This window comes from Chlorocebus sabaeus, chromosome 15 (genome assembly GCF_047675955.1).
Source record: "Chlorocebus sabaeus isolate Y175 chromosome 15, mChlSab1.0.hap1, whole genome shotgun sequence".
NCBI classification, from domain to species: Eukaryota; Metazoa; Chordata; class Mammalia; order Primates; family Cercopithecidae; genus Chlorocebus; species Chlorocebus sabaeus.
This window is the reverse complement of record NC_132918.1, coordinates 10,407,964-10,696,321: the sequence shown is the minus strand read 5'-3', so window position 1 is coordinate 10,696,321 and position 288,358 is coordinate 10,407,964. Positions and strand designations below refer to the sequence as shown.

Genomic DNA, 288,358 nt, shown 5'->3' with positions numbered 1-288,358 from the left:
GTGTGGTGGTGTGCACCTGTAATCACAGCTACTCAGGAGGCTGAGGCAGGAGAATCGCTTGAACCCGGGAGGCGGAAATTGCAGTGAGCCAAGATTGTGCCACTGCACTCCAGCCTGGGTGACAAGAGCGAAACTCCATCTCAAAAAATAAAAAATAAAAAATAAAATAAAATAAAATAATGAAGATTTATTATTGCTCATATTGTGGGTGGCTGGACACCTCTGGTATGGGCCATTCAAGATGACTTTCTTTACATATCTGAGGCCTCAGCTGGGAAGGCTGGGATAGCTAGAACAGTGGGAGCCTTTCTCCACGTGGTCTCTCATCTTCCAAGAAACTAGCCCAGGGGTTTTCACGTGGTAATTAATGAAAGGGTTTTCAGCAGCAAGAGAGGCCAAATCTCAATGCACAGAAATTTTTGAGCCTCCACTTACTTACATCATGTTTGATAAAGTACCATTGGATAACAAGTCACATGACCGTCCCCAGAGTCAAAAAGTGAAGACATAAGCTTTACCTCTTTCTGTGAGGAACTGCAAAGTCACTTGGCAAATGGCATGCATACAGGAATACAATAAATTTATTTCTTTTTATGCAGGTTTCTGCAATGTACTATGGTTTATTTTGCCATTTTCCTGTCATGTTCTAATGTACATCCTTGTATGTAAATCTTTGTACATCTTTGTACAAGGTTTCATAAGTGAGGTGAAGGATTAATATATCTTGATTTAAAATTCCAAATTTTATTCCAGAAAGGCTGTGCTAATTTACTTAAGATATACAGCAATGCACATTTATCCAATATTTTCATCAGTATTAGACATTATTAATTTTTGTTTGAGACAGGTTCTCACTCTGTCACCCAGGCTGGAGTGCAGTGGTGTGATCACAGCTCACTGCAGCCTCAACCTCCCAGGCTTAGGCGAGCCTCATCTCAGCCTCCCCTAGTAGCTGAGATCACAGGCACACCTCCCAACTTCTGGCTAATACTTTTTATTATTTTTGTAGAGATGTGGTCTTCCTATGTTGCCCAGGTTTTCTTAAAAAAAATATTGCCAATATGAAAGATTTTTAAATGTTAACTTGTTGGTTTGGTTTATTTTTTCATTTTTTTATTATTGTTGAAGGCAAATATTTTATAGGATTATTAGTATTTGTATTTCCTTTTTATGAATTATCTGTTTATATTCTTTCCTCACTTTTCTACTGTAATATTTGTTTTCTAATTTACTTATTAAAATCCTGCATATGTAAAAGAGGTTAATTTTGGTTTGTCATGTATCCTATGGCTATTATTATTAATAGTATGTTTTAAAACCTGTTTGAAGCAATCTGGGGAGGGTTTCAAGATGGGCAGGCCTATGCAAACCTACCCCAAAGTCCAAGGAGGCTGAAAGGCCAAAGAAAAGAGACTGATGTATCCAGTTCCTTAGAAAGAAACATTTAATAAGGACTTGCTAATAGAAGCTATGTCTGTGTCTCAGGTGGTAGTGAGACAAGATGGAGGATCCTTACACCATTATCCATCAGACCCAGGGCTTCTATACCATAGAGAAGGGGTGGTTCAGAAGGAATGTGTAAGACAGCTGAAGTACGATAACACCAAGGTTGCTTGACCTAAAGGCAGGATTTACAGTAAGTAAGTGCTGTTACACAAGGAACAATAGATAAACTGGAAATCTGAGAGGCCTTCCCAGAACAGGGGTTAGTCAGAAGCGAACATGGTGGATTCCCAAGAACTCCCAAGATGGGATTGTTTTGTCCTCTACTGGGAGTACAGAAACTTTTCATTTTCATGTAGTTCACCCAATTTTTCTTTCTTCTCTGAAGTAAGATATTGACCATATTTTATTCAAGTTTTTATTGCTTAATATTTTTACATTTATCTCTCCAATATACTAAGAATTTATTTGATTTATAGCAAGAACTAAAATCTAATTTTCCCCTGTTTAACAAGTTGCTCAAGCACAACTTACAAAACAATGCAGCCTTTCTCTAGTGATTTGGATGCTACTTCTATCATATGTGAAATTCTTTTACTGTTTTGTCTGCTTCCAGGCTTTCTATTCTATTCTACTGGTCTGACACTTACTAATTATTTTAGTTTTAAAATATGTATTAATACATAGCTGTAAGACACCTTCCATCCCCTCCACTCATCATTTACTGTTCTTTACCAACATTTTCATGACTATTCTTATTTATCCACTTTTCGTGTGAAATTCAGAATAATTTTGTCAACACTCCCTCTAACATTTCCATCAAAACATCATTAAATCTATAAATTAACTTTTCTATCACTAGACATGCTATGTCTCTTTCATTTATTCGTTTCTTACTATCTCAAAATTTTGCAATTCTCTTCAGATCACATTTTTATTATTTATTGGTTTGGGGACAGGTTTGTGCTCTGTCACCCAGACTGGAGTATAGTGGTACAATCAGGGCTCACTGCTGTCTCAACCTCCTGGGCTCAAGCAATCCTTTCACCTCAACCTCCTGAGTAGCTGGGATTAGAGGCTCATGCCTCCACACCCAGCTATTTTTTTTTCTTTTGTAGCTATGGCTCTCACTGTGTTGCCTAGACTGGCCTTAAACTCCTTGGCTCAAGCAATCCTGCTGCCTCGGCCTCCCAAAGTGCTGGTGTTACAGGCATGAACCACCATGCCCAGCAATTTTCTTGTTGATGAGTCTGACAAGTGGTTTATTGATTTTGTTTATCTTTTCTAAACACCAACTTGTCATTCTGTTGCTTACTTTTATATTTTTAGTCTCTATTTCATTTTGTTCTGCTCTCATTTTTATTATTCCTTTCCTTCTACTAATTTGAGGTTTGGTTTGTTCTTGCTTTTCTAGTTCCTTGAGGTGCATTATTAGATTATTTATCTGAAATCTTTCTACCTTTTTGATGCAGATGTTTATTGCTATAAAATTTCTTCTTAGCATTGATTTTGCTGTATCCCATAGGTTTTGGTAAGTTGTGTTCCAAATTTAAGATTTTATTAATCTCCTCCTTGTTATTTTCCTTGACCCAGTGTCACTCAGGAATATATTGTTAATTTCCATGTATTTGTATAGTTTCCAACATTCCTCTTGTTGTTGCTTTCTAGTTTTATTCCACTGCAGTCTGAGAAGACATTTGATATGATTTTGATTTTTATAAATTGTTGAGTTTGCTTTGAGTCCTAACATCTTTCCTATCCTGGAGGGGATGTTCCATGTGGTGATGAGGAGAATTCTGCAGCTGTTGGATGCAATGTTCTGTAAATGTGTGTTACATCCATTTGATCTAAAGTGCAATGTAAGTCCAATATTTCTTTGCTAATTTTCTGTCTAGATGATTTGTATAATAATCAGAGTGTGGGGCTGAAGTCCCCAACAATTATTGTATTGAAGTCTATCTCTTCCTTTAAATCTAATAATATTTGCTTTATGTATCTAGGTACTCCAGTGTTGAGTGCGTATATTTTTTTCATAGCAACCTTTTAAACAATGCATGCATGTTTAGAATTTTATTCTCTTGCTGAATTGATCCCTTTGTCATCATGTAATTACCTTCTTTCTCTTTTTTGCTGTCTTTTACACAACGTCTATTTTTACCTAATATGTATATATAGCTACTCCTGCTTGCTTTGGGTATTTATTTGCATGGAATACTTTTTTCAGACCCTTTATTTTCAGTCTGTATGTGTCTTTACAGGTGAAATGAGTTTCTTATAAGCAGCATATAGTGGGGTCATGTTTTTATATTCATGTATCCAGTCTATATCTTTTAAATGGAAAGTTTAATCTGTTTATGTTCAAGGTTATTATGTGAAAGTTTATTTCTATCATTTTATTAAATGACAGATAATGCAAAACAATATCTCTGATTGTTTTGCATATCCTTTTTTCCTGTTTTTCTCTCTTATTGTTTATCATTATGGTTTGGTGGTTTTCCCATAGTGTTAACATTTGTGTTGTTTCCCTTCCGTATTTGTGTATTTTCTCTACCCATGATTTTTATAATGTCAGATGTTTTCGTGATGGTAAATAATGTTCCTTTACTTCCAGGTATAGAATTCTCTTCAGCATTTCTTGTAGGGTCAGACTAGTGGTGATGAATTCTCTTGGCTTTTGTTTGTCTGGGAAAGACTTTCTTTCTCCTTCATTTATGAAAGATAATTTTGTTGGATATAATATCCTTGGCTGGCAATCTCTTTTCTTTCAGCACTTTGGATATATCAGATGGTGTGTGCATGTTGGTGCCAGTTGTCATGGTAGTGGCAGGGTATATAGGCCCAACCTCAGGCCCCGAGGAGGAGAACTCAGGTTCCAACAGTGGTAAAATGAGGCAGGCAATCCCCAGGTCCCTAGACTGCATGCTGTGGCATGGGGGAAGGGGCAGGCAAAGCTGGGATGGGTGGGTTTGTCTTCCTTGCTTTCAATATTTCCCATCACTTTTCTGCTGAATTCCAGTGTTCTCTTTTGAATTACCCATCTGAAATGTAATTATCTACTCACTAGTTTGGTTCTCCTTATTGCTCAATGCATATTTCTTTCTTTTCTTTTTATTTCTCAATGCATATTTCTGAATGAGTTGAGGAATCTGAGTGGTCACCACCAGCCTGAGGACTCTGGGAAATCTAAACTTCATTACTTATAATAATACTTCAGTTGATAAGCATATGAAATGTTTAAAGAATATCACAAACCAATGTATCAGCAAATGAATACGTATGAATTAGATGAAAATGAACAGATATAAAGAATGCTAAGGATACAGGTAAAAATATTACAAAAACTTAGCCATCACCACATGCTAAAACTCTCTCAGAGTTAACTAAATTAACATACTGGAAACAAGCAAATAAAGATGCAATAAAGTTTAAAAGTATGCCAGCATATAATTAGAAATTAGGGGAGAGAAAAAGCTACTCTACAATATGTTTGATTGCCAGGCTCAGGGAAAATATAGCAAGCACTTATGAAGTATCAGGCAGTATTGGGGAATTTCCTATCAGTTATTGCAGTGGCTACCCGTATAACACTCTGAGGTAGTTATGACACAGGGTCTGCTGATGAGGAACCAAAAGTTCTGAGAGTTTAACTTACTCAGGATAACACAGTCTGTAACTGGAGGGCCTGAGGTTTAACTTGGGTCTAATGCCAACATCTACACACTTTCCACTACACCACTGACCTTTCAGATCCTTTAAGGAATAAGAAAAGGTATTTGGAGAAAAATAATAATCATAATAAATAAAAGTGAAATTCAACCTTCGAAGAATTTAACAGATAAAAATATAGCTTAGCAATTTCCCTTAGAGTTAACATTCTATAAACTTGAAACTCCATACCCTTCCCTCACGGTGGCTTCTCTTTCAGGTTCAAGATTTACCACCTCAAAAATGAATAAATCTCATTTAAAGTACCCAAACTTTGGAGGTTTCTCATTTTAATAATTCCAGCAATAAGTTCATTTAAGCATTAAAAGAACACATTATTTTCATTTTCTTTACTTTTAAAACAAAATATTCTCTCTAACCAGTGTGGGCCCCCTACATCAAGGTTACTTGTTGTTTGTTCAAAATGCAGATCTCTGAACTCCAGCCCAGGTTTACTTAAACCAAATCACTTAGGGTGAGGCTAAAAATTTCCTGTTGTGAGCAGGCACCCAAGGATCCTAATGCACACTGAATTTTGAGAACTACCACCTCAATCTCAAGAATTCATGAAGCCCAAAGAGCACTCTCAGTGTCTTCAGAACTTATCTTTTATTCTTCATTCTTATTTTATCTTTTGTAACATCAGATGAGTTAAATCAAATGACAAATGCCTAAATACATAGTCCAGTGTCTGACTCCTAGAAGACATTGAAAGAACAAAAAAGTAGCCATATCTAAATCTCCTTGCTATTGAAAGGCTTCTAGAGATAATTGCCACAACTGAAGATCTTTTCGTTTTGTTCCATAATAAAAGGATTATCTAGTAATACTACGGCAAACAATTTTTTGGCAAAACCAAATATAAAAAACAGCCACAACTGGGAAGTTAAAAAATGCAATTTTCCTTTCCAACATTTTCTTTTCTTTTTCAGTTTTACATTTTCTTTTTATTATTATACTTTAAGTTCTGGGATATATGTGCAGAACGTGCAGGTTTGTTACATAGGTATACACGTGCCATGGTGGTTTGCTGCACCCATCAACCCATCATCTACATTAGGTATTTCTCCTAATGCTACTTCTCCCTTAGCCCCCCCACCCACTGACAGGCCGTGGTATGTGATGTTGCCCTCCCTGTGTCCATGTGTTGTCATTGTTCAACTCCCACTTAGGAGTGAGAATATGCAGTATTTGGTTTTCTGTTGCTGTGTTAGTTTGCTGACAATGATGGTTTCCAGCTTCATCCATGTCCCTGCAAAGGACATGAACTCATCCTTTTTATGGCTGCATAGTATTCCATGGTGTAAATGTGCTACATTTTCTTTATCCAGTCTATCATTGAGGACATTTGAGTTGGTTCCAAGTCTTTGCTATTGTGAACAGTGCTGCAATAAACATAGGTGTGCATGTGTCCTTATAGTAGAATGACTTATAATCCTTTGGGTATATACCTAGCAATAGGATTGCTAGGTCAAATGGTATTTCTGGTTCTGGATCCTTGAGGAATCACCCCTCTGTCTTCCACAACGGTTGAACTAATTTACATTCCCACCAACAGTGTAAAAACATTCCCATTTCTCCACATCTTCGCCAGCATCTGTTGCTTCCTGACTTTTTAATAATCACCATTCTAACTGGTCTGAGATGCTATCTCATTGTGGTTTTGATTTGCATTTCTCTGATGACTAGTGATGTTGAGCTTTTTTTCATGTGTTTGTTGGCTACATAAATGTCTTCTTTTGAGAAGTGTCTGTTCATATCCTTTGCCCACTTTTTGATGGGTTTTTTTTTCTTGTAAATTTGTTTCAATTCTTTGTAGATTCTGGATATTAGCCCTTTGTCAGATGGATAGATTGCAAAAATTTTCTCCCATTCTGTAGGTTGCCTGTTCACTCTGATGATAGTTTCTTTTGCTGTGAAGAAGCTCTTTAGCTTAATCAGATCCCATTTGTCACTTTTGGCTTTTGTTGCCATTGCTTTTGGTGTTTTAGTCATGAAGTCTTTGCCCATGCCTATGTCCTGAATGGTATTGCCTAGATTTTCTTCTAGGGTTTTAATGGTTTTAGGTCTTATATTTAAGTCTGTAATCCATCTTGAGTTAATTTTTGTATAAGGTGTAAGGAAGGAGTCCAGTTTCAGTTTTCTGCATATGGCTAGCCAGTTTTCCCAACACCACTTATTAAATAGGGAATCCTTTCCCCATTGCTTGTTTTTGTCAGATTTGTCAAAGATCGGATGGTTGTAGATGTGTGGTGTTATTTCTGAGGCCTCTGTTCTGTTCCATTGGTCTATATACCTGTTTTGGTACCAGTACCATGCTGTTTTGGTTACTGTAGCCTTGTAGTATAGTTTGAAGTCAGGTAGCATGATGCCTCCAGATTTTTTCTTTTTGCTTAGGATTGTCTTGGCTATATCAGCTCTTTTTTGGTTCTATATGAAATGTAAAGTAGTTTTTTCTAATTCTGTGAAGCAAGTCAATGGTAGCTTGATGGGGATAGCATTGAATCTATAAATTACTTTGGGCAGTATGGCCATTTTCATGATATTTATTCTTCCTATCCATAACCATGGAATGTTTTTCCATTTGTTTGTGAACTCTCTCATTTTCTTGAGCATTGGTTTGTAGTTCTCCTTGAAGAGGTCCTTCACAGCCCTTGTAAGTTTTGTTCCTAGGTATTTTATTCTCTTTATAGCAATTGGGAATGGGAGTTCACTCATGATTTGGCCCTCTGTTTGTCTATTATTGGTGTAAAGGAATGCTTGTGATTTTTGCACCTTGATTTTGTATCCTGAAACTTTGCTGAAGTTGCTTATCAGCTTAAGGAGATGATGAGGTTTTCTAAATACACAATCATGTCATCTGCAAACAGAGACAATTTGACTTCCTCTTTTCCTATTTGAATAAACTTTATTTCTTTCTCTTGCCTGACGGCCCTGGCCAGAACTTCCAGTACTATGCTGAATAGGAGTGGTGAGAGAGGTCATCCTTGTCTTGTGCCGGTTTTCAAAGGGAATGCTTCCAGCTTTTGCACATTCAGTATGATATTTGCTATGGGTTTGTCATAAATAGCTCATCATTTTGAGATACGTTCCCTCAATACTAGTTTATTGAGAGTTTTTAGCATAAAGGGGTGTTGAATGCATCTATTGAGATAGTTGTGTGGTTTTTGTCATTGGTTCTGTTTATATGATGGATTATGCTTATTGATTTGTGTATATTGAACCAGCCTTGCATCCCAGGGATGAAGCCAACTTGATCGTGGTAGTTAGGCTTTTTGATGTGCTGCTGGATTTGGTTTGCCAGTATTTTATTGAGGATTTTTGCATCAGTGTTCATCAGGGATATTGACCTGAAATTTTCTTTCTTGTTGTTGTTGTTGTGTTTCTGCCAGGTTTTGGAATCAGGATGATCCCAGCCTCATAAAATGAGTTAGGGAGGAGTCTCTCTTTTTCTATTGTTTGGAATAGTTTCAGAAGGAATGGTATCAGCTCCTCTTTGTACCTCTGGTAGAATCCAGCTGTGAATCCAAAAATCTAGAAGAAATGGATAAATTCCTGAACACATATACCCTCCCAAGACTAAACCAGGAAGAAGTCAAATCTCTGAATAGACCAATAACAGGTTCTGAAATTGAGTCAGTAATTAATAGCCTACCAACCAAAAAAGCCCAGGACCAGACAGAGTCCAACATTTTCTTTTCCATTACTCACATACACACTTTTAGTTTGTCTGTTTGTTTACTTCAATTTTGTTTCCTGATTATAGTTTTTAAATATAATAAGTTTGCATATTATATCCTTGAATTAGACACACCATCCTTCCATCCCTCCACAGATCTATATTGTTGCCTATGTTGAGGTAAATCTGTTGTGAGTCTGTCATGGTGGGATGGTTATGAGATTATAAAAGTTGCAGATATCTGAATTAAATTACTTTTGTCAGACCCAGAAAAAACAGGGCCAGGAAGGCCAAGAAGGGAGGCTCATACTTACATGTCCAAGATAAGAACTGTTCCCAAAGACTTTCTAAAAAACTTTCATGTCCTTCATGCCTCTTTTCTTTTGGTATAGTTTATCACTAGATATTCTCTAGAACTGCAATAATTCATACAAGATGTTCTTGAAAGAGCATTTGCCTAGTAATGGCATCTCCACAAATGAACTGACAGCAACTCTAGCTTTGAACCTCTAGATCCAATGAACTCAGTTTCTAAGCAGCTTATGTAAATCTATTTGTCTGCAAATAAATCTCCCTTTTTCCTTCCCTCACTGAATGCACTAGTGGCTTGCCATTTCACACATTCCAAAGCATAATCCTCATTTCTATGCCAGAGTAAAGCCAACATATTTAGAGATAATTTTCTCTAGTGTCTTTTTTTAGGTTGACAAGATGATAAAAAGATTTCCACAGACATCAATGATATGAAGTTTCTTCAATGGTAGAGAATATAAAAATTTCAAAGATGGTTACACAAAGCAGGTGTAGGGGAGCCAAAAATGACTTCCCTCTACCCTTCTAGGTTCTTTGGCTGGGTTACAAATTAAATTAATGTGAGGCAGATTAATAGGAGAAAACATGTATTACATACATATGCATGGGAATTCCACAAAGTATGAGACTCCAAGAAAGCTTACACGGTGCCTGAAATAAAGAAAAGAGGCCGGGCGCGGTGGCTCAAGCCTGTAATCCCAGCACTTTGGGAGGCCGAGACGGGCGGATCACGAGGTCAGGAGATCGAGACCATCCTGGCTAACACAGTGAAACCCCATCTCTACTAAAAAAAATACAAAAAACTAGCCGGGCGAGGTGGCGGGCGCCTGTAGTCCCAGCTACACAGGAGGCTGAGGCAGGAGAATGGTGTAAACCCGGGAGGCAGAGCTTGCAGTGAGCTGAGATCTGTCCACTGCACTCCAGCCTGGGTGACAGAGCGAGACTCCGTCTCAAAAAAAAAAAAGAAAAGAAAAGAATAGGCACTGGGGCTTCTGAAGTGGTGGTGATACATATTATGTGGCAATGAGGGGAGGAATTGTATGGTGAATAAGGTTGCTTTGTTATGCAGATAAAACGTCTCTCAGGTAATAAAAGGTGTCTCTGAGTAAAACTGCCTTTGCAAAAATTACAACAGCGAGAGACATCTGACAAAGCTAACTCCACCTTGCTTCTAACTTCACAAGCTATCTTTGCTTATTCCTAGGCATAGGCCAAGCTAACTACGGTACGGATTTAGTTTATAGTTTAACTTTAAAACAAAAGCCACCAAGGCTTGGGGTTTGTACCCTCTGAACCAATGGCCAGAGCTGTACTTTGGTCCTTTTTAGCTACGGCTGGAGCTGGAGCAGCTGGGACACAGGACACCAAGTCCCAAGGCTGTGCAGAGCAGCAGGGCCCTGGGCCTCACTTACAAAACCAGTTTTCCCTCCTAGGCCTCCAGGCCTGTGGTAGGAGAGGCTGCCACAAAGATCTCTGAAATGCCCTGGAGACAGTTCCCTATTGTCTTGGCAATTAACATTTAGTTCCTCATTGCTTATGCAAACTTCTGCAGCCAGCTTGAATTCCTCCCCAGAAAATGGTTTTTCTTTTCTACCATGGTCAGGATGCAAATTTTCCAAGCTTTTACATTCTGTCATCTCTTGAATGCCTTGCTGCTTAGAAATTTCTTCTTCCAGATACCCTAAATCATCTCTTTCAAGTTCAAAGTTCCACAGATCTCTAGGACAGGGGCAAAATGCCACCAGTCTCTTCACTAAAGCCTTTTGCCTTAGGAAAGTTCCAAACTTTTCCACATCTTCCTGTCTTCTTCTAAGTCCTCCAAACTGTTCCAGTCTCTGTCTGTTACCCAGTTCCAAAGCCACTTCCATATTTTTAAGTATCTTTATAGCAGTGCCCAAACTCCTGGTACCAATGTACAGTGTTAGTCTGTTCTCACACTGCTATAAAGAACTACGTGAGACTGAGTAATTTATAAAGAAAAGAGGTTTAATTGACTTACAATTCTGCATGACTGGGGAGGCCTCAGAAAACTTACAGTCATGGCAGAAGGTAAAGGAGAAGCAAGTACCTTCTTTACAAGGCAGCAGAAAAGAGAGAGAGAGCAGGGGAAACCTCCACTTATAAAACCATCAGATCTTATGAGAACTCACTCGCTATCACAAGAATAGCATGGAGGAAACCACCCCCATGATCTAATCACCTCCCACCAGGTCCGTCCCTCGACACATGGGGATTATAGCTCAAGATGAGATTTGGGTAGGGACACAGAGCCAAACCATATGAAAGAGTTGTGGAAAAACAAGACCAAGACCAATTTACCCTTCGTACTTCATATTCTCACTAGGCAAATTTAAATTGGGTCATTGCTTCCTATAATCATATCGGTTGGCTTTGTCTCCGGCTTCATTAAGAAAACAGACAGAAATCATCTCAGCTTTATTTTCCTTATTTATGTATTTTCTACATTAGCTTCCTTTAACAAACCTGCACATTCTGCACATGTATCAGAACTTAAAGTACAATCATCATTAAAAAAAGAAGTGGTAAGTCATAGTGATCAGAAGCATAGACTCCAAACAAAACCACACATCTACCTGACTACCCACCAGCTGTGTGATCTTGGGCAAATTACTCAACCTCTCTGTACCTCACTTTTCTAATACGTGAAATGAGGGTAACAATAATAATACATACCTCATAGGATCCTTGTGAGAAAGAAAGGTTAACATTTACTAAATATTTTGAAAGCACCCAGGATAATGCCTGGCACATAATAGGTATAGGTCAGTGTTTGATATCATTATTCTAATCTCAGAAAATGAAGAATTCTTTTCTGTAGGTAAGCTCCTACACTTGCACCCCTGATGCCATTACCATCATCTCCAACAAGAGCTGGCTCTATCAGTGTCTTTTGCTCTAACTGCAACCTCTCACTCTTTTCTAGTTCCCTCTCTTTACCTTTAAAGGTGTGCAGGTGTGGAAGAATTAGGGAAGGGCTCACAGAGGAAGGTCAACTAAAACTATTCCCAGATGAAACTGAGGGTCAGGCTGCTTTTTCTCATGGCCCAATAATGAGATGCAGATGAACTGGGAAAGGAGGGAGTTTATTTCTGTAACTGAGTACAGGAAGAAGGCCTGGAAAATATCACCAGACCAACTCAAACTTACAAAGTTTTCCAGAGCTTATGTGCCTTCTAAGCTATATGTCTATTTGTAAGTGTGCATTCATCTAAAGACATAAGTGATTAACTTCTTCTAATCTGTAACTAAGATCTGAGTCCTGAAGACCTTCCTCTGGAGCCTCAGTAAATTTACTTAATCTAAACGGGTCCAGGTGCTGGGGGGATTACCCTTATCTTGTATCCTGCTAAATCATGGAGGTTTGGGAAGTTCCTTCAGACCCCAATAAACTTGACTGTGGAGGCCTGGGGAGTTTCTTCAGACCCCCAGTAAAACTTGTTTAATTCTAAATGGGTCCTGGTAAGAACTCATTTGTTATCTTGTCAGGCCTCAAGGCCCAGGAAAAGCCTGGCCAAAACTCTTGGTGGGCTTTTGTTCCATTCCAGCCTTCGTATAGGGCGCTGGCTCTTTCAGCTTTTAATATTTAACTTCAGCATTCGGTCAGTGCTGAAACAGTTGTTATGGAGGCCTGTCTGTTCAGTCTTTAGGGAGGCCCGGCCTGCCACAAAACCAGCCTTGAAGACTGAATAGGATTTTGCTTGATAGAAAAAGAGGTAGCCTGGAATCAGTGGGTAGTTGAGGGGACGGGATTTCCGGCAAGAGAAATAGCTTTGATATTGCGTGGAGTATTTGAGGAGTTGCTCAGGGTAATAGTTGCATAGAAGACCTGGAACTAGTTCCTAAAGGTGAGTCTCTAAGGTAGGTCACAACCTCAAATGCCTATAGGGTCATGAAGGTAAACTGACTGAGTCAAGTAAGCAGGTTAAGAAAACAGGGAAGGGATGGGTTCCCACCTAAAAACAAAGGCTTTCAACAGGGGCTTACCTGCAGAAAGCTTATTTTAGGAAGTGTTCCCAAGAAATGGGAGTGAGGGACTGAAAAGAGCAAAAAGGAGAAGGGGAGAAAGCCAGTCCAAGGGTGAATGTGGATCAGGTTACTGCTGTGGAAAACTGAAGCTCTATTCCAAGGGGTACTCTGAGAAACTATGTAGGATATACCTTGCAAACATCCATCTGAGACACAAGAGTGGGGAGTATTTATTTATCAACTGTTATCAACTGGCTCTTCATCCTTATTGCCCAGGGGTTACCCTATAGAGTATTAGTTTCTCACACTTTCCAATTTGCATGTGCATCAGAAAGGCTGGTGAATTCCTACATGCAACCTACCCTGAAGTAGCAGAGGAAGCTCTAGGGGAAAAAGCAATATTTACAAAGGGAAACAGCAGCTCAATTAAGAAAGTAGCCCTAGGGGAGTCCAATACAGGGAGGACTGTTGCAAAGTGGAAGAGAGCTCATGCCCCTTCCAAAGAGTGTAGCCACTTCTTTCACCTGACCTATACAGAATGTTGGCCAAGATGACCAGAAACCCAAATTTATTTATTAAATACCTTGACCTTAATCTCTTGGTAATAAATTCTAATTTTTCTAAAACACTGTAGGGTTAGGCAAAACATATCTGCCAGCCAAATTCAGACCTAGGATCCTGGTTTGTGACCTCTGCCAAGAGAATTTAAAGTTTAGGCAATGAGAAACCCATAGAAGTTTTTAAGCAAAACAACGACCGGATTTTACTTGGAAATACTCCCCCTTTTCGAGTTTGTCCACCTTCAAATGCTTTGCTCTTACTCTTTAGCCCATCGGTCCATGAAATCCAAAGGTGGCAATCACATGCAGTAGGACAGTTATGAGGCAGCAGACAAATCTCTCTTCAAATCCAGCATAGCCAGTTTTCCTAACTGGTAGTGACTTTGCAAAGTCCTTGAGCCCAAAGATGAATTTCCTGTTTTCCTCCTCAATTACCAAGTGATAAAATGATGATCACATACAAAGAAACATTAAGCTCTCATTCTCTTTCCGTGGTCCACTAAGAAAGACTGGGTAGGAGGGCACATTGAAGAAATGTATAATGGCATTAGACAACAGTCATTCCGAGAGTGTCCATCTGCCAAACAGAATGGATATTTCCTGCGGCTCTTTCTAACAGCTTGCACCCAGTGGCTGGATGCTGTCCTGCCAGCTCTCTGAGAGAATTCTCTGAACCAAATTCATCAGTCCTCCTGCACTGGTAGAGGAAGGAAAGGGAGAAGGAACAGCATCTCACTCAGCAAATAAAAATCCCTCAGACTACTGACTAAAGAAGCCACTAGCACTAGAAGAAAAGGAATCCAAGTGCAAAAATAAGGTACATTCCTCACCCCCAGGAAAGGCCTCATCCTTACAATGTTATCCATCTAAAACAGGAGACACATAGATGTTACTGCCTGCCTTTTAGAAATATAATTCTGTTATAGCAGTGAACTCTTCAACTTTGGTAATTTGTTTCAATCCTCTGCAGTGTATTTTTAAGCTGTATCCTGAGTAAATAAATTCATAGCTAGGATAACAAATGGAAGAGTTTAGCAAATCTGGGAGAGAGGTGAGAAAATACAGTTACATAAGAAGCACTATAATTAATATTAAAAGCGTAGAGTTTAAAATTCTTCTCCAACAAAACAAAAAAATTACATATGTAGAAATACACAGAAAAAGATTTGAAAGGATACACATTATGTCAATAATGGTATTTACCTCTGGGAAGGGGAAAGCAGGATTAGGGAAATAGGGAGTTACAAGAGGCTTTTCCCTTTCGAAAGTGTTGTTTGATGGTGAAGATGTATGTATGTTTACTTATGTGATTACATATGAATTTAAGTAACAAAAAAATGAACTTTCAGTTTTGAAGTTTCCATTTTGATATTTGAAATCCAGTTGTGATTTAACTGCTCTCATCTACAATTTATGTGCAAAGATGTGGAGTGACTGGAGAGATTAATAATTGCTCAGAGACTCCACTGAAAGATCAGGAATTTTCCCAGGGTTAATCACAATGACATTTCAGTGTTGGGCAGAAAAGCCCCAACCACTGAATCAACAAAATCCTGAGTTCTCTCTTCCTTTGTGTACTGAAAGTCCGTGCCACATCCAGGTGAGTGGGTGGCAGCTTTTCCTATGGCAGGGTCCAGACTGTATGCTGAAAGCATACTGCTGCACATTCTCACTCAACATCAAGCAAGGGAACCTTACCTTCCTTCAGTGTATTATTTCTTATGACTAATGTATTCTTCTGACTTTCTGATAAACTGTACCATTTCATTCAAAATCTCAACATCATCTTAAGTGGAAAGGAAGTTTTCCCACAAAAATTAAGTTAGATGATGTTAGTAACGTGTTTATTAGATTACCTGATATAGAGTTAGGGGCTTGTTAGTGTTTGTTCAACTAAGAACTAATTATACTTAAAATAGGACAAAGCATTTTGATAAGCTACTGGAAGTTCCATCTACCTATCTGCTCTAGCCCCTTATGGGTAAAACTGTTCTTTCTAGAGAGGCATCCCAATAAAAGCCATGCGCCACATACACTGCAGCCATAGTAATTTCAGTCCAGTGGTCATGGCTACATACTAGAAACATCTAAGGAGCTTTTAAAAATCCCTGGAGGCCGGGCACAGTGGCTCATGCCTGTAATCTCGGCACTTTGGGAGGCCAAGGCAGGTGGATCACGAAGTCAGGAGATCAAGACCAGCCTGCTAATACGGTGAAACCCCGTCTCTACTAAAAATACAAAAAAATCAGCCAGGCATGGTGGCACACACCTGTAGTCCCAGCTACTCAGGAGGCTGAGGAAGGAGAATCACTTGAACCCAGGAGGCGGAGTTTGCAGTGAGCTGAGATAGTGCCACTGCACTCCAGCCTGGGTGACAGAGACTCCATCTCAAATAATAATAATAAATAAATAAAAAATCCCTGGAGACCCAGGTACATCCTAGAGTAATTAAGTCAGGATCTCTTCCCTGGCTTAAGTTGTTTTGTCTTATTTTGGTTTTGAACTTCTCAGGTAATTCCAATTTGCTACTAAATTTGAGAACAACTGCTCAAACTTTAATAAGCCTATGGTTCACCTGGGGATCTTCAATAAATATAAGCTCTATTTCTGTAAGGTCTTGAGTGGGTCCTAGGATGCTGCATTTCTAACAAGCTCCAAGGTGATGTAACAAAGATTTACTCTCATGCAAATGTCTACGGAGATAATGTATCAAAACATTCACTGCAGTGTGGTTTACAATAAGAAAATATTGAAAACCACCTAAATGTCTATGGACAGAAGGATGAATTAATTGTGGCATATTCACACAATGGAACTCTACATGGCATTTTAAATAAATTATGGCTTCCTGTATTTATCATAAATAAATCTCATAAACAATGTACTGAGCAAGGTGTCACAGCCCCGGGAACAGAAAGTGGTTGACTCGTGGGTTGGTAAGAAGAATTTACCAATAACAGTGTATGTTTGAAAAGGAAAGTTTTATTAGATAGAAAGTACATTGCAGAAGAGCACAGCAGGGCACCTCAACAAGAAAGGACTGAGCGCACCACTGTGGATTTTTCCTTAGTAGTATTTATGGACCTTAAAGCAGGAAATTAAGGGTAATTCGGATCGTATTACCCATGTAGCTCATGACAAATGATTACAATTTGGGGCATTTTGGTGCCTTAATGTCAGCAAGGGTTGCACAATGAGTTTCTTTACGCATGCATTCTGGAGACATATAGAAATTCTAGTTACTTATAAATTTTTGGAAAAGAAACCTGGAACCAGATGCCTGCTCTAGATAATAGAGAAGTCTAATTACTTCTGAGTTCCTGAGATCAGGAGTTTTGCCTCTGGCTGATCTGCTTCATGGCCACCAGGTGATCTTTGCTCTCTTCACAATGTTGAGTATAGAGATCCCATTTATATTAATTCTGAAAGCATAAGCAACAATACTGTATATTGTTTATAGATACCTATGGTATTAATGCTGATATGAACAGGAGACAGGAAATACCAGCGAGAAGATGGCAGTTCCCCAGCAAAGACCCCATCTTCAAGCCTGGATACTCATGGCCCTAAATGGGAATAGGCATTCCTGTTTTCACACCCAAAAAGTTGCCTTTTGGCCTCCCATGACCCTTATACTGTACCCATAATAAACCCTGAACCCAAGGTTCCAGAAGGAGATCAACAGATGAGCAGACAAACAGCAGAACAGAGAAGGAGAGAAAAGAAGGATCATCTGAACACCAAAAGGAGTTTGGCTGGGGATGATCAGAGAGGGATCGGCCACTGGATGGCCAACCTCTAGGGGAAAATCATCTTCCCACTTCACCCCTCTTCCAGCGCCCTATCCATCCCACTGACAGCCACCTCCAGCACTCAGTAAAACTCCTACATTCACTCTTCAAGTCCATGTGTGACCCGATTCTTCCAGGATGCTAGACAAGAGCTCAGAATATGGAAAGCTATCACATTGGCCCTCTGCCTTTGCAAAAAGGCAGATGGCCCTCTGACCTGGTTAACACTTAAGCCATCTACAGACAGCAAGGCTAAAAGGTTACATTGTAACACATGCCCACTTGGGCTTTGGGAGTCGCTGACACCCACCCCTAGACACTGCCATGAGGTTGGAGCCCAAAAGCTTTCACCCCAGTTCCTGCACCTACCGTCTGTATGCTCCCCCTCCCGTAAGTGGTTTGAGCTCATGGTGGCAGAACAGAAAGCCATGCTTCTGTTGCACATCCTGTGAGGGGGCCCGCGGAACTCTCCCATTTCAATATAATAATATACATGGAAAAAATAAACAGAAACTCAAGATTAGGGGCTTATCTGGGAAGGTAGACAGGAGATTAATATTGGAGAGGGGTGTAAAATAGGCCTCAGCTAAATCTGTAATGTTTTGTTTATTTTAAAAATAGAATATGGTAAATGTAGAATAAAATATGACAGAATCTTAGATTTGATAGTGCTGGGGAGCTCAGTAGTGATATATGTAGGTTGATTTGCTTATCCCTAATACTTTTAAAGAAAATCAAGAATATTTCACACCAAAATATACTTCTTTGACATATTTTGAGATGACTCTTCAGAGGCCCTACGAACACAAGAATCAGCCTGCAAAGCTGTCTTTTGTGGAAGATATTTGCATCTGTAGAAGAAATAAAGTGAAGTAAACAATAGATTCAAACAGGATTTCTCTGAAGTCCCCATTGCCCAAATCTGGGGAAAATTAACTGAGAGCCAGATACCTTTAAAGGTTTTATAGAAACATCTACCACAAGCTCCCACCTCTTCTTCCTGAAGGCTGCTACCTGTGAGATCACCTGCATAACAAGACCACCTTTGCAGCACTCCTTGCCTCATCTCTCCTTCCCATAACCTCTCATGCCACCATAACCTGTCTTGACAAGCTTCAAGCCCCTATTCTTTCTGTACTCTCGAGATAGTATTAAAACAAACCATCTGGCCATTTGTTTGAGTTTCTCACACTTTGTATAACTTCCATCTGATAATGCACATTAATAAATTTGTATGCCCTTTTCTCCTGTTAATCTGTCCATTATCAGTTTGTTTTATAGACTCAAATTAGTAAAATTTCACGGGAAAATTTTCAACTTCCCTATAGTCTTGGTGTTGTCAGCAGGATAACAAATCACTCTGTTCTGGAGCCTATGGATGAGATTTGGGAACAACTGATCACAGCCAGCAAAGAAAGGTAAGAAATGTTTTCCCAAGTCACTTTTATCAGATCTTTGCCTATAGCACTCAGGTCAAATGAGGGAAGTAAGAATCTGTCTTGTTCCCTTTCCAAGTTGGATTAACAGGGGTAAAAAATGTATGGAGACTAGTTCACTTTTGGAATAAATAAATTGGCTATACTTAAAATAAACATTTTTAAAAACTTTTATCTTAAACAGCTATCTTATCAGTACCTATGAAAAGATACAAAAGGAATATAGCTTTAGAAACTCCCTTGGCAAGATTTAAAAAAAAAAAAAAAAAGGAAAGCAGAAATCAGATTTAAACTTAAAATCTTTTCTGTACTCAAACTGCCTGCTTTGGATCCCCTGTAAGATTTGCAAAGAAGGGCACTCCACCTAGCAGTCTGCTAGTTAAGATTCTGCACTTTCACCACTTCAGCCTAGGTCTGATTCCCATCAGGGAACCAGTGTCTTGGTAATGTAAGTCCTTTAACTCAGGAGGAAAAAAAAAAGAGAGAGAAACATTTATTAGGAAATTTAATTGGGTCAGGCACAGTGGTTCACGCCTATAATCCCTGCCCCTTGTGAGGCCAACGGGGGAAGATTGCTTGAGAAGTTCAAGACCAGACTGGGCAACATAGCAAGATCGCCCCTCTACAAAAAAAAAAAACAAAGTGCATGGTGGCTTGCACCTGTAGTCCTGTAGTCCTACAGCTACTCAGAAGGCTGAGGCAGGAGGATCCCCTGAGCCCACGAGTTCAAGGATACAGTGAGCTATGACTGTGCCACTGCACTAAACCTGGGCAATAGAGAAAGACTCTATTTCTAAAAGTAAATAAATAAAAATTGGTGTAATATGTGTGTGATTCTTGACTTTTAGGGGTATCCATTTATTTTTTTATTTTTTTGAGATGGAATCTCACTGTGTTGCTCTCAGCATGGAGTGCAATGGCGCCATCTTGCCTCACTGCAACCTCTGCCTCCTGGGTTCAAGTGATTCTCCTGCCTCAGCCTCCTGAATAGCTGGGATTACAGGCACCTGCCACCACACCTGGCTAATTTTTGTATTTTTAGTAGAGATAGGGTTTCGCCATGTTGGTCAGGCTGGACTCGATCTCCTGACCTTGTGATCTGCCCGCCTTGACCGCCCAGATCCTTTTCCCTTCCATGGACAGCTTCTGACTTTTCTTATTGACATTTTGTCTCTTTTAATCCTCCATCTATGGGGTATACAATTGTATGTACAATGTGTATGCTGATGGTCAGTTGAGAAGCTGACATCCTAGAGAATATTGCTGGACAGAAATGCAGATTGTATCCCATTTGTAGCTACTAAAACTTGCCTTTCTTCGACCTTTCTTGGGGGTGGTTTTGAGATGGTTGTGAGGATGCTTGCCTCTTAGAAGATGCCTCATGCATCTTTAGTTAAGTCATAAAAGGCTTATTGGTTTTGGCTCTGAGGCACTTGGAAAATACCTTTGGTTTAAAATCTGATAGTAAAAGATATGAAAATATTTTTAAGAGCTCTGTAGGCAAAAGTCAGCTTAATAAAAAGCTGATATTCTGGCTATATATATATATTTTTTTTTTTTTTTAAAGGTCCATCTGCTTTTTTTCTTTTGGATCTTGTTTCTGTCTAGAAGTTTTTCTGTTGAATGAAACCTTTTGTAAAAGAAGTTATATGTTCCATCCCTTTGTTCACTTTCTTTCTTGTTGGTATAATTTTTGCTGAGAAAACAATGTAAAACTTAATTGGTTTTTGGAAGGTTTAAAATCTTTCCAAATTGGTTGTTCTAAGACTTGTTTTCCCATTTACTTCTACTCCTTCCTTTATTGTGACATTCAATACCACATGAAGGGATCTAGAGGGGACTTCTCGTGGCCCTGAGACCACTTGAAGAACACAGAAAGTGGCAGCGCATACCTCTTTGTTAGTGAAACGAGAGTTTTCTGACCCCCTTGCAGACCATGTGACAGGAGTGTGGCTCATCCATTCAGTTGCCACTGCTGCCCAAACCCCTTATGGGACGGGGAGCATGTAGATGGGCAGGCACAGAAGCTGAAGCACTGGGCTTCAGCCTCACAACAGCGTCCAGGAGTGGGAGTCTGTGACTCCCAGATCCCAAGCTGGCATTTGTTACAGTACACTCTTTTAGCCTTGCCATCCACAGACAGCTTAATTGTTAACCAGCTCAGTGGAACATCTGCCTTTTTGCAAGGGCAGAGGGCCAGTGTGACAGCTTTCTGTCTCCCGACAAAAGTCCAGCATCCCAGAAGAAGTGAGTCACACATGGGCTTGAAGGATGGTGAATGTGGGGTTTTATTGGGTGGTGGAAGTGGCTCTCAGCAGGATAGATGGGGAACTGGAAAGTGTATGGAGTGGGAAGGTGATCTTCCTCTAGAGTTATCCAGCCACTTCTCTGACCTTCCCCAGCTGAACTCCTCCTGACATTCCTTCTCTTCTCTCCTTCTCTTCTGCTTTTCTGCTCTTGTTTGTCTGCTTATCTCCTGCTAGAGTCAGGGGTTTGGGGGTTATATGGGTACAGGGTAGGGGGTGTGGTGGGCCAAAAGGCAACTTTTGAGGCATGAAAACAGGAATGTCTGTTCCCATTTAGGACCACAGGTATCCAGGCTTGAAGGTGGAGTCTTTGCAGGGGAACTGCCCTCTTCTATCCAGTATTTTCTTGTCTCCTGTCCATATCATTAGGGTCTTCTGTATTCCTCATGGAACCCCAAGAGTCCTGGACAGGCTGCTGTCAGGTCTAGAGCTCTACTCCGTTTTGCATTGAGTTTCCCAGTCTCCTTGGCTTTTAGGAATACCAGGGATTGCTTTTTACTTGAAAGAACACTTAACCTTTGGGGTGTTCAATGGCTGATAGGTCCCTGCAGTTTTAGAGGTGGCTGACAGTTGTTCAGTGAATGGGTATTACTGAAGTGAGGCTAATTGTTTGAGTATTTAGATAAGAAAAACACAGTTTGGACACTTGGAGGCTGTAGGAACACTTGCTACCAAGGTATAAAATTCCCATGGGGGACAGGCTGATCAGGGAGTGGACTAATTGGCATTAGGTTTCCCAACAGCCTCAAAGAAAATGTCCTTGCAGTGAGGTGTACTGTAGAAGTGCTGCCCAGCCTAACCCCATGACATTTCCCTCTTGACCTTTGCCTCAGCTCGTGGGCACCTGGGATTCAGCGTAAAAATGGGATCCTTGGTTTCTGGGGATCTAGGTGCTCTGCCTTCCAGCTGCGCCTACTTTCCACATATAAAGTACTGGGCCCTGGAACCTACAAAAGCCTTGTCAGTCCTATTCACTGCCCTGAGCTCCATGGTCCGGTAAAAACACAGAAACTAAATTGAAAGTTACATATCCAACTAAAATTGGTCTCCTTATAAAGTATGTGATGAATTCCTATGATTTTGTGTTATCTTGATATCTATTTTTAAACTACTTCTGTGTCTGTAACGCACACCCAAACTTTTTCTTGAAAAAGCTTAAATTCTCTCTGGTTTGACAGTAAATTTGCTACCCTGTTTCCTTTAAACTTGGTAGGGACTTAAACCATGTGGCACAGATAAATTTTAACTTGTTACATTTACAGAGGCACAGTTCAATCCAACAGTCCTTTTAAACTAGGGAGTTCTACCTGTCTCACGGCAAAATTTTAAAATCAAATCTATAAAATATGTGTTTGTCTGCATTTTTATGTATACATTTGTACATTTCTCTGTTTATATATTGTCTACATGGTACAAAATTGACAAAAATGATCCCTCATAAATTCAGTAAATAAGCCCAAATGATTTTCAAGTTCATATGACTAGCAATCTTAGATAAATATAGCTAGTTTTTAAATTGTTGGTATAATAAAATAGAAATGTCTTCAGAATTTTAAGAATTTTTGCAGGGGTTGGTATAATAAAATAGAAATGTCTTCAGAATTTTAAGAATTTTTAAGAATTTATACTGTCTCTACTACATGTTTTAAAGTCATAAAACTTTTGCTTCTGTGATTTTTTTGACTTTTTTTTTTTGTATTTGTACAAATTTACAGGGTACATGAGAAATTTTGTTATATGTACATATTAGCGATCAAGTCAGGGTATTTTGGGTATCTACTACCTGAGTATGATACCCTTTTGCTAATCGCCATCCTACTCTGCTATCAAACATTATAGAATAGATTATACATATATATATCTCTTACTGTATGTGTGTATCCTTTAGCCCACTTCTCTCTATCCTCTCCAGTTTCCCTCTCCCTACCATTCACCCTTCCCATCCTCTGTTATATTGTTTTTACTATACCTCCATGTATTCAAATTACTTAGCTCTCACATTTTGATACTTATTTGTCAGTGTGCCAAAGCTACGTGGGCTGGCTTCTGGGCTCCCCCAAACCCTTGCACACAACTTGCTGTGAGTTTATGTCCTTGATTTTGAGCCCTTAGATTCTAGAGTCTAGACAGGTGGCCATGGTGAGGCCTGGGGAAATATGAGTGTCCACAATGTCTGGGCTGCAGAACAGAGCTAAGCCCAATATGGCCCCATCTTCCCTGGCCCAGCTTGGTCTCCTGGGAAAGTTGGGAAATGTTGAATCCTTCAGGTGTTGTTATCACAGCTCTGTCTTCTGTCCTGGGCTCTCCATCTGGTACATAACAATTGAAATTTCTAACTTTCTTGGTTTTTCACTGGAAATGAGGGTTATTCATTAGTAGTAGTTAAAATTATAGTTAATATATATACTTTAAAATACTAGATATGATAAAAACAATTCTGTATGGAAAGTATACAAGATAGAATGTGTTTTTGGTAGGGAAGTTTATAAATAAGACATAAAGATGTGGATTTTGTTCATGGAAATGCAATTTTGTCTAGTTTAGAGGTTATTTAAAGGTTATTTCACATTGAAGGAATAAAAGAAGAATGACAGATAAAACAGAATGAGGATTGGAGGCAGAGTAAGATGGCAAAATAGAAGGATTCACTGATCGTCCCCCGAACAGGAACACCAATTTAACAACTATCTACACACCAAAAGGCATCTTCATAAAAACCAAAAATCAGGTGAGCACTCAAAGTACCTGGTTTTAACTTCATATCACTGAAAGAGGCACCAAAGAGGTAGAAAAAGCAGCCTTGAGTTGCTGACGCAAAACCCCTCCATCCTCCAGCAGTGGCGGCATAGTGCAGAGAGCATTTCTGTGTCCTAGGGAAAGGGAGAGCACAGCAGTTGTGAGGCATTGAACTCAGTGCTGCTTTTGTTACAGCAGAAAGGAAAACTGGACCAACCTCAGCCAACACCCACCCACAGAGGGAGCATTTAAAACAGCCCTAGCCAGAGAGGTATCTGTAATCCCAGTGGTTGGAACTTGAGTTCCCACAAGCCTCACCACCATGCGCTAAAGTGCTCAGGAGATCTAAGTAAACTTGAAAGGCAGTCTAAGCCACAAGGACTGCAACTCATAGGAGAGTCCTACTGCTGAGCAGGGCCCAGAGACAGTGGACAATGGGAGTATGTGACCTACTGAAATGCCAACTGGGGCAGCTAAGGCAGTGCTGGCATCACCTCTCTCCTAAACCCAGGTTGAACAACTCATGGCTCCAAAAGAGATCCCTTCCTTCCACTTGAGGAGAGGTGAGGGAAGAGTGGGGAGGACTTTGTCTTGCATCTTGAATACTAGCTCAGCCACAGCAGAATAGGGCACCAGTCAGGGTCGTGAGATCCCCACTCCAGCCCTAGCTCCCAGATGACATTTCTAGGCACACCCCGGGCCACAGGGGAATCTGCTGTATTGAAGGAAAGGACCCAGACCTAGCGGCATACATCGCCTGCTAACTGAAGAGCCCTTGGGCCCTAAACAACCAGCAGTATCACCCACTTATTACATTGAGGGCCATGGGTGAGACTCTGAGACTTACTGGCTTCAGGTGAGACTCAGAACATTCCCACATCTGATGGCTACAGGTCAAAACTCCATCTGCTTGAGAAAGCAGAGGGAAAAGTAAAAGGGACTTTGTCTTACACCTCAGGTACCAGCTCAGCCACAGCCGGGTAGAGCACCAAATAGGCTCTTGGGATCCCGATTCCAGGACTTGGCTCTTGGATGGCATTTCTGGACCTGCCCTGGGCCAGAAGGGAGGTCACCACCCTGAAGGGTGAGTCCCAGGCCAGGAAGCATTCACCACAAGCCGACTAAAGAGCCACTGGGCCTTGAGGGAACATTGGCAGTAGTCTGGCAGAACCCCCCATGGGCCTGTGGTGGCAGTGGCCATACAGTGAGACTCCTCTGCCTTTGAAAAGGGGAGGGAAGAGTGTTAAGGACTGTGTCTTGTAGTTTGAATGCCAGGTCAGCTGCAGTACAATAGAACAGCAGGTAGCCATCTAAGGTTTTTGACCTCTAATCCCTGGCACCTGGATGGCACCTCTGGACTCACCCGGAGACTGGGGAACTCACCACCATGAGAAGAAGACACAGGCCTGGCTGGCTTTGCCATTGGTTGATTGTAGAGCCCCAGGGCCTTGAGTGAACATAGGCAGTGGCCAGGGAGTGATTATAGCAGGCCTTGGGTGAGACCCAGTGCTGTGCTGGCTTCAGGTTTGACCCAGTGCGATCATAGTGGTGGTAGCCATAACGGTGATTTTGTCACTCCACCACCAACTTTAGGTGGCTCAGAACAGACAGAAAGAGAGAGACTCCATTTGGGAGAAAGTAAGGGAAGAGTACAAGAGTCTCTGCTTGATAATACAGAGAATTCTCCCAGATCTTGTCCAAGACCATCAAGGTGGTACCTCTATGAGTCTGTAAGAATCACAGTGCTGCTGGGCTTGGAGTGCCCTCTCAATCAGGTACAGCTTAGATAATAACATCCAAGTAATTTCAAATACCTGAATGCCTTCACAAGAAGGATGGGTACAAACAAGCCCAGACTGAAAAGGCTATAACTAATACCTAAGTCTTCAATGCCCAGACACAGAAAAACATCTGCAAGTATCAACACCATCCAGGAAAACATGACCTCACCAAATGAACTAAATAAGGCACCAAGGACCAACGCTGGAGAAACAGAGGTATGTGACCTTTCAGAAAGAGAATTCAGAATAGCTGTTTTGAGGAAACTCAACAAAATTCAAGATAACACAGAGAAGGAATTCAGAATTTTTTCAGATAAATTTAACAGAGATTGAAATAATTTTTAAAAATTAAGCAGAAACTTTAGAGTTGAAAAATGCAATTGGCATACTGAAGAATGCATCACAGTCTTTTAATAGCAGAATTAATCAATTAGAAGAAAGAACTGGTGAGCCTGAAGACAGGCCATTTGAATATAACCCTTCAGAAGAGACTAAAGAATAAAACACAATGAAGAATGCCTACAGGATATAGAAAATAGCTTCAAAACAGCAAATCTAAGAGTTGTTGGCCTTAAAGAAGAGGTAGAGAAATAAATGGGGTAGAAAGTTTATTCAAAGGAATAAAAACATAGAACTTCCCAAATCTAGAGAAAGATATCAATGTCACAGTACAAGAAGGTTATCAAACACCAAGATTTAATCCAAAGAAGACTACTTCAAGGCATTTAATAATCAAACTTTCAAAGGTCAAGGATTAAAAAAAAAAGATCCTAAAAGCAGCAAAAGAAACAAATAACATGTGATGAAGCTCCAAAACATCTGGCAGCAGACTTTCCAGTGGAAAATTTACAGGCCATGAGAGTGTGGCATGACATATTTAAAGGGCTGAAGGACAAAAACACTTTATCCTGGAATAGTATATCCATGAAAATATTCTTCAAACACGAAGGAGAAAAACTTTCACATACAAACAAAAGCTGAGAGATTTCATCAACACCAGACCTGTTATGCAAGAAATGCTAAAGGGAGTACTTCAATCAAAAAGAAAAGGATGTTGATGAGGAATAAGTGATCAACTGAAGGCATAAAACTAATTGGAAATAGTCAGTACACAGAAAAACAGAATATTCTAACACTGTATGGTAATGTAAACTACTCTTATCCTAAGAAGAAAGACTAAACAATGAACCAATCAAAAACAGTAACTACAACAACTTTTTAAGACATACACAGTACAATAAAATGTAAATATAAAAAACAAAGAGTTAAGAAGTGTGGAAACAAAGTTAAAGTGCAGAATTTTTATTAGTTTTCTTTTCGCTCATTGGTTTGTTTCTTTATGAAAAGAGTGTTAAATTTTTATCAGCTTAAAATAATGGGTTATAATATGGTATTTGCAAGCCTCGCTGTAAACTCAAACCAAAAAACATTAAAAATAGATACAGAAACTAAAAGCAAGAAACTAAGTAATATCACCAGAGAAAATCACCTTCAATAAAAGGAAGACAAGAAGGAAAGAAAGTTGGAAGAGAAGACCAGAAAACAAATAAACTGGCAGGTGTGAATCCTTACTTATCAATAATAACAGTAAATGTAAATGGACTAAACTCTCCAATCAAAACACACAGAGTGATTGAATGGATTTAAAAAAAAAAAAAAGAAAGAAAAATACCCATTGATCTGTCACCTACACACACACACACACACACACACACACACACACACATTTACCTATAAAGATACACATAGACAGAAAAATAAAGGGATGAAAAAATCTATTCCATGCCATTAGAAACCAAAAATGAGCAGTAGTAGTCACACTTATTTCAGACAAAATAGATTTCAAGACAAAAACCATAAAAAGAGACAAAGTAGGTCATTATATAATAATGATAAAGGGGTCAATTCAGCAAGAGGACATAACAATAGTAAATATACATGCACCAAACACTGGAGCACCCAGATATATAAAGCAAATATTATTAGCGTTAAAGAGAGATAGACTCCAATACAGTAATAGCCAGAGACATCAATGCCCCATTTTTAGCACTGGACAGAAAATCAACAAGGAGATGTATTACTCAATCTGCCCCATAAAACAAATGGATCTAATAGATATTTATGGAATATGTCATCCAATGGCTGCAGAATACACATTCTTTTTCTCAGCACATGGATCATTCTAAAATATAGATCATACGTTAGGTCATAAAAAAAGTCATAAAACATTCAAAAAAACTGAAATAATATCAAGCGTCTTCTCTAAAAACAATGGGATAAAACTACAAATCAGTGACAGGAGGAATTTTGGAAACTATACAAATGCATGGAAATTAAACAATATGATCCTGAATAACCAGTGGATCAATGAAGACATTAAGAAGGGAATTGAAAAATTTCTTGAAACAAATGATAATGGAAACACAACATACTGAAAGTTTTGGGACACAGCAAAAGTGGTACAAAAAGGGAAATTTATAGCCAGAAACATCAAAAAAGTATAAAAATTCAAACAGACAACATAACAATGAATCTTAAAGAACTCGGAAAGCAAGAGCACACCAAACCCAAAATTAGTAGAAGAAATAATAAAGATCAGAGCAGAAATAAATGAAATTGAAATGAAGAGAACAAAAGATCTTTGAAGCAAAAAGTTGACTTTTTGAAAAGTTAAACAAAATTGACAAACCTTTAGCCAGACTAAGAAAAAAAGAGAGAAGATTCAAATACATAAAATCAGAGATGAAAAAGGTGATATTAAAACTGATACCTCAGAAAGCAAAGGATAATTAGTGGCTAGTATGAGTAACTATACGGCAATTAATTGGAAAATATAGAAGAAATTGCCAAAATGCTAGACACATACAACCTACCAAAATTAAACCATGATGAAATCCAAAACCCAAACAGACCAAAAAAACAAAAAACAAAAAAATCTCCCAATAAGGAAAGCCCAGGACCCAATGGCTTCACTGCTGAATTCTATCAAATGTTTAAAGGAGAACTGATACCAATTCTACCGAAACTATTATAGAGGACAGAATACTTCCAAATTCATTCTACAAAGCTAATATCCCCTAGTGTCAAAAGCAGACAAAATTCATCAAAAAAAAAAGAAAACTACAGGCCAATCTCTCTGATAAATATTAATGCAAAAATATTCAACAAAATACTAGCAAACCAAATTCAATAATATATTAAAAAGATCATTCATCATAACCAAATGAGATTTATTCCAGGGATGCAAGAATGACTCAACATATAAAAAATCAATCAATGTGATACATCATATCATCAGAATGAAAGACAAAACTATATGATTATTTCTACTGAGGCTGAGCAAGCATTTGATAAAGTTCAATATTCCTTCATGATAAAAACTCACAAAAAAAAAAACAAACTGGGAATAGGAGAAATATACCTCAACATAATAAAAGCCACATGTAACAGACCCACAGCTAGTATCATATGAATGGAAAAAAAATGAAATGAAAGCCTTTCCTCTAAGATCAGGAACACAAGAATGCCCACTTTCAGTACTATTCAACATAGTACTGAAAGTCTTAGCCAGAATGATCAGACAAGAGAAAAAAATAAAGGTTATCAAATTGAAATGGAAGAAGTAAAATTATCCTTGTTTGCAGATGATATGATCTTATATTTGGAAAAACCTAAAAACTCTACCAAAATACTATGAGAACTGATAAATTCAGTAAAGTTGCAGGATATAAAATTAACATACAAAAATCAGTAACATTTCTTTTTGCCAACAGTGAACAATCTGAAAAAGAAATTTAAAAAGTAATCCCATTTACAATAGCCAAACATAAAATTAAATACTTAGGAATTAACCAAAGAAGTGAAAGATCTGTATAATGAAAACTATAAAACATTGATGAAATGAATTGGACACCAAGAAATGGAAAGAAATCCCATGTTCATGGATTTGAAGAATCAATATTGTTCAAATGTCCACACTACCCAAAGCAATCTACAGATTTAATATAATCCCTATTCACATACCAATGACATTCTTCACAGAAATAGAAAAAACAATCCTAAAATTTTTATGAAACCACAAAAGACCCAGACGAGCCAAAGCTATCCTGAGCACAAGGAACAAAACTGTAGGAATCACACTAGCTAACTTCAAATTATACTACAGAGCTATGGTAACCACAACATGGTACTGGCATAAAAACAGACACATAGACCAATGGAACAGAATAGAAAACCCAGAAACAAATCCATACACCTACAGTGAATACATTTTCAACAAAGGTGCCAAAAGCATACATTACAGAAAAGACAGTCTCTTCAATAAATTGTGCTGGGAAAACTGGATAACCATATGCAGAAGAATGAATTGTATCTATATCTCTTGTGTTATATAAAAATCTAAGATTAAAGCTTAAATCTAAAACCTCAAACTATGAATGTACTACAGTAAAACACTGGGGAAATTCTCCAGGACGTTGTTCTGGGCAAAAATTTGAGTAATACCTCACAAGCACAGGCAATCAAAGCAAAAATGGATAAAGAGGATCACATCAAGTTTTAAAGTTTCTGTATATAGAAAAGGAAACAAGCAATAAAGTGAAGAGACAACCCACAGAATGAGAGGAAATATTTACAAACTACCCATCTGACAAGAGATTAATAACCAGAATATATAAGGAGCTCAAACAACTCTACAGGAAAAAATTCTAATAATCTGATTAAAAATAGGCAAGAGATTTGAACAAACATTTCTCAAAAGAAGACACACAAATGGCAAACAGGCATATGAAAAGGTGTTCAATATCATTGATCATCAGAGAAATGCAAATCAAAACTTAACTAGGGTAAGATATCATCTTACCCCAGTTGGTGGGAATGTAAATTAGTAAAATCACTTTGGAAAACAGTTCTGAGATTCCTCAAAAACCTGAAAATTGAGCTACCATGCAATCCCATTGCTAGGTACATATGCAAAAGAAAGGAAATCAGTCTATCAAGGAGGTAACTGTATTCCCATATTTGTTGTAGCACTGTTCACCATAGCCAAAATGTGGAAGCAATCTAAGTGTCCATCAGTAGATGAATGCATAAAGAAAATGTGATACCTATACATAATGGAGCACTCTCCAGCCATAAAAAAAGAATGAGATTCTATTATTTGCAACAACATGGATGGAATTGGAGGTCAATATGTTAAGTGAAATAAGCCAGGCACAGAAAGATAAACATCACATGTTCTCACTATTTGTGAGATCTAAAAATCAAAACAATTGAACTCACGGAGATGGAGAGTAGACTGATGGTTACCAGAGCCTGGGAAGGGTAGTGAGGGGAGGGGAGGGGAGGGGAGGGGAGGGGAGGGGAGGGGAGGGGAGGAAGTGGGGATGGTTAATGGGTACAAAAAAGTAGTTAGAATGAGTGAATAAGACCTAGTATTTGATAGCATACCAGGTTGACTATAGTCAATAATAATTTAACTGTACATTTTAAAATAACTGAAAGTATAATTGGATTGTTTGTAACACAAAGGATGAATGCTTGAGGGGATGGATAGCCAATTTTCTATGATGTGATTTTTATGCATTGCATGGCTGTACCAAATATCTCATGTACCCCATGTATACACCTATGTACTCATAAAAACTAAAAAAAAAAAAAAAAAACTACAACACAGGAAAATCTGCCAGATTGCCACTGCCTGTCTGTTTCAACTGAAGATGTTTCTAACCCAAATCTGGGCATCTTCTCAACTGACTGCCCTCCAGACTCTAAAGAAACTAATTTATAGGCTGTTCCAAATGTTAACGTTATTTTTCCTCTGTTTTCATAGAAATGTCTCTTATCAAAGATGTTTGGCCTAACTTTGAGAGCCCAATTGCAATGCCACCTGTTGCAAAGGGAAACAAGTTTAACTGATGTAGTATCACAACTAAGAGACGGATTCAAGAAGATATGCTATGACATACTTATATTTGTTCTTTTCTGCTTATCACAATTAGTTTTCCTCCCTCTTATCTCAAAACTTCTAACCCAAATCTCTCCATAGCTACTAATCCTATTTTAATAAGTGAAACTTTTTTTTTTCCTGAGACAGGGTCTCTCTCTCTCTCTGTCACTCAGGATAGAGTGGCACAACCTCAGCTCACTGCAACCTCCCATTCAAGGCTTAAGTGATCCTCCCACCTCAACCTCCTGAATAGCTGGGACTACAGGCACATGCCACCGTGCCTAGCTAATTATTATTATTTTTTTTGTAGAGATGGGCTTTTCCATATTTCCCAGGCTGATCTCAAACTCCTGGGCTCAAGTGATCCACCCGCCTCAGCCTCCTAAAGTGTTGGAATTATAGGCGTGAGCCACTGTACCCAAACATTAATAAGTGAAACTTTCTAAAGTTTCAAGTCGGGGACTAAAGGAAACCAAAAAATGTTTCACTCCAAAATATACTTCTTTGACATATTTTGAGATGACTACTCAGAGAGCCTGCAACACAAGAATCAGCCTGCAAAGCTGAGTCTTTTACGGGGATTTGCATATGTAGAGGAAATAAGTGAAGTAAACAACAGATGCAAACAGGCTTTTTCTGAAGCCCTACCTTGCCCAGAATAAGGAAAGATTGAGAGCCTGACACCTTCAAAGGTTTTATAGAAACATCTACCACAGGCTCCCATCTCTTTTTTTTTTTTTTTTTTTTTGAGATGGAGTCTTACTAGTCGCCCAGGCTAGAGTGCAGTGGCATGATCTCAGCTCACTGCAACCTCCGCCTCCTGGGTTCAAGCTATTCTCCTGCCTCAGCCTCCAAAGTAGCTGGGACTATAGGCACCCGCTACCACACCCAGCTAATTTTGTATTTTTAGTAGAGACGGGGTTTCACCATGTTGTCCAGGCTGGTCTCGAACTCCTGACCTCAGGTGATCCACTTGCCTTGGTCTCCCAAAGTGCAGGGATTACAGGTGTGAGCTGGCCTCCCATCTCTCCTTTCTGAGGGTTGCTACCTGTGAGATCATCTGCATAACAAGACCACCTTTGCCGCACACCTTGCCTCTTCTCTCCCTCCCATAACCTCTCATGCCACCATAACCTGTCTTGACAAGCTTCAAGTCCCTATTCTTTCTGTAACATCAAGATAGTATGAAAAGAGTTGTGAATGGAAAATAAAATTTTGGGACCCCATATTCTCCATACCTAAGGGAAAAAGTCAAGCTTGAGAACTGAGTCACACAAAACTGCCTCCCATTTTGTTCCTCAACAGCTACAAAGATGAAAGACTACCTATATACCTCCCTCCCAATTTGCTCACAAGGAAATTTTTTGTGGGCCCCCAAGATCCTTACCCTACAACAATTCTGTTGAATTTCACCCTGACAATAACTAATAATTTATCTTCAGAGGAACGGGACAAAGGATAGAACCAGAAGTCATACCTCTGATCACCTAAGACAGATGCATATTTGGCTGCTTCCTCTATTCTGTTTACTTATCTTATGTAAAAATGTAGATTCACTGAGCATGAGACAAATGCCTCTACCCTCTCCTTTCACATGTAAAGTTTGGATCCACTGAACGCTGATTAAACCTTGAAAAGATTGCAATTCCTTGCCTCTTTCATCTACCCTTCTTTTCTCTCCTGCCCATGTTTTCCCCTTTAAATATGGAAGCACTCAAAATCCTCTTTGGAAAAGAAGTGTGAGCTACAGATTCTATTGTGGCTGTGTCTTTTTTGCCTGGGTGTATCATCAACCTTGGCAAAATAACTCTAAATTGATTAAGACCTGTCTCAGATACTTTTTGGTTTACAGCATCAGCTGTCTGGACATTTCTTTGAGTTTTTCATATTTTGTATGACTCCCATACCCAGATGCACAATATTAAATCTGTATGCCTTTTTTCCTGTTAATCTATGGTCAGTTTGTTTTACAGACTCAAATTATCAAAGCTTCAGTGAAAAATAATTAAACTTTTATACACTTTGCATATATAAAATAATTTATAATTTTCCAAGTCTTCAGCTATGTATACCTATGGTCACAGTAGCATTAGTCACAATAGCTAAAGACGGAAGCAACGTAAGTGTCCATCAGCGGATGAACAAACAAAATGTCATCGATACATGCAATGGGATATTATTCAGCCTTAACAAGGAAGGAAAGGTGATAAATGCTTGAGGCAATAAGATACCCAAATTACCCTGATTTGATCATTACACATTGAATGCTTGTATCAAAATATCACATGTACCCCATAAATATGTACAATATTATGTATCCATAATTAAAAATAATTTTTAAAAATGAAGGAAATTCTGATACATACTACAACATGGATGAACCCTGAGGACATTATGCCAAGTGAAATAAGCCAGGCACAAAAGGACAATTGTCGTATGATTCCACTTATATGAGGTACTTCAAATAGTCAAAATCATAGAAACAGAAAGTAGAATGGTGGTTGCCAGGGACTGGCGAGGAGAGAATGTGGAGTTATTGTTTAATGGGTCAAATTTCAGTTTGGGAAGATAAAAAATTTCTGGAGATGGAGAGTGATTATGATTGTACAACAAAGTGAATATACTTAATGCCACCGAACTGTACACTAAAAAATTGGTTAAAATGGTAAATTTTATATATTTTACAATTTTCAAGGGTTTAATTTTTTAAATTATTATTATATAAATGTCCATCAATAGCGGATCAATAACAGAAATTTTAGAACTCATACAAGGAAACACCACCGAATGAAAAATAATGAAATAGAAATCCACATGTGCTGGTATGGAATGCTTGCCAAGCTCTCACACACACACACACCACCCCACCCCCCCAAGGTGATGAACAGAAGGGATGGAATGCCTCCATTCACGTTACATAGACTGTATCTGGAAAAGACTCAAGAAACTGCTAACCGCGATCCATTGCCACTGGGCACGGGGACATGGAAGCATGGAGTTCAGCAGTGAGTTCGGGACTTACGTATTCCAAAAAAAAAAAATCAATTCTTTTTGAAAACATCAAACTTCTAAATTATCCATAGTACTGAGAGAGAGGAATAAAGAAGAAATAACTAGATCCACCCCTAATGCTCCAATTATGGGGATCTGAATTTCAAGAGATCAAGTGACAAGCCAAGGAACACACTGGTGACAGAACTGAGACCAGTTACCCAGTATGTACTCTTTCTGAATATTTGAAATATTTAATAAAAACATTTAAAAAAAAAAAAAGTCTCTTTCTTCATTGTTAGCTTATTAAAGCAGAAAATATTGTTCCCCCCCAAAATAAACTATGTTTGGGAAAACTTTAATATTTTATAGTTTAATTTTTATGTCAGCAAGATTTCCATGTTTGGTAACATCTGCTGCTATATATAATTGTGTTTTAAACTTTTCAAGTCTTCTTTGATGAAAGATTTTTCTAGTCCTTCACTTCCTGGTTGGGGCTTTCATTGACCATTATTTTAATTTCCATGTTTGCTGTTGTTCACATAACCAAATATGTAGAGAATAGATTTTTTTAAACAAAATAGACATTTTTAAATAATCACAAAAAATGAGACATTCACACATGCCTGTGCAAATGTATCTATACATACATATATATGGATCCTGATTTCCAATTCAACACTTTCCCACTCTGTCATCCTTTAGCAGCTTAAGCTGTAAAAACAGTCCTCAGTATCTCTTAAAGACATGACTTCTTTGTTTTATTTACAGATAAAAACTCATATCCTCCACAAGGTGGTTTTCAACCAAACATCCTGCTTTAAAGTTAGTTCACCAACCACAAACTGTTAACTGTAAAATCTAGAGAGTCCACAAGGTGGCACTAGATACCGTTGGTCAAAGTCCGTAACCTAGTAAGGTGTAAGGATTTCTAGAAAACAGGGTTAGAGAGGTGCCTCTGGCATCAGCAAAGATGAAAAATTGAAGCTAATATGAAAGACATCTTGTTCCTGTCTAGAGAGACAACTTCCAGCCAAAACACATTTGAAGTTCTAATTACATACTTTAAAGATTTATCCAAAATGCCAAGCCTAAGCTATAGACTGCCTGTGGTGGAGTGTATTTCTTCCAATGGCAAATTCACATCTGTTCCTTTGGACACACTTCATTACTAGCATTTGATCATCTTAAAACGTATTTCCATTAACTCCCTCCTAGTATACATGCCCCCTAAATATACATACACACATACACACACAGACTTGAAGATAAAAACAATGAAATGTATTTTTAGGGGATTTTTTTGGTAAGAACTCATAATCAGATCCCTTTAAAATAATATTCACATTACACAATAGCTATCTGTCTTCATCTTTTTGTAATTCTTAATTTTCAAGTTATGAAGATCCCACAATTAAGAATAAAACTTGGTGGTTTAAGCCTCAACTCAGATGATAAAAATCTTAAAACTCATCACAAAAAGATCTATTTCTGATCTTTATAATCTTCTATAAATTTATCATAGACTGGGAAACTTTATCACTAGCCTTTTAAGAAATTATAAAGGATAACACCCAGCATTTCATCTTGAATAGATTTTCAGCCAATGAATGAGCCTCAGAAATGCCTTTAAAAAGGCTGAAAATCTGAAATCATTTAAGACTTTTTTGGTGCATATTATCGTGGCTTTTTTTAAGCTAAGAATCTCCTGGAGATGATTTAATAAAATGAGCTGATGCCTTGAGTACTTTACAACACACGAATTCAATGTGATCTATTCACTTCATTCAGAAACATTTTTTGTGTGTGCAGACCCAAGAATTTTTCCCACAACAGTAAGGGTATGTGTCTTGCATCCTGATGAATCAAAGCATAACAGCATCTTACAGCCTATAATCTACTTTTTTGAATGAGCATTTAAATTCAAAAGTACACTGTATACAGAAAACCAGGCTGTGTAAAGGACCACATATCAATTATGTTGCATATATAAATTGATTATATTTGTAAGAGTATTTTATATGTGAAACACCCAAAACACTAATGGGTATATGCTTTTTAATAACGTGTTTATTTCCAGCAGTGTTTATGGTACTAAGGCCAACTTTCTTAAAATTTGAAGGGAAAATAAATACTAAAATCTATCAACAAAATTGAGAACTCACTCCAGTTCCAGGCTAACTCCAGTGATGGCGAGAACAGGCAGTGTGAGCAGCTAGGTTGATTCTACTGCCAACCTAAAAGCTTACTGTACTTTGCATGATTTCCAGAAGAGCATGGCAGATCGTGAGGAGACTGATGAATGGGGACCCCGCAGTCATGGAGAATCGGCATCAAAATAGTGTCTCAGTGTCGACAATTTACCTTCTTCCCTTGATCTTCAACTCATAACCAAACAATTTTCAGACAAGACTCAGAAACCATTTTATTAAATTGGAACACAAAATGCCTGTTATAATAATGTCAAGCCTTTATCAGAAATCAGTACATAAGTCAGGATACACAGCCAAAATGAGCCATCAACAAAAGCAGTATAAATTTTAAATAAGTTTCAGATTTCTATACTCAATGTGCTAAAGAAAATAAAACCGAAAGAGCAATTTCAATTTCACAATTCACAGTTGATTGGTTTTAATCCCATGACACAGGTGTCATTCTGCAGCCCCAGAACACAGATTTCCAAAGCAGTGACTGGCATTCTGCCACACAGATCTTAAGCCCCTGGATGACATTTAGAGAAAATTTTAATCAACAACCCTAATTACACACAGTTTGGGCTGACATTTTTTAGCTATATACTTTACCAAAGATAGTTCTAGTGAAATAGCAAAAGCAGTTTTAAAAGTTTGCCATGCCATTAAATGAAGGGTTCTAAAGTCTCCCTTGGTTTTACATTTTATTCTCTAATTTAAAACAGTAAGTGCATTAAAATGCAACCTTAATGGAGAAAGCAAAATCAGTTTTGCTTCTGAATCTAGAGCACATATCCAAGGAGAGGCAACTTATTGTCCCAGCAGATAAATGGAATGCTTTAAAGCAGGATCTGACATACTCCAGTAAAGCATTTCAAAGCAGACACATCACACCCAAACTAAATCATTATGGTCAGTCAAGGATACCACAGGTGAACACCAAGTAACGCAGAGTTAACGTGAAATTCTTACAAATGACACACGATTTACAAAACCCCAGAAAGGTACTCAGGTACCCAAAGAGGGCAAAACAATGACCAGCCACTCCAAAAGAGTTTTGTTACTGTACATGCCATATTTGCAGAGTAGAAATAAACTGCTCTATATGCGCTCTGCCCTAGGATATCACTCATTCTGACATGTGGAATTACTTTTCCTTAAAAAAATATATCATGTAGAGAATACACAAATAACAAATGATATAGAACATTTATTATTTTCACTAGTGAGGGGGTCGCTTAAGCACTTACAAAGACTTATAAATGAATCATGAAGGTCATCAAAATGCAAAAACATCTGATAAATGCTGCATTATTAGTATTCAACAGTGCAGCAAGATTTTTAGCAACTGCATCGGGCTTAATTTGGAACTATAGCCATGAGAATATCTTTAAGTTCAAACAACTGCCAAATGTCCAAAAATAAAAGTGTAATTAGTAAAAATACGTATTTTCCCTCCAAGTGCCCAAAGGAAGTGTTCAATTACTTTGGAAGCCATGAATTTTATCAAACACACACAAGAATATGAATCTGGAACACTTCAATTCTGATTCAATACTACCCACTGAATCTTCATGACCTGAAGAAAGTCACTTAAATTCTTTAGATTTATTCACAAAAAGTGGGCATAAAAATAAAGGCATATGTAAAAAAAAATTTTCTAAACATGACTACAGTAAAGCTAAAGATGGTTACTAAGGCTTACAATTTCAACAACTCATTGTACAGTACAATCATTTTTAATTCTGCTAATTATAGTTGGAGGAAACATGGATAATTACAATTCTCAGAGAATTCAAATCGAATTCTTTAGAAAAATTAATAGCTTCAACTTACTAAGCTACTAAATCTGTTCTCCTAGAGTTGTTTAAAACAGCTAATAATATAGGGGTTTGACCCTTACTCCCCTCTACCTTCTGGTAGAGCAGCTCAAAGTAGTGAAAGGAGAAGTGACAAGAGGGAGAAAAGCAGCAACAGATTGAAATGAGGTATTCGCTGATTTCATAAACCCCAATCAGTAATTTACAGTTTTTTGAAGAAGCTGCATAGTTTGGCAAAAATACATCATCAGAAGTAGGGAAAAGAAAAATTATATTGAAATTTTAAAATTTATGACAAGCATTTAAAAATGACCAATTCTAAAATAAACTTGTATTTGAGAATTGTCCTCCCTCACCGTAAGCACACACAAGAAGAGAAACTGGAAGACAAAAGTCCACAGGAGGAAAAAAAAAAGTGTATTAATTGGCTCAGGTTATCAACTTCATACATCGCTTTCAAAAAAGATATTTAAATGAATGTTAAACCTTAATTAAAGACACCCATGCTAAGAATTTAGGGCAGTGTATTGCCTAAAATTTACTTTGGAATGTTCTATAAAAAAAAAAAAAAAAAAAAAAAAAAAAAAAAACCTGATGGATCAATGGATGAAAAGAGGGATGGAGATATGAACATACAGGTGGCAACACAAGTATAGTCAAATGTTGATGGCGGAAACTAGCAGTGGTTATACTGAGAAGTTTTTCCAACTTTGATATATGTCTGAAAATTTTCTTGAGAAAATGTTGAGGAACATGTTAACATTTCTATAATAAAATTAGTCTAGCAATGTGTTTCGAAGATTCTAAGTACTCAGGCAATTTAGAATTTTAAATTAATTAAACTAGGGAAAATTTTGCTTTTAATGGCTTCAAACCTGATTTGTGAAGATACTTCATTTAATATAGAAATGAACTAACACAACTAATAATTATTGTGCCAGTCTCTTCATATGCTTTAGTTGCAAATACATAATTTTCCCCTCTCTACAGAAAAGACAAGTTTGAAAATGACCACTAGAATAAAGAATTTTTCCAAACATCAGTGTCAAGTTCTTCCAATCGACCACACTGCCATTCACCGAGTACAAATGCAACACAGATCAAGGTGAAAAATGATCTATGTCTGCTGCCAGCTTGGGACAACTGGATTCATTTTCAGAATGTATGGTTTCTGATAATAATGACAATAGTTTTACTTGATATCAAATTGAGATTGCATTAAGAAAGGGAAAAAAAAAGATATAGAACAGAATTCACACAGACCTTTGTTATTCCAAGCTCCTATTTATGAATGGTGATTAATAGCAATAATTCTGTCATCTCTTCTCTCGGTGAAATGCTAATACTTGCTAAAGGCACTCAGATTCTGGGCTTAACGGAGACAAGGTCACATGGGACCATTAGCCAGTACGTTTTTTGGTAGCTACCCAGAAAAGGAAGTTTACAAATGTTCCTCCCATTCGTAATGGGAAGAAAAAGTCAAACAGCTATCAGTAGAAATGGTTTATGAGAAGCTATTTACACAGCTATTTGTCCATTCAGCTAGAGTGACAGTAACAGCTCACAATGGTAGGGGTTCTCCCCTGCCAAGAAAGCAAAAACAACAACAAAACACTTTTTATCATATATGAAACTCCTGTACAATGATTTGGCTAGAAGAAAAGAAATAGTTGGTAAGGTCAGATTTTTTTGAAACATCTGTTCAAAAACCTGCATTAAACTTTTATCTGTCCTGACAAAACATGTCTCAATTTCTTTCTAAAGCAGCTCTATTGGCCTAGAATATTCCTCACCAAGTTCTTTAGAGAGGATTTCCAACCTAAGTTCTGACAATGAGGACATAAAGTAGGTTAGGTTCCAAAACCACCCTTCCTAGTCCTCTCTGTAGAAAATACCATGTCACACAATTACATGTGTCCCCTGACACAAACGAGACTCATTTTACGTAGGTCACTGAACCTCAAACTGTTGTTGCTTGCTGTCCCAGCCAATTTAGGAGTGAAGAAAGATGTAACCAGACATACATATCTCCCTTTCTCCATGTCCTAACTGTCGATAGGTAGCTATAAGCAAGCATATAGTTCTGTAGAAAAGCTTTCTAAAAGGAAGCGGAAGATCTCATGCTTCTTGTTAGCTTTGTAAGTCAAGGGGACGTAAGGATAATGTTGAGTAGCCACGATTCTTCTTTTAAACTCAGAGCTTCAAAAATCCTAACTGGTTTTCTAAGTTTACCAACTAATTAAAAGGTGAATAGTGAGGAAGAGTTGGAGGAGGAACTTTTTCCAAATAAATGGTATAAAGAATTATTCACCTTGCAGAATTTAGTACAATAAGAGACAGGCAGACAAACATAAACAACATGCACATATTTACAAGTTGCAGGACATGATGTACAAAGTCAAGACCAACAAAGTATTTTCAAAGTATCTTCAGTGTACTCAAAAGGATTACAGGGCACACTCAGTTTGGTAACTGAACTTTTTTTACAAAAGCATTTCAAAGGTATATGCAATCCAATCTTTTAACTGAAACACGAATTCTCTTTCTTTACAACTTCTTACCCTCGATACCTAAGAAGAATTCTAATTGTCATCTTCTAACATTGATTTTTTATGACAACTTACACAAGATATTATTCACAGAGAAAAGAGACTGATGGTATGCGTTCCTATGGATGATTACTGAAATCTAAGTTTTCTGTTTTTTTTTTTTTTTTTCTAATTTGTTGTTGTTGTTGTTTAGGCCTCTGTCCATCCTTGAAGACAGCATAGATAAAGACACTAACATAATTCCTGGGGAGCACAAGGTGCAAATCCTAAAGTATGTTACAGAGCCAGACTGAGCTTCACAAAATGAAACTAACAAAGATCACATATCACTGACTCAGAAGAAACAACAGTCTGCTTAGACAGAGAAAAAACACTGTCTATGGAATATATGAATATGAGAAATTGTACCATGCAGAGATGTATCTATTTAGGCATTTCCTGTCTGATAACCTCTGTCACCCTTTGTTTTCACCTATGGAACAGAGAAGAATACTGCAAGGTAACAAGCTCAAAACACACGCTACTGTCATAGGGATTTGTGATTTTTTTTCAGATGTGCATGTAACTTTTACAAGTGATCATGGAAGTTACTTATCAACTTCCCAGAGTTTGGAAATTAAGAAGCAAATTGAGTTATTGTAGGCAATACGGTACTAAAGTGTCATATAAAACAAATACATAGTTCTTTTTTAGTGCAAAGAAATACAGCAAGTAAGAAATAACACTATAAATCTAACTTCTTTCTTTAAAAGAAAATGCGCTTATGCATTCATAACATCCATTAAGGGCACGGGGAAACTGGAAACCTGAATACACAAGGCCTGAAAAAACATCAAGCCCTTAAGTCCGCTGCTTTTTCTATGTATATAATGAAATTGTTAAGTGGAGAGAGCAAGGGGAACCCTTCTTTTAAAACTATTTCCAATGGAAAACAAAGTGGATGAATACTATTTTTACAAAATATAAATTCATGTTCGTATCTTCTACTGTTATTTGAAATAAGGGTTGAAATACCTCTCTATGGCAACATACATGTGCATGTGTGTGTGTGTGTGGGGGGGGGGTGTGCATATACAATCTACCTACAGAGGAAAAAAACTAGATTTTTAGGTAATCATAGAACCAAGTGGCCAGCACTATAATGTTAAAATTAACCAAAAAATTACACTTAGCAGCAAAATGAATAACCCTACTGGCCAATAGGAAAAGCCCTAAATTGCTCAAAACTAAGCAACTCTACTTGATACATTACTGCAAAAAAATAAAAAATAATAAAAGGGTTATTATACTAAGAGTCACAAGTCTATATAGAATCCTAACAGAATAGTAGTTGATTTTTCTATTTCTGGGAGAAAAAAATGTTACAAAATAATTCTACTTCTCAAAGAACCACCACTTCAATAGAAGACAGTAACTGGATACTATACAAGGGTTAATCATACAAAACTCATTTTTAAACATGGGTCTGATTTGTTTAAAAATTGTCCCAAAGTATTACAGAAAAAGAATGATTGTAATTTGCCTTCCCCATCTATTTGCCTACAGAATTCTCGAGAAAAAACAGAAGTTGTATCTCTAATTAGTAAAACAAGCAATCGTCTGTGAACTGACCATTGTGCAAATATATTGCTTAAAATATAAACTTCCTGATCAAGAGGCCTTTCAAAAGAAATATGGATGACCACTAGTCTTACCCATATAAAATATAGTAAATAGATAAAATGTAGTTAAAGAATATTCACAGAGCACTCCATTAGTTAATCTAGATACACATTACAGCCTTTTTTTTTTTTTTTTTTTTCCTGATACGGAGTCTTGCTCTGTCGCCCAGGCTGGAGTGCAGTGGCACGATCTTGGCTCACTGCAACCTCCACCTCCTGGGTTCATACAGCTTCTTATTTTAAACGCAAAAAAATGAAAATAATAATACTGATATAATTATCAGATGTCAAAGTGATCTATCATATACTTGTTAGTATCTTCAAGAAAGCTGAATTACAAAGAATAAAACCATAGTTCGTATATATTTCTACTGGGAATGAAGACAGTGAAACTTTATTTGCTTTTTAAAAAATTCCTCTCTGTATATAAAACAGCAGGTGGTGATATTTTTCAGGACGGCCAACAGACTGGCAAGACAAAGGAAAATGTAAGTAAAGCGTAAGAATCAGATTATCAAAAAAGAAAGTGGCAAAACAAAATGTAAAGCAATCTGAACTCATGGTTTAGATCATGATATAAGTGCATGTTACTATCGATGAAGAAGTAACTCTAAAATAGAAAAATCAAACATACCTTTGTTTCCTAAAATCCGCTGGAAAATGTATTTTTTTAAATCATATCCATCTTAAACTCATCGAATATTCAAATATGAGGTTTGGAAAACCCACAGCACAGCTGGGGCATGAAAATGAGCTTGTTAGACAAGCTGATTCAATGAGGGGGGAAAAAGAGGAGGGAAAAAGGCAGCAATTACATGTATGAAATCCACAACTGGAAATCAAGTTTAGCTGTTTGGAAGTATACAAGCTCAGTGGGAGTATTTGAATTCAACAAAACTTGCATTTCAATGATGGGGAGACATGATACAGAAAAAAAATGTCCTGGGAAAGACCAACAGTTTATAATAATGTATCCTACTGACAATGCATTGAGGTGGCGGTTCTGGTTAAGCCCTGGGAAACTGAAATCTCTGCTGACCTATTTTTACTTTGATCTAAAAAGAATTCAATACAATTCTTTAACAGTACATAAAACTACAATTGCAAAAGAAAATGGCAGAAAAAAAAATGTCCCAGGAAAGACCTTAACAGTTTCTAATAATGTATTCTACTGACAATGCATTGAGGTGGTCGTTCTGGTTAAGCCCTGGGAAACTGAAATCTCTGCCAACCTATTTTTACTGTGATCTAAAAAGAATTCAATACAATTATTTAACAGTACACAAAACTAAAATTGCAAAAGAAAATGAAACTTTTAAATAGTCAAATTCTAAGCAGTCAGGCTACCAGTTGATCAGAACTCGGGCAAGTTATTTCAGATGGGGTAGGTAGATCACATGCTATGAGCAGCTCAACACAATTGACCCTGCAAAAGCGTTATGACTTAAGAGAAGCACATTCTCCACACCCGCCTCCCCCCACCCTGCCCCCGGACCCCCAGGTTTTGACATCTCATGGTACCACCATGGGTTACATGTATTAACATTAAGCAGAGGAATGTACTCATATCAAAAGGACCACAAAGCAGGGCAAGTTGACAAAAGGCAAACAACAGGCAGAACGAGCTGCTCTATCTTAATGTGATAATCACTATACATATCCCAGATTTTCCATCTCATTCCTGTACCGCTGTTCCGACACCTTGCTCTTATGTTGCTTGCTCTCTAAATGCTGCCGGAATTCCATCTCTTCGCCAGCCCCAACATTACACATTGAACAGTAAAACTGGCCACTTGGAGTAACACACATGGCCAGATCACGTGGAATTCTCTGCCGAGAGCGGGGATTGAAGTAAGGACCTGCTAAAGCAAGAGATAAAAATAATATATTCAAAATATTCATTAAGTGAATGACAACCTGACCAATTATCACTGTAATTTGTAATTCTAAGTTCAAATTACAAAATTCACAGATTCTTAGCCTTAAGTGAATGTGAAGTTAATGGATTTTTTAAATTACAATCTTACACAGGTTTGATCTAAAAAGATAAAATGATTCCTCCAACTATTGTCAGAAAAATTGCTATAGAGTCAAACCCAAATTCCAAATGGCTGTGTCTCTAAAAAAGTGAATACACTTTTAAAAAATACTTTAATTTCCAAGCATTATATCAGAAGTCTTACGCTTATGTTACCCCATTAATCCAAAAATTCTACTTGTAAGAATTATCCTAAGAAAATATTAAGAATTTTCACACTGAGATTTAATAGCAATATGTTTACCTCAGCAATGATTATAAAAACAAAAATTTAGGGGGAAGGAGAGATTCAAAAATAGGATTAAAGAAAATATGGTAATGAATGCAATGGAAAACTATGCAGTTGCTAAACATAATAATGCTATAGAAAACTCTTATGCTATTAAGTAAACTATGAATATCCCAAACTAGGATCCCATTTCTATTTTAAAGAAGTCATATATATGACGAGACTAGAATGAAATCTGCAAAAGCGTTGGTGACATTATTGATCATTTCATTTTCCTCTACATTACTGATCTCATACGCTGGACCCTTAGAGTTCATTAACTTTCTGCTTTTCACTTCCACTATAATAATATCTATGTAATGCTTTTCTCAAAATACTGCTTTCACTGCATCCTACAAGTGTTAATATATGTTCATTACTCTTTCATTGTAAGAATTTTTAATTTCTAGTATAACTGTTTCTTTGAACCATGAGTTATTTAGAAGTGTTTTTAAATTCCCAAATGGAAATTGTGTTTGCTTTTCTATTTTTGTTGTTGACATCTCATTTCATTGTATTCATTGCACTGTCAGAGAACATAATCTATCCTAAAATTTATTTTTCTGATATTAATACAGCTATCCCAGCTTCTTTCATTTCAGATGGATTTCTTTCATCCAATTTAACATTTTTTGGACTTTGGTGATTTTACTTTTATTATAATTACTAATACATGTTTAGACTTTTATTAATCATAATGAATTGTGCTTTTCCTTTTTTTTTTTTTTTGAGACAGAATCTTGCTCTGTCACCCAGACTGAGTGCAGTGGTGCAATCTCAGCTCACTGTAGCCTCCACCTCCCAGGTTCAAGCGATTCTCCTGCCTCAGCCTCCCAAATAACTGGGATTGCAGGCCCATGCCACCATGCCCAGCTAATTTTGTACTTTCAGTAGACACAGGGTTTCACCATGTTGGTCAGGCTGATCTCGAACTCCTGACCTCAGGTGATCTACCTACCTCAGCCTCCCAAAGTGCTGGGATTACAGGCATGAGCCACCGGCGCCTGGCCTGAATTGTGTTTGCTATATGTCCTTTTTATAGTAGGCCTCTCTGGTTTTTCAGTTAGCTCTGTTTTCTATTTCTTTCACTGTTCAAGTAAATGACCTCTGCGGGCATGTGCATGAATCAGACGCTGAAGTAGAGGGGAGGGTGAGGGACGACTCAGCCCACTATCCCTACTGAAGACAATCAGAAAATGCAGAATTTATTCCTATAAATCAGTGTTTGTGAACTAAATGTGTATATCAGAAGCATCAAGTAAGCATTTTCAAAACACGCATATGTCTGGGTCCCACTCCAAATTTACTCATTGAAAATCTCTAAGTCATGGTTCAGGCATTTTGTAAAGACTCCTCGGGTAATTCTGTTTCACTAGCCTGGTTAAAAACCACTGCTTTAGAATCTGTTTGTTTTTTTTTTTTTTTAACATGGTACAACTTTAAACCAAGTAGCCCATTTTTATCATGCCTTTTATATTTCTCAGCTGGCAAATATAAACAAACATAAAGGGACAATGTTAAGAGATCCTAAAACATAGACTATGTTGTAAAACCAAAATAAATAATATATTTAGTATTTACAAGAATAAATAAAGTAAATGAGACCTGAAATACACACCAGCCTAGACTAATTCAATAAAACACAGACTAACTCCAAATTCTCAGGGCTATCTATTATCATTAAAAGAAACAAAAACAAAGGAGACTATGTACAGAATGTCGCCAAGGTATGTGGAAACAGACAAGATACCTGAATTATTCTGTACTGTATACATATTTCTCCTGTTAGGCATCATCTTAAACTCATTCCCTTCTTTCCTGGCCCGCCGTTGACCCAGCTCTGAGGATTCCCTGGAGAAAAGAAGTTTAAAAAAGAGTGAGTCTTCTAAACAAGAATCCCTTTGTACTCCTTTTCTTTAAAGACAGTCAATCTCACATAACACTTTGGCCTCAGAGAAAATGGCAATACCTACGAGAATGAGTTACTCTGAGCTTCCGCCAGCCGCAGCCTCTTGGCATGATTCTTCCCTTGATAGTGAGCCTGAGCCACAGCCGGGGAACTGAAGGAGGCGTCACAGAGCTTACAGTAATCATTCTCTGTGGCCAGGATCACTCGGCCTCCTGGCTTAAAGGAGCCCATCTGACATCAAAGACACAAAAAGAAACAAGGTTAAAAAAATATGGAGCTTCCTCCTTCTCCTTAAAGGCTTTCTAAGAGCTGAAAAACAACCAAAGGATATAGCATGACCACAAGCATTAAGCTTCATAAGGAAAACAATTCATTCCAGGAAAACAAAAAGGCTGGGAGATACTTAATCATGGTTTTGCATTATAATCACTCAGGTACCCAATTAGTGAATGGCTCATTGCTGTCGCCACTGAAGACATTTTTAAAAAGAGTTTTAAAACCTTAGATTTAGGACAGTAAGTCATGGGTAAAAAGGTAAGGCCTAAAACCACATTACGGGAAAGAGTAAAGTCTATGCAGAATCCATCAATAAGCATTTACTGACTTTTAACTATTTATTAGGATTGCTGTCTAGTCCAGAAGGGATATGTAGTCATGTATTTTTTTAAAAAGAGCCCCTGTCCTCAAAGAGTCTACAAACAAGCTACAGATATAATCAGGAAAAAACTAAAAATGAGTAGCAAATCCAGACAACAGTATTCAGGTTGAGGAATAACATGTTAAAGAGAGCCTAACAGAGGGCCCAGAAGGTAGTAGGCACTCAGTAAATATTAGGTTAACCAAAAAAAATGACACACTAGGTTTTGGCCAAAAGAGAATAATATAGTACACGATAAAGATCTGGAAACCATATATATCAGGAACAGTTGCAGAAAATAGCATCATTTCACTTGGAAAGGAAGATTTTTCTGGGGTATGCTATGAAGAAAGGCTTAGGCTGCCAGCCCAGGAGGGTGGAGCCCACTGAAAACAGCCCCCACTGCGGGGGGCAGGTATTCAATTCCAGAGCAGCCTTCAGAAACCAGTGACAGGAAAACTATGCAGCTTGAAGATCTCTCTGGGTATCTTCTTGTTCTCTGATTTGGTTTTTTATATATCTCGTTTTCCCCACAAACCCATGAGAAGGAAGAACAGCCAGAATTGCTACCCACACTTTTAAGTACTAAAAACTAACACTCAGAAAAGTAAAATGATACAAGCTGGTTAGGAGTAAAGGTCTAAGATCAAAAGAAATTCTTGGGCCAGGTGTGGTAGCTCATGCCTGTAGTCCCAGCACTTTGGGAGGCCGAGGTAGGTGGATCACCTGAAGTCAGGAGTTCAAGACTAGCCTGGCTAACATGACGAAACCCTGCCTCTACTAAAAATAACAAAAATTAGCTGGGTGTGGTGGTGGGCACCTGGAATCCCAGCTACTCGGGAAGCTGAGGCAGGAGAATCCCTTGAATCCAGGAGACGACAGAGTGAGACTGTCTCAAAAAAATAAAAAGAAAATTTAATTTAAAAAATACTCCATTAAAGTATTATTTGTCTTAATTACTGAGTTTTTTTGATGCTCTGTTAAATTCTGAGCCCAAGACAAGTGTCTCACTTGCTTCATTTTAGTCCCAGGTCCTGACCTCATTTAATGCTTTCAACAACTTAGAGGTATTGGTCATATTACTCAAATTGGTGTCCATGGTCCGGTAGTATCAGCCTCACTGGAAGTTTATTAGAAGCTTAGATGAGCTAAGTAACTTTCCATGGTGTTACATGTTTTCTAAAGTGGTGGAACAAGAATTTCTTTCTTTTTTTCTTTGTTTTTTTGAGATGAAGTTTTGCTCTTGTTGCCCACACTGGAGTGCAATGGCGTGATCTTGGCTCACTGCAACCTCCACCCCCAGGGTTCAAGTGATTCTTGTGCCTCAGCCTCCCAAGTAGCTGAGACTACAGGCATGCGCCACCACACCTGGCTTAAAAAATTAAATTTAATGCAAAAAAATTAATGATTAATAAAATATCAAAATTTTACATTCAGAATCAGTAACAGAGCCATGCCAAGTCATATTGCAGCCTGGGACAAAAGGAAAATCAGTAATACTTAAGTTTTTAATGTTTTGTTCACTACTATTTTACATCAGTTTTATATTTCTAAAATGTTACATTAAATATCTATCTTGATTACTGAGTTTTTGGCTCCTTCTTAAATTTTATGCCCAAATTTAGTGCATCCATCACCTCACCGTAGTCTCAGCCTTGAATGAAACAATGTATGAAACATTCTCAGCACAGTGTCTGGCACGATATGTACTCAATTATAACTATTATTATTTATGACCACTGTATTGTTTTACAGATATATAACACTTCAAAGACAGATTAAGAAGTAGACTCTATGTTTCAGAGATAATTAAGGTACAGGAATATCTTGCCTAAATCACCTGTTCTATCTTCCAAAGAGCAAAAGAACTTGGTTTTCAAGTCTGTTTCATAATAGCAAGGTCCAAAACATGTTTATACAGGCTCTCCGCATAGAGGTAAGTAATAAGCAATCTCAAAAAACTAATTTTGCAACTGGAAGACAAAATCTGAAATAAATGAGATGAACTGCAATAAAGGAACATATGTTTGAAAATCTCTTCATTTTGGGGTTAGCCTAGACATTCAGATTCATTTAGCCCAGAATTTTTTTTTTTTTTTTTTTTGAGATGGAGTCTTGCACTGTTGCCCAGGCTGGAGTGCAGTGGCGCGATCTCGGCTCACTGCAAGCTCCACCTCCCGAGTTTGTGCCATTCTCCTGCCTCAGCCTCCTGAGTCGCTGGGACTACAGGTGCCCGCCACCATGCCCGGCTAATTGTCTGTATTTTTAATAGAGACGGGGTTTCATCACGTTAGCCAGGATGGTCTTGATCTCTTGACCTCGTGATTCGCCCGTCTCAGCCTCCCAAAGTGCTGGGATGACAGGAATGAGCCACCGCGCTCAGCCCATTTAGCCCAGAATTTTAAGAAATGTATAAAGAATCATGTAACAATGGCCGGCATTAAATCCAGCACTGTAGTTCAAGGAGTTAAAAGTACCAAGCAGCATCTTTCAGGATTATTTTCCCAACTGTACCCTGATGGACACATGGACGACAAATGTCATCCATAATCATTTGTGCATACTACAGCTTCCACCCTAATGCTGCTTCACCCTGACGTATGTGTCTCACCTGCGGAGGGACTGGAACAACTGGCGTAGCTGCAGGCTCGACCATATTGCTCATTCTAGCAGGAGGAGGACAGCTATTTGCTGCATAGTAATTTCGGAGTTTCTTACCATGATTTTTACCCTAGAAATAAAAATAAAATGAGTACAGCAGTCCCCCTTTATCTGCAGTTTCAGCAATTTCAGTTAGCTATGGTCAACTGCGGTCCAAAAATATTAAGATATTTTGAGAGAGAGCCCACATTCATATAATTTCCATGACAGTATATTTTTATAATTGTTCTTTTTTCTAATTAGTTATTGTTGTTATTCTCTTACTGGCCCAATTTATAAATTAAACTTTATCATAGGTTATGTATGTACAGGAAAAAAAATGCATATGGAAGGGTTCAGAAATATCACAGTTTTAGGCATCTGCTAGGGGTCTTGATATCTCCTACGGAAAAAAAGAAAACTGTAATCACCATGAGAAAGGGTGTCAAACTGAGTTAATAAATGTATTCACTTAATCACTTAAAAAAAAAAAAGAAAACAACACAAGTAATACTAACTACACTTTATTCCTTCATACATACACAATCCTGGGGGTAAAAAGACTACTAGCTAGATTTGATTGCTACATCTCGAAGTAAAAGAGCCTACTCTTTGGCTCTAACAGAATGATTAAACTTATCTGGGAAAGATAAGAGAACAAAGGCAAAGGAAATTAATTTCCTATATGTTTCTTTAAAAGTATCACATTGGCTGGGCGCGGTGGCTCACGCCTGTAATCCCAGCACTCTGGGAGGCCGAGGAGGGTGGGTCACCTGAGGTCAGGAGTTCAAGACCAGCCTGACCAACATGGTGAAATCCCATCTCTACTAAAAATACAAAAATTAGCTGAGCGTGGTGGCACACGCCTGTAATCCCAGCTACTCGGGAGGCTGAGGTAGGAGAACCACTTGAACCCAGGAGGTGGAGGTTGCAGTGAGCTAAAATCACACCACTGCACTCCAGCCTAGGCGACAAAGTTAGACTCTGTCTTAAAAACAAACAAACAAAAAAAGTATCACGTTTTCCAGTGACCTGCGTCCTCACCCAAGTTCTTGCAATTTATATGCCACAGTTAAATATGAATTTCATGACACTCTGATCTAATATACTTATAAGTTAGTAATGAAATAGATAATTCAATTATTCTTTAAAAATTGCACTTACAGAGTATCTTTTTACTTACAAAGGATGTTAATTGCATTTATTCATTTGCTGCTCATGAAAGGAATGAGGCACATTCCTCATAGATCTCCCAACTCCCTGAGCCCAGCACGAGCCCAGCACAAACGCATTCCTCATATATCTCCCAACTCCCTGAGCCCAGCACAAACACAACCCACCATATATCTCCCAACTCCCTCAGCCCAGCACAAACACATTCCTCCATATTTCTTTCAAACTTCAGAAAAACACCACCTGGGAAATCTCCGATAAGGACGCAGCAGGAACCAATAAAAAAATGCTAAATGTATAATATTAACCAATTGTAATGCTGTAACCGAGAGAATTACCTTGTTCCCCTATAACTTTACATATCCTGTTTACATCGGGCTATAAAAAGCAACCACTCGCGCATTGTTCGGGGCCCTCTTGTATGCTGTGGAATGGAGGGACCAAGTTCGAACTTGTAGTAAAAGATCCTTGCCGCTTGGCTTTGACTCTGGACTCTGGTGGTCTTCTTTGGGGAACAAACGGTCTGGGCATAACATCTGGGGGCCCGTCCGGGATTCCCCAAGCCCACCAGACCCCTGGTCAACGGATCTACCAGGATCGATCTGCTGATAGGTGAGCCGGCTCGTCTCTGTTTGTCTGTCCGTGTCTGTTCTGAACCTGTATCTGTGACTCGCGAGGTCTGAAACTGAGCTGATGCAGTCCTGGCGGACGCGCTATAGGACAACCAGTGGAGACCGGTGGGAGACGTCCCCTGGCTCTCGTCTGATCTAGATTTTTCTCTGAGCTGATTCTGACCCGGGCTGCCGGAGCGCGCTGGCGATCTGAGCTGTCGGAGTGCGTTTGCGATCTGAGCAGCTGATTCTGACCCAGGCTTCCGGAGCACGGTTGCGATCTGAGCTGATTCTGACCCGGGCTGCCGGAGCGCGCTTGCGACTAGATATTATTAATAAGCCAGATTTCCTTTACAGGGATTCTAACCCACATTCCTTAACAGGAAGAAACTACAAATTATTACAGGATGGGTAATACCCAGAGCACTCCCCTATCTCTCCTTACAAGTAATTTCAAGGATGTAAGAGCAAGGGGCCATGATCTTAGTTTGGAAATCAGGAGGGGAAAGCTCATTACCCTATGCCGCTCCAAATGGCCTGCCTTTGATGTGGGGTGGCCACCCGAAGGGACGTTCCAACTTGCTGTCATCACTAGGGTAAAGTCCAAGATTTTCCTACCTGGGCGTGCGGGCCACTTGGATCAAATCCCATATATCCTCATATGGCAGGACCTTGTTGAGAACCCGCCTCCTTGGCTGTCACCTTTCCAATTAGCCCCTGAACCTTGTAAGGCACTGGTTGCTCGGCCACTAAAATCCAAGCAGCCGATTGCCCCCCCATCCTGTTCTACCTGATAGCGGGGACCCACTGTTCACAGAACCCCCTCCGTACCCCTCCGGGCCTCAGGCCCCAGCCCCCCGGGCTGAGCCGCGGGAGGGAGCAGGCGGACGGGAGGCGGCCGGCACACATGGACCCGCTAAGAGTGAAAGTAACTTCGAACAGCCGGCGGGGCGGACGCGAGGGCACACTTCGCGGGCTAGCCGGCCCCCCCAGCCGCCTGACTCCACAGTAGCTCTACCCCTTCGGGAAATAGGACCTCCAGATGACACGGGAATCCCCAGGCTCCAGTACTGGCCATTCTCTACCAGTGATCTGTATAACTGGAAGACCCAGAGTGCTTGGTTTTCAGAGAACCCCAAAGATTTAATGGCTTCACTGGATAGTGTCATGTTCACCCACCAGCCCACTTGTGATGATTGTCAGCAGCTCCTCCGAATCTTGTTCACAACGGAGAAGCGAGAGAGAATACAGGTAGAAGCTAGAAAGCTGGTCCCGGGGGACGACGGTCAACCGACTGCCAACCCCGACCTCATAAATGCGACTTTTCCTCTGACCAGGCCGGCGTGGGACAACACGGCAGAAGGTAGGGGACGGCTACGCCTTTATCGCCAGACTCTAATAGCGGGTCTCCGGGCAGCTGCTCGAAAGCCCACTAATTTGGCTAAAGTATACTCTGTTCTGCAGGGAAAGACAGAGAGCCCAGCTACCTACTTAGAAAGATAAATGGAAGCTTTTAGACAGTACACCCCCATAGACCCAGAGGCTCCAGGAAGTCAGGCAGCTGTTGTAATGTCTTTCGTAAATCAGGTAGCCCCAGACATTAAGAGGAAACTCCAGAAATTAGAAGACTTAGAGGGAAAATGGATTCAGGACCTCCTTCAGATAGCCCAGCAGGTTTACAATAACAGAGATATTCCAGACGAAAAGCAAATAAAGGCCACTGAAAAAATGACCAAGGTCCTGGCAGCAGTAGTACAGAAAGAGCATCTACAGCCAAAGAACACCCAACCTAGGCGGCCCCCCAGGCATGATAATCTGAGCAAAGACCAATGTGCCTACTGTAAGGAAGCTGGCCACTGGGTAAGAGACTGCCCCAAAAAGAAACAACGAGGACAGGGACCCCCTAGGTCTACACCCATACTAGTCACTCAAGACGAAGACTAGGAAAGACGGGGTTCGGACCCCCTCCCCGAACCTAGGGTAACTTTGCAAGTGGAGGGGTCCCCAGTCCAGTTCTTGGTTGATACAGGAGCACAGCACTCAGTCCTAGTTAAAACTAATGGAAAATTATCCTCCAAGTCCTCGTGGGTACAAGGGGCCACAGGAGTTAAGAAATACCCATGGACAACACAAAGGACAGTAAACCTCGGAGCCAGGAATGTAACCCATTCTTTCCTGATCATCCCTGAGAGCCCCTGTCCCCTATTAGGGAGAGACCTGCTAACTAAAATGGGAGCACAGATCCATTTCCTCCCTGAGGGGCCCGTCGTGACCAACTCCCACAATCGGCCCGTGTCCGTCCTGACTATAACCCTAGAAGATGAGTACCAGCTCCACCAGGAGCGAGCGGCCCCTGACCAGGACATAGCAACCTGGCTCCAGCAATATCCAGAAGCTTGGGCGGAAACGGGGGGCTTAGGACTAGCAAAACACCGTCCTGCCTTATTTATTGAAGTTAAGCCTGGGACAGACCCCGTGCGGGTACGCCAATACCCGATGCCCCTAGAGGCCAACAAAGGAATTGCCGCGCATATTTGCCGGCTCCTCGACCAAGGGGTCCTTCTCCCATGTCACTCGCCCTGGAATACTCCATTGTTGCCGGTACGAAAACCTAATAGTGGAGAATACAGACCTGTACAAGACTTAAGAAAAATCAATAAGAGGGTTGTGGACATACACCCAACTGTGCCTAACCCGTATACCCTCCTGAGTACCCTAAACCCTAAACATCAATGGTACAGTTTTAGATTTGAAAGATGCTTTCTTCAGTTTGCCTTTAGCCCCTCAGAGCCAAAAGCTCTTCGCCTTCGAGTGGAATGACCCTGGAAGGGGCATAAGCGGCCAACTGACATGGACCAGGCTGCCGCAGGGATTCAAAAACTCTCCTACCTTGTTCAGTGAGGCCCTCCATGAAGACCTGGGTGAGTACCGATGTAAACACCCTGAAATAACTTTACTACAGTATGTTGATGACCTCCTGATTGCTGCTAAGACCCAAAAAGCTTGTATTCAAGGGACCAAGAGTCTCTTACAAGTTCTGGGAAATCTAGGCTACCGAGCCTCGGCAAAGAAAGCCCAAATCTGTAAGCCAGAAGTAACATATCTGGGGTACCTGCTAAAAGGAGGGCAGCGCTGGTTAACAGACGCCCGGAAGCAGACTGTTCTGCAGATCCCCAGGCCACAATCCACCCGACAAGTGAGGGAATTCCTGGGGTTGGCGGGGTTTTGTAGACTATGGATACCTGGGTTCGCAGAACTGGCTAAACCCTTGTATCAGGCAACACGGGGGCAGCAGCCATTTAATTGGACAGACGAAGCCGAGTCGGCTTTCCAACAGATCAAAACCGCCCTACTCTCTGCGCCTGCACTGGGACTACCTGATGTCACCAAGCCCTTCCACTTATACGTGGACGAGAGTAAGGGTGTCGCCAAGGCGGTAATAACTCAGAACTTAGGCCCCTGGCGGAGGCCGGCTGCCTACCTGTCAAAGAAGTTAGACCCAGTGGCTGCCGGGTGGCCCCCTTGTCTCCGAATGATTGCGGCCACGGCTCTAATGGTACAAGATGCTGATAAACTTGTCATGGGTCAAGAATTGCAGGTCGTTACCCCACATGCCATCGAGGGTGTACTCAAACAGCCACCTAATCGATGGATAAGTAACGCCCGGCTCACCCACTACCAAGAACTACTACTAAATCCTATCAGGATAACCTTCCTGCCCCCAACAACCTTAAACCCTGCCTTGCTGCTGCCCAACCCGGACCTGGACGCCCCACTCCATGACTGCACCGAGATACCAGCTCAGGTGCACGGAGTTCGAGAGGACCTGCAGGACCGCCCACTCCCTGACGCTGACCTCGTCTGGTTCACTGATGGGAGCAGCTTCATGCATCAAGGCCAGAGGTACGCTGGAGTGGCAGTGACTTCAGAGACTGAGGTAATCTGGGCGGAACCCCTGCCCGCGGGGACATCGGCCCAGAAGGCCGAACTGATAGCGCTCACCCAAGCTCTTACCTTAGGGGCAGGGAAGAAGCTGACAGTATATACAGACAGCCGATATGCTTTTGCTATGGCGCACATACATGGGGCCATTTACAGGGAGCGAGGGTTACTAACGGCTGAAGGAAAAGAGATAAAAAACAAGCAAGAGATCCTAGCCCTGTTAACAGCCCTATGGAAGCCAGAAAAGTTAGCCATTGTGCATTGCCCAGGGCATCAGAAACCAACCACTCCAACTGCTCAAGGCAACTTTCTGGCAGACCAAACTGCAAGAAATGTGGCAAAGGCTCCCAGCCAACTCCTTGCACTCCAGCTCCCTGACCCAGGCCCCCGGGACTTGCCGTATTTCCCTGATTATTCAGAACAAGATCTCCAGTGGATTGACAAACTTCCCCTGAAACAGATCCAGAATGGGTGGTGGACTGATACTAATGACCAAACCATCCTACCAGAAAAATTAGGACAACAAGTATTAGAACACATCCACCGAACCACCCACCTGGGTGCTTGGCGGATGATAGACCTGATCAGACGCTCTAGGCTCAAATTCAGACATACAGCCAAGACGGCCAGCAGCATCGTGACAAGTTGCAAAGTCTGCCAGCTTAACAACGCCTACCCCCAATCCCAGGCTGCAGCGGGAACAAGGCTCAGGGAAACCAGGCCTGGTATCTACTGGCAAGTAGATTTCACTGAGATAAAGCCAGGAAAATACGGGTATCGGTACTTACTTGTCTTTGTAGATACTTTTTCAGGGTGGACTGAAGCATTTCCAACCAAAAGAGAAACTGCTCAGGTTGTAGCAAAGAAAATTCTGGAAGATATCCTCCCCAGGTATGGCTTCCCCGTCCAGATAGGGTCAGATAATGGGCCGGCCTTTGTCACTAAGGTAAGTCAGGATTTGGCTTCCATCCTTGGGGCAAATTGGAAACTACATTGCGCTTACAGGCCCCAGAGTTCAGGACAGGTAGAGAGGATGAATCGGACCTTAAAAGAGACCTTAACTAAATTGACTATGGAGACTGGCGCTAATTGGGTGGTCCTTTTCCCCTACGCTCTGTTCCGGGCCCATAATACCCCTTACAGACTGGGCCTTACCCCTTACGAAATCATGTATGGCAGACCCCCACCCCTGATTCCCAGTCTAAAAGATGATCTGCTCAAGTCTGAAACAGAAAATGTCTCTGAACTCTTATTTTCCCTACAAGCCTTGAAGAAAATTCATCAAGAGATCTGGGCCAAGCTGAAAGAGCTATATGAGACCGGTCCGCCATGACACCCCATCCGTACCAGCCGGGAGACTGGGTCCTGGTTAAGTGACACTGACAAGAGACCCTAGAACCCAGGTGGAAGGGACCACTCCAGGTACTCCTGACCACACCCACCGCCCTGAAGGTAGAAGGCATCGCGTCGTGGATCCACTACACCCACGTCAAGCCAGTGGACCCAACCTCCGACCTTCTGGGACCAATCACGGCGGCGGCTAAAGCACCGGCCACGTGGACTGTGGACAGAGCTAAGAACAACCCCTTAAAACTCACCCTGCACCGGCAGCATAGCTCACTGCAAACATGCAGTTAGATAGTCTAGCCCTAACGTTAGTCGCCCTGGTGGCCGCTGGGGAAAACACCAAACCAGCTTCTAATCCCTTTGTCTGAAGATTCTGGCTTTATGAAAACTGAACCCACCCTGGACAACCTCATAAGCCCGGGAAATTATTAGCCAGTGCTGATTGCCCCTCCTCAGGGTGCAATAGCCCAATTTTACTAAATTTTACTGGTTTTCAAATAGCCAAACCAGTGACACCAATAATATGCTTTGATTTTGACCAGACTAAATACAATTGTAAACACTATTGGTGGCACCAAAATGCCGGCTGTCCTTATAACTATTGTAACATCCATAGATCCCGTCATTGGGGAGGGGAAGAACAGTTAGACCCTAAGTGGCCCTTCCGTCGTAGACGGGACGGAGACTTTTCATATACATAAATAGTTAGAGACCCCTGGAACTCCCACTGGACCACGCCTCAACATGGGGCTGTATACTACTCCCCCTCCTTCACGTGGCCTAGCAGTCACCTCTATCTGTGGCGAGGTCTAGTGCAGGTACTGTCCCTGGTCCATGGAAATATCCAATGACAAGAAAACAGACTAACACAAGACTTACGTCCTTTCTCCTGGTTAAAATTGTTACAAGAAGGACTAGAACTTGCTAACCTTACAGGACTTCACAGCCTGTCTGGCTGCTTTCTGTGTGCCACTCTAGGGCGTCCACCGCTAACCGCTGTCCCTCTGCCATGGGGATCCTCTACCTCTGCCCAAGCTAACAACCTCCAAAACCTCTCATATGCCCCTATCCTAAACGTGCCCCTATACCAAAACCCCAGTCAGGAAAAGTTCCCCTACTGTTTCTCAGGAACCAATTCCAGCCTCTGCAGCATCACTGCAGTACCCCCTAATATCACCCTAAGGGCTCTGCCGGGCCTTTCTCCTGGTGTAATGGGACACTATCTAAGAACCTATCTAGTCCCTCTGTTACCAACCTACTGTGTCTTCCTGTCACTTTAGTTCCCCGGTTAACTCTACTAACTGCTGGCGAGTTCCTAGGGTACACCGGTAACTGGACTAGTACTGCTATTCACCCAGTCCCTAGACCGAGACCTGCACGAGCCATATTTCTCCCCCTCATTGCAGGAATCTCCCTCACCGCATCCCTCATTGTGGCCGGACTGGCGGGGGGGGCCCTAGGTCACACCCTCATAGAAAGCAACAAGTTGTACCAACAATTTGCCGTTGCTATGGAAGAGTCAGCTGAGTCCCTTGCCTCCCTTCAGCGGCAGCTCACGTCCCTAGCCCAGGTAACCTTGCAGAACCGGAGGGCCCTAGACCTACTCACTGCTAAAAAAGGTGGTACATATATGTTTCTAAAAGAAGACTGTTGTTTCTACATAAATGAATCAGGGCTTGTAGAAGACCGGGTCCAACAGTTACGCAAGTTAAGCACTGAAGTAAAAACACGGCAGTTTGCTTCAGCTGCAGACCAGTGGTGGAATTCCTCTGTTTTCCCTGTTAGCTCCCTTCCTTGGACCCCTGCTAAGTCTACTATTTCTGCTTACTGTAGGACCTTGTGTTAACAGAATTTTGCAGTTTGTCAGAGAAAGGTTTGACACCGTTCAGCTCATGGTCCTCAGAGCCCAATACCAACCTGTAAACGCTGAAACAGAGTCAGACTTATAAGACCCAAGATTGGCTCTAGAGTTACCTGAAAAGAAGGGGGGAATGAAAGGAATGAGGCACATTCCTCATAGATCTCCCAACTCCATGAGCCCAGCACGAGCCCAGCACAAACGCATTCCTCATATATCTCCCAACTCCCTGAGCCCAGCACAAACACAACCCACCATATATCTCCCAACTCCCTCAGCCCAGCACAAACACATTCCTCCATATTTCTTTCAAACTTCAGAAAACACCACCTGGGAAATCTCCGATAAGGACACAGCGGGAACCAATAAAAAAATGCTAAATGTATAATATTAACCAATTGTAATGCTGTAACCGAGAGAATTACCTTGTTCCCCTATAACTTTACATATCCTGTTTACATCGGGCTATAAAAAGCAAGCACTCGCATTGTTCGGGGCCCTCTTGTATGCTGTGGAATGGAGGGACCAAGTTCGAACTTGTAGTAAAAGATCCTTGACGCTTGGCTTTGACTCTGGACTCTGGTGGTCTTCTTTGGGGAACAAACGGTCTGGGCATAACACTCACAAAAATCTTATAAGAGGAATTTGTTAATATTGTACATTTATGACAGCCAAGGAACTGCGATCCAGAGACTGTAAGGAACTTGCTCCCAGCTCCCTTCTCAGGGGCTAAATGGCACAGTCAAAGCCTGAGACAGACCTTCCAAATCAAAGAATGGCCCTTTTCCACTACAGCATGATGGCTTCAAGATGCACTAAGAATCTCTACTAACATGAATTTGCCTTTCTCATCACATTTTAAGTTATTAGTCACATGATTATATTCCTTGAACTGACACAAACTAGTGGCAAGGGTCAACACTACGAAACCATTCTACATAAGGGTAAAACAGTAAACTATTCTTTAAACTGCATTGTAAAACTAAAACCTGCAGGCAAACATTTATTCACCATCTATTTATATGCTAAGCCTTAGAAATAAACTAAGGACTAGCACATAAAGGAGGAGACAGATACGTAAGCAGCTAAATAGAGTAATGAACTAAGATCCATCTTCTCCTCACTTGAATACCCTAAAAGTGCTTTTACCATGGTCACAGTGAACTCCAGAGTCAAATCCAGTGGTCACATATGTGCCTTCATCTTACTGGAACTCAAAGTAACATGATACAGTTCATTTCCTTCTTGAAACATTCCTCCTACTATCATCTATAGTCCTTCTTCCGTCCCCACCTCTCCTCCTCTATCAGACCTCTAAACTCTACAATGTCCAAGAACCCACCTTTGGCCCTCTTCTACTCTCTGACTCTAGGTTATTTTACCCAGACATATAGCTTTCAAATACCATGAGTAAGTTGGTGACTCCCCATATCAATCTCCATCCTTGACCTTTAGAACCATATATCCAACTTCCTCCTGGTCATCCACACTTTCATGTCTTAAGAGGCATATCCAACTTAAAATAACTTTTGGATTCCTCCTCCATAGAACTTTCTCATCACCACCATTACCACCACCACTAGTCATCCACAGTAGATAAATGGCACCACCATCCACAAAGTTACCCAAGAAAAGTCAAGGGGTCCTTTTCCTGATTCCATCCTTCCCTAAGCCCAACACATTCAACCCATCAGCAAGTCTTGTCATTCAAAATACATCCCACATCACTCCACTTCTCTCCATGGATACTACAAATACCACAGTAATCCAAGGTACCAACATCTTTCATTTGCAGTAGATAACAACTCCTAATTGGTCTCTGCTGTTAATCTCGTCCTCCTAGAATTCTGCTCATTATAAACCAGGGTAATAATTCTTGACATGAATCAGTTCCATGTCACTCCCTCACATAAAACTCTTCCAATGGCTTCCTGCTATACTTAAAATTGACACATCTTACCTATAAGGCCCTACATGACCTGGCCCCGTCTACCTCTCGGGTCTTACGTCAGACAGAACTCCTTCCTTTCCCCTGCGCATTATGCTCCTGGCTCACTAGGCTGCATCTGCTCCTTAAACATGCCAAGCTCACTCTAGCTCCAAGGTCTTTGTACTTAACTGTTCCTTCTGCCTAGAATGTACCTCTTGCAGATCTCTGTATGGCTGGCTCCTTCTAGAATCTTTCAAGTCTCAACTCAAACTGGACCTCACTCACTCTCAAGTGTCACAACCATTCCCCCTCCCCACACCACACACACTCCATCATATTACCACACTGTCTGGTTTTATTTTATCTTAGTACCACTAATCACTGTCTAAAACAATAGTTGGTTTACTTGTTTATTTTTTTTTCCACTTTCCTCTGCTCTGTAATGTAGACTCCTTGAAAATGAGGACCTTATCTGTCTTACCATTCTAATCCCAATGCCTAGAATGGTTTCCAGAATATAGCAAGCAAGCAATAAATAACTGTTGGATAAATGAACCAAGTATTATAATGAAGCTAATAAACTGCTAGGAGAAAAGAGAGAAGGAATTTCTTACTCCAGCCTGAATGTATCAAGGAAGACTTCCCTGAAAAGGGGGCCACTGACTCATCTTTTTAAATGAGCAAATGTTTACAGGGGAGGTAAGAAGTAAGGGAAAAGAAAACTGTGCACCGAGAAAATAGCATGAGCAACAGCCCAGCCTTCTGTGTTGAGGGACCACAAGGAGAGATAACGGTCTTCTAGATCCTTTGGAGGAGAGGCACAAATGGAAACACACAGCGGGCTCATTCTTAATGCCTTTGCCCATGATAAAGAATTTGGACTTCAGAGGCAGCAGGGAGCCTCTGAGGAACTTTAAGCAAAGCAGTGCACGACTTGATTGTATTTGATAAAGATGAGCATCAGGGTAGCAGCTGGAAGCTGGGAAGATACACAGAGGAGAGTCAAGGACAAAATCCTAGGACACTACAATATAGAGTCTAGTAGAGAATGAAGATCCAGAAAATGAGATTGAGAATGTGTAGTCAAAATGTAAGACAAAAATCAGATAGTGTGTTATCACAGAAGCCCACAACCAAACTGGAGTTCAAGAGTGTGGCCAGGATGAAGACAGACTCTCAGGAACGATCAGAATGTGGATGGTATTTAAAGCTATGGAGCCAAAAACCACTACCTAGACAGAGTGGAGACAGATAAGAGCTTGCAAAATAGGCCTGAAGCCTGGATAATGGAGAAAGACACAGGAACTATGAAGAAAGTAAGAACAAGTAATAACATATTGAATAAGAAGGCAGAAGGGAGGTGAACCGCAGGGTAGATGGAAATATTTATGAAAAATTTTTAAAGGTGTGGGGAAGAAAAAAGGCTTTGGGGAAGAAGATAGAGTCAACATACTGAGATTGAGACAACAGAAAGACATCTCGATGAATCCAAGAGACAGTGCAATGTGTGGATTAGTGATAGCAACTGGAGACAGAAAAATTCCTAGGCAGACAGGGATGGGTCCCTGTGAAACCCAACCTTCACACCAAAGACAGTTTAAAGCCTGAAAACTGAGCTGCCAGTTCCAGGTAGAGTCCACAACCAGAGTGAGAACTTCCTCGATGTCTTTTAGGCAATTAAATGGTGCTTTTTCCAAGCCCACCCGTGAACCAATCAGCACACACTCCCCCATTCTGAGCCCATAAAAATCCCAAACTCAGCCCCTACAGATGGCAAATCTCTTTTGGGTCCCCTATTAAACAGAGGGCTAATCACTCTTGGGCCCCCTCTCTGTTGAGAGCGTTCCTTCTGTTGCTCAACAGAATTCTTCTCCACCCTACTCACTCTCCAGTGTCCATGTACCTTATTCCTCTTATTCCTCTTGGTCATGGGACAAGAACCCAGGATAGGCCGACCTGTAACGCACACCCATTCAGTGAACTGCAGGTGGTGGGACCGAATGAGCTGTAACATGCCTCTGTTCACCAAGCTGCAGGTGGTGGGAACAACAGAAAGCTGCAACATTTCTTGGGAGGTCAGATCTTGGGACTCCCCGGGTGACAGTTGTAACACCCCTTGGGACTCCGTCATTGCTGACATCTCTGAGTTTTCGGGCACCACCCACATTCCCCTCATCTAAATGACGACACCCAATGCAGAAGCTGCTGGCAACACACCCAGTGGAGCCACAGGCTGAGCATAGATCCCTCAGCGGGCACAAGATCCAGATCAAGGCACAAGCCAAGCACAGCCTGCCAGGCTGAGTGGGCGGAGTGAGCTCGGTGGAACGAGGCCCCAGGCAAAGGGCACAACAGCCACAGAGATCTCCAGCTGGTGAAGCAGCACCAAAAGAATCCTTACACTGCAACCCTCCCTCCCGCTCACCGAGCAACCGGGGAGAAAAGGCCAGTGTGCCATTTCCTCCCACTTGCCGAACTACAAAAGCTGCAACATTAGCACTAAGGAAGTCAAGGCTAAGAAGGTTTAGGAATCTTCTAAAAACAGGTGAGAATTTGAATCTACAAATCTGGCGGAAGATAACGGGGTTAAATAGTTACTGACTACCCTCTATGTTCTGGCCACCATTCTAAGAAAAGGAGATAAAACAGTGAACAAAGGCAAAGTCTCTGCCCTCAAGAAACTTTTCTAGGGAACATAAACAGAATACATACATACATATATACATATATGTGTGTGTGTGTATGTACGCACACACAACCAAAGAAAAAAGAGTGACTAACAACTGCTCTGCAAAAAATAAAACAGGATGATATAACAGATAATGGACAGGGAGAGAGTGGGGTGGGCAGATAAGGCTTCTCTGGGGAGATACATGTCAGCTAAAACCTGAAGCATGAGATGGCTCCATGCAATGTAGAGAAAGGGGGGAAGCGCTGGGCATCAAGAGACCCACTTGGCTGTGTTAAGTCTGAGATCCTTTTCAGATGTCCAAAGAGAGACCAACCTGGAGTTTACGAACGAGGTCAGGTTACGGATAGAATCTGAGGAGTTATTAGTATGTAGGTGGAATTTAAAACCATGGAACTAGGGCCAGGGACAGTGGCTCATGCCTATAATCCCAGCACTTTGGGAGGCTGAGGGAGAAGGAACATTTGAGTCCAAGACTTTGAGACCAAACTGGGCAAAATGACAAGACCCTGTCTCTGAAAAAAAAAAAAAAAAATGAGCCAGGCATGGTGGTGCAAACCTATGGTCCCAGCTACCAGGAGCACTGAGGTGGAAGGATTGGTTAAACCCAGAAGGTTGAGGCTACAGTGGGCCATGACTGCAACACTACACTCCAGCTGGGTGACAGAGTTAGACCCCGTCTCAAAAACTAAAATAAAATACAAGATGGCTGAATAGGAACAGCTCTGGTTTGCAGCTCCCAGCGTGATTGATGCAGAAGATGGGTACTGAGGTACCTGGTTCATCTCACTGGGACTGGTTGGACAGTGGGTGCAGCCCACAGAGAGCGAGCTGAAAGTGTCGCCTCACCCGGGAAGCCAAGGAGTCGGGGGATCTCCCTTTCCTAGCCAAGAGAAGCCGTGACAGACTGTACCTGGAAAAATGGGACACTCCCACCTGAATACTGTGCTTTTCCGAAGGTCTCAGCAACCGGCAAACAAGGAGATACTCTCCCGTGCCTGGCTTGGTGGGCCCCACGCCCATGGAGCCTTGCTCATTGCTAGTGCAGCAGTCTGAGATCAAACTTCAAGGCAGCAGCCTGGTTGGGGAAGGGGCGTTCACCATTACTGAGGCTTGAGTAGGTAAACAAAGTGGCTGGGAAGCTCAAACTGGGCAAAGCCCATCGCAGCTCAGCAAGGCCTACTGCCTCTAGACTCTGCCTCAGTGGCCAGGGCTTAGCTGAGAAAAAGGCAGCAGACAACTTTGGGAGAGTTAAACGTCCCTATCTGACAGCTCTGAAGAGAGCAGTGGTTCTCCCAACATGGCATTTGAGCTCTGAGAATGGACAGACTGCCTCCTCAAGTAGGTCTCTGACCCCCGTGTAGCCTAACTGGGAGATACCTCACAGTAAGGGCTGACAGACACCTCATATAGGCGGGTGCCCCTCTGGGACGAAGCTTCCAGAGGAAGGATCAGGCAGCAATATTTGCTGTTCTGCAGTATTTGCTGTTCTGCAGCCTCCACTGGTGATACCCAGGCAAACAGGGTCTGGAGTGGACCTCCAGCAAACTCCAACAGACCTGCAGCTGAGGGACCTATTAGAAGGAAAACCAACAAACAGAAAGGAATAGCATCAACATCAACAAAAAGGACATCTACACCAAAACCCCATCTGTAGGTCACCAACATCAAAGACCAAAGGTAGATAAAACCAAAAAGATGGGGAGAAACCAAAGCAGAAAAGCTGAAAATTCTAAAAATCAGAGTGCCTCTTCTCCTCTAAAGGGTCGCAGCTCCTTGCCAGCAATGGAACAAAGCTGGAAGTAGAATGACTTTGACGAGCTGACAGAAGTAGACTTCATAAAGTCGGTAATAACAAACTTCTCTGAGCTAAAGGAGCATGTTCAAACCCATCGCAAGGAAGCTAAAAACCTTAAAAAAAGGTTAGATGAATGGCTAACTAGAATAAACAGTGTAGAGAAGACCTTAAATGACCTGATGGAGCTAAAAACCATGGCATGAGTACTTCATGACACATGCAGAGGCTTCAAGAGCTGATTCGACCAAGTGGAAGAAAGGGCATCAGTGATTGAAGATCAAATTAATTAATGAAATAAAGCAAGAAGACATGGTTAGAGAAAAAAGAGTAAAAAGAAACGAACAAAGCCTCCAAGAAATATGGGACTATTGAAAACACCAAACCAGCCGGGCGCGGTGGCTCAAGCCTGTAATCCCAGCACTTTGGGAGGCCGAGACGGGCGGATCACGAGGTCAGAAGATCGAGACCATCCTGGCTAACACGGTGAAACCCCGTCTCTACTAAAAAATACAAAAAACTAGCCGGGCGAGGTGACGGGCGCCTGTAGTCCCAGCTACTCGGGAGGCTGAGGCAGGAGAATGGCGGGAACCCGGGAGGCGGAGCTTGCAGTGAGCTGAGATCCGGCCACAGCACTCCAGCCTGGGCCACAGAGCGAGACTCCGTCTCAAAAAAAAAAAAAAAAAAAAAAAAAAAAAAAAAAAAAAAAACACCAAACCTACGTTTGATTGGTGTACTTGAAAGTGATGGGGAGAATGGAACCAAGTTGCAAAACACTCTGCAGGATATTGTCCAGGAGAACTTCCCCCACCTAGCAAGGCAGGCCAACATTCAAATTCAGGAAACACAGAGAACTCCACAAAGATACACCTTGAGAAGAGCAACCCCAAGACATGTAATTGTCAGATTCCCCAAAGTTGAAATGAAGGAAAAAATGTTAAGGGCAGCCAAAGAGAAAGGTCGAGTTACCCACAAAGGGAAGTCCATCAGACTAACAGCGGACCTCTTGGCAGAAACCCTACAAGCCAGAAAAGAGTAGAGGCCAATATTCAACATTCTTAAAGAAAAGAATTTTCAACCCAGAATTTCATATCCAGCCAAACTAAGCTTCATAAGTGAAAGAGAAATGAAATCCTTTACAGACAAGCAAATGCTGAGAGAGTTTTGCCACCACCAGGCCTGCCTTACAAGAGCTCCTTGAAGGAAGCACTAAACATGGAAAGAAACAACCTATATCAGCCACTGCAAAAACATGCCAAATTGTAAAGACCATCGATGCTATGAAGAAACTGCATCAATTAACGGGCAAAACAACCAGCAAATATCATAATGACAGGATCAAATTCACACATGACAATATTAACCTTAAATGTAAATTGGCTAAATGTCCCAATTAAAAGACACAGACTGGCAAAGTGGGTAAAGATCCGTCAGTGTGCTGTATTCAGGAGACCCATCTCATGTGCAAAGACAGACATAGGCTCAAAATAAAGGGATGGAGGAAGATCTACCAAGCAAATGGAAAGCAAAAAAAAGCAGATATGGCAATCCTAGTCTCTGATAAAACAGACTTTAAACCAACAAAGATCAAAAAAGACAAAGAAGGCCATTACATAATGGTAAAGGGATCAATTCAATGAGAAAAGCTAACTATCCTAAATATATATGCACCCAATACACAAGCACCCAGATTCATAAAGAAAGCCCTTAGAGACCAACAAATAGACTTACCAGACTCACATACAATAATAATGGGAGACTTTAACATCCTACTGTCAATATTAGACAGATTAACGAGACAGAAGGTTAACAAGGATATCTAGGAATTGAACTCAGCTCCGCACCAAGTGGACCTAATAGACATCTGCAGAACTCTCCACCCCAAATCAACAGAATATACATTCTTCTCAGCACATCGCACTTATTCTAAAATTGACCACATAACTGGAAGTAAAGCATTCCTCAGCAAATGTAAAATAACAGAAATCACAACAAACTGTCTCTCAGACCACAGTGCAATTAAATTAGAACTCAGGATTAAGAAACTCACTCAAAACTGCACAACTATGTAGAAACTGAACAACTTGCTCCTGAATGACTACTGGGTAAATAACGAAATGAAGGCAGAAATAAAGATGTTCTCTGAAACAAATGAGAACAAAGACACAACATACCAGAATCTCTGGGGCACATTTAAAGCAGTGCATAGAGGGAAATTTATGGCACTAAATGCCCATAAGACAAAGCAGGAAAGATCTAAAATCAACACCCTAACATCACAATCAAAAGAACTAGAAAAGCAAGAGCAAACAAATTCAAAGGCTAGCAGAAGGCAAGAAATAACTAAGATTAGAGCAGAACTGAAAGAGATATAGACACAAAAATCCCTTCCAAAAAAAAAAAATAAAATAAATGAATCCAGGAGCTGCTTTTTTTAAAAAAAAGATCAACAAAATTGAGAGATGGCTAGCAAGACTAAAAAAGAAGAAAAGAGAGAAGAATCAAATAGATGCAATAAAAAATGATAAAGGGGATGTCACCACCAATCCCACAGAAATACAAACTACCATCAGAAAATACTATAAACATTTCTAAGCAAATAAACTAGAAAACCTAAAAGAAATCGATAAATTCCTGAACACATATACCCTTCCAAGACTAAACCAGGAGGAAGTTGAATCTCTAAATAGACCAATAGCAGGCTCTGAAATTGAGGCAATAATTAATAGCCTACCAATCAAAAAAAGTCCAGGGCCAGACAGATTCACAGCCGAATTCTACCAGAGGTACAAAGAGGAGCTTGTACCATTCCTTCTGAAACTATTCCAATCAATAAAAAGAGGGAATCCTCCCTAACTCATTTTATGAGGCCAACATCATCCTGACACCAAAGCCTGGCAGAGACACAACAACAAAAAAAAAGAGAACTTTAGACCAATATCCCTGATAAACATCGATGCAAAAATTCTCAATAAAATACTGGCAAACCAAATACAGCAGCATATCAAAAAGCTTATCACCACAATCAGGTCAGCTTCATCCCTGGGATATAAGGCTGGTTCAACACACACAAATCAATAAACATAATCCATCACATAAACAGAACCAACAACAAAAATCACGATTATATCAATAGATGCAGAAAAGGCCTTCGACAAAATTCAACAGCCCTTCATGCTAAAAACTCTCAATAAATTAGGTATTGACGGAACGTATCTCAAATAAGAGCTACTTATGACAAACCCACAGCCAATATCATACTGAATTGGCAAAAACTGGAAGCATTCCCTTTGAAAACCAGCACACGACAAGGATGCCCTCTCTCACCACTGCTATTCAACATAGAGTTGGAAGTTCTGGCGAGGGCAATTAGGCAAGAGAAAGAAATAAAGGGTACTCAATTAGGAAAAGAGCAAGTCAACTTGTCCCTGTTTGCAGATGACATGACTGGATATTTTGAAAACCCCATCGTCTCAGCTCAAAATCTCCTAAAGCTGATAAGCAACTTCAGCAAAGTCTCAGGATACAAAATCAATGTGCAAAATTCACAAGCACTCCTATACACCAATAACAGAAAAACAGAGAGCCAAATCATGAGTGAACTCCCATTCACAATTGCTTCAAAGAGAATAAAATACCTAGGAATCCAACTTACAAGGAATGTGAAGGACCTCTGCAAGGAAAGCTACAAACCACTGCTCAATGAAATAAAAGAGGACACAAACAAATGGAAGAACATACCATGTTCATGGATAGGAAGAATCAATATTGTGAAAATAGCCATACTGCCCAAGGTAATTTACAGATTCAATGCCATCCCCATCAAGCTACCAATGATTTTCTTCACAGAATTGGAAAAAACTACTTTAAATTTCATATGGAACCAAAAAAGAGCCTGAATTACCAAGACAATCCTAAGCAAAAAGAACAAAGCTGGAGGCATCACACTACCTGACTTCAAACTATACCACAACGCTACAGTCACCAAAACAGCATGGTACCAGCACCAAAACAGAGATATAGACCAATGGAACAGAACAGAGCCCTCAGAAATAACACCACACATCTACAACCATCTGATCTTTGACAAACATGACAAAAACAAGAAATGGGGAAAAGATTCCCTATTCAATAAATGGTGCTGGGAAAACTGGCTAGCCATATGTAGAAAGCTGAAACTGGATCCCTTCCTTACACCTTACATAAAAATTAATTCAAGATGGATTAAAGACTTAAATGTTAGACCTAAAACCATAAAAATCCTAGAAGAAAACCTAGGCAAAGACTTCATGACTAAAATACCAAAAGCAATGGCAACAAAAGCCAAAAGTGACAAATGGGATCTAATCAAACTAAAGAGCTTCTGCGAGGCAAAAGAAACTACCACCAGAGTGAATGGGCAACCTACCAAATGGGAGAAAAATTCTGCAATCTACCCATCTGACAAAGGGCTAATATCCAGAATCTACAAAGAACTCAAACACATTTACAAGGAAAAAACAAACAACCCCGTCAAAAAGCGGGCAAAGGATATGAACAGACACTTCTCAAAGGAAGACATCTATGTAGCCAACAGACACATGGAAGAGTGCTCATCATCACCGGTCATCAGAGAAATGCAAATCAAAACCACAATGAAGATACCATCTCACGCCAGTTAGAATGGCAATCATTAAAAAGTCAGGAAACAACAGATGCTGGAGAGGATGTGGAGAAATAGGAACACTTAACACTGCTGGTGGGAGTGTAAATTAGTTCAACCATTGTGGAAGACAGTGTGGAATCCCTTAAGAATCTAGAACTAGAAATACCATTTGACCCAGCAATCCCATTACTAGGTATATACCCAAAGGATTATAAATCATGCTACTATAAAGACACATGCACATGTATGCTTACTGTGGCAATATTCACAAAAGCAAACACTTGGAACCAACCCAAATGTCCATCAATGATAGACCAGATTAAGAAAATGTGGCACATATACACCATGGAATACTATGCAGCCATAAAAAAGGATGAGTTCATGTCCTTTGCAGGGACATGGATGAAGCTGGAAACCATCATTCTCAGGAAACTATCTCAAGGACAGAAAACCAAACACCGCATATTCTCACTCATAGGTGGGAACTGAACAAGGATATCACTTGGACACAGGGTGGGGAACATCACACACTGGGGCCTGTCAGGGGGTGGGGAACTAGGGGAGGGATAGCATTAGGTGATATACCTAATGTAAATGACAAGTTGATGGGTGCAGGAAACCAATATGGCACATGTATATCTATGTGTCAAGACTGCACGTTGTGCACATGTACCCCAGAACTTAAAGTATAATAAAAAATAATAATAAATAAAATTAAATAAAACCATGAAACTAGGTAAGTTACCAAGACAACTCAGTGATAGAGAGCAAAGGACAAACCTCTAAGACACTACAATATTGAGTGTGGCGAAGAATCCAAAAATAAGATTGAGAATGCCTGACCCACGAAATAAGATAAAAACCAGACAAGTGCAGTGTCACAGAAGTCTGGAACAAAGTGGCTCAAAAGAAGAGTCTAGTTAAATACATTATGACCCAGGAACTCTACTTCTAAGTATTACCAAACAGAAACACACATAGGAGATATCCGTAAGGATGCCCCTAGAGGTACTGTTTGTAACAGCAAAAAAGGTGGAAACAATTTAAGTGACTACCTACAGGATAATAAATTGTAGATTATTCATACAGAGGAACATTACACAGTAGTGAAAGTAAACACTCTAGGGCCATGCATGGAAACATGAATGGGTCTCATAACAAAATACTGAATAAAAACAGTAAATTGCAAAAGAAGATATATAAGAATAATTTTTAATATAGGGTCTCAAAATATAAAAAACAACACTACATACTTATATAGGGGAACACCTATGTAGTAAATATAAAAAACAATGTGTGATAACAATAAATATCAATCCAGTATAGTGACTACATCTAGGGGCATAGGATAGGGATACAATTGGGAAGGGATATATGGGGACTTCAGCTGAATTAATAATTTTTACTCTTTAAACTAAATGGCAAATACAAATGTTTATTATATTTTTGGTACCTTATATCTGAAGGATTTCATAATCATTCAACACAACAATAACCAAAAAAGGGAGTGGTTTACCAGGTCAAAAGCTACTGTGGATAAAGTCAGGATAGAGAAGTGATACTTGGATTTGCAAAGACAGAGGTCACAACTGGCCTAAGTAAGAAACACTTCAGTAGAACAGTGAGAGATAAAAGGTCATATGAAGTGGTTTAACTAGGAAAACACCCAGTACAGGGAACTATGCAGAAGAGTTCTATGACAGGGAGCAGAGAAATCAGGCATACAGCTAGAAAGAGAAATGGGATCAATGGAAAACTCTTTGAAAGATGGGTTTTACAGGCTTGTTTGTATGACAACAGGAAGAAGTCACTAAAAGCAGAAGAACAGTTGATATAGGAGCTGAAGAGCTGAAGAGCACGACTACAGGAACACAGTCCATGAAAAGGCAGAAGAGGTACCCAGTACTAGCGGAGGGGTCAAGGTTAGATAGTATCAGGTATTTTATTTCCAAAGCAGCATCCCCAGTAGTATTCAAGCAGATATTGCATCCACAACATAGTAACAATAATGGCAACTAAGAAAAGGATGCAAATTTGCAGGGAAAATATCAGACAGGAGGCAGGCTCAGTAACTGCCCACTCAGACGGACAGAGCAGTGTATGGAGACCCACATCATGAACTTTGGCTCCAAAAACTACAGCAGGAACATACCAGGAAAGCCAAGGGTATCTGCGGACCCTTTGAAGGAGGCAGATTGCCACTGCAGGCTCTGTGGAACAGCTGAGGAACTGAGTCTGCTTGCTTTCTCAACTGGGAGGCTTGTGGTCTGGGGCAAGTTCTCAGCCCTGCCCACTAGCTGCCTGGAAATGAACTCAGTGCTGCAGAGGGGGGCACAGTGGGAGGCAGACCAGCCTTTCAGGCTGTGGGATGCATGCAAGCTGGGTGAGGCCTGTAACAGCCAGCTGTCCCCCAATTCCCTGGTGACCTGTGTGACACAGCAGAGGCAGCCATAATCCCCCTGGGAACATAACTCCATTGGCCTGTTCACACCCCTAACCCCCACAGCAGCTGCAGCAAGCCCCACCCAAGGAGAGTCTGAGCTCAGACATGCCTAACCCTGCCCCCACCTGACAGTCTTCTCTATCTACCCTGGTAGCGAAAGACAAAGGACATAAGCGTTTGGGAGTTCTGGGGCCCCACGCACCGCGTGATTATCTCTATACTACCATAGCTGATGCACTCTTGAAAGTGCCACCTCCTGGCTGGAGAACAACCAACATAAAACCAGCACACTTAACAAAAATACAACCAAGGACCCTCACACCAAGTCCACTTCACTCCCCAGCTACCTCCACCAGAGTAGGTGCTGGTATCCACAGCTGACAGGCATGAAGATGAATCATATCACAGGACTCCCTGCACACACTCCCCAGTACCAACCCAGAGCCTGACAGATCCACTAGGTGGCTAGATCCAAAAGGAAAATAACAATTACTGCAATTCAGCTCTCAGTAAGCCCCATCCCTAGGGGAAAGGGGAGAGTGCCACATCAGGGGAGCACCCTGTGGGACAAAAGAATCTGAAGAGCAGTCTTTGAGTCCCAGATCTTCCCTCTGACATAGTCTACCCAAATGAGGAAGAACCAGAAAAACAATTCTTGTGATATGACAAAACAAGGTTATCACCCCCAAAAGATCACCCTAGCTCACCAGCAATGGATCCAAACCAAGGTGATATCTCTGAATTGCCAGAAAAATAATTCAGAAGGTCAACTACTAATCCAATCAAGGAGGCACCAGGCCGAGCACAGTGGCTCACGCCTGTAATCCCAGCACTTTGGGAGGCCAAGGCAGGCAGATCACCTGAGGTCAGGAGTTCAAGACCAGCCTGGCCAACATGGTGAAACCCAATCTCTACTAAAATTAACAACAACAAAAAAAAAGCTGGATGTGGTGGTGCTTGCCTATAGTCTCAGTTACTCGGGAGGCTAAGGCAGGAGAATCGCTTCAGTCCAGCAGGCAGAGGTTGCAGTGAGCTGAGATCATGTGACTGCACTCCAGCCTGGGCCAGAGCGACACTCAGTCTCAAAAAAAAAAAGGGGCGGCAGGGCACGGTGGCTCAAGCCGGTAATCCTAGCACTTTGGGAGGCCGAGGTGGGCAGATCACGAGGTCAGGAGATCGAGATCATCCTGGTTAACACGGTGAAACCCCATCTCTATTAAAAACACAAAAAAATTAGCCACTTGTGGTGGCGGGCACCTGTAGTCCCAGCTACTCGGGAGGCTGAGGCAGGAGAAAGGCATGAACCTGGGAGGCAGAGCTTGCAGTAAGCCAAGATCGTGCCCCACTGTACTCCAGCCTGGGCGACAGAGTGAGACTCCATCTCCCAAAAAAAAAAAAATGGGGGCTACCCTCTTTGGGTCCCCTCCCTTTGTATGGGAGCTCTGTCTTCACTCTATTAAATCTTGCAACTGCACTCTCTTTTGGTCCATGTTTGTTAGGGCTCAAGCCGAGCTTTCACTCCCCGTCCACCACTGCTATTTGCCACCGTTGCACACCCACCACTGACTTCCATCCCTCCAGATCCGGCAGGGTGTCTGCTGCACTCCTGATCCAGTGAGGCACCCACTGCCACTCCCGATCGGGCTAAAGGCTTGCCATTGTTCCTGCGTCTAAGTGCCCGGGTTTGTCCTAATCGAGCTGAACACTAGTCACTGGGTTCCACGGTTCTCTTCCATGACCCACGGTTTCTAACAGAGCTATAACACTTACTGCACGGCCCAAGATTCCATTCCTTGGAATCCGTGAGGCCAAGAACCCCAGGTCAGAGAACACGAGGCTTGCCACCATCTTGGAAGCAGCCCACCGCCATTTTGGAAGCGGTCTGCCACTATCTTGGGAGCTCTGGGAGCAAGGGACCCCCGGTAACATTTTGGTGACCACAAAGGGACCTCCAAAGCGGTAATATTGGACCACTTTTGCTTGCTATTCTGTCCTATCCTTCCTTAGAATTGGAGGAAAATACCGGGCACCTGTAAGTCAGTTACAACTGATTATCGTGGCCGCCGGACTTAAGACTCAGGTGTGAGGCTATGTGGGGAGGGGTTTCTAACAAACCCCAACCCTTCTAGGTTGGGGACGTTGGTCTGCTGGAGCCAGCTTCCACTTTCAATTTTGTGGGGAAGCCGGGGGCCGACTGGAGGCAGAAAGCTGTCGTCCCAAACTCCCAGCATTAGCCGGCTGAGATCATGGCGCAGCCAGAAGTCTTTACTCAACAGTCGCCCATGCATGTGCCCCACCTTTCCTTCTGACCCATACCTCCTGAGTCCCCACCGCAACTTTCTTGAAAGTGTAGCCTCAAAATTCTCCTTACCTCTGAATTTACTTCCTCTGATCCCTGCCTCCCAGGTACTAATGGTTCAGACTTTCATTTCCTCTAGCAAATTGTATCTCCAAAGGGATCTAAGGAAGCTCTAGGCTGTGTCCTTCGGTATCCAGATGATAAACCCAGGGAGTCTTATCCCTGGTGTCCCTCCCAATTTAGGTATACAGCTCTCAACATGGGCAGTTATGTGCGACTCATTCCCCACCACCCTTGCCAAGGCCCCAAGTTTGTAATGGCTAAGAGGAGAGAAAGAGACAGACAGAGGAGAGAGACAGAGACAGACAGAGGAGAGAGAGAGGAGAGAGATGGAGGAGAGAGAGAGAGAGAGACGGAAGAGAGAGAGACGGAGGACAGAGAGAGAGAGACGGAGGAGAGAGAGAGACAAAGACGGAGTCAAAGAGAAGAAAGAGAAAGAAATAGTGGGGAAAAAAAAAACTGTGCCCTATTCCTTTAAAAGCCAGGGTAAATTTAAAACCTATAATTGATAATTGAAAGTCTTCTCTGTGACCCTATAATACTCTAATACTACCCTGTTGTCAGTGTAAACAAGGGTATAGCCTGAAAACACTGAGACCACTGACAGTAGCTTTCCTTTCAAAAATCCTTAACCCAGTAACCCACGGATGCATTCAATCTGTAGCAGCAACTGCTTTGCTAACAGAAGAAAGCAGAAAATTAACTTTTACAGGAAACCTCATTGTGAGCACACCTCACCAGTTCAGAATTATTCTAAGTCAAAAAAGCAAAAAGGTAGCTTACTAACTCAAAAATCTTAAAGTGTGGGGCTATTCTGTTAGAAAAATGTAATTTAACACCAACCACTGATAATTCCCTTAACCCAGCAGACTTCCTAAAAGGGGATTTAAATCTTAATTACCATACAAAGGTCCGACCAGACCTAGGAGGAACTCCGTTTAGGATAGGACAATAGATGGTTCCTCCCAGGTGACAGGAAAAAACCACAATGGGTATTCAGTAATTGATAGGGAGACTCCTGTGGAAGCAGAGTTAGAAAAATTGCCTAATAATTGGTCTCAAACATGCCAGCTGTTTGCACTCCGCCAAGTCTTAAAGTACTTACAGAATCAAAAAAAGACTATCTTAATACTGACTCAAAAGGTTACCTACACCCTCCCTGAAATGAATTTGCATAAGAACTGTTTATGGGAATGCATCTTGATGGGGCAGCTGGGTTGTTATGAAATACTCAGGAACCCAGCCCAGCTCTAGGACTCACCCCTGAGCACAAAGGCAATGTTGGGCACGCTGGTAAAGGACCACTAGAATCCAGCAGCCAGGACCCCTTTCTTCGTGGTCAAGAAAGGCAGGAAAAGGGGTGCAGGACTGCTACATCGGTGAGCATAACTAATCTGATAAGCAGAGGTCCATGGGTGGTTACACACCCCAGAAAGGAATAAGCATTAGGACCACACAGGACGCTCTAGGACTAATACTCATCGGAAAATGACTAGGGGTGCTGGCATCCCAACGTTGTTTTTTCAGATGGGAAACGTTCCCCCCCAAGGCAAAAATGCCCCTAAGATGTATTCTGGAGAACTGGGACCAATTTGACCCTCAGACGCTAAGAAAGAAACTACTTACATTCTTCTGCAATACCACCTGGCCATGATATCCTCTTCAAGGGGAAGAAACCTGGCCTCCTGAGGGAAGTATAAATTATAATACCATCTTACAGCTAGACCTCTTTTGTAGAAAAAAGGTAAAGGAGTGAAGTGCCATACGTACAAACTTTCTTTTCATTAAGAGACAACTCGCAATTATGTAAAAAGTGTGATTTATGCCCTACAGGAAGCCCTCAGAGTTTACCTCCCTACCCCAGCGTGCCCCGCACCCCGACTCCTTCCCCAGCTAATAAGGATGCCCCTTCAACCCAAACGGTCCAAAAGGAGATAGACAAAGGGGTAAACAATGAACCAAAGGTGCCAATATTCCCCAAGTATGCACCCTCCAAGCAGTGGAAGGAGGAGAATTCGGCCCAGCCAGAGTGCATGTACCTTTTTCTCTCTCAGACTTAAAGCAAATTAAAACAGACCTAGGTAAATTCTCAGATAACCTGATGGCTATATTGATGTTTTACAAGGGTTAGGACAATCCTTTGATCTGACATGGAGAGATATAGTGTTACTGCTAAATCAGACACTAACCCCAAATGAGAGAAGTGCCGTCATAACTGCAGCCTGAGAGTTTGGCGATCTCTGGTATCTCAGTCAGGTCAATGATAGGATGACAACAGAGGAAAGAGGACGATTCCCCACAGGCCAGCAGGCAGCTCCCAGTGTAGACCCTCACTGGGACACAGAAATCAGAACATGGAGATCAGTGCCGCAATCACTTGCGTGTTACAAGGACTAAGGAAAACTAGGAAGAAGCCTATGAATTATTCAGTGATGTCCACTACAACACAGGGAAAGGAAGAAAATCCTACTGCCTTTCTGGAGAGACTAAGGGAGGCATTGAGGAAGCATACCTCTCTGTCACCTGACTCTATTGAAGGCCAACTAATCTAAAAGGATAAGTTTATCACTCAGTCAGCTGCAGACATTAAAAAAAAAAAAAAAAAAAAAAAAAAATTCAGTAAGTCTGCCTTAGGCCCAGAGCAAAACTTAGAAACCCTACTGAACTTGGCAACCTTGGTGTTTTATAATAGAGATCAGGAGGAGCAGGTGGTACGGGACAAACGGGATTAAAAAAAAAAAGGCCACTGCTTTAGTCATGGCCCTCAGGCAAGCAGACTCCGGAGGCTCTGGAAAAGGGAAAAGCTGGGCAAATGGAATGCCTAAGAGGGCTTGCTTCCAGGGCAGTCTACAAGGACACTTTAAAAAAGATTGTCCAAGTAAAAGTAAGCTGCCCCCTTGTCCATGCCCCTTATGTCAAGGGAATCACTGGAAGGCCCACTGCCCTAGGGGATGAAGGTCCTCTGAGTCAGAAGGCACTAACCAGATGATCCAGCAGCAGGACTGAGGGTGCCCAGGGCAAGCGCCAGCCCATGCCATCACCCTCACAGAGCCCCGGGTATGCTTGACCATTGTAGGCCAGGAGGGTAACTGTCTCCTGGACACTGACACGGCCTTCTCAGTCTTACTCTCCTGTCCGGGATAACTGTCGTCCAGATCTGCCACTATCCGAGGGGTCCTAGGACAGGCAGTCACTAAATACTTCTCCCAGCCACTAAGCTGTGACTGGGGAACTTTACTCTTTTCACGTGCTTTTCTAATTATGCCTGAAAGCCCCACTCCCTTGTTAGGGAGAGACATTCTGGCAAAAGCAGGGGCCATTATACACCTGAACATACGAGAAGGAGCGCCCGTTTGTTGTCCCCTGCTTAAGGAAGGAATTAATCCTAAAGTCTGGGCAATAGAAGGACAATATGGACGAGCAAAGAATGCCCATCCTGTTCAACTTAAAGGATTCCGCCTCCTTTTCCTACCAAAGGCAGTACCCGCTTAGACCCAGGCCCAACAAGGACTCCAAAAGATTGTTAAGGACCTAAAAGCCCAAAGCCTAGTAAAACCAAGCAACAGCTCCCTGCAATACTCCAATTTTAGTAGTACAGAAACCCAATGGACAGTGGAGGTTAGTGCGAGATCTCAGGATTATCAGTGGGGCCGTTGTCCCTCTATACCCAGCTGTACCCAACCCTTATACTCTGCTTTCCCAAATACCAGAGGAGGCAGAGTGGTTTCCAGTCCTAGACCTTAAGGATGCCTTTTTCTGCATCCCTGTACATCCTGACTCTCAATTTTTGTTTGCCTTTGAAGATTCTTCAAACCCAACATCTCAACTCACCTGGACTGTTTTACCCCAAGGGTTCAGGGATAGCCCCCATCTATTTTGCCAGGCATTAGCCCAAGACTTGAGCCAATTCTCATACCTGGACACTCTTGTCCTTCAGTATGTGAATGATTTACTTTTAGCCACCCATTCAGAAACCTCGTGCCAGCAAGCCACCCAAGCACTCTTAAATTTCTTCGCTACCTGTGGCTAGAAGGTTTCCAAACCAAAGGCTCAGCTCTGCTCACAGCAGGTTAAATACTTAGGGCTAAAATCATCCAAAGGCACCAGGGCCTCCTCAGTGAGGAATGTATCCAGCCTATACTGGCTTATCCTCATCCCAAAACCGCAAAGCAACTAAGAGGGTTTCTTGGCATAACAGGTTTCTGCCGAATATGGATTCCCAAGTACGGTGAAATAGCCAGACCATTATATACACTAATTAAGGAAACTCAAAGCCAATACCCATTTAGTAAGATGGACACCTGAAGCAGAAGCGGCTTTCCAGGCCCTAAAGAAGTCCCTAACCCAAGCCCCAGTGTTAAGCTTGCCAACGGGGCAAGACTTTTCTTTATATGTCACAGAAAAAACAGGAATAGCTCTAGGAGTCCTTACACAGGTCTGAGGGATGAGCTTGCAACCCATGGCATACCTGAGTAAGGAAACTGATGTAGTGGCAAAGGGTTGGCCTCATTGTTTACAGGTAGTGGCAGCAGTAGCAGTCTTAGTATCTGAAGTAGTTAAAATGATACAGGGAAGAGATCTTACTTTGTGGACATCTCATGATGTGAACAGCATACTCACTGCTAAAGGAGACTTGTGGCTGTCAGACAACCATTTGCTTAAATATCAGGCTCTATTACTTGAAGGGCCAGTGCCGCGACTGTGCACTTGTGCAACTCTTAACCCAGCCACATTTCTTCCAGACAGTGAAGAAAAGATAGAACATAACTGTCAACAAGTAATTGCTCAAACCTACGCCGCTCAAGGGGACCTTTTAGAGGTTCCCTTAGCTGATCCCGACCTCAACTTGCATACTGATGGAAGTTCCTTTGTAGAAAAAGGACTTCAAAAAGCGGGGTGTGCAGTGGTCAGTGATAATGGAATACTTGAAAGTAATCCCCTTACTCCAGGAACTACTGCTCAGCTGGCAGAACTAATAGCCCTCACTCGGGCACTAGAATTAGGATAAGGAAAAAGGGTAAATATATATACAGACTCTAGGTATCCTTACCTAGTCCTCCATGCCCATGCAGCAATATGGAGAGAAAGGGAATTCCTAACTTCTGAGGGAACACCCATCAAACATCAGGAAGCCATTAGGAGATTATTATTGGCTGTACAGAAACCTGAAGAGGTGGTAGTCGTACACTGCCGGGGTCATCAGAAAGGAAAGGAAAGGGAAATAGAAGGGAATTGCCAAGTGGATATTGAAGCCGAAAGAACTGCAAGGCAGGACCCTCCATTAGAAATGCTTATAGAAAGACCCCTAGTATGGGGTAATCCGCTCTGGGAAACCAAGTTGCAGTACTCAGAAAAAGAAATAGAATGGGGAACCTCATGAGGACATAGTTTCCTCCCCTCAGGATGTCTAGCCACCAAAGGCGGCTTTTTCCTGCAGCTAACCAATGGAAATTACTTAAAACCCTTCACCAAACCTTTCACTTAGGCATTGATAACACCCATTGGATGGCCAAATCATTATTTACCGGACCAGGTCTTTTCAAAACCATCAAGCAGATAGTCAGGGCCTGTAAACTGTGCCAAAGAAATAATCCCCTGCACTGCAGGCCATACATTTCAATCCCTGTATCTTTAACCTCCTTGTTAAGTTTGTCTCTTCCAGAATCCAAGCTGCAAAACTACAAATAGTTCTTCAAATGGAACCCCAGATGCAGTCCATGACTAAGATCTACCGTGGACCCCTGGACCGGCCTGCTAGCCCACGCTCTGATGTTAATGACATTGAAGGCACCCCTGCTGAGGAAATCTCAATTGCACAACCCCCACTATGCCCCAATTCAGCAGGAAGCAGTTAGAGCAGTCGTCAGCCAACCTCCCCAATAGCTCTTGGATTTTCCTGTTGAGAGGGTGGACTGACCTGTTGAGAGACAGGACTAGCTGGATTCCCTAGGCAGACAAAGAATCCCTAAGCCTAGCTGGGAAGGTGACCGCTTCCACCTTTAAACACGGGGCTTGCACCAATCAGATAGTAAAGAGAGCTCACTAAAATGCTAATTAGGCAAAAACAGGAGGTAAAGAAATAGCCAATCATCTATTACCTGAGAGCACAGCAGGAGGGACAATGATCAGGATATAAGCCCAGGAATTTGAGCTGGCAACGGCTATCCTCTTTGGGTCCCCTCTCTTTGTATGGAAGCTCTGTTTTCACTCTATTAAAACTCGCAACTGAGGGAAAAAAAAAAAAAAAAAGGCACCACAGAAAGGTGAAGTCCAACTTAAAGAAATCAAAAAATAATACAGGTATGAATGGAAAATTTCCAGTGAAATACCATAAATAAAAAACAATCACAACTTCTGGAAATGAAGGACATGCTTAGGGAAATGCAAAACACACTGAAAAGTCTCAGCAATAGACTTTAACAAGTAGAAGGAAGAACTTCGGAGCTCAAAGATAAGGCTTTTGAATTAACCCAAACCGATAAAGAAAAAGAAAAAAGAATTTTTAAAAAAATGAACAAAGCCTCCAAGAAGTTTAAGATTATGATAAACAACCAAACCTAAGAATAATTGCTGTTCCTGGATGCAGCTGGAAACCATCATTCTTAGCAAACTATCACAAGAACAGAAAACCAAACACCGCATGTTCTCACTCATAGGTAGGAACTGAACAATGAGATCACTTGGACTCGGGAAGGGGAACATCACACACCGGGGCCTATCATGGGGAGGGGGGAGGGGGGAGGGATTGCACTGGGAGTTATACCTGATGTAAATGACGAGTTGATGGGTGCTGACGAGTTGATGGGTGCAGCACACCAACATGGCACAAGTGTGCATATGTAACAAACCTGCACGTTATGCACATGTATCCTAGAACTCAAAGTATAATTAAAAAAAAAAAAAAGAATAATTGCTGTTCCTGAGGAAGAAGAGAAATCTAAAAGTTTGAAAAATATATTTGAGGGAATAATTGAGGAAAACTTCCCCAGCCTTGCTAGAGATCTAGACATCCGAATACAAGAAGCTCAAAGAACACCTAGGAAATTCACTGCAAAAAGATCATCACCTAGGCATACAGTCATCAGGTTACCCAAAGTCAAGATGAAAGAGAGAATCTTAAGAGCTGTGAGGCAAAAGCATAAGGTAACCTATAAAGGAAAACCTATCAAATTAACAGCAGATTTCTCAGCTGAAACCCTACAAGCTAGAAGGGACTGGGGTCCTATCTTTAGCCTCCTTAAACAATTATCAGCCAAGAACTCTGTATCCAGTGAAACTAAACTGCATAAATGAAGGAAAGATACAGTCTTTGTCGGACAAAAAAATTCTGAGATAATTTGCCACTTTATCAGCCAGCACTACAAGAACTACTGAAAGGAGTTCTAAATATTGAAACAAATCCTCAAAAGACACCAAAATAGGATAGCCTTAAAGCATAAATCTCACAGGACCTATAAAACAACACGATGGGGGAAAAAAAAAACAAAAAAAAAACAGGTATTCAGGCAAAAAAAAACAAAAAACAAAAAAAACACAGCACAAGGAACAAAATAGTACTTCACATCTCAATATTAAAATTGAATGCAAATGGCCTAAATTCTCCACTTAAAAGATTCCAAATGGCAGAACAGATAAGAATTCACCAACCAAGTATCTGCTATCTTTAAGAGACTCATGTAAACTTAAGGTAAAGGGGTGAAAAAAGATATTCCATGCAAATGGACAACAAAAGTGAGCAGGAGTAGCTATTCTTATTTGAGACAAAATAAACTTTAAAGCAACAGCAGTTTAAAAAGACAAAGAGGGTCATTATACAATAATAAAAGGATTAGTACAAAAGGAAAATATCACAATCCTAAATATATATACACCTATCACTGGAGTTTCCAAACTTATAAAACAATTACTACTAGACCTAACAAATGAGATAGACAGCAATACAATAATTGTGAGGGACTTCGATACTCCACTGACAGCACTAGACAGGTCTTAAAGACAGAAAGTCAAAAAAGAATGGATTTAAATTATACATTAGAAGAAATGCACTTCACAGATATTTACAGACCATCCTACTCAACAACTGCAGAATATACATTCTATTCATCGGCACATGAGACATTCTTCAAGATAGACCATATGATAGCCACAAAACAAGTCTCAACAAATTTAAGAAAATCAAACTTATAGCAAGTACTTTCTCAGACCACAGTGGAATAAAATTGGAAATCAACTCCAAAAGAAACCCTCAAAACCATGCAAATATATGGAAATTAAATAACCTGTTCCTGAATTATTGTTGGGTCAACAATAAAATCAAGATGGAAATTAAAAGATTATTTGAACTGAATGACAATAGTGACATAACCTATGAAAACCTCTGGGATACAGCAAAGGCAGTGCTAAGAGGAAAGTTCATAGTATTAACTGCCTACATCAAAAAGTCTCAAAGAACACAAATAGACAATGTAAGGTGACACCTCACAGAACTGGAGAAACAAGAACAATCCAGACCCAAACCCAGCGGAAGATCAGTCAAGATCCGAACAGAACTCAATGAAACAAAAAAATACAAAAGATAAGTGAAACAAAAAGTAGGTTTTTTGACAAGATAAAATTGATAGACCATTATTGAGGTTAGCCAAGAAAATAAGAGAGAAAATCCAAATAAGCTCAATTAGAAATGAAATGCAAGATATTACAACCCATACCACAGAAATACAAAAAAATCATTCAAGGCTACTATGAACACCTTTATGTGGATAAACTAGAAAACCTAAAGGAGATAGATAGAAATATACAACCCTCCTAGATTAAACCAAGAATACATAGAAACTGAACAGACCAATAACAAGCAGTGAGATTGCAATGGTAATTAAAAACTTACCAACAAAAAAATCCAAGACCAGCAATATGCACAGCTGAATTCTATCAGACATTCAAAGAAGAACTGGTACCAATCCTACCGACACTACTCCAAAAGACAAAGAAAGAGGGAATCCTTCCTAAATCATTCTATGAAGTCAATATCACCCTAATACCAAAACCAGGAAAGGACATTACAAAAAAAAGAAAACTACAGACCAATATCCCTGATGAACATAGACGCAAAATCCTCAACAAAATACTAGCTAACTAAATCCAACAGCATATCAAAAAGATAATCCACCATGATCAAGTGGGTTTCACACCAGGGATTCAAGGATGGTATTAACTCTAGGGATAGTTTAACATCCTTGAGTCAATAAATGTGATACACCACATAAACAGAATTAAAAACAAAAATCATATGATCACCTCAATAGACAAAGAAAAAGCATTTGACAAAATCCAGCATCCCTTTATGGTTAAAACCCTCAGCAAAATCAGCATAGAAGGAACACACCTTAAGGTAATAAAAGCCATCTATGACAAACCTACAGACAACACTATATTGAATGCAGAAAAGCTGAAAGCATTCCCCCTGAGAACTGGAACAAGACAAGGATGCCCACTTTCACCACTTCTATTCAACCTAGTACTGGAAGTCCTAGCCACAGCAATCAGACAAGAGAAAGAAATAAATGGCATCCAAATCAGTAAAGAGAAAGTCAAACTGTCACTATTTGCTAATGACATGATTGTGTATCTAGCAAATCCTAAAGACTTATCCAAAAAGCAACTGGTACTGGTAAATGAATTCAGCAAAGTTTTGGGATACAAAATTAATATACAACAAATCAGTAGCTCTGCTATACACCAACAGTGACCAACGACCAAGCAGAGAATCAAATCAAGAACTCAACCCCTTTTACAATAGCTGCAAAAAAAAAAAAAAAAAAAAAAGGAATATACTTAACCAAAGAGCTGAAAGGGCTCTACAAAGAAAAGCACAAAACACTGCTGAAGGAATCATAGATGACACAAACAGAAGCACATCCCATGCTCATGATGGGTAGAATCAATGTTGTGAAAATGACCACACTGCCAAAAGCAATCTACAAATTCAATGCAATTCCCATCAAAATACCATCATCAAATTCAATGCAATTCCCATCAAAATACCATCATCATTCTTCACAGAACTAGAAAAAAAAATGCTAAAATTCATATGGAACCAAAAAAGAGCCCTCATAGTCAAAGCAAGACTAAGCAAAAAGAACAAATCTAGAGGCCTTACATTACCTGACTTCAAACTATAGTATATGGCTACAGTCACCAAAACAGCATGGTACTGGCATAAAAACAGGCATTTAGACCAATAAAACAGAATAGAGAATGCAGAAATAAAGCCAAATACTTACCGTCAACTGAGCTTCAACAAAAGAAACAAAAACGTAAAGTGAGGAAAGGACAACCTATTGAACAAAAGGTGCTGGGATAATTGGCAAGCCACATGTAGAATAATGAAACTGGATCCTCATCTCTCACCTTATACAAACATCAACTAGAGATGGATCAAAGACTTAAATCTAAAACGTGAAACCATAAAAATTCTAGAACATTGGAAAAAGTTCTTCTAGACATTGACTTAAGCAAAGACTTCATGACCAAGAACCCAAAAGCAAATGCAACAAAAACAAAGATAAATACATGGGACTTAATTAAACTAAAAAGCTTCTGTATAGCAAAAGAAATAATCAGCAGAGTAAACAGACAACCCACAGAGTAAGAGAAAATCCTTGCAACCTATATATCCAACAAAGGACTAATATCTGGTCTACAAAGGATTCAAACAAATCAGCAACAAAAAACAAACAATAGCATCAAAAAGTGGCCTAACGACATGAATAGACAATTCTCAAAAGAAGACATACAAATAGCCAACAAACATATGAAAAAAATGCTGAACATCACTAATTATCAGAGAAATGAAAATCAAAACCACCACGTGATACCACCTTACTCCTGCAAGAACAGCTGTAATCAAAAAATCAAAAAATAATAGATGTTGGTATGGATGTGGTGAAAAAGGGAACACTTTTACACTATTGTTAGGAACGTAAAATAGTACAACCACTACGGAAAACAGTGTGGCAATTCCCTCCTTAAAGAACTAAAAGTAGATCTACCATTTGATCCAGCAATCCCTCTCCTGGTTATCTACCCATAGGAAAAGAAGTCATTATATGAAAATGATACTTGTACACACGTTTATACGAGCACAATTCGCAGCTGAAAAAATATGCCCATCAATCCACGAGTGGATAAAGAAAATGTGGCATATATTAATACATACTATGGAATACTACTCAGCCATAAAAAGGAACGAAATAATGGCATTTGCAGCAACCTGGGCTGGGTGGGGTGGCTCACGCCTGCAATCCCAGCACTTTGAAAGGCTGAGGTGGGTAGATCACATGAGGTCAGGAATTCAAGACCAGCCTGGCCAACATGGTGAAACACTATCTCTACTAAACATACAAAAATTAGCCAGGCACAGTGGCGGGCGCCTGTAATCCCAGCTACTCTGGAGGCTAAGGCAGGAGAATCGCTTGAGCCCAGGAGGCAGAGGTTGCAGTGAGCAGAGATTGCACCACTGCACTCCAGCCTGGGCGACAGAGGGAGACTCTGTCTCAAAAAAAGTAAAATAAAATAAATCAAAATAAATAAAATTAGAATATAGGTGTAGATATAGAATGTCTATAGAAATAAATATAGAATATATCTATAGATATAGAAGATATATAAAACAAAATTAGAATCCATAAATCCACAGTAATATAAATAACTGAATAAATAAATGCAAAAATGGGAAAGATCTTTCTTAAAGTAAAATTCCAAGTAACAAGTTTAGAAGGAATGATTAAAACAGAAAAATCACCAATTGGCAAATGCCACTCTAATAATTATTGGAGACAAGAATCATCACTGACCAAAACTATGATGAGAAATAAGATATTCACAGTCTTAAAGCACCTCCCCATATAACATTTGTTGAACATAAAAAGAAAAAGAATAACTTTGCAAAGGAGAACCATGGCAGGCACCAGCTTAAACGAGTGATCAGAGTTAATAGCACCAGTAACAAAAGATATTCACAACACATCTTTGTTGATATGACACACTAGGAAGAACACAGTATCATTTCTGTGGTATTCTTGCTAAAAAACATATAACCTGAATTTAATCAAACATCAAACAAGCCCAAATTTGGGACATTCTACAAAACAACTCTTCAAAAATGGCAAGATGATAAAAAGCAAAGAAAAACCACAGACCTAGCCAAATTAAAGGAGACATGAAAACTACCTGCAAAATTTCATCCTGGATTAAATAACTGGAACCAGGGAAAGGCCATTAGTACACAATTAATGTAATATAAACAGTATATAAACAATATTATTTGAATCTGTGTTAAATTCCTGATTTTGACAACTATACTGTAGTTATGTAAAATGTTCATGTTTGAGGAGCCTGAATAAGGTGCATACAGGAATTATTTGTACTATTTTTGGAACTGTTCTGTAAGTCTAGAATAATTCAAACTAAAAAGTTGATAAAATAAAAATAAAACTTGTCAAATGCCACAATTGTCCAATGCAGAGCTGGGACAATCTGGTTCCACTGCACCTTGGGAACACTCAACACTATCAAGGACTATCTCAGGTACCAGGAACTCTTCTAAATGCCCTACACATATTAACATGCAGGTATTATTAGTATCATCCTTCTCCTCATCATCTCCTTCTTCATGAAGCAGAGAAGGGTTAGGAAATGTTTCCGATATCATACATCTAGCGAGTGGTAAGACCACAAGATCAAATACTAGTCTCACCCCAAAGTCTGTGATTTCAGGTTCTTAATTAATATCCTATAAAACAGATGCTATGAAATGAGAATAAGAAATCCAGAAGTCTTATTTATTTAAATCAGTGTTAATTTCCTGATTTTGACAATTGTACTGTCATTATGTAAAATGTTAATGTTTGAATGTAACATTTAAATTTAAAAATTAAAAATATGACTGTCAAATTTAAAAATTCAATATGAGATTAGAAGAACATGTCTCAAATCAAAAAAAAGAAGAATGATAAAAGATAGCAGAGACAAACAATATAATCAATCCATCAATTATACTTCAATAAAGCTAGAAAAATAAAAGAGAATCAATCCAGCAGAACCATGATAATGGCTAACAGGATTCCTAGAAGGAAAGACAAAAAATCTAGAGAATAGTAACTAAGAAAGAATATTTTTTTCTTTGGGACGCCGAGGCAGGTGGGCCATCTGAGGTCAGGAGTTTGACACCAGCCTGGCCAACATGGTGAAACCCCGTCTCTACTAAAAATACAAAAAACTCAGCCGGACATGGTGGCAGGCACCTGTAATCCCAGGTACTCGGGTGGGTGAGGCAGGAGAATCACTTAAACACAGGAGGCAGAAGTTACAGTGAGCTGAGACCGCGTCACTGCCCTCTAACCTGAGGAACAGAGTGAGACGCTGTCTCAAAAAAAAAAAAAAAGAATATTTTTTAAATTCTCCAGGGCAAGAGAAACAAAAGTACACAAACTGAAACGATCTACTAGTGCTGACCAGGACAAATGAAAAAGTATCCAGGGGAAAACAAGACACAACCATCATTGTCAGATCTCAGACTACAAGGATAAAAAGGAGAGCCTAAAAGCTTCCCGGGGAAAAAAAAGAAAGACACAAAATTAAAACAGGTCACCAACAAAAGAATAAGAATCAGAAGATTTCTCTTCAGCAACATTAGATAAAAACAGAAAATAGAGGGCAGCTTATTAACATTCCAAAGAAAAATAATCTTCAACCTGGAACTGAATTGTCAAATATGAAGGCACAACGCAAATATTTTTTAGAAACTCAAAAAAAATTTATTCCCCATTACTCTCTCATTTTATTTCAAGGAAAAAAAATGTGTTATACATTTATATTCATTATTTCTTCCTTAAAGTAATGTGACAATATACTCCAACAAAACAAGATTTAAAAAAGAAAACACATATATTTAGAAAATAGTGGTCCAACCTAAAGAGCAGTAAGTCCAAAGTTGACAAAGCTGTGCAGCAAACCAAAAAGACTCCAGCTGAAAATGGAGCAAGGAAATAGAGGAATCTAGGATAAAAGGAAAATTCCATACAATAAAAAGCGGGGTTGAGACTTAGGAGTGGAGAAGAGAATGGTGATATGAAAAATATAATGCTAGAAAAAGAGGGGAGAAGAAAAGCAACTAAAAACTCCAGGAAATACAAAAACCTACACAATGAAGTAGTGATTCAAATATAGAACAACTAATCCAAACTAGAAAAACGAGTCAAAATCAGAATCAGAAAACAGTAGGTTTCACGAAGATAAATGAAATGGGTTGTAAGCAATATAAAGAAAGATTGAGATGCTAACAGCTTTTTTGTAAGGCTTAAGATTCTTCTCTCTAGTTTTTTTTTTTTAAAAAGTACCAGAAACTCAAGGAAAAACAGTTATTTCAAAGTTATAATCCACATATGAAGCAAACTAAAATAGACACAATTTTGAGCAACTGGTGGCATTCAGGAAAGAGTTACCTATTTGAATATCTCTAGTGAGTAGCATGAGATCATGACACTGGAAATATAGGGAAGGAAACAGCTCTGCAGTGAACAGTATTTCCCCGCTCATAATAATGCAAAATTCCCTATTCACAATAATGCAAATGCTGAATGTTAATTTTCAACAATTGGCATCAACCTACAAATAGAGCATGGAAAACTTAATTTGATGACAGAATGGATAAAAACATGATCAATCTTGACAGTGTCAAAGTAAAACTATAGCCAGCTCAAGTTGGGAGTCAGAAAGGAGAAGAGAACGGAGAGGGAAAAAAGGAAGGGAATGGGTGGAGAACAGGTAATTACTACTTTCCATTATAAACCCTTTGGTTCCTCAGGCATTATTTTAAATAAAAATATTTTTAAATTTTTTTAGGAGAAAGTTGTTACCATTGGCTAATGCTACAAAGGGGTCAAGTGAGAAGGAGTTAGATTTGGCCTGTAAGATCATGGTGACACTGGAAAGGACCATTTCAGTGGCCTATAGGAATGGAAATCAGCATACGGTGGGCTGGGGAATGAATGGGAAATGAAGATCTGAAGAGAACAATTATACCCAGCAGAATGCTAAGGACGGGAGAGAAGAGGAGAAAGGTTGCTGACAGCAGGGATTAAAAGTAATGGGAAGGTTGCTGCTGCTATTTTTATTTATATAGAAGAGACTTGAGCACAGTTTTTGATTGAGGTGAAAAGGCGAAGAAATCCAGAAAACAGGATGAGGAATCAAACTTGGACAAAAGAAAGGGTATCTATCATTTTGAAATAAGAAGAAATGAGGTAGGGGTAGACTAGAGGAGGAGGCAGAAAACTGGCAGGATCACAGAGAGCTTCTGCCCTCTCAAGTGATCAAAGCAACAGCTAGAAAAGCCTACAGAGGTGGTGATTTCAGAGAGCAGAACAAGAAAACCAACAAGAATTGATTCTTGGGTAAATGGACTAAGCTGACAGACGAGTAGTATGGTTGAAATTTGAAAATCATTTTATTTGAACTTACATTTGAAAATCATTTTACTTTGCCTCATTTGTTGGTTGAATTATTTTTCATGAGACTCTTTTAAGGTAACCTGGTATCTAGATCTAAAAGAGTATCTCTGGAGAACGATCAAGGAAAACAAAGTTTTACTTATTTACACAAGGTCCTACAGCAAGTTACTATCAAGGTAGTAACAACAGTAAGACAGCTGCCTACCATCTCATTCTGCTCATTTGAGACCCAAACACTTCTAAACAATAGCAACCTATTTCAACCAACCAGGATTTATTAAGATAACACAAGCAATTCTCACAATACTGCACAGGAAGTACAATGACCCCTACTTTACAGATATTGAATAAAGAGAGATTCAGTGTCTTGCCTAAAGTAACTGAGCCAAGATTCCAGCCCAAAGCTGTTAGATTCCAAAGCATACATGCCACGTGTAAAGCACATGCATTAAAACCAAATCTGAAGTGTGTTTTAGCCATTCTCAGTCCACTGCAAGTCCATTTGGAAAAAAGTCAAATCGGAGAATTTTGAATACAGGAAAATTAGCTGAGATTTAATTCACTGATCCAAACCTGGGTGATCAATATTAAGATGTAAGTGCCAAAATCAGTGCTTTAAATTTTGGGGAAAATCTAACAGCATTCTCTTCATTATGAATTATGAATTAAGACCACTACACTCAGCATCCTAATTCTAAAGCTACTCTTCCACCTGTATTCTCTTTCTCTAATCAATCTAATTAACATAGTAGGTTATTATTTGACTACTAAATATTACAAATAGAAAGCCATGTTTATGACAAATTTTATAAATGTAATGTAAGTACATCTTGTCAAATATATACATGCAAATTAGCAAATAAACTGGTGACTTTAAACTGTGGATGCCTTAGCAAAATTCATCCATGCTTTTTGCTTTTTTTATTTCTGTTAATAACCTTCCATGCTAAAGCAATTCCTCCTCTGGGTATTTATGCTGATGAAACAGTGGTATGTTACCCCATGCCAGCCTTGCCCTAAGTAACCTGAAGCCTGTAGACAGACTTTAATAAAATGAAAGTATGTTTCTCCTCCAAAGATTGGATTTTAAATTAAGTTATACCCAAAGCCCTGATTTTAAGAATATAAAATTCGATGGCTTCATTAAAAATGAAACAACAGCTGACGATGTTTTGAAGCCAACTGATCAGTCTTAAAAAGTACTTGGAATAAAACTAAATCCGTAATGACTACAGATACACATGGGTCACTGCTAAGGTAGCCCCAGCTTGGGAACACTGGGACGTCAGGAAAAAACGCTAGTGAGCTTAAAGGGAAGTATTTATTGGGCAGTTTCCACTGCATGTCCTGGATTACTGGAACATGATACAGTCTGGCTCCAGTGTAACCACCATTGTTTACAATACCTGAGGCAATTTGAAACTCCACGATTTCAACAATGGCATCAACTGACTAAAAAGTTTTGAGTAATGTAATCACAGTGATTTATCACTTCTCACAAATGCATTTCTAGCTCATAAACAGGCTACCCATGACCCATTTTATCTCACACATAACTGAAATAATGAAGATACAGTTTGGTAATGCTCTGTATTAAAAATTAGAAAGTAAGTTTTTAGTCTTGAAATAAAATTGTACAGCCATCATCTCATTTAACCCTAAACCACTTTGTTATATTAGTCTACAATCATTGGCATTCTACTTATTCCTGTGCTTGGTAAGCCTTACTCATTGGTCTTACCCTTCTCTTTTTTGTGTGTGGTGGTGGTGGTGGTGGTGGTGGTGGTGGTGGTGTTGTTGTTGTTGTTGTCGTCTTTGTTTGCTGGAGTGCAGTGGCATGAATATAGCTCACTGCTGCCTCAATCTCCCAGGCTCAAGTGAGCCTCCTGTCTCAGCCTCATGAATAGCTGGGACTACAAGTGTCTGCCACTATGCCCACCTAATTTCCTTGTATTTTTGTAGAGATGGGGTCTTGTTATGCTGTCCAGGCTGGTCTTGAACTCCTGAATGCAAGCAATCTTCCCACCTCAGCCTCCCAAAGTGCTGGGATTACAAGTGTGAGGCACCACACCTGGCCTGGTCTTAGCCTTGTCTTCAGTAATCTTTCTTTTATTACTGCTTATTCATGTACACCCTCTGATGCATCTTTTTGGCTAACATTTCTATGCTTTCCTTCTTTGGTAGCTCACTCACTTCTAGAGTTATGTTCACACTCTGATTGTTTATTATCCTGATCTACATTTTGGACTATACACTTTTATCTTGACCATTTCTATCTTATTAAAATCCAGATTTCACTTCTAAGATGACCTTTTCTCTATGTTCCCCTAATGTAATTGCTCTGTATTTTTACACATGAACTGCTTTGCCTTAGTTTAGTTCTCTGTTAAAAACTTCTCTCTTTAAGGGTTACCAATAACATCAGTCTCATTCGAATCTCTGCTTCTAAAGTCTTAGCAATATACTTTATTATACTCAAACTTTTCATTTTCTGTAAGCTTCTACTTTCTGATTACTAGCTTGCCTCTTTTCTTTCCCATCTTTACGCCGGTTTTTAGCTGCTTAAGTTGTCCCGTTACATCCTGTTCTCCTTTAACCTTTCCACTGAAAAATTCTGATTTTTGAGAAAGTTACCTAAATTGTATTTCCCTTTTCTTATATTTTCTAATTTATTGATTCACTGTACCATTGAGGAAACTGAAATTAAGTATAATTACTAATCTTGTCAACTAAAAAGTTTAGAACAAACATATGCAAAAATGTCAAATAAAAGAAAAAAACAAATGTTGATTCCGTTTATCTAGTTTTAGCCTTATAATCCAATGACCTTGCATCAAACTGAATCTTCTCTATGTATCATCAGTAGCACCTTTCAAAGTCCATGAAGTCAAAAAGTTTTATTAGGAGAAAAAAGAAATAAGGTATATGTATAATCAATGGACATGTTAAAATTACACACTGCCCAAGAGTTTTCCCTCATAAAAGTAAACAACTCTTCCTTAAAAGAGAATTATAGGCTGGGTGCGGTAGGTCACTCACGCCTATAATCCCAGCACTTTGGGAGGTTGAATCTAGCCAACATGGCGAACCTCCATCTCTACTAAAAATACAAAAATTAGCTGGGTGTGCTGGTTTGCGCCTGTAGTTCCAGCTACTTGAGAGGCTGAGGCATGAGAATCGCTTGAACCCAGGAGACAGGGGCTGCAGTGAGCCAAGGTCGTACCACTGCACTCCAGCCTGGGCCACAGAGCAAGACTCTGTCTCAAAATAAATAAATAAATAAAGGTAATTACATATGTGTATAGCATACAAGTGGGTTTGCTCCCAAGTTAATGATTTGTTAGGGGCTTTATACGGCTAATAATTAAACCTTGAGAACTCTGGCTTCTTTTTTCAAAGTGAGTCTTAGGCTATAAAACTGAACATTCCGTAGGAATAAATGAAGAAAGCTAATACAGTCTTGGAGTTGAGATGAATAATCCTAACAGACTCTGCTTGAATGGTAAAGACAGGCAAAGGAAGACCCTGTATCAAACAATTGAACTGCACAGCAAGGTGATGAGAGTAGATACTGGGGAAAGGGGGAAAACGTAAAAATAAAACCAGAAGAGGCCTTTGGGAACCAATGATGACACAGGTCAAGATCTGTGAGATACAATTAACTCAACTCTCTGCACCTGAGGGCAAAACAAAACCACATAATGGGAACTTAAAGAAGGCAACATATTATGTCTTCCCCTAAATACCAGAGAAAACAACTGACCATCAAAATACTTTTGACATACAATCAAAAAGCAACACAATAATCAGTCTTTGGGATCAAAGCAAAACAGAAGACTTAACACCCACAGTAAACAAAAACTTTAAGTTGGAGAAAGTTATGGTGCACAAGAGAAGAAACACCTGTGTAACAGTCTTCTACCATACTCTCTTATTACTAGAGATTTTCATGCAGATAATAAATAATCAAATCAATGATGTCCCAGGAAGACATCATTCAGTGGGTTTTGTCCTTGATTATTTCCCAGGTCTCTTTTCTCCGAAAAAGGAAATTATTTAACTTTATACAGACAAATGTCTAGAATAAAAAGAAATATTGTACCCTCTCTTTAGAACCAAAGTTTAATTTTCCATTTGTTCTTAGGTAATATTACCCTTTAAAATGGTCCTCTCCACTAGCTATTCAACATGGAGGTGAAAGCTTTAAATCTTAAAAACCGGTATTAGTTTACACTAACGGGCTAAAATAAATTAGCGTATGCTTATTATGAATGAAGGATAGGGCTTAATATTCCAATGTCATTTTATTCTCACTATAAAAAGATACCTGTGTTTTCCTTACCAGTGATAGGATATATAAGAGTTATAAGTCAAAAATGGAAAGCATGAGAGTCATGCACAGAGATCACCTTGAAATGATGCAAATTATATTAGCTTCTAAACAATTTTACACTGAATTGACTTTGGTACATCATGGGTTTTTTTGTTTGTTTGAGATAAGTCTTGCTCTGTCGTCCAGGCTGGTACATCATGTTTTAAATACTTGTTCTTCTTAAGACTACAGGTTCAAATGCCAGCATAGATAATTTACATTTGCCTACAAAGATTGGTAAGCTATCGAACGCCACACAGCTTAGTGTAAGAGGTTGAGATCCATTCTACAAAAAGTGATACTTATTTTTAAAGTAAAAACATAAGGCTTTTAATCAAACAAATTTATACTTAGTTGTTCTCTAAGCCATCTTGATATTCCACGCACAGTCATATCTAGAGAGACAACTGCTAAACAGGAAAAGCCCTGAAATGTTCACCCTACTAAATGCCTGGTTTTCTTTTCTCCCTTTACCTGATAATGAGCCTGGGCTTGCTGTGCAGAGTTCAAGGTGACATTGCAGAGTTTGCAGTACAGGGGCTTACATAGCTCCTCCAGGGCACAGTCTTGCTCCCCTTCCTTTGATAACTCTTCTTCCCCTGCAAGAGGCAAGGAAGCCTCCTGCCCAAAAGGCTTCTGTGGTGGAAGCTGCAAGGTTCCTGTAGACCTGGTGGCCAATGACATAGGAGGCGAGGGTGAGGGCTGCTTAGGTGGAGGAAGCACGGTGTGTTGCAAGAGGATCATTGGGTAGGAAAGCCTTGGGCATAATCCAGTGGGTGATGAGAACCAAGGTCTTCAAATCTGAATCAACAGAAAAAAAAAACAAAAAAAAAACAGAAACAAAAAATTCACTTAAAAATGAGACTTCACAAGATAACATGTAAATGACAACATAATCTGACCCTTTCTTCTACTTCTCCAAACCCATCCTTGGGACTTCTTTCCTTTGGCCTCATTTAGCAGACTTCCCCTGCCTGTTAATTCATGTTAACGTGGTGCTCTTCCACTGAGAATGGCTTTATAGATTTGGCTTTATTTTGCTTGGCACCATTCCAACTGCTATCCCTCTGGCCCATGAACATTAATAGCATTGCATCCAAGGCTAATTAAATCCAAAAGTCACATGGCTGAAATGGACATCAAAGGTCACCTAGTCCAGACCCCTTCCCTCAGGCACACTAACACTTAAACACTCTTAATGATAATCACGCACAGACAAAAACATCATGAGCTGTCCAGCATGGTGGCTCACGCCTATAATCCCAGCATTTTGGGAGGCCAAGGTGGGTGGATCACCTGAGGTCAGGAGTTCGAGACCAGCCTGTTCGAGACAATGTGGTGAAACCCTGTCTCTACTAAAAACACAAACATTAGCTGGGTGTGGTGGCAGGTGCCTGTAATCCCAGCTACTCCAGAGACTGAGGCAGGAGAATCGCTTGAACAAGGGAGGCAGAGGTGGTAGTAAACTGAGATCATGCCACTGCACTCCAACCTGGGTGACAGAGCAAGACTGTGTCTCTAAAAAAAAAAAAAAAAAACCACCAGCTAAAAATCTTAGCAAATATCTCTTCCAACCAACCAATATCAAGAAGAGTGAATTAAAAAAAAAATCACCTTGCAGAAATTTCAAGGAACTCTAGGAATAGCCTAGAGTTAAAGTATGACAGAAATAAATAAAATATGCTCCTTCTGATCAACTAGCAATATTTAAGTAGTTGAGCCAATGTATAGCAGAGGTGGCAAGCAGCCCGTGGGACACATACAGCCACAGATGTGCTGTTTGGAATATACAGTTTTGTTTTCATTTTTTAAGTTGAATGAGTTGTTAACATTCAAAAATCAAGAGATTCGTGGCTTCTCTTGAAAAAGGATGATCTGGCATCACTTGGCCCACATTCCTATATGGGATGCAATTAACTAGTGCTCAGAGGCACAGTGCCCTCTAGCCAGGCCCGCCATCTCTGGGACACCTCAGTCCCCACTCAGTTGCTGCCTGTTCTTGATACTTGCCTGTTCACTGTGGGCTCTTGAGTTTACCTCATACAGCCTTAGATTATATTCATCAGTCCCCTGTAAAATCCAAATTTTTCCTCCTTCTCTAGGTAAATTACCTACACAAAATAAGGTATCAAGGAAATGTCCAATGGAAAAATGGATCACACCACCAAAAGCCACAGTATAATTCCAGTTCCTCAGTCTTGAGGCTATTTTCCTCCCCCTTCTTAATAAATAACTGATAGTCTCTACTATAATTCCCTCAGAAAAGACCCAAAATGTTCCTCTCCCTCTTCAATCTTTATCCATAATTTCTCCTGCCTCCCCCTACAGATGGCATCATCTAACCTGAGTGTCTCAAAATGAACCACAGTACACCCTTTGGGTTCCCAAGATTCTAATTAACCCAAATTAGAATCCTTATTTCAAAATCCACAATTCCCTACACTCTCTCAATACAGTATTAAAACCTCTTCTCTTGGTCAATAGAATATGGCTATTTTAAGCTGCTGAAAATTTCCATCTGCAATGGAAATGTGTACATTATGGCAATAATAGAATTACTAAAATGTATCAAGTAAATTTTGAAAAGTTAAAGTCTGTATTACCACATTTGATAACTACACAGCACCTGAAAATCAAGTAACAACTTTCATACGAAATTTGGGGTGGGGAGGCAACAAAGGAAATCAGCGTGATGGGAAAATAATGTAGTTAAGGGTAAAATGCGTAAGTATTAGTCATAGAATTTAACAATACTTCTCATTAATCACAAAATCTAGAAAAACGATATTATTTCATTTTTAAGCAGAAGTGTACTGCCCATATCTTTGGGAACATAAAGAAAAGCAATATAGAGTTTGAACATTTAAAAAGTCAGGTTCTCTGTGATGGTATTATTTCTCTTAATCGAATCAAGTAAAGATATCCATAAAGCAAAAACAGATATGGTCATTTTAGAAAAGGGAACTAAGTAGACAAAGAACAGCCTTTTAAAAAGTTTAACTACCTAATTATAATAATTCATAATGTTAAGCTATTGACGTCAACTTGCCACAAACATGCTGCTAGTTCATTAGTGAAAAGGTGAATGGGGGTGTGAAAACATCTGGATAAAGGAAACCAATATAAACAGAAAATCAAATGCTACCAATTGCCTAGGCATGTCTGGACTTGTTTTATGAAAGCTCACTTTCACTTGAGGAAATTCTAGCATGTGTCTCCCCCAGTGTTATCTACAAGTTTCCCTCAAAATAAAGGTCCTCAAAGCATAGAGGTACAAAAGGCCTCCTACCAGAGGGGATAAAGTTACCTGATTTAAAGAAAAAATTCTTGCCAAACACAGATTTACCCATTATCGCTTTGATCTTATAATTTTTAAAGAGTAGCTTGATATCCCAAATTTATTTCTTGTTATATTTAACAATCAACACAATGTCGACTCCTCAAAAAAATCTATGTATGACAACTGCATCAAATATTAGTACATTTGCAAACAAAAATTAGCATAAAATATAAATCTTAAAATGAATAAAACCAAGTCTTCAGTGAATGCATGAATGATGGAATCCATAGACCCAAAACATGCAACTCAGATCTGTTCAACTGTTGCATTGGTTTAAAAGGGACTAATTTGAAGACTGGCATAAATATTCTTCACATCTTAAAAACCACTCACTCTGATGCTTGCAATGGCATAAATGAAGGATTCATGCTGGTTAATGTCCTGGTTTGGAAAGGACCTAAGACATTAAAGAAAATCAAAGCTTCGCAATGTACCCTGTTTAAAGAAAATTAATTATCATAGCATACTTAGTTTTCATGACTGGACTGGGGCCTACTCTTCACATACTGTGTTAAAGACAATCTCTTTCTCATTTGGAGAAATCTACAGAGGAAAGAGAATAGAATAAAGGAACAGGTTAGCAGCACCTCAGCAAACTAGGTAAGTCTGTAATTGGGAATTCTGGAAATGCGGGAAAGACGGCGAGCATTACTCAGAGGTCATCAGAACGCAGCAAGAAGGAATGAGAGGGAGAAAAGTTAAAAAAAAAAAAAAAAATCACTTGAGGCAAGGTATATCCTATAAGGAAGGCTCGAAAGAACGCAGAAAACTGTGGAAGAGGCCTTGGCGAACTGGCGAATGTTTTTCAGTCTCCGCTGTGACGGTTCCTAATCCTAGGAACTGTTTACAGATTTGAATCAAAGCTACAGACACTTCAGCGTCGCCCACATCCACCTTACATTCCTAAGATGTGCATGCATACACACGAACCCACACAGGCACCTCAACCCGGTAAGGATGCCATCACGAAGGATGGAATCCCCAGACTCCCACCGGGCGGGGGCAACTGAGAGGGCCAAGGCAGCGGCACCCACAGATGATCCACCTGGTCCACGTGAAATGCCTGAAACGAGCTAACTAAACTGATAAATAGAAGCAGCGCAAGCCCTGTCACGTGGAAGGCAGATGGAAAGAGCATCGGAAAGGAACCGCTAGTCCCCGGCGCTCCGGGGCTTGTCCTGAAAGCCCCGCGGCTCCCAATCGCCTGCACTTACCGGAACCCCCGGGACGCGCCGGCAGTCTCGGCGCCGCGTCCGCCCGGGACGCCCGCGACGCCCGCCCTGCGCGCCCGGCTCGGCCCAGCTCGACCCAGCCTCTCCTCGAAGCAACTTTCTCCGCCGGCCGCCGCCGAGCCCCCTCCGCAGCCGAAGGCTGACTGTCAAAAGTCAGTCCAACCCGACCCACAGGGAAACAGCTGCAGGAAGTGACTGCGGAACCGGGAGGCGGTGGAGGAGGAGACTGAGGGCGCCGGCTCGGTGTCGCCACTGCGCATGTGCCTGGCGGAGCAGGCCAGGCAGCTGTAGCAGCGGCAGCCGCGGCTGCTCCAGCATCCCCGGCGGGCGGCGCGTGGGTCAGGTGCTGTGGCCGCCAGCGCAGGGGCGCGGGGTTGGGCCGGCGTGGGGAACAAAGGCACGAGTGACAGGCGGGAGGCTCCCACCGCCACTCTCAGCAGACAGCCCCGAAGAGCTGTTCAGCAGATGCCCTGGAAAGTTAATCCTTGGTAGAAGCCTGGGCAGAGCTTTTGCAACTTTCATCTCCCGTCATTGGGATCCAAACATTGTTCATTCTATTCCTCCCTTCGCCTCCTGGTTGGCGGTTGAGGCGGCTGAGTGGATCCTTTAAACTGCTGCTCTCCCCACTTCCGCCCCAGGATGGAGGAAGAAGAGCGTGGCTGCCTGCCCAGTAGTGGCCGCCTCCCTCATACAAAATGCCGTTTCCCGCCCCCCTCCCCCGCACACACCTTCCCTCTTCCTACACGAAAGTGAGCAGGAGATAGAGGAGACTTTCTCCTGACCCCCAGAGGCTCACCTACAAGACAGGAAGGACCAGGAAAAGAGTGGCCAACGCTAGGATGTCGCATCCTTCATAACCAACCTGGACATCTTCAGGGTTAACATTGAGTGATGAGCTGAGGAAATCCCGGCTCTAAACTTGCAGCGTAAATTAACCCTTATGAAGATCTGCTGGGGTATTATTTTTGTGTGTGGCAAACGATAACAAATTTACTACTTTAAGAGTACAGGGCGGACGCGGTGGCTCACGCCTGTAATCCCGACACTTTGGGAGGTCGAGGCGGGCAGATCACGAGGTCAGGAGATCAAGACCACCCTGGCTAACACGGTGAAACCCCGTCTCTACTAAAAATACAAAAAATTAGCCGGGCGTGGTGGCGGGCGCCTATAGTCCCAGCTACTCTGGAGGCTGAGGCGGGAGAATGGCGTAAACCCGGGAGTTGGAGATGGCAGTGAGCGGAGATCACACCACTGCACTCCAGCCTGGGTGACAGAGCGAGACTCCACTCCGTCTCAAAAAATAAAAATTAAAATTGTACAGTTCAGTGGCATTAAGTACATTCACATTATTGTGTGGTTATTCTTTAAAACACAAATTAAAATGCCAAGGAGATCTAAGTATAGTAAGATGTGCCCTAGTAGTAGGGAAACAACTGCAGGAAATTAAGGCTGTTTCTTTGGCTGAAACATGCACCAATCCAATACCAACAACAACAAACCATGAAAGACTTCATAAGTACAATGATTGTTTAACAAACGTATACACAGTGTATACCAGCCATTTGGGGAGAGTAATCCATCATCTGAATTGGTTTTCCAACTGTATATGTACATTTACTTTATGTGTCACTATTTTAAATGGCTATATTATTTCTAAAATAATAAATACTGCTAAAATCCACTCTCCAGCCCCTTTTCTATATGGTGTTTAGCCAGTCTTAGAACTTCACAGTCCACACTCCTTAGCTAGGACCACAACTAGGCCTTAGGGAGCCTTTCCCGTCTGACCTTCCACCAGTCTGCTCTCCTCATTTCACTCACACCCCCATCCATGCCCCTTAATTTCCTGCCTCTGTAATTTAGCTCTATCTGCATCTTGAGTGCAAAATGCTTTCTCTCCCCTCCCCTTGCATTGTCAGATCCTACCTATCCTTCCAGGTCTCTTCTTTCATAAGCTCCCACAGCACTTTCTCTGCACATCTTGATGACACATTATTTGTTGTCCCACATTATAATTACTTAAGAGATACTTCCTCTGCCCTATAAATACCTTGAGTCCAGGAAGGATAAATGTCTTGGAGTTTTCAAGTTTTATGTTTGGTAGTTTGATGTATTCTTGTCCATCAGGATAAAAATCTGAACAATTCCATGTTCTCTGCTCACATACTCTTCTCAGACAGCTAGGGCATTTCCTTCCCTGCCTCAGGGAGAAAGAAAAGTCAAATCTGATGCTTGTGTAATAGACATTTGAAGCTTATGACTGTGACAGTAGTCTCATAAATCAGAGTTTGTAGTTTAGAATTAGCTGGACTTCATGAGTTTCAGCACATGAGGTGAAAGGAAAAAAAAAAAAGCCACAAACAATATATTCATCACTTTTGCTGTTGAAAAAAAAAATCACAATGGCTGACAGCCACAAAGGTTTATTTCTTATTTGTATTACATGGTGGGTCAGCTGAGGTTCTGCTCCATGGGTCTCCTCAATCCAGTGCCCAAGCTGAAGAAGCTGCCCCTATGTGGGACTTGGCAATTCTCAAGGGAGATGGGAAGAGCCGGAGAGCTGTTAGAAACTTGCGGTGCCTCTTAAAGCTGCTTCTCCAACGTCTCATGACATGTCTACTCAAATCCCATTGGCCAAAGCCTTCCATATGGCCAAACCCCAAGTAAGTGGAGAAGTCTACTACTTTCATAGGCAAATCACATGGCAATGGGCATGGATTGTAATTTTTTTGGAGTGGGAGTTGTGTGGTTAATTGTAAACAATAATGCAATCTGCCACAAAGATGAGGGAACCAATTTTCTCTCCCCACAGATATTGGTGTATGTCCCAAAGAAAGGCCTATAAATCCCCACCCACCCACCAGCCACACACACCCAGTCCTTGGGATTCATTTGAAAGAAATTGTGGAGCTAGAAATAATACAGTTCCCGCACGTGTTTGAAGATCGAGAGATTGGGGGCATCTGAGCTCTAGTCCCAATGGGGATCAGAAAAGCAATCAAGATCTAGGGTTTCCCCTCAATAAGTCAAAAGACAGTAAGATATTAGCCTGAACTGTTTGAGCCAGAGGAATGCCCCAAAACTTTTTTTTTTTTTTTTTTTTTTTTTTAGTATTTATGGTATTAGAAACTATTCAGAGGAGCTGATAGAGTGCTGAAGGGAGCTGATGAGCCTACAGGTCGGAAAGAAGGAGGACAGAACTGAATGAACAGATCACTGATCTGATAGCAGAGAAAAAATAGACATCAACTATTGAGGCCAAAGCCAAGGGGTGTTTGCACTGATATCTACTTCCTCTTGCCACCTGCCTCCCCACTCCACCCAACCCCACCCCAAATTTTAAGGTTATTCTCAGAAAAATAAGGGGAAGCAGATCATTTTGAAGTGATTACATATTAACCAGAAATGACTTGGAGACAAGAGAGATTTGTGGGTAATAGAAGTACATATAGAATTGACTAATTTTTTCTCTCTTTAAAAAGAACAAGATCTCAACATTGAGATGAATTTTAATGATTTTTTTAAAAGAAATGTTTTTATACGCTGAGTTTCATGACTTGATATAGTATAACCAGTACATTTGGATGACCATAGCTGATTGCATAAATGTGTGAATGAATGAGGAATTTATTTTCTCCATTCTGTAACAGGCATTATAGTGCCTGACAATGTACTTCACTGCAATGTTTCCTTTTTTAATGTAACTATTATGTGGGAAACTCTCTGAATTTATCAGAAAGGAACTCTCATATTAAAATAAGGATAATTATTTTTCATTTTGCTAGATCCTATATTGAGAAAATCTACATTTGTATTTATTTACCAAGGAGATGGTCCTAACACACTTACTTTTGGTGGCATGGCTTGAGTTTTTGGGAATCTATCCAGAAAGCTACATGATGATGTACTCACAAGCAGAAGGAGAGAAACACTCATCCCTCTCCATCGACTGATACAATTTGTCAGGTCAGATTCTCTCTTGTATGGGAATTTGTGTCATCCTTTGAGATTCCACATATCTTTTCTCTCATAACGTATAATGTCTTCCAGACCAACTTCTTTCTTTAAATCATCAGAGTATGCTTCCAACATTCTTTGTCTCTCATAATAACCTCTGCCTTTCAACACAATCCTTCCTTACAATCAGAGTAAAGCAATATATCAAAAATCTCCAATCCAGCAAAATAGCCTCTTGTGCATTTTAATAATATTCTAACATTGTTTAACCTAAAAATAAAATATGAAGAAATAGTGGAAACACAGCAACAGCAGTCACAATTTTTTTCCCTGGATTCCTCTAGTTTTAAAAATGGACCTTGAAAAGAATGTGTATTCTGAAAAAAAAAGGTGGGGGGAGGGGCGCCAAATAGATAGCAAAACCAAAGGCCTATAGCCAACTATAACAAAATATAGTAGGGAGTGGGGGCAAACCACCAATAGCTACAAGACCTGTGTGGCATCCACAGGAGAAAGTAGAGAGAAACAACAGGGCAACTGATGGACCTGAGAAAACCAAGGTGCTCTCAGCCCTCCATATCCACTGGGTTCTGCACCCATCACTGTGGATCAAAAATATTTTTCAAAAAAAATTTAAAAATAATATAACAATGATTTACAGAGCATTTACATTGTATTAGGTATTATAGCAATCTAGAGATGATTTAAAGTTTACTGGAGGATGAACATATGTTATCTACAAATACTATGACATTTTATATCAAGGCAGCTGCAGATTTGGGTATGCTGGGTCTGGAGGGTCCTGAAACCAATCCCCCACATACTGAGGGACAGCTGTAGCTAATGGGACTCACTGGAAAGCTCAGAGAGAACAGTAACTGAAAGTGAGAGGAGCTTTGCACTTCTAAGAGTGGATTCATGCAATGGGTAAGAGGTGAGTTTTGACAGGACTTGTGGACCAAATGGTTATATAACAGGCACTATAGCTTAAAGAAATTTAAAGTTAGTTTCTGGGCCAAGTTTGAGGACTAATAACCCTGGAAACACAGACCTCAGAGCTAACTGAGAAGGTGTTCCTGAGTAGACTACACAAGACACAGTATTTATAGGTTTTGCTACATAGAAAATGGGAGAAGGGGAGTGGTGAAGCAAAGGTGGTGTTCTACAGTTTTGATTGGTGCTCAGTGACATTATACGTAAAATAAAGCAAATATGTGGTTAATAAACATGTAGGCCTCAGGGTCTAGAGAGGAATGGTTGATTTTATCCTGCCTTTGTGTTTTATCTGATAGACAAGGCTGTAATCACTACAAGTCAGTGAAATATTTGACAGACTCCAGCCTAGCAGGTGTGAGCACAGCTTAGTTCATAAACCTTGTTTTTATTACGCATATCTCCAACCTGTAGCTATCTTGGGCCACTTTTAAAATTTATATTCTGATTTTCAGTTTTTCCACAGACTGAAGCAGTTTGGGGCCCATAAACTCTCGGAACTAACTATCCCAAACTCCTTTCCCAAACAGGAGAGAAAATGCTGGGATTTGAATCCAAAGAGTATAGGTTAAAGAAATAGGAAAAAAAAAAAAAAAAAATCCAGAAGAGAGGAAGGAACCAGATCTCAGAAAGTAAGTCACCACCTTTGGAAAATGACAGGAGGACAAGAGCAGAGGGAGCTCTAGAGTCTGAATTTAGAAATGTGTCCTAAACCACCCCACCCATTCGTCAGCTTCTGATCACATCTGTGATTCAACTGCCAGCTTGCAAGAAATACCGATGGCAAAGAAATACCTTAAACTATACTATGGGCCTGAGCTCAGCAAAATCCAGACTATAGGACAATGACCTGATTTATACAACAAGTACGTTACACAGAAAAAGCGGGGCAGGGAATGAAAGGGGAATGTGAAGATTTTTTTAAAGATACAGGCAAAACCAAATTACAATGTTTAAGAATGAATGCTTGGGTGATAAGCCATCATAAAAACCAAAGAATTGATTACAATAAAAATGGAAATAGTGGTTCTTTTTCCCAGGGGGTAGGCAGATGGGGTGTGACTGGGAGAAGAAACATGGAAGGTTTCTGGAGAAGCTGGCGAATAGTGAGGCACCTTCACCATTTACCAGCTATTCCAGCGTCCGCACTGTTTGCTAGCTTACTGCTTACTAAATACTAAGCTACTTACTAAATTACTAACTTACTAAATAATAACCACTATCCTTACTACTTACTAAACCTTACTACTATTGGAACAGTAGTCCTCACCATTCATACAGGTGGTGGTCAAGAAATAGAACTTCTAATAATGCATTAAACTGTACTTTTTAATGCATTTTTCAATACCTATGTCATATTTTACAATACAGAAACTTTTAAAAACAGAAGAAAACTAATAATATCTCGTCATTATATAAAATGCAGAAGGATACAAAGCAGAAATAGACTTCTCATAGTCACACCATGCTTTTTTTTTTTAAGTTTGCACCATTTCCTTTCGGGTGTTTTTCTACCCATATAAAGACATATTTTTAGTGAAATTGGAGTACACTATATATGTACCTTTTTTTTTTTTTTTACTTATATCATAAGTGCTTTCAATAAATAATTCTGGAACATGGCACTTTTAATGGCTCCATAATATTCCATCCAATAGACATAGTAAAATTTAAACATTCAGCCAGGCACGGTGGCTCACACCTGTAATCCCAGCACTTTGGGAGGCTGAGGCGGGCGGATCACGAGGTCAAGAGATCGAGACCATCCTGGCCAACACGTGAAACCCCGTCTCTACTAAATATACAAAAATTAGCTGGGCATGGTAGCGGGCGCCTGTAGTCCCAGCTACTCGGGAGGCTGAAGCAGGAGAATCGCTTGAACCTGGGAGGCAGAGGTTGTAGAGAGATAATATCACGCCACTGCACTTCAGCCTGGTGACAGTGCAAAACTCCATCTCAAAAAAAAACATCTAAACGTTACCTTATTGTTGGGCATTAAGTTTCTTTCCACTTTCTCACTAAAATAAACAGCACCTCATCGTTGTTCATATATCCTGATTTGAATTTATAATAACTTTTATTAGATTAAATTATTATAATATGAAGTTACTAGATCAAAGGGAATGAATACCTTTAAGGCTTATAATACATTTTGCCAAATTGGCTTTCCAAAACAGTGGCCCACTCAACATTCCCACTAGGTCCTTTCTGAGTGCGATCCTCTCACTGTTCACACACAATATTGCTTATTACAACTTTTTTCTTCTTTACAATTTGCTAAGCAACAAAATGGTGTATTGTCACTTTCATGTCTTTACTTATTTAACTTTTGCAGTTATTTTTTGAGAATTGTCTGATTTTGTCCTTTATTTTTCTTTTGGAGACTAATCTCATTAATTATGTAGTATACACTTTTGAGAATATCAACCCATTGTCTCTTTATGTTAAAAGTAGTTCTCCTAGTTTTTTGTTTGCTTGCTCTCTCTCTCTCTCTCTCTCTCTCTCTATATATATATATATATATATATATTTTTTTTTTTTTTTTTTTTTTTTTTGAGACAGAGTCTTGCTCTGTCACCCAGACTGGAGTGCAGTGGCACTATCTCGGCTCACTGCAACCTCCGCCTCCCCAGGTTCAAATGATTCTCCTGCCTCAACCTCCTGAGTAGCTGAGATTATAGGCACCCGCCACCACACTCAGCTAATTTTTGTATCTTTAGTAGAGATGAGGTTTCACCATGTTGGCCAGGCTGGTCTCAAACTCCTGACCTCAGATGATCCACCTGTCCCGGCCTCCCAAAGTGCTGGGATTACAGGCATGAGCCACCGCACCCGGCCAATATTTTTTTACTTACAGAGATTTTAGGCCAGGCATGGTGGCTTATGCCTGTAGTCCCAGCACTTTGGAGGCTGAAGCAGGAGAAGGCCTTGAGCCCAGGAGTTTGAAACCAGCCTGGGCAATATTGTGACACCTCATCTCTATAAAAAATGAACAAAATTAGGCAGGCATGGTGGGATGCACCTGTAGACCCAGGTACTCAGGAGGCTATGGAGAGAGGATTGCTTGTACCCAGGAGGTTGAGGCTGCAGTGAACTGAGATTGGGTCACTGCACTCCAGCCTGGGTGACAAAACAAGACAAGACAAGAAAGAGACAGACAGGTAAGGAAAGGGAGTTTTACTCATCCTATGGGTCTCAGATTCTATGACACCTCTTCTGTGAAGTCTATCCTAACCCTAAGTTGCAGTTACCAGTCCCTCCTGGGTGCATATATGCCAAGAATCCCATACTTCCCTTCATGGATCTGAGAAATAAGCCAACATAATACCCTGCTCCTGTGCTAAACAATGTTAAAAGCAAACATAGTTTCCTGTCTTATGTTAAATGATTCTGAGACCAGTCATACTTTCCTGTACCTATGTTAAACAAAACTACAATAAGCAGAATAAAACTTAGTTACTTGTTTCTGGAAATTTTTGCTCCTAAAAGATCAGAATGTGAACCTATTAAAAGAACTACTTATGAAGACGAACTGCTTGCTCTTTTTGAGACCCTTGCTCACTGAAATTGCCCTCTGGAGGGGCCCACACAGCATGTGACTTTAGAAGTAGATCGTCCAAGTTCCAGTCAAACTTTTAGATGGCCGCCTCCTGACTTGACTGCAACCTCATGAGAGAGCCTGAATCAGAACCATCCAATTAAACCAGTCCCAGAGACCTACCCACAGAGACCATGTGAGGTAATGAATGTTGTTATAAACTGCTAAGCTTGGGGTAATTTGGGAGGATTTTTTTTTTTTTTTTTTTTGGTGGGGGGATTGTTTGTTTTTTCAGATGGTGTCTCGCTTTGTCGCCCAGGCTGGAGTACAGTGGAGAAATCTCAGCTCACTGCAACCTCCACCTCCCTGGTTCAAGCAATTCCTCTGCCTCAGCCTCCCGAGTAGCTGGGATTACAGGCACCCGCCACCATGCCTGGCTAATTTTTTTGTATTTTTATTAGAGACGGGGTTTTACCATGTTGGCCAGACTGGTCTTGAACTCCTGACCTCAGGTAATCCACCCACCTCAGCCTCCCAAAGTGCTGGGATTACAGGCATAAGCCACCGTGCCCGGCCAGCTTGGGGTAATTTTTTATGCAGTCCCCCAACCTTTTTGTGACTCTTTAAACTATGTATATAAATTACTTTGTTAAAAATGTATTTCTCTCATTCCTAGTTTTTTGTGTTTTATTTTTACTTTCCTTGCTTAGTATTTGTTGTTTATACTTCTTGATTAACTTTAGAATCACATTGTCAAATTCCTCAACTTCCATTGGGATTTCAATTGAATTTCATCAAATCTATACATATACATTTGTAGATAAGTTAAAATTTTACGCTATTCTCTTTCCTACCACTGTACAATGATTCAAGACTTTCATGCTCTTCACTAACGTTTTGTGATTTTCTTCATTGTACGTACAATATTTAATTAAAATAGGGAAAATATGCTTTTTTCTTTAGTGAATGGAATCTATTTTCTTTTATGTAATATTTCTGGCATAGAGAAAAATTGCCAAAGTCTTGAATTATATTCAAGTGTTTAAAATACTTTATTGTCCACTTGTACTATTGCTAAAATTCTACACTCTTCCTTGTGGACAGATCTATCAATATACAAGAGAGAAAAGGGATATTTTTAATACAATAGCAATCACATTTCTTTTCTGTATCCTGTGAGTTATATGATTATCCAATTTAGGTCTTATGATCTGAAAGCAGTAGAAATAATTAGCAACTTTCCTAAAAACTCTGTATTCCTTTTCTGATCCAATATTCTTTTCCCTCTCTCAACCTACACAACTTCTCTGCTACTTCTAAAATTACTGGAGTTAACTTTTGTTTTAATACTGTGTCTTATTCAAATTGATTAGCTTTCATTGTTCGTTTGCCATTGACATCGCTAGTGTGAACTTAATTTTGCATGCCAATTACGACAAAGAAAATGAAACCATATTTCCCTTTGACCTTTTACCCTTGCAGTCACAATACTATTTTGAGGAAATGCCTGTTCATTATGCGTTCATACATTCTTATCTGCATCATTTTGTGTATGTGTTTATCAATGCTGTCCAACAATGGGAAGAATGATACATTTATTTAATGTTGGAATGGAAGGATACTACAGTAAGAGCCTACTATGCCAGGCACTGTACCCTAGCTAGGTACCCTAGCTAGGGCTTTTATACCCTAGCTCATATCATCCTCATGTTGACCTAAAGAAAAAAATAAGGCAAATTTAATATAAGTAGAGAGCTTAATTGGGGCAAGTTTGAGGATTGCAAACTGGGAACAGAGATTCATGTTGCCCTGAATATATGTTCCAATTAGCAGCAGTTACAAGTAGGTTTATAAAGGAGAAGAAGAGGCCGTTCCTAAGTTGTTTATCAAGAATTTATGTTACAAAACATGAGAGCCAGTGAAGTGGCTCACATCTATAATCTCAGCTATTCGGGAGGCTGAAGTGGCAGAATCCCTTGAGGCCAGGAGCTTGAAGCCAGCCTGGGCAACATAGCAAGACACCATTTAAGCTGTTGATTGACTATATATTGTTCTTTGTAACACAAATTCCAGAACATTGAAATAGTGAGTGAGGCAGCTAGTCAGGAACAAATACCTTTAAATAACTGCCCCAGGCACGAGGGGGTTAGTGCATGAATAACTGAAGTCCCATATTCATGTTGTTCTCGGCCTAATAAATTTTGTACACCTTGCATAGCTCAGACTGCTCTGAGATATTTTTCTTTTCTCAGTCACAATAATCCCAGTGAGGCAGATATTATTTTACTCATTTTAAAGATGATGCTGAAATGTTAGGTTATAGTTCAAAGTCATTCAGCTTACATCTCCCTGTACCTTGGTTTCTACTAGATCAGAGCTTCTCAGACTTGAACATGCATGCGAATCACCTGGCAGTCTTTTTAAAGTGCAGATAATGTCTCAGTAGTCTGAGGTTGGGATTGTGATTCTGCATTTCTAACAAGCTTCCAGGTGATGTCAGACTTTGAGTAGCAAAGCATAGATCACAATGAATTTAAGACAATGTGACTCATTGGAAGGATTACAGACTTTGGAATTTGAGCATCTGAATTCAAATTCGGATGCAGGTACTTAATGCCTTCTGACTTAGCATGTATTCTTTCTGAACTTCACTTCCCTAATCTAAAATGCAGAAAATAAGGCCAGCTTCATAGGATTGTTAGGTTGAAAAAACAATGTATTTCCAGTACCTGACATGTAGTAGAAGCTCAGTATTGATTTGTCTTTCCTTGGGAGATTAGAATGTTGCTATAAATCTTCTAGGTATTCAATATGGATATTTTTTGTGACAACGACAGAAACACACTCAAATTGATTTGGTCCAAAGGAATGGTAAGACCCTGGAGATTCTCTAGTAGCCCTATAGGGAAGGCAGCTGGCAACCTGGAAGTGGGGACTCAGATGCTGCCTGGAGTCTCTTTTGCTCTTTAGGAGTTGTTTCTTTCTTAGGGCAAATGGAGTTCACTCTGCTTCACTGCAGCCTTGGTTCTCCCACAAGGAAGGAAACATGGGTGCCCAGAGTTCCCAAAGCTTTCAGCTCATGACTTCCACCATCAGGGAAGACTGAATCTCAGTGTCTATCATTCTATTCCAAACTTAACAACCTTGAAACAGAATTTGCTAGAATAAGAGTAGGTCAGATGTCCATGCCTGGATCCATCATCTCTGGTCAGAGGGATAGGCTCAGAGAAGGAGGTCTTGCTGTGAAGTACCAGCTACTTCAATTGGTCAGTTGGTGACTACTATACTGAATGACATTTAAGTGCTGGAAGGAAAAACTGAGCTAGGTGTCAGGAACCTAGGTAGATGTGCTGATTATGCCACTCATTTCCTAAATGATTTTGGATAAATCAATAGCTGTGGGCCTCATCTTCTTTATTTGCATAATAAATTCCTTGGATTAGATTATATCTGAGTCATAGCCAAATATAAAATTTTATGAACCTATATATATATATATATGATAGAAATGTAGGATTTCTTCAAGTTTAAATGTAAGCTGCTTTAAAAAATCTACAAAATGGCATCATTTCCCTTTAATATTTTCCAAGCTATTGAAGAATGACAGTCATACCTGAAAAAGTCCTAGAGGTCCATACCAGTGCTGATGTTCTTCAAGGTGACTTACAAGTTGCATTTGAAAAAAGAGTGCACTTGAAGTTGGTAGAACTATTTATGATTTGTTATTACTCTGGCCTTTACTGTCAAATTAGTTTTTCTTTTCAAGCAAGGCAATCCCACCCTCCCTCTGCTTAACAAAACAAGGGCTTGGAACAACAACCACAGTTAATAGAGGCATGTCCACAGTTGAAGTTTCATCTAGAAACATATGAATAGAGAAAGGTTCATTGGTGTACAAAAAGGTTGCCATTACTTTAGGGGAATCTATCGCCTCATTCATATATGCATTCATTTAATAAATTCAGTCAAAGCCTGCTATGTGTCAGATACTATTCTAGATGCTGGGGATACAGTAGAGAACAAGACAAAGAAATCCCTAAACTCTTTGTTCTTGCATGCTAATTAAGAAGATAAACAGGAAGTCCTAGCCAGAGCAGACAGGCAAAAGAAAGAAAAAGCATCCAAATAAAAAAAGAAGTGATCAAATTAGCTCTCTTCTTTGATGATATGATTCTATGCCTAGACAACCCTAAAGACTTCACCAAAAGGCTCCTGGAACTGATAAACAACTTCAGTAAAGTTTCAGGATACAAAATTAATAGCATTTATATACAACAGTAATGTTCAAGCTGAGAGTCAAATCAAGAAGAATACTATTTCACTTACAATAGCAACCAAAAAAGGAATAGGAATACATCTAACCAAGGAAGTAAAAGATCTCTACAAGGAGAACTATGAAACACTGCTGAAATAAATCATAGATGACATAAACTAATTGAAAAACATTCCATATTCATGGATTGAAAGAATCAATATTGTTAAAATGGCCATACTGTCCAAAGCAATCTATAGATTCAACACTGTTCCTATCAAACTACAAACATCATTTTCTACAGAATTAGAAAAAAACTATTCTAAAATTCAGAGCCCAAATAATCAAAGCAATCCTAAGCAAAAAGAAAACAGCTGGAGGAATCACATTACCCAACCTCAAACTATATCATAAGACCACAGTAACATAAACAGCATGTTACTGGTACAAAAACAAACACATAGACCAATGGAATAGAGTCAGCTGATCTTTGGCAAATTTGACAAAAATAAGCAATGGGAAAAGGACTCCCCATTCAATAAATGGAGCTGGCATACCTGGCTAGCCATATGCAGAAGAATGAAACTGGACCCCTACTTATCACCATACACAAAAGTTAACTCAAGATGGATTCAGGATTAAATGTAAGACCTCCAACTATAAAAATCCTAGAAGAAGATGCTGGGGAGGTTGCGGAGAAAAAGGAACGCTTTTACACTGTTGGTGGGAGTATAAATTATTACAACCATTGTGCAAGACAATGTAGTAATTCCTCAAAGACCTAGCGGCAGAAATTTGACCCAGCAATCCCCTAGTCAAAGGCTATGCTGGCATGCTGGGTATTAGTAATTCGGGTAGTCAAAATATAGTGTTAATAAGGTTCCCTGACAGAAAAGACAACCCCAATTCCAAAGATTGGAGGTGCATAGGAAGACCATCTCACTCTTTTGCAATTTCTTTTTTTTTTTTTTTTTTTTTTTTTTTGAGACGGAGTCTTGCTCTGTCGCCCAGGCTGGAGTGCAGTGGCGCGATCTCGGCTCACTGCAAGCTCCGCCTCCCAGGTTCACACCATCCTCCTGCCTCAGCCTCCCGAGTAGCTGGGACTACAGGTGCCCACCACCAAGTCTAGCTAATTTTTTTTTTTTTTTTTTTTTTGTATTTTTAGTAGAGATGGGGTTTCACCATATTAGCCAGGATGGTCTCGATCTCCTGACCTCGTGATTCACCCGCCGCCTCGGCCTCCCAAAGTTCTGGGATTACTGGCGTGAGCCACCGCGCGCGGCCCTGTTTTGCAATTTCTCAGCATCCTGTGGAAAGCAAACAACTGGATTTACCAATGCATCCAGGTTGGTCAGACACTGGAGAAACAATAAAACTTTACTTTAGAAATGGAGAAGGAAGTTTGTATCTCAAGGAAAATCAAATTTCACCCTAAGCCTGATGTTTGTCATCAAATGGGAAGAACTGCCTTCATAATAAGGCCTTTCAAATGATAAATGGAAAATCTTACAGTAAACTTTAATAAACATTCAATGTAGTCATGAAAGATTAAAGATTTTAGAAAAACACTTAGATATCCTAATTTGTATATCTTGGTCAGCTTCTCTTCAAGTTTATTTGATTGTTTCTATTGTTTAATTTCACTTTTCTTTCGGTTTCCGTTTAGTAGGAGAAGATCCACCAACAATTTAAGATCTTTCTGAAATGAGTTGAAGATCAGTGAAATAAATGACTATTATGTGTTCTGGAAAATAACTGGGCAAATGAGCACATCCTATTCTAAACAGTATAAATGTACTGAGGCAAACAGGCAACTTTGTTTTATTGGGCCAGGGCAATAACTCAAAATATTATTATATTGCAATTTATTTTCAAAGAAATCATCAGAGATTATAAGATAAACAAAAACCAAAAGAACAAAATGAATATATCACAGTGAAAAGTGTTTGTCTAGAAAGGTAATTGATTAGGAGTCTGGATGTGATTTTTAAAAAAAAGTCTGTTTCTTGGATTCCTTTATATTTTTATTACAATCATATATTGCAAACTGTGTCAACCATCAATCTTCCCAAACATACTGAAGGTCTGAAAGCCTCAGTTTTTAGAATCATCCCCAAAGATTTACCTTATCAAGGCAATTTATATATTTAATAAGGTCTTTCTGTGCAAAGGGTATGTAACGTTGTAAAGATAAAGTCATAAATATAAATGTCATTCTACAAATAAAGACAACACAAAGAGAATAAAAAGCCATAAGCTAAAAAAAATCTTTGGCATATGTATAATCAATAAAGGATTAGAAATCAGGCTGGGCATGGTGGCACATGCCTATAATCCCAGTATATTGAGAGGCCTAGGCTGGTGGATCGCTTGAGCTCAGGAGTTGGAGACTAGCCTGGGCAACATGGCAAAACCTCATCTCAACAAAAAATACAAAAATTAACCGGGTGTGGTGGTGTGCATCTGTAGTCTCAGCTACTCGAGCTGAGGTGAGAGGATTGCTAGAGCCCAGGAGGTTGAGGCTGCAGTGAGCTGTGATCATGCCACTGCACTCCAGTCCCAATGACAGAGTGAGACCCTGCCTAAAAAAAAAAAAGAAAAAAAAGGATTAGAAAACAACAAAATATTAAAATTATACATGTGTATACATACATACAATTCTTTATAAATATAGATATATCTATATTTATAAATATATATATTCTTTAGAATTAATTATATAAGGATAAATAGGCAAAAGTAATAAAAAAATTTTAAGGAAAATAAATCTCAAATGGCTAATAAACTTATATAAAGATGTTTAACATAATTATCAAGGGAATAAAGTTTTTAATTAAAATTACAACCCAATGAGATATCATTTTACATCACCGTATCAGAGAAAAAAACCTAAAAATTCAAATTCCCAGTTTTGATAATGATATGAAGCAATTCTCATTCTTTGGTGAAGTTAAATTGGCACAGACCCTTCGGAAAACAGTTTTTAATTACATAGTATAGTTGAACATGTGTATACTCTGCAGCTTAACAATTTCAGTCCTAGATATAAAATCCAGGAAAAACTTTTATCAATGTTCATTAGGAAACATGAACAAAAATGTTTACAGCAGTACTGTTTATAATGGCCAAAAAATAAAAAATAAAAAAATAACCCAAATGCTCCTCAAAGTAGAATTTATTAATAAGTTATGGTACATTCATAAAATAGAATACTACAAAGCAATGAAAATTAAACTACAGCTACTTACATCCACATGGATAAATCACAAAAACAATGCTAAACTGAAAAAACAAGCCAAGGAAGAGCACATCAAGAGTAATTACCTTTATATAAAGATTAAAAACAGGCAAAACTAAGCTGTGTATTATTTAGGGACATGTTCCTAGGTGGTAAAAACAATAAAGAAAACTGAGAGAGTTATTAACACAAATTATGGACAGTAACTCCTTCTGGAGGGGAATGATTGGCATGCAATCCAGCAAGAATATATCCAGGGATTCTGGGGTATTTAAAGTACAAACACTTGGTCCATTAGTGAATATATGAATATGAATTATTTTTCCTTAAATTATACATATAGGTTTTCATATGCTGTTTTGTATGTATGCTATTATTTTTAAAATAAAAATAAAAAACAAGACCTACAGAGTGTAATCATAGGATCAGGGAAGGGAAAGGGGGCCTCTGATAGAGACATTAGGTCAGTGGTAATGAAAGTCACATCAGTGTATACCCTATGGTCAAGTTATTAACCTACAAAGTGTGGATTTAATTAAACTCTCAAGTGACAATCTTTCCCATATTTACAAGTTATTGGGAGTCGCCTTGTTAATCCTCCATTCTGGTTACATTCATGAGGATAAGCCTTTGAGACATCCTTGCTGGCTTTTTACCACATGAGCCATTCAGAGAAAGAAAAGGTTTTTCATCATATTGTTTGGAAATAATTAAGTCAAACAATAAGTTTCACACACTATTAATAAACTATGTGGCCTTGAACAATTTACTTAATTTGGGTGAGCCAGATTCCTCATTTGCGAGATAATAGCACTGTGGCAAAGGCATTTATTGCTATCAACAGGCTTTCCCCATGCTTTCCAATCTCTTTGCAGTTAGAGTGATCATATGACTACTTATGGCCAATGAGCTTTGAGCAGAAGTGACATGGAACTTCCTGGACAAAAGGTTTAAGACTATATTTATCCTCACTGTCGAGGTACTGTGGAAGCCACATGAGAAATAGAAACAGAGAATTGCTGCTTAGGGAGTTGCCCTCCCAGACCCATAGTAGACTTTGTGTGAGTGAGAAATAGAGGTCTATCTGTTAAGCTACTAAGATTTCTAGGTTCCTTTTTACCACAGCATAACCTAGCCTATACTAGCTGATATCAAAACCTTGTCTGGAAACCAGAAAACATGCTGTCCGAGTGGTCACTCACTACTCTCAAACTAGCTATTTTTGCAATTCTCCGGGCATCCTTCAATGAAATTAGCTGCATATGTCTGACAATTTTTGACTTTGTTTTAATTTTAAATTTTGAAATAATTTTAGACTTATAAGAGTTATAAAGTTAGTACAAATAATTCCAATATAACCATCACACAGGTTTCCCAAATATTAATGGATAGCCTATAGAATAATAATCAAAACCAGGAAATTCACATTGATAGAATATTTTAAAACTAGTCTATAGACCTTATTCAGATTTTACAAATTCTACCAATCATGTCCTTTTTGGCAGACCAGGATCCCATTCAAAATTATATGTTGCCAGCACATCAGTGTTTTGTAATTGTCCTTATAGAGATCTTTAATCTCCTTGTTGAGATGTATCCCTGGGTGTGTGTGTGTGTGTGTGTGTGTATGTGTCTATTCTAAATGGAATTGCATTCTTGATTTGATTCTCAGCTTGAACACCATTGGTGTGTACAAATGCTACCAATTTTTGTACAGTGATTTTGTGTCCTGAAACTTCACGGAAGTTGTTTATCAGTTCTAAGAGACTTTTGGCAGTCTCTAGGGTTGTCTAGGTCTAGAATCATATCATCAGCAAAGAGAGAGAGTTTGACTTCTTTTCCTATTTGGATGCCTTTTCTCTCTTTCTCTTGCCCGACTGCTCTGGCTAGGATTTCCAGTACTATGTTGAATAGGAGTGGTGAGAGTGGGTACCATTGTCTTGTTCCAGTTTTTAAGGGGAATGGTTCCAGCTTTTGCCCATTCAGTATGATGTTGGCTGTGGGTTTGTCATAGATGGCTCTTATTTTCAGGTATGTTCCTTTGATGCCTAGTTTGTTGAGTGTTTATCATGAAGGGATGTCTGATTTTATAAAAGTTTTATCTGCATCTATTTAGATGATCATAGGACTTTGTTTTTAATTCAGTTTATGTGGTGAATCACATTTATTGATTTGCATATGTTGAACCAACTTTGCATCCCAGGAATAAAGCCTACAGAGGTGATACAAATGAATGAAAAAATATTCCATGATCATAAATTAGAAGACTCAATATTGTTAAAATGTCCATACTGTCCAAAGCAATGCACAGATTCAACAGTATTCCTATCAAACTACCAACATCATTTTTCACAGAATTTTTAAAAAAATGATTCTAAAATTTATATGGAATCAAAAAGGAGCCCAAATAGTCAAAGCAATCTTAAGCAAAAAGAGACATCACATTATCCAACTTCAAACTATACTATAATGCAAGCTTGTCCAACCTGTGGCCCAGGATGGCTTTGAATGTGGTGAACACAAACTCATAAACTTCCTTAAAACATTATGAGATTTTTTTTGGCAATGTTTTTAGTTCATCAGCTATCATTAATGTTATCATATTTTATGTATAGCCCACAACAATTCTTCTTCCAATGTGGCCTAGGGAAACCAAATATTGGACACTGCTTCTAAGGCTACAGTAACCAAAACAGCATCATATTGATACTAAAACAGACACATAAACCAATGGAACAGACTAAAGAACCCAGAAAATCAAGCCACACACCTACAACCATCTGAACTTTGACAAACGCAACAAAAATAGGCAATGGGAAAAGAACTCCTCATTCAAAAAATGGTGCTGGGATACCTGTCTAGCCATATGCAGAAGAATGAAACTGGACCCCTACCTATCACCATATACAAAAATTAACTCAAGATGAAGACTTAAATGTAAGACTTCCGACTATAAAAATCCTAGAAGAAAATCTAGGAAATACCTTTCTCGATACCAGCCTTGGCAAAAAAAAAAAAAAGAAAAGAAAATGTATGGCTAAGTCCTCAAAAGGAATTGCAACACAAACCAAAATTGATTTGGAACCTAATTAAACTAAAGAGCTTCTTCACTTCAAGAGAACCTATCGAGGGAATAAACAGACAATCTACGGAATGGGAGAAAATATTCACAAACTACGCATCTGATCAAAGTCTAATATCCAGAATCTATACATAACTTAAATAATTGAACAAGCAAAAAACAAATAACCCCATTAAAAAGTAGGCAAAGGACATGAACAAACACTTCTCAAAAAAAGACATACACGTTGCCAACAAACATGCAAAACTGCTTCATATCACTAATCGTAAGAGAAATGCAAACCAAAACCACAATGAGATACTATCTCATATCAGTCAGAATGGCATTTTTTAAAAAGTCAAAAAATAACAGATGTTGACAAGGCTGTGGAGAAAAGTAACCTTGTTGGTGGAAATGTAAAATTAGTCCAGCCACTGTGAAGAACAGTTTGGAGATTTCTCAAAGAACTAAGAGTTGAACCACCATTCAACTCAGCAATCTTATTACTGGGTATATACCCAAAGGAAAATAAATTATTATACCAAAAAGACCCACGTAGCTGTATGTTCATTGCAGAGCTATTCAAAACAGCAAAAACATGGAATCAACCCAGTTGCCCATCAATGGTAGATTGGATAAAGAAAATGTGACACATATATACCATGAAATACTATGCAGCTATGAATGAAATAATATCCTTTGCAGCAACATGAATACAGCTGGAGGTCATTATCCTAACTGAATCAATGCAGGAACAAAAAACCAAATACCACATATTCTCACTTATAAGTGAGAGCTAAATATTGGGTACACATGGACATAAAGAAGGGAACAATAGACACTGGGAACTACTGGGGAGAGAGAGGGAGAAGGGCAAGCACTGAAAACTACCTGTTGGTACTATGCTTACTACCTGGGTGATGGGTTCAATCACACCCCAAACCTCAGCATCACACATAGACTTTTGTAACAGATCTGCATATGTACCCCGATTCTAAAATGAAAGTTGGAAAGGAGGAAGAAAAAAAAAAAACATGTGGCATTTGATTTTATATCACTTTTAGTGTGTAATAATTCCTTAGTCTTTGCTTGTCTTGACCTTGATATTTTTGAAGAGTACTGGTCAATTGTTTTGTAGAACATCGCTCAATTTGAGTTTGTCTAGTGTTTCCTCATGATTAAATTCAGGTTTTGTATTTTTGACAAGAATATCACAGAAGTGAGGCTATGTTCTTTTTTCTTTCTTTCTTTCTTTTTTTTTTTGGAGACAGGGTCTCAGGGTCTCACTCTGTCGCCCAGGCTGGATTGTAGCGGTGCAATGTTGGCTCACTGCAACCTCCGCCTCCTGGGTTCAAGCAATTCTCCTACCTCAGCCTCCCAAGTAGCTGGGATTACAGGCGCATGCCACCATGCCTGGCTAATTTTTGTATTTCTAGTAGAGACAAGGTTTCACCATGTTGGTCAGGCTGGTCTCAAACTCCCGACCTCAGATGATGCACACACCTCGGCCTCCCAAAGTGCTGGGATTACAGGTGTGAGCCACCATGCCCAGCTGAGACTATGTTCTTTAAAGTGCATTATAACAGAAGGCATATGATGTGAATATGTCTAATTACTGGTGGTGTTACCTTTGATAATTTAAGGAGGTATGTCCCAGGTTGTTCCATCATAAAGTTACTCTTTTTATCTTTATGATTAATAAGTGTCTTATGGGGGGATACTTTAACAGTTTGTGAATATTCTGTTTACAGGATCATCATACTTTCACTGATTTTAGCATTCATGGATGATTCTTGCCTGAAATAATTGTTACTATGCCAAATGGTAATAATCCATTTTCCATTATTATTCTACATGTATTAGTTAGAATTCAACTGTAAGAAAGAGCTTTCCGTTCTTCCCCATTTATTTATATATTCAATTATTTATTTATATTGGTATGGACTCATGTGTATTTATTTTATTCTATGGGCTATAACCCGTTATTGTCATCATTTAATTTGTTGCACAAATTATCCTAGATTTGGCCAATGGAAGGTCCTTAAAGTTGTCTCTTGTGTCCTTTGATATATTCCCATTTTATTTAAGCACTTTCTTATTTTCTGGCACCACAAGATGTTCTAGGCTTCTCCTCCTACTTTCCCTGTCATAGTCCTGGAATCAACTATGTGTGCATAGAGCCCTAGGTCTTTTCACTGAAGAATGGTATTTAGAAACCAAGATGCAGGCACTAACTCTGCCTGACAACTTTCTATGCCCTGGCATTTGGGAATTTCCCAAATCTCTGCCTGCACTGATTATTGTGATTTTCCTACATTATTAATTTACATCTTATTTTCTGTTTACTGTTGCAGCTCCTCTGTTTATATTAAAGCCCAATCAAGAAGTCCTAGCTGGTATTAAATTCAGTACACGGGCTTATTTTGTTTAGTCATTAACATTTTTTAAATTGGTAGATTTCACCTGAAACAAATCCTAGCTTCTCTTGAAAATCAAGAATTTATCTGAGCATCATGCTTAAGAGCATGGACTCTATATTTGAACATGGGTTTGAATTCTAGCTATGCCTCTCACTAGCCACGTCACCTCAGACAAGTTACTTAATCTCTCTCATGCCTCAGTTTCTCATCTGCTAAGCGGGGCTAATAATAGCATGCGATCATAGGGTTGTTCTGGGATTAAATAAATTAATTCATATAAAGTATTTAAAGCAGGGTCTGGAACATGAAAATTATATAAGTGTTAGGTTTTGTCATTATCTAGTAACACTAGGTCTGCAGTCCACATTGCAATAATCAGCTATAACTAAATAACAGCTGCTGAGTGTGTCAGAATGGCCAAGTGGTCTAAGGCACCAGACTCAAGCTTTCTCTTCCTGCACTTGGGACTTCTGGTCTCCACAGGGAGGCGTCGGTAAATAACAGCTGCTGCCTTCATATACGTCATGCATTCCCCACCACCCACAGTCTCCACTACTCCTTAGTGTATGACCTGTACTGAGGGAGAGTGTCATTTGGCATTTATCATCTTATGATCCACCTATTATCTTATCTACTTGGCCCTGGAAGTCATTTGAATATGTACCCTTGCTCTAATAGGAAAGGTCTATTATAAAGCACATCATACAATTCAATGAACTTGGCTCGAGTTTTTAAAACTATGACATTTTGAAGGTTTCCTTCCATTTCACCAACTACCTCCAAGTGCTGTTTGAGGTTAGCAGCAACTCAGAAAAGAGTTATGCATGTTTCTCTTTTGATTATTCTAAGTCAAGAGCTAAAAAAAACTTACCCGAATGTATTTAATGCCCTACAGATCTTAACTCCCTTTTTCTTGATGAAACTAGACCCCTTCCAAAGCTGTCCCACTTCCAGGGTGTGAAACATCATGCCAAAGCAGATTAACTTAATCTAGTACTGTTTCTTTTTTCTTTTTCTTTTTTTTTTTTTTTTTTTTCAGATGGATTCTCGCTCTGTCGCCCAGACTGAGTGCAGTGGCACAATCTCGGCTCACTGCAACCTCCACCTCCTGGATTCAAGCAATTCCCCTGCCTCAGCCTCCTGAGTAGCTGGAACTACAAGGGCATGCCAACCATGCCCAGCTAATTTTTTGTATTTTTAGTAGAGACGGGGTTTCACTGTGTTAGCCAGGATGGTCTTGATCTCCTGACCTCGCGATCCACCTGCCTCAGCCTCCCAAAGTGCTGGGATTACAGGTGTGAGCCACCATACCCGGCCATCATCTAGTACCTGTTTCTAAAAAAGCACATATCTTCCCATTCCTCTCCATTTCTTTTTTTCTAAGATGGAGTCTTGCTCTGTTGCCCAGGCTGAACTGCAGTGGAGTGATCTTGGATCACTGCAACCTCTGTCTCCTGGGTTCAAGCAGTTTTCCCACCTCAGCCTCCTGAGTAGCTGGGATTACAGGTATATGTTACAGTGCCCAGCTAATTTTTGTATTTTTAGTAGAGATGGGGTTTCACCATGTTGGCCAGGCTGATCTCAAGCTTCTGACCTCAAGTGATCTGCCTGCCTCAGCCTCCCAACGTGCTGGGATTACAGGTGTGAGCCACTGCGCTGGGCCACTCTCCATTTTCATAGCTCCCAAACTGCATACTCAATCTCTCTCTCTCTCTTTTCTTCTCTTCTCTTTCTCAGTACACAAAACACACATACATGCACACATGTGTGTGCACACTTTTATAGAGACAGATGACATCCTGTTCTCTTAAGAAAAAATAGAGTTTGAATTATTGAAAGCTAGTGGATATGCAGAACTCAGATAAATATAACCTCTTCAGAAGCAGAGAGTGGGATGTTAGAATAAAACTAAACTAATTCCTATTTTTTCCTACTACCAAGTATTTCTACCTGCATTTCTTGACACTGCTGGTAACGTGACCCAATAGTAGAGATTATCAGCCTCTGCAATCATTTTGGAACAGTACTCTGATTTTCCCTTAGAGAACTATTTCTACCCTGGTACACAGAGTATAAAATGACTGTCAGTTAGGGTGTCACACTCTCCTAGCCAGGGAGTGAGGACATGATCCAAGCTAAGTCCAATCAGTGACCTCTCCTAGGAATCAGAATTTTGAATCAAGTGAAAAGGGATGGAAACAGTTTCAGACAATTCATTTCGGTAATGGCACCTTGAAGAGAATTCCATAACATCTGGACCATGGATTCATTAATATTAGTAATTTAACCTCTCTAAGCTTTCAGGTGCTTATCTGCAAAATAAGCATAATAATAAAAATTGACAGAAAGGATATTGAGATTAAATTAGATAAAACATGTAAGCAAAATATCCATCACTGTGTCTCAACAGGGAGCTATAGCTCAATAAAGCAGAGGAATAATAATTAACTGTTACTGTTTAGAATGAGCACTATGATTCCAGGCTAGATTTCACACTGAATATAATAAAAATAGCTGACTATATTTTCCTTCAGAATTGCCAGAAAGGAGAAATGACAACTTTTCCTGGCACAAAGCCCAGGAAATCACAAGTCTTTTCTTTCTTTTTTTCTTTCTTTCTTTCTTTCTTTTTCTTTTCTTTCTTTCTTTCTTTCTTTCTTTCTTTTTTCTTTCTTTCTTTCTCTTTTACTTTCTTTCTTTCTTTTTCTTTCTTTCCTTTCCTTCCTTCCTTCCCTTCCTTCCTTCCTTCCTTCCTTCCTTCCTTCCTTCCTTCCTTCCTTCTTTCTTTCCTTTCTTTTCTCTCTCTCTCTCTTTCTTTCCTCTCTCTCTCTTTCTCTCTCTCTTTCTTTCTTCTTCTTCTTCTCTTTTTTTTTTTTTGAGATGGAGTCTCTCTCTGTCACCCAGGCTGGAGTGCACTGGTGCAATCTCAGATCACTGCAAGTTCTACCTCCCGGGTTCACGCCATTCTCCTGCCTCAGCCTCCCAAGTAGCTGGGACTACAGGTGCCCGACACCATGCCCGGCTAATTTTTTGTATTTTTACTAGAGACAGGGTTTCACCGTGTTAGCCAGGATGGTCTCGATCTCCTGACCTCGTGATCCACCTGCTTCAGCCTCCCAAAGTGCTGGGATTACAGGCGTGAACCACCACGTCCAGCCCACAGCTTTTCTTTCTATAAGCAAGATCTTATATCCTTGTTGCAATGACAAGATAGGAATATAGGCATTTCAATTTCATTCAGCCTGGGCCATCACTTTTTCCAAGTTTCTAAGAGCCTCTCTAGCAATGAGTCTGCACCATCCTCTGGGGTCCTTGTCAGGAAATCTCACATCCCAAGAGAATGGCCCCAAGTCAACACACTCTTCTTTATCCAGTTGTTAATTTCAGACTTTGGCCAAGAACTTTCCCTAGCTCCTTTCAGTGCAGGTAGACTAATTCTTGCAGCTTCTTTGGGACATGGTCTTTTTCTTTCCATGTCAAGTCTAGCTTATTCCTGCATGGGCTACACTGTGACTTAGTCTTAGTTATCAGCCTGGCAGCCAGGAAAGGTAATGCAGATCCTGAGGGAGCCTGTGTTGCTTTACACAGCAGAGGCCTCTGTAGTGTCTTCCCGTACTGGGAATAGGAGATGAGAGTGCTAACTCATATTAGAGAGAGATGGGTGCCTCTGAAGCTTCTGAGGGTACAGATCTCCAACTCAATGGGTAGCTCCAGAATAGAAATTGCCTATTAGAACTCTTACAATCTACTTTTATGTTTGACTATAGAAACAATATTTTAAACTAGTTTCTGCCAGGAAAAAAAAAATGAATCAAAAAGCATGTGGTAAATGAATAAGATGCTTTTGCAATGAATGTATCAATTTTGCAAAATCAGATCGAAGCAAGCTACTACCAAGTATCAGTTTCAGTTTCTTGTCAATTTTCTCTTCTCTCTTGGAGTAACAATATTTTGAAAATCCCGGAGTCTCAAAAAATATGTGAACAGAGATGACAAGAAGTTTGTATGTATGTATGCTTGTTTGTTTTTACTACCTTGTAAGCTATGAAGAGAAATAATGAAGGAAAGACTTAGAATGCAGCTACAAAGATAGAAAGCAAGCAGAAATTTCAAGTTACTATTGGACATTCTGTGAGAACAAGTCACTAATGACATAAGGAAGACTGATAAGTTCCCTAGTCTGGGGTCAATCTTGGAATTACCTGTCCAAAAACATTTTCAGTGAAGAAAGTGACATTTTACCATTGAAGCTGTAATTTTTTTTTTATCACATTTAAATAGTTTGCAGTCTTCAAGATCAACTTTCTGCACATAATGCTCAAACTTCACTTTTGATTGAAGAAATGCTATTGTTTTCAGTGAAAACATTCACAATTTATCACGTACCATCCTTTTAAACACACCAAGTAAAGAGAAATGGTTTTGAGATGAGATGTTCTAAAAATGAAGCAGGCTGATCTGAAGGTAGTGAGTTATATCAATTGTTTGTTCATAGTCAGTTAAAAATCGAACTCCTGTTTCTACTTCCCAACTTCTCGCCATTGCATTTGACTAGTCTAAATACATAATGGAAGCAGTGTTCACTAATAAATTCAAGAGACAGGCACTCCCAAAGTTTTACATGTGATTACTTTGGCCCCATTTATTAATTTTTTTAAGTTGCTACTCTGTTCACTAACAACTCATGTATCTTATTGAAATATTTTTGTTTGCACTTTGCAAATAAACATAATTTCACAAGTATTCTCATTGCAAACAGTAGTAAACAAAAATCAGTGAAAAACTAGATCAATATTTGTCTTCAATGTAACATGTTTGGATACACTTTGAGCATATGAAAATATGTCCTTCAATAATAGAGTTCAAAAAGGTCCATTGTTTCAGTTCGAATACCAATTTTTGAGGCAAAACATGTTTTGGCCAAATCTGCAGTTCGAAATCTTCATCAAATCTCCTCCTGGTCAGTAGCTTCGTTACCCACAAGGATTCTGAAACAGATTTTATAGGTGGCTTTAATTGTATCATTTTTTGTTTAAATTATTGTATGGTTTTTTTTTTTTCAGTTTGAAAATTTTTAGTGACTTTCTTCATTTGTGTGGTTGGTTTTTAAATACCAACCTTTAAGAGAGGTTGTTTTATATAGTTACTCAGAGTTTGTCCCCATAAATCATACTAAGGTTTAAGCTATTTTGTACATCCCCAATAAGATTCATGCTTAGAGAAATATCCACAGAAGAGGCATCTCCTGCCCACCAAATATCTATATGCTGCTCCACATTTTCTTACACACTTGCAGCCAGATAAACACAATGTTAGTATTCTGGGCTGAGAAAGAAAATATGTAAGCAATTTCTAAGTCAAAGCATTTAACAGCCAGTACATGATCTTCCAAATATGGAAGCTGTGTTTTGCGATGAGTCACAATATGAAAGCAGACTAGATACCTGAGTATCTGTTTGGAAGGGAGCTGCCCTGGAGTCTATCGGATCTATAATCAACTAGGCAAGTGAGAAATAAGCCATTGCATTAAGCCACTAAGATTTTAATGTTAATATGCTACCACTCGTAACCTAGAATCTGAGTACATTCTCCCTTTTTTCATTTACTGCTGCCTCCTACTGCTCATTCTACTGTAGTTGGAGTAATGCTAACTTTTTTTCTGGGAAGTTTAATGAGGAAATCTTCAGGGACTCTTCCACTTGTTCACAACCTTTGATCATTTTGGTTATTTTATTTTAGTATGAACATTTTATATATTCATGGGTTTTAAGCTTATGCATCAAAATTTTTATTTTCCACCATCAATGGGTTGTCATAATCGAAGATGTAATTTAAAATGTGTAATATTTTAAGATAACAAAAAGAATCATTACAATAGCTCTTGAAATGGAATTTCAGGTATATTTGTATTACAAGAAAACTCACTAGCATAGGAAGTAAAACTAAGCAGAGCTTCATATATGTAAATGAAAGATTTGTTTATGGGAAATTATGTTAGTAAGTTACACTGATGTGCGAGAACGAAATGTTTTCTATAATCAAAACTATAAGTAAACACATAAATACATACAGGAATTTGAAAAGATGCAACCTTATTCTTCAAAATAATGAATATGTAAGCCTCTACAGGATAACTAAGAAATCACATGGTCTGGGTGCATGCACTACTTTGGAGGGAGTGGACAGTGAGAAGGAAATTGCATTTACGTAATCTAGACTCATAGTAATAATGTACCCAACTGTGTACGGGTGGGAAGGGGAGCAAATAACCAATGATATAAAAGTCAAAATTTCTTAGCAATTCTTGGTTTGTAACAATATAAAAACATGTAAAAATGGAACAAATAAAAAATGTGAAATCTGTATAAATGCAAACGATAACTGCTGCTTTTGCTTATGGATTTATATGACAAATGTTTTAAGAAAAAAAAAAATCCAGCCGGGTGCAGTGACTAATGCCTGAAATCCCAGCACTTTGGGATGCCAAAGAAGGCAGATCACTTCAGCTCAGGAGTTCAAGACCAACCTGGGCAACATGGTGAAACCCCATCTTTACAAAAAAATACACAAATTGGCCAGGAGTGGTGGCACGCACCTGTGGTCCTAGCTACTCGGGAGGCTGAGGTGGGAGGATCACCTCAGCCAGAGAGTCCAGGGAGGTTAAGACTGCGGTGGGCAGAGATCGCGCCACTGCATTCCAGCCTGAGCAATGAGGTGAGACTGTCTCCTCCACACACAAAAAAAAAGAAAAAAAAAATCCATGACTTTCCTCCAAAATCTTAACATAGATTTCAGAAAGATGAGAGTTGTGAATTCTTTGGTTTTAATTACCCCCAGCACACTAATATGTATAATCCCAGGGGTAAAATTACCACAATTTGAAAAGCATCACTTCTATTTCCCTGAAGATTATGCTTGGATCATACTAGGACACCTGAACACTTTGAATTTTGATTGTGTAGATTTTTCATCAGTGCTTTCACTGAGTGATATTTCATTTTTATGCCATCAATTTACATTAAAGGAGTAACAAAAAAACATATATAACTCACTACTAGAGCTATTTTTGGTATATTGTTGAGAGCATTGTACACAATTTCATATAATGTCCCCTTTATGCAGTTCAAAGAAATAAATGTCTTTCCTACTTCAGTCTAGGAAAAAAAAAAAAATCAACTTTCCTTTTCCTAAGAGTTTTTTTTTTTTTAAGCTAATAACACTGTATCTTATAGTTTGATCCCTGTGGTGGATATCCTGCCAAGATGGCCCCCAGTGATCCCAGCCTTCTGATATTCACATTCTTGTTTAATTGATTTCCACAATGTACCGGAGATGGTCTCTGTGACCAAAAGAATACTACAGAAATGTTAGTATGCCATTTCCCAGACTAGATCATAAAACGCAATATAGTTTCCTCTCTCTCTTTCTGAAATCACTCACTTTGGGTAAATCCAGCTGCCATGTTAAACAGACAGCCAGGCAGCCTTGTTCAGAAGCATGGTAAGGAACTGGTGTCTCCTACCAATAGCCAGCCCAGCAAGGAGCAAAGGTCAGTAGCCTTGGCCAACAGCCATGTAATGAGTTATCTTGGAAGTGGATCCTTCAACCCCAGTCAAGCCTACAGATAACTGCAGCCCTGTTGACATTTTAACTGCAACCTCTTGAAAAATTCTGAGCCAGAACCACCCGGCTAAGCCACTCCTAGGTTCCTGATCCTAAGAGATAATGTTTGTTGTTTTAAGCAGCTAAGTTTTGAGGTAATTTGTTATATGGTAATAGATAATTAATCAATCATCTTTGCTCTTTTTTTTGGCTGTTATGGATCCTAGATTCAAATATGAAACTCACCTCTAAAATCTACACAGGACTCCCATCATTTATTTTTTTACCCTAGCATTGTTTTTTTGCTTTATTTCCTTTTTTAAATTTTAATTCCATTTTCTGTTTATTTAATTGTACTACAATAGGCCATAAGCCACCTCGAATAGTTTTGGGGAATGAGGCAAAGTAATTTTTATGACAAAATATAACCAGAGGAAGATAACAGAATAGAAGCAAAGAAATAAACATTGCATGTTACACCTAAGTTTGAAGCTTTCTTCAACATGGAGGAAACCACAGTTTTATTTGAAACTTTTAAAAAAGATTTAAACATAAGTTCTAGATAGAAAAAAAATAAAAATATTCAACAAAATTATAAGTGATTAGAAATGGAGATTATATTTTTATCTTCTAAGTAGTGATTCCCAATCACCAGTCCATAAATATATTTACACCAGTCTGCCAGAAAACAAGAAAAAGAACAATGCATTCAATTTTTTATTACATTAAATTTATTCAACTTAAATTTGACTGTTTATGTTGAGATTTACCTTCTTTCTAATTTTTATGTGTCTTCCTTTATAGTATGACTATAACGGTCAGTGGTGGTTGTTTGATGTTCTTAATCATACAATTTCCCCATTCCCTCTCCCCAGCATTTATGTGTTTTTGTTTGGTTTTGTCTTATTAAGTGTTCACTGTGCATGAAACTACTAAGTGCAGGAATCCCTGCTCCTAGAGAAGTACTGAAGGATGGTGGGGACGTGGCAGGATAATGTTTGAAGGGGAAGAAACACATCTTCAATATACCCTCTGTTTTCATAACACTAACTATAGGAGCAAAAGCTCAACACCTTGTATCTCAGGTCTTCCTCTCCCTGATCTGGTTGAGTGTCATTATTCTAGAGCAGTCAGGTCTATCTTTGGACCTTGGGTCATGCAGAGATATATGAGATCATCCAATCCTTTGGCACACAAAAATTATCTGTAGTCTGAAAGAGTATCACCAGATAATATATACACTATGTTTGAAACATGTAGAGATGCTGGGTACAATTAATCGAAAGTGGTCTAACTTCAGGGAGATTTTTATATATTGTGTCTTCTCCCAATTACTAAACACAAAAATATAATTACTAAAAGTAGGCATTTTCTTAAAATTTTTCATGCTTTTAAAAATAGGCCTTTGAGATAGTGGGGAACAATTGGTGCTACATAAAAGCTTTTAAATTGATTATAGGAGCCTTAAAGAAGAAAATTGAAAATAAAGCATAACTAAATGGTTGAATATTTTTCCCCACAGTACAAGCGCCTGGAAAGGTTTTCAGCAGTGATTAATTCACAATCTGACACATAACTCTTTAATTTTCTTTATCAGGTTAAGTGGTTCCTTGCTGCCATCTCCAAATGAAATTAAGTTGCCTCACTTTTAAAGGGGAAATTCTTTCTTTTTCAGATTCTCCAAATAATTTGTTCATTATTTCTAATATCCTATTTATGAGACAATAAAACCAATTTCCATAAACCACTCTAGAGAATTAGTAATTACATCATATAGCAGAGCTCCAGTTTCCACAAGTAATGTAAGAAGATGGTCACAGTCTACAACTTCTCAGTGAGGAGCCAGTATATTCTTTATCTCCTGTGGTGTTTTGAATATTTAAACATGCCTGCAGTACTGTACTTTCCATTTCATTCTATCTCATCTGTGCTTTGCATTTCCCTGTGATAAACTATCTATTGTAAACTTACATCTTTCCCAATACTGGGTATTGGATCCTTTGAGTAACAGAAACACATGTTCAGAATGAATCTAACCAGTTTTTAATTAGGGGAGGATGAGAGTTACACCTGAAACTATTCTGCTACCTTTTAGCAGAGCAGATAGACCTAAAAAAAAGAAGGCAAGGAGTTAACCTTTCTTGCTTCTCCAACAACTTTTCCCCACATTTTCTTCGCTTTTTAGGGATTGTTTTCTAATCTAGGTTTGCTTTCCCCTCAAATCTGGAGGATAAATAAAGCCCTGCAAAGTAAATGGCATGGGGAAAAAAAGCTACATCTTAGAGATGGAAAGGAAAACAAAAACAAAAACACACCTAAACCCAATGCTTGAATGTATAAAACAGGAAAATGAGGCCTGAGTGGCCTATGTGTCTGGACTATGGTCATACCACCACATACAACAAACAGCCAGGATTAGAATTCAGGCTCCCCAGTGCCAGCCTAGAATTCAGTGGTATAATAAGAGCTCACTGTAGCCTCAAACTCCTGGGCTCAAGCAATCCTCCTGTCTCAGCCTCCCTAGTAGCTAGGACTATAGGCATGCACCACCAGACCTGGTTAATTTAAAAATACATATATTTTTTGTAGAGACAGGGTCTCACTATGTTACCCGGGCTGGTCTCAAACTCTGGCCTCAAGAGATCTTCTCGCCTTGGCCTCCCAAAGCACGGAGATTACAGGCCTGAGTCACCATGCCCAACCAAGATAAAATATTCTAATAAGGCATTCCATTTCTAATTTGATGACTCTCAGAGGAAATTCTAAGAGGCCCTATGTCTAGAACGGAAGGAAGTCCTTCATCTGGAGTCTCTTCCATCACAGCAAATGCTGGCTTCAAAAACAATTTAATTTTATATTTGCTTTGAAAAGTCTAGTAATGTTGTCATGGCAGGCCTACCCAGCCAACATTTTATTTAAGGCCACAAGTTTTCTAAAAGTGAAATAAAAATAAAAAATAAAAACATTTCCCATTTCACAGAATGCAAAAAGAAAGGGGAATGGGGAGGGAGAGAGAGAAGATGACACTATAATAGGTATATGACAATTGTCTTGGTCCATCCAGGCTGCTATAACAAAATACCTTAGACTTAGTAATTTATCAACAAAAACAATTTATTGATCACAGTTCTGGAGGTTGGGAAGTCTAAGATCAAGGTGCCAGCAGATTTGGTGTCTGGTGATGGCTTGTTCCTCATCAATGGTGCCTTTTATGTGTCCTCATGTGGTAGCAGGAGGAAACAAGCTCCCTGGGGCCTCTTTTATAACGGCACCAATCACATTCATGACGGTGAGGATTTTGCCCTCCTGACCTCATCACCTCCTAAAGGCCCCAACCTTAACACTCTTGCATTGGGGATTACGTTTCAACATACGAATCTGAGGGGAACACAAATATTCAGACCATAGGAACAGTGAAAGCCAGTGAACAAATTAAATATTTTCTGACCTTAATTTACTTACAGTTGTTCTAATTATCAAGAAATAATATTATCTACCTCATTTTTACATTTTAAAAATCATTGCCAGCCGGCCACGGTGGCTCACGCCTATAATCCCAGCACTTTGGGAGGCCGAGGTGGGTGGATCACGAGGTCAGGAGATGGAGACCATCCTGGCTAAAACGGTGAAACCCCGTCTCTACTAAAAATACAAAAAATTAGCCGCGCATGGTGGCGGGCACCCGTAGTCCCAGTTACTCGGGAGGCTGAGGCAGGAGAACGGTGTGAACCCGGGAGGTGGAGCTTGCAATGAGCTGAGATTGCGCCACTGCACTCCAGCATGAGCCACAGAGCGAGATATCGTCTCAAAAAAAAAAAAAATCATTGTCAGCAAAAGATGAATGAACTTTGAGCAGATGAAGTACAGGAATTCAGGACACAGTGATATTGAACAGAAGGTGTTTCAAATTGCACCCCATCCTATTTCATTACCTCAGAGTGTAGTTTTTAAAATTATATTAATTACCATTACTGGACCTACTGTCTCTCAAATTTTATACAGGTTCTTTTACTTAGCTGAAATGCATAGAATCTAATCTCCAAAATTATCATTATACACTATTGAATAATACCATCATAATGATGGCACTCTCCCACCTTTTATTGAAATTTTGATTATGGCTCAAGTTTTTAAATGAATTATGAAGGGCAGTACTCTTCAAAAACCAACAGAATATCATTTTAGTTAACAAAATATTACAACATCAATTTCATTACACTAGATGGCAGCAAACAATGAGAAGGGCCAAATACATAAAAGGAAACACATGAGTATCACATAAATATTGAAACACTGGAGGCAATAGTAGTATCTGGGAAAGAGAAATAGAGCTTCATCTTGACTGACTCCTGAACATTTTTCAAGATTTGTCATTAATTATTTCTTTATCCAATAAACACTGATAGATTATTAAACAAATACATTGATAAATAAATGAAACATTGATAGATTATTAAACAAAGACTATAACAAAGTGCTATGAGAGTATTTCCCCTGCTGATTTTATAATTCTCCGATAGTAAGTACAGACTTACTTTGTTGCTTTTGTACAGGCAAAAACTATATTTTTGTCTTTGAAGACTCCGTGTTTACCACACAGCTTTGATACATAGCAGGTCCTCAGATTTTACACTCCACTACTTACTAGTCTCCAATAATAATAATGCACTCTCATACCTCTGTAGTTTGCATACATTATTTCTTACATGTGGTATGATGCCTAACCCTATACACATACACACACACACACACACATACAACCACAAACACACACACCATCCCTTTCAAGTTCTTTCTTTTTTGCCAAGCCTTCAGCAACCATCATAAGTATATCAGGGCTCCCATAACATTCTGAAAATGCCTATATTAGTGATAGTTCCATGTTATATCAAATTTGACTGCCTCCTCCAATAGACTTTCAGCAGTATGTCATATTTTGGTATAGCCACCACCCAGCAATTTTTCTTACAGAGTAGGCTTTCTGGAAAATTTTGTTCAGTGATTTAGGTGTGTTATAGAAAGTCAAGCTTCTGTGTTTGAGGTCTGATTATGACTCATAAATGTAGGTACCAATATCTTTGGGTGTGGTAGCATCAATAAGACTTATGAAACTGGCCAATAAAGGCAGGGTACAGTGGCTCATGCCTGTTATCCCAGCACTTTAGAAGACCAAGGCAGGATGATCACTTGAACCCAGCAGATCAAGGCTGCAGTAGCTGTAATCACACCAGTGCACTCCAGCCTGGGTGACAGAGCAAGAACCTGTCAAGAAAGAAAAGAAAGAAAGAAAAGAAAAGAAAACTTGTCAATAAGTCAGAAGCCCTTCCAAGACAATTTGGCTAACAATTTTCCATGCACTATGCTAAGTACTTTATCTTATTAAATTGTTATAATGACCTTATGGTAGATACTATAAAAAATCCCATTTTACAAAAGAGGCTCTTAAAGTTTCAGAAACTTACTCAAGGACACAGTCAGTAGGTGATGGGGTTTACAAAGATTCTACTGACCTTTATCTTTGTCTGAAAACTACTCTTCAACTAATTCCACATTCAGTCCACTTGTTAGATACATAATGTGTAGGTTTTCTAAATACAGTCTTGTAACTTCTTGGTTTATCCATCACACAGCTTTAGGACAGGAGAATTCAAGTAAAACAGTATATAATCACTACCGAGTACTTCTAACTTGCCTTATATTAGAAATATTTGTCAAAGATGATGTGAATTAAGAAATTTGAGGCTGGGCGCGGTGGCTCACGCCTGTAATCCCAGCACTTTGGGAGGCTGAAGTGGGTAGATCACTTGAGACCAGGAGTTCGAGACCTGCCTGGCCAACATGGTGAGACTCTGTCTCTACTAAAAATACAAAAAATTAGCCAGGCATGGTGGCACATGCCTGTAATCCCAGCTACTGCGGGGGCTGAGGTGGGAGAATCGCTTGAGTCTGGGAAGTGGAGGTTGCAGTGAGCTGAGATCATGCCACTGTACTCCAGCCTGGGCGACAGAGCGAGACTCCGTCTCAAGAAAAAGAAAGAAAAGAAAAGAAAAGAAAAGAAAAGAAAAGAAAAGAAAAGAAAAGAAAAGAAAAGAAGAAAGAAAGAAAGAAAGAAAGAAAGAAAGAAAGAAAGAAAGAAATGTGAGTGCCAATGATAGTTGATGAAATCAGATTGACAGACTATGTTTAATGCTTCCCATGATTTATAAGTGAGCAAAGCAAACCTCTAGAACAGCAGTTCCCAACCTTTTTGGCACCAGGGACAGGTTTTGTGGAAGACAATTTTTCCACAGACTAGGGTAGGGGATGATTTTGGAGTGATTCAAGCGTATTACATTTATTGTGCACTTTATTTCTATTATTATTTCATTGTAATATATAATGAAATAATTATACAACTCACCATAATGTAGAATCAGTGGGAACCCTGAGCTTACCTTCCTGCAACTAGACAGTCCCATCTGGGGGTGATGGGAGACAGTGACAGATCATCAGGCATTAGATTCTCATAAGGGCAGTGCGGCCTAGATCCCTTGCACGCAGAATTCACAGTAGGGTTTGTACTCATATGATAATCTAACACCACCACTGAGCTGACAGAAGGCAGAGGTCAGGTGTTAATATGAGCAATAGGGAGTAGCTGTAAATACACATGAAGCTTTACTTGCTTACTCACCACTTGCCTCCTGCTGTGTGGCCTGGTTCTTAACAGGCCACGGACTGGTACCAGGGGTTGAGGGCCCCTGCTCTGGAATATATACATAATTCTCTCTTTTACAGGATATTTATCATTTACTCCACTTTATTTTTCTTGATTTTTGTAGCTGACTTTGACATTTGTTTGCCTCCTCTCCCCACACCTCACTCCCAGAATCTGTATCCCTTTCCATCTTTTTGGCTTTTTGTCAACTATACAAAAAAAAGTGAAATCCAAAAGAATTAGACAATGCAGTGAGCAAATGAAAACTTAAAATACACAAATAATGACTATTCATGTCCTGTGAAATAACAGACAATAGGATATCTATGAAACAAAAGCAGGATGCTATAAGAACATTCAGAGGCAAAGCATGCTAGTTATCTATTGCTGCATGACAAATTACTTCAAAAGCTAGCAGCTTACAACAAATATTATCTCACATAGTTTCTGTGAGTCAAGAATCTGGGAGCAACTTAGCTACATAGTTTGGAATCAGAGTCTCTCATAAAATTGCAGTCAAGCTGTCATCTGGGGCTGCAGTTTTCTAAAGATTTGGAGGACCCTCTTTAAGATAGTTCATTATATGGCTGCTGGTAAGATACCTCAGTTTATCTACACACACCTCTCCGTAAGATTCTGGCGGGTTCTCATGACATAGTTACTGGCTTCTTCCAGAGGAAGTAATCAAGAGAAAAAGCAATCAGAAAGCCACAAGGTCCTTTATAACCTAGTATCCAAAGTCACACACCATCACTTGCTCTTTTTCAAAAATTCATTAGAAGCAAGTTACTAATCTAGCCCATATGCAAGAAGAGGGTTATCAGGCTACAGTTTTTTGATAGGAGCATCAAAAAATTTGTGGACATACTAAACCACCACACAAGACAAAAAAAAAAAAAAAAAAACCTCTAGGAAATGATTATATATGTGATCAAAGCACAACCATCAAGATAAAAATTCAGTAGAAGTACTAACAGGTAAAGTTGAAAAAAGTTGTCCAAAAGTCAGAGATGATTAATATGAGAAAAATGGCTTTTAAAAAAATAGAGCTTTAATCCAGAAGTTCAACACCCAAATTATCGGAATTTCAAGAAGAAAGAACAAAGAATATAAAAGGGGGACATAATTGATTAGTTTGTTCTTGCATTGCTATAAAGAAATACCCAAGGTTGGATAATTTATAAAATAAAGAGGTTTAATTGGCTTACCGTTCTTCAGGAAGTACAGGAAGCATGGAGCTGGCATCTGCTCAGCTTCAGGGGAGGCCTCAGGAAGCTTACAATCATAATCATGGCAGAAGGCAAAGGAGGAGCAGATGTGTCACATGGCAAGAGCAGAAGCAAGAGAGAGAGTGGGTTGGGGGAGAGGCCACACACGTTTAAACAACCAGATCTCATGAGGACTCACTATTGCAAGGACAGCACCAAGCCATGATAAATCCATGTCCCAAACACCTCCCATCAGGATCCACCTCCAACGCTTGAGATTTTCATTTCAATGTGAGATTCAGGTGAGACAAATACTCAAATTACATCAATAATTAAAAGATTTTCCCAGAATTGAAGGACATAAATCTCCAACTTCATAAAAGGATTCCCTATTGCTGAGCACAGTGTATTAAAAAATGAGCCAGACCAAAACACAAAAACATCAGGAATAAAAAGGAGACACTAAAAGCTTCCAGAATAGAAAGACAAATATATACAAAAAACCAGGACAAGAATGATATGAAACTTCTCAACAACATTGCATCTAGAAAACAATGAGGCAATGTCTTGAAAATTCTGGGTGAATACAACCTCTATTTTTAATTTTAATTTTAATTTTTTGAGATGGAGTTTCACTCTTGTTGCCCAGGCTGGAATGCAATGGCATGATCTCGGCTCAATGCAACCTCCGCCTCCTGGGTTCAAGTGATTCTTCTGCCTCAGCCTCCCAAGTAGCTGAGATTACAGGTACGTGCCACCATGCCTGGCTAATTTTCTATTTTTATAGAGATGGGGTTTCTCCATGTTGGTCAGGCTGGTCTCGAACTCCCAACCTCAGGTCATCTGCCTGCCTCAGCCTCACGAAGTACTGGGATTACAGGCGTGAGGTACCACACCCAGCCCACTTCTATCTTAATTCTATAACCAACTAAATGATTTGCTATGGACTGAATTATGACCCCCCAAAATGTATATATTGAAGCCCCAACCCCCAGTGTGATGGTATAGATGGATGGTGTATTTGGGAGATAATTACATTTAGAGGCCATGTGGGGGCCAGTGGCAGTGGCTTACACCTGTAATCCCAAAGCTTTGGAAGGCCAAGACGGGAGGAACACTTGAGGCCAGGAGTTAGAGACCAGTCTGGACAACATAGCAAGACCTCATCTGTAAAAAAAAAAAAAATAAGAGTTGGGCATGGTGGCATGTGCCTGTAGTCCTAGCTACTTGAGAGGCTGAGAGGCAGGGATTGCTTGAACCCAGGAGTTTGAGGTTACCTTGAGCTATCATCATGCCACTGTATTTCAGCTTGGGTGACAGAACAAGACTCTAATAACAATAACAAAAAAAGAGGTCATGAGAGTATAAATCCCCATTATGGGATTTGTGTCCCTAGAAGAGACGTCATAAAATTTACTCTGTTACTCTCCTCATCACATGAGGACACAGTAAGAAGGCAGCACTCTGTAAGCTAGAAAGAGGGCCATCACCAGAAACCTCCCATATTGGCACTCGGACTTTCAGCCTCCAGAACTGTGAGAAATACATTTATATTGTTTAAGTTACCCAGTTATGGTATTTTGTTATCATAGCCCAAACAAAGACAGTATTAATTACTTGTGAGGGGTAAACAAAGAATGTTCAGACAGGTAAGGTCTCAGAAACATATGCCTCACGCTTTCTTAGGATGTTGTAGCTAATATGCGTATTAAAATGAGGTAATAAAGAAAGAAGGAAAATGACATGAGATAAAATAAGCAGATTTGACACAGAAAATCCATAAAATCTCAATATAGGAACCATGCACTTGTGTTGTTTTAGACTGAAAATAGTCAAAATTGGAGGAGAATATAAGGCTCTGGGGAAAAAATGCATATGACATAAATTATCTAACAGGTTTCATCCTATATAGTCGACTGAGTGTGGAAAGAATTAGCAATATATACATAAAAAATGAAACAAATGAAAATACAGGATTATTTTAACTCCAAGAAATATTAAAAGGTATATGGGACTGGGGGCAGTGGCTCATGCCTATAATCCCAGCACTTTGGGAGGCCAAGGTGGAAGGATTCCTTGAGCTCAGGAGTTCAAAGCCAGCCTGGACAACATAGCAAGACCCCATCTCTTAAAAAATAAATAAAAGAAAAGGTATATGAAAAATAAAATAACAATAATACACTCTATGGCTCAAAGTAAATAATATTTACATAATTTAAATCAAGTTCTGACTATAAGAAACTTTAACACAGTAAACCTGGCCATTCACCTGGAAAATTATTATGAGTTTTTTGTTTTTATTACAATTTTCTAAACAACATTTATCTAGGATCCAAATTCAACATATCTGAGGTGAGGACTAAAAATATTTATATTTTACTACATTCCTCAGGTATTTAAAAAATGTAGCCAAGTTTGGAAACCATTTTTCCAAAGAATTCTGAGGAGAGGGAGATAAACATCTTCATGTTTAAGTATCACTTTTCCTTCATATTTAAATACCACCCTTCTCTAAAATTGTTAGACATGGTTTTCTAATACTTTTCAATGAATAAATCTTCTTTTCCCCCTAGGTCCTAGAATTCCCTCATTTTATAGAATCACAGTGGAGGAAAGAGGAAAGAATTTCTAAAGCAAATCTTTAAATTTTGAGTTCCATGTAATGCTCTTCTCATATTCATACACAGTGACTAGTAACCTGCTCTCTAGGAGTACTAAAGAAAATGAAAGGAAATGCTTAGGCTACAGCAAAATAGCCTGAAAGTAAAGAAGTTTCCTGACATTGAAATTTGTTAAACACTAATGTGGGTGTCCAGAGATGTTATGAAATATTCACTTTGGAGAGTTTTTGGAAAACGTCCCGTCTGTAGGGGTTTAGAGAATTAAGCCTGAGGAAAACGACTGGGAAGATTCAAAACATTTACTTATTCATTTAGTAAGTACTTGTTGAGCTACTATTAAGTACCTGGCACTGTGTTAGGTGTTGAGTATTTTGAGATAGGATTTTTCAAATTTATTTGATGATGGAATACTCAAATGAAAGTGTGTAATAAATCTCCATCAGAGGAATTTCTAATATATCATGTATATTTGGATAAAAAGAAATAGAAAAAAGTCTCACAAATTAATTGCCGCAAGAAAATAAAATATATTAACAAAATATATCAAGCTTAGAAAAACAGCTTTAATCTCATGCTTTTGTTATAAAATATGATATACATTTGCAAATTATGTTTATACACATTTTTATAGGAGAATCAACTAAATTTTTTCAGAACTTGTGGGATTTCACCAAGGTGATCAGATATAAGATAAATATACAAATCAGTTTTATTTTCTATAATTAGCTATAAAATGTAATGGAAATGTTGGAATAGGGATCTGTTCCCTACAGCAACCAAGACAATGAAATATCTATAGATAAGATTATAAGAAACATATAAGCTCTCTTTAAAGCATCTGGTAGTAATTTACTGAAATACATATCAAAGTACACTTAAAAAATGGAGAATTCCTAGAATGGAAAACTCATTGTTGTTAAAATGTCAGTTCCCTGCAAATTAACCTATAGATTTAATGCAATTCTAAATAAATTCCCATATGTAGATGGGTAGATAAGCTGATATAACATGGAAAATGGATTATAAAGTTCATTAGGAAAATAAAATACATTAAAATAACCAGAAATAGATGCTACATTGACTACAGAAGTTTAATTCCTCTCCCTTTAGTCCCATCTAAAAATGGCATTAAATGTATTTTTGAAAAGGATAAATTCAAAGGAAAATAAGGAAAATCGGGAACACCAGCTTACAAAAGATACCAACAGATTTTTGGAAGATGAAAAACAGATGGAGAAATGACAACAGAGAAGAGGAGGATGCCATAAGTTAACTACCAAAAAGAAGCATATTGAATCACCTCACTTAACCCCTGGGAGGTTTAAAATATGGTTGAACCAGGTGTCCTAGTTCCACAGATCCTAACAGCTGATCGCCCTTCAATGAAGCCTACTAGTCAGAGTACTACCCAATTTTTTTGGCGCCTCATTATAAAGTAAAAATTGATATCCTGGGTCACGGGGCATTTGAGGAAAGCCCCTAACAAAACAATACTCAAATAAACAAAACAGGAGGGAAAATGGAAATCCAACCTAGATGAAAGAAAATGAACAAAACATCCAGACATTTTGTTATGCATATATGTAAAGAACACATTGCATAAATGATATACAAGATGTGATTTTTAAAAAAGTAACATTAAGAGAAAACATAGCTCTATAAAATTAAAAGCATGGTCATAAAAATTAAAAATTCAATAGAGGTATTGGACTAATAAGTTCTAGATAGTACGGTAAAGAGAAGATTAAAGAGACAGGCTGTAATACAGATAATATTAACAAAAATAAAAACGAATGACACAGGAGGTATAATATCTGATCAACAAGAATTCCAGAAAAAAGAAAATGGGGAAAAAATAAAAATAAAACTTTCCAAAGGAGAAGAATCTCCATTTAAAAAAATCAACTGAGCACTCAATAGTATGAATAAAAACAGAATACACTGGTATCATTAAATTCCAGCATCAGAATCATGAAATTACGGTACACCTAGAATAGAGTCTAGATGCTTCCAGAGGAAAACAGATCATTCTAAAATGATGACAATTGATTAAGAAAGAATCATCAAAGGATCCTAAAACTAGTAGGTGAAAGTAATCTAGGAACAGAATAATCACATAGTCAAGTATTTCCCCCATATATAATTTATTAATCACAAAAGGAAAAATAGTAACCTATAGTGGAGAAATTTGCCAAAAGCACCTAAACCAAGTGATCAAAGTTAATATCACAAATACTAGGGCAAACTGACATCGTGTGCCTCTCAATGTGATGTATTAAGAACAGATCAGCATTTATGTAGTATTCCCGCCAAAAGTATGCAACCTGAATCCAAGCATGAGGAAATATCCGACAACTCCAAACTGAGGGATATTCTACACAATAAATGGTCTGTGGTTTTCAAAAATGTCAATGTCATGAAAGACAGAAAGTCTGAAGGACCGTTCTAGATTAAAGAAACAAACATTTGGAAACTAAATGCAATATATGACCTTAGATTGGGTCCCGGATCATGATTTTATTTTATTTTTTTGATGTTTTAAATGACATTATTAGAATAACTGGTAGAATTTTAATAAAGTTTGTAGAAAAAAGTACTATATCAATGTTAAATTTCCAGATTTTCATAATTGCACTGTTGTTATGTAAATGAATATCTTTGTTGTTAGAAAATACATACTTTAATGGCTCAAAAAAAAGGACATTAAAATGGCATCTAATTTCATAATAGCAGGCTGGGCATGGTGGCTCACACCTGTAATCCTAACACTGTGAGGCCGAGGCTGGTGCATCACTTGAGGTCAGGAGTTCGAGACCAGCCAGGCCAACATGACAAAACCCCATCTCTACTAAAAATACAAAAATTAGCCAGGTGTGGTGACAGGAGCCTGTAGTCCCAGCTACTCAAGAGGCTGAGGCATGAGAATCTCTTGAACCTGGAAGACAGAGGTTGCAGCGAGCCAAGATTCTGCCACTGCACTCCAGCCTGGGCAACAGAGCAAGGCTCTGTCTCAAAAAACAAAAAACAACAACAAAAAATACCAGATTAAGCAATAGCTTCATGTTATTATACTTCAGGTCATGCTGTGCCACTAAATGAGTGCAGGTCATATAACGTTTTGCCAATACATGATTTATGAAAAGAAAAAAACCGTAGTTTTTGGAACACTTGAGGTTTCTAAATTGTTGGTAAGAGACTGTTGACCTGTAATACACATGAGGAGGATTACCTGGCACAAACGCAGGATAGGCCAGGCGCAATGGTTCATGCCTGTAATCCCAGCAGTTTGGGAGGCTGAGGTAGGCAGACTGCTTGAGGCCAGGAGTTTAAGACCAGCCTGGACAACATAGTGAAACCCCATCTCTACCAAAAAATTAAAACAATTAGCCAGGTATGGTGGTGTTCGCCTATAATCCCAGTGCTTTGGGAGGTCGTGGCAGGAAGATCGCTTGAGCCCCGGATGTTGAGGCTGCAATGAGCTACGATCACGCCACTGTACTCTAGCTGGTGTGACACACTGAGAGCCCACCTCAAAAAAAAAAAAAAAGTACTACTTTTTAAGTTTCGGGGTCATCCTGCCCTATTGGTACTAACTAGACTACACAAGCAGTCTTAAGAGGTAACATTTATCGAGCATTTATTATGTGTACGTACACAACTCTTTAGATTAATTCTTTAGTTGGCCAAACAACCTCAGAAGGTAGGTAGTGGTATCATTCTCATTCTATAGATGAGGAAACTTTACACATGGAGTTTATGGACCTTAGCCAAGTTCATGCAACCTAATGGAGCCAGAGGTGACTACTTACAGTGTGACCCCAGAAATTCTTTAACTACTCTAAGCCTCAATTCCTTCATCTGTACAGTGGGGATATTTACCCCTATAGGATTGTTCTGGGAAAGAAATAATATACGTTTTTAAAGGCCCTTGGAAATTTAAGTCAAAGCTAATTTGGCCCAGCAAGGGAAATATGTAAAGATGCTACAACCATGAACACTACTCAGGCTAACACTTACAGCGATTGATTGATCAATAGATATAATACTATAGTGCCCTAAGTAAAAAGGAAAAAAATTTATTACCAGAAAGAAGTCCTTTCTTGGCCTTTGCACCTCAGTTATGCTGCAATTTGGCCCATCCCCACTCTAAGGCCTTGACTCTTTTTTTTTTTGAGACTGAGTCTCACTCTGTCCCCCAGCCTGGAGTGCACTAGTGCGATCTCGGATCACTGCAACCTCTGCCTCCCGGGTTCAAGCAATTTTCTGCCTCAGCCTCCTGAGTAGCTGGGATTACAGGCATCTGCCACTATGCCTGGCTAATTTTTTTTATTTTTTATTTTTTGTATTTTTAGTAGAGATGGGGTTTCACCATCTTGGTCAGGCTGGTCTTGAACTGACCTCAAGATCCACTCGCCTCGGCCTCCCAAAGTGCTGGGATTACAAGCGTGAGCCCCCATGCCCAGCCACACCTTGACCCTTAAATTGACACGCTGCTATTAACGTTCTATCCTTCAAGTGTATAAGGGCAGAACCATGGTTGATAGCCACTAATTGAACCAAACGGTTTCAATCAGTGGTTCTCAGAGTGTGGGGACCAGCAGCATCAGCATCAGGTAGAAAGTTGTTAGAAATGCAAATTCATAAATCCCTTCCCAGGACTACAGACTCAGAAACCCTGAGGGTAGAGCCCAGCAATCTGTGTTTTAGTAAGTCTTCACAGTGAGTCTGAAGCTCTCTAGAGTTTGAGATCCACTGGTCTAAGCTCTTATTTACATAAACAGTCTAAGATTGTGTGATTGGAGGAAAGTTCAAGAATGTGTGTTCGTGCATTAATCACTTCCTAAAAACCACTAAACTGGTTTTTATATAATCTTCATATAATCTTCCTGATCAGATTTTTATATAAGATTTTTTATATAAGATTTATATAATCTTCCTGATCAGATAAAACATCTAAATACTTAAACATAAAGACATCTGTGAAAGGAAAATACATCTTGGAACCCCAGACTCACTAAGCCTGAAGGAAAAGTCAAGCTGGGTCATGCAAACCTGCCTCCCATTTTGGTTCCTAAATAAGATGGCTACAAAGATGAAAAGCTACATACCTCCCTCACACTTTGCCCACAAGGAAATCCTTATGGGCCCCAAGATCTCTACCCTAAAGCAGTTCCGCTGAAGCTCACCATGGCAATGTCAATTGATAGCTTATCTTCACAGGTGTAGGACACAGGAAAGGACTCAAAATCATCCCTTCGCTCACCTCAGACAAATGTATATCTCATTGCTTCCTCTGCCCTATTTGTCTATGTTGTCTTATATAAAAATGCAGATTCACTGATCCAGACAAAGGCATGAGTGACTGTTTTCCCCTATCCAATTTTCACATGAAAATTGTGTATTTCCCAATATCATGCCCTTTCCCCTTTAAATATTGAAGCCCTCAAAATCATCTTCAGAGAAAGGCATAGACCTGTATCCCAGGCACACATCCTTAACTTTGGCAAATAAACCTAAAATGACTGAGACTTGCCTCGGTCATTTTCTCTGATTTACACAATAAAGGGAATACAGACTTAACAAAAAAAAATTCATTTTAAAATAAAGCAAAATAATTTCCCATATCTGAATTGTGACAAGAATTTGAATTTTTTTCTGAAGAATGGCTTCAGAAAGGGAAAAGAAGTTCCTATATAAATTTCAAGTTTCTCAACATTCCCAACTTAAAATATTTGTACACAGAAATCATTAACAATAATTCCTTGACATATTTCAGGAGTTATCTTCTCTTCCCTCAAGGGAAACAATGTACCAAACAGAACAGTGATTTTTCAGTAGGCAGCTGTACCTCCCCTGGTCTTGCTTTACTTTTAAAGAAATATAAGAATGAAGTAAATACCAAGGTCGGGAAGGACAGGCTTAGTTAGGAACCAAGCTGTCTTCTTTTATCTTGAAATACTCATGCTACCTAAAAAAAGAGACACTTGAGTCATTTTTTAAAAATACGACTTAAATGAATTAATCTTTGTTAAAGTAACAAAGTACATGAGAAAATACTCACCAAGAAAATAGTGTTTCATATGTTTTTGGAATTAAAAAGGGACTTAGATTCCGAAATGCCAAGTGACTTTTATATGTTTTATATTTTTTTAAAGAACTTGCGATCAGGTCTTCTGAACAAGGCACAATGTGATCAGTTCACACAGGCATAAGTTGACCAACAACAAAACCAAGTTTTTTCTCCATGTATCATAAATGGATCCATTTGGGGTGAACACGCTGGTTAATTAGGGGTTATATGTCATCAATGCAGAAATCTAAACAGGGATGGTAAATTCCATTACCCAGTAAAATTTCATGCATAAAAACAAAAAAGAATATAAATTCATGGAATTAAAAAATGATGCATTTCCATTCCTTGAGTGTATTTTTTTTAATTTGAATATATATATATATATGTAAAGAGAGAGAGAGAGAGCGGGGGGGAGAAAGAGAGAGAGAGAGAGAGAGATACAATAGAAGCTTTTAATGAATTTGTTTAAGCTCTTTCCCAGTCAACATTTTGGGAAAGTTTTCAAAACCAAAAGGATTTTCTTCTGCATTGTTGTTTTATTTTTACCTATACTCCTAAAGTACATAAGAAATGTTGATTATTCTGACCTATACCCCACTTTCAGCATTGAACAGACAGAAAATCAGCAAAGAAACACTGGACTTAATCAGTACCGTAGACCAAATGGACCTCATAGTTGTTTACAGAATATTTCATCTAACAGCTACAGAACACATATTCTCTCAGTACATGGATCAAGGATAGGCCATATGTTAGGTCATAAAACAAGTCTTAAAATATATTAAAAACATTTTAAATAATTCCAACTATCTAACCACAATGGAATAAAATTAGAAATCAATGACACAAGAAACGTTGGAAACTATATAAACACGTGGAAATTAAACAATATGCTCTTGAATGACCAGCGGGTCAATGAAGAGATTCAGAAGGAAATTAGAAAAATTTCTTGACACAAACAACAATGGAAACACAACATACCACAACCCATGGGATATAGTGAAAGCAATAAGAAGAGGGAAATTTATAGCTATAAGTGCCTACATCAAAAAAGAAAAACTTCAAAAAAACAAACTAATGACGTATCTTAAAGAACTAGAAATGCAAGAGTGAGGCAAACCCAAAATTACTAGAAGAAAAGAAATAATAAAGATCACAACAGAAATAAATGAAATTGAAATGAAGAAAGCAATACAAAAGATCAATGAATCAAAATTGTTTTTTGTGTGAAAAACCTGACAAACCTTTAGTCATACTAACTAAAAAACAAAGAGAGAGGACCCAAATACATAAAAAGTCTGAAATGAAAAAGGAGACATTGCAACTGATAACTGCAGAAAATCAAGGGATCATTCGAGGCTACTATGAGCAACTATATGCCATTAAATTGAAAAACCTCAAATAAATGGATAAATTCTTAGACACATACAACCTATCAAGATTGAACCATGAAGGAATCTAAAACCTGAGCAGACTAATATCAAGTAACAAGATCAAAGTCATAATGAAAAGTCTCCCACCAAAGAAAACTCTGGGACCCAAGGGTTTCACTAATGAGTTTTACAAAACATTTAAAGAAGAACCAATGCCAGTGCTACTCAAACTATTCCAAAAACTAGAGGAGGATGGAACACTTCCAAATTCATTTTATGAGGCCAGTATTACCCTGATAACAAACCAGACAAAGACACATCAACAAAAGAAAACCACAGGCCAATATCTCTGATATATATTGACACAAAAATCCTCAATAAAAGGCTAGCAAACTGAATTCAACAACATATTAAAATGATCAGTCATCATAACCAAGTGGGATTTGTCCCAGGGATGCAAGTATGGTTCAACACATGGAAATCAATCAATGTGCTATGTCGTATCAACAGAGTGAAGAACAAAAACCATATGATCATTTCAATTAATGCTGAAAATGCATTAGATAAAATTCAACATTCCTGAAACCAACCTGGACAACATAGAGAGACACTGTCTCTATAAAAACTTTAAAAATTAGCTTGGCATGATGGCATGTACCTCTAGTCCCAGCTACTGAGGAGGCAGAGGTAGGAGGATTTCTTGAGCCCAGGACGTTGAGGCTGCAATGGGCTGTGATCATGCCACTGCACTCTAGCTGGGGCAACAGGATGACACCCTGTCTCAAAAAATATACATATATTATATATAATATACATTATATAATATAGATTGTTATATATTATATAATATGTAATATATATTTTTATTTATATATTATATTATATTATATATATATTTTTTTAAAAATCCATTCATGATAAAAAGCCTCAGAAAACTGGGTACAGAGGAACATACTCCAACATCATAAAAGCCATATATGACAGAGCCATAGCTAGTATCATACTGAATGGAGAGAAATGGAAAGCTTTTCCTCTAAGACCTGAAACAAAACAAGGATGCCCACTTTTACCACTATCATTCTACATAGTAGTAGACGTCCTAGCTAAAGCAATCAGAAAAGAGAAACAAAGAGCATCCAAATTGGAAAGGAAGATGTCAAATTACCCTTGTTTACAGATATGATCTTATATTGGAAAAACCTAAAGATCTACAAAAAAACTATTAGAACTGGTAAATTCAGTAAAGTAGCAGAATATAAAATCAATACAAATTAGTATCCTTCCTTTCTTTTATATACTTTTTTTTTTTTTTTTTTTTTTTTTTTTGAGATGGAATCTCATTCTGTCACCTAAGCTGCAGTGCAGTGGTGCAATATCGGTTCACTGCAACCTCCACCTCCCAGGGTCAAACAATCCTCCCACCTCAGCCTCCTGAGTAGGTGGGACCACAGACATGTGTCACCACACCTGGCTAATTTTTTGTAGAGAAAAGGTTTCACCATATTGCCCAGGCTGATCTCAATCTCCTGAGCTCAAGTGATCTGCCCACCTCAGCCTCCCAAAGTGCTGGGATTACAAGTGTGAGCCACCATGCCTGGCCAAAAAATCAGTAGCATTTCTTTATGTCAACAGAGAACAATCTGAAAATGAAGTCAATAAAGTAATCCCATTTACAATAGCTATGAATAAAATTAAATACCTAGAAGTTACTTTAACCAAAGACATGAAAGACCTCTACAGTGAAAATTACAAAGCATAGGTAAAAGAAATTGAAGGGCACACCAAAAAAATGGAAAGATATTCCATGTTCATGGATTGGAAGAATCACTATTGTTAAAATGTCCATACTACTCAAAGCAATCTACAGATGCAATGCAATGCCTATCAAAATACCAATGACACTCCTCAAAGACATAGAAAAAACAATCCTAAAACATATATGGAACCACAAAAGACCCAGAGTAGCCAAAGCTATACTGAGCAAAACGAACAAAACTGGGGGAATCACATTACCCCAGTTTTTTATACTCACACACACATGCAGACATATAAATTTGCACGTTTTTAATTTTTACAGTTTATATATACATACCTCAACATGTTATATATATATATATATATATATATATATATATATATATATAAACTGTAAAAATTAAACTAAGTGGTTTTAAAAATTCAATAGTATTTTATCATTATAAAGTGAAGGTGGATTTTCTGTTGTTGTTGTTGTTGTTGTTGTTGTTGTTGTTGTTTGAGACAGGATCTTACTCCATAGCCCAGGCTGGAGTGTACAGTAGCAAAATCTCGGCTCACTGCAACCTCTGCCTCCCTGGCTCAAGTGAACCTCCCACCTCAGTCTCCCAAATAGCTGGGACCACAGGCATGCAGCACCATGCCTGACTAATTTTTTGTATTTCTGGTAGAGTCAGGGTTTCACCATGTTGCCCAGGCTGGTCTTGAACGCCTGAGCTCAAGAGATCTGCCCACCTCGGCCTTCCAGAGTGCTGGGATTACAGGCGTGAGCCACTACGCCCAGCCAGGATTTTCCTTGTATGACACCAAGCCTGAAAACTAGAAAGAGAAAAGACTGGTAGACTTAACTATAAAAACATTTAAATATTCTGCACTATGCAAGATACCATGAACAAAATTAACAGATAAATGACAAACTGGGAAACAATATTTGCAACACATAGAGAGAGGTTTTAAGATGGCTGCCTATAGGCATCCAGCACTCACCTCCTCCATAAAGAAAAACCAAAATAGCAAGTAGAAATCACACTTCAAATAGAGCATCTAAGACAGAACACTGAGATTCAACAGAGTAATGACAGCAAACACCTGAGGCATGAAAGGAGCGGGAAAGCAAAGTAGCCAGTTAGGCCAGGATCAGCTGGGAACCCAGAAACGTTTCTCAGTGCAGGCAAAGGGCCAGTGAGAGATCCCCAGCAGTCCGCATTCCCACCACAAACTCTCGTAACTCTAGCCATGGGAGAGCCCCTCAACCTTCCTGGGCCCTGAGACTAGCATAAGGGAGCTGCCTGGGGACCTCACAAAAGCATTGTTCCAGAAAGGGAGCTCACACTGAGTACCAAACACCACCCCTCTGAGACATTAACAGCTGCAGCACAGTGACATTTTGGGAGCTCAGCCCTGACAAGACTGAATCCTGATCTGGGGACCAACAGCCCCGGATCATCCTCCCACATCCAGCCAGAGGACTGCAGCAGAATGACGCCAGTTGGACCTAGTGGAGCAGAAGGGTTCCCGGTACTCTAACATACCCCTGAAATAGGTGGTGTAGCACGAGGGAGGATGTACCCAGGACAAAGGGAGTCAAAGCATGTGTTCCCCAGAGCCAGAAACCCACCTCAGCCTGGGGCTGAGGCCATTGCCACTGACAGCAACTCAGGCAGCAGCAAGACTGCAGTACACCTGCGTGCATCCTGAGGACAGGGTCTCCATGCTTGCCATCACTGGTGCAGCCTCCATTGCCACCACCAAGAGCCAAAGCATTCTCCACTGACAGCAAACCCGTCCCACTCCAGCAGCAGAGCACTTGAAAGTACCCTGAGGACTGGCTGTCCTGCTGCCAACACTGCCACCACTACCACCACCGTGGGTGCCAAAGCATGCACTCTCCAGAGCCTGAGTCTGCCTGCTTGCAGCTGTTCCCACTGACGGCAACCCTGCCTTCCCAAGCAGCAGGGCCACAGCACATTTCCATGCCTCTGAGGACAGGCTGTCACCACCTACCACTGCTGCTGGTACTACACAAACACTGCTTTGGGAGGCCTAAAGATTATAACACACTGCCCACTATGTGTACCACCAGAGGACCTGAGGACAGAGCCACTTGGCCTGCCACTTCCCCTCCCCCAACTCCCAGTGCCTGAACAAGCCACCTGGGGACTTGAGGATCATTCCTCCATCCACCCCTTTTGGGGGCTGAGAATGAGCCCATCCTACCTGCCATTACTACCACCACAGCTGGCATCCACCCACACATGCCATCTGGGGGCCTGTAGGCTGGCCCATGCACCCACTGTAGCCACTGCTAACACCAACATAGGCCACTTAGGAGCCTGAGGATTGTACTGCCACCTCTACGGCCATCGTCCACACCATACATGCTGCCCAAAAGACCAAGGATGCATCCACCTACCCAGCTCACCACTGCCACTGCTGGCACCTGACCAAACTATCTGGAGGCCCAAGAACCAGTCCACTAACATCAGTGGCTGCATATATCACCTGGTGACTCAAGAACAGGTATGCTGAACATGCCATTACCACACTGGGGACAAGGACTGCCCCAGCTGGCATCTGTGCCCCCAGTAAAACTTAACCACAGCCTCCACTAACAACCATAGCCTAAGCCACTGAGGAAGTCACAAAAAACACTGACATTATTTATAGCCAAAGAAATCATACAGAGACTACACTACTGCATGCATCTAGACTCAAAGCCAAAATGTCCAACCCAACTAATAGCTCAGATGCCCTAGGAAATCTAATCCAAAAATTGGAAAAAATAACTGTTATACCAGATGTGCAGGTATCAACATAAAGACACAGAAACATGAAAAAGCAAGGAAATATGATGTCTCAAAAGGAACACAATAATTGTTGAGCAACAGATTCCAATAAAAAAGAGATGTATGAAATGCTGAGAAAAATGTTCAAAATATTCATTTTAAAGCTTAGTGAGAGACAAGAAATCACAGAACAAAAAGGAATCAGAAATGTGATTCAGGATATGAATGAGACAGATATCATAAAAAAGTGATATAGAAACCCTGGAACTGAATAATTCAATAAATAAAATTTAAAAATACATTTCAGAGCTTCACTAGTAGATCAAGCAGAACAAAGAATTTCAGAACCTGAAGAGAGGTCTTTTGAAATAATCCAGCCAGACCAAAAATTATTTAAAAAAAGAAAAAGAAAGAACAAAACCTATGTGACATGTGAGACATCATAAAGTAATCAAATGTTTGAATTTTTGGCATTCCAGAAGATGAATAGAAGATCAAAGGAATAGAAAACATATTTCATGAAATCATAGCTTAAAATTTCCCAAGTTTAGTCAAAGACTTAGATATCTAGATATAAGAACTCAGAGATCACCAAACTGATACAGTCAAAAAGGTCTTCACCCAGAACATTATAGTCAAATTGTCAAAAGTCAAAGACAAAGGGAGACTTCTAAAAACAGCAAGAGAAAAGCATCTATCATATATAAGAGAGCTCCCCCTGACCCCAGCCATCACATTAACAATGGATTCCTCAGCAGAAGCCTTACAGGCAATGAGAGAATTAGATGATATATTCAAAGTAGTGAAAGAAAAGAAAAAAAAAAGGCCAGCCACGGATACTATACCCAGCAAAGCTTTCCTTCACAAATGAAGGAGAAAGCAAGTTTTTGTTTGATTCCCAGATAAGCAAAAACTGAGAGAATGCATCACCACTAGTCTGATTCTGTAAGAAGTGGTTAAGGGGTCCTACAACTGAAAGTAAAAAAATTGTATCTACCATCATGAAAACACATAAATGTATACAACTCACTGGTATAGCAAATGTACAAATAAGGGGGAGAAAGGACTCAAATGTTACTGCTATAGAAAACCATCAAGGCACAATGATAAAACAATAAGAGAGGAACAAGGGATATACAAAACCACCAGAAATCAATTAATAAATCAACGGGAATAAGCCCTCACATAACAATATTAACCCTGAATGTAAGTGAATTAAATTTTCCACTTAAAATTTGTAGGCTGTCTGAATGGATAAAAAAAATTACCCAACTACATGCTGCCACAATAAGCTCACTTCACCTGTAAAAACACATATAGCCTGAAAGTAAAGGGAATAAAAAAAATATTCCCTACAAATTGGAAACCAAAAGTGATCAGGAGTAGCTATACTTAACATCAGACAAAACAGATGTTAAGTCAACAATGGTAAAAAGAGACAAAAATGGTCATAATATAATAATAAAGGATCAATTCAGCAAAAAGATACAACAATTCTAAATATGTGTGCATCCAACAATGGAGCACCCAGGTATATAAAGACAATATTATTAAATCTAACGGGAGAGAGAGGCTCCAATACAATAATAGTTGGAGGCTTCAACAACCCACTCTCAGCATTAGAAAGATCATCTAGATAGAAATTTAACATAGAAATATTGGACTTACTGCACTTTAGACCAAATGGACATAATAGATATTTACAGAATTACATTCTGTAAATTGCAATTGCAGAATATACATTGTTCTCATCAGCACATGGGACATTCTCTAGGACAGACCATATGTTAGGCCAGAAAACAAAACTCAACAAATTTTTTAAAATCAAAATTAAACCAAGTAACTTCTCAGACCACAATGGTATAAAATTAGAAATCAATGACCAGAGAGACTTCAGAAACTGTACAAGTAGAAATTAAACAACACGTTCCTGAATGACCATTGGCTCAAGGAAGAAATTAAGGAGGAAATAAAAAATGTCTTGACACAAATGAAAATTTAAATACAGTATACCAAAACCTATGTGATATGGCAAGCAATGCTAAGAGAGAAGTTTATAGCAACAAACATCTACATCAGAAAAAACAAACCCACAAAGCTCTCGAATAAACAACCTAATGATATACTTCAAAGAAACAGAAAAGCAAGAACCAAACCCCAAACCTGAAGAAGAAATAATAAAGATCAAATATAAGAGCAGAACAAAATGAAATGAGACTAAAAAGATCAATACAAAGGATCAACAAAACAAATATGGTTTTGTGTGTGTGTGTGTGTGTGTGTGTTGTTTTTGAGATGGAGTTTCATTCTTGTCACCCAGGCTGGAGTGCAGTGGCACAATCTTGGCTCACTGCAATCTCTGCCTCCCGGGTTCAAGCAATTCTCCTGCCTCAGTCTCCCAAGTAGGGATTACAGGCACCCACCACCATGCCCGGCTAATTTTTTGTATTTTTAGTAGAGACAGGGTTTCACTATGTTGGGCAGGCTGGTCACGAACTCCTGACCTCAGGTGATCCGCCCGCCTCAGCCCCCCAAAGTGCTGAGATTACAGGCATGAGCCACTGCGCCTGGCCCAAAAATTGATTTTTTAAAAGATAAACAAAATGAATAAACTTCTGGCTAGACTAACCAAGAAAAAAAGTGAAATGACTCAAACAAAACCAGAAACAAAAAAGGTCACATTAAAACCTAGAAGAAACAGATAAATTCCTGGATGCATACAACTTACCAAGACTGAATCGGGAAGAAATAGAATACCTGAACAGGCCAATAATAAGTAATGATGTTAAATCAGTAACAAAAAGTCAAACAAACAAAAACCAAGGACCAGATATCTGCCAAATTCTACTAAACTTTCAATGAAAAACTAACACGAATTCTTTTCAAACTATTCCAAAAAAGTGGAAGAAGAGGGAATATTCCCTGACTCATTCTATAAGGCCAGCATTACCCTGATATCAAAAACAGACAAGGCCCCAACATCAAAACCTACAGGGCAATATACCTGATGAGCACAGACACAAAAATCCTCAAGAAGATACTAGCAAATCAAATCCAATGACACATCAAAAAGATTATACACCATGATCAAGTGTGATATATCCCATGGTTGTGAGGATAATTCAACATATTCAAATCAATATGTTGTGATACATCACATTAACAGAATGATGGACAAAAACCATGTGATCATGTCAACTGATGCAGAAAAAGCACTTAATAAAATTCATCATCCTTCATGTTAAAAAAAAAAAAACTCTCAACAAACTAGGCATACAAGGAACATACCACAGCATAATACGGGCCATATATCAGAAAACCACAACTAACATCATGCTGCATGGGGAAAAGCTGAATGCCTTTCCTATAAGAACGGGAACGGAACAAGAAAAGGATGCCCACTTTCACCACTGTGTATTAGTCAACATAGTGCTAGAAGTCCTACCCAGAGCAATCAGATAAGAGAAAGGGGGAAAAGAAAAAGCATCTAAATTGGAAAAGAGAAAGTCAAACTATCCCTCTTTGCAGATGACATGATCTTATATTTAGAAAAACCTAAAGTCTCCACGAAAAAACTCTTAGATCTGATTAACAAATTCAGTAAAGTTGCAGAATATAAAATCAACAAATAAAAATCAGTAGCATTTCTCTACACTAATAATGAACTACCTGAAATAAAAATCAAGAAGGAAATCCCATTTATAATACCTACCAAAAAGTAAAATACCTACAAATAAACTTAACCAAAGAGGGAAAAAAGCTCTCCAAGGAAAACTATAAAACAGTGATGACAGAAATTGAAGTGGACACAAACAAATGAAAGGACATCCCATGCTTGTGGATTGGAGGAATTAATACTGTTAAAACGACCACACACCTAAAGCAACCTACAGATCCCGTGAAATTTCTCTCAAAATACCAGTGTCATTTTTCACAGAAACACAAAAAATAATTCTAAAATTTTTATGGGAACAAAAACAAGCCCAAATAATCATAGCAATCTTAAGCAGAAAGAACAAAACTAGAGGCATTATACTACCTGGCTTCAAACTGTTACAAGGATATAGTAACCCAAAGAAAAAAAATTTGAATAAATATAGACACATAAACTAACAGAACAGAATAGAAAACCTAAATATAAATCCGCATTTTTTACAGCTTACTGATTTTTTACAAAGTCACCAAGAACATACATGGGAGAAAGGACAGTTTCTTCAATAACTGGTTCTGTGAAAATTGAATATACATATGCAGAATAAAGTATATATTTCATTGTACATCAAAATAAACTCAAAATAGATTAAAGACTTAAAAGAAATCTCTGAAAGTATAACACTACTAGAAGAAAACACACAGGAAGCACTTCAGGACACTGGTCTAGTCAAATATTTTATGGCTAGGACCTGAAAAGCGCAGGCAACCAAAATGAAAATAGAAAAATGGGACTATATTAAACTAAAAAGCTTCTGCACAGCAAAGAAAACAATCAGCAGAGTGAAGAAACAACCTGTTGAATAGGAGAAAACATTTGCAAACTATTCATCTGACCAGAAACTATTACCCAGAATATACAAGGAACTCAACTCAACAGCAAAAAAAAAAAAAAAAAAAAAAAAAAAAATCCCATTTAAAAGTGAGGAAAGGACATGAGTAAACAGTTCTCAAAAGACATACAAATGGCTCACAAGTATATAAAAAATACTCAGTATCACCAGGCATCAGGTAAATGCAAATCAAAATCATGAGATATCATCTTGCCCCAGTTAGAATGGCTATTACTAAAAAGACAAAAAATAAGACACTAGCAAGGATTCAGAGAAAACAGAACTCTTCTTCATACTATCGGTGGGAATGTAAATTAGTACAGCCATTATGAAAAGCAGTATGGCGATATCTCAAAAAACTAAAAATAGAACTACCATATGATCCAGCAATACCACTACAGGGTATTTATCCAAAGGAAAAGAAATTGGTATGTCAAAGGGATACCTGCACTCCCATGTTTATTGTAGTATTAGTCACAATAGGAAAAATATGGACCCAACCTAAGTGTCTATCTACCAATGGATGAATAGATGAAGAAAATGTGGTTTATATACATAATGGACTACTCAGCTATAAAAAGAATGAAATCCTGTCATGTGCAGCAACATAGATAGAACTGGAGGTCATTACGCTAAGTGAAATAAGCAGGCACAGACACAAATGTTGCATGTTCTTACTCATATGTGGGAGCTAAAACACTAATCTCATGGAGTTAGAGAGTAGAATGATGGTTACCAGAGACTGGGAAGGGTGTGTGTGTTGGAGGCAGAGGATGAAGGAAGATTGGTTAATTGGTACAAACATACAGTTAGATAGAAGAAATAAGTTCTAATGTTCGATAGCAGAGTAGGTGACTATAGTTCACAACAATGTATATTTCAAAATAGCTAGATGAGAGGACTTGAAATGTTTCCAAAACATAGAAATGACACATACTTGAGGTGCCAGATATCGTGAATATCCCTACTTTATCATTACACAGTCTATGCAAGTAACAAAATATCACATATGCTCCATAAATATATGCAAATATTATGTATCAATAAAAATGTTTTTAAAGTTAAAAATATATAGTTCACAAGATAGCTCAAATAAACTAATACAAATTTTACTTGTGGATAATACTCTGTGTATTTAAAAGAAAGATACTATTTGCAAATAATCTATTGCTTCACTCCAAATAAATTGAAAATTATTAGATTTAATTATACTTTGAGATGATATATACTTCTTAATTGTTGAGAGATGTAGATTTTCTTTTCATTGCTAGTGTTTGTCTCTATAACACATGACACTAGGTGACATCTGGTGCCACACTTTCATTTGTAATAAAGACCTGTTCCTTTTCTAATAAGCAGCATATATATCAACATGTTTCCCATTCAATTTGAGTCCTCCTATAAATCTAGCACCTGTTTAAGTGCTATGAAAACAGTATTGGTCTCATGGAACTTACTTTCCTGTGCCATGACTCAGATAAAGAAACAAATAATAAAATATTTAACCATAGTTTCAAAGTTCTACCTCCAGCATGGTAGGATAAGCCCAGTATAGCCTAATTCTCCCTCTAAAGCTCTAGATAAAATGAAGCAACTACATGGGGACTCTGAAAAGTAAACAAAAGTAAGTCGGTCATGGAATGTAGCCAAAAATGTAGAGGTGCTACCTCTAAGAGGTACGTCTCCCAGGTCTTTGATTTTCTATCTCATGGCCTTTCCCCAAGGAAAGGACCTAGTCACACAACTGTGCAGAAGAGTAGCAGCATGAGTGGCTAAAACTGCAATAAAAACCCATCTTTCTGGACAGAGGAACCAGGAAAAGGGGCCTCAGAAGGCCAGAATGTATGCAAATTTTCAGAGACGAGAGAGCTGGAAAGGGGGATCATCTGTACATGAGCCTATGCAAGACTTGGGCTTATCCCTGAGTTTCATAAAGGTTGCACAGATCAACATAAACATAGCAAAGATTTTAAAACCTGAACTAAAATTTAAACTACAAAAGATGGCTGACTTTTGTAGCTAGCGTGCACTGTTCTCATTGAGAGGAGACAAAGTGGTAAGTAAACATTAGTTCTTCAACTGCATCATCCAGGAGGACATTCTAGGATTCATCAAGTAAGTAATGCAACTCATGGAGAACAGAGAGGAGTGAGACAGGATAGTTGCTCACCCAGGATTGGTGTGGAGCCAAGGGAGACCCCCTATCAATGTGGAGAAATGGTGAGTGAGAGGCCCTGGGTACCCGCACTTCTGCCATGGACCTTTGCAACCCCAAGCTCAGAAGATCCTTCCTGACCCCTTCCACCTAAGGCCTCTGCACAGACACAGAGAGTTGCATGGAGTCTGAGCAAAGCCACCACTCAGGCATGTGCAGAGACCAAGGGGCCTTGGACCCCTGGGCTCATGGAACTAGTAGCTATAGCTCCAGCAATGGGGGAGGCCAGGCTCTCTCTCATGCCCCGAGGATAAGGGCCAAACCCAAGACAGACTGCATGCCTTGCTTTTGCTGTACTTTCCTGGACAAGGACCACTGGTCTGGGACCCCAGCATGACCACCCCAGCCCCACCTGAGCTCTCAGGCTGGTAGCAGTTCTGCATTTCCCTGGGACAGAGCCCCCAGAGGTAATAGGCAGGCCCACCATTTTTGCCACTGAGCAGCCCCACTCCTACTGGCCTCGGGCTCATGAAAAAGTAAAGAGCTTAAGGATGATTGTGCTTCAGCACAGCACAGCTGCCTTACGTAAAAGTAGCCAGGACGCTTTCCACATGGGTCCCTGTCCCTGTTCCTCTTCACTGGACAGGGCCTCTCAACCTGGGCTACCAGCACAACTCTGCTGCCCCGACTTGAACACTTTAGTCAGTGGCAGCTCTGCATTTCACTGATGAGGAAATCCCAGAGACAACCCACAGCCACTCTGCCACTGCAGCTGAAGTGGCACTGCCCTTATTGCCCTTGCTCTGGAGAAGGAAAAAAGGGACTGGTCACTTCACTACCACTTCCAGGATACCACAGCTTCCAAACAGAGAGGAGCCTAGTCTCTCTTCCTTGTGAGTCCCCACCCTGTACCCTTCACAAGGCAAGGCCCCCAGGAGCAGCTGTCCCACACCCAACTGAACATTCCTACTGGCAGTAGCTCTGTATTCAATTCAATGAGAAGACTTAACTATCCTAAATATATATGTACCCAATACTGGAGCACCCAGATTAATAAAATAAGTTCTTAGAGACTTATGAAGAGACTTAGATAACTACACAATAATTGTGGGAAACTTTTAACACCTCACTGACAGTATTGAACAGATCATTGAGGCAGAAAAACTAACAAAGATATTTGGGACCTAAACTTGACATTTGACAAAATGAACCTAACAGACATCTACAGACCATTCCACCCAACGTAGAATGTACATTCTTCTCATCTGCACATAGCACATACTCTAAAATTGATCACATACTTGGCCATAAAGCAATTCTCAAGAAATTGAAAAAAAAAAAATCCTACCAACTGCACCCTTGGAACACAACCCAAAGAAACAAGAAATCAATACCAAGAAGATCTACTAAAACCAAACAATTAAGTGAAAATTAAACAATCAGCTTCCCAATGACATTTCGGCAAACAATGAAATTAAGGCAGAAATCAAGAAATTCTTTGAAACTAATGAAAACAAACATACAACATACTGGAAACTCTGGACACAGCTAAAGCAGTGTTACAAGGAAAGATGATAGTGCTAAATGCGCACATCAAAAAGTCAGAAAGATCTCAAATCAACAGCCTAACATCACACCTAGAGTAATCTGAAAAACAAGAGCAAACCAACCCCAAAGGTAGCAGAAGAAGAGCAGAGCTGAACTGAACTGAATAAAACAGAGACAGGAAAAACCACGTAAAAGATCAACAAAACCAAAAGTGGGTTTTTTAAAAGAATAAATAAGATTGATAGACTGCTAGCTAGACTAATAAAGAAAAAAGAGAGAAGATTCAAATAAACACAATCAGAAAGGACAAACGGGACATTACCACTGACCAAGAATATTATGAATACCTCACAAACTGGAAAACACAGTAGAAATGGATAAATTCCTGGAAACATACAACCTCCCAAGATTGAACCAGAAAGAATGTGAATACTTGAACAGACCAATAATGAGTTCTAAAATTGAATCAGTAATAAAAAACCTACTAACCAGAAAAAGCCCTGGACCAGACAAATTCACAGCCCAATTCCACCAGACATAGAAAGAACAGCTGGTACCAATCCTACTGAAACTATCCCAAATAATTAAGGAGGAAGGTCTCCTCCCTTACTCATTTGATAATGCTACTATCATTTTGATATCAAAACTTGGCAGAGACACAACAAAAAAAACTTCAGACCAATATCCCTGATGACCAAAAATGTAAAAATCCACAATAAAATACTAACAAACCAAACCTAGCAGCACATCAAAAAGCTAATCCACCACAATCAAGTAGGCTTTATTTCTGGGATAGAGTTTGGTTCAACATACGCAAATCAATAAAAGTGATTCATCTCATAAACAGAAACAAAAACTACATGAACATCTCAACAGATGCAGAAAAGGCTTTTGATAAAATTCAAATCCCTTCATATTAAAAACCCTCAACAAACTAGATACCAACATATCCTAAAATAATAGGAGCTATCTATGACAAACCCACAGCCAACATCATACTGAATGGGCAAAAGCTGGAACTATTCTCCTTGAGAACTGGAATAAGACAAATATGCCCATTCCCACATTTCTATTCAACATATCGCTAGAAGTCATAGCCAGAGCAATCAGACAAGAGAAAGAAAGAAAAGGCATCCAAACAGGAAGAGAGGAAGTCAAACTATCTCTCTTCACGGATGATGTGACACTATACCTAAAAAACCCCATAGTCTCTGCCCAAAGGCTTCTAGATTCGATGAACAACTTCAGCAAAGTTTTAGGATACAAAATCAATGTACAAAAATCAGTACCATTTCAATACACCAATAACATACAAGCTGAGAGACAAATCAAGAGTGAAAGCCTATTCACAACAGCAACAAAAAGGAATAGGAATACAGATAACCAGGGAGGTGAAAGAGCTGTACAGTGAGAGTTACAAAATACTGTTGAAAAAAATCAGAGGTGACACAAATGAAAAAATATTCTATGCTCATGAATAGGAAGGATCAATATTTTTAAAATGGTCAAACTGCCCACAACTATTTACAGATTCAATGCTAATCCTGTCAAACTACCAATGACATTTTTTACAGAATTAGAAAAAACATTCTAAAATTCATTTGGAACCAAAAAAGAGACCAAATAACCAAAGCAATCCTAATCCAAAAGCACAAAGCCAGAAGCATCACACTATCTGACTTCAAACTATACTATAAAGATAGAGTAACCAGGCAGGGTGAGGGGGCTCACGCCGGTAATCCTAGCACTTTGGGAAGCCAACATGGGCAGATCACGAGGTCAGGAGTTTGAGACCAGCCTGGACAACATAGTAAAACCCCGTCTCTACTAAAAATACAAAAAAAAAATTAGGTGGGCATGGTGGCAGGTGCCTGTAATCCCAGCTACTCAGGAGGCTGAGGCAGGAGAATTGCTTGAATCTGGGAGGCAACAGTTGCAGAAAGCTGAGATCTTGCCATTGCACTCCAGCCTAGGCAACAATGTGAGACTCCATCTCAAAAAAAAAAAAAAAAAAAAAGAGTAACCAAAACAGCATGGTACTGATATAAAAATAGACACATAGACCAATGGAACAGAATACAGAGCCCAGAAATAAAGTCATATATCTATAACCACCTGATCTTCAACCAAGTTGACAAAAACAAGCAATAGTGAAAGGACTCCCTATTTGCTGCTGGGATAACTGGCTAGTCACATGCAGAAGATTAAAATTAGACCTGTAACTTTCACCATATACAAAAATCAACTCAAGATGCATTAAAGACTTAAATATAGAACCTAAAACTATAAATACCCTAAAAGAAAAACTAGGAAATATCATTCTGGACATTGGCCCAGACAAAGATTTGATGATGAAGATGCCAAAAGCAATTGCAACAAAAACGAAAACTGAAAAACGAGACCTAATGAAATGAAAGAGCTTCTGCACAGCAAGAGAAACTACCAACAGAGCAAACAGACAACGTATAGAATGGGAGAAAATATTTGCAAACTACATATCCAACAAAGGTCTAATATTCAGAATCTATAAGGAACATAAACAAATCAACAAGCACAACACAAACAACCCCATTAAAAATGGGCAAAGGACGTGAATAGACACTTCTCAAAAGAAGATAAACACATGGTCAACAAGCCTATGAAAAAATGCTCAATATCACTAATCATTAGGGAAATGCAACTCTAAAGCACAGTGAAATACCATCTCACACCAGTCAGAATGGCTATTATTAAAAAGTTAAAAAAGTAACAGATGCTGGCGAGGTTATTGAGGAAAGGGAATACTTATACACTGGTGGTGGAAATGTAAATTAATTCAGCCACTGTGGAAAGCAGTCTGGAGATTTCTGAAAGAACTTAAAATAGAACTACCATTTGACCCAGCAATTTCATTACTGGGTATACACCCAAAGAAATATAAATCATTTTACCACAAAGACACAGGTATGCATATGTTTATCGCAGCACTATTCACAATAGCAAAGACACAGAATCAACCTAGAAGCCCATCAGCAGTGGACTGGATAAAGAAAATGTGGTATGCATACACCATGGAATACTACATAGTTATTAAAAAATGAGATCATGGCCTTTGCAACAACATGGATGGAGCTGGAAGTTGTAATCTTAAATGAGTTAATGCGGGAACAGAAAATCAAATACTGCACGTTTTTACTTATAAGTGGTAGCTAAACATTGAGTATATATGGACACAAAAAAGCGAACGATAGACACTGAAGCCTATTGGAGGGTGGAGTGTGGGAGGAAGGTGAGGACTGAAAAACTACCTGTCAAGTATTATGAGATTACCTGGGTGACAAAATTATCTGAACACCAAATCCTCATGACACGCAATTTACCCATGTAACAAACCTGCACACGTATCCCTTGAACCCAAAATAAGAGTCGGAAAGAAAAATGAAAAATAAAATTCTAACTACAGCTCAGACTAACCCCTGAGTAGCAAGCACATCCACAGGGTAGCACCAAAGCAGCATAGGAAAGGCATTAAAACCGAATCTGAGATTAGAATCACTTTCCACAGAAAGCGAGAGTACGCTTAGTCACATGGATTGCCTACTAAAACAAACAAAAAATTAATATTATCCAGAGCATAAGAGAACACATAATCATATCAACATAATATTCAAATTTTCCAATATACACTCCAAAATGACTTGACATATTTAAAAAAAAAAAAAGGAAAATGTGTCCAATTCTCAAGGGAAAGGACGATCAACAGATGCCAATCCTGAGTTGATCAAAATGTTGGAATTATCAGAGAAGACTTTAAAGTAGCTACTAACTATGGTCCCTGGGGTAAAAGACCAAACTTGAAATGAACAGAAAGGTATAGGTACTCAAGAGAGGAACAGAAACCACTCAGAAAATGAAGACTTAAAAAATACAGTATCTAAGATTCTAAAAATCTCTGGGTGAGCTAAACAGCAGAACAGATATGACAGAGACAAAAGTAAGTGAACTGCAAGATATAGCAACAGAAAATATCCAGCATAGATAGATATGAGGAACAAGAGAGAGGAAAAAAGATTGAAAAATAAATGAACAAAGCCTTAGAGATATGTAGGACACTATCAAAACAGCTAACATTCTTGTCACTGGATTCCCAGAAGAGAAGAAAATAACTGGGGCAGAAAAATATTTGGAAAAAGTAATTTCTGAAAACTTCCCAAAATTACTGAAATACATCATTTTACAAATTCAGGAACTAGAAACACACAAACAGAATAAATAAAATACCTCAACATATCAGAATCAAACCATTTAAAACCTAAGTGTTTAAATCTTGATATAATCTAGAGAAAAACGAAAAATTACATATCGGGGAAAACTATTTGAATGACTACAGATGAGACCTGAAGATAGTCTTTTTTATGTTTTTAAAATTTATTTATTTATTTATTTATTTATTTATTTATTTATTGGAGACATGGTTTTGCTCTGTTGCCTAGGCTAGAGTGCAATGACATGCTCACAGCACACAGCAGTCTCAAAACTCCTGCGCTCAAGGGATCCTCCCACCTCAGCAACAGCCACCCTAGTAGCTGGGACTACAGGTGCATGCCACTAGGACCGGCTAATTTTTTTGTATTATTTTGTAGAGACAGTGTTTCGCCACGTTGCCCAGGTTGGTCTCAAACTGCTGGGCCCAAGTGATCCACCCACCTCAACCTCCCAAAGTGCTGGGATTACAGGCGTGAGCCACCAGACCTGGCCGAAAATAGTCTTTTACGAGTTTGAAAGTTTTGATTTTTCCGTAAGTGCACTCCTGGTAACTTGAAAACACTGCACATTTGTCTCCTTTCTGTGGCCAGAATTGTTTTGTATCTCAAGTATGGAAAGGAGCTTTGCCAGAATCCTCCCGTGCTAAGTGTAAGTAGAGCAGTTAGACTTTAACATGGTTGTGTAATAGTAATGAACATTCACATCTGACTTCAGGCAAGGCATGGCTGGAATGAAAAACATTGACCGTTAAGTGTTTTAAGGTGAACTTCTCAGATACTAGATCTCTTAGCTCACATAGTGGAATTTCGAGGAAAGTACAGGGTTTGCTCTTTATCTCCTGAGAAATGCGATGATGATTCTTTAAAGTACTGAGGGGTCAGGGAGAGGAGAAAACCATTAACCAAGCATTGTATAATCGGCTAAAATATTTTGCAGAAATGAAGGCAAAAGTAAAATAGTCTCAAATGAAGGAAAATGAAGGGAATTTGTCACAAGCAGACTTGCTCTAAAAAGAATGCTAAAATTCTTCAGGATAAAGGGAAATTATACCAGAAGGAAAAATGGATTTTCAGGAATGAAGCAAAACATAAATGTAAATGGGTAAGTAAATATAAAAGACTATTTTTCCTCTTGAGCTCTACCTGACTGTTGAAAGCAAAAATTATACAAACATCTGATGGGTCTTCCACATATATAAATGTAATACATGTACCAACTAATGACTAAAGGTCAGGGAGTGGGGTAGGAGACAGTGTAAACCTATATGGTTGCAAGGCTTCTTTCTACATTTTACTTGAAGTGGTATAATAGTAATAGTAAGTAGACTGCAAAAGTTTAGGTATGTATATTATAATCCACAGAATTACCAAAAAGTATATTAAAACTATAATATAGAAATTTAAATGGAATATTACAAATTTTTTAATAATCCATCAGAAAACAGGAAAGCAGAAACATAAAAACAAAAATATAGAGGAAAAACAGAAAACAATAATAAAATGGAAGGCCTAAATCCAACCATATAATTACATTAAATGTAAATTATCTAAACACAGCAATTAAAACACAGAAATTGTCAGATTGGAATTTTTAAAAAGAGATCTAATATGTGTTATCTACAAGTAACTTACTTTAAATATAAAAATAGATAGAAAAAAGATGGGAAAAATATACCATGGAAAAATTAATTTAAAAAAAGCTGGACTGGCTGTATTAATATCAAAGTAGATTTCAGAACAAAGACATTACTAGGAATAAACAGAGATAGTACAGATTGATTAAAAAGAGTCAATTTATCAAAACACAAGAGTTCTAAACATGTATACATCTAACAACAAAGCTTCAAAACACACAAAATAAAAATACACAGAAGTGAAATGAGAATTAAAGAAATCCACAATTATATTTTGAAATGTCAGTGCTAACAAAATCATCAAATTGGTATGAAACTACATTCTGCCCAACAATAGGAAACAAGATATTCTTTCATAAGTGCACATGGGACGTTCACCAAGATATTCTGGGGCAACACAAATCTTAACTTGAAAAGAACTAAAATCTTAAAAGTACATGTGTGTGAGAGAGAGAGTGTGTGTGTGTGTGTGTGTGTGTGTGTGGTGGTTTTTTTTGTTTTTTGTTTTTTGTTTTTAGATGGAGTCTCAGCCAGGTGTGATGGCTCACGCCTGCAATGCCAGCACTATGGAGGCTGATGTGGGTGGATCACGAGGTCAGGAGTTCAAGACCAGCCTGACCAATATTGTGAAACCCCATCTCTACTAAAACTACAAAAATTCGCTGGGCGTGGTGGCACGTGCCTGTAGTCCCAGCTACTTGGGAGGCTGAGGCAGGAGAATCACTTGAACCTGGGAGGCAGAGGTTGCAGTGAGTCAAGATTGCGCCACTGCACTCCAGCCTGGGCAACAGAGCAAGATGCCATCTCAAAAAAAAAAAAAAAAAAATTGCTATATGGTAGCTCATATTGTTATCTCTTGGTGTGCTTTTATTGTTTTACTTGGCAATTTTATACATCTAAAGTATACTGCTACATAATCAACTTGACTCTTATTTACAAACGACTTCGAAGCTTAGTAGTGAGTTAAGCACTATTAGAGAATGTTTTGGTGCATATTTGAGCATCAGTTATGATTTTCAATGGAAATAAACCCAAAAGGCAAGTAACTGTCATTATAATTCTGATTATTAGAATAGAACAATAGCTACATATTGGACATTTCACCTCCTGCCTTTAGAACCCTTAAGATGCAATTATTTAATTTTGAAGCATACCCTTTTTGTTTCCTTTGCAGCCTGAGAATCATTATTTTTTTCAAAACCTTCTTTCAGCTCCTAGTCCTTGAGTGATGAGTGTGGTCATATAGATGCTTATATCATACAGATAATTTTATATCATATAGATATTTTAAACACTGAATAACATAGCAAAAACCTTTGAAAGCAAGATGACACCTAAGACCAATGGCTACCATATAAGGCAAACATATCAACTGTGAATTGAATAGTAAATGCTACTCCTGCACCAATTAATAGTGTCATGCATTCAAGTACCAGGTATGGCTTTTTCTGCTATGACACATGACTTCTTAAGAGCAGATTATCACATAACAAACAACATATTATGTAATTAGCATTTTCTTACTTATTAAAAAATAAATTTTTAGGCTGGGCATGTCGGCTCAAGCCTCTAATCCCAACACTTTGGGAGGTCGAGGTAGATGAATCTCTTGAGCCCAGGAGTTGGAGACCAGTCTGGGCAACAAAGCGAGACCCTGTCTCTACATAAAACAAAACGTTTTTTAAAATCAAAAATAGACCAGCCGCTGTGGCTCATGCCTGTAATCCCAGCACTTTGGGAGGTCGAGAGGGGTGGATCACCTGAGGTCAGAAGTTTGAGACCAGCCTGACCAACATGGTGAAACCCCGTCTCTACTAAGAAATACAAAAATTAGCTGGCATGGTGACTGGTGCCTGTAATCGCAGCTACTCGGGAGGCTGAGGCAGGAGAATCGCTTGAACCCGGGAGGCGGAGGCTGCAGCGAGCCGAGATCGAACCACTGAATTCCAGCCTGCGCTACAGAGTGAGACTCCGGCTCAAAAAAATAATAAAAACAAAAAATAAATTTTATAAGGAAAAATATCCCTAGAATACTTTTCCCCACCAAGGGCTACCTATTAATATCTCACATAACTCTGTGCTTGAAACACAATTTGGGAAATATTGCCTTAAGATTTACTTTGACTAGCAATTTAGTGTTGCTTTTTAAAAAAATTCCGTACTCTGGAGTAACAGTGTTCTAAAACTGCTGAAAAACATTGGTTCGAGAAAAACATTTAGAAACACAAACCCTTGGAATGTGAGATGAAAACCCGAGCTAAAGGGAGAAAAAGGAAGAGAGAAAGAACACACAGGAAATAAAGGAATACAGTCAAGTGAAATACGACCACAAAGAGGAACAGATCCATCTCATTTACCATTGGGGTATGGACGGACGTGTGGTGCTCGAGAAGACTGTTATTGATCAGAGTTTTGCTCTAGATGACAAGTAGGACTGTAGTATCTCTAGGATGGGTCACTTCCCAAGCCCTCTATTACTTAAAAATTCAAGAAGGAACCGATGCTGGAGTACTTGTATCTCAGACTTCTAACCACTGCTCCTACGCTTTTCCAATATTACAACGAAAGACCAGTAGGGGGAGAAAAACGCACAGTACCGAACCCTTATCAGTAGTAATCTCAAAAGTCAACAGATTGATTTACTCTCAAGCAAACAGACGTCTAAGGTACGCAGTACCAAGACACCACCTTGAATCAAATCTATAGCCTATATGACATTTCTGAAGCCTCTGTTGGCTTTACGCGAAAAAAATCCCCCACGTCTTCTGAATAGTTAGAATTGAATCCTACAAGCTGGTTCGAATCAGAATCCGATTCAAAAAAAAAAAAAAAACAGCGCTTAGCAAAAGGTCCCCACGAACTGAGTCAAAGGACTGCAGAGGGCTGTGACAGTGCATTCCGCCTTAGGCATGGTATACAACTTAAACCATGTTGGCAGAAGAAAGCACAGCAACGCTTTGTAAAAAGCATTCTTTCTATTATAGAATCCATAACCACTCCGGTTAGCCACTGACAGCGGCGGTTAGCCACCGCGCCTCCTCTTACCCCCAAACTAATCTCGTTTCCTCTATGGGTGTAAAAGTGAAATAACCCACTTGCTCCCAATATTCCTTTCTATATCTCTACCCGAGCTCGCCTGCTGCTCGTAGAAACAAATATACTACATGTACGTTGTCCTAGGATGACACAACACCCTCACTACTCCAGAAGACGGATCATTTAACAAACGTCAGAAGAGCAGCCCCAACTGTACATAAACTTCGGGCGGAAAAGCAAGGCGCAGGCGCAGTAGCACATATTGTTACCCTATTTGCCCACTCCCTGTTCTTCCTCGCCTCAATTTCACTTCCGCTGCTGTGCGCATCTGCTTCCGGGGAATTGTAGGCCCTGCCCCTCCTCTGCTCTTACCCTCCTCTGCCGGAGGAGGGGGGGAGCCGAGGGGGTGGGGAAGAGTTCGTTGTTTGTTTACACGATGTGAGCGGAAAAAGAGACCAATAAAGTTTATTCTGGAAACAAAAGGAAAAAAAAACAGGGGCGACGGAGAAAGGAGTCGGGGGCGGGGGCGTGTGGCGGGGGCTAGCCAGGAGAGGGAGCGAGAAGGAGAAAGCAGCAGTTCCGGTGCCGCCGCTGCGGCCGCTGAGGTCTCGGGCTGCTGCTGCCGCGGCCGCTGGGACTGGGGCTGGGGCCGCCGGCGAGGCAGGGCTCGGGCCCGGCCGGGCAGCTCCGGAGCGGCGGGGGAGAGGGGCCGGGAGGCGGGGGCCGTGCCGCCCGCTCTCCTCTCCCTCGGCGCCGCCGCCGCCGCCCGCGGGGCTGGGACCCGATGCGGTTAGAGCCGCGGAGCCTGGAAGAGCCCCGAGCGTGAGTAGAGCGCGGACTGGCCGGGAGCGGGTGCGGTGGGAATGGGGACGGGGTGGGTGCCGGAGACTCCCGGGCGCGCCCGCCGTGTTGGGCGGGGGCTACGGGCTGGTCGTCTCCCAGCGTCGGCCCGCGGCGGAGTTCGCCTGCGATCGCCGCTCCCTCTCCCTCTCCCTCTCCCTCGCCTGCCTCTGGCCTCTCCCAGCTGCAGAGGCGAGGGCTCGTCGCTCCCTCTCCTTTCTCTCTGGCTGCCGCCTCACTCTTCCTTTCCTTCTACTCCCAGTTTTGGGGACGGGGCGGCTGGAGGTTGAGGAAGTGCGCCCAGGGCCGCCGCCCCGGCCGCGGTGGCTCCGTCTCCCGCGCCCTGCACGCCCACCCAGCCGGCGGGTGGAGGGGCTGCCGCGAGCACCGCGGCGCAAGGCACCCGGGTACGGAACCGCGAGCTTTTCCGGAGGGGCTGTCACGCCCGAGGACTCCGGCCCCGCCAGCCTGGCGGCCCTGCGTTTGCCTCTTACTGGGTTTAAATCGCCCGGCAGGGGTATGGAAGGAACACCGCTCCCCCCACTCCCCAGCTCCCCCTCCCACCCTTCCTTTCGAGGTTGTTTTTTCCTTTTAGCTGAGACAAACGCTTAGACCTTTCATTCATAGACCTGAGACAGTGACTCATGTGACTTGTGTCTTTACTAAGTGTATTATGTGATGCCTGTTCCATAGCTCCTAAGTGGCTCAGAAAGGTAGGGTAGGGCCCAGAATTGGGCTATGTAAACACCAGATGTTCAGCCGGCGTGTTTTTGACCTCGGCTTGAGGGGTTTATTTTAGGATGCTAAACGAATAGTGATGGTGGCCAACCATGTTACCAGACTTGGGAATCGAAAGCTATTTTTTTTATGTCAATAATTGAGGCTGTTTACATAGTTAAATAAAGGGTAAAGGGAGCGCAACAAGAGGGGCTTTCTAGAAAACAGTCTGCATATTCTTTAATGAATTAGAGTTGTGATTTCATCTTGGTGAAGCTTCCTCATTCCAGCACTGCGCCTTTGTGCACATGCAGGACCTGGGTTTTCGGAGCGATGTTTTGAACCGTAGTTTGTGTGGCCGGGAAGAACCCCTTAGAATACTTGGGCAGGTAAATTCCAGGTTATCTCAGGCGATCATGTCTACTGCGACTTTTGAACCACTGAGGGCAGTATTGGTCATATGTTATCCTGCTTAGAAATTGAATTTTTCTGAGTATTTGCTTACATTGCACCGTACAAAATTTATGTGCTGGATTGCGTGTTTTAAGACGACTTCTGGAAAATACTCAAAATACCGTGTTGCTAAGTTAGTTTGGATAAATCGAAACACTTTGCTCTCAAAGCAACTACAGTCTTAACAATTTAATGTGTGTATTCAGGTTTTAAGTTGTTTTTTTTTTTTTCTTTTATCTAAAGCACTGAAGCTCGATTGACAGCATAGATCTCTATCTAAATATCACATGTTCTGGAAAATTTTAATTATCAGATTAACTGTTCTGCAGTGTCATCAGCCAAAATTATCTGAGGAGGACTCTGTGTGTGTGTGTGTGTGTGTGTGTGTGTGTGTGTGTATGTTGGTGTTTTGCTTAAGTTTTTTCATCTCACATTTTGGGACAAAATAAAACTTCATAACTTTTTTCAAAAGTTTCTTGTGCTTTTTCAAAATAGAGTACGTTGCTATTAAAATCGTAAAAAAGGTGATAAAAAGTGATAGCATATCGTAATAATAGCATCATGGGGGAAATAACAAGAAAGTAAAGGAATATTAATATTGTATGATTGTGCATGTAAAGTTTTAAAGACATTCCTGTCAGTTTTAAATAATTAAAAATGAAACACCTATAAATGTAAAAGAGTGTTTTTATTTAAGGTTAAAACTTAACTAAATTGGTTACAGCATTAAGGAGATGTCACTAAATACAAATATTGTACTTAAACTGAAAAATGGCTTCATGAAAGTGTAAATTGTCATGGCCCTTGATATATTTAAAAGGGAGACTGTGAAAGTGCAGTGGCTTTACTTGCTCTGTGCATGGAACAGCCTTTCTGATAGCAGAGCTTCCTTCCTGTCAGAATAAAGTCGTCTCCATCCCAAATCGGTATCCCCTTAAAAAATAAAACAAAAAAAAAACCCTAAACTTAATATATAACGTAGATTGTAATAACTTTTTCTCTAAACCAGTTTACTTTGTGTGCCACTTCTTCTAAGTGCCCTTTACGAAATAAAGATTTTTAAACAGTTACGATTACCATTTAAAGGACACTTGCTCTGTTGATCTGTTTATTTGAAGAGAGGTAATTTAATCCCATTTGATCTCTTGAGCAGGTACAATAGCATTAAAAGGATCAGTTCTCTATTATTTTATATCTTGAATTCCAAGACAGGGGTGATTCTTTAAATGAAGTGTATTTCTTAAGCATTATAAAATATTTCGTCTTTAGTGAAAATATTTACAGTCTTAAAAATTATTCAGCTTTAGAAGTATGTGTCTTAGAATGTCATGGTTTACATTTTATTAGCACAGTTATCAAATAGTTTTTCTTAAGTATTACTTACCTTGAGCTATATTAACAGTGCCATAGACAGAGTGGTATTACTATCCCTAAGAAATGGTGTTCTAATCTGAAGTCAGTTGGCAGGTGACAGACTCATTGACAAAACCAACATTTGCCGACTCCTTTCACTGTATCATGCTGCGTCTAATCTCCAGCCTGTTTTTTAATAGAACTGAAGAAATTAGGGCCCAAGGAGGCTTAATTACTGAAGATCTCCATTTCCCATATTTGCAGTAATATCTTTATTTAATTTCCTTTACATCATAAACAGCGGTTTTCAATCCTGGCTACACATTAGAATAATCTAGGGAGCTTTTTAAAAGTACTCTGGTCTCGTCCCCAGAGATCGTGATTCAGTTGGCCTGAGATGGATCCCAGTTATCTGTGTTTTTGTTTGTTTTGAAGTTCACCGGGAAATGCTAATAGAAAAGAATGTAAAACCCTGGCTGTCAAGGACCTGTATGATTTGGTCCTTGCTTCTTTCTCTAGGTTTATTTCTCCTCCCTACTCCTGCAGCTCCCTTGGTTTTTTCACACTCTCCTGTGCAAATACAGTTTGTACTTCCTGAGACATTTGAACACTCCGTTCTCCTTCCTTGACTGGTTGACTCCTACTGATCTTTCACATCACCTCCTTTGAAAAGTCTAGTCTGGGTTAGGTGTCCCTGCTTCCTGTTCCTATAGCATCTTGTACTCCCACTGTCATAGCATTAACCTCACTGCATTGTAATTGCCTATTTCTTTGTCCATATCCTCTATTAGGCTGTAAATTCCATGAGGATAGGGACTCCTATCTTATATACTGTACAGTTGTATTTTTATTGCCAACCATAGTAGCCTGTAAATTATAGCACTTGACTGAACAAATAAATATAGTAGAGACAGAATTCTTTAAAACATATAGTGATTCATAAGCACCAGTTTTTATTCTTGCCAATTTCATTTAATATTTTTGGTCACTAAAAATGTACAACCCTGAAATTGCCACACATGAATTTCATTTGGGGACAGTTGAAATGTTATAAAATATATAGAGTGGCATTCCACCTCAGACATATACACACACACAAAAAATGAAGATTATTATCATGTATGGTACTGCACTGGAAATAAGGAGACTTGAATTCTTCCCGTTTCACCACAGACATTTGGACACATCTCAATCTCTTTGGGTGTCATGTATAATATAGAGGGATTGTACTAGATGCTCTACGTGGTTCTCACTGATCTAGCCTTAAAATTCTGTATCAACAGTATTGGCTTTGGAATCTGAGGCACCATGGTTCAAAACTTAGTTCTTCAACTTACTGGCAGGATTACTTTGGACAGATTTTCTTATCTGTAATGGGGGTAATTACTATTCAATAGAGTTGTTGAATTAAATGAGATAATGTAGATCCAAGAGAGTTCTTGACCTGGATCAGGTGGTTAATAAATGTTCATTTCCTTTCTCCTTAGGAAGTGTTAGATCTCATGAGTGGACTTATCTGAGATAACAGAAGGACACAGTTTACGTAATAAATCCTATTTTCCACTCTGCTGACTGTTAGCACTGCAGGTGTGATTAGGGACCAAAAAACGCTGTGACATTTGGTTTCAGTCTCTCAGAACCCTATTCCACTGTCAAACACTCAGGTGTTAGTCAGCCTGCTTGGGAAATAATTATGCCTGGAAGTTTCAGCCAAGAGAGGATAGCAAGTGCCAAGCTATTCATATATATATATATATGTGATAATATGGGGGAGGGTAGAGTCTAAACTGATGAGTTTACACTGTGTCCAAAGATAAGTAACATCAGACGTCATCATTCTAAAAAATGGGAACAAATTAAAATTAAGGATGATTTATAAAAGAAAATCCAAAGATTTTGGTGAAATCTCTGTTCACCAAACCTTAAATCAGGAATCATTATGTAGTAATTTTCAGGTGATGCAAGAAATATAGGAAAATTTGGCCTTCTGGTCAGGACTAATTCCAGAAGATAGGCACAAATAATGTTTTCAATGTCAGATTAGCAGTTACAGATATCAGCAGACTGAAGTTGTTGGTACTTTTCTCTACTTGGGAACCATATTTTAAAATTTAATATAGCGTTATATATATCACCTTTATTTATTTGGTAATATTGAAAGTAAACTTATGCAGAATGTCATATAGGTTGGACATCCCTAATCTGAAAATCTGAAATTTTATATGCTCCAAAATCTGAAACTTCTTGAGTGCCAACATGTGACCATAAGTGGAAAATTCTACACCTGACACCTTTGCTTTCTGGTGGTCCAAGGTACACAAACTTTGTTTCATGCATACAGTTATTTAAAATATTGTATTAAATTACCTTCAGCCTATGTGTATAAGGTGTATGTGAAACATAAATGAATTTTGTGTTTAGACGTGGGTTCCCAATAGATCTCATTATGAATATGCAAATATTCCAAAATCTGAAATCTGAAACGTTTCTGGTCTCCAGAGTTTCAGATGAGGGATACTCATCCTGTAACATTTGCTCTGCAGAAGTTTCTTGTTACCAGTCTTATTTTTGTATGAATCAAATTTGCTCGCCTGAGTTTTCCTTTAAGTTTATGTGTAAGTGAATTTTATAAGTAACTTATTTGGAATAAATACTGTAATAAAAATTAAAAACTGTGGATAGGGGAAACTGACGCATTAGGATATAAAAGAGAAATATGAGGCAATATATAGTTAAAGTCTGAGGATTCAGCTTCAAGGCTAGAGATTTCCATCATTCAAAAAGATTACTCAGCTATTGGATATACTACTAATATTTTATCACTATATACCTTATTCACATTTAATTATTATATGAATCAGTTGATTCTGGTTAAGGACTTTTTAGGTGTTCTTTCTTTCCCTCTCTACCTATATAGTTCAGGGAGTTTTAAGTTAAAATACTCCTGTAAAAAGTTTGTAAGTTTGTAATAAAAGTGGTGGCTTAGAGCTATCTTTTTCTTCAAATAGTTCTTAAAGTGAAGCTGTTTCTAATATATATTAGAGAGCTCTGGTTTAGATGCCTAAAACAGGGGTCCCCAGCCCCCTGGCCAGCAGACCCAGTACCTGTCCCTGGCCTGTTAGGGACCAGGCTGCACAGCTGGAGGTGAGCAATGGGACCAGCATTGCCGCCTGAGCTCTGCCTCCCGTTGGAGCAGCAGCGGCATTAGATTCTCATAGGAGTATGAACCCTTTTGTGAACTGCACATGCAAGGGATCTAGGTTGCCCGCTCCTAATGAGAATCTAATGCCTGATGATCTGAGGTGGAACAGTTTAATTCCCAAACCATCGCCCCCACACTTCCCCAATCCCTGGAAAAATTACCTTCTACGAAACTGATCCCTGGTGCCCAAGAAGCTGGCCTAAGGGACTAAATTCCCCTTCAGACTGCTACTTTGTATATGTATATAGTCGCGGCAGATTGTAACACATTTTTGTGTCTTTTTCTGTATTGATACAATAGGAATTGTAATGTGTTGCTTGCTAAGTAACATAATTAATGAGATAATTTAAATAATCACAAGTTGCATAAAACTAGAAAAAAATGTATACATACTAATTATTATTTAAAATTTATATTTAACAGAAGCATAATGTTTCATATTTGGCCTGACAATTCTGATGTATCACTTTGGTAGTTAGCTTGATAATTTAAATTTTACTCATTTATAAGAGGTTGTGTTTTAGCAACTTTTGTATATGATTGTGATTGTTACCAAGGAGTCTGTATAATGGCCAGCATTGCCATTTGAAATAAATGAGGGATTTTTAAAATCTGTAAGAATTCTTACAGACTATGCCTGTCAGGTACACTTCAGATTTTAAGTATTTGTGTAGTAGAAGCCAAGGAAGTCAGTGTTGTGATGTGGAAAAAAAAAAAAAAAACTGCATAGGGATAGAATCATTTTGCTCTAATCATAACTCTCCTAACTCACCAGGAGTTAGCAAGGCTCAGTGAACAAATATGTCTTATAAGTACAACAAAAATATCAGGCACTATTTTGAAGAGGATTTTAGGCGTATGTTTTTGAACAGGCGGGAGACCATGTTGTGTTCATTGTTGTATCCTTAGCACATAGTGTAGTGCCCCAATGTAGGTGATCAGTAAACACTGATCTTTGTGAAACAGAATCATATTTAGAAATAAAAGTACTTTCTTATATTTCTATCAGGAGCCATATGCTTTATCTGAAAAGCAGGTAAATTGCTGTGTGCCAGTCTTAGCTGATCATTTATTGAGCACAGATTTGGCCCTTTGTATTTGTGGCTTTTGCCTCTATGGGTTCCACTTACCACGGATTGAAAATACTAGGAAAAAAAGGATAGTTATTTCTGTACTAAACATACACAGATTTTTTTGGTCATTATTTCCAAACAAAACAGTACAACAACTATTTATATAACATTTACATTGTATTAGGTATTATAAGTAATCTAGAGATGATTTAAAATACACAGGAGTAGGTTATATGCAACAACTACCCTGTTTTATATAAGGGACTTGAACATCTATGGATTTTGGTATCCACAGGGGTCCTAGACCCAATCTCCAATTTCCCATAGATACCAAGGGAAAACTGTATATAAGAAACACTTTTCTATAAGTTATTAACTAGTTGCCTGTTTCTATTGATATGTGGAGACATTTCGGCAAAGATTGTTAGGTTACAGAGAGGCTGTGTGCTGTGGTGAAAAAAAAAATTCGATCACGAATCAGAAAACACGGTTTCTGCATTCATCTATTAACTAGCTGTTTGGCCTGAGATCTTGGCCTTTCAGAGCCTATTTCTTCACCTGCAAGATTTCTAAGGTTCTTTACAACTCCCAAATGCTGAGATTCCTAGTATGTTAAAGTCTATTTTTTATTTCAGGAAAGAGTAAGTAAATCACTCCCTAGAGGGAAGACAGTCTATCTCAGTTTGTTGTGTTTTCAGAAGCTAAGATCATTTTGTCTGCCTGTTTATAAATTTGCACATATTTTAAAGGCCCTTGTGTGAAATTCTGTGGCAGAGAAAAGCTGCCATTGGAAAAGAATGGAGTGGAAGGATTTTTCCCCCCTTTCTTGAAACCATTAGTGACTTTGGAGAATAAATTTCTACAGGTGTGGTCATTTTGGTTACTGGCACTGGGAGCAATTAAATGACTGCCAGACATTGAGAGTAGGTCATCTACTGCGCACCAGTTGCTAGGGTTATAAAGGCCAGCAGACTTGTCACAGCACCCTTAATAGCCACTGGCCAGCATCCTTACTTGTTAAAGACTTCTAGGAAAGTATGTTCCATAATTTCCCTTGGTAACTCATCCCTCTAGATGGTTTTCAGAAAGTGCGTTCTAATCTTAGAAACATAAATCTGTAGGCATGGTAAGCCTCTTTTTTCTAGGTCTGTCCTCAGTTGTGTAGACAAGTATGTGGAAAGATGACAGAAATCATTGTTTTTGATCAGAAAGCAGTGATGTTTATGCTGTTGACTTATTGTTTCTGTTAATATTCAAATTACCTTCAACTTTTGAATATTTTTTAACCAGCACACTGCTCAGGTAATGAGATATTATTTAGAGTTATTTTGAGGATGTACTCATTTTTCAACAAGCTAAGCATATTTATGCGGCTTGCTTTTTTTTGAGAGTTCTTGCTTTTCCAAGTTCTTTTTCATGATGGACTTATGGCAGGTCTAGACCTGAAAGTATTATTGTATTTCAAAACAACTGACTGCCTTTAGCCCCACAGTGACTGAACTGTATTTTTCTCTTAGGAGGTTAACGTCTTTGGCAAGCTAAACATCCTTGGAATTTTTTGCTAAGTCAGCCGCTATTTCGTGAATATAGATTTATGGAGTATATCATCAAATTCAAAGCAGCATTAATGGGAAAATTTGTGGAAAAAATATTGAAATTAGACACTACTTATAAACTCCAATCTGAAATGAAACCATACATGACAGCAGGGAAAGGAAATAATTACATTTTGGAACCCTAACTTTTATACATATAAATATCAATGCGTAGTAATGTCATTTTAAAGTTATGTGCCTTATGAAGCTTTTCTTAAAATCTAATGGCTACTATTATTTGCAATTGAGACCATGATAGGCAGCATCTTATGGTATTTATGAAAGTGAAATTTGTATTCTTTTTTCTAAGTATATACCAGTTGTAAAAGTTGAACATGACTTTTTCAAAGCAGTTTCTATACTTGTCTTGATAATAACAGTAGTAGTAAAGCTCAAAACAGTTTAAAATATTAGTAATTTTACAGTGTAGAGACTTGTTTTTTTTTTTTCTTCACTAGAAATGACCAGCTTTCAGATTTCTTAGTGATATTATGAGACTCCAGATTTCTTCAAAATCATTTTGAGTAAATCTACCAGTGTATAACTGCTAAAGCACAGCTAAATGTATCTTGCCATGGTCTTGTTTGTTTGTTTGTTTGGTATAAATATCAGACATATATGTTCGTTTACTCTAAAACTAATTTTTTACCAATCAAAATTGAGGTACATAATCTAACAATGGGACAGGATATTTGCAGTCAGGATAGTCTTAGAAAATCCACAAAATATGGTCGGTGTAGTAGACTTCTTTAATTTTCCTTGCCTTTTCCTAAATATGTCTCATAATGGTTAAGAGCATGTTCTCTGGAGGCAGACTATTGAGATTACTAGTTTTGTAACTTTGGGCAAGTTATTTAACCCGTTAAATATTCTTCGGGTAATACATATTTCTTCATTTGTAAATGAGGGGTAATAACTACCTACATCACAATATTGTAATGAGGATAAATAAATAATACTTGAAAGCATTTAGTAAAGTGCCTCGTACATAGTAAGCACTCATTAAGTATCTGTGAACTCCTTGAGAGTAAGAACCATGTTATATTTTTCCATTTATTTGGGGGCTTTAACATGAAGTGAATTGAATCTGTCCCTTCCAAGAATTTGCTAGTGGATCCAATTTCTGGATAGTGGACAGTTAAGTTTGCCTTCAAACAAGTGTAGAGTAGTTTTCAGTTCTTTACAATACTGCTTGCTTTTTATTTGTTAAAACTTAACAAAATTTCATTCTAGCTCTAGGAATCTGAATGCTATTTCATACCTAATCCTAAGGGAAGTTAGCAGATGGATATTTAGTTTAATAGGATGAGGAATTAATGGACAGAAGGAATTAAGTAAATGAATGTACATTTTTCACATCTAGTCTGTGCTTCCTATGGATTGATTTTCCCTGTCCATTCCTGGAATCTTCGAATTCCCAGCACTTACCTTAATAGCACCCTACCATTGAAGCAGTATTTGTTTTGTGCTGCTGGATATTTCCTTTCCCTGTCTTGTCTTTTTTTCTCATCTTTTTTTCATGCACTAAAGACAAGAGTTGTGTCATATTGTCACATAGTCCTTATATTACAAAGCTTTTAAAGAAATCTCGCGTCCTATTTTCAAGCTGCTTGTATCTTGTTTGTCCATTCTACTTGCTATGAAGTCTTTATTGAATATAATAATTAACTCTTTTGTGTATCATTCTGTTTGTTACCTAGGACACTCAGTGGACATGTGTAAACTTTACAAGTCGTTTACATAAAAATAAGGAAAGCAACCATGTGTTTTAATTTCCGTAAGTTCAATCTCTTAAGTCTTTGCCTTTAATTACCAAATAGCTATGTGATGCCTCTGATACAAGTTTCTGTGGTATTATCTACCTGGTTTTAGTACTGTTATTACTACTTTATGTAAATGAGACTATTCGCTCATATTTAAGTTTATGGAAAATGTGTATATGTTTATGTTTTCTTCTTGCTTTTTAGCAGTTTTGGCTAGACTGCTCTTGATGGTCATGCAAGGTAACTTATTTTTCTAAAGTTGATGATTTCATGGTCTGTATTTCTCATATACCAGGATAATAGTAAAATCTACACACTTTAAAAATTACATATGTTGTTGTTCATATATATGGAGGTTTCTTCAGAAATTATCTGCGATTTTTGTTGTAATTGTTTTCATTGTTGTGCGCTTTGAAGAATGATTTTTATTAAGCATGCTTCCAAACTTTTTTGTACATGTAAAACTGCATGTAATTTTGTCTGTTTTAGGGGGTGATATGTACAATGAAAAAATAACATGACATTGGATTGCCCTGGTGCTGACCAAGAGTTTGTTTCCATAGTATGGGATTATGGCTGATTTAGGCATTGAAGTTAAAAATTTATTACTTATTATTAAATGACATCACAAAGAGTTATAGTTGAAGCCCATGGAATTAGTTTTCTTGTTTTTTCTATGTGTACATACAAATGTATATATTTTGAATTCCCACAAACCCCAACTTTAATATAAATCTGAGGAGGGGGAACATTATGGACTTCGTATATGCTGCCTCCCTTATTCCTCACAATAACACCTTGATACACATGTAATCACTTCATTTCCAAGATTGGGAAAATGAAGTCTCACATCTAATTAGTACAGTGGAATCTCATTTATTTTACGTGAAATCAACTGTACCTACTCAGTCAAACATAAAAACGTGACAAAAATAATACAGTCGTGTGTATCTTTACAGTGGCAATATGTCATGAGAAATGCATCATTAGATAATTTCATCATTGTGCAAATACCACAGAGTGTGCTCACACAAACGTAGATGGTATAACTTACTAAACACCTAGGCTGTCTAGTACAGCCTTTTACTCCTGGGCTACAAACCGGTACAGCTTATTACTATACAGAATACCATAGGCAAATGTAACACAATGGTATTTGTATATATAAACATATCTAAACATAGACAAGGTACAGTAAAATATGGTGTGAAAGATTTAAAAAATGGTATGCATGTATAAAGCACTTACCATAAGTAAAGCTTGCAGAACTAGAAGTTACTCTGGGTGAGCTGGTGAGTGAGTGGTGAGTGAATGTGAAGGCCCAGGACATTACTACACACTACTGTAAACTTGATGAACACTGCACCCTTAGGCTACACTAGATTTTTTAAAAAGTAAAGTAATTGCACTACAATGTTACTACAGCTATGACGTCACTAAATGATGAGAGGTTTTTCAGCTCCATTAATCTTACGGGATCACTGTTGTATATGTAGTCCATAGTTGACCAAAACATTGTTATGCAGCATGTAACTAATGTAAATATTACAAATCACATCTCACTACTGAGCTTTTGCTTCAAAGTAGATAGGTGCTTAAAGATAAGAATTTGCCATCCCTTCAGTTGGTCTCAGTGCCTAGGTCTAGGTATGTACATTTTGCTGTGTTGAGTGTGATTCTGTTATTCAGACATGTAATGTTCATACAGCATGGCCTCTAATATCCAGCCTGTAGTGCCCAGCCAAAGAAACAGCAGTTTGATCCTGTGCTGGAAGAGAAACTGCTATTTGGGCTTGCTGAGCAATTGTATAGGTCTCCAGTGTGGCCTGCAGATGTGGCAACAAGAGATTGTCATGTAGTCTCTTTGATATACACACGTGTGCACCCCACATGTAAGCCTACACCCTTTTAAATTCTACATATATTTTATATATCGCATATATAGTTTTATTGTTCTAGATTGCTGTATGTGCATTATATCTTTGTGCAAAACACAATTTTGTACAATGTGGTATACAAAAACCACATACATTGTACTTTATGGATGACTTGAGATTTTTCAAGAAAAATGTCAATTCTGTACAATCTCAGACTACGTTTATTTGCACATGCTCCTTTCTAGAACATGGCACCCCAGAAATATCTCTTTCAGTTACTAGCTGTTTAGTACCAACTTTTCAGGCTCACAAACTAGTGGTTTGTTCAATGTTACATAGTTAGTAGGCAAATTACTATTCTGGTTCTGATCTAGAATTATAAGCAAATGTCCTATTTCATTGCATCAGACCTTCCCTTCTTCCCCGGTGTAAGAGAGATCAAGTCTTCTTGGCCCAGTAGCAATGTCTTCTGTCCAGCTAACAAGAATGGCACAGGAGGCTCGGGGTACACTTCTCATTACAAGGCCTGGAGGGAAGTACTGCTTCTCCACACAGAGCAGGTAGGACAAAAATTGAGTGTTTGCACAAAGCGAGTGATTATTCCATAAGGAGGTGAAGGTAACACATAGATTTGTCACCTTATTTACATTTTCTGTCTTCTTCTGTCTAGGCAAAGGGGGTAACAGAAACCTGCTCAGTATTTTTATAAAGTAAATTCTGCCTAGTATCATTGAATTTCCTTTAGCACATCCATAGACATACAACAGAACAGATAGGAGAAAGAAACATAAATAACAGGAAGTGCTGGGCCATGTCATGCCTGTAATCCCAGCACTTTGGGAGGCCGAGGTGGGTGGATCACTTGAGATCAGGAGTTTGAGACCACCCTGGCCAACATGGCAAAACCCCGTCTCTACTAAAAATACAAAAAATTAGCTGGGCATGGTGGCGTGTACCTGTAATCCTAGCTGTCAGGAGGCTTAGGCAGGAGGATCGCTTGAACCCAGGAGTTGGAGGTTGCAGTGAGCTGAGATCATGCCACTGCACTCCAGCCTGGGTGACAGAATGAGATTGTCTCAAAAAGTAATAATAATAAATAACAGAAGTTCCAGTGGTCACAGGACCAGATGTTGTGAGATCGTTGTAATTCCAAATATTAAATTTCCATATTGTTCTAATATGACTTAAGTAATTCATCTGGGGAATGAAACAGATTTTTCAAAAGCACCTTCAGAATTTGGACTGAGAAAATATCACTATATGTGTATTTATATTTTTTTAAAAAGTAGCTGAGTGATTAAACATTATTTCCTGTTTATTCAGTATACCCTATAATTGACAATGTGGTAGACCCTGGGTATATAATGGTAAACAACACGAACATACCTTGTGATTGTACGGTCAAGGTTTTCCTTGAAAAATCTCTTTAATTACTCTTAAAGTACAATGTATATAGTTTTTATATATCACCTTTACAGAAATATACATTTTATCTCTGTATGAAATATACAGAAATCTAAAACATAAAGTTATATATGCAATATATATAATACATGTATTTAAAACAGTGTGAATTTATGTATATACGTACACACATATCAAAGAGAATACACATGCACGAATGATAGTTTCTTGTGGCCATATTAAGCCATCTTTGCATTTTAAGGATAATTTCTACTTGTAGATAAACACATTATCTAAACACACATTGTAGAGTCACACTCTGCCGCACCCATCTAATTTGTCGTATTTTTGGTAGAGGTGGGGTTTCGCATGTTGCCAAGGCTGGTCTTGAACTCCTGGGCTCAAGTAGTCCGCCTACCTCAGCCTCCCAAAGTGTTGGGATTACGTGCCTAAGTTAGACATAATATCATACCCAGCCTAGTATGATAGTATTTCATTCCTAGGAAAACCAAGAGCAACTGAGAAATTATTAGAATGAATAAGAATTATAGAGTAAATAGATGTAAGGCAAATATTTAAAAATCAATAGTTCTTCCTTATGATAGCAGTAATTGTTTAGAAAACAGAAAACCATTTAGAACAGTAACAGAAAATATAAAATTATAAATGAGCCAATGTGAAGAAACCTAAAACTCTACTGGGATGTTGGAGGGTACAGGGAAAGGAATATCATGTTCCTGAATGGGAAGTCCAACAATTACAGATACCCGTTTTTCTCATTAAATTACAGGTGTAGCCTAATTCTCTTCTTTAAAAAAAAAAATATGTGTTTGAGAAATTAGCAAGGTAATTTTTAATTTTGTCTGAGAAACTATAAACAGATAAAAGTGAGGTATCTTTTGAGTGGAAAATGAAGGACAGAGGGCTAACCCTGTGGCTTATTAGTTATCAAAATATACCGTACAATTAGAGTAAATGAAAGAGTTGAAAACTGGCATACGCATTGATAGTAAAGTTGGTAAAAAGAAATAGAGATCCCAGAAACACTCTAAATATGATAAAGAAGTCATCAGAAATTAGGAGAAAAAGGAAGACTTAGTATTAATGTTTTTGAGAGTATTAAATACTTAGGAAAATAGACATTTGAATCTTTATTTCATCTTACATACCAAAATAAAGTCTAGGTAAGTTGAAGAGTAAATTGAAAAAGAGTATTCTTATGCCTAGTGTCATTTTAAAAAGATATTTATGTGAATGGGGAAATACCTTCCAAAGCTTCAAGAATTGTAAGTACTCAAAAGGGGAAAGATCATTCGTTTGACTCTCAAATAAAATCTTGGCGCATGGCGAAGTGCCCCACTAGTCCAAGCTACTCAGGAGACTGAGGCAGGAAGACTGCTTGAGCCCAGGAGTTCAAATTCAGCCTGCTAGCAAGACTCCCTATCTTAAAAAACAAAAAACAAAAAAAAACCTCTCTCACCTCCTTTCCCCGCAACCCCCATACAAGTGAACAAATTAAAAGATGTATGTACCAGAATTAGAGTCCTGCAAAAACTCAATAGATGTCTGTCTTTAAATTTTTACTGCAAGTACTTTCAAAAGCACCATGACCTATATGGATGAATGAGCAAAGAATTTGAGAAGTTGGGCTCATTTACTAAAGAGGAAATGCAGATACAAGCATAAGGGAAATGTTTTTCCCTGACAGGTATTAGAAGAAGTGAAATTTTAAGATGTAGTGATTTTTTTTTTTTTTTTTAACTTTTAGAGTTAGCAAAAGTATTTTTCTAATGATGTTTTTGCTGGTGAGGGTGGCATCAAATGTGCTTCTCCGTTTATTTCCACTGGCAGTGTAAATTGGTTTAACCCTTTTGGAAAGCATGTAAACAATTTGCATGCCTTTAAAGTCAACATACTATTTAACCCAATAATTCTCTTTGCAGCATTAGATATAATTACAACAGCTTATGTATTTAACAAGTAAACTTTTACATCTCCCATGGAAATAGCTTGTCATAGAAAATGTTTATGAAGAGTTTACAATAATTTGCAGAAATGTTTTTGTAGTGAAAAAAGATACAATATTATATATACTATGTGAGTGCAAGTATACAAAACTATAGAAAACAAATAAACCAAAAATATCCAGACAAAAAATCTGTAAGAGAATACATAAAATATGGTAATATGGTGTCTGAGGTACATTTTCTTTTGGTTTCATCATTCATCTTTGCACCACTGTGTTTCCAATACTTACAGAGCACAGTCCCAGGCCCATAATAGACATTTCAGTCAGTGCTTAAGTGAATAAATTTCTGTAATAAACATGGGTTACATTTACATTGAAAGAAATATGAATACAATTCCCATTCAAGTTAAGAAAATGAAATATGTGGGAAGCACTCTAGAAAGGAAACTGATTAATACCTTACAATTAGATTTTGTTTTAAGAATGTTTTCACATCTCTGTTTTATGCAGTCCTTTTCTGTTCTAATTTAATAACATCATTACTTACCTAAGTTAGAAATTTGTGCTCACCGGCCGGGCGTGGTGGCTCATGTCTGTAATCCCAGCATTTTGGGAGGCCAAGGCAGGTGGATAACCTGAGGTCAGGAGTTCAAGCCTGACCAACATGGCAAAACCCCATCTCTACTAAAAACATAAAATTAGCCAGGCGTGGTGGTGCATACCTGTAATCCCAGCTATTCAGAAGGCTGAGGCAGAAGAATCGCTTGAACCTGGGAGGCGGAGGCTGCAGTGAGCCACGATCGCACCATTGTACTCCAACCTGGGCAACAAGAGCGAAACTCCATCTCAAAAAAAAAAAAAAAGAAAAGAAAAGAAAAGAAATTTCTGCTAACCTTGATTCTATCCCTTCTGACCTGCCAAATCCAACTGATTACCAAATCTTAGGTATTCTTTCTTAGAATTGTCCCTGGATTTTAGCCCCATCTTTTCTCATCATCACTGCCTTAGTTTATTCCTTTCCCATTTCACTTTACTATCACTACCTGTCCTACTTTTCTACTCTCCTCTTTTATTTACCACACTGCTGCAAAAATTATCAGGTAAATAGCAGAATTTTGTGTGTGTGCTCTTATAAATAGGTTGTATGGAAGAGATTGGGGGGAGATTAACACTGCTTTCACACTGCTATTAAGATAATCACCCTAAAATATGAAATTGATATGCTTAAAGCTTAGCAGTTCTTATGACCTATATTGATGCTTGTCAAACTTGGGTTGTATAAGATCACTTAGCAGACTTGATAATGTGCAAATTATCCTGACCCTAGAAATTCTGGTTCGGTAGATCCATAGTACTAGGAACCCGAATTTCATTTTTATTTTTATTTTTTGAAACAGAGTCTCACTCTGTCACCCAGGCTGGAGTGCAGTAGCTGATGATAACTCACTGCAGCCTTGAATTCCCGGGCTCAAGTAGTTCTCCCACCTCCACCTCCCATAGCGTTAGGATTGCAGGCATGAGCCACTGTGCTGAGCCTGGAACCTGGATTTTAATAAGCCTTCCCTCTCATGATCCTTACACATATGATCCCAGGACAAGATGTTGAAGAACAGACCTTGGGAAAACATGCAGTCTTATTAATTTACTGTAATTCTCACAATTTGACATCAGCCTTCTTTTCTGTGCTCGTTTTCTACATTTTTTTCTCATGGACACCTTACAGTCTAGTCACTCTGAACAGCTACACGCTCACCTAGGTCGTTGTGGACTCCTGTTCTTATGCTCATGCTGTTCTGTGGTTTACAGCCTTTTTTGCTATGGCTTCTCCTACCCAGTAACATGTTGATCTTGGTACACTGTCTTCAGTTTATATATAATCTGAGTAAAGTATTCCCAGACTCACTCTCCTAGACAGAGTCTGTCTCTCCCTCTTCTGTATTTCCATAGCCTCTATTTATTACAACACACATATACTAAATTACACTTATTTTCATACTTTCCTCACTAAACCATAAGCCTCTTGAGGTCAGGGATGCCATATTTTAGATATTTTATTTATCTTATAGTAAAAGCCTGGCAGAAAATAATTGCATACTAAATATTTGTGAAATCATTAACAATCCAATAAAGAAGGCAAGAAGTAATTAGTCCCATTTTCAGTGAGGAAAATGATGATGTCTTGAGAAATTAGTATTTGCGTATAGTTACCTAGCTTGTAAGTGTAGGCTCAAGACTTACACATAAGAAATCTGGCTTCTTTTCTGGTTTTGGTCTTTACAGAAAAGATAGAGAATAAACTGTAAAATTACCCCTTCCATTTTCTTCCCATACGGCTCCCGTGTTCGTTTAAATTACCACCTCCATTTTCTACCTATACAGCTCACATATTTATGTTTTATCATGTTATGAGTAAAAATGTTTTAATAAACTTTTACATCATATTCACACTATAAAAATAAAATAATGCCTATTTCTCTAGGGTATGAACAGATTGCTGGATATTAAGCCATTTGTCTCTCACTTTCACATCTAACCTTTATTGTGCTTTGTAATGCTTATTTATTTCTCTTGCAGAAAGAGTGTTATAGTGCCTCATGGGATGTCTACAAATATTTGTTTAATCAAATGAGTTGATATTTATATAAGAAACATTTTATTCTGCAACAATTAAGGCAGTATTCAAATGGGTTTCCACTGTAGTTTTGAAAGCTCACTTTCCAAAGTTTAGATATGTTTAGCCTTACTGTAGACTTCACTCTTAAGGTGTTGATGGAAATCAACGACCAGCTGCAAAATTCAGATCCAGTATGCCATAGGATACATCTAGCCACGGTTTAAACCAAATGTTAGCAATGAAATATTTAGTAGCAACTGTTCTTTTAAAAGAAACATTTTAGATAATTAGAGTTGTCTTGTAATATCTTATACCCAGCTGTCAGCTTTTTACTTTTTCTGCCAATATTTCTGGAACTGAAACCAAGAAAATGGAAATTAGGGCACCACACTTTGAAATACATTAAACACTTGAAAAGCTGTTAAATCTTATAGGATTTCCAAAAAGAGTTCTTCAGTGCCTCAGAATATTTTTATAAAAAGCTAATATCTACAATAACCCTCCCCAGTATTAAGCTGAAATATATACATACCTTAGTAAATAATAGGAGCATTTGAGGAATGGAAGAATTGCCTCTATTAATAGCTACTGGACTTGAAGATTATTAAATTTGAACATTCTAATTTCACTTTTGAAAGTTTCTGATACTGTTTCTTAATTTTGTTACCATGTTTAATCAGCATATCACTATCCTTTCATTCATTTCTTTAGCTTTTGTTACTGTCTTTCTACTTTTAAGATACTTATATCTTCATTTTTTACGACATCAACTTTCAGTAGTATTCCTGATTCCCCACTGTGTTAGATAGTGATGCGTCCCATTCTTCCTGTCAAGTCTTTCCCACCCTTCCACAAAATGTTATATATAAGGTTACTTTTTATATTGTCAAGTATTGATAACATTTGTATTCTGTTCTATAACCATATTTAAGTCCTCCTATGTTTTAACTATAGATAGATTTTAATAGTTGAACCTAGTAGCATTTACATTAATATTATATAAAAATGTTTCACTTTACAACCAAATAGAGTACCACGGTTGGATTTCTTTTTCTGAATCTGTGTCCAACATCATGAACTACACAATGAACATTCTTTGCATTCAGATATGGTTTGTCTTTTCACATATTCCACATACTGCTCAAGATTGTGCTCTTTTGCTTCATTTTAAGCATAATGTTATACATTTTTTGTTTTGCCCTAAAGTTTCCAATTACTTTTCTTTTTTCTATTGTTGAAACAACAGAAACAGCATTCAACCTGCCATTAATGCTGCTGGACTTCTCAGTTCTTCATCTGCTGCTTCAAACCTGTTGGATTGTTTTTCCTGAACACTTTTTACTTTGGAATTCAGATTTCATCTTCAAGTTTGGGCATATTACTTTCTGTGATTAAAGTTTATCTCAGGACTACTTTTTCTTAATGATTTGCTTACGTTATTTGACCACTGGTTCAGTTCCACCATTTCTAGCATGTGGTCTCTTCCTCTTTCTTGACCTCTACCTTTGGTTGACTAGAGTAATTAGTCAATTAAGTGCCTTAGAATTGGTTCAGGGGAAGTAAAACTTTGGATACCTAATGGTCTGAAAATACCTTTATTTTGTCTTTACACATGATAGTTTGCTGAGTATAGAATTCCTGGTCAAATTATTTTCCAGCATTTTAATTACTGCATTGTTTTTTACTTGTTATTGATGAGAATAGCATTTCCAGTCAGATAATTTTTCTCTTGCAGACTGCTTGTTTTTCTCTCTGAAAGCTTTTAAGCTTTTATCTATATCTTTTATTGTCTAGTATAGTTTTTTACATTTATTCTGTCCACTGGTCCCTTTTAATCTGAACATGTAAGTCTCTCCAGCTCTCAAATGTTTTTCTTTTGTATCTTTAATTTCCTTTCTTCCATTTTTCTCTTACTTCAGAACTTGTGGAATAAGGAAGTATTAAGTTGTTGAACCTCTTTGATTTATTGTATATCTTTTTCACCTTTGTTTCATTATGTGTATCTTTTTGCTCTATGTTCTAGCATTTTTTAAAATTTTGCAAATATAGGTGAAATTTTATACCCTTACGGTTATATTTTTACATTGTGTTTGTTATTCTAATAAGATTCATTTCAATGTAAGGTATAAATTGAAAACCCACTCTTTTTTCCCAAATGTCTAGCCATTTCCAGCTGGTCTCTTCCCTATTGATTTGAAATGATACCTTTATCATGTAACACATTCTGTGTCTTTTTCTTTAATTTCTGGGTTTGTTTTTTCTTTTTTCTTTTTTCTTTTTTTTTTTGTCTGACTGTTCATGAGCCATATCTTACCATTGTGATTATTTTAGTTTCATAATTTTTTTTTCCAGAGAAGAGAAAGTTTGGTTAAACTTTTGAGACATGTATTTACTTTCCCACGTCAACAATCATGGACTATCGTGTTATGTTTATGAGTGGCTGAGTCATATCTCCTGAGGAAAACATAGCACCGTTAAGTGCTATGGCATCCTATAGAGAACTTCAGTCTTTGGTTATACTGTTAAGACCTACCTCTTGGTTTCACAGCCCCACAAGCCCCCTTTGAAGTGACCTATCCGGTAGGGCTAGACCTTTCTCTCCCCCTACCTTCTCCCCTCCCCTAATTTTTCTGGTCTCCTGCAATTTTTTTTTTTTAACATTAGAATCAGCATGCTTAATTCTACACACAGACACAAAAATCCTATTGTTATTTTATTGGGATTACATCAGATGTATAGATTATCTAAGGAAGAATTGACATCTTTGTGAATTGATTGTCTTCCTATCCAAGAATGTGGAATGTTTTTCCATTTGTTCAATCTTTTGTGTTACTTGGGAGCATTTTAAAGTTTTCTTCATTTATTTTAAAGCAGTAAAAATTCATTTTTTTTTCTGTTCACATGACTAATCAATTCTACCAGGACCATCTATTAAATAATCTGTCCTAATTAAAGGTTCTGGGGTTTTTCTCTATACAAAATTGCAGCAACTATTGTACTTAAGTTTGCTTCTGAACTCACTTCTGTTCTCTGGATCTGCATGGGCCAATACTATTCTATTTGTATAACTAAGGATTTAATACCTACTTAAATGAGCCCCTTCTCATTACCCTTCTTTCAAACATTCAGTATATTAAAAGCTATTATAACACTTCTTACTCTGTTTTAGAGGTGGACATAGACATTACACATGTACAAAAAGAAAACTGCAAGCCAATCTCACTTAAAGTATTAGTTATCTTAAAATAATTAGCAGATTCAGTAGTTTGTTAAAACACACACGCATCATAGCCAAATGGCATTTATTCTAGAAATACAAGGGTCATTTTAATCTTAGGAAATCCATATCAGACATTAATTATCTCTCTTTCCCTCCCTCCCTTCTTTCCTCCCTCTTCTTTTCTCCAGCACAGACGTGCGTGTGCACGTGCGCACGTGCGCGCGCGCGCGCGCACACACACACACACACACACACACACGACCTTAGTAAAATAGGAATAGAAAGCTATTCTTTGACGAATTAAGTAATAGATATACCAAAGCAGAAGCTTCAATCAGGCTTAATAATGAAAGACTCACATTGTCATTCATATTACGAATAATTCAAGAAACAATAGCTATTTTTTTGTCTTTTATAAGGAAAAGAAAAAATATAAAGGAGAGGACATATTTGCACATTTTAATTTCCTGTATCAGCTTCTCCTGACCACTCGCTCACATTCTTCCCCAAGTGAAGCCAATGTTGGTAATGGAGTGAATTCTGGAGTAGGGGGAACATTGGAGGGTACACATTTGTTCATATATACTTTTTAACCCAGATTTTTAATTGTATTAGTATAAAATTGTGGTAAACATGTTTTCATTTTAAATATCTTGTGAACCTATAATTACATTACCTTTTTAAATTTTTATTTAATTTCTATCATCAAAATAAGTGTATCTTCCAGTAATGACAGTGTGAGGAGGTTAGATGATTTCCTTCCTCAGAAAACAGGCATCAAAATACTGGAGTAACTGTGTTAATGTCAGCCAAAATAGATTGTAAGAAAAGGAGTATTATTAGAGATAAAGAGGAACATTTCAAAATTATAAAGTGACACATATGGCGGGAAAATATAAAAATTCTAAATGTATATGCACTTAACAAGAGAGGCACAAAATCCATGAAACAAAGATTGATAGAACTGAGAGATGAAATTTATTGGCAATTCAATATTTAGAAGAGTTGGAGATTTTAATACTCTTCTCTCAGCAGTTGATAGAATAAACAGAAAACAGGATACAGAAGACATGAATAAAGCAATCAGCCAACTCCATCTAATTGACATCTGCAGAATACCCAACAACAGTAGAAAACACATTATTCTCAAGTGCATTGGAAACGTTAGCCAGGGTGAATAGTATACTGGCCCACAAAAATGAAATGTTTTAATAAATGTGAAAGAATTGAAATTATATGATATGTTTTGCAACTACAAAGGAATTAAAAATCATGGAGAGAAATAAGGAAAATGGAAAGAAATAAGGAAAATCCCCAAATATGTGGAAATGAATACATGTCTGAGTAACCCATGGGTGAAAAAATAATTCACTGGGTAAAATAGAAGATATTTTTAACTGAGTGAAAATGAACACAAAATATAAGAAAATATTTGGTATGTAGCTCTCAAGCAGTGCTAAGAAAGAAATGTTTGGCTTTAAATGCTTATGCCAGAAAGGAAGAAAGGCATAAAATCAATTATCTAAGCTGCTACCTTAAGAAGCTAGAAAAGAGGCTGGGCGCGGTGGCTCAAGCCTGTAATCCCAGCACTTTAGGAGGCCGAGACGGGCGGATCACGAGGTCAGGAGATCGAGACCATCCTGGTTAACACGGTGAAACCCCATCTCTACTGAAAAAATACAAAAAACTAGCCGGGCGTGGTGGCGGGCGCCTGTAGTCCCAGCTACTCGGGAGGCTGAGGCAGGAGAATGGCGTAAACCCGGGAGGCGGAGCTTGCAGTGAGCTGAGATCTGGCCACTGCACTCCAGCCGAAAGAGCGAGACTCCGTCTCAAAAAAAAAAAAAAAAAAAGCTAGAAAAGAAAGAGTAAAGTATACCCAAAGTAAGTAGAAGAAAGGGAGTAATAAAGATCAGAACAGAAATCAAGGAAGTCAAAAGCTGGTTCTTTAAAGAGTTCAGTAAATCTTTAGAGAAAATGATCAAGAAGGGATGTAAGTTAGAAATACTGAGAATGAAAGAATGGTTGTTATTACAGACACTATAAATACTAAAAAGATAAAGGAATATTATGAACAAGTTTACAACAACCAATTTGACAACTTAGATGAAATGAACAAATTGAAAGATACTAATCACCAAAAGTGATTCCAAAAGAAGTAGAAAATCTAAATAGACCTATATAGAGTAAAGAAATTGAATTAGTAGTTAAAAATTTCCAATAAAGAAAATCTGGGCTCTGATGGCATAGCTAGTAATTCTGTCAAACACTGAAGGAAGAAAAAAATACAAGCCCCACCCACATTTTCAGAAAAGCAGGAGGAAGGAGATCATCACAGTTCATTTTATGAAGACAGCATTACTAGATACCAAAGCCAACACAAAGGCATCCCAGGAAAACTAGCAGCCAGTATTCCTCATAAACGTAGACACAGAAATCCTTAGCAAAATATTAGCATGTTTAATTAGCAATATTATATTTAAAAGGATAATACTATACATCATGGTCAAGTAGGATTTATCCCAGCAATGCAAGGCTGACTTAACATAGAAATATCAATTCTGTTTAATACACCATACTAATGAGATAAATTTGAAAACAAAAAAAAAAGTGATCATCTCGATAAACGCAGAAAAGTATTTGACAAAATTCATTACAAAGTTATAATACAAACTCTTAGCAAACCAGGAATTGAAGGCAACTTCCTCAACCTGATAAAGGATGTCTATGAAAAAAAAAAAAAAATCATACTTCATGGTGAATGATTTTATAGTTTTCCACTTAAGATGAAGAACAAGGCAAGGATGTTTGCTCTTACTGCTTTTATTCAACATTATCCTGGAGGTCCTAGCCAATGTAGTAAGGCAAGAAAAAGAAATTAAAGGATACTCGGAATGGAAAGGAAGAAGTAAAACCAAATAGATGGCATATATAGAGAAAGTTCTAAAGAATCTACCCCCCCCCAAAAAAAAACACTACTAGAACAAGTGACTTAGGCAAGGCTGTAGAGTAAAAGATAACCAACAAGAATTATATTTCTAAATACTAGCAATGAACAATCCAAAAATGAAATTAAAAACAAAATCATTTACAATAGTATCACATAGCTAAATAGTTAGTAATAAACTTAAGAATAGATACACAGACCTCTGCACTGAACACTACAAAATATTGTTGATAGAAGTTAAAGAAGAACTAAGTTGAGAGGTACACTATATTCATGAATTGGTACACTATGTTCAATGTAGTCCCAATCAAAATCTTGTCAGGTTTTCTCATAGAAATAGACAGACTGGTTCTAAAAGGTATATGGAAGTGCAAAAAACATAACCGCACACAAAAACTACAAAATCTGAACACAGGTACCTGATTTGTACTTGCTATAAAGCTACAATAATCAAAATAGTACAGTATTAGCGTAAGGATAGACATATAGATGAATGAAAGAGATTTGAGAATCTAGAAAGAGTAATTCTTAACATAATAATATTTTTCAATTAATTTCTTATTTTGGACAATTGGTACATCCTATAGATCTTTTTCCCGTGATTTAATGAAATGTAACGTAGTTTTCTTTTTATTGAACATTTTTGCGTTTATATTATATGTTACCTTATCTGTTAATAAAAACACATAAATAAATAGGTTAGGTATTATTTATGTGGTAGCTGAGTTTCAACAAAGGTGCTAAGGTAATTCAATGGGAAAAGAATAGTCTCTTCAAAAAGACCGGGCACGGTGGCTCACACCTGTAATCCCAGCACTTTGGGAGGCTGAGGCGAGCGGATCACGAGGTCAGGAGATCAAAACCGTCCTGGCTATCACACTGTGAAACCCCGTCTCTACTAAAAATACAAAAAAAAAAAAAAAAAAAAAAAAAAAAAAAAAATTAGCCGGGCGTGGTGGCGGGCGCCTGTAGTTGCAGCTAGTCCGGAGACTGAGGCAGGAGGATGGTGTGAACCCGGGAGGCGGAGCTTCCAGTGAGCCGAGATCATGCCCCTGCACTCCAGCCTGGGCGACAGAGCGAGACTCGCGGCGTCTCAAAAAAAAAAAAAAAGGTGCTAGAATAACAAATTTATTAAAAATGGATTGATGGATTGATGGTTCGTAGACCTAAACTTAAGTGCTTACCCCAGTAATTACCTACGTGGTGTATTGACTGCAAAGAAATAACACTTGTAAAGGTGGGTTGTGGAAATGTTTTTTTGTTTTTGTTTTGAGGTGGAGTTTCGCTCTTGTTGCCCAGGCTGGAGTATAATGGCACAATCTCGGCTCACTGCAACCTCTGCCTCCCGGGTTCAAGCGATTCTCCTGCCTCACCTCCCAAGTAGCTGGGACTACAGGCGCCTGCCACCACACCTGGATAATTTTTTGTATTTTTAGTAGACACGGGGTTTCGCTATATTGGCCAGACTGGTCTCGAATTCCGGACTTCAGGTGATCCACCCGGCTCGGCCTCCCGAAGTGCTGGGATTACAGGTGTGAGCCACTGTACCCGACCCGGAAGTGTTTTAAAACTTAATTGTAGTGGTGGTTTTTACAACTATACATTCACCAAGACTCATCAAACTGAATTTTAATTTATACCTCAGGTAAAGCTAAAATAAAATAATATATGCATATTATTTTCAAATTACAGCTGAAAGGTTAATAAAAACATCAGGCGGGCATGGTGGCTCACACCTGTAATCCCAGCACTTTGGGAGGCCGAGGTGGACGGGTCACGAGGTCAGGAGTTCAAGACCAGCCTGGCCAACACAGTGAAATCCTGTCCCTACTAAAAATACAAAAAAATTAGCTGGGCGTGGTGGCAAGCACCTGTGATCCCAGTTCTCGGGAGACTAAGGCAGGAGAATCGCTTGAACCTGGGGAGGCCGAGGTTGCAATGAGCGGAGATTGTGCCTCCGCACTCCAGCCTGGGCAACGGAGCTAGACTCCATCTCAGAAACAAACAAAACATCAGTTCATTACTGTATCTCACTTACCCCCAGCCCCCTCACAACTTTGTCTTGTCCCATGTCATGCTTCAGGAAACCACTTTCAACTATTTAAGCTACTACTATGGTGTTTGCCACCTTATAATAATGGGGTATATTGCTCTGTCGTGGTCCACCAATATTCGACATTATTCATTAGCTTTCTCATACAGTTTTAACGCTCATATCTTCTTTTGACTTATCATCCTATATTTAATCATTACTGGTTAAATCCACATTTAGTTATTTCATTATTCAGTGACCATATAGTAATAAAGCAAATGCTACATGGGGTTATTTTTTTTCTGTTACAACTTTGCTGTTGTTTTTTAATTAATTGCTTCATCTTAGAAATTTGCTTAGTTACCATTGTGTCTGAATTTGTCTTTCAATGAGCTTCAGTCCATCTTTGCAGTAAGTCTCATATGTGATAATTAGTTTAGTTATTTTCCTATAATAGCCTTTGTAGCGCCTTCAGTATTTCTGATTTAATCTTGATTGCTTGCTGCGTCTGTTTCACAGCTGTTATCTCAAGACTCCTTTTTGTCCTCATCCTGGAAATTCCCTACACCTGCTTCCTGTGTTGAAGCCTTGATTCCTATGCCCCATACCTTCATGGTGACTACCTCATTCTATAGGAGCTTATCCTCTCATGGCATCTTGAAGAGAGATAACTAGGAGGTAAATGTTTTGAGATTTTACATACCTGAATATGTGTTATTCTGCTCGTACAATTATGTGATATTTTAAGTGAGTGTAGAATGCTAGATTGAAAATCATTTTTACCCAGATATTGCTCTGGTATCTTCCAGCTTTCAGTTTTGCTATTTAGAGTTCTAAGTGCCTGTTTCCTCATTTTTTATTTTTTATTTTTCTCTCTGGAAGTGATTAATCTCTTCATTTCTGGTGTTCTGAAATTTTATGGTATGGTATCTTGGTGTGTGTCATTTATCTATTGTGCTGTGTACTCCATAAGTCCCTGCTGCTTACAGATTTACATTTTTCTATTCTTGGAAGTATCCTTGCCTTTTTTGATATTCCCTCCCTCCCCTTTGTTTTCATTATTCTCTCTGGAACTCCTACTAGGCAGATATTACACTTCCTAGATTGCTTTTCTAAATTTTTACCTTTCCCTCCTCTTACACATCCCTTTCTTTTTATTCTGCCTTCTGGAAAATTGCCTTAACTTTAACTTCGAACTTTCGTTGAATTTTTTTTTTTTTTTTTTTTTTTTTTCAGTTCTTATTCCCTGGTCTTATTGGTTCCTCTGCATAAGGATGCAATCTTTTATCTTTAATTACAGTTTCTTTGACATTTTCCTCTGTGCCATCATTCTGTTTCTCACCACTTCTGTTTCATTTTGGTCTCAATCTTTAATATTGGAGACATTCCTCAAATGCATGAAGATCCTCGGTGGTCATTCATATTTAAAAGATACGAAAAGCTGACCGAAAGCTCTGGGTATGAAGTCAGAGCTCTTGTCTATTGGTAAACTCCGCTATAGGAAATCTTTGTATCACCATTTTTCTCTAGGTTAGTTTTGTTTTCTCTAGTTTTGAATACTTTCCAGAGGAAATCTATAGTCTTCTCTGTGGGGGCTGCTTATGTTTTAGAGAAATACTGAAGAAAGGGACTTTGGGTCTCATTAGAGTTGCACATAATCTTTTGGTTTTAGTCATATCTACTTCATCCATATCTACTTCTGTATCTGTTGAAGTCCAAAGCATCTTGAGTTTAGTTTTTCGAGAAATTATGCCTTCTGATTTCTGCATGATTGGGAAGTCACTGAGTACACCAACTGGAGTTGGAGACCTGGAATTCCAGTAGTTCCAGGAACCTCCTAGTCCTGAACTTTATGGGGTTTCAGGAGAATTGGCTGGGTTCTTTAGGCACTTAAATTTAACATTTCTCACCTCTGGTGAGTCTTTCCCCCCCCCCCCCCCCCCCGTCTTTGTATATTATGGTTTAGGGTTACAGTTTTCCAGCTTCATCAAAGAAAGAGTTTCTTTCATTCTCCTTATTTAGAAATGATTGGTGACTTTACTCAGATATTTTAAGATCAGAAGTATATGCTACCCCTTTTTTATAAACTATTCTGCAGCTATTCCTTCACGACTTTGCTACATCTTGGTGATCTTTTCATGTCACTACCTACAAGTCTATGTCATTGATATTAATGGCTATATAGTAGTCCATAAAATGCTTTATTATAATTTATGAAATCTCCCTATTGATGAAGATTTTGGTGGTTTGTAGTTTTTGCTTTCATGAATATTGTTGCGATTAATATTGTTTGGCTTACTTTTGGTTGAATTTTTACAAAGAGATCCGTATAATAAGTTCCCAGTAGTGAGGTTGCCCAATGTAAGAATAAGTGCATTTAAAATTCGAATCATATTGTCAGACTGTTTCCCAGAAAGTTTACATTCCTACCAACAATCTGAGAGGGCTATCTTTGCAGTTACTAGGTTTCATCAAACTTGTTTTTTTCAATATGATAAGTTTAGAAATGGGGATATATTTTTGTTTTTATTTGCATTTTTAAATATTTTTTTAGGTTGGTTGGCTATTTAAACTTCTTTTTCTGAAAACTTTGTATGTATAGCCTTTTAAAATTCTTATTGACTTGACTAAACTATTTGTAAATTACAGAAGTTAGCCCTTTGTCATATGTGTGTTGCAGGTGCTTTCCCAGTTTGCCAGTGGTCTTTCATTTTGGTTTATGGTACTATTGCTAGACCAGAATCTTTGACTTTTATTTAGTGAGATTTACCCATCTTTTTCTGTGTGGCGTCTTGGTATTATAGCATTAATATATAAACTATAGTTTCCTTTTTTTGTTGTTTTTTTTTTTTTTTTAGATGGAGTCTCACTGTGTCGCCCAGGCTGGAGTGCAGTGACCCAGTCTCCACTCACTGCAACCTCCGCCTCCTCGTTTCAAGTGATTCTCCTGCCTCAGCCTCCTGAGTAGCTGGGATTACAGGCACCTGCCACCACTGCCAGCTGATTTTTCTATTTTTAGTAGAGACAGGGTTTCACCATGTTGGCCAGGCTGGTGTCAAACTCCTGATCTCAGGTGATCTGCCTGCCTCAGCTTCCCAGAGTGCTGGGATTACAGGCATGAGCCACCGCGCCCGGCCTATAGTTTTTCTTTATCTGAACAATAACTAATTATAAAATATAGTGGAAGAGAAAAACCTATTCAGAAAATTAACAAAAAGATCACTTATCTAGAAATAAACTTAAACCATAGCAGAGCTTATATGAAGAAATCTTTTAAAACTGAGCAAGGATTTGTTGGACAAGACAGCACTAATCTCAAAAGAAAATTTGATAAATAAGTCTTATTCATAGTTTTTCCTCATCAAAAGACAGCGTTAAGAAAATGAATAGACATGCCACAGAATGAGTTTAAAAAAAAAAAAAAAAAAAAAAAAAAAAAAAAAAAAAACACAGAATTCCCAGCATTTACAAGGGATTGAGGATGTGTATCAGAATATATAAAGAACCTCTGAAGGCCAGGTGTGGTGGTTCACACCTGTAATCCCAGTGCTCTGGGAGGCCAAGGTGGGAGGATCACTTAAAGCTAGGAGTTCAAGACCAGCCTGGTAACATAGTGAGACAAGACTCTGTCATTACCAAAAAATAAGTTTTTTTTTTTAAGTTAGCTGGGCATGGAGGCATGTGCCTATAGTCCTAGCTATTCAGGAAGTTGAGGCTGTAGTAAGCTATGATCACGCCACTGCACTCCAGCCTGGGTGGCAAAGTGAGACCTTGTCTCTAAAAATAAAAAAAAATCCTCAGAAATTAACATTTTAAAAATTATGAACTACTTAATATAAAAACGGGCAAAAGACTCCAGCAGACCTTTCACGGAAGATACACAAATGGCCAATAAGCACACAAAAAGATTTCCACCATCATTATTAGTCATCAGTAAATGCAAATTAAAACCATGGTAAGATACCACTACAAATTCAAATCATCATGAGGTAACCCCACTAGAATAGCTGAAATAAAAGTGACTGATACTACTGAATAGTTATGATATAGACCAACTGGAACTCTAACTTATTACTGGTGGGAATATAAGAACTATTTCTTATAAAGTTAAACATAACATTTACCTTATGTGTCAGGAGGTTCCCAGAATTATCCCTAGGTTTCATGGTTTGCTAGGACAACTCACATAACCCAGCATGATGTCGTCCTCATGGCTTTATCACTTATTACAGTGAAAACACAGAGTTAGCAAAGGGAAAAGGTGAATGGAGCAAAATCCAGGGGAGACCAGGTACAGGCTTCCAACAATCCTCTTCCACAGAGTCTCACAAGACACACTTAATTTCCCCAGCAAAGAGTTGTGACAATACTTGTGAAATCTAACCAGCCAGGGAAGTTTGCTAGAGACTGAGTGCTCAGGACTTTTACCAGTGTCTGATCATACCCTCTGCTCAGCGCACACTCAAATTCCAGACTCCCAAAGGAAAGCAGGTATTAAGCAGAAAGCATATTGTTATCATAAACACTTTAGACACATGGAGCTAGTCTTATCAGATGGGAATCAGGGTAGGAATCCTCCCAAAATGCAAGATCCAAGTTCCCAGACACCAAACCAGCCTTGCAAACAGGCTTTTTAAAGGATAAGCGTTTAAGAATAAACTCTTTTCTGCAAGTTTACAACCTAACATTTTGCTAAGTATAACAAAAATTGATGTAGGAATTTTGAAAGTCAATGCTGGAAACAGCCCACATGTTCAACAACTGGAAATTGTATAAACAAGCTGTAGTATATTTTGGAATACTACCTAAAAAGAACTAACCACGAATACATTGAAACATAGATGAATCCCAACCTGGTGTGCTCTTCTCATTCTGTACCTGACAGTATGTTAACCAAAAGAAGCCAAATACAAAACTATACACTGAGATTCAATTTATGTAAAGTTAAGAATCAGCAAAACTAATCTATAATTTCAGAAACCAAAATGTGATTGCCTGGGGGCAGAGAGATAAAGTAATTGGAAAGAGCATGACAGAATGTTCTAGGATAATAGAAATGTATATTATATGTCTTGTTTTGTGCAGTGGTTACATGGGTGTAAAAAGTTGTCAAAAGTCATCAAACTTAATGCTTAAGATGTGCAGAGTTCATTGTATGTTAATTATAGTTCAATTTGAAAAATTACTGAGAAACATTGAAAAATAGGTAAGTGAAAATGCATACTTGGATAGGAAAAACATCTTGTAAAGATGTCAGTTCTCCCTGTTCTCAAAATACCAAGAAGTTTTGCCTTGATTTTTGTTTTTGAATTTAGCAAAATATTCAAAAGTTTATCTGGAATGATAAGCCAAGTTTAATAAGACTGTGAAGGGACTTTACAGAAGATACTTGGGCTGAATTTAAAGGATGAGTATGATTAAAATGGCAATAAATGTGAATATGAGGTAAAAGATCGTGGACCATATTTACAAAGGCAAAAAAAAAATTGTAAAGGGTAAAGATTGATCTAGTAAGATTAGAGCTTGGAGTGTGGGGAAAAATAAGGACAGAGCACAGTTGTAATGGTTGAGGCTTTGAGTCAGGGCTGTATTGTATAGTTACTAGAGATTCACAATATTGTCTTAATTGAGTAATGGTGTAATTAGATATATGTTTTAGATAGCCAATTCTAGTGACACTGTGGATAATTAAGTGGGTAGGGGAAAAATTGGATGCTTTGTGCTTTCAGGGTCTCTTGCCTTAGTTCATACTGTCCACTTAACCTGTTCCACTCTCTCATTCTGTACCTGTCAGAAATCTTTTTCATTCATTAAGCCTCCCCTAAACGGACACACAGGCTCGCTTTCTCCTAAAATTACCACATTCTGCCTTGTAATTGTTAGATAATAAGGTCTTTCAACTTCATTTATATACTTCATTTATATACTTGTATGAATGTTTTTCTCCCCGTTTCCTTTTCATCACCCATCCCTTTGCTTCAGCTGCTAGTGTCTTATAGATGGTAATTGCTTAATGAATGCTTGTGAATTAGAGATCAGTCCTGCATATGAGAACTCTTTTAGGGTCTAGTAGTGATAGAGAAGATTGAAAAAAAAAGTGATGAATTTGAGGGTGATTTAAGGGGTGGAAGTGATGTCATGCAAGAGAGGAGTTGAAAGCACCAAAGGTTTTAACCTTGGAGATTGAGAAAGTGGTGATGTCATGAAGAATGCATTCCACATTTGAATAATGAGCAGAGTAAGAGGTATCAACAAATGAAACCATTAAAGGAGGCCATAAAAACAACAGAGATCATTTCAACATTCTATTAAGGAAATTTGGGGGAACACACTTTAATTAAATAATAACATCAGTATTTCTTTACCTTTGTAACTTTTACCTTTTAATTATGAAGATGTTTTAAGATGAAATATAAAATGTGAACCTGAGAACTTTTTAACATTTAACATGGATATACATATCCATGTTTAGAATGTTGTCTGTGTATTATTGCATGATTTTGTCATAAATGCCCTACTAGGAAGAGAAAGGTCAGAGATTGTGTGTGTGTCTCTATATGTGTGTGTATTTGTGTGTTTTGTCCTGGCAAAAAGACAAACTGAGAGAACAGAAGAACAAAAGATCAGTACTGAAAATAGCTAGATTAAAGGTTGTTTCTCTGTCACCACACACCAGATACGGAGAGTAGTAAAAGCAGACAGATGGACAGTTCTGTTAGTTTTGGAGTATGTGAATAGAGAAACATTCTGTTCCTTTTATTCAGAAAAGGAATTTCTAGACTAAATTACTGGTATCAGCAATAAGTTTCATATTCTGACCAAAGAACCATTATTTTTTTTTTTTTACCCTAGGGATAATGACTCATGCTGTTCTCAGAATTTTGCTTTTGTGGAAACTAAAATGCAGTCATAAATACGGCACTGTTATTTGGATCTTAGTGCTGATGATACTATTGTGAGTAGACTAGTGATGGGCAAGAACACTAGTATTATCAACCCAGTTGTAACAAAGAAGCCAAGCACATCTTAATTAGCTGATTCTAGTTGGGAAGGTAGATTTTTTAAACAAATTAGCTAATTGTTATAATTCTGTGAATTATGCAATAGAAATAGGACCCATAATTTTATTTTTTTAAAACTTTGTTATTTTGAGGGGCTTGTGTCAGAAGTTAAATTTCTAACTTCCAATATTGACAGTGGAGATAACTGAACATATTTTCTCTGCCTTTTTTTCTTATGTTCCTCAAAATTAGTTTAAGTCTACTAAATTATAGTCACATAGACCATAAAGCAACTATCAAATAGAGCATATCAGCTAGATGATGAAGTTGAAAGGTTATATTCTAGTTTTATTTTAACTTTTAAAGTCTTGTAATTTAAGAAATAGAGGTTTGAATGTCTTCTTTATATACCATAGTACTAGATGCTCTCACTCTGAATTTTTACCGTGTCAGGATACTCCCATCACATATTTATCTCTAATTATAATTATTGGACACATATACAAAATGTCCAATTTTGTGTCCAAAAAAAAGCTTTTTATCATTGAAAAAGCATTAATGACTTATGTTAAATAGCCAGTTTAAAAGTTTTTGTCAGTTAATAAATTTTATAAAAGAAGCATTTTAATTTATTAAATCATTGTAAGTAATTTATTGTTTAACTGTATGCCTTGGATGGTTAACTAATGTCATACAGAGCATCAGTGAATAAGAGTGGCAGTATTGGCTGGGTGCTGTGGCTCACGCCTCTAATCCCAGCACTTTGAAAGTCAGAGGCAGAAGGATCACTAGAGCCCAGGAGTTCAAGATCAGCCTGGGCAACATGGCGAGACCCCATCTCTGCATTTAAAAAAAAAAAAAATTAGTTGGGCATGATAGCACACACAAGTAGTCCCAGCTCCTAGCTACTCGTGAAGCTGAGGCAGGAGAATTGCTTGAGTCTGGGGCTGGGGTGGGGAGGGGGTTGAGGCTGTAGTGAGCCATGATCATAACGCTACTCCTGAGAGAGACCCTGTCTCAAAAAAAAAAAAAAAAAGGTAATATTCTACTCACTGATCATGTATGTTGCTGCTTTTACACAGTTATACCCATTTCAGTTTGTTGTTCTCTTTGCTTGCTTTTTAAGGTATAGTAATTATAATTTGCAAGATACTTGGTACATTGAACTGTATATAAGTATAAACAAACAGTAAATGTTTGAAAGGGAAAATAAAGACCACTTACTAATATTTCTTTTCCACTGTTGAATGGATTCTGAAGTATCTTGGCTGTATTGTGTTATCTAAAAGATGGATTTTTTAAAAAATCTGTGCTTACATGACTTCACATTCTTGTTGCTTTCATTCATAGAACTTCTCTTTACATCTTAGCTAGGGGACGCTTGTGCTGAAATTAAGCTCTCACTGCACTTCTGGGAGATCTGAGTTTCTTTGCTTGCCAAAGTTATTTTGCATTACTTCAAGCTTTCCTGTTGTGAAATAGCCCTTTTGCCAGAGATCAAATACTGAAGGATGATAAATCACTATTAAAGTTGGTCAATAATTGCTTGCAATGGACATTTTCATTATTACTAACGTAATACTAGAGTATTTTGTTATTGCCAGAAAATGGGGCATATGGCAAGCAGTTACATCAGAATATAAAGTTATTGTTTGGTCTTTATCATTGAAAAAGCATTGTTATTTAAATCAAATTTCTACTGTATATCATGTATATCATCTACTGTATATCATCCAATGTCGTAACATCCCAGATGGACTTGGGGTGTATTCACTTAAAAAAATACAATATCTTAAATTCATTAGAGTATAGTTGGAAGAAAATGTATTATTTTTGCAAGAAGCTGTTTATGGGTTTATCTGATTAATTTATGTAGAGCCAGGAAAAAGTTGTTTTGACCAATAAATTTGGCATTTGAAATGAGCAAGTTAAGAATAGACATTAAGTGATCACCTTAAGTGCAATAAAATTTCAGTGCATTATACATTCTGTGCTTTATTTCTATTGGTGAGAATACCAGTAATATATAAATATGGTATTAGAGGAAAGAATAAGAGATTACAATAATAGCTCCTAAGAAAGGAAATCAGTTCAAGGACATAGGCTGAGGTTGTGATGTGGACAAAAAGATAATAAGGACAGATAAATAACTAGACAAAAATGTCAGGGACCTAAGTATTTATATGGCAAACAAGGATACTCAGTACATCTAGAGCCAGACTTTTTCCAGTGTCTAATCCTTGTTGTGTATTAAATACTTTGTGAACTAAAATATATTTTATGACACTGTGTTAACTGATACATAATTGTGTAATAGAAGCCATTAGGGCCTGTGTCTTGGCAGGAATGAAACTAAAAGCAAGGTCCTTCTAGTATTTTTGGTAGAAGATTATTGGCTAGTGCCTATTTTCACAGCACATACTACTAAAATTAGAAGGACGACAAGACGAGCATTGCCCCTCCCTGCGCAAAATTTATACACACATTCAAGAAGTGCTCCATATTTTTAATCTGGATTCACGTACCAGCAGGCTGTTTTCCTGCTGCAAAGCAAATTGGTGGAGTCCATTTACACCTCCTCCTTAGCCCGTCAGTATTGGCAGTTATCACCACCACAATCACAGCAGCACAGTCCAGACCGTGTCATTTGATTTTGAAAATATTGTCCTTGCAACAGCCAGTTAGGACAGTGATATATTAATATCTGCTTTGCTTATTATTTGTGCCTGGGAGTATGTAATCATAGTCACAGACACCATAGCTACAATTTTATGACACTTGGTCTCAGGAAATAGAGAACTCTACAGAAGACAGTAGACCATGATGAAGCTTTATCATTAGTCCCTGGTTCTCTCCCCTCCAGATCACTTTGGCCTTCTGACAGACAGTACAGATAAATCTGTTAAGTTTGGAATGTTGAATTGGTCAAAAATGAAAGTAATAGTCCAGAGCAAAAAGACCTTCTGTGAAACATATGTGGATGCAATTAGGTGAATATATTGTATCTGCTGGTGTCCCCAACGTTGATAGCTCTATTTATTGGACCAGCCTAGACTGAAAATCTTCTGTGTAGGCATTTTGGTGGGGATTCTTTCACCTCTGTGGATACCGACTGTTATGTTTAAGGAAGATAGAACCAAGAGACCTGTAGCTAACCCAAGTTTCACTTTATGATGGCAGCACTGTAAAAGTTTGGTATGAAAGACTCATCTCTTCTTCATTCTCAAGACAATAGGGCTAATCAGTGAGATGCAGGCAAGTTTTAATTTATCTAAATACTAAAGAGCATCACTTTCTGGGATAGTACTTGAATACAAGTCCCTGTGGTGACTAAATTATGTCCTCACCCCATGATATAAGGAAATAAGATAGCTATTGATTTTTGATGAAGAAACACTGGAGGAACAGTGTGTGGCAACTGTTTTCCACTCTCACCCATAGTAGTGGAAAGACTTGAAAGAAAGCTGTTGAGGTATTCAGAGCCACAGAAAGGCTTATTAAGTCATTGAGCTATACTAGAAAGAAGCATAAAAACAAAAGAGGAGAAGCCATTTCATAAACTTCAGGGGGAGAAGTTCTAATCCCTGATGACTTACAGAAACATCTTGCCTTCAGCTTCTTACAGATCTTTAAAAGGATCAGGTCAAGTGATTTGAAAGACATATTGCTCATGTTATCCTTTTCTAGATTGTATAGAAATAAACCATTTTTCCTCTGCTCTCACACTACAACAATCAACACAGGAGACTTCTGTGACCACTAGTCGCCAAGAAGTTTATGGGGATTTCTCCCCACCAACAACCAGTCAGTTGATTCTGCAGCAGATTCTTCAATAGACAGCAGTTGAGTATCCTGTAATTCAGTTCAGTTCTGATACTATCTGCCTGGAGATAGCATCAGATCCCATAGGTTGAGGGCTCAGTCACAAGACTGCCATCCATTTAGACAGTCATAAGCCTCAGGTTTTACTTGTGCTTCTGACTGACTAGCTATAAATCAGGGTTCCCATGACCCCCTCCTTGGGTTTGATTAATTTGCTAGAGCAGCTCATAGAACTCAGGGAAATACATTCTTCGGTTTATTATAAAGAATATCACAAAGGATACAGATGAAGAAGATGCATAGGGCAGGGCTTGTGGGAAGGGGTGTGGAGCTTCCGTGCCCTCTGTGGGCATGCCACCTTCCAGGAACCTCCACTTGTTCAGCTATCCAGAAGGTCCTCGAACTCAGTCCTTTTTGGATTTTTATGGAAACTTCATTAAGTAGCATGATTGATTAAATAATTGGCCATTGGTGATCAGCTTAACCTTCAGCCCCTCTCTCCTCTGGGGAGGTGGTGAGGGGGGGAGGGGGGGAGGTAGGGGTGGGACTAAAAGCCCCAATTCTTTAATCTTGCCTTGGTTTTTCTGGTAACCAACCCTCATCCTGAAGCAACCTAGGGGCTGCCAGCCACCAGTCAACTTACTAGCATACAGAAAGACACTTAACACTTTGGAGATTCCAAGGAATTTAGGAGTTGTGTGCCAGGAGAGAGGACAGATACCAAATATATATTTCACAATATGACATAGATGTTCTTAATTTAATTAAGATGTTAATCTAGATATTCTTAAACTCTTAATGAACTCAACAAGCTGGGCCCTGGATAATGTACCCTTTTGTTTCATTTCCTTTAGATCACAAGCAGCCAGGAAACAGCTATTTTATATGTCAGCCAAGTCTGGAATGGTGTTAGCTTCATTATGGCAACAAAGAGTGAAGTTACTTTTGGTGAAGCCCTGGACTTTTGGAAGAAAAAGGAAGGAGAGGTGGTTTTAACATTGACTTTAAGTTGAAAAGTAGAGCCCTTTTATAGTTTTTTTTTTTAAATGAATCCATCAATCAAGAATGGAACAGTGTGTGATTAGCATCATCTTTGAAGTTCCAAGTCATAGAGGGATTTTCTTCCTGAAGTATGTGGGATGTGTGTCATTTGGTAAAGGGGAATTACAAAGAAAAATGAGCCCCATTTTTTTAGTTATCATCAATATAGGTTTGGTTATAAACTTGTTGTAAAAGGTTAAACCATCAGGACCTTTTCTCTTTGAGTTCCACAGGAGCTGAAATGTTTGCTTAGCAGTAACATTTCAAGAATCCTTCCATATTTTGCATTTCCTTTATATTAGACCACAATTCCTTGCTAGGTTGATCTCTTCATTGATCTCATTGGTTAAATTTTCATTGAGGCAATCAGGTGTATAGACTTCTATTTTCACTGTCTTCAGTATATACAGTTGGTCCTGAAATGGATATACAGCTGCCAAACTTAAATACCTTAGGATTGTTTCTCTCTTTATGTAAAAGATGCTACTTTATAGTCATTTTATAAGGGAAGTGTTTTTTTTTTCTCTAATTTAAAAAATTACCTTCTATATGATACCAAATTTCCTTTAAGTGTTGCTTCAGTGAACCAAATAGTGTTTTACTAAGTGTAGGAGTTCTAACTAGATAATATCTACCATCTCTTTACAACAAGCCTAAAACAGTAAAGTTCTGTTTCCCTTTCTGGACACATGCATTTAGATAACATTGATCCAGTAGATAAGAGACAGGGATCCTTTATTGAATTTCTGTGTTCCAAGCACTATGCTGAGGACTTTACGTATACTATCTCATTAAACTCTTTGTTTTTCTTTGGGATGGAGCCTTGTTCTGTCGCCTAGGGTGGAGTGCAGTGGCGCGATCTCGGCTCACTGCAACCTCCATCTCCTGGGTTCAAGCGATTCTCCTGCCTCAGCCTCCGGAGTAGCTGGGACTACAGGCACCCACCACCATGCCCAGCTAATTTTTTGTATTTTTAGTAGAGATGGGGTTTCACCATGTTGGCCAGGATGATCTTGATCTCCTGACCTTGTGATCCGCCCACCTCAGCCTCCCAAAGTGCTGGGTTTATAGGCATGAGCCACCATGCCCAACCCTCTTTTAATTATTATAACATTACTTTGTGATAGTAGCTGTTCTTATTCACCTTTTGCAAATAAGGAAACTACCTTCAAATGAGCCTACAAGGAAGACTTAAGAATTGGAGAGTTCTCTCTAGGGTCAGTGGAATTGAGGATGATGGTGCACTGATCTCAACTAAAATGAAATACTGGTTGGACCATTTCTGCTTAGGACTAGATTTGTTAATATACATTGTTCTCTTTGCTACTGTATATTAAATAATACCATAGCTGAAAAAAATCTGGAGATTTCCAAAATGTTTCCAGGTTCCTTGGTTATTCATTTGCTACAGGTGTTGCTAAAGATGTGTACAAGCTCAAGTCACTAGTTAGGCTCTCTTTGTGGTTTGATTAGCTTTTGTCCTTTTCTTTGGCCAGGAGACACCCCTAATTCTGTCCACCTGTCTTACCAGTGCATGCCATTGGTCACAAGGTGGGCTGGTAAATAAAAAGGAATAAAAGAATTGGAGACCAAGTATTGTACTACTAGAAAACCAAAGGCAAATGTTAATATATTTTTTTCCATTTGGAATAGTAGTCATTCTTTTAGTTCTGTATTTTGAAATCATCATTTACCAAATACAGTCTTCTTGATGTGAAAATGTAAACAGAATTTTCAGTGTTACCTGATTTAGGGTCATTGGAACTGAGGATGACGGTTTACTTCTGACTACCTGCTGCTGCTTTTATGTGAAACTGTGATAATCTGCCTTGACTCCCTTCTTCCCAGGAAAGAAAGAAATAAAATAATTAAATAAGAAAAGAAATATTTAGTAGAAAACTCTTTATCACTGTGGAATCATTTGTATCCTATTAAATGGTATAATATGAAATATATATCATTTTCCACATTAGGTACATTTGCCTTTTCTCATAATCGTATCTTCCCTTCACCTTTATTAATGTTTAGTCACATTTTGAGCTTATATTTTAAGAAACTTTAATTTGTCCTTTTGCACACTAAAATTTGAATTTTTAAAATTCAAGTATGCCAGGCACAGTGGCTCACACCTGTAATCCCAGCACTTTGGGAGAATGAGATAGGCGGATCACTTGAGGTCAGGAGTTCGAGACCAGCCTGCCCAACATGGCAAAACCCTGTCTCTACTAAAAATACAAAAAATTTAGCTGGGCATGGGCACACACTTGTAGTCCCAGCTACTTGGGAGGCTGAGGCAAGAGAATTGCTCTAACCCAGTAAACAGGTTGCAGTGAGCTGAAATCATGCTACTACACTCCAGCCTGGGTAGCAGAGCAAGACTCCATCTCAAAAAAAAAAAAAAAGGAAAAATCAAAAAATAAAAAATTGAGAAAATTAGTGACTACACGTTTCAGTATCTGGTATGGTTTCTTTTTATAAAATACGAAATTTAAAATTCATGCTTTAATAATCTAAGAACCAAGTATTAATCTATACTTCATTAATGGTTCTTTACCATTTGATTTTGCTATTCAAACTGGATTCTTTTAACTCACCTTGGTCACATTTACTGATAATCAGAAGTCTACGTTGCTATAAATATTACTCACCTAAGCCTTAATTATTTGTCATTAAAAAAAAATGTGTTAGCACAGATCCTCTCTAAATCCATTCATGGGCCTCATATTAGGAAACCCTTGTCTTATATAATTCATTAACTCTCTGAAATGTATTTTTATAACATGTTTCTTAGCACTATAAATATGAATTTAATAGTGAAAATGAATTGCAGTTCCTCACTAAAGGAATTTAAATTTTTTGCATACTAGTGATGAGAACTTGATTTTCCACCCTGAAGTTGTAAAGGTCTTTTGGTCACTCTAAAAGTGTGAGTTAAATCTGTTTTCTCATGGCCAGCTTTTAAAGGTCGGTGAAGGACAGCACTTTGAAAGAAATGGATAATATGCATCCTTCCAGAGCTAGTATATATTACAGCTGTCCCTTTGGACTCACTCCAGAAACAGCTCAGTGACTCTTAGAGGAAGAGAATTTTAGAGGCCCTAACTGGGGTCCAGAAAATTGTACTGAAGGATACTTGCTTCCCATGCATCTCCACTATAGTGAAATTTGTTTAAAATTATGCTTCTTATCCCTCAAATCCAAATTTGAGTCTCTGAGTGCTTTTGATTTTTCTTTAACCATCCATTTCTTACTATTTCTGTTGCTCTCTCTCTTTGTTTAGGCGCTTGTTACATTTTCACTGGAGTAATTTCAACAATTTAGTTTTTCTACCTGCTCTTCTATGCTCTAGGATTATAGTGACACCCCCCCCCCACAACCCCCCCGCATAAAAGACCCTATCCTGAAAAAGTTCATAGCCTAATAGGAGGTCAAACATAACTATAGATAATTTTAATGAGTATGTTGAGGTACAGTTATAGAAATACATATAAAAGGCTGTGGTAACATTTAAAAAGGGAGTAACTGACTCTAGAAATATTTAAAGTAAGTTTCAACTGCAGTAATAAGACCATCGAATTATTAACCCAGATTTGAATCATGTTGTTTCTGTAGCAAATGAAGAGGGAAGTTTTGTTCTGTTCCAAATCAGCCTAAAGATTCATTTGGTAATTTAAAAATCAGAAAAGCTTTTTTTTTTTTCCTCCTAGTTAATGAGTTGTAGGGGGGTGAAGGAACCATCTCTCTCTCTCCTCTGGAGGCTCAGTATTTGGGTCTGAGAAATAAACTTGACAGTAGACAGATTAACAGGAGAAAAGGTATGTAAATGTATCGTATGCGTATGCATAGGGGTCCTACAAAGTATGAGACTCAGATAAGGGCCAGAGGGCTGAAGTTTAAATAGTACTTTTAGCTACAGAAACAAAATGGCTTAAGGCTCCTGGAGGGTGAGGGGAAGAACTGCACTGCAAACAAAAATTGTCTTGCTGTGTGGATAAAGTCTCTCAGGTAGTAGCCCTCAGAAGACTAGGTGAAAAGTCTGTATGGGCCTGGTGTCTTGGGTGTGCAGACCTCTAGTCTCCTCTTCTGTGATAGGAGTTAATGTAGATTCCAGAGATGGGATTCATAATTACATTCCTTCTGGAGAAACTTCCCTCTTGATAAGGGAAACTTCAGAGAAAGCCCTTTCTTCACTTTAGGAGAGAAGAGGATGGAGAGACAGAGGTGCACGGGAATGTCAGACCTTGGTTCTGTTGCTACTTTTTTAGTTCAAAGAACTCATCATGTCAAAGCATCATACTTTGGGGTATAGTTTCCTGACCCCTAACATGAGCAAATAAAGAGATGTAACTAAGTTAGCCACAAAACTATTTTTTTCCTGTTGGTTCTATCTAAGAATGAGAGTGGAAAACATTTTGTCAACATATATCTAAAAGTATGGGTAAAACTTGTTTTACAAACTGTTGGTCATTCAGCAAACATTTAAACAGCTTCTATATTTGTGGAACATAAATAACTAGAAAATACAAGCTGCTTATTTTAGCAAATTGTGGCTGTTTGCATTGATCGGGCTACCAGTTGTGCCATTGTGCTGAGGTATGCTTCAAAATAACTTTCTTTCTTATTTTTAATGACTTTTTAATGCAGATACAATATCGATGTTTTAAAAACATAAGTATTTGGTGGTTTTTTTTGTTTTGTTTTGTTTTGAGATGGAGTTTTGCTCTTGTTGCCCAGGCTAGAGTGCAATGGCGCAATCTTGGCTCACTGCAACCTCCGCCTCCCAGGTTCAAACAATTCTCCTGCCTCAGCCTCCCAAGTAGCTGGGATTACAGGCACCCACCACTGTGCCCAGCTAATTTTTGTATTTTTAGTAGAGACAGGGTTTCACCATGTTGGCCAGGCTGGTCTCAAACTCTTGACCTCAGGTGATCCACCTGCCTCGGCCTCCCAAAGTGCTGGGATTACAGGCATGAGCCACCATACCTGGCCTAAAAACATAAGTATTTTAAACATAATACACTTTTGAAATTGAAACCTGAACTGAAATACATAAAATATACTTTTTGCATATTTTAAAGTAATTAAGCCAGAAAACGTCTTAGGCTCTATTTATAGAGACTGGTAATCCATAGTAAAGTAATAGTTTTCTGTACTCTGCCTTGGAAATACTCCAGAATATTGTACAAGATTTTCATTGCCACATTTTGAGATGAATATTAGCAAAAGGGCATATCCAGTAATGGCAAAAATGAGATGGTAAACTACCTTGCCTGAATTATGGTTGAAGGAATTGGCGGAAAAAGACCCAGGGGAAAGTCTAACAGCTTTCAAGTATGTGATGAGATAGAGAAAGCAGAGCTGAGGGAATGAACAAGATAATTTCAGAGGAACAATGTTTAGGGATAACTTCAGAATTACTCCACAAAAGTTTCCTATCAGGTAGTAAGCTCCTAGCAATGAAAGTACCCACTTAAATCACTTCTGAGATACTTTGCTATTTCAAGATTTTAACTTAATGGCTTAAAGAACTTAGGCTGACACTGCAGGACTGTGGTTTGCAGAGGCAGGGCTTGGGATAACTTAGCCACTGGGCACTTATCCAGTTGATACCAGGTAATTCTTATACATTACAGGGATCAGCAAAGTTTTTTTCTGCAAAATGCCAGATAGTAATATTTTAGGCTTTGCAGGCCATATGGTCTCTATAGCATCTACTCAACTCTGTTGTTGCAGTGCAAAAGTATTATTGACATTATATAAACACAGTTTGTTACCTGTGTTCCAATGAAACTTTATTTACAAAAGCAAGTGGTGAGTTGGATTTGGCCTGTGGGTCTTACTTTGACCATCCTTGCCTTAAATAATGAAATCTAGAAATAGAATTCTAATGTAAATAGAGAAAGGCTTTCAATTTAGGGATTGAAAATCAAGCTGTCAAGATGTCATTATCTTCTTGGTCTAAAAGAGTACGCATCAAGTGTTCAAAATAGTGAATTGCCCAATGAATTAAGAAACTTTCCAGTATAAAAGTCAAATGACAACGGAGAATCTGATACTGTTTTTTACTCTTTATTTCTGCTACTTACATTGTTCTTAAAGGTATCGTTACTTCTGCTGGGTAGTACTGTCTACCCAATTGGACTGCTGATGCAGACCCAGTCCATACCAACAAGTTAACGCAGGTTCAGGCTTTCTGAAGATGTTTAAGTACTTCCTTCCTAAGCACAGTAACTTTTAACGGTAATTTTAACACCAGAAAAAAGAAGTAAACAAAAATCTCTGATGATCGAGGCATCCGTTGTCACATATTTTGTGCTCCTAAGGTCATACAGCAGAGCCTCTTGTATTATCTTTTGGTCTGTTGGCCTTTAGTTTATAGTTTGTAAAATGGTGGTCACATGTCAATGCTGACTAGAAGAAGGAGATGCTACTATAATCATGCAGGTTGGCCTTCGCTCAGAAGTGACCATTGACTGCTAGAAAACAAAGAAATGGGAGGCATTCAGCAACCTGGGGTTGTTGGTTTTAGGACCAAAAATGTACCCCCAACTCTCCACCAAATTTCTCAATAATCCTGAAGAGCTTTGTTGTTTGTGTTTTAGTATAGCCCAGTAATTGGTGCTTATGATGAGGACTGTAATTCATCAAAAAGGTAAATTGTGAATGGTGCACCTGCACACACTTGTAAGAAAATAGGACTGCTCTATTTTGAACAGTCTTCAAACTGAAATAACTTATTTCGATATATAGAAAATTAGGATAAGCAAAACCAATTTATTTACTCTTAAGACTTCCAGATAGTAGTGCTTTGTCAATATGCATATGAATCTTTAGTCCTGGCATTCTGAACTCAAAACCTCAATAGACTGGTTTCTTGACCCTTAAAGTGTTTTATTTTTAGTAAATACGTTTTTAATTCTGTGACCTCAAACCTCCAAACTACATTAGGATTGCATAATTTTATAGTGATTTATCCCCCTCTATTGCTTTAAATTTAATAATTCCATCTTCTTTATCAGTATTTAATTTTTTCTGTAGTCTAAAGGCCCTTTTATTTAAAATGTTATATATTCTGATTTCTTAATTTTAGGGATTTTTCTCTAGACAATTGAGAATATGTAATTTTTACACTTTAATGTTCATTTGATTATAACCTACACTTGAAAAGCAATTTTCAAAGAAATCTGAGAGAATTTAAAAATCATTTTAAAAGCATCATGTCATTTTTAGCTCGAAATACTTAAGATACTTTTTTTTTTTTTTTTTTTTTTGGAGACGGTCTCGCTCTTGCCCAGGCTGGAATGCAGTGGCGCCATCATGTCTTGCTGCAGCCTTGACCTCCCAGGCTTTAGATCTTCCCACCTCAGCCTCCTGAGTACCTGGGACCGTAGGCATGTACCACCACACCTGGCTAATTTGTTTTTTTTTTTTTTTTTTTTGTAGAGATGGGGTCTTGAGTCCAGGCTGGTCTGGAACTCCTCAGCTCAAGCGATCCTACTGCCTCAGCCTCCCAAAGTGCTGGGATTACAGGTGTGAGCCACAGCCCCCAGCCCAGAGTCTTCTTTTTACTAACAGTGTACAACATAAAATTCAAACTCTAACATGTTTTTACATCTGGCCCCTACCTACCTTTCACCTCTCCTTCTTTGTCACATACTCCACCTGTTCCCATGCACTTTAGACTCAAGTAATAAAAAACAGCTTGTATTGCTAGGAACAGGCCGCATTCTCTCATGGTCTGACTTTATACACACTCTCTTGTGGCAATCTAGAACACCCTTCTATAGGCTCTCTTACATTCAGGCCATACCCTCTGTGAAATTTTTAATCTATAATATTCAACTGAAACTTTACCTCTCTGAAGACTTCCCTAATCTCCTCAGGCTTTTACATTGTTCATATTCTATCTTGTAACAATTATCACATTGTTAAAGTCATTCCCCAGTAAACTATGAGGCCCTTAACTGCAGAAGGGAAAGCATCTTTTTAACCTTTGTTTTTGTACCATACTTAGCCTTGAGACTGACATTAAGCAGGTACTTCTCAACAAAAACAGGGTAGAGAGAGATAACAAGGGATTCCTGACACCTAAGCTGTAGATAGCTATAACATTTCAATAGGAATCCTGGGAATCTGGGGAACTGGAAGCAGCTGGGAAAGCACCGGCATCTGAGCCACTCGGTACTCTTTCAGGCTTGTGTGTGAGCCTTGCTACCTTCAGGTATTAGCACTTGAAATATAACTTCTTTATGAAGCTCCTTATTTACTTGCCTTCTTGGTTAAAAAAAAAAAAAAAAAATTCCGAAAACCTTTTCTTACCCCATCTGGTGCCAGCAGTGTATAATTTCTAATAAGCTTGAAAAGGTAATGTTGGTAATACTTTACAAGTTTATTACTAATGTTTAACATTTATTAAGTGCTTACTGTGTGCTGATCTCTGTGCTTATGTATTTTTCATATATCACCTCATCTATCTTCACAACAGTTCAATGAAGTAGATGCCATTATTATCCCAATTTAACAAATGGGAAAAATGAGATTCAATGAGATGAACTAAACTACCCAAGGCCATACGACTAGTGACTAAGGCGGCCAAAATTTGAATCTAGTGTAGATTCAAATTAGAGCTCATTCTCTTATTCACTACTGGTGAATATTGCCTGGCCATAACTGAAACCCAAATAACAGCATGGTTATAGTATGGGCTTTAAAATAATCTAGACCTGGATTCAAAATCCATGTATTGGAGGCAAGTGACTTCACTTCTGATCTTCAGTTTTCTCATATGTAAAATGATAATATCTTCCTCAATAGAGTTACTGCCCACCCAAGTACATGGTACATACTCAAAAAACAAATGTTAGTTCCATTTGCCACTTCTACACTTTACGTGAACCCGGGGGTAATGGTTTGTACAGAATAAGACCTGGCATGAGAAGACAAATAACCATCTGACAAATAAAAAGGCTGTCATTCTGTCTACCAGAATGTCAACCCGTGCCTGCCTTCCAGGATCAACAAGTGTTTTATTACCATAATCACATTTATTCTCTTAATGAAAAGAGTGTGTCTTGAGTATTTAATAGTTAATTACCCATAAATATACTACTGTAGAATAAGGAATAAAACCAGTTATCTGTCTACTATACTAACTAGGCTTCTTTCTTAATAATACTTAGGGAACATATGAGGGTTCCCTGTGGGTTGTTGTTTATTATATAAAATAGTTGCTCCAGTAGTTCCATAATAGAGACCTGTCAGTGCCATTCAGCAGAGAAAAATCATAAACACAGCTGCTGTTTTTGTGTGGCTTGTGGTTTTGGTTTTGTTTTCATTTGAACTTTTTTATGCAGGCATGTCATTTAAAAGTAGTCATTTGGCGTTTTCCCTTGCATTCTTCAAATTTTTTGTAGGTTTAAAAAAATGTAAGTCACTTCTATAATTGTTCATACAGATTGATCCATCTGGTCTTTTTACTAGCCAATGAAATTTTTTACATGTAGGAAATAGGACAATTATTTTAAATATTATAAGTTCAGTGGATCTCTTTTATAAATTTGAAGAAAAATAGTTTCAACTATCAAAAAATAATTTTCTTACATTCTTCATCGTTTCCAGTTAATTTCTGTATTTCTGTGGGTGGGAAAAAGGCTAAAAATGTCTGCTATTCCTACTCTTCACATCCTTTATATGTTATAACTCTGAAGCATACCATAATTATTTGTTTGCAACCAAGAATTGGTACAGCATAAATATATAATCAAATTAGGCCCTCTCGCTCTCTTTAAGTCACACTGGCTATGAGGTGGAGATGGATTATAGGGGGCAGGCATAGATTCGGGGAGACCATTTAGGCCTGCAGTGGTCCAGAAAATAAATAGTGATGACCAGCCCAAATACCACAAAGAGTGGTATTTGAAAGAGTGTAGACAGAATAGAGAATTAATGAAGCTTGTTCATGGGTTAGATGTTGATTGGTGTGAGATGGAGAGAGGAGTAAGGGATGGCGGGTTTCCTCTCCTCTTTCTTGTGTTTGTTCAACTCTTACCTTTTTTTTTTTGGAGATGGAGTCTCACTCCGTCACCCAGACTGGAGTGCAGTGGAGCGATCTAGGTTCACTGCAACCTCTGCCTCCCAGGTTCAAGCGATTCTCCTGCCTCAGCCTCCTGGGTAGCTGGGAATATAGGCATGTGCCACCACATGCAGCTAATTTTTGTATTTTTAGTAGAGATGGGGTTTCACCATGTTGGTCAGGCTGGTTTCGAACTCCTGACCTCGTGATTCACCCGCCTCAGCCTCCCAAAGTGCTGAAATTAGAGATGTGAGCCACTACACCTGGCCGCTTATCTTTAAAGGATTAAGTTTATGTTACCTACTATGGGAAACCTTCCCACCCCAAACTTGATGACCGTGTTATGTGCTTTTATAGAACCTGGCACTTCTCCAGGATAGCATTTATTCTGTTTTGTAAGTGTGAATTACCCCACACACAGCATAGACATAATCTTCATATTCTTTGCTTTGTCTTGTGAAGGCAAGGGCCATGTCTATCTTATTCATCATTCGCTTCCCACACCCAACATAGTCCTGGGGATAGCACCAATGCACTTTTGGTGCATAAGCAAACAGTGTCATTTATAGCTGTTACCTACAATTCCAGATAGACTAATCAAATATAGTGGATTATCTGGGCCTTTTTGATTCATTTCTGTAGCTTAACTTTCTTTTTTTTCTTATTTGGTATCTGTCACTTTGCCTTTTGATATACTCTTACAGTTTCACTCACTGAATAAAAGAAAATACAAACAGCAAGAAGTAAACTTGTGTTTTATGGATTTTGATAATATCTTCTAAAAGCCCCCCAGGATTGTTGATGTCTTAAAAAATTAAGGGCCTTCAACTCGTAATTAATACTTAATAGTTTTTAAAATATTACAAACTGATTGGAACATGGCACTGACAAAGAGAGTCATGGATCTTATTTACGTGTAGATTCATTTCAGTCAGAAGTGTTAGGACTGGGTTATTTGAGAAAGTAGGTAGATCATTACAAATTCATCCTCATACTTCAAGGAAAAATCATTGATGACACTTTCTAATATTGTGAATATATACCTAAATCATACTTTAAGAACAGAATGTCTAAGATATCACCTAGATAAGAATCAACACAAAAAGAAAAAGGAAAATTACAAAGATGGATTTAAGAAAGAAAAGACTAAGCCATAAAATTTCTCATTATTACATGAGGCAGAGAGTGAAATGAGGGCAGAGAGTGAAAAAGGAAAAGGATTTGACTTCTCTAGGCATGGTTTTACTTATTTTAAAATAAGAGCAGTGGACCCATGATCTAAAAGATTCTTTCTGGCCTAAATTCTGTTGTTCCATAAGATAGAAGAAAATAATAAAGGTGATATGCAACGGGAATTTTGGGTTGAATTGCAGCTGACTTTTCATTCTTCCCATAGCCTTATCTCTGGCTTGATGAAACCTGACTTAGAAAATCCACTCAAATATATATAATGTTTTCTTAAATGACTTTATTAAATTTAATTAAATACAAGTGGTTTTTCTAATCTCTGCTGAAATAAATTCTTTATAGCCTAATTTAGAGCAACAGTCTCGATTAAAATATTTAAGATGAATTATTACTACTTAGCCTAATCACGTCAAACCATGGAAAATTACTTTTTACATTTTAGCAATGTTACAAATGTATTCTGTAGTTGTATCTCTTTTAACTTACGTTTTCCTTCTTTGATTTAGGTTTCTGCTTTGGGACAACCATACGTCTAATTCCTTAAAGTAGTTTTATATGTAAAACCTGCAAAAAAATCAGAACAATGCCTCCACGACCATCATCAGGTGAACTGTGGGGCATCCACTTGATGCCCCCAAGAATCCTAGTAGAATGTTTACTACCAAATGGAATGATAGTGACTTTAGAATGCCTCCGTGAGGCTACATTAATAACCATAAAGCATGAACTATTTAAAGAAGCAAGAAAATACCCCCTCCATCAACTTCTTCAAGATGAATCTTCTTACATTTTCGTAAGTGTTACCCAAGAAGCAGAAAGGGAAGAATTTTTTGATGAAACAAGACGACTTTGTGACCTTCGGCTTTTTCAACCCTTTTTAAAAGTAATTGAACCAGTAGGCAACCGTGAAGAAAAGATCCTCAATCGAGAAATTGGTATGATACAGTATCCTATTCTAAAATGCAAATAACTATGAAGCTTAACTGTTGTCTCTTACTAAAATATTTCTGTCTAAACCAATCCCTTTGTAATCTTAAATAGCTTTCTAAATAAAAATCATTATAAATCTAAAGTATGTTTTACTATCGAACTATGGAACTATTTTTAACACCTTGGTATTGTTCCATAAGGTTTTATTTAAGAAATATCATTTGGAGGATGACTTAGATTTGTTATATCTCAATTTTGTTATTGTTTTAAAAATGATTGATAGGAATGTTTGCTGCCTTTGCTCTAAATTGCTGAATATATTATTGTTTATGTATTAAAAATATTTGGGACTTTATCAACTCTTAATATATATGCATTCATCAAAAATTTTTTTTCACCTAGAGGTACTTTTTTTACTCTATTGTGATCTTCCAAATCTACAGAGTTCCCTGTTTGTAAAAAAACATGTTCATACTGTGTATGTAATAGAATGTTATATTCTTTATGTAATTTTATTAAAGGTTTTGCTATCGGCATGCCAGTGTGTGAATTTGATATGGTTAAAGATCCAGAAGTACAGGACTTCCGAAGAAATATTCTGAATGTTTGTAAAGAAGCTGTGGATCTTAGGGATCTCAATTCACCTCATAGTAGAGCAATGTATGTCTATCCTCCAAATGTAGAATCTTCGCCAGAATTGCCAAAGCACATATATAATAAATTAGATAAAGGTAAGAAAATGACTAATCTACTCTAATCGTTACTATAGTGCAGTCTTCTACCTGTGCCTAAATCTTTGTATAGTCTTTTTTGGTTTTTTTTTTTTCCAGCTAGATAGATAGTTGCTTGAAGGCAGGGACTGCTTATACTGACAAGACATAGTTGAGTGCTAAATACAAATTGTGTACAATCAATATTTATTGGTTGAATTTTTGTATGAATATGATACTGATTTATTGGTAAATTGTCTATAAAGCGGAAGAAGTATGAGTTTGAAATTTACTATTTTTTAGGATTCAGAATTAGAGCTGATTATCTTTTTATAAATAAAAACAAGTATAAATAGAAACATTTCATGAAATTTTGGGAAAACTTCATACATTCTTGTTGTTACATATCATAAATACACCAGAAAAAAATAAGTAATTTTCCTAAATATTAAATGCAGTAATTCTGATCGTAAGTGATAATATATAGGTAGATTTTTGACATTTAATGTATCAGTTTCTAGAATTAAGTGAACAGGAAACTATAAACTATATTGTTTTCGAAATACATGTCATTGGATCAGATAAATGTCTGTATTTTTGAGGGTAACAAAGTAAAATTATCAGTTTGAGTTAACTCTCACTATTAAATACCAAATTCTATCAGTAGACTAAGTTAAGACATCTTATTACTATTTTATCCGTATTTTTCAAAGTAGTTTAATGCAACATAAGATCTTTCAAAATTCTATTCCAGCATATATTTTTAAGTGAAATGCTTTTTTCATTTTCCCCAGCATTTTTTGTGAAAAATTTTCAACATATAGACAGCTTGAAAGAAATTTCCTGTGAACACCCAAGCCTCTACATAGTTTGTCTTCCCATTCTCTCCATCTTTCTCCTTTCTTTTTTTTGGCCTCTTGGCTTAGTTAATCTTAAAAGGAGAAAATTAGACAATCCATTTCCTCTCACCTCTTAATTTTCTTACCTTTCCTCCCTCACATTTTCTGTCATTCTAATTCAACATCTTTAAGCCTCCATTGGTTCTTTCTTTACTTCCCATGGTTACCAGAAACTCTTTCACCTTAGGCACTGTCGAACCTTTGATACCATCATGAATCACTGTTCACAGGGGCAGTACCCATGCAGTAATGTCATACAGTTTAGAATGGAAATTAGTTTGGTCTCAGATACTTGTGACCCACTTGTCACAGTTTTGTGTGCTTGTCATAAAACATGAGAGTTGGGAATGGTCTGGCAGCCCGCTCAGATATGAACATTTTCTATTTCTACTGATATTTACCTAGTTTTAATTGGGCTGATTAAAAAGCATTTCTGATATGGATAAAGTAATGATAGTGCACACTTGTTGAAATTTTTCCCTTGAAAAATGAAAGAGATATGGTGATTGCATCTAATAATGTTTTCCTGTTATAGGGCAAATAATAGTGGTGATTTGGGTAATAGTTTCTCCAAATAATGACAAGCAGAAGTATACTCTGAAAATCAACCATGACTGTGTACCAGAACAAGTAATTGCTGAAGCAATCAGGAAAAAAACTCGAAGTATGTTGCTATCCTCTGAACAGCTAAAACTCTGTGTTTTAGAATATCAGGGCAAGTATATTTTAAAAGTGTGTGGATGTGATGAATACTTCCTAGAAAAATATCCTCTGAGTCAGTATAAGGTGAGTAACAAGTTTCAAAATATTAATTTTTAATTTAAAAAGTAATCACATTGAGGATGAGTATCTTTTTTTTTTTTTTTTTTTGAGGCGGGGATGGAGTCTCGCTCTGTCGCCCAGGCTGGAGTACAGTGCCATGATCTTGGCTCACTGCAAGCTCCGCCTTCCAGGTTCACACCATTCTCCTGCCTCAGCCTCCCGAGTAGCTGGGACTACAGGCGCGCATCACCACACCTGGTTAATTTTTTGTATTTTTAGTAGAGACAGGGTTTGCACCGTGTTATCCAGGATGGTCTTGATCTCCTGACCTCATGATGCACCCGCTTTGGCCTCCCAAAGTGCTGGGATTACAGGCATGAGCCACCGTGCCCAACCAAGTATCTGTATTTTTAGAATATACTTATTGATAAGTAATATTAGTAAATAGCATTTGTAAGTTTATTCTTTTAATTCTGTGATTAATTCATTTGAGAGGCTGAAAATGTTGGCAGTTACTCTAGCTCCCAAATATAGCTATTTCATGGGTTTTGTTGTTGTTGTTGTTGTTGTTGTTTGTTTTTTGAGACAGGGTCTCGCTTTGCCTCTCAGACTGGAATGCAGTGGTATGATCATGGCTCATTGCAGCATCAATCTCCCAGGCTCAAGCAATCCTCTCACCTCAGCCTCCTAAGTGGCTGGGACCACATGCATGTGCCACCAACCATGCCCAGCAAATTTTTTTTTTTTTTTTTTTCAAAGACAAAGTCTCATTATATTGCCCAGGTTGGTCTCGAATTCTGGGCGCAAACAGTCCTCCCACCTCGGCCTCCCACAGAGGTTGGATTATAGGCATGAGCCATTATGCCCAGCCTATTTCATGATTTTTATCCCCTCCAACCAGTGACCCTGGAATGGATTGAATAAACATTTCAAAAAATCCATGACCTACTGTTACGATACACTATTGGTACTTTCCTACTCTCTTTCTCTATTTATTAAATAAATACCTATAAGAAGCAACTATGTTTGTGCCAAGCGTATGTCAAGTACTAATTTACAATACCAAATAAAACTTGGTCCTGGCCTTCAGGTTGCTTATTGTCTAGTGGGGCTTATGGGTAGGAAAATAATGTGTATACAGTAACATTTATATTAAAAATCTCTATCCTAACTACCATTTCGAAATTCAGACCAGTGTATTTAGTATTTTTTGTAAATATTTATCTATAATATTACTGGTCTCCACTATTTGTGTTTTTTTGTTTTAATTTTAGCAAAACTAATGTTTCTCAGTACGTTTGGACAAAAAAGCAAGTGAACAGCAGCCTTTGGATGGGACATCAATATGACTTAATAGACTGAATGACAGAGGTGTCCTAAGTGATACTGCTTTTCTGTTACCAAATACAATGTTTTCATAATGAGTATCCCATGATCCTTGTTTTTAATTCCTTTTTTGGCCTCCAGTTAAGGGTAGAACTATAGTTTCAAAAGTTGACCTTACTTTTTTTCTTTATGCAATTTATATTCAGAAGTGTTTGGTTGATCTTGTGCTTCAACCTAAATCCTAAATGTTAGTATTTTAAATGTTATAGCAACTACTAATAAATGTGGTCTATAATGTTTATCGCCTTTGCAGATTAATGTGTACATTCTCATAATACTCTTACATGTTACTTTTAAAATGAAAAATCTTACAGGAAATGGCTTGCCCCCTTAATCTCTTACAGTATATAAGAAGCTGTATAATGCTTGGGAGGATGCCCAACTTGATGTTGATGGCTAAAGAAAGCCTTTATTCTCAACTGCCAATGGATTGTTTTACAATGCCATCTTACTCCAGACGCATTTCCACAGCTACACCATATATGAATGGAGAAACATCTACAAAATCCCTTTGGGTTATAAATAGTGCACTCAGAATAAAAATTCTTTGTGCAACCTACGTGAATGTAAATATTCGAGACATTGATAAGGTAAAGTCAAATGCTAATGCTTATTATTTTATAGAATTTATTTTATATAACCTTTTTCTTGAACTATGCAGTAATCTGTTGACCTGTAGTATGTTTTCAGATGGTTAGGAGAACACCCAAATCTCCGAATGTAAAAATATATCATGAATTTTACTTGAGCTTCCATCTACCTTAGCTATTATACAGCTCACAGTCCTTTGTTAATAATTCTAATATTTACAATTCTAGCTCTTAAAATCAAAAGTTTTACAGAATTCATTTGGCAGAAAGACCTGAGCCAACCTTAAGTGAGGGTTTTTATAATCTTTATTAACCCCACTTAGTATAAATATTCATGTATCTTATTAAAGAAATATTAATGTCTTTATGAGGTACTGCTTCATCAGCTAAGGAAGTAGTATTTAGTAAGTACGTTTACTAATTTAGCTTTCTAAAATATGGAAGCTCTGAATTACATACCTGCCTTAAAGGGATTGTGGACCTATATTTATGTTTTAGTGGTCTGATGGCTCCATTGTTATTAGTGGATGAAGGCAGCAACTAATTTTGGTGAAGACTCTACATCGGTATTAACTTATTATATATGTGAAGAAAAGGAGAACCAAGCTATATCTGAACAAAAATTCCGTGATTTTATATTTGATTCTATCTAGTGTGTGCATATGTGTATGTTGAGTGTATACATTAGTAAATACATACTTTTTTCTTTTAGATCTATGTTCGAACAGGTATCTACCATGGAGGAGAACCCTTATGTGACAATGTGAACACTCAAAGAGTACCTTGTTCCAATCCCAGGTGAGGAAGTATATAGACTTATATTTCCAAAGGTTATATTAGTGTTTAGCAGTGTGATCAATAAAAGTAGTATATTTTTTTAGACCAGCCTGGGCAACAAAGCAAGACCCCATCTCTACAAAAAGTTTTTCTTAAAAATTAGCTAGGCACTGGCCGGGCACGGTGGCTCACGCCTGTAATCCCAGCACTTTGGGATGCTGAGGCAGGTGAATCACAAGGTCAGGAGTTTGAGACCAGCCTGGCCAAGATGGTGAAACCCCAACTCTACTAAAAATTTAAAAAATTAGCCAGAGGGTGGTGGGTGCCTGTAATCCCATCTACTCGGGAGACTGAGGCAGGAGAATCTCTTGAACCTGGGAGGCTGAGGTTGCAGTGAGCTGAGATCACACCACTGCACTCCAGCCTGGGCAACAGAGCGAGACTCCATCTCAAAAAAAAAAAAAAAAATTAGGCACAATGGCACGTGCCTGTAGTCCCAGCCATTAGGGAATTAGGGAGGCTGAGACAGGAGAATTGCTTGAGCCTGGGAGTTCCAGGCTGCAGTCAGCTATGATCGTGCCACTGCATTCCAGCCTCAGTGAGATCTGATCTCAAAAAAAAAAGTATATTTTTTATACTTCATCATTAGCTTTATACAAGCTATATTTTAATAAATTAACCAGAAATGTATATATAGACCAGCAAGACTTTCTGTCAAATGAGTATCAGTCACAGGATTATTTTATTGATTCTGTCTAAAGTTTTATCAGAATAGTTTCTGATTGTCTCTTTTCATTGTATCAAAGAGAGAGCAGAGTATGGTTACAACTTTATGCTAATGATTCCCCACATTAGATTAAAAACCTAGCATTTTATTCTTTTCCTGTCTCCATCATCATTCACATGAAGGAGAAGTAAGAGTTGGCAAACAACTCCATAACCAAACTACCCTGAGGCAGTTTCCTTCAAATCACTCCCAAGAATAGATATTTATGACATTCAAATAAAGGGTCTTTGGGAGCAAATTAATTTATTAGGGGGAGAAGGAGTTATGGGGGAGGATTTTAAATTATTACTGCCTGGATGTGATGAAGAAATAAAAAGTAGTATAATCCAATAGCTCACTATCCTGCATTTCTTTGCTTCTCTCTATAGAATCATTTTGGAATAAGAGTACCCCTGAATATAATAGCAGTAATATTTCAAGAGAATTCAAATTGTTACTGGACTTTATAATAAAATAACAATAGAGCTAACTAGTGACTCCTCCTGAAGTAAATCTCATAATGAAGTTAGACTGAGTTCTAAGACATTCAAGAAAAAGTTCTGGTCTTGTTGCTAAAGATTACCACCCTTCTAGAGCCTACGTAAAGTTCAAAGAGATGGTAGCCTTGTCTGCCACAGGGAAGGAAGATAGTTCCTCAGCCTACATAAACCATTGTAGGTCAAAAAGCATATCATTCAGGTCAGAAATGAAATTGTGACAACAAACAACTTCAGGATTTTTTTTTTTTTTTGAGTCGAAGCCTCACTCTGTGGCCCAGGCTGGAGTACAGTCAAGTTTCAGCAGTTCTCTTACCTCAGTCTCCCGAGCAGCTGGGACTACAGGCACGTGCCACTGCGCCCAGCTAATTTTTTTGTATTTTCGGTGGAGAGTGGTTTCACCATGTTGGCCGGGCTGGTCTTGAACTTCTGACCTCAGGTGATCCACCCACCTCGGCCTCCCAAAGTGCTAGGATTACAGGCATAAGCCACCATGCCCGGCCAGGATCTTTTTAAATTCTTGCCAAAACAAGAGTTTATATCCCACTCATACCGTATGCCTCGCACTGATTAGTGGGGTGGTTGTAGGAGGAAAAGAAAAACAACCTTTTAGAAAATAATAGCCAGAATGTTTTCATATTTGGTAAAAACTATAAACCTATCAATCCAAGAAGTTCAACAAGCCCCAAGCAAAGACCTCAGAATAATACTGGATGGAATTATCCTAGGTAGCTGTTTCACGTACCAAAAGTTAAACTAGCTTTATAAAAGTAAAAGATAGGGCCGGGCGCGGTGGCTCAAGCCTGTAATCCCAGCACTTTGGGAGGCCGAGACGGGCGGATCACAAGGTCAGGAGATGGAGACCATCCTGGCTAACACGGTGAAACCCCGTCTCTACTAAAAAAATACAAAAAAATAGCCGGGCGAGGTGGCGGGCGCCTGTAGTCCCAGCTACTCGGGAAGCTGAGGCAGGAGAATGGCATAAACCCGGGAGGCGGAGCTTGCAGTGAGCTGAGATCCGGCCACTGCACTTCAGCCTGGGCGACAGAGCGAGACTCCGTCTCAAAAAAAAAAAAAAAAAAAAAGTAAAAGATAGGCTGGGCGTGGTGGCTCATGCCTATAGTCCCAACACTTTGGGAGGCCAAGGCAGATGGATCATTTGAGCCCAGGAGTTTGAGACTACCCTGGGCTACATGGCAAAACACAGTCTACCAAAAATACAAAAAATTAGCCTGGGATCGTGGTGTGTGTAACTATAGGTCCCAGCTACCCAGGAGGGTGAGGTGGGAGGATCACCTGAGCCCAGGGAGGTTGAGACAGCAGTGAGCCATGATCGTACTACTGCAGTCCAGTCTGGGGGGCAGAGTGATACCCTGACTCAAAAAAAAAAAGTAAAAGATAAATTTGTTTAATAATATATGATTAAAATGTTGAAATTTTAGTAAAATAGCTATTTAGAAAGGTCTGTATTTGTCTTTAAGCATTCTGTAGTCTAAAAGGTGAAGTATTTATGGTAGTAGTGTGAAAATATAAGTAAACTTCTTAAACTTTTCTGTGCTGACAAAAACAAAAAATCAGATAAGTGAATATGAAGTTATTAAAAAGATAGAAAAGTAGATTTTAAAAATTCTTACTATTTGTTTCAAATCTGCTTCCCTTTATGCTAGATAAATTAGATGCTTTATGATTTCTTCATGTTATGAGTATCTCCCAAAATCAGAATCAATTTGGACTATATACACACACACAACCATTTTCTAGAAACAAAGAACTTAATTGAGCGTGTGTATATGTGTGTGTGTTTGTGTGTTGTGGGATGGATGAACTTTAGAAGAAAAGAGAAACATGCTTTATTTTGTTAGCATAGGGCTGAACAAGTAGATTGGTAGGACATAGCTCTCTTAGAAAGAGTATAGAACACTTAGTATTAATTTATGAGCACTTCTAAAGATTTCGGAGTAATAAAAAGTCTGGTACATTTAAGTAGATATATCTTTAATTTTTCTTTCTTTTTTTTAAGACAGAGTCTTGCTCTGTCACCCAGGCTGGAGTGCATGGCACAAACTCAGCTCACTGCAACCTCTCCCTCAGCCTCCTGAGTAGCTGGGATTACAGGCACCCGCTGCCATGCCCAGCTAATGTTTGCATTTTTAGTACCCATGGGGCTTCACCATATCGGCCAGGCTGGTTTTGAACTTCTGACCTCAGGTGATCCGCCCGCCTTGGCCTCCGAAAGTGCTGGGATTACCGGTGTGAACCACCGCACCCGGCCTAATTTTTTGAAATCATTGTGGACTTAAGTCCCATAACACTTTTCTCTATGTGTTTCTACAATTCTATTTATTACTGGGCATGGTAGTATGCGTCTGAAATCCCAGATACTTAGGAGGCTAAGGGTGGCTGAGGCAAGGATCGCTTGAGCCCAGGAGTTCGAAGCTGTAATGCACTGTGTCATGCCTGTGAATAGCCACTCCACTTTAGCCTGGGCACATAATACCCTATCTCTAAAAAATAATAATAATAATAACATTTGTTGTTTCTTTTACCTTTAGACGTCTTGCCAAATTTCCCCATTTTAAATGTGTCTTCTTTCTATAAATAGACCATATTTTAAATAATCTTTGTCCATACTTGAGCAAAAATACTAGAATAAATGGAACTTATTTTACTGATGAAGTTTATTACTTAGTTTGGCTAATTAAAAATAGAATTTTTATATTGTTTTATTGTTGATTAAGAATTATTTATAATCAAGATTAGACCAGAATGATAAAGAAGACATTTGAAAAGTTTTTAAAGTTACTGTCTAACATATGAGCTTCTATCATGGGCCAGTTGCTATTCTAATTCCTTTGCTTGTGTTATCTCATTTAATTTTATGAGATAGTTATCAGCCTTATGAAGGTAGGTACTATTATTAGTCCCATTTCATAGAGGAGGCAAAAGACAAAGCGAGGGTCACACAGTTAGTGAAAAAGGGGAAATAAGATTCTACTCCAGTATGATTTCTGAGCCCATACTGTATCCGTTATTGTAATATTATTTTAAAATACAAAACTGTTTATTGTATGTGGTTCTTTACAAATATGTTCACCAAAGACAGACATAATTTCACATGTAGCACCCAGTAAATTGAGGAAATTTGTCATTAAAATTTGAATAATTTTTTTATCTTGTTCACTTTTTGTAGCAGTGTTTTATTCTTCCCTTATGAATGTGAAGTTTTATTACCTTTTATAAAATAATTATTCTTCAATTCAAATACTTTATGTATCCATCACTTTATTTACCTACTGATTTATTTAGATTAGTGGATTCCTTTGGATAAAACTATATTATGTATGAAAGTAACTAAATATAATCATAATAGGAAATCTCATTTTACCTTGTTTAGTTTTCCTTTTCTATTTGACTTTTATGAGCAAAATTATATATATAAATAATAAATATATATTCATAATATGTATTTATATTATGTATATATTATAAATATAAATAAGTATTTTAGTGACGTATGTAGCACACATGCATAAAAGTATACAAACCATAGTTGTATAGTTCAGTCACAAAGTAAATAAATACCCATGTCTTCTGCTTTTAACAAATGCACACATTTCTGTGGTTTATTCCTAGAATTGGAACTGGGTCACAGGGAATACATATGCTCACTTTTATTTGATTATGCTTTCCAAATTGGTTGTAACAAATTATACCCCCATACTCTTTAGTGTATGAGATTTCCTATTACTGCATGACTTTACCACCCCTTGGCATCATCAATCTTTATAGTTTAGCCATTCTTATGTATAGTGATATCTCCATAAGATTTTAATTTTCATTTTCTGTATGACTAATAATGACTCCCTTTTCATGTTTAACTATTTGAATATGATCTTATAAAGTGCCTTTCCAAACAGTCTCTTGCCTGTTTTTCGTTTGGTTGATCTTTTTCTTGGTGATTTGTAGGAGTCATTTATATACTTTCGATGAAGACTTTTTTTGACACATTATTTTTTCTTTAAAATTTTACGTAGGTGGAATGAATGGCTGAATTATGATATATACATTCCTGACCTTCCTCGTGCTGCTCGACTTTGCCTTTCCATTTGCTCTGTTAAAGGCCGAAAGGGTGCTAAAGAGGTAAAGTATTTCAAAAGGAACAATTATGTTTACCTTTATCTTTTTTTATTTATTTTTTTTTTTAGGTAAAGATAGATGTTTATTTGACAAAACATGTATAAATAAAGTAAATTTTTTTTTTCTTTTTTTTATTATACTTTAAGTTCTAGGGTACATGTGCACAACGTGCAGGTTTGTTACATATGTATACATGTGCCATGTTGGTGTGCTGCACCCATTAACTTGTCATTTACATTAGGTATATCTCCTAATGCTATCCCTCCCCGCTCCCCTCAACCCGCGACAGGTTCCAGTGTGTGATGTTCCCCTTCCCATGAATTATGTTTACCTTTAAAAACTCCTGATTATACCGCTGATTGAATTTTTTGACAAAATGGATGTTATTTTTTATTTAAGAAAATATTAATAAATCAAACCTATTTTTAAATTTTTAACAAATATAGAAGAATACCTTGGGAGAGCTTCAGGAATTTATTTATGATAAATATGTTTTGAATTCTTACTGATACCATTTTTAAAAATGCAAAGTGACTATATAACAGGCATTGTATGCAAATATCTCATGCTTGCTTTGGTTCATATTTTCTGTTTATAATTAAAATACATGTTATTTCAAATGGGGAAAAAGGAAAGAACGGGCTTAAGCTTTGAAAAACTAATTTTTTTTTTTTAGATATTATATTCCCATTATTATAGAGATGATTGTTGAATTTTCCTTTCTGGCGAAGAAAAGTGTTTTGAAATGTGTTTTATAATTTAGACTAGTGAGTATTTTTCTTTGTTTTTTAAGGAACACTGTCCATTGGCATGGGGAAATATAAACTTGTTTGATTACACAGACACTCTAGTATCTGGAAAAATGGCTTTGAATCTTTGGCCAGTACCTCATGGATTAGAAGATTTGCTGAACCCTATTGGTGTTACTGGATCAAATCCAAATAAAGTAAGGTTTTTATTGTCATAAATTAGATGACAGTCTAATTTATATTGACTATAGTGGCAGTCAAGCCTTCTCTCTTATGTATATATAATAGCTTTTCTTCCATCTCTTAGGAAACTCCATGCTTAGAGTTGGAGTTTGACTGGTTCAGCAGTGTGGTAAAGTTCCCAGATATGTCAGTGATTGAAGAGCATGCCAATTGGTCTGTGTCCCGAGAAGCAGGATTTAGCTATTCCCACGCAGGACTGGTAAGGCAAATCACTGAGTTTATTAAGTGTCAGTCATAATCTGTGGATTTAGGTACATACTTTCTTTATGGAAAAGGATCCATGTATTTTACTGGCATAGATACTGTGAGCTCTAGGACCAATATTGCAATAGAATTAAGTTCTCTGTATGCTAATATTTTACTGCAACTCTGCTTTTTTAAAGCCCTGGCTTGCCTTCATTCATTTAACGAATATTTATTGAGTGCCAACTCTGCGTAAAGCACTGGGAAAGGCACTAGGTAATAAAGTCATGAACTAAACAGACTTTCATTGAGTATGCACTCTAATGGTGAAAATAGATATTAAGCAGATAAAAGCAGAAATACAGATTACGGTTGACCCTTGAACAACGTGTATTTGAACTACACTGATCTACTTATATGTGGATTTGTTTCAATAAATACATTGGAAAATTTTTTGGAGATTTGTGACAATTTGAAAATACTTGGAGACAAACTACATATCCTAGAAGTATCAATAAACAACTGAAGTTAGGTATGTCATGAATCCATAAAATATATGTAGATACAAGTCTATTTTATCATTTACGACCATAAAATATACACAAATCTATTATAAAAAGTTAAAATTTATCAAAACATACACACACAAACAAAGACCATACATGGTACTACTCATAGTCAAGAGAAATGCAGAATACATAAAGATGCAATATTAAATTGTATCTGCATAAAATTAACTGTAGTACATACTGTACTGCTGTAATTGTATCTGCATAAAATTAACTGTAGTACATACTGTACTACTGTAATAATTTCATAGCCACCTCGTGTTGCTATTGTAGTAAGCTCAAGCGTTGCAGATATACACTTAAAATGCTATGTAGGCTGGGCGCAGTGGCTCACGCCTATAATCTTACCACTTTGGGAGACCGAGGCGGGTGAATCACCTGAGGTCAGGAGTTCGAGATCAGCCTGGCCAACATGGTGAAATCCTGTCTCTACTAAAAATACAAAAAGCCAGGTGTGGTGGCATGTGTCTGTAATCCCAGCTACTTGGGAGGCTAAGTTAGGAGAATCACTTGAACCCGGGAGGCAGAGGTTGCATTGAGCCGAAATCACGCCATTGCATTCCAGCCTGGGCGACAGAGCAAGACTCTGTCTGAAAAAACAAAACAAAACAAACAGAAATGCTGTGTAATGCTGATCATCTCTACATGAGCACTTCATCACTTCAGTAAATTGTTTATTGCAGTAAAAAGTGATCTCTCTCAGTTCTTGCATATTTTTCGTCATGGTTAGTGCAATACCGTGAACACTGAATGACACTATGAAGCCTGTGAGGAGAGCCTCTAGTGATGCTGGAGGTGCTCTCAAGAAGCAGAGAAAAGTCATGACATTACAGGCAAAAAGTTGAATTGCTTGATGTGTACCATATATTGAGGTCTGCAGTTGCAGTTGCCCTTATCTCAGACAGACAACTCATCTTGTAAACAGACAACATACACTTTTGTTTGTTTGTTTTTGTTTTTTTGAGATGGAGTTTTGCTCTTATTGCTCAGGCTAGAGTGCAGTGGAGCAATCTTGGCTAACTGCAACCTCCGCCTCCAGGGTTCAAGCAATTCTCCTGCCTCAGCCTCCTGAGTAGCTGGGATTACAGGCATGCGCCACCATGCCCAGCTAATTTTTGTATTTTTAGTAGAGATGGGGTGTCTCCATGCTGGTCAGGCTGGTCTCGAACTCCTAACCTCAGGTGATCCACTCGCCTCAGCCTCCCAAAGTGCTGGGATTACAGGCGTGAGCCACCGCGCCCAGCCAAACTTTTTTTTTTTAATAAGAGCTGGGGTAAGTGGCTCATGCCTGTAATCCTAGCATTTTTGGAGGCCGAGGCAGGTGAATCACGAGGTCAGGAGTTCGAGACCAGCCTGGCCAATATGGTGAAACCCCATCTCTACTAAAAATACAAAAATTAGCCGGGCGTTGTGGCATATGCCTGTTAGCTACTCGGGAGGCTGAGGCAGGAGAATCGCTTGAACCTGGGAGGCAAACGTTGCAGTGAACCGAGATTGTGCCACTGCATTCCAGCCTGGGCAACAGAGTCAGACTCCATCTCAAAAAACAAAAAACAAGAGAGAGAGATGGGGTCTCACTGTGTTGCCTGGGCTGTTCTCGAACTCCTGAGCTCAAGTGATCCTCTCTCCGCTACCTCCCAAAGTGCTAGGATTACAGGTGTGGGCCATCATGCCTGGCCAAAAGACAGCATCAATGTACAGTATCAGTAAACACAGTATAGTACTATAAATGAATTTTCTCTTCCTTATGATTTTCTTAATGACGTTTTCTTTTCACTGTCTTACTCTATTCCAAGAATATAGTGTATAGTACATATATACCAAGTGTTAATCAACTGTTTATGTTTCTGTTAAGACTTCCAGTCTACAGTAGGCATTTGTAGTTAAGTTTTGGGGGAGTCAAAATTTATACATGAATTTTCAATTGTACAGGAGATCAGTGCCCCTATCCCCTATATTGTCCAAGGGTCAGCTGTATAAATCATGTTAAGTGCCAGGAAGGAAAAACAATCTAGTGAGCTAAGAATAACTAACTGAGGATTTGTGGGGGAAAGCAAATATATATATATATTTCAGGAAAGACCTCTCTGAGATACTCATCTTGAAGTTGAGACTGAAGTACAGCTATACCTCTGAGGTATTGTGAGTTTGATTCTAGACCACTGTACTAAAGCAAAAATCACAAAAGAGTCACAAATGTTTTGGTTTCCCAGTGCATATAAAAGTTCTGTTCACATTATACTGTCATCTGTAAAGTGTGTGATAGCTTTATGTCTAACACAACAATGTACATACTTTAAAAATACTGCTAAAAAATGCTGATGATCATCCAAGCCTTCAGCAAGTTATAATCTTTTTCTGGTGGAGGGTCTTGCCTCAGTGTTGATGACTGCTGACTCATCAAGCTGGTGGTTGCTGAAGTAACGTTAGACTGGCTACAGCAATTTCTTTAAGACGACAATGAAGTTTGCCACATTGATTGACCCTTCCTTTCATGAAAGATTTCTCTGCAGCATGTGATGCTATTTGATAGCATTTTACCCACAATAGAACTTCTTTCAGATTTGGAGTCAGTCCTCTCAAAACCTGCCATTGCAGTTAACCAGCTGTATTAGCTCCTAACAAGAGAGTCAGCCCGAAGCTTTGAAGCCAGGCATTAACTTCTGTTCTCTAGCTGTGAAAGTCCTAAATGGCATCTTCTTCCATTATAAGACTGTTTTGTTTACATTGAAAATCTGTTGCTTAGTGTAGCCACCTTCATCAGTTATCTTGGCTAGATCTTCTGGAGAACTTGCAGCAGCTTCTCCATCAGCACTTGCTGCTTCACAGCTTCTTTTTTAAACCTCTTAAACCAACCTCTGCTAGCTTCAGACTTCTCCTCTGCAGCGTCTTTGTCTCTCTCAATATTCATAGAATTGAAAAGAGTTAACGGCCTTGCTCTGGGTTAGGCTTTGACTTAAGGAAAAGTTGTGGCTGGTTTGATCTTCTATCTAGACCACTAAAACTTTCTCCATTTCAGCATTAAGGCTGTTTTGTTTTCTTATACTTCATTCACTGAAGTGGCACTTTTAGTTTCCTTTAAGAACTTTTCCTTTGCATTCACAACTTGGCTGTTTGGCACCAGAGGCCTAGCCTTTGGCCTGTATGGCTTTTGACATGCATTTCTCACAAAGCTTAATCATTTCTAGCTTTTGATGTGAATGAAGCAAGAGACACGGCACTCTTCCTTTCACTTGAACACTTAGAGGCCATTGTAGGGTTAGTAATTGGCCACATTTCAATATTGTTGTGTCTCAGGGAATAGAGAGTCCTGAGAGGAGGGGGAAAGATGAGCAAGGGTTGGTTGGGGAAGAAGTTGGAACATACAACACTTATCAAATAAGTTCACCATCTTAATTGGCTCATAGTGCCCCCCAGTTGCATCAATGATCTTTATCACAGATCATCATAATGTATAATAATAATGAAAAGTTTAAAGTATTATAAGAATTACCAAAATGTGACACAGAGATAAAAAATGAATACATGCATTTGGAAAAGCAGTGCCAGGAGACTTGTTTTACGTAGGGATACCACCACAAACCTTCAGTTTGTTGGAAATGCAATATCTGTGAGATATAGTAAAGCAAAGCACAATAATACAGGGTACGCCTGCATAAATACATTGTTAGTTAAGCTTGGAAGCAGAGAAAACAGCAGGTCTTCACCACATTATCCCAGGTTACCCAGGAAAGAGTGTATATAAGGTGGAATTTAAATATTGATCTGGTTGTCTAATCTTGGCCATAGCTTTGGAACCACAGTATAACTAGGTTCAAGAACCATTAACTCTCCCTGATTTATCAAGGGCAAAGGTGTCAATGCCAAGAGAAGATGTTTGTGTTCATTGGTGTTTCCAAATGTATTACTTTTTCTTTGGCCTTGTTGGCTATAGATAAACCAGCCAATTAATTTTGGGCCAAGAAGTCCAAAACACATATATCCCATCAACAGTAACAGCAGCACCAAGACCTGGTATATTGCACTTAGGAATCCTGATTTATTGATTCATAGCTGTGTTCTCAGTAAGGCGTTTACCACTACTTTTTGGAAAATGAATTATCTTTTCTGCATATATAATTTAAAATATATGACTTTATTTTTTGAACAATTCTAACTCTTTGTAAGGATTGATATTTGATGACTATTCTTTCTTAAAAGAACTTTTATTTCAAAGAAAAGAAATCTGCTTATTTTATAGTAGAATAAAACTTCTATTTTTCAGTTACAATTTGTATCTATTGGAAACTGGTGAATCTAAGATACGACATGGGATCTTAGTTTTCCTGTATCTTAAATATTTTACTATTTCATCATTCTAGAAATTATTTTATCCATATTCATTATTTCCAACTATGCTAAAAAAAGACTAAAATAATATGAAAATATAAAAGAAGGATAGAATAGCCTAGAAGGATGATAAAATAGTGAAGTAAATCATCACGTTACATCATCCTTCAGTTTTCTTATTGCATTGCCCAGTGTCTTGCATCATCTTTCCAGAAGCATAGAAGAAATCTGCAGACACTGTCTTTGTAATTTTTTTGTTTAGTTGGTTGGTTTCTTTCAGGCTTTCATTGGACACTTGAGAATCAGAATTTTTCACTTTTCACCCAGAATGATGACAGATGAAAACTGATCGAGGAAGATATTTCACAAGCATTAGACAAATCGTAATATGAATGCAGATAGATAGTAGCAGCCTAGAGCAGTTTCCCAACCTCAGCACTATTGACATTGTGCACCAAATAATTCTTTGTTGTAGGAGCCATTCTGTGTGTGCAATCCAGGATGTAGCATCCCTGTCCTCTGCCCTACTGCAGGCCAGTAGTGCCATCCTGCTAAGTTATGGCCATCAAAAATGTCTCCAGACATTAGCCAAGGTTCCTGGGAGGTCAGGAGGACATAAAATCACCCTAGTTGATAACCACTACTCTAAACGCTAATCATGGTGAAGTTTATTATATAAATGAAATGTCAGGTGACAGTACCTAAACTGTCTCTTAGTTATCTTAAGTCTTCTCAAACTCAAGATAATGATGAGTAAAGAATATATTTCTAACAACAAAAAGGAAATTTGGTAGTATTTCTAAAGACAAAAAGGAAATTTGTATTCACATTCAGTTAGTCATTCCACCAGAATGACTTCATCACACAGTATTTTGTGACAAGAACCTGAACAGCCTCATGTTTTACAATATTCTTTTCATCTTTTCCTATATGCACCAAAATTTTTTTAAAATTTTCTTGAACCTCTAAATCTACTTTAACAATTTACCTGATACACTGTTTAAATGGACAAATGCTGAAAGTAGCTGTGTATACAAATGTGACTAGAAGGAAAAGATGATGTAGAAGTAAAATAACTCCTTGAGCGACTCATTCTGATTGGTATTTATAGAGTAGTAATGTTTTGCAGTTACAGAGGAAAAAAGATGGCCCTTCCTTCAACAGTTATGAGCCGTCAGAGTTTTCAAAAATATTGCATTTTGACAATGTAGTTTCTAGTTTGACAATGATATATTTGTCTTCAAAACCAGAAAAATGTAGATAAGAATTTGGTTTTATAATATTCAAATTCTTATTAAAATGTCTAATAAAATTGTTTTCCCCATCACTTTATTCTTTATTTTACATTTAAAATGTAAACAAATAAAAATAAGTAAATAAACAGTAGCAACTTCTTTTCCTGGTAAATTGAGGATTAAGTATGTATTCTCTCTTTCCTGGACTATTGCAATAACCTCCTAACTGGTCTCCCTCCTTTCACAGAGAAGCCATAATAATCTTTATGAAGTACAAATCAAATCATGGTATTCATTCTTTAAATAGCTATCAATAAAAATAAAATCCCAACTTTATACACTGACCTGCAAATTTTATGTGGTCTGAATTCAGCTTACATTTCTTCTCTCCCTTGTCTATTGCCCATCAGGCTTACTGGCTTTCTTCCTTCACACCAAACTAGTTATTTCCGGGGTGGGAGGAAGGCTTTCAGTGTTTTCTCCATCTGCAATAGTCTTTCCCTAAGTAGTGTGGATAAAGATTCCTTCTCGTTACTTGAATCACAAATACTGTGTTCTCAATCATTCGCTGTTACATCATCCAGAGTACCTTATATCAATTTTCCAATATTTTTATTTATTTGATTTCCCACTATAACTGAGGCTCTGTTAGTGCAGAGTCTTTTACTATTTTGTAATCCCAACAGCAAGAACAAAACAAGGTACGTAGTACATATTTAATAAATACTTGAACAAATATGTGCCAGTAATATTTCTTCATCCTGCTGAATAAGTTAACAGCATATAAACACATACAAACCAGGTGGCATGGGTGTCTGCTTTCATTTTTAGCCACTTAGAAATATATGTAACCCATCCTAAGGGGTTTATATTTGTTTTGCATAATACATTAATATGTACTCATTGTTCATTACACAGTTAATATATCTATATTTGCAGGGAATATACATTGCTTGGAATTATACAAAAAAATTATTTTTAGTTTTCTAATATTCAGGATACAGTGTTTTAATGGGGGTGTTTTTCATTCTTTTTTTCTTACTGATTTCTGCTTTTTAAATTTGAAAGCCTTGCAGTGATCATAAGGATTTGTTTAGGCAAAGGACATGAAAGAGTTTACATTTTTATTATTTTAGTGTTTCTTACTCTCTTATATCAAAAACATTCACAGATAAGTTAACAAGATCCTCGTCAGGAGGAAAAGTAAATTGTTCACTACCATCCTCTAGTATCCTAATCTGGTCTTGTTGTTGGCTAACTTCAGCAGTTACTATTCTGTGATTGGTGTAATATTAACCAAATAAATTACTGGATTTGTTCCACAAATACTATATCTTAGATTGGTTCTTTCCTGTCTCTGAAAATAAAGTCTTGCAATGAGAATAAATTATTTTACAACAGTTGATTAGCGATGTAAAGTTTATTGAAAATTTATTTGCTTTTTTTGTAAATCATCCGTGAATCCAGAGGGGGAAAATATGACAAAAAAAAACTACATAAGATATAATTTTATTTTACAGAGTAACAGACTAGCTAGAGACAATGAATTAAGGGAAAATGACAAAGAACAGCTCAAAGCAATTTCTACACGAGATCCTCTCTCTGAAATCACTGAGCAGGAGAAAGATTTTCTGTGGAGCCACAGGTAAGTGCTAAAATGGAGATTCTCTGTTTCTTTTTCTGTATTGCAGAAAAAATAACTGACTTTGCTGATCTCGGTATATTTTTACCATACCTATTAGAATAAATAAAGTAGAATTTACATGATTTTTAAACTATAAACATTGCCTTTTTAAAAACAATGGCTGTAAATTGATATTTGTAGAAAATCATACTACATTGGTAGTTGGCACATTAAATGCTTTTTCTTACTCTGAATTCCTGATACGACTTTCTTTAGGATTGTTTAAAATAGTAGTTTGAGGTCAATTTAGATATGATTTAGTTGGTGTAGATATTATAATTTTTAGGGTTTCCCTTTCATTTTTCTTTTTTTACGTTTCTTCAAATAGTATAATGCCTTATTTTCATTTATGAAGAAACTACCCTGCTGTTGGTGATACTGCTATACTTAAATAAACCAGTTGCAGTGCATTTCTGCAGAAAGTCCATTAAGACATAAATTTTGTCCAGTAACCATAGTAGAAGTGGTGACTCTATGATTCATTCATGTTGCATAAGTAGATCAAAAATATGAACTATATGAAGAGTGGTATAACATATATTCATAATTTTTCTTAACTATTAACTAAATTTAAGTACTTTATAATCCATTTGCATTTTCCTTTTGTGTTCTTTGCCATTATAACTGTGCCTAAGTATGTATGTAAATATATTTCCAACTGTAGTGTTAAGCACTGATGTCCTTTGAATTTTAAAAAGGCTAGTAATATAAGAAGTTTGGGACTTCTTACAGATTGCATATTGAGAAGTTAGACATGTAAACCTTTTGAATAGCATGCAAGAGTGTTTATTTTTATTTTGTTTCTCCCACACAGACACTATTGTGTAACTATCCCCGAAATTCTACCCAAATTGCTTCTGTCTGTTAAATGGAATTCTAGAGATGAAGTAGCCCAGGTAAATGTATGTTTGAGAATACTAGATAACTGTTGTACAAATTGGTATGTCACTTAAATTGTTTTCTCTCAGAAAGTCTGCATAAATAAAAGAAATGAAATAGACTAATAATAGTAATATAGTGTAGAAAAAATACCCTTAACATTATTTCCACAGATAAAACTAATTAGAACTGTAAATTCTAAGAAGGTTATTTATCTAAACTAATTTTAAAATCAGAAGTTAAGGCAGTGTTTTAGATGGCTCATTCACAACTATCTTTCCCCTTTAAATGTGATTTATTGTCTTTCTCATACACAGATGTATTGCTTGGTAAAAGACTGGCCTCCAATCAAACCTGAACAGGCTATGGAACTTCTGGACTGTAATTACCCAGATCCTATGGTTCGAGGTTTTGCTGTTCGGTGCTTGGAAAAATATTTAACAGATGACAAACTTTCTCAGTATTTAATTCAGCTAGTACAGGTAAAATAATGTAAAATAGTAAATAATGTTTAATTAAAATAGTAATTTATTCTAGATCCATACAACTTCCTTTTTAAAAACCTGCAGTAACTAGTTTTATGCTTTAGAAAAAAAAAAATTATGACCAGTAATAGCCACTTTCTTTCTGAAAAAATTTTCTTTAGCTCAGCCATGCAGAAACTGACCCTGATTTGTTTTTTGTTTTTGAATCACCTAGGTCCTAAAATATGAACAATATTTGGATAACTTGCTTGTGAGATTTTTACTGAAGAAAGCATTGACTAATCAGAGGATTGGGCACTTTTTCTTTTGGCATTTAAAGTAAGTCTAATTATTTTCCCATTAAAGTCTTAAGGTACATATTACTTGCTTTCTTAATAGACTTACAAATATGTATTACTTGTATACTTTTGTTTATGTTTGGCTGGAAGAGTTTTCCATACTAAAAGTATTTTGTACCAGTGATGAGCTTCTCAACTTTTGCTGTTTGAAATTTAAAAAGTAATAAATTCAAAACTAAATTTTAGTCATGAATGAGAGCTGAAATATTTTTAAAGATTTTCGTTCTACTTAAGTAAAATTTTCTAGGTCCAGATGAGTATTGCTGTAGGTTTCACTGTGTGTGTGGATTAAAATATCCCAAAAAAAAGAAAAAAATGTTTTACCTTGAAATTCAGAAAAATAATGTCAAACTCCTATGGTTCTTATTGAAAAACAAGCTAATTAAGAATAAAAAATGTTTTGTAGAATGTGATATATCTAGTACTCAAAAGTTACAGATCATAAACCATATAGTTTTGCATAAATTTAGAAAGATTGATATCTACTAGGATATTTTCAGTGTTAAAATTTAAAAATGGAACCCAGAAGTTAGGTTGAAAGCAAGCAGCATAGGCGTGTGTCAGAAGAATCGAATAGCATTCATTGAGCGCTTTGTTCCCTCCCTCTTCATTTGATTATTTTTGTGCTCAATTTCCTTTTTTCATGTTTTTATATCTTGCACTGAGATTAGTAAATGAAAACTAGTTGAAATAAATCTAAAAACTAGATGTTTATTTAATCACATATTCAGGAACTACCTGAAGCTCATATTGGTTTTGCTTCTAAATTACAGGTTTTGAATAATTTTATTATTAGTGTGATTGTAACATTTATTGGATTTCAAAAATGAGTGTTTAAATTGTTCAGCAAAGATTATTTGTATACTCAGTTAAGACTATTATATATATATTTTTAATTTTGCATGATTCTTTTAGATCTGAGATGCACAATAAAACAGTTAGCCAGAGGTTTGGCCTGCTTTTGGAGTCCTATTGTCGTGCATGTGGGATGTATTTGAAGCACCTGAATAGGCAAGTCGAGGCAATGGAAAAGCTCATTAACTTAACTGACATTCTCAAACAAGAGAAAAAGGATGAAACACAAAAGGTGTGTACTCTAGTTTGTGTTTGAGACTCTTTTCATTGCAGTGGGGCAGAGTTGTTTAGAAGCTCAGTGTATATATAGATCGTGGTCCTTGGAATCAAGCAGATTAGGATTTGGAACCAAGTTCCACTGCCTTCCAGCTGTGTAGTGTTAGACACATTATGTAGGCTCTCAAGACTCATTTTCTTTGTCTGTAAAATGGGAATAGTACCTGCTTCGTAAGGCCATTGTGAGAATTAAATTACATGAGTTATGCAAAGAACCTGTCACAATCCTTGGAACATAGAAAGTGCCCAATAAATGTTAGATCCCTTTACTTTCCCTTCCTTTCTCTTATTCAGGTCCCTAAGTATTTACAGTGATTATTTCCTTATTCTGTCATTTATTGTCTCTCAGTAATGACCCTGAAAATGAGTGGAAAGAAGTTAGTTTTTACATTTCCAAGTTTAAAATGGATTTCGAGTCACTCAGTAAATATATCACACACTCTAGTCATCTGCAGTCTAGCTTAGTATAACTAAGAGTAGGAAATATAACGTAAATTTTTTTTTTTTGAGACAGAGTCTGGCTCTTTTGCCCAGCCTGGAATGCAGTGGTGCAATTTCGGCTCACTGCAGCCTTGACCTCCTGGGTCCAGGCCATCCTACCACCTCAGCCTCCCGAGTAGCTGGGACTATAGGAGCATGCCACCACTCCCAGCTAATTTTTGTATTTTTAGTAGAGACAGCGTTTCGCCTTGTTGCCCAGGCTGGTCTCCAACTCCTGGACTCAAGCAGTCCGCCCACCTCGGCCTCCCAAAGTGCTGGAATTATAGGCATGAGCCACTGTGTCTAGCCCAATGTAAACTTTTTTATGACCTTTTCCTACACCCTAATCTTTATTCAGTCCAATCCACCACATCCTAAATTCACCACCTCTTACACTTAAAAGGAAGCTCATTCCGCACCTCTAGTGAAATGAAAACAAAAAAAAATCGTTTATTAGTGAGTCCCCAAAGGACAGAGAATGTAAGTTAGCAGTACTGAATGAATTTTTCCAACATCTTCATTACTAGTACTTGAAGGAAAAAAAAATTTAAAAGAAAGTTACTGTATTAATGTAAATGTCATACAGTGTATGAGTTGATTTTATTGAAGTGTGATATATAAATTCAAATATAGGATGTTAGAAAATAATTGTACTCTTTCTGATACTGGAATTTGTGGGCAAGAAGGGACTAGATTGCCTTGGAAGAACAAAATTTATTGTATTTATATATTGTAACTGAGCTAAGAAAAAAGAAACTAAATTTTAGATACATTTGTAAATACAGATGTTCCTCGACTTATAATAGGGTTATATCCTGATAAACACATCATAAGTTGAAAATATCTTAAAGGCAAAAATGGGCATTTTGTAGATGTGTTGGGATGCGAAAACACAAAACACAGTATCCAAAATATGCTGGCCACACAGTACACTGTAGAGTATTGGTCAATTACCCTCATGACAGCATGGCTGACTAGGAGCTGCGGCTGGCTGCTGCTACCCAGCATCTCAAGAAAATACTGTGTTGCATATCACTAGCGTAGGAAGAGATAAAAGTTCAAAATTTGACATATAGTTTCTACTGAATACATGTAGGAAGAGATAAAAGTTCAAAATTTGAGGTATAATTTCTACTGAATGCATGTTGCTTTCACACCATCACAAAGTTGAAAAATCGTTAAGTTGGAGACCATCTGTATAGGCATTTCTTCTAAGCTGGAGTTTTTATGTCACAAATTGGCTATGATACAGTGGATTAATTAGGAACATGAAATTCATTACTCAGATCATTATTGGCTTAAACGAGATTTTGATAGGGAGCCAATATTGCAGTCATAGAAACAAGAGCAGTTACTTTGAGTGGCTTTGTGTTTTGTCCTAACAATGAGTGATAAAATACATGAAGCACTGTGCTATTAGAGTTGTCAGTGATAGAAATGCCTTTACATGAACAAGAGCTATCTAGTCAGTGATGACTAGATTTTCTAACCATTTATATATAACAAGAAGAAAAATAAACCTTATTATTTAAATTCCAGCTTGAAAATTAATTTATTATTAATTCCTGGCTCCTAACCACTTTTTCCCCCTACTCACATTTTATATTTTCAAAAGGTGAAGGTTTCCTAAAATAAAATCCCAGCTATTGCGTGATAATTCAGCAGTCTGGGCTCTGATTTGAATTGATTAAAAAGAGATACTGTTTTGTAGCCACATACTAAAACCTGAATATAATATGAGACTCCATGTAACAAATGTTTTTATAAGTCCTTTTCCCAGCAATTTCTTTTAGCCTCACTAGACCACTTTTACCTAACAATGAGAGTATGAATGCTGTGTTTTCTTAAAAGCCTAAAAGTAAGGTTATTAAGCTAATACAACATGGTCTCCTTAGTTTTTCCTCTAGAACACAGATCAGCAAATTTTCTTAAAGGGCCAGATAGTAACTGTTTTAGACTTTGCAGGCCCATGTGGTCTCTGTCTTAACTATTCAACTCTTGCTATTCTATCGTGAAAGTAGCCAATATGTAATGAATGGGTATAGCTGTATTCTAATACAACTTGACTTACAAAAACTGGCAGCTGACCTGCCGGCCATAATTGACTAGCCCTGCTCTACAGCCAAAAGCATTGCCACTATCACCAAGTAGATTTCATCTTCTTACAGGAAGGGGTACACAGTGCTGCCAGTCTTGCTTCTGTCTCTGAGTGTTGCTGCTCTGTTGTTGTAGAAACCCTCTTAATTAGAAGGCAGCCAGTCTAGGATGTAGATTCAGAGACTGTACAGTACTGAGGTTCTCATGTGTAAAAGAGATTAGCAGTTCGTTTTACCTTTTATTAAGTCAGTTTCTTACTGTTACTATCCTTTTTTTAAATCAGGTACAGATGAAGTTTTTAGTTGAGCAAATGAGGCGACCAGATTTCATGGATGCTCTACAGGGCTTTCTATCTCCTCTAAACCCTGCTCATCAACTAGGAAATCTCAGGTACTTTCTTGGGGGTTTCATTGATATATTTAAATAAATACCTTTTCTGGATAAAATCTTGAGAAAAGTCAAAATGTCTATTATAATTAGAATGTTCAATAATCTGTGCTTCTCGCTGTCATTCTCCTACCCTCAAAATAAGAGTAGTAAATTATCTTAAGTTCAGTACTGCCTTTATTCAGAATGAGTTTTTACTACTTAAATAATAGAATTTAAAACCTTCTATGGCCAGAATTTCTGTTATCATAGGATAAGAAATGGAAATGTAATATCTGTAAAACTAATGGTATATCTCTATATATTTGTTGGAAATTCATATGCAATTATATAACTTCTAAAACTTTTAGTATTTTTTACACTCCTTAGAAATGGATTCCTAAATAAAAATTGAGGAGAAAGTTTTAAATCTTTATAACACTTCAAAAAGTTGTATGGTATTTATATTTTAAAATAAATTTGAGGGTAAAGGAATAATAAAGCAAAGGTGCCTAATAAAGTTTTTAACTGTTTTAAAGGCTTGAAGAGTGTCGAATTATGTCCTCTGCAAAAAGGCCACTGTGGTTGAATTGGGAGAACCCAGACATCATGTCAGAGTTACTGTTTCAGAACAATGAGATCATCTTTAAAAATGGGGATGGTAAGGAAGAGTATTAATGAGCTTATGATGCATGAATTTAGCTATCTTTTTATACCCAGGATATTTATGAACCATGAAAACTATTGAAAGCCATTTAAGGAATACATACATGTGATAAAATAGATAATATTAATCAGATATCTTGACCTTTGAAATATGCATATATAATCAATGAAGAGAAGAGAAGTACTAGGCTTAGATCAGAAGTCCTGAAATCAGTTTTTTGTTTTTTCTTTTTCCTATTCCCTGCCTCCCACCCCCCTCTCGTGGACCTGTGTAGAGAAGTATTTTTTGTTGTTGTTTTGGTTTTTTTTTTTTAAATCAGTTTCTAATTATCATTTGCTTAGCTGTGTGAGTATCCATTCATTCCATAAATATTCTATGTGCTAGGCCCTGGGGTTTTAGCAGTGAAGAAAACAGAATCCCTGCCCTTTTGGAGCTTACAGCCTAACAGAGAAAAGAGGGACATTAAATAAATAATTATAAAAATGAAATTACAAGCATGGTACAAAGGAAAAGTGTAATCTGCTTAGGAACCATATAAAAGAAGGTACTTATTTGGAGGAAAAGGCTATCGGGGGAGTGAAGGAGGATCCATGGATGGGTTTTCAATAGGAAATGACATTTCAGGAGTGAATTCTGTTGATCCCAATATTTTAATGTAAACATATGTTCAAATTTAAGGATTCAGAAAAATAATTACTATAAATGCTTTAATTAAAAATTTTTATGAGATACATGCTCACTTATCCTACATTGTTATTCAAATATGTTTATGCAAAGACTTTAAAAGTGGATTTAAGAATCAGAATATTAAGAGCCATTTGTAGTGGTGCATGCTTGTGATCCCAGCTACTCTGGAGGATTACTTGAGCCCAGGAGTTTGAGACCAGCCTGGGCAATGTAGCAAGACCCCATCTCAAAAAATTATAAATTAATAAAGCTATGTAAAGGCTTTGAGTGGAAATACACACTCATTTATACATTTTTTTTAAAAGAATCAGAATATTGCTTTCCTGTAGTTTCTTTTGAAGATAAATGTAGCTGTATTTGTTTTTTATTTGAAAACCATGTGATGGCGTGATCCCCAAATTTGCATCTGTGGCATTAAATGGTGATACATATTATTTGAATTTCAGATTTACGGCAAGATATGCTAACACTTCAAATTATTCGTATTATGGAAAATATCTGGCAAAATCAAGGTCTTGATCTTCGGTAGGTAACCAGTAAGGCAACCTGTATGTTGAAAGTTATCCTGAAAAAGTGAACTATTAATAATTACAGAAGCATATAGAGTCATATATCTAAAAAGAAATGTATGCAGTAGTAATTATCAATAGTTGATTACACTATAGTATTTTGACATATCCTCCTCTTACTTGACTTAGAATAGCTAAATTATATTCAGCTAAGTAAAAAGAGCTAAGAAGCTAATAAACACTCTGCAACTGCCTCTGGAGTGTGACCATTAGGAACAAGACAAAGGAGACACACAAGACCCCTGTTTTCATTCAGAAGTTAAGAGTTTAAAAGAAAGTTTCATAATAGAAATTTTCTAATTCTAAAGTTGTATAAATCCTCAAATACTGGAATCAGTTTTTCAGCAAAATTATGCAACCAGCTAATCTTAGAGTTTTTACCAGTCTGTTGGTTTCTACCCAACTTTCCACAATATCAGTATTATCACCAAGTTTTCTGTTGTGCTTCATCTTCTCCTAGTCATTGTTGCTTCTAAAATGTTCTTCCTTATCTTACTTGTCTTTTTGCAAATCCATAGTCATTCAGGCAAAGCCCACTCTCTCCAAAGTACTTTGGCCTATAAGTGGACATAGAGTCAAGTCTAGCTGTGACAACAGGGTACATTTAGTAGGAATTGCAGGTAACACCAGACAAGGGCTTATTTGTTTGCCTCTTATAAATTTTAAGAGTAGCTAGTATACAAAAATGTGTCAGTGACAAATAGTAGTACCTTTGTATTGGAAAGAAGAAAGTGGACATTTCAAGTGATATGCTAAGGCACAAAACTGTTATCAACTTCAGATTCGTAACTCGTGATACATTGCCTAACCCCTGCTGCTTTCCAAAGACGGTTAAGGTTATATGAATCTAATTTCATTTTTTGGTATTATTTCCTGTGTCGTGAGAGATCCACATTCCACTACTACCACGTCCCCCAAAGGAATAGACTGTAAAAAAGATTGTAGAGCCAAGAAAGAGTAAAGGAGGTAACTATGTAACCCTAGTTAATTACATTAATTGTAAATTAGTGACTTTGCAAAAAAGATTCTGAAGTTAATGATTAGAATTGGTTTTTTAGTCTTATATTTTCTGAATATTTTTTAACTGAAGTAAATGTAAGTAAAAATTTTATTTCAAGTTTAACTTGAGATTAAAATTATTTAAGTAAAATCATAACAGCATTTTTATTTATACTTGGCAGAACTATAATTCATAATCGGGTTAATTTTAACCCTGCTTTTTTTTTTTAATAACAGGACTTGGAAGGCAATTGAATTCTTTGAACTATGAGCATGTTCAACAGTGATAAAAACATAAAATAAGAAAGAATGAGCAGGAGTACAACCTTAAGAAATTTCCCTATTTACCAGGGCAGGTAGAAGAAAAGATTGTGTAAGAGAAGTCATCAAAAGAAGTAGGAGTACTGGAGGAAGTGATTGACAATTTGTAGGGCCAAGGGCTTCAAGGGGTTTAAAAGAATGAGGTCTGTGAAAAAGCACTTGGATTTAATGACTCATGATTATCTTTAAGAGTTTACTCACTAGAATGGTAGGTGTAGAAGCTAGGCTACAAGGAATTAAGTAAGAAAATGAAAATAAGTATAGACTGTATTAGGAATTTAAGAAGTAAAGGAAAAGTGGAAAGAGTGGAAAGTAGCTTATGAGAAGAACAGAGCAAGGAAAACCAAACTTTGGATACTCACGTGTCAATCTGAATGTTAGGTGCTTTTTTTCATTGTCTCTTTAAATCCTCACATCTGCACCCTTGACTACATGTCCTATTTAATTTTCTATGTGAATAAATGAGAGGTATCCTAAAAAGCATTTGTGTCACATCCCCAAGTATTATGGTTGTATCAAAGGGAAACATTTGTGAGATTATTTGAGTTGTGAGCTGAACTAGCTGCTGTTTTGATGGAACACGATTTTTAAACTAGTAGGCAAGCTATGGTTATTCAGACATGGATATTTGGCAGACATTTTCTTAAAAATGAACAATATGTGCCTGTCTCTTTGACGAAAACAACTGTGACAGTATTTGTTGCCAATGGTAAAATTCAAGCTTGCAACAAAAATTTCATTAGAAATTCAAACTTAGAATTTTGAAAATTCTAATTTTCAGTATCTGCCACTGAACCTAATAGAGTCCCTAAACTTAACATCTTTCTAATGAGATTCTTGGTAATATTAACAATTGTGGTTTTCAGTATGGTATAATGAAAAGTATCAACATTTGGAACATCTACAAATGGCCATGCGCAGGATACTATAAAATCATGTATGGGTAAAAGATCCATTAAAAGGCAAGAAAGACAAATTGATTTTAATGTAACTGAGTATGAAAAGTTTATTGATATGGTTTTAGATTACATATTGCAACTTAAGAAACTTACCAAGTTTTGGAATAGTATCAAAGAAAAATACCACAATTATCTGAAAAGTCTATTATAATACTCCTTTTTCTACCTACCTATCTTTGTGAGGCCAGATTTTCTTTATATACTTCAATTAAAACATTGCATTAGATTGCATACAAAAGCATATATGAGAATCCAGCTGTGTACTATGAAACCAGACATTTAAAAAAATGTTTAAATGTGAAAGAATGTCACTCTTCTCACTACATTTTTTAAATGCATTTTTTTGTTTCATGAAATACGTTATTTATATTAACATGTCATGGTTTGTTGCTTTTAAATGAATTAGTAAATTTTTAAAATTGTTATTTTCCCTATTTCAATTTCTAATATCAGTAGTTGTAATTCACATAACTAAAAGCTCTTTGGAGTCCTCAGTAATTTCTACAAGTGTAAAGGAGTCCTGAGACCAAAAATTTGAGATCTCCTGCCCTATAGTTTTATTTCGATGTCAATTAAACATCTTTAAATTCACCCATATTTTTAAAGTCATAAATGTAAAATTTTAATTGCCACAATAATTTTCTTAATGCTTTTCTGATAAAAGTTCAGCACTTTCTCAGTTGAAGGTTATAATAAATGATGACAGGTAATTTTGAGGATTATTCCAGGAGTATATTTATCACACCATAAAAAAGAAAATTAAAATTGGGGAAAGGCAGTAAAGGTCATGCATGACAAATTTACTAATAAAATACTCATGTTTTGGCCTATTAAAATATTTGCTATTTTAAAATTCCATCATTTAATTGTAAATGTGTTGCTCCTCTTTCAGAATGTTACCTTATGGTTGTCTGTCAATCGGTGACTGTGTGGGACTTATTGAGGTGGTGCGAAATTCTCACACTATTATGCAAATTCAGTGCAAAGGCGGCTTGAAAGGTGCACTGCAGTTCAACAGCCACACTCTACATCAGTGGCTCAAAGACAAGAACAAAGGAGAAATGTGAGTTGTATTATTCTTTCTTCCTATGTTAGTCTAAGTTTTTGTTAGATGAGTCTGTCAGTGTTTGTGTATTCCTCTGACTTAGACCAGAGAAAACAATTGTACTTTCTATGGAAAAAACTATGCTCAGCCTTTGAAATATTTGACATTAATGGATTTAAATGATTATAATTACTTTTGATTTGGTAAAATTTTAAACATTCATTTTATGTATTATCTAAAATGTATTGTTACTGCTTATTCTTTTTAAACAAATGAACATTGCACATTCAAAATTTTATTTCTAATTCATTGTTAAAATGATTAGAAAAAAATAATTTTAATGAGATGGTATTTTTTCACTATAATAAGAATTACGCTTTGGTCAGGGAACATCTGGAAATTTCCTTAGAAACCCATGAAAACTTCACAGTCTCAAAATCTTTGGACATAATTACCTTATTCCCTGTTAGTGATTGTTTTCATTGTTTAAATAGACGCTTGTACCCTTTTTTCTCAAGTTGGCCTGAAGCACTCTATATTTCCATACTACTCATGAGGTGTTTACTTCTTCTTTGTAGATATGATGCAGCCATTGACCTGTTTACACGTTCATGTGCTGGATATTGTGTCGCTACCTTCATTCTGGGAATTGGAGATCGTCACAATAGTAACATCATGGTGAAAGACGATGGACAAGTAATCGTTTTCTCTGTTTAAAATGTTTTTGGTGTTCTTAATTTATTAATTCAAGACATTTTGTATCTGCATATGTCAAACTATAACATAATTTCTTATTTTTGAAAGCTGTTTCATATAGATTTTGGACACTTTTTGGATCACAAGAAGAAAAAATTTGGTTATAAACGAGAACGTGTGCCATTTGTTTTGACACAGGATTTCTTAATAGTGATTAGTAAAGGAGCCCAAGAATGCACAAAGACAAGAGAATTTGAGAGGTGAGCTCGAGAAATTAAAAACACAAAACAAAGAGTTCTGGCTGCTCTCTTAGAAACAATCAATATTTTTCAAGCAATTTCAAAATAATAAATGTTGGCTGGGTGTGGCAGTTCATGCCTGTAATCCCACTCTTTGGGAGGCCGAGGCTGGAGGATCATTTGAGCTCAGCAGTTGAAACCAGCCTGGGTAACACAGTGAGAACTCATGTCTACAAAAAAAATTTTAAAAATAGCCAGGCATGGTGGCATGCACGGTAGTCCCAGCTAGTCAGGAGGCTGAGATGGGAGGATCACTTGAGGCCAGGAGGTTGAGGTTGCAGTGAGCCATGATCACGCCACTGTACTCCAACCTGGGCAACAGAGTGAGACCCTGTATCAAAATAAATAAAATAAAAGAAGTTATTTTACCATTTTAACAAAAACTATTTTTTGTTTGTTTTTTATTTTATTTTATTTCAATAGCTTTTGGGGTACACGTGGTTTTTGGTTACATGGATGAATTAAATAGTGGTGAAGTCTGAGATTTTAGCGCACCTGTAACCCAAGTAGTGTGCTTTGCCCCCAATATGTACTTTTTTATCCCTTACCATTCTTCCCATCTTCTCCCTTCTGAGTCTCCATCGTCCATTATATCAGTCCGTACGCCTTTGTGTACCCATAGCTTAGCTCCCACTTACAAGTGAGAACATAGTGTATTTTCAGGTATTCCATTCCTGGGCTCCAGCTCCATCCCAGTTGCTGCAAAGGACATTATTTCATTCTTTTCTGTGGTGTAGTAGTATTCCGTGGTGTAAATGTACACTTTCTTTTCCACTCATTGGTCAGTGGGTACTTATGTTGGTTTCATATCTTTGCAATTGTGAATTGTGCTGCAATAAACATACGATATGCATGCAGATGCCTTTTTGATATAATGACTTCTTTTCCTCTGGGTAGAGGGATTGCTGGACCAAATGGTAGATCTACGTTTAGTTCTTTAAGAAATCTCCATACTGTTTTCCATAGAGGCTGTACTAATTTACATTCCCACCAGGAGTGTATAAGCGTTCCCTTTCACCACATCCATGTCAACATCTGTTGTTTTTTGACTTTTTAATTACAGCAATTCTTGCAGGAGTAAGGTGGTATATCATTAATCATCAGGGAAATCATCAGCATTTCCCTGATGATTAATGTTGTTGAGCATTTTTTTCATGTTTTCATGTTGTTACATATCTTCTTTTGAGAATTGTCTATTCATGTCCTTAGCCCACTTTTTTTGTTTTCATTTTTGTTTTTGTTTTGAGACGGAGTCTCACTCTGTCGCCCAGGCTGGAGTACAATGGCATGATCTCAGCTCACTGCAACCTCTACCTCCTGGGTTCAAGCGATTCTCCTGCCTCAGCCTCCCAAATAGCTGGAACTACAGGCACACGCCACCACGCACGGCTAATTTTTGTATTTTTAGTAGAGACGGAGTTTCACCATGTTGGTCAGTCTGGTCTTGAATTCCTGACCTCAGGTGATCCACCCGCCTTAGCCTCCCTAAGTACTAGGATTATAGGCTTGAGCCACTGCGCCCGGCTTTAACCCACTTTTTGATGGGATTCTTTGTTTCTTGCTGATTTGAGTTCCTTATAGATTCTGGAAATTAGTCCTTTGTTGGATGCATAGTTTGCGAATATTTTCTCCCATTCTATGGGTTATCTATTTACTTTGATGATTATTTCTTTTGTTATGCAAAGGCTTTTTAGTTTAATTAGGTCCCATTTATTTTGTTTGTTTTTGTCGTATTTGCTTTTGGGGTCTTAGTCATTCATTATTTGCCTAGGCCAGTGTCCAAAAGAGTTTTTCCTAGTTTATCTTCTAGGATTTTTATGGTTTCAGGTCTTAGATTTAAGTCTTGGATCCATCTTGAGTTGATTTTTATATAAGGTGAGAGACAGGGATCCAGTTTCATGCTTTTACATGTGGCTAGGTGGTTTTCCCAGCACCATTTATTAAATAGGATGTCCTTTCTCCAATTTGTGTTTTTGTATGTCTAAGATCAGTTGGTTGTAAGTTTTTGGCTTTATTTCTGGGTTCTCCATTCTGTTCCATTGGTCTATGTGTCTACTTTTGTGTGTATCTGCTGTTTTGGTAATTATAGTTTTCTAGTATAATTTGAAGTCCAGTAATGTGATGCCTCCAGATTTATTCTTTTTGCTTAGCCTTGCTTTGGCTATTCAGACTCTTTTTGGTGGATTTTATATGAATTTTAGGATTTTTTTTCTAATTCTGTGAAAAATGATGTTGGCAGTGTTTTGTAGTTTTCCTTGAATAGGAAAGATACCCCCTTGGTTAGGTATATTCCTAGGTATTTTTTTGAAGCTAAAAGGGCTTGTGTTCTTAATTTGATTCTCAGCTTGGTTGGTGGTGGTGTGTATAGCAGTGCTACTGATTTGTGTACAGTGATTTTGTAACCTGAGACTTTACTGAATTCATTTATCAAATCTAGGAGTCATTTTTTTTTTTTTTTTTTTTTTTTGAGAGAGAGAGAGACGAAGAGTCTTGCTCTGTCGCCCAGGCTAGAGTGCAGTGGCGCAATCTCAGCTCACTACAACCTCCACCTCCTGGGTTTAAGCAATTCTCCTGCCTCAGCTTTCCAAGTAGCAGGCGTGCACCACCATGCTCAGCTAATTTTTGTATTTTTTAGTTGAGATGGGGGTTTCACTTTGTTGGCCAGGTTGGTCTTGAACTCCTGACCTCAGGTGATCCTCCCGCCTCGGCCTCCCAAAGTGCTGGGATTATAGGAGTGAGCCACCACACCCAGCTGAAATCTAGGAGTCTTTTGGAGAACTCTGGGGTTTTCTAGGTATATGATTATGTCATTGGTAAACAGTGATAGTTTGACTTCTTCTTTTCCAATTTGGATGCCAATGTGGGCTTCCTTGTCTTGTTCTAGTTCTCAGGGGGAGTGCTTTCAGCTTTTCCCCACATTCAGTATGATATTGGCCGTGGGTTTGTCATATGACTTTTATTATTTTGAGGTAAGTCCCTTCTATGCCTACTTTGTTGAGTGACAAACTATTTTAATATTTTTATTTTTTTGTGTTTATTTGTGTGACGCTGTGAAGGAAGATGGAAAGGGAATACAATTTAATTTGTTGAGCTAATTAAGGTCTAAAAAAAAAAGTAACCCTTAAACTTCATAATACATTAAATGTTTTTTATTTACTAAGCTTTAAATAGTTGGACTCCACCTCTATATTGATAAATAATGTATAGTGCTTAATACAACATTTTTTGCTCATACAATTTGATGAAAGTCCATCAACCATAATCACCTTGTTTATTCATAACTCACCTTATGGTATCTCATTAGACTATATCAGACTTTAAAGTACTTTTTACAACCTTCTATAAAATTCTGCTTTGTCTATAACTCAGTCCTGACTCTAGCTTAAGCACAAAAGGATTTAGTATGGACCAATTCATACATTTAATACTTATTAAACTGCTGACATGCCAGGCATTGTTGTAGGTGCTGGTAATAAAGCAGTTTTTAAAAAGTCTTTATTCTCATGAAGTTTATATTCTGGTGGGCTAAAGGGAATCAAAAGATGTTGGTAAGGTAAGTGAGAGAGGAATGCTATTTTTTATAGCTTTGTCTACGAAAGCCTCTCTAATTGTGTGACATTTGAGCAAAGACCTGAAGGTATTAACATCATTTGCTCCATACTAACCAAACTGTTCTTATTACTTATAGGTTTCAGGAGATGTGTTACAAGGCTTATCTAGCTATTCGACAGCATGCCAATCTCTTCATAAATCTTTTCTCAATGATGCTTGGCTCTGGAATGCCAGAACTACAATCTTTTGATGACATTGCATACATTCGAAAGACCCTAGCCTTAGATAAAACTGAGCAAGAGGCTTTGGAATATTTCATGAAACAAATGAATGATGCACATCATGGTGGCTGGACAACAAAAATGGATTGGATCTTCCACACAATTAAACAGCATGCATTGAACTGAAAAGATAACTGAGAAAATGAAAGCTCACTCTCTGGATTCCACACTGCACTGTTAATAACTGTCAGCAGGCAAAGACCGATTGCATAGGAATTGCACAATCCATGAACAGCATTAGAATTTACAGCAAGAACAGAAATAAAATACTATATAATTTAATGTAAACGCAAACAGGGTTTGATAGCACTTAAACTAGTTCATTTCACAATTAAGCTTTAGAATAATGCGCAATTTCATGTTATGCCTTAAGTCCAAAAAGGTAAACTTTGAAGATTGTTTGTATCTTTTTTTAAAAAACAAAACAAAACAAAAATCCCCAAAATATATAGAAATGATGGAGAAGGAAAAATGATGGTTTTTTTTTGTCTTGCAAATGTTCTATGTTTTGAAATGTGGACACAACAAAAGCTGTTATTGCTTTAGGTGTAAGTAAACTGGAGTTTATGTTAAATTACATTAAGATTGGAAAAGAATGAAAATTTCTTATTTTTCCATTGCTGTTCAATTTATAGTTTGAAGTGGGTTTTTGACTCCTTGTTTAATGAAGAAAAATGCTTGGGGTGGAAGGGACTCTTGAGATTTCACCAGAGACTTTTTCTTTTTAATAAATCAAACCTTTTGATGATTTGAGGTCTTATCTGCAGTTTTGGAAGCAGTCACAAATGAGACCTGTTATAAGGTGGTATTTTTTTTTTTTCTGGACAGTATTTAAAGGATTTTATTTCCCAGGGAAATTCTGGGCTCCCACAGAGTTTAAAAAAAAAAAAAAAAAAAAAAATCATATTCTAAGAATGAACAGGAATAGTTCTTATTCCAGAATTGTACAGTATTCACCTTAAGTTGATTTTTTTCTCCTTTTGCAGTTGAACTGAATACATTTTTCATGCATGTTTTCCAGAAAATAGAAGTATTAATGTTATTAAAAAGATTATTTTTTTTATTAAAGGCTATTTATATTATAGAAACTATCATTAATATATATTCTTTATTTACATGATCTGTCCCATAGTCATGCATTGTTTTGCACCCCAAATTTTTTATTGTTCATAGCAGCATGGTCAGCTTTCTTCTTGGTCTGTAGATGAGGCTCAGGCACTATCCCATTTATGCCAATACCCAGTGTATAACTACTTAAGGAAAACATAAAACTTCATCTTTCCTTTTATTTCTTATGTGAATCCCCCGTCTTCCATTCTCTTTTGTAGTTGAGAATGTCTCAATCATATGAAATTAGTTACCAAAATTAACACAATTTAGACTATCTTCCTGATTCCTTAAACCCCTTTACTGAAGTATACTCATGAATGATACTTTAAAATATGGGGGAATAGAAACCATGAAATTTTTACCTTTTTAAACTATTTATCCATATCTCCAAAGCAGAACATTAAACCATTTTAAGATCATGTCTCATTCCCAAGTAGTCAGAGTTCACTCTCCAACTTTATTAAATACTATTTGAGCACAGGACATATCTTAAACATTTTGAAAAACATTAACCCAAGATGTAGAGGCTACTGCTAGTCATCATTCTAGAATCTGATATTTTACTCTGTATTTGAAATGAATGATTAATGTCCTAGGAAATTAGCTTTAGATGTTCAGGTGCCACATGAAAAAAGTGCAATAATTATTGACAGTTTTTTATATTAGGCATATTATTGGAAAACAGCTTTATAAAGAGTGAACATTGTATACTGTAGTAAAACAGCATCACTTTAAAAATATTCATTTATGAAATCTGTTACCTATAGTTGAAGTCTTGAGTAGTGAACAAGGGACTCTAATACCAATACTCTTAATATCTGGCTATTTTAGATCCCTTAAAGGGCATAATTATTGGAAATTTAGGTATTTCACTAAAGCATGTATATAATATTGCCAACAAGAAAAATAAATTTGAAGATTAAGGGAACTTACTTCTGCAAACTGTCTTGCAGTAGTTAAGCAGAATTTAAACTCTGTTTTAAGCAGGCAACCAGAAAGATTATTTTGCAGTTATAGAAGATTTCATAACTTATTAAAACTTATTAACATTTTGTGTTGTTTAGATATAGGCAGTTGATACTAACATCCCAGCCTTTTCAATATCAGGGTTAAATTATAGGAAAACTCAGTAAAATGGTACAAATCTGAAACTTTGATGGTAGAAACTGAAGATTTAACAGAGAACTGTGTTTTACCCGAGTGCCAAAAATGCCTTGAGCCTCCTTGCACAAAATTTATACCATTTTTTACATTTTTATCACATCAGTCCAGATACTTGTCTCCCCTCCTTCTCCCAGAACCTCTCCACTATTAACATGCACAAACCATATGGCCGATTTCATCATTTACATTTCTTTTCAAAAGTTATTACAACCAAATTATATTAGAAGAAATGTAGACAAATTCTATAAAGACTATAGATTGTGACCTAAGAAAGAAATGAGGCAAAGAACCAAACATTGAATTAAATGCTACATGGGTGACTAAGATCTGTTTCAAGTCAGTGATAATGTAGCCACTTCTGGGTACTTCAGTATCAGAGATCAGTTCCCACGGTTTAGACAGTTCCTATCTATAGCTGACTATCCTTGTCCTTGAATATGGTGTAACTGAATGTTGGCTCTGCAGTTTTATTGGGCCACTTAAGAAATATTTCCTTGAATAATTGTTTTGAGAAGTCTAAAGAAAACAATAAAAATAATTTTAAACACACTGTAGTAAGAAATGACTGTTCGAAAATTATGCTTTCACTTTCTACCATATTCTCAGCTATACAAAACCATTTATTTTGAAGATTTTTAGACTACTGTTTATTTGAAATCTGTTATTTATTGTGGAATTTGTTTTTTTAAAAAAGATGTTTCTAATTGGATTTTTAAAAGAAGAATGGAATTTGGTTGCTATTTTACAACAGAACCTAAGGTTTTTGTGGTTCTTAGTGTCCTATGTAAAACTTAGTGTCAAAGTAATCAACTTTGAGATTTTTCCCTTCTATTCTGCTTTATATTAAAAGCCTATTAGAAAATGGGAACCTGGTGAATATATAATGAATTGTAAAATATTTTAATGTGTAACTTTTTCAACTGTGAAACTATTGATTTTTTTGATGAAAACAGCTGCTGATAAAGTATTTTGTGTAAAGTGTAGTTCTTATTAACCAGGAAAATGATGACTTGATTAGACTGTATATGCCCTCTTGGATTTTATTTTAAATGGATTGGTGATTTTCACATAGGTAAAACACAGTCCATCTGTATTCTTTTTTCCATCAAAAAATCGAGTGATTTGGAATTCTAAAAAAAAATTGTGAGCAGCCTATTTGAAAGGCATCATGGAAATTTCACAGCACATAACATGGATTTATTTTTTTCTTGATGTAAATCCGCTTAATTCATATTTTGATCAATAGCCCATGCTTGCCAACTCTGAAGAAATTTAATTTCCAGCAGTATTTTAAAGCTAGCCTGTTAACTTTTTCTGAATATTTAAAGTTCCTCTTTTTTCTGTGTCTGCATAAACTGCAGACCTGGGCTGGACCCACATACTCAGAGTCCACCTTAAGAAATTATTTTGATGTCCAAGACATCACTAAAATATTTAAGTTTAAAGATAATATGTGGTGTTAATAGACTGTGGTGCTTTTACTATTTAAAGACAACTTTCATACTTCAGATGTTTTTGAGAAGACGAGAATGTGAGGGGAGGGGGCAGAACAGGGAGGAGTTGTTTGAATGAATTACATTCTTTATATCCATCCTGCTCATTTGGGGCATGTCTAAGAGAAGGCTGAAAGTTGTGAGAGTATATTGTATACCGTAAGAGAATTAACTCTTCATCATGGATGGGATTGTGAAGCTGAACTATAAAATTCAGCATTGACAGCATCCTCAATTAATAATTCTTGGTGACAGAATAATACAGCTGGGCTGTTTTTTAAAATACAAACTCAATACCATTTTTAATTATTACATTAAAAATTGTAAATATATCTATGTGCCATGGCCTGGGAAGCCTGTTTTCTTTTTTCATAAAAATTATTTTTACTCTATGAAAAGATTATGGGGTTTAGCTCAAAATATCTATGGTCGTGATAAAATTGGATTGGTAACTCTACCTCAGAAGGAAAATGGGGGAAAAATAGATGAGTCACAATTCAATACTTCAGGCTCAGAAATTGTGCAGATCACTGAATTTTAGATTTATAAAGTCAGAGTTGGCATGCGTTGTTTTCAATGATATGGAAGACCTTAAGAAAAAAACTTGGCTGAAGTTTAATCGTTGGTCCAGCCATTTGAAAAAAGCAATAGTTCGAGGAGGTTCCCGAATTCGGCGTTTGATATTCATTTTGTTCTCTTTTCTTCATTATTAGTGCATTTGGTGTGTGTATACTTGCACACAATTCTGTCTGTATACACACTGCTTGCTTAGCCCTAGTCAAAAGGCATCTTTTATAAAAGGTGTAAAGAAATATCAAGGTTCTATAATTCTGAAGAGTTTAGAATTTATTAGGAGTTTCCCAAGTTGGGATGTTAGTCTTTAAATAAACTTACTTCATTCATGTATTCCACTTAAGGTTTTGCACCTCCTTTTTATTAGTGCAGTGCCATTTATTTTGCTTGATTTTAGGTATGTTAATATTCCAGCCTTGCTAGTTAGCATAAAGTGACAGGTGTGAGCCATGAGGAAATTTTCTGACTTAATTTTTACACAACTACATATAAGAGTTTTAGTGGAGAAAAAAAATTAGTCCCTTGTGCATATATAGTAGTTAGATAAATGATTTTTCTACCAACAGTATACTCCACTCCTCATGTAGGTAAGTACAGAAAAGGTTTCAAAATATATTTTGTTAGCCAGTTAAAGTCTATGAATTATCTGCAACCTATTTAATCTGTCACTACAATAATTTTGTGGTTATGCCAAGAACCGTGTACACTTTTAGGTTATCTTATTTTTGTCAGTTTTTCTAGGTTAGCAAGGAGGCAGAAAACTTTCATTGTTTCATATTAAAATATAATTAGACTAAACTTAATTCTAGTATGAATTTCCAAAATCGTTATCTATTTATTTCATTTTTATTTAATTTTGTTTTTATTTCACTTTTAAAAGTCCCTTGTTCGATGTAATTTATGTTCCTAAGAGTGGTTGGAGAACTTGGCCTTCATCTGATTTCAAAAGTGTTTTTGGCTATGGAACCCAAGTTTCAAATGAAGTTGATGGTTTCAGTGTGATTCAGTCTTCAGACCTAATTGGGTTGAATAAAATCTAAAAGAATATACCCTTTTGGAGCATAACACTTTAATACTTTGGGGAATGTGGCACTACCAAAAGAAGACTACTAACATGTCAAATGTTCACCTGGAAGAAATTCGAACCACCCTTTTGGCCCCATTAATTGTAGCAAGTTTATTTCTCTATATTTTGTCATTCAATGAATTGAAGTCCTGTGGTATACTGCATTCATTAGGAAAAAAAACGTTTTTAATGTCCTTTTAATGATGGCCCAAAAAGCATTTGACACAGCAAGATGCATGTGTTATTATATTGAGAATATAGAATAATAACAGTACCACTAAATTTAAGACCTCTTCCCAGTCTTGCTGTTTCTAGCAAGAAGTGTGGCCTGTGACTGCACTTACTGTTTGTGCTCATCAGAAACTGTCAATGTCTGCTTTTCTTTAACTCTGCAGTCTGTAACATCACGCTGTTTATTAAAAAAAAAAAGAAAAATTACTTTGACTTGTGTCCAAACAATCCTTAGTGTACTATATAAGCAAAAAACTGTGATAATTCTTTTGCCATTCCTTTTGAAAAGCCAGTGCTGCTAATAATCAAAATTTAGCTGAATTTGAGTTCTTTTCAGTAATGACTAAGAATACTTGATTGAAAATCTGAAACTATTATACCTTAAAAGCCAATTTTTCTGCCCCAGTAAAGTGATGAATATTAAAGAAATGTATGTTTAAATATTTACTTCCTTTAAGCATAAAGAATTATATGCTTTTAAGAAATATATGTATATACATATATGTATGAATGTATGTACGTATATGTAATAGGTAAGTGGACTTTTTCCAAGTCATTTGAAGATCAGAACCTAGAAATGAAGTTAGGCCAGAGGCAAACTGGTTTTGCTTTCAGTTCTCATAAACATTGCAAAAGTTAACTGTGGGCTTTGACCACACATGTTAATGCACATAGGCATTAACAACTTAGTAAAGCAATTAAGCAAATAATTACTTAAATTTTATTTATTTGCCAAATGGTTTAAATAATTTTGAATTGACTTTGTTCTCCAGGGATAATCTCTCTCTTTGCTGGAATGAATCAGGTAGCTCCTATCTAAATAGAAAACTGGTAATTGAAACACACACTTTACATTTTAAATTAGCAGTTTTGAATTTTTAGGGAAAAAAAAATCCCAATAATTGCATATTGTTAGGTAGAAGTCAAATTTACAAAGAAATGGAATAGGGATGTGCCCTTAAGTATAGAATCTCAATTTGCAGAATGATTTAAAATGTGCATGCATATACAATATTCATGTGTATGTATATATTTTATTACAGAGAAGTCTTTGGTATACAAAATAGTTTACCACAACCTTTTAAACAGCAGGTTCTGGGCCTTAAATGCATATCACAGTCAGCCAAGAGAACTGGGGTGGGGGGCAGGGAAAATGAACTGCCCTATCCCTAGCCTCTATACCAGCTGTCCAATGAAAAGTACCAAGGCTCACTGAATGTTACAACCCAGCAGATTTTTTAATAAATTATCTAACATTTTGAGTGCCCCTACTAGATGCTAGAAGCTATGCTAAAGTGTTTCACATGCCCTACTTTGCTTATTCTATAAAATAACTGCGTGAAAGAACAGGTTATCCCCATTTTATAGATGAGAAAAGAGAGGTTTAGACCGGTTAGCTGATTTGCCCAAAGTTGTAATTATGACCTACAAAGTCAAAGAAATCCTAATCTGAGATACATGTTCTTTGCACCACTGCACACTTGAAAGAGGAAAACACCAAGATTATTCATTACTAATCAAGTCAATATTGCTCTATTCAGCTGAATTAGTAATGTGTGTCTTGAAATTGCTAAAAGGCATTAAACTGACGTAGAATCAGGTTTTTTTATTATATCTACATATAAAAGTAGCTTCAAATGTCTCATTCTACTGTCCATAATTTAAGATTTTTTAGTATAATAAAATTTTAAAGATACTTGGAGGCACTTTGGAAAATCAGACCAAACTCTCTTTTCCACGCATAGATTCGGCATAATCAATCTGGAAAGCATTTGTTGAGAGCCTTATGACATCATTTAATAACCATGGTTGATTCATCAATTAAAGTACAGACAATTGTTGACTAAACTTGTGGGACTTTGCTATTAGGTTGATGCAAAAGTAATTGCAGTTTTTCTCCATTAAAAGTAACAGCAAAAACTGGAATTACTTTTGCACCAACCTAGTACGATGTGGATCATCTGAGATGAATGTTGAAATCCAGTATAGCTTCTTCATATTTCTGGCCCATTTTTCCCACCAGAAAGTGCACAGAGTGAAATGAGCTTATGAAAAGCATAATTAACTAGAAAAATGTTACTGAAAGAAAAATTACATGGTACATGCCAAGGTTAAATACTAGTAACTCTAAACTCAGTGAATTTTCTAGGCAGCAGCTTTCCTCTGCTGTGTAGACTGGTAAAGAACAAACCAAGGCTGGGTGCAGTGGCTCATGCCTGTAATCCCAGCACTTTGGGAGGCTGAGGCGGGCAAATCACCTGAGGTCAGGCAAGACCAGCCTGACCAACATGGTGAAACCCTGTCTATGCTAAAAATACAAAAATTAGCTGGCGGGTGGCACACGCCTGTAATCCCAGCTACCTGGGAGGCTGAAGCAGGAGAACTGCTTGAACCCAGGAGGCAGAGGTCGCAGTGAGCCCAGATCACATCACTGCGCTCCAGGCTGGGCAACAAGAGCAAAATTCCATCTCAAAAAGGAAAAAGAAAAGAAAAAAACTATAATTAATATGTTAGGTCCATGTTTTCTTAAGTTTTCTACCAGATTTTTATCTTCGTATAGTGAACAAACTGTTAAGAACTTTTTTATGAAAAATATTTTAGTGTGACTATATTGCATAGTTAGGCTGATGGTTCAGTGTTCAGTAGGTTAGATACCGTCATTGTTTATTTCCATATTGACTGGTTCTAGCTAGAGCTGAAATTAGGTAAAGAATATCTTGAACTCATTTTGCTACACGGGAAAAAAAAGTGCTTCCTTAGCTCATTTGGAAAGAGATTGGGATTAGAAAAGATAGTGAATTTGTATGTATTTATAGAAAAAAATAGAATACAAAATGAGGTTTTTAAATTTTTTTCCCACATGAAAATATGATACTTAACTTTAATTATTACCTTTTACATTGTTAGTTTGCAGACAGGCATAATTAGGTCCTCAGTTGCAGAAATCACAGACATCTGAAGGCCAGCACTTTAATTTGGCCACAGTCTTAAGATTTCTCTGCTCCTTCCTTTGCTCCTCCTCATACTCCACAGTTTGAACTGATGCTGTTCTATATACAGTAATTTTCCACCTACCTCATCTCTGACTACAGTGCTATATTTTTCACACAGTAAGGACAGATGTTGTGTTAATCTCACCATGCCAACAATCAGGGCACCACCTAGCAGAGTCAGTGAAGGCCAAAATAAACAGTGGAAGATAGCCATTTGGTCATACTTTTTTATAAGAATGACATCTTCAGATTGGCTGTCTGGACTGTAGAAGCATGAAAAGGGGGTTCCATTTTTGTGATTGAAGAATTCCTTTATGTCCAGAGCACTGTTGAGCAAATCATTTCTATCTTGGTGGCACTTAAGTGTGTAAAAGCACTAGGAATATGGAGGAGGGAAAAAGATAAAGGCATTGTCACCAATACCAAATACTTAACAGTTTTTATTATGAAATAGCTTCAGGTTGAAGTTATTAGTGGGCAGTTTCAATCTTAGAAGGTGGTAAAATATTACATAGCTCATGGGAAAGGGTTGATTGGAGGGCCACAGTGAAATGGCCATTTCCAGTCATTAAGCAAGGATGTGGAAGGGAATTCTTAGTTTATATGACATTGCAGGAGAGTCAGTGACCAACTTCATAAGGAATATGACTCCTCCCCACATGCAGGTTCTTGGTCTCTTGGACAGTATGAATCCATTTGTCCATTGAACAAAAATGTATTGAGCCTATGAACTTTCAACACCCAGTAATGTCTCTGTTGTCTCTGTCTTGATCTCCTGTAGCAAAATATTACCCTGAAGAAAAGCACATGGAGGCTTTTGCTCTAGACTCACAGAGAGGGAGCCCCACCTGGACTTTGGTTCCTGAGAGACAGAACCAGTGGAGACTTTTTTCAAAAAAGCTTGAGGTTTATTACCATATCCATTAGGTACTTGAGGTACTGTGCTAAAGGCCTACAAAATGTTTGAAATGTTAAAAATCATTGCATCCAAAACAGAAAACAAAAGTCATCAGATTGAAATTGATGCTTAAAGACAATAAAGTGTAACATGTCAACTAATCTAACACAACTCAACTTTTTATAGTTAGGTATAAATATAAATTTTAAATCATATGAAAGACTATACTTTCAGGGATCATTTCTATAATTTGTTAAATCATATGAACCCATTGTGTAATTTATTAAAAATGATCATCTTTACATTTATTTGATAAGAAAAATTACTCGCTTGATTCAAGGGAGACTGTGAGTACATTGTAGCATTTTGATATGATGGGGAGTGGAATCTCCAAAAGAAACACTCCCCACAAATGACTACTCATTGGCTTAGCCTATAAATTCCAGACACCAAATTGTGAAATTGGAATAATTTATCTCCTTTCTATATACCCCATTTCTCCACCAAGAAGAAAGCTTCATTTATCCTGATTTGATCACTATAAAAATACTTACTAAAAAAAACAAAAAAAAAAACAAAAAAAAAACCAGATCTATCCCTAAAGACAGCCCTGGGTTATTTATGTACCCTGCTAGGGACAGTCTGGCAGGGAAGGGTTGCTGTCATAAGAACTCTTTAAACTTTACAATACCTTGGGATTTATCTGGACAGCCTCTTCATTATAATGTAGGAGAGCTTTCTGACCTGAATGGGTGAGGTTCACCAACACCTGAAGACACTGGTACTTCCCCTGACCGCGGCAGTGTACACCACAGGTGAAGGCACAGTCCAGCCAGTGGTCCATGATATCTGTGTGGATGGCAGTGCAGGTCGATTCTTCTCTCTGAGCACTTCAATTTGAAAAAAATAAATGTTTTTCACTTACTAGAAAATTTCGTTCTACATTTCAGTGTGGTTATGAGCTTATGTACACAATGCCCAAGGCATCCGTGTACAAGGCATTTGTGTATTTTGAGATGGCACAGGATCCTTACAGCAGGCACTTAATAATCAGGGAGCACAGAAGACAAAGAGTTGGGGTAAAGAGCCGCGAAGTCCCAAGTTCCACCTCACTTCTGATGATTCTACTGGCATATTTCTCACTGTAACAATGGTTTTCAAACTTCAGAATCACCTGTGAGTTTGTTAGAATGAAGAATGTGTTAAACTGTGGATTCCAGCGCTTCATTCCAGAGATTCTGGTTTGGTAGGTCTGACTTGAGGCCCAGGAATCTTTATATTCAATAGTATTTAAGATGCAGGTATTTGGAGAAGCACACTGTAAACAGTATTAGCATTACTATAATACTGTAACCACCAAGATTCACACTCACTCAGGAATCTCATCATCTCATGCTTCATCATCTCAAGATGCACTGGCTTGTCCTGATGAAAATGTGCCTTTGGAAGGAGTCCAACTACAGGGCCGTTGGTCAACATAGCCTACACAATTTCTAGCAACAAGGTACAATTCCGCATACCCACTACTTCTAAAGAGGCAAGTGCAAATCATACGTGGAATCTCTCGTAGAATACTTACAATATTTTTGCTATCAGTTAAGTTCCTTGAGGTCAGGAGCTACGTCCAATTCATCTGTATGTTCCTCAAAGCATGAAACAGAATGCCTCTCACTGAGTAGATGTTCAGTAAGTGCTGTACTGAATTATATATATTTTTTTTTTTTGGAGGTGGGGACGGAGTTTCGCTCTTGTTGCCCAGGCTGGAATGGCACGATCTCGGCTCACTGCAACCTCCACCTTCTGGTTTCAAGTGATTCTCTTGCCTCAGCCTCCTGAGTAGCTGGGATTACAGGTGTGCACCACCATGCCCAGCTAATTTTTTGTATTTTTAGTAGAGATGGGGTTTCACCACATTGGCCAGGCTGGTCTTGAACTCCTGACCTCGTGATCCTCCCGCCTTGGCCTCCCAAAGTGCTGGGATTACAGGCGTGAGCCACCACTCCTGGCCTGAATTAAATGCTACTTGAAAAAAATTTCTTGAGAATTTTCACACGTACTACATATGCAAAACATCCTAGGTGCTATGAGAAATTACAAACAAAATTCCTGCCATGAAGATCTTGTGGTGATGTTGAAAAGAAAGGACATGTGTATATGTATGAAATAATTTGAAAACAAGTCCAAGACAAAGTAAACGAGGGGAAGAGGAAATGTTTTGATTTAATGTATGGGACCGGCTCTTCATATACCCTCACACTCACATGTAGGGGGACCCCTGTGTTTACTTACTGCTTCCTTAAACATAATAAGTCAGATTAGCAAGCTCTAAAGTCAGAATGTTTGAAAAGCAGGGCCAGGCACAGTGGCTCATGCCTATAATCCCAGCACTTTGGGAGGCCGAGGTGGGCAGATCACTTGAGGCCAGGAGTTTGAGACTAGCCTGGCCAACATGGCAAAACCACATCTTCACTGAAAATACAAAAATTAGCTGGGTGTGGTGGCGGGCACCTGTAATCCCAGATACTCGGGAGGCTGAGGCAGGAGAATTGCTTAAACCCGGGAGGCAGAGGTTGCAGTGAGCCAAGATTGTGCCACTGCACTCCAGCCTGGGCAACAGAGCCAGACTCTGTCCTACCCCCCCCCCCAATAAAAAAAAAAAAAAAAAAAAGTAAGAATGTTTTAAAGGCAATATTTAGCTAGGTTCATAATGCACTCTCATTAATCTCTTTGACCAAAATAATCATTCTCCCTTATTAATACAACAAACTTGAGACACGCCATGCCGTTTAACATAACCTCAAGGTCCGGGGTATCAAAATCACTAGATGTGGCCTAAGAAAAAATATTGGGCAAGTGAAAATACAAAAATGGAAAATAAGATTCTTTCATAGATTTAGCACTGGTCTGCTTTTTCACTAAATTAATTTATATACTTATTTTAACTGGGCATCTTGAAATAATAATTTAGAGTTACCTTTTTATCTGTTAGAACTTGAGCTCTCTAAATCTTGACCAAGTACTGAACTGAGTATGATTTGAATTTTCCTTGAAGATTTTAGAAAGCTCCAAAATAGAGTAGGAGATGCTGTCCTATGCACAAGGCCCCAGTCAGAGCCTTTCAGGTGGAACCAGGGATGTATTCAGGGCTCAAAAATGAGTAATGTTCCTTCAATAGCATCGGGTGTGTATTTGGCTACAGCTGTGACAAAATTCATCATTTGACTGAGAGATGAGAGGCTGAGGGAGTAGGATAGGTATGAGCTACCCAGGCCTTTTTAACTTAATACCACCCTTTATGGAACAAACCCACTCTCTGAGATGGCACAAGACGTAAGTTGAGAGAGATTAGAACTCACCACTCTTAGGCACTCACTTAATTTAACCAAATAATTTCCAGGAATGCTTAGAAAAGTGAAAATTATGAGCAACAGTTTGGTACCAGCTTGCAGAAGGTACCCTCAAGCCATCTCCCAAATATGTCACATTTTTAAAAATAATCTGATCTGCCTGTGCACACACATGCACATTTACTCAACATTCCCATACATTCAAACATTCAATCACATTGTATAGACATGTAATGCAGATATATATATATATATAAAGGATGAGGGGGAAAGGAGTAAATGAAAAAGAGGAAAAAAAGACAGAATGAAGTCAGAAGTGAGGTACAGCCAAGACAGGAGAATCGCTTGAGCCTAGGAGTTTGAGACTAGCCTGGACAACATAGTGATATCCCATCTCGGAAAAAAAAAAAAAAGTTTAAAAAAAAGTGAGGTACAAACATGTAACCTGCAGACCATAAGATCCCTTGTAGTTATGAGAACTGAGCTACAAATTTGCCTCTGGGCTTCCTAGCAGCCAAAGCAATGAAGGAAATATAACCAGATACAAGATTCCTGGTGTCCATTAAATGAAAGTAAGCTGGTTGATCAGGAGCAGCACAACTTCTCCTAGTGCTAATACCAGAGAGAAGGTTCTTCTGGAATTCTTCCAATAGTGGCACTGTATGCTATAGTAAATGGTGACCTCTATATCTTTCCCCTAACAATGGTAACCTAGGAATGGCAGGAGATGAATCATAAATAACAGAAGTAGGCCACTCTCTTTTTATGACCCCTTTCCCTCACTGAACTCCTAGGCCTTCCTCTTCTACTCCCCCTGGGCCTTCTGTTGCTCTTTGGCTGTCAAAAACAAAAGTGGGGGCTGTTCAAAAATAAAGCACTGTCCAAAGAGCACCCCTTGCCTTCCTTTTACCCTGAACTGATCTGGCCCCAAAGTACCATATGTTGTATGGGCCATCCTACAAAATTAAATAGCTCCTCCCCTTCCCTAATCGGAACCCCTATTCCCCTTATTTCAGCAAACTTCATTTAGGTATTAAGAAGCAAGTCTTACGTCAGAATGACAGGCATATTATTTACTGGCTATGTGAACTTGGGCAAGTTACTTGGCCTTTCTGAGCCTCAGCACTTCTATCATGGGCTGCTGTAGGTTTAAGTAGGATAAAATATAGTATGTACTGAGCATACAGCATATACTTAATAAGTAGCAACTAAAGTTGACCCTTGAACAATTCAGAGTTTAGGGATGCCAACATCACCCCCAACCCTGCAGTCGAAAATCTGCATGTAACTTTTGACTCCCCAAAAACTTAACTACTGGTCAGGCAAGGTGGCTCATACCTGTAATTCCAGCACTTTGGGAGGCGAAGGTGGAAGGATGACTTGAGCCTAGGAGGTCACGACCAGCCTGGGCAACATAGGGGGACCCCATCTCTACAAATACTTTAAAAATTAGCCAAGTGTGGTGGCACACACCTATAGTCCCAGCTACTTGGGAGGCTGAGGCAGGAGGATCGCCTGAGCCCAGGAGGTCTAGGCTGCAGTGAGCCATGATTGCGCCACTGTACTTCAGCCTGGGTGATAGAGTGAGACCGTGCATTAAAAAAAAAAAAAAAAAAAAACCTTAACTACTAATAGCCTAATGTTGACTGGAAGCTTTACCAATAAAAAGTTGATTGAGACATAGTTTGTGTTTATATGTGTTATACACTGAATTCTTACAATAAAATAAGCTAGAATAGCCAGGCACAGTAGCTCATACCTGTAATCCCACTGACTCAGGAAGCTGAGATGGGAAGATTGCTTGAACCCAGGAGTTCAAGACTGCAATGAGCTATGATCATACCACTGCACTCCAGCGTGACAGAGCAAGACCCCTTCTCTAAAAAAAAAATAAATAAATAAGCTAGAGAAAAGAAAATGTTATTAAGAAAATCATGGCCAGGCATGGTGGCTCACGCCTGTAATCCCGGCACTTTGGGAGGCCGAGGCAGGCAGATCACAAGGTCAGGAGTTCGAGACCAGCCTGGCCAACATGATGAAACCCCATCTCTACTAAAAATACAAAAATCAGTGGGTGTGGTGGCAGGTGCCTGCAGTCCCAGCTACTCAGGAGGCTGAGGCAGGAGAATTGCTTGAACTCAAGAGGCAGAAGTTGCAGTGAGCCAAGATCGTGCCACTGCACTCCAGCCGGGCAACAGAGCAAGACTCTGTCTCAGAAAAAAGAAAATCATAAGGAAGAACAAGATCATGTCATTTGCGGGGACATGTATGAAATGAAGCTGGAAGCCATTATTCTCAGCAAACTAATGCAGAAACAGAGAACCGAACACTGAATGTTCTCACTTAGTGGGAACTGAATGATAAGAACACATGGACACATAGCGGGGAGCTACACATACTGGGGCCTCTCAGTAGGCAGGGGGAGGGAGAGCATCAGGAAGAATAGCTAACGCATGCTGGGCTTAATACCCAGGTGATGGGTTGATATGTGCTGCAAACCACCATGGCACACGTTTACCTTTATAACAAACCTGCACATTCTGCACATGTTCCCCAGAACTTAAAATAAAAGTTGAAGAAAAAAAATCATAAGGAAGAGAAAACATGTTTACTGTTCACTAAATGGAAGTGGATCATCATAAAGCTCCTCTCCTTGTCCTCTTCATGTTGAGTAGGCTGAGGAGGAGGAGAAAGAGGAGGGATTGGTCTTACTGTCTCGGGGTGGCACGCACAGAAGAAAATTCATTTATAAGTGAATTCTCGAAGTTCAAACCCATGTTGTTCAAGGGTCAACTGTATCACTAATGCACTGAATAAAGAACCTAATTAAAAGAAAACGAAGGAAACGAATAAGTATTGAGCAACTACTATGTGCCAGGTAGACACTGTCAAACTCAAAAAATCAGACTCAAAAAACTTTTATTTTGCTTGCATACAAGGTTTAACTCTCTCCTGGAATACCAACATTTTAAGGGGAGGATTTATGACCTAAATGAATAAACTATAATTTGTGGATTACGTGTTTGGAGGTATATATAGATTATGAGAATGGAGGAGGCAGTGCAGGGGAATATCTTTGACCTTCTCACTACCTCTTCCGCCACACCCAGCTGCCCCCAGCACTGAGAGAGGAAGAGGAATTCCGTTTTTCTTTTTCTAGACCATGTCAGAGAGTCACAGATTGAGAAAACAAAGCCAGCCTCTCCTCCTTTACCGTTGTGCCTGGATCTTATCTGAATTGGAAACTCTAGATTTCCTTCCTCTGTTTCTTACCTGAGCATAAAAGGCTTTAGAATGGTTGTTCCAAGCAAGAAGAACATTAGGACTGAGAAGCCCATCATGGCAAACCCCAGCAGCATGGCTCGGTCCTCTCCAGCACTGGACGACAGCCTCTTGTGCACATCCAGTGGGTCTCCATCACTGTAGTCTGTCTCTCTCTTCTTCCCTGAGGCAGGAAAGGCTGTCCTTTGGGAAAAGGGAGAAGGAGATACTGCAGTGGGCTCATAAACAAGTGGCAACATTTCCAATCCATGGGGAATGGAGGGATAATCTCATTTGCTGCCCACCTGTGTCTTGTGAGCAGGATGAACGCAACACAATGAAATCCCAGTTCAGAGCTTGGTGACAAGTCCATCTAAATAAGCTAAAGTGATGTGTAAGCAAGTATTTTTAAATATATTGTGGCAAATAAGACTAAGGAATGTTGCCTCATGCAAGTCTGTAGAGATCTATTTAATCAATGACTAGAGAATGTTGTATGTAAATAAGTGTTATGAACTTTGTTACCTTTCAGGGATATTGCACTTTCCTCCTGAAATTCTTTTTACATTCTCCTTTGAATTCCACATGGAAAGAATGACTCAAAAAGTTCACATTTGGAATTAACAGGATCCTGAACAGGGCTTGACTTGTTCTTTCATATTCACCTGTTGGAAAGGCAGCATATCCACCACCAGGATTTCTGGCCACTGCCCAGTCCACTCAGAATTATGAAGATGTCATGGCTTCTTTGCTCCACTCACCCTCCTTCTCCTCTCTGGCCACTCATGGTTCTGCATAAGTGTCCCTGCATTTCTTCTCTCCCTCTCTTCGCTGTGCCTGCAAACCTGCTCCAGCAGAGGATGAGATACATTCTCGCAGGGCAGGGTGTCTGGTGAACAGAAGAGCCCAACACAAAGGTCGCAAACCGGTGGGCATGGAGGCATCCGGTCCACAGATGTGCTTTGTTTGGCCTTCTCTGTCATTTGTGTGTGTGTGTGTGTGTGTGTGTGTGTGTGTTTGAGATGGAGCCTCGCACTGTTGCCCAAGCTGGGCATGATCTCTGCTCACGGCAACCTCCTCCACCTCCCAGGTTCAAGCAATCCTCCTGCCTCGCCTCCCAAGTAGCTGGGATTACAGGCTCCCGCCACCACGCCCAGCTAATTGTTGTGTGTTAAGTAGAGACAGGGTTTCACCATGTTGGCCATAATGGCCTCGAACGCCTGACCTCATGATCCACCCACCTCAGCCTCCCAAACTGTTGGGATTACAGGCGGGAGCCACTGCGCCCAGCCCGGCTTATTATTATTTTTTAATGTGGGATAACTTGTTAAGACCTTAAAAATCATGACATTTCTCATAAAAATGCTGAGTCCCGACTTTGGAAATAATCTCAAGATGCACGTCCCTGCAGATGAACAGCGGGCCCAGCCGAGCAGTGGCTGCCCCTGTGGAAGATGTGTTCTCTAGTTTGCCACAATCCCTCCACTTCCTATAGTGTCACTGATTTGCCATTCCCTGCTCAGTAGCCACTTGAGTTCCAGAAGTATCTCTATTTTAAGAAGGTTAATGAAATCTTAAGCCAAACAAATGCAGCACTAATGGTAGAAGCACAGGCTCCATCAAGCTTCCTAAAAGCTTTCTACATTTTAAAGCCAAGCACAAACTCCATCAAGGAAATTACTGGGTTTTTTTTTCCCAAAAGCAAAGTTTATGCCTATCCCACATCTTTCCCCTTCCCTCTCCCTAGCTGCCTTTTCCCCCAGCAACATCTTTCGGTTCTAAAGCGAGTAAGAGGAATGTCAGACAGTCCAGAATGTTTCAAGAGCCTATACCGGGAAGCACCAACCTCAGAAGATGGCAGCACTCCATCGTTAATACTTCTTTAGGAGCTGAGGATCTAGTTTAGGAAATTTTAGTTGTCTTTGATATTTTACTCATCCTCTATCATCCTACCAGCAGAGAAGGCGCATGGAAAAAAATTTAATGAAATTTGAACCTGCACTTTTTTTTTGAGATGGAGTCTCGCTCTGTCGTCCAGGTTGGAGTGCAGTGGCGTGATCTCGGTTCACTGCAACCTCCGTCTCCCAGGTGCAAGCGATTCTCCTGCCTTGGCCTCCCAAGCAGCTGTGATTGCAGGCACGCACCACCACGTGGAGCTAATTTTTGTATTTTTAGTAGAGACGGGTTTTAACTGTTAGCCAGGATGGTCTCGATCTCCTGACCTCGTGATCCACCCATCTCGGCCTCCCAAACTGTTGGGATTACAGGCGTGAGCCACTGCACCTGGCCACATTTTCTAGTTTATCAATAAATATGACAGATTGATTGAAGAAAGTTTTAGCCCTAAAGCAGAGTTTGATGGTTTTTGTAGTTTCCAGGACCCGATATCCTGCATTTCCCTTGTGCTCTAAAGCTGGACTTTAGTAGCTCTGTAGCATAAGGTATCCCAGAGATTTATTGTAAGATATCCTTGGAATCCATGGGTAAAGAGGCTTATAATGAGGTTGTTATGGGATTTCTAATACATTCTTTAACATACCCAATTATAAATGGTATGTTATAAAAAACTGGCATAACCTGATTCTAATTTAGGAATAAGACCTGTAGTATCCTAGACAAGACTTTTTATTTATAATTTTTCTGCCCACTTTGTTCCAAGGCTTTATGAAAAGTTGACAACCTCATAAGTCACTTGGAAAGAAGTTATTTCATGTGTAGGGAAGGGATAATATAAAATAATCATAAAAAATTAAAACAGATATGTTTGGCCGGCCGCAGTGGCTCACGCTTGTAATCCCAGCACTTTGGGAGGCCAAGGTGGGCAGATCACCTGAGCTCAGGAGTTTGAGACCAGCCTGACCAAATGGTGAAACCCTGTCTCTACCAAAAATACAAAGTTTAGCCAGTCATGGTGGCATGTGCCTGTAATCCCAGCTACTCGGGAGGCTGAGGCAGGAAAATCGCTTGAACCCGGGAGGCCGAGGTTGCAGCAAGCCAAGATCGTGCCACTGCATTCCATCCAGCCTGGGCGACAGAATGAGACTCCATCTCAAAAAAAAAAGTAAATAAATAAATTACAAATTTAAAAAAAAAAAACCCACATAGACATGTTTTTATTATTGTAAAAGTACCAGGCTTCTGTTTCAGTGGTATGGTACACTAGACACCCACTGTAACTACAGACAACTAAAACTTCTGGCCAAAGCTTAAAAAGATTTGGAAATACTCAAAAGACAAAACTATGTGAAAGCAGGAACCCAGAGAGGAAGGGGGACAGAAGTAAAGTTTTAACTTGAGGGCATTTGCGAAACTTGGTGAACTTGAGCTTTTGTTTCACCGTTTTTAGGGTCACGGGGACAGGAGACAATGTCCAGGGTCTATCCAAGGTATGCAGTTTAATATACCATCCAACTAGAGCTGGAACCCCAAAGGACTTAAAAGTCAGTGTCAGGTTGAACTGGAAATAGCCCCTCCCCCTTAACTCCCACTGCACTACTCCATAGGAAATGGCAAGGAAAATGCCTTTCTCAAACCTTAACACTGACTAAGGGAGGAAAACTACAATCTCCCCTGAAATTTTAGATAATCCTCAAGGTGATCCTCAAGGGAGTTTACAGCCTGAATTCGTACTACCTGGGTAATACAACAATCTCAAACTAAGAATTTCGTGTAATGTTGTTTAAGTACATAGTGCCCTCTGCAAACTGGCAAATTTAAATACATATGTTCTCTGTAGGCACACACCTTTAACTTAGGCCTTAAAAGAATTCTATAATCCAGGTGCAATGGCTCACGCCTGTAATCCCAGCACTTTTGGAGGCCGAGGTGGGCAAATCATGAGATCAGGAGATTGAGACCATCCTGGCCCACATGGTGAGAAACCCCATCTCTACTAAAAATACAAAAAATTAGCTGGGTGTGGTGGCATGTGCCTGTAATTCTAGCTGCTGCAGCAGGAGAATCACTTAAACAAGGAGTCAGAGGTTGCAGTGAGCCAAGATCGCGCCACTGCACTCCAGCCTAGCAAAAGAGCGAGACTCTGTCTCAAAAAAAAAAAAAAAAAAAAAAAAAAAAAAGTATATAAATGTCCAAGGAGTATATCCACTCATTTAAAAATCATAAAACACACAACAGCCAGGCGTGGTGGCTCACGCCTATAATCCCAGCACTTTCAGAGGCTGAAGCAGGTGGATCACCTGAGGCCAGGGGTTTGAGATGAGCCTGGCCAACATGGCAAAGCCCTGTCTCTACTGAAAACACAAAAATTAGCCAGGTGTAGTAACGGGCACCTGTAATCCCAGCTACTCGGGAGGCTAAGGTGGGAGAATTACTTGAACCCAGGAGGTGGATGTTGCAGTGAGCTGAGATCGTGCCACTGCCCTCCAGCCTGGGCAACAGAGTAAGACTTCATCTCAAAGGAAAAAAAAAAAGATATTAATTCTATAAAGTAATAATAATTGTAATTATCCTATTAATATTATGTCTTGTGAGGTTAAAAGAAAAGATGAATACATGATAAGAGGATATAATTTAGAGGGGGTAACAGTGGTAATTTTTCCATGGGGAAAGATAAAGACATTAATTTCATGTTGAAAAGTTCAAATACGCATGCTAAATAGAAATATCACCTTTCTCTACTCTTTTAGGTGACACTCCAGAAATTCCAAACTAGTAGAGAGACAAAGAAGGGAAGGGGAAGAAATCAATCCAAAAGAAGGCCATAAAGAAGAGGGGAAAACTCATGAAAAAGTCAGGACAAATAGCACAAAATAACATGATAGAATAATGTTATTGCATCAGTATATCAGTAATTACTATAAAACTAAATGGAGTAAATGATCCAGTTAAAAGATATAGATTAGGGCTGGCTGTGGTGGCTCATGCCTATAGTCCTAACACTTTGGGAAACCAAGGTGGGAGGATCACTTGAACAGAGGATCACTTGAACCCAGGAGTTCGGGACCAGCCTGGGCAACATAGCGAGACCCTGTCTCTACACAATAAAAGTTAAAACACCATCCAGTTGTAGCAGCACACTTATAGTCCTAGCTATTCAGGAGGCTGAGCCAGGAGGATTCCTTGAGCCCAGGTGTTTGAAGCTGCAGTAAGCTGTTAAGAGGTGACAATGTGCTAGCAGCCCTTGCTCGCTCTCAGCACCTCCTCAGGCCAGGACGTTCACTCTGCCCAAGCATGAGGAATCCTTCAGCCCGCTGCTGCACTGTGGGAGCCCCTCTCTGGGCTGGTGGAGGCCCGAGCCAGCTTCCTCTGCTTGTGCGGAGGTGCGGAGGGAGAGGCGTGGGCGGGAACTGGGGCTGCCAAGCGCTCCTGGCCAGCACGAGTTCCAGGTTGGCACAAGTTCCAGGTTGGTGCAGGCTCAGGAGGCCTCACACTGGTTGCAGCTGGCCAGGGCCACTGGCCACGGGCAGTGAGGGGCTTAGGACCCGGGCCAGCAGCTGCGGAGGGGGCGCCGGGTCCCCCAGCACTGCCTGCCTGCTGCGCTCCAATTCTCACCGGGCCTCAACCACCTCCTGGTGGGGCAGGGTTCAGGACCTGCAGCTCACCATGCCTGAATCCCCAGGCAGTGGGTTCCAGTGCTAGGGAGCCTCTCCCACGGGCGCCATCCCCTGCTCTGTGGTGCCCCATCCCATCCACTGCCCAAGGGCTGAAGAGTGCAGTCGTGTGGAGCAGGACTAGCGGGTGACTCTGCCCATGGTCCTGGCACGGGATCCACTAGGCAAAGTCACCTGGGTGGGTACTTGAAGAACTTTTATGTCTAGCTAGAGGATTGTATATGCACCAATCAGCACTCTGTGTCTAGCTCAAGGTTTATAAACACACCAGTGAGTGCTCTGTGTCTAGCTAATCTAGTGGGGAGGTGGAGAACTTTTGTGTCTAGCTAAAGGATTGTAAATGCACCAATCAGCAATCTGTGTCTAGCTCAAGGTTTGTAAACATACCAATCAGCACTCCGTGTCTAGCTCAAGGTTTGTAAATGCACCAATCAGTGCTCTGTGTCTAGCTAATGTGTTGGGGACTTGGAGCACTTTTATGTCTAGCTAAAGGATTATAAATGCACCAATCAGCACTCTGTGTCTAGCTCAGGGATTGTAAACGCACCAATCAACACTCTGTCAAAATGGACCAATCAGCTCTGTATAAAACCGACCAATCAGCTTTCTGTAAAATGGACCAATCAGCAGAATGTGGGTGGGGTCAGATCAGGGAATAAAAGCAGGCCGCCCAAGCTAGCCCTGGCAATCTGCTGGAGTCTCCTTCTCTGCCGTGGAAGATTTGTCCTTTTGCTCTTTGCAATAAATGTTGCTGCTGCTCACTGTGGGTCCGCACTGCCTTTATTAGCTGTAACACCGCAAAGGTCTATAGTTTTACTCCTGAGGCCAGTAAGACTGCGAACCCACTGGGAGGGATGAGTAACTCCAGACAAACCACCTTAAGAGCTGTAACACTCACTAGGAAGGTCTGCAGCTTCACTCCTGAAGCCAGTGAGACTATGAGCCCACGAGAAGGAAGAAACTCTGAACATGTCTGAACATCAGAAGGAACAAAATCCGGACACACCATCTTTAAGAACTGTAACACTCACCACGAAGGTCTGCGGCTTCATTCTTGAAGTCAACGAGACCGAGAACCCACCAATTTCAGACACACTATGATTGTGCCACCGTACTCCAGCCTTCGTGACAGGTGAGACCCTGTCTCCAAAAAAATTTTTTTCAAATATAAAGATTATCAGACTAGATTTAAATACATATAGGTGGTCCCCCAACTTAAGATGGTTCCACTTGCAATTTTTTTTTTTTTTACAATTATAAAATGTTTTTATTTCAATTACATTACACATTTTCCTCATTTTATTGAGGTTTTGGTCTTTTTGCATTCAATTCTGTCTTGTAACAGTAATATGAATCCCCATAATTTCATAAAATGTCAACAACATTCATAAGGTACATTCCTTTGTGATTTTATATTTTCCAATTATATCTAACTTTACAATTATTTTTTAAATGTGTCTTTATATAGAAAACATATTTTCTTCAGGCAGATCAAAACAAGAATTTTCCAATAAGAATATACTGGGAAATAACAAATGAAAATATTTATACCAAAATACCAAAAGTGATTCAGCTCTTTAAAATATCCTACTATAGTCTAATTAGTAGTTTGCACAAGAACAAGTAACCTTTTTTTACTGCTCTTGTGAATGATGATTAGAAATTCAAACAAAGAGAAGTAATTTTAAGGTTCAAATTTTTTTTTTTTTTTTTTAGAGACAGGGTCTCATTCTATCTCCCAGGCTAGAGTACAGTGGTGCAATCATAGCTCACTGCAGCCTTGAACTCCTGGCCTCAAGCGATCCTCCCACCTTGGCTTCCCAATGTGCTAGGGTTACAGGCGTGAAAACATTGTTTTGTGTGTGTTTGTGTGTGTGTTTTAGAGTTTCGCTCTTGTTGTCCAGGCTGGAGTACAATGGCTCGGTCTCAGCTGACTGCAATCTCCGTCTCATGGGTTCAAGCGTGCCTCAGCCTCCGGAGTGGCTGGGATTACAGGCGCCCACCAGCACGCATGGCCAATTTTTGGTATTTTTAGTGGAGACAGGGTTTCACCATGTTGGCCAGGCTGGCCTCAAACTCCTGACTTCAGGTGATCCACCCACCTCAGCCTCCCAACGTGCTGACATTACAGGTGTGAGCCACCATGCCCAGCTAAAAACATTTAAAAAATTACTGTCCCCACTCAAATACTGCAGTAGGAAATGTAATTTGACATATAGCACTTCCAGAAAAAATCTTCAAATCTTTGTATAAAATGAATTTGATACATCATCAGCATGAAGTTAAAATCTCCTACAAAGTAAATTCAGGTGTCATCAACAATGAGATCCAAAAGCATTGGTTCAAGATCAAAGACTTATATGAGGGTGAAGGCAAATAAAGTCCCTCGTGCTTTCAGACGTTTACTTGTTATCCTTAAAATGATTATTGTTCTAAGGTGCAAATCTTATTCAGTGACCTATTTGCTATTTGGCTATCTCCTTTAAATAAAATACCTTACAAGTTATAATGTGCATTTTAAAATCAAATATGAAAGTACACATATGTGAAAAAGACATTAAATATCAATTATATTCATAATACAGAAATCTAAGAATGCTGTTTGGTCATTTCACTTAGATGCTGATATATTTGGTCAAGAATATCCACATTCCTATCAGCCTAAGGCAAATGGTAAATGCTTCTATTTTTATTAAGTGGACTATAAACAGTAGACATTATTGTTTGATACTACTGGAATACTCTCAATTAGAACGCACACTGGTAACAAATATGTCTTTCTAATCTGGGTGATAACTTCGATGATTACATGGAAATCTACAAGTAACAGTCTATAACTTAAAGCAGTAGATCACCTGGTAATTGGCATACAGTGCACCTCTGTGAATTTAGAACATTCTACTTACATTGGCAGTGGAGAGAAAAGAGCCCCTCACGCTCAGACTTCCTGTGCACCATGCCTGCCACCTGCCTCAGCTTAGGAGATGGTACGGTCTTCTTTGCCTTTGCCCTTCTCATTCCCTCCTCTGGTATCTTTTCTGCTTTCTGGATTGAAGTTCCCCGGCTCTCCTCCTGGTGCCAAGTCATCGTTTTCTAGGCTATTGCTGTCTAAAGCTTTCCTGACGGTCTGACTTGGATGTTCTGACTTCCCACACCTCCCTGTACTTTCTGCTTCACAGGCATCACTAATGTCCTGTGAGGGACTTTCATTTTTGGGCAGGGTGCAGCAATCTGTATCTTCGCTCTCCAGTTCTACAGGACTGCTTTGAGTGGCACCATCTATTTTGGCATTATCTTTTGCAACACTTTCATCTGATTCTTCACCACCAGCCCTCGGGCCTGATGATTGAACTGTGACATCCTCAAAATCTAATGTGTCTCCATCAGCTAGTACCTCCTCAGCTGCAGCTTTTACATCATCGCCTTCTTGGTCAAGTTTTCGTCCAACTTAATTTTAGGATTATCTGGACAATCAACATTTTCACTGCTTTCTGCTGCAATTTTCTATTTTGGATTTTCAGTCACCTCATTTTGGGCTTCCACTGCTGACTTTGTCAGTAGACTTTACCTGCTCTTCCTTAATTTCATTTAAATCTGTATTCTTTAAGGATTTCTACGGGTACTGGGGATTTTTTCTTCTTGTTTTTCTTTCTCTTGTTCTTTGTCTTCTGCGATGAGTCCAATGCGTCTCCCTTTTGGTCAGTCTTTTCTTTGTCGGACTCTTTCATATCTAAGGGTTTACTTTGAGTGTCTACTGTACTTGGATCTGTCGCTTCCTGACCATTGCTCTCAGTTCCTGCTGGAGAACCAGGAACTTCTGTCTTGATTGGTTTCTCATCCCTTAATTCTGTTTCTTCACCCTCTTCTTCGTTGTGATCCCTACCTACTTCTGTACTATGCACTGGAAACTCCTTGGGCTCAGCTACTTCCTGGTTGGTGAATTCTTTATCTAAACTATGCCCTGTGCTTGTCTCTAACTCTGGGGGACCTCTACCGTACATCTGTCATCATGATAAACTGTGTCATCACTATGCTTTAAAGGGCACGAGGCCACTGTGCCTGCCTGCTCTCCAACCTGAGTCATCATTGACTTTCCCACATTCTCTCTGTGGCTCCCACCATCTAAGTCACTCCAACAGTTCGATGGCTCAAGGGGAGTTCTGGTCCCGTCATCTGGTGCACACATGACCTCATTTGACTCAACCTGTGCTGTGTTTTCAGGGAGAGAAACGCTCTCAAGAATTTGGCTTTGAACCTGTTCCTCATAGGTAGCTCCTGCTAAGGTTCCTAGGAATGGTGCAGTGTCTTCAGAGGATTTCTGGTCCTCGATATTCTCACCAGCAGGGAATACCTCTATGTCCACACAGTCCTTCACTATGTCCTCTGTGTGTTATTCTTTCTCAGTATTGTGCAAGATTTCTCTTTTCCCCACATTCGCCACGATTTCATTTTTCACCTCCACTTCACTGGCTCTTCCTAGGGTCCCATCCCCTGTCGACTTGAGGGCATTTAACCCTTCTTTCGTCATCTTGGTAAGACTTTGGTATCCAACATTATTGAGAGTGTCGGAAGTCCCTCCATTGGTAGTTATTTCTGAATTTCGGATTATTCCATGTTTCCTGAGCATTTCCTCTCTTTGCTTCAGGGCCTCCTTGACTTCAGCAAACTGAAATTGCAGTATACTGTGGGCATGTTTTTCCCTTTCAAATTCTTTTTCTCTTTGTACTGCTGCCTAGATTCAGTCAGCTGTTCTTCAAGCTCCAGCAACGTATCTTTCAAGGTATCAACCCGGTACATGAAGTTTGTCTTTTCATTGTCTAGCTGAGCATTGGAAACCATGGCCTTCTTATATTTCTCTTCAACTTCTGCTAGAGAGTTCTTTATTTCCCTGATGGAGGCCTTAGTGTGGGTGGAGATGGAGGTGTCTCCAGCTGCCTCTCCGCGAGGAACTCCCAACCAGAGAGGCCAGCGTGGCTGCAGACAGGCCTGGCATGTTACCAGACCCCTTCTCAGTAAAATCTTTTTCTGGTCCCTCTTCTACCTCCTTCTGCTGCCGCTACAGCTCCTTCATGCGGATCTCACGAGCCTCCGCCCGGGCCGCCAGTGTTGCCGGAGCCGGGCCTCCGCCAGCCTCTGCGCTTCCGGTCTCAAACAGTCGATCTCCTGGCTCTGCGCGGCTGCGGGGCTGGTCATCCTGCTGGGCTCGGCCAGCTCCAGCCAGCGGGAAACTTTCGGGGACCTCGCCGGGAGCCCCTCGCGGGCCGGGACTGGGGGCGCGCGCTCTGTCCGCGGAGACGGGGCCACTGGCCGCGAAGTGAACGCTCGCGCTTCCGGGGCCAGGGGCCAGCCTGCCGGGGAGGGGCTCGCGAGACTGGGCTCGGGCTCGGAATCGGCCAGCAGAGGCGGGGCGCAGGTGGCCGCGGGCTGAGCCGGCCGGGGGTGGAAGGGCACCGGGGAAGCCGAGCTTGGGTGCCTCCGCCTGCCCCATGACCCGCCCCGCCCCGCCCTCCACTTGCAATTTTTTTATTTTACTGTGGTGGGAAAGCAATAGGCATTCAGTAGAAACTGAACCTCAAATTTTGAATTTGCATTATTTCCTGGACTAGCGATATGCAGTACCCTACTCTCTTGAGATGCTGGGCAGTGGCAGCCAGCCACAGTTCCCAGTCTGCCACACAATCATGAGGGTAAATAGATAATTCTCTTAAGTTTTCAACTTCCAGTATTTTCAACTTATGACGGATTTTTCAGGATGTAATCCCACTGTAAATGGAGGACTATATGTATGTTTTTACAAAAGATACATCTAAAACACAGATACATAAAGGGTGAAATTTATGGGCAAAATGTTAACAGAAAGCAAACATGAATGTTAAGAATTAAAAGCTTTACTAGAAATTTAAGTATCAGGGTTTTAACACTGATCAAAGGTTCAATTCACACGGAAGATACAACAATGCTAATTTGTATGTACCTTAATAGCATTGTTTCACTGATCAAACTACAAGAAAGAGACAAAATCCACTATCAGATTATGAGGTACTTTTATACATTCCCTCAGTAATTTAGATAGCTCGACCTGAACAAATCAGTAGGGTAATAGATTTAAGTAAATCAATTAACAAGTTTTATCTAAATGATAAATATAGAACACTGACTCCTATAGAATATATATTATTCTCAAGCATGTATGGAACATTTATGAGACCTGACTACAAACTTAGCCACAAAGAATTCCTCAACAAATATCAAATGATTCATGAAAGTAATATATTTTTATATGCTCATTGTATGAAACTTGAAAAATCCAAAAACCATAGAGAAGAGAACAAAAACTCACCCACAGTTCTAACACTTAAAGGTAAGTATTGTGCACTTGGTTGCTGTGTTAATCACCTCATGCTCTATATTAGGTTTTTGTTTTCTGGGTTTTTTTGTTTTGTTTTGTTTTCTGGTTTTTTTTTTTTTTTTTTTGAGATGGAGTCTCATCTGTCATCTACGCTGGAGTGCAGTGGCGTGACCTCAGCTCACTACAACCTCTGCTTCCCGGGTTCAAGCAATGCTCCTGCCTCAGCCTCCCGAGTAGCTGGGATTGCAGGTGCCTGCTACCACGCCCAGCTAATTATTTTATTTTTAGTAGAAATGGGGTTTCACCGTGTTGGCCAGGCTGGTCTCGAAATCCTGACTTCAAATGATCCACCTGCCTCGGCCTCCCAAAGTGCTGGGATTATAGGCATAATCCACCGCACCCCGCCTATATTATTTTAAACAGAATGGATCACATTAGATATGATTTGAGATTCTTTTTGTTAATCTTATCTTTTTCACTTAACATAATAAGCACTTTCACATGTCATTAACAATTCTTTGTAATCCTATTGGCTACATAATGTTCCATTAATTAGATATGCCATTTTCCTTAACCCTTTCCTTATTATTGAATATTATTAGATTGTTTCCAGTTTTCTCAGACCATGAACAGCCTTGTAATTAACTTTGTTGTAGTTACAAGCATCTTTCATTCGAGGACCTCAAAGCACTTAGGTATGATTTAGTTTGCTTTCTAGTCAGAAGATGGATAAAAAGCATATTGATTCCTTTTTCTGCCAGTAATACATGTCCACTTCTAACCAGTATATTACCTTGAGCTGTTTTATTCATAATCAAGGCAATATCTACCACTTTCTGTTTCTTCACTGCAGGTAGGACTGACTTTCCCACCCAGCCCAAGCAGGACACATAGCTACAGGCAGCTTCTGGCTTAGCCTGAGGCAAACTCAATTACAAACAGCCTGAACACACTCACCTGGGTGTGATCCCCACAGAAGCCAGCAGCCTCTCCCTCCAGCACTGAAACTTGTGCAAGAAGTATTCCTTAGAAAGATGCTGTGGTTCATCAAAACTTCGTAATTCATCTAACATTCATTTCACTGATGTATGTGAAATGAATTTCTAAACATGAAGTACATTATATTAGTATTTCCCTGTAATTTGTTTTGGTTACAGAGGAGACCCTTGGTAATTATTTTTACTCTTCTATTTTTTAATTACAACATTATTTAACAACTTATTTTGAAACAGCAAATAAGGTTAAGTCAACATAGTTCATCAAGTTCAGCAAGAGGAAATAGCAATAATTCAGTTGTGCATTTCAGAAATGAAAATGGGATATACTAGGTTGCTTTGATGACAACACAACTGCCTTTATATCTAGTTAATTGTGTGACGAATGGGACACTAAAACTTATTTGCTTGCATGTTTGTCATTTGATCTTTTGCCATACAGTGATTCATTTTAATTGTCTGTTCACAAAAGAATTGGTTCAGGTCTAGCAGAGAAGAACGCCTTTCTTTCCTCTGTAGTCTGCCTGGTCCTTCCTCCCTGAACCCCCATCCTATCCAAACTCCTGTGTCTCACTCTCCTCATGCAGTCTCTCAAACACCCCTGAGTGCAGTTTAATGATAATGGGAGTAACATGATGACCATTACCATCTTTAATGTTTTCCAATTCTCAGCTCCCTACTCCACTAGAGCCAATAATAAATCATGCATATTTCCGGACAGTGAGTGAACCTGGCTGTGAAATGTACCCCTCCCAAAAAATTTTTGCTTGTTTGTTTGAGACAGAGTTTGGCTCTTGTCACCCAGGCTGGAGTACAATGGCACGATCTCTGCCCACTGCAACCTCTGCCTCCCGGGTTCAAGCAATTCTCCAGCCTCAGCCTCCTGAGTAGCTGGGATTACAGGAGTGCCACCACCATGCCCAGTTAATTTTTGTATTTTTAGTAGAGATGGGGTTTCACCATGTTGGCCAGGCTGGTCTCAAACTCCTGACCTCAGGTGATCCACTCACCTCGGCCTCCCAAAGTGCTGAGATTACAGGTGTGAGCCACCGCGCCCAGCCCAAAAGATTTTAATATCCCATTTGTTCAACACCCTCAGGCATCACTCTTCTCTCCATTTTGGTTCCCACGTTGACTGCCCCATGCCCCAATCCTGGGGCAGGCAAAAGGGGTACAGCTCACTAGAGGCTTTCAGCTCCTCTGCTTTGCATTTCACTGGGGAGAAAATGGGTCCTGAAGATAATCTCTCACTTTCCCGTTTAAGGAGAAGAGTAGGGTGGGTAATAACAATAGCTAAAAGGCTAGAGTTTAGAGAGGTGTAGAGCATATACGTGGTATAACAGTATAGTTTAGAGAGGATGTGGTATACTGTGCTGAGGCACGCAGGGGCTCTTACTATCTGCATTTCACAGATAAGGAGATGAGGCAACAGAAGTTAAGTGACTTGCCCAATCATATGGCTGATTAAGTGGTGAGCTGGGTTTGAATCCAAGGGCTGTGACTCTAAGGCTTCACCAATGGGACCGAATGCTGGTGTAATTTCTTCATTCCTCATTCAACCAAGATACAATTATTGAGCACCAACTATGGGCTAGGCTATGATCTAGGGCTGGGGAGCCACAGGTGAGTTTCAAAGGTCTCCAGTCTCCAAGACCTGGCAACCTGGAGGACAGAGCCAACAGGAAAGGCTGCAGCCCCATGATGTGAGTGCTGCTGGGGAAGCCTCCAGGGTACCCTGGGAGGCATGGCAAGTGGGCATCCTCAGAGAACAAGGAAACACTCACTCCCCAAGCTCGAGATGTCCCCTCTTCTTCCAATTGCTTATTCAGCCCGATTCCCACTACCGGCCGAGCTTCTGGAGGTAACTTACCTCCCCTGGCGCCTCCGGCTGCCCTGGAGTGTGATTTGCACGGGGATGCTGAAGGGCTGCATGAGGCCAGGGGCCTGAGGAAATGACCTCCTTTCACCTGAGTCATGCCCCTGCGGGCGCGGGAAAGGTGAAGCTTAGGCATCCACGGAAGCCGAGTCCCAGCGGGAGCCCCCAGCCCCCAGCGCGGCTGCAGCCATGAGAAGCCCCGAGCCTCCGGCGCTGCCGCCTGCCGCGCCTTCCTGGAGAGGGGGTAACTCCGGGGAGGCCGGCCGCGTGGTTCTGCAGACTCCTGGCAAGGCGGAGCCGTCAGTTCTAGACGATCAAGAAGGACCTGCGTGGTTTGCTGCAGCCAAAGCTCCTTCTCTCTCTTTACCCTGTGCTTGCCGCCACCTTATCACCTGTGTTTCCGCTTCGGCAGCCGGGAGCATCGCCATAGAGACCCCAACGCTTGTGGAAAGTTCTAAGGCCCAAGGGACACTCTATAATTGGTGAGGGACATACTCAGTTCAAGGTTTATAAGAAGAGGAAATGTTTTGCCCTGGCCGCGTTTCCTTTTCCACGTATTGTCTGTTAGAGTGCAAGCTGAAATAATGGGTTTTCTAGTTATGATAATGGCATGTTCCAATTAAGAGAATTCGCTTTTAAACCATATGTGATTTCCCAATTTTTCACGATACAGGGCCATAAAATAACTCGCCATTAAAACTATCTCAAATTTAAAAAACTATATCAAATATTATTTTATCTTTCTCTGATGACCTAAAAGACATTTGAGGATCTTTCCACACTCCCAAATTAGGAACATCAATTACCATTATGTTATTGTACCTCACATTGCTACAGGCACCTGTAGATGTGGATGATAGAATGCCAAATAGACCACATTTGCTGTATGTTTTTCAGTCAAGGCAATATTATCTTAACATCTTCCAAGATGGTGTGGGCAAGAATGTAAGCATAATCTTATCTATAAATATCCATGTAAATATAGCTATATAAACTCTTACTTGCAGCCATTTTAATATTGCTTAATAAAAATATATGCTTAATACACTTTTCATTTGTATTATTTTTCTATTTCTATCTTATAAAATATTTTTTTGGGTTTTCTTGAGACGGAGTCTCCCTCTGTCATCCAGGCTGGAGTGCAGTGGCTCAGTCTCGGCTTACTGCAACCTCTACCTCCTGGGTTCAAGCTATTCTCCTGCCTCAGCCTCCTGAGTAGCTGGGATTACAGGCATGTGCCACCACAACTGGCCAATTTTTATATTTTTAGTAAAGACAGGGTTTCACCATGTTGACCAGGCTGGTCTTGAACTACTGACCTCAAGTGATCTGCCTGCCTCAGCCTCCCAAAGTGCTAGGATTATAGGTGTAAGCCACTGCACCCAGTCCAAAATATTTGTTTTTAGTGAACAGATGCAATTTGGAATTTAAAAAAAGGTAACAACTGGAATTTCTTCCTTCTGCCTCCTTCTTCCAACTTAACCTCATATATATGAGATAGCTTTTCCTTTTCAGACTTAGATGTGCTAATAAATTTCCCCTGCAACTTGGTAACTCTCTTTGAAGAAGTGTGTGATTTGCTGCTGCTTTTATGCATTTAATTCAACCTCAGAAATATGATCATTTTTTAGTCCACGAGACTCCTGTCACACAAAACTTGCACCTGCCTTTACCAGAGCCTCATGGTCATTCTTACCTTATGATTCTGGTTCCATTTAAAAGAAAATACTCATGGACAATAAGTGAGAAGGAGCAACATAGCTTTTTGCCCTTTGAACTTTTTCCCTAGCGCTCCTTCACTTGATAACCAACTGGCCTCTCTGTCCGCCAAACACCACATTCACTCCACTCTTGGCCTGAAAGCCAAGCCCCCTACACACACGTACTGCATTCAGGACTCACAGCCTCTCTCTCAAGAATAACCTAAAGTGGTCGGTGTGAGTTGCAATCCCAATGTGTGCCTTCAGGAACACAGCAAGGCTAAGCCACTTAGAATGCAGAGATGAGAGATGCCAGGCACTGTACCTCTGGTCTCCCGGACCCTCCCTCAGCTTACTTCTTCCTCTGAGTCACTAAGGATCACTTCCTGCTCCATAAAACAGCAACCATGAATTAATTGTCAAGCTCACAACATGGGACCCTTCTTAATCTGACCCAGAGGCTTTGACACTGGGTTCAAATTCTAGCTTTGTAACTGCAAGGAACCCTTTAAAAACTTCCTGCCCTGCTTTTCCAGAGCAAAAAGGAAGTAAATAAAAATCCAGTGTGAGTTGCAGGAGCATGGAAAAACTTAGTGTCTATAAACTGTTATGAGATCTATATATGAAAGAGGCTATTACTGCAAAATGCTGGCGTCATGGGTTCCAGGTTCCAGAGTCCACAATCATTTTTTTTGCATTTAGTAGATGTTTTACTTAAGGGGGAAAAAAAAAAGAACCCTCTTTGCCTTTCACCATACTGGAGAAAATACTTCCTCATTCTTTTTCATGTTCTCTCAATTAAATATACAATACCGATTATGGCTAAAAATTCTTTTGTAGCTGAAATTCTCCATGTTCATGAAAACTATGCCTGTGTTTTCCAATTT

General features: G+C 38.5%; 3 protein-coding genes, 1 non-coding gene and 1 pseudogene across 15 annotated transcripts; 1 reads left to right on the top strand and 4 right to left on the bottom strand.

Annotated features, from left to right (window-relative positions):
* Positions 1-41,379: 41,379 nt before the first annotated feature.
* Positions 41,380-99,793, bottom strand: ZMAT3 (zinc finger matrin-type 3). 3 transcript variants are annotated; one of them, XM_037988550.2, is made up of 6 exons: positions 99,616-99,793; positions 95,536-95,862; positions 50,360-50,479; positions 47,176-47,342; positions 46,953-47,053; positions 41,380-44,755 (listed from the first exon to the last, which is right to left on the bottom strand). In XM_037988550.2, the coding sequence occupies exons 2-6, from the start codon at positions 95,803-95,805 to the stop codon at positions 44,547-44,549; spliced, it is 867 nt and encodes a 288-aa protein (XP_037844478.1). In that variant the 5' UTR covers positions 95,806-95,862; positions 99,616-99,793; the 3' UTR covers positions 41,380-44,546. The 3 variants fall into 3 exon arrangements, with proteins under 3 accessions (XP_037844478.1, XP_037844475.1, XP_007970241.1); XM_037988547.2 differs by having other exon boundaries at positions 44,129-44,758; positions 99,616-99,724; XM_007972050.3 differs by lacking the exon at positions 50,360-50,479 and having other exon boundaries at positions 44,129-44,758; positions 99,616-99,724.
* A 69,098-nt stretch (positions 99,794-168,891) lies between these two features.
* Positions 168,892-257,673, top strand: PIK3CA (phosphatidylinositol-4,5-bisphosphate 3-kinase catalytic subunit alpha). Of its 7 annotated transcripts, XM_007972036.3 has the most exons (23): positions 168,892-169,190; positions 179,302-179,378; positions 207,102-207,233; positions 219,055-219,483; positions 220,000-220,209; positions 221,623-221,873; positions 223,580-223,825; positions 224,538-224,623; positions 229,900-230,005; positions 230,796-230,948; positions 231,059-231,193; positions 238,831-238,955; positions 239,809-239,890; positions 240,191-240,355; positions 240,573-240,676; positions 241,612-241,783; positions 244,688-244,794; positions 245,310-245,431; positions 246,571-246,649; positions 249,865-250,035; positions 250,596-250,713; positions 250,822-250,973; positions 254,701-257,673. In XM_007972036.3, exons 4-23 carry the CDS (start codon positions 219,132-219,134, stop codon positions 254,969-254,971), a joined length of 3,207 nt encoding a protein of 1,068 aa, XP_007970227.1. In that variant the 5' UTR covers positions 168,892-169,190; positions 179,302-179,378; positions 207,102-207,233; positions 219,055-219,131; the 3' UTR covers positions 254,972-257,673. The 7 variants fall into 7 exon arrangements, with proteins under 7 accessions (XP_007970227.1, XP_072879537.1, XP_037844473.1 ...); XM_073023436.1 differs by lacking the exons at positions 179,302-179,378; positions 207,102-207,233 and adding an exon at positions 214,732-214,818; XM_037988545.2 differs by lacking the exon at positions 207,102-207,233.
* LOC119620776 (small nucleolar RNA SNORA25) lies at positions 189,672-189,803 on the bottom strand. The gene has a single exon (XR_005237326.1). It is a non-coding gene; the product is annotated as a small nucleolar RNA SNORA25 (small nucleolar RNA).
* Positions 255,376-286,247, bottom strand: KCNMB3 (potassium calcium-activated channel subfamily M regulatory beta subunit 3). 4 transcript variants are annotated; one of them, XM_007972041.3, is made up of 4 exons: positions 285,766-286,247; positions 270,994-271,185; positions 265,065-265,263; positions 255,376-263,851 (listed from the first exon to the last, which is right to left on the bottom strand). In XM_007972041.3, the coding sequence occupies exons 1-4, from the start codon at positions 285,825-285,827 to the stop codon at positions 263,453-263,455; spliced, it is 852 nt and encodes a 283-aa protein (XP_007970232.3). In that variant the 5' UTR covers positions 285,828-286,247; the 3' UTR covers positions 255,376-263,452. The 4 variants fall into 4 exon arrangements, with proteins under 4 accessions (XP_007970232.3, XP_007970233.3, XP_007970235.3 ...); XM_007972042.3 differs by lacking the exon at positions 285,766-286,247 and adding an exon at positions 279,458-279,566; XM_007972044.3 differs by lacking the exon at positions 285,766-286,247 and adding an exon at positions 271,287-274,981.
* Positions 279,529-281,744, bottom strand: LOC103221214 (leucine-rich repeat flightless-interacting protein 1 pseudogene; annotated as a pseudogene).
* Positions 286,248-288,358: the final 2,111 nt, after the last annotated feature.

Excerpts from the sequence above, each read along its gene's own strand:
- ZMAT3 (XM_037988547.2), bottom strand. The coding sequence starts at position 95,805 with ATGATCCTCTTGCAACACACCGTGCTTCCTCCACCTAAGCAGCCCTCA. Across the intron at positions 47,343-50,359 it reads TTGTTCCAGTCCCTCCGCAG|ATGGGCTCCTTTAAGCCAGG; the intron begins GTGAGACACATA and ends CTTTGATGTCAG. Across the intron at positions 44,759-46,952 it reads TACAGTACAGAATAATTCAG|CAGGTCCTTACTTCAATCCC; the intron begins GTATCTTGTCTG and ends CTCTTGCTTTAG.
- PIK3CA (XM_007972038.3), top strand. The coding sequence starts at position 219,132 with ATGCCTCCACGACCATCATCAGGTGAACTGTGGGGCATCCACTTGATG. Across the intron at positions 219,484-219,999 it reads GATCCTCAATCGAGAAATTG|GTTTTGCTATCGGCATGCCA; the intron begins GTATGATACAGT and ends ATTTTATTAAAG. Across the intron at positions 230,949-231,058 it reads CTGGATCAAATCCAAATAAA|GAAACTCCATGCTTAGAGTT; the intron begins GTAAGGTTTTTA and ends TCCATCTCTTAG.
- KCNMB3 (XM_007972044.3), bottom strand. The coding sequence starts at position 271,354 with ATGGACTTGTCACCAAGCTCTGAACTGGGATTTCATTGTGTTGCGTTC. Across the intron at positions 265,264-270,993 it reads CTAAAGCCTTTTATGCTCAG|TGCTCAGAGAGAAGAATCGA; the intron begins GTAAGAAACAGA and ends TTCAAATTGAAG. Across the intron at positions 263,852-265,064 it reads CTGTCCAGATAAATCCCAAG|TGCTTTTACACACTTAAGTG; the intron begins GTATTGTAAAGT and ends CCATATTCCTAG.